Here is a 274,678-nt window from a genome sequence, read left to right on the forward strand (position 1 = left end):
ATCTTATAACTCCACAATTAGAAGACCACAGAAATATCTTTTAACCAAGTTCAGTCAAAAAATTCAGGTATCTATATATAGGTATCTACGTTTGCTTCACGTCACTATTTTACAAAATCCACTTATTACAATAAAATGGATTTTTATTTTGTTGCCTTTTTGATCTAAGCAACAAGAATTAATGTGCATTTAAGAAAACTATAACATTAAAAAACATTTATACAAACAAAAATATATGGCTTTATTTTCCTAATAAGTTCATTATAATACAACAGTAAAGTTATAGAAACTAGGCAGTTATAATATAAACATAGGCTCTATACAAATAATATAAATAGAATAACATCTTAAAGAGTTAACTTAGGAGTATAAATGAATAATTAAAAAAAACTGCTCCAAATAAAAGTCGCACCTTGAAACTTTAACAAATCACCGACTTTCCTTCAATTAATCAAAGCCGTGATATAAAGCTATATTTATTGATTTTATTTTTTTATTTAAAATTAAAGCAGAGAGGAAATATCCCATATTTTAATGATCCTATCCTGGCCTACTGTAATCAGCTTTTTCGATGTTTCGTCCACATCCATCGATGTTATGGTGTGCTTTGCGTCGTGGAAAGTGGCCAAGGAGGGCCTCCTAAATTAATCAAGTCAGATTTAGCAATACACAGTTTTATTTTACTTAATAACTTACTCTCTTTCTTTAAGAATATTGTGGCATGGTTCACAAACCCTGACCGCAAACTCGAAACCCATCACCGGAATGGTGATTCTATTTAAAGAGCATTTTTCACATACTGCTTTGCCGCAATGGCGGCAGTGGTGTTGTCTTAAGCCGATTTGTCGTTGGTCCATCATAGCTCTGAAGAACGTAAAAAAATCTCTTTATTCAATAAAAAATCGGTAAACATAGGTCGTGTCATCAATCAATATTATGTATATTAGCCAAACGTCAAAGAAATACACCAGGTGGTACATGATAAAAGATTTCTCTATTACTTATTTGCATTTTAAGCCAAACAAATAAAATTATACTCTATTTCAGAAGTGTATAGAGCAATAAACTGGGGAATTCCGTTCTGTTTGGCATTTCGTGGTAGTTCATAGGCGCAGGTACTTATAATATTTATGAATTTAATTTTCACGGATTAAATGTCTTTAATTTGAAAGAGATTAAATACTAAATAAATACTTTTAATCCTTTTGTATAGGTACCTATCTTTTAACGCTTTGTAACATGCAAAAATGGGGTCAGGTAATATATACAGACTATAAATACTTTTAAATCATATTTTAAACGTTAGTAGTCACTGCTACGTTGTAGTGTAATCACAATATTATTATCCCAATATTTAAAAAATGGAGGTATTCAGTCCAACGAAAAGATGTACTAAAAATTCTCCACTATCGCTGAGTGAAAAAGTTATTATTTTAAATGTACATGATTGCATAAAACACGATTACCCTAGTTTTACTGTGCAAGAAATTGTTGAAAAATGTTCTCGAATGAGTGGAATTGGAAAGTCCACCATTTTCAAATTGTTGCGGGAAAGAAAAGTAGCAGGTCAAGTGGAATCTCCCAAGCAAAAGCCAGGACGACCTACAAAAATCCTTGATGAAAATGCTAAATGTATAATTCGAAGAAAAGTTCACTCTTTTTATTTTAAAAAGGAAATACCCACCCTAGACAAAATTTTAATGGAGCTTGTCCGAGATGACAGTATTCCGTTGATAAGTAGAAAACTTTTATGGAAAACTTTAAAAAATATGGATTTTGCCTGGGAAAAGCATAACCGCAAAGCACTTTTACTGGAGAGCGACGAAATTGTTTGTTGGAGACGACAATACTTGAGAAGTATCAAGCAGTACCGCAGGGAGCAAAAGAAAGTTTTTTTATCTTGATGAGACGTGGATTAACGAAGGTTATATAGTCCAAAAAATGTGACAAGACAAAAATATAACCAGTGCTCGCCAAGCTTTCATAGAAGGCCTGTCTACGGGTATTAAAGTACCTTCGGGAAAAGGTATTGCGTTTGAAGCAAATTTGATAAAAAAAGAACTGCTGGCAATAGCAAACTTACACAAAACTCGTTTCATGAAATACGCCGCGGAAGATATAGCCGAAAAATATAATATAACTGTACTGCGCTTACCGCTATATCATTGCGAACTGAATCCTATAGAACTGATATGGGCGCAGGTAAAAGGATTTGTTGCAAGACAAAACACGACTTTTAAAATGAAAGATGTTAAGCTACTGTTTGATCAAGCCATTACGGAAGCGACACCAGAGAATTGGCGAAAAGCAGTCCAGCATGTAATTAAGCAAGAGGACAAAATGTGGGATCTTGACAACCTCATCGATCAGACAGTCGATCCTTTAATTATAATGTCAAGAGGTGATGACAGTTCGTCAGATGACGAAGAAGACTACAATCTATTATAATTTAAAATTGTTATACACTGTTCAAAAAGTGCCAGATCCAAAACCGGGTGGCACTACCTGCAATCAACGAAAAGAAAGAATTTTACATTGAAACTAATACCCAACTAAGGTAGTGGCATAAAATATTGGTGGATCACCAGGTACCACTTTTGCATACCTAATGAGGTTTTATTGCTCTACACACTTCTGAAATAGAGTATAGGTACGTAAACGCACATTTTTGGATGTATTTAACTATTTGTCATCACTTTCAGTTTAGCGAAATTGCCTTAATTTTCTGGTTTTAAACGCGATACCCTGTATATTTTTACATATTTCGATAGAATGATATTGCAAAACTCATGATATCCACCTTGTCACTTTTTACATAAAAAAAACTCAAAATTTAAATTATTAGCTAGTAATAATGCAGTCACACAAAAATAACTTTGAATATCTTTTGTTCCTTATTTGCTCTACACGAGTATTAAAATTAGCCAAACATTTTTTCGCGTTTAACTATTGAGTATATATAATGACCCCAAACAAGAATTTCATAGATATAGGTTGGAATTAAAAAGACCAGAATATGTGGCTATTGAAAGACCCTTGGAAAATGTATGTGATAAGAAATCATAAGATACCTTCAAACATGCAACACCGGTCAAAATCCCCATTTTCCAATACCAACATTTTCCACTTAATCGGTAATATAACGCAAGTTATAACTGATATCAAAGTTTCATAGTTTATTTTGTTTTGTCTAATGTGTATTTAATCCAATACCTTAAATTTTAAGCATCGATGCTAACTGAGAGAAAATATGAAGACATTGAAACGTGAAAAATAGATTTAGAGTTAATAAATAAAATATTTTGTTTGATGTTTTCATAAAATTGGTTTAATCGCTTAAACCTTTTTAAAAATAGGCTTAATTACTACCTTTTATGGTAAGTTATCATTCATGCCTATGTCTGGCCAATTTTCATAATTAGGGCCTCTTAGATATCAATTGTGCTGTATAAAAAATGCAAAAGTTTCGACCTATACATGTTTTGCTTAAAATGTTCAAAATTAGGCCAGCTACCATCACGCTTATTTATTTATTAACGGTATCCACCAATTTTACAAAAATAAAATAAGACCAAAGATACTAATATAAATGCAACTTAAGCTAGACATAAATCAATGTTACAAATTAATTTAAAGAAACATGTTAGTCATCAGTCGCTAATGAATTTAAGAGAACTCCTAAAACAGCGAAAAGAAACGTGCAAGTCAAGACTATACCTATCGAAAGAACGTGGCATTCTAGTTATAGGATTGTGCTGTCCACAGAACTACTATCAAAATCTACATAGAAGAGTTTTTTAAGTCTACCTAATTTTTGCTCCCCAAAATTCAGCATATTTAAAAGATAATCACAATCAGTCATGCCAGATATTAATTTAAAAATAAAACACAAGTCTAAATTATTACGCTTTAACTCAAGTGGGTCCAAAGAAAGAACTGACATGACCGATTTATAATTAGTATGACCATTAGCTAATGGAACCTTAAGTTTAACAGAACAATTGCTTAAGAATCTATTTTGGAATTTCTCAATATTTTCAATATGTGATTTATAAAATGGAGACCATTCAGAACTAGCATACTCCAAACTAGAACTGCTGTTTTTTTTTATTTTGTTCTTAAAATCTCAAATTAAAAAAAAACAGCAAGATTAGGGATGGCTTTGATATAACCACTGAAATTGTAAAATCATTAAAAAATATTATAGTCTATCCATTAACTAAGTTAATAATTTACTGCATCTTGAGTGGACTCTTTCCTACTATACTCCAAGGTGCAATAGTTGCGCCCATTTTTAAAGATAAAGGATCAGAAAATGATGTTACCAACTATAACCCTATTTTTGCTACCAATATTTTCCAAAATCTTTGAAGCTACATTAAAAGATCAAATCAATCAACAACGCTATTAATGGCTTCCTGGAACTTGTTGTAGTCTTAAGGATGGATTGAATTTGGATGCCTAATTGTATGATCTAACGAAAGCGTTGGACAGTTGTTAACCAATTTTACTTAAAAAACTAAATAAAAGCCAGTAAAAGTTTAAGCCTTATTGAATCTTACCTTTCTGACTGAACCCAGTATTTATACTAGAATATATAGAAATCTCAAAAAGAGCATATTAAATATGAAGTATTTCAAGGGTCTGTGTTAGAACCTCTAGGCTTATTCTTTTTGCAACATAGCAAGGTATAATCCCACAGATCAAGTGGAAGATATTGTGTGTGAGACTATATCAAATCTGCTTAATCGGTTTATTGCGAATCGGCTTAGCCTCAACAGATCTAAGCTAAGATATTTTAAACTTGTCTACAGCTAAATTTATTTTGTTTGTAATAAAAGTTACTGCAGTGTTAGTTTCTTTTTTTTTAATATTGTACAGTTTTTGGAAAGAATAACCCAGCTACAAGTTTTAACTCAGGTTCAAGAATAAATTTAATAAGTCTATTGCTAATTGTCTGTAAGATCACCTCCAACTTTTCCAATGCTACTTACGTATACTGATTTGATTCTTTATTTAACTCGTATCAGTTATTAGAGTGGTTTTATACTTTTCTGAGAAACAGAAAATAACATAAAATTTTTTAGTTCCTTCTGGTGTACAATATTCTCACATTGGGCCAATTTTATATTAATGATGACAATATTTTTATTAATGATGATACAGAATGACCGAATGTGAAGGGCTGAGAAGCGAAGGGGTACAAGTCACATATTTTTCATAATGAAGTTAAATGCAGAAACTTACTCTTAAACACTTTAAAATGTTCGTGGCCAAGGGAGATAACTGGAACTCTATCATGTGCTAACATCTAGTGGCGAAAAAAAACTACTGCTTAAAAGTGCTTTTTAGTTTAGAAGTGGTACATGTGCTGCGAGTCACTTGTACCCATTGGCTTCTAAAAAATAGCTGATAATTTAGTTTACTAAAGCTGTTGTTTCTTTTACGCATTGTTGTTGTGTTTAAATTGTTTACGTGTTGAGGCTATCAAACTTGATAAAAAATGTCAGAAGATAGTTCTTTTAGCCTTTTTAATGGTAAGTTATACTTTTTATCAAATCCAATATTATTATTTATTGTAATTTGAGTCATTTAGTGTGTTTAGGTGAGGTTTTAAGGTTAGGTTTCAATGTATGTTGTTAATAATATTATTTGAAAGCTCGTAACTATCTTATTCAGTTGTCCTACTTTCAGATAATAGCGATGATGACGCTGATTATAACCCAGACGCAGATAATTCTTCCAGTACTAGTTCAAGTAACCGTCCTAAAGAAGGTAAGAGTAGGCCTTAGTTAATTATTATTATTAATATTACTAATCAGCCGATTTCATTATAACGTTCTTTTTCTCTAATAAGCAACTTTTTATTGATAACAAACTTTAGAGTAATAATTAAAAATTAGGATTAGTTTTGACATACACAGCATAATTAATTAATCTAAATAAATAATTAAAATTTAATTTAAGATCAAATGGAAGAAACTGAAGCAGAAGAAGAACCACCTACAAAGTGGCAGAAGCATCCTGGTGAGAAAAAAACACGACGGACTGAGGAATGGAAAAGGCAGAAGTCTTCAAGACTACGAAGCATGGGTAAAAAGTACACTGACCGTAAAGGTAAAGTACACAATCAAAGAAAAGTTCAGGCATATGATCATGAATGCCGCTATAAATGTTGCGAAAATATGAGCGAAGAAAAGCGCCACGAATTTTTTAATGAGTACTGGGGTCTGGCGAATTGAGAATTGCAATCATCATTTTTGAACTCTGCGATTATAATAGAAGATCCGCATAGGAAGAAAGAAAACACTGTACGTGGAAAGTCCCATTCTTGTCAATATTTATTAGGCGGTCTAAGGGTCTGCAAGGAATTTTTTTTAAAAACATTAGATGTGTCAAATAAGCCTGTTAACAACATTATTGCTAAAAAGAAAGAATCTGGAACAGGAATACCAGCTCGAGACCGTAGAGGGCGAAAGGTTCCAACCAATAAAATTACCGTTGAGAAAACTGATTTGGACAAACAACATATTGCTATGTTCCCTAGATATAGTAGTTACTATTCCAGACAGCAAGCTCCAAACCGAAAATATTTAAATGCTGACTTAAATCTAAAGATTGTATGACTGTTATAAAATCTTTTGTGCGGAACAAGGAAAGGAACCTGTTACTCTATTTTACTATAGGCATATATTTAATACATGTTTCAATCTTAGTTTCCATCGAGCACATACTGACACTTGTAATAATTGTGACAAGTTTAAATTAGCTATTGAGCATGGAGATCTGGAAGCTAAACAAGCTGCAACAATCGCTAAAGAAGTCCACCTACGTAAGGCTGAAAGTGCTAAAAAAGAAATGGATAATGCTAAAAAAGAAGTAAAAGATGATCTTGCCCATAAAGCTATATGTTTTGATCTTCAAAAAATGTTGCCCACGCCGGTATTAACATGTACAAATGTGTGCAAGGCAATTATGGACGTATAATTTTAATGTACATGATATTGGGACCGATGATGCGTTTATGTTTCTTTGGCATGAGGGGCAAGCATCAAGAGGATGCGAAGAAAAAAGTATCGTGTTTAATCCAGTACATCAAATCATTGCCCTCTACAGTCACTCACCTCACTGCTTTCTGTGATAATTTTGGTGAGCAAAATAAAAGCCAACTTACGGTAAAATTTTGGTTGTACGTTGTAAACACAATGCAGATTGAAATTGTCGACCTAAAATTTTTGCTTACTGGTCATTCTTATAATTATTGTGACCGAGCCTTTGGTAAAGTGGAAAATACCAAGAGGAACACAAAAAGAGGTGTTTTCGTTCCTAATGACCGGGTGGATATTATAGCCACAACTAGCAAAAAGTTCTTAGTGAAGAAAATGTTGGATAAAGAGATCCTTACTTTGGATTTTATAAGCAAACATTTTGTGAAAGCTGTTAAGGGTATTAGAAACATGCAGTGGCTGCAGTTCAGAAAAGAAAGTCTTTACACTTTGTTTCACAAAAGTACATTTAATAAAGAAATGCCATTTTTAGAGTACAACATGCTTGCAAAAAATGTTGGAAGGATTCCAAAAACCTTGCCTTCTCTTATCCCTAAACAAAATATAAAGAAAATAAAAGCATTAAAGTACAAAGACCTTGCTGGCCTCCTACCATTTGTACCTCCCATACATCACCAATTCTATAGATCATTAGACTATGAGGGAAATCGTTTGGTGCACACAAGACAGAACATCCAGAAACAGCAAGAAGCGGTTCAAGAGGGACATCACAATCCTGACGATGATGAAAATGAGAATCCAGAACATGAAGACAATGTTTATAGCAGTGACTCAGAATAGTTCTGCAAGTGGTATTTAAATGACATTTTTATACAAACTGTTAGTATTTTTTAAGCCACCTTTCATTGGAAAAATACATTTTTCTAATTTATTTGTATCCTATGTTTTATTAAACTCCTAATTTCTATGAGAAGCCAAGGGGCACAAGTGATGACTTTTATCAAATATTGCCGAATAATCAATATAAAAAATACTAAAAAGCATATTATTTTTCTTTATTATGACCTAAACCCTATGCATGTAGTATGCTATGAGTCTAAACCCTAGCAATTAAAACAAAACTGGTTTGAACTGCCATACTTTTGCCTGCATTTGATTATAACAATTTAACTTTAATTTGAGTTTTCTCAAAACTGACTTCAGTACACTTATACCCCATGGCTTCTCAGCCCTTCATGTGTAATAGTAAGACTATATAATTAAAAATATTGTGAATTTTCTCTGAGTATCACCAAGTAAAGAAGAGCTGAATGATCTTAGGAGTCAGTTGAATTCCAATTTTCGCAGCTAACTAAAGCATTAAAGTTATAGAGCGTCATAAGGAGAACCTTGCAAGATTTGGATATTATAGCTTGCTTTAACTCTATTTTGTTCCTATATCAGGTTTTGTTTTCTTACAATAAACAATAAGTATAATCAAAATATAAAAAAACTGCAAAAGAGGTTTATTAGATTTGTTGCTTTTATAAGAAGAATATAAAGTAAGGACATAGCAGAGGGAAACATATATTGATTGATATGCAAACAAAATCCTAACAGTCTACTGTCCAGAATTCCTATCATAGAACTAAATTTTACACAGAATTATGACTTAAATTTTTGCCATATTCCTTGTCATTTTATTTTCATTCTTTTATTACTTTATTGCAGAACATCTTACTTACTTTGCAGCCCAGTAAACCGAATCTCAAATAAGGTTAACAAATATTGTAATGTCACATTATTTTAGTTGTACTTCCCCAAATAAATTTAAGTGTGAAGCAAAGAAAACTATTATGCACAATTAAGCAATAAAATAATTGGATGTTTCTTTTTTTTTCCTGTTTATGGGTGTTTTATGTAGTTCTTTTCATATTCTATTGTTCCATGCTATGGACATATATACTGTTCATTGCCACTAACCTTAAGCTTAAGATAACTAGAATTAGTATTAATATTGTAAACATTCATCAAATGTAATTTACCTTAAAATAAATAAATAAACTTTCTTTAGTACAAGATTGTGATTCTATGTACCTTATTTCATATGAATTATTGTTAGTTTTTATGTCATCTGTACAATAATTCTTTCTCTTGGATGTTTTTTTTTTCTAGATTTCTACATAATACTTTTTTTCTTATTATGTAAAGAGCTGGTCGATTGATTCGTATATTATTTGTTTGTGTTAAAATAACAGGTTTTGGAGTAGTATAAATGACATCCACAGGTGCAATAGGACTATAGGATCTTTAGGCAAATGTTTGAATAAATAGACATGATTGTTTATCAATTAAACTGCTCTAGTGATAACTGTGGCGTTTTTTATATCGGCCAAACCGGTAGAAAATTCTCCACTCGTGTTACTGAACATTGTAAAGAGATCGAAAAGGCTAGAAAACGCAATCTTTGCCCTTCAAATATTAAATCCAATTTTGCTAGACACATACATCTCAATAACCATAACTTCGATCCTCTTTTAGATACCAAATACTTACATTTTTGCCATAAAGGTAATAAACTGGATTTACTTGAAATTTTAGAAATAAATAGAGCTATACAAAATAATAATACTACATGTGTCAATGATCAAATAAATCATTCATCCACACATTTTTTTAATTCATTAAATTTTAATGCTAATTTATAACGCCTTTTCTTTCTCTCATATTAGAGTCAAAACATTTTATTTATAAGTATCATTTCTAGTACCATCATCTGTAGCCAACTTAACATACTCTAATTTTACAAATTACAGGTACCATATTTTAAATAGGGCGCACCCTATCTTTTGAAAATTTATATGTTTCTTTTGTTCTTAATTCTTGTTGACATAACAATTATCCTAGTGTGGTAATTATGTGATTTTAATGTTTGTGTAGACCCTGTTTAGTAAGTTTTTTTGTCTTCAACGTCCAATTGTTTATTTGTTAGTTAATTAAGCCTTTTTATCATTATTGTAGATGCCCTTTTTATTTATTGTTAATAATTTTAACCTTTGACCTTGCCAGAAGCACAGTGGCTTTTTATGTGTTGTGATGAAAACCCTCTTTGTATGTAAGTTATTTTTAATACCTTTTTATTTCAACACTTTTAATCTTTAGCTTAAAAGTATCCTCGGTTCTTTATAGTTCCCTGATGATGGACATCTTATATGTCCGAAACATGTAGGATAACTAGTTTTTCAAATAAATTTAGTGGAGGATGACCGAAACTATTTTAGTTACCCTTTGAAATAGACATGACTTCTTGTTTGACATATTAGAACTGATAGTAATAATAAAATAATAAATTGGGATGAAGAAAACAAAACTGAGAGGTTATCAGACAATTATGAACCAAATAGACTTTTTGGTAAAAACTTTGTAATCTTGTTACATAGAAAAATAAACTACATCATAATAAGATTACAATTATTAAAGGCTCTCGTATTACCTTACAGGCAAAATACTTAATTAATAATAATAAATGTAGAATGTTTGATACTGAGCCTATCCTTCTCATAATATATTATGATATGTGTATCTTCCATATGTTTTTTGTTCAGGAAATATTATATTTATCATTATAAATGCTAAATGATAATAAAGGAACACCACTTTAAACTTTAACTTAACTTTTTAAGCCTTTTAAATTAAAAATTCCAAATTTAATATTAAATACTTATATCACAAACCCCAAGTACCTTGCCTAATAAGTATAACAGCAAAAAGTTGTTTACCTTATATTCCAGAAAAATGGTTTATTACAAAGCTGACACACCCCAGACTCGACCCACTCAGGTGTCTCCTGTCTGGGACTTTTCATGTCCCATACAACAATCACTCCATCTTCTCCACCACTCAAAAGTTGTTTGGTCGAATCAGAGTAATAAAGGGCTGAAACCTGAAAAATTTGGCTAAAATTTTATCATGTAAATGAGTTAAAATTACCTTATTGTGATGTCCCTGCAACTCATAGGCATTGCCTTGCTGTCCCCCAATATCCCACACAATAATTGAATGATCAAAAGAACCACTAAAAAGCATTTGCCTGGATATGTCCCAAGTTAGTGACCTAATTGACCCGGTATGGGCCTTAAGGGTTGTTATAAAGGTAGGCCCATTATTGTCCAGTTTTAACATGGTGATTTGTCCTGAATAATCACCTATAAAAGCATGTCTGGATGGCACATCAAATCTATGATTTTTTTAAGGAATTTTAGGAATAATTATGTATTAATCACTCTTTACATCCAACACAACATAAAAGGATACTCTAAACAGGTACACCAAGCCTCAGCACTAAAGGTACCAATGTTCCGTCCAGTCTGGGTGCAGTTATAAGAGAACATCTTGTCTCGGCTAACACTCAGCACCCACTCACAGTTAAGGGCGAATATCATCTGAGTGACTCTGGCCTGATGGGCAAGATATTCTCTTATGGGCATCATCCTGTTGAAATCTGCTGCAAGAGAAAACTCTGATACTGTCCCATTTTCTTGACCTATAAAGAGTTGTCTTGTTTCTTTGGTATAGTGTACAGAGGTGGCCCCGCTGGGCATGTACTGGCAAATACTTGGCCAAAACTGTCCAGAATCTCTTTTCAGCCATACTCTGACTGTTCTGAAGGAGAAGGACAGTTCAAATAATATTTCTTAAAGTGCCAAAGTATTTTAGAAGAAAAGCAGCTTATAAAACTTACTTATCATCTGAGACACTAATAACACCATCTTCTCCAGGTATAAGAAGGGCAGCATTAATTTCGTCGCTGCACCCATCTAGTTTGGATAACAAGGCCGGTTTTTTCGTTACACAAAATCTATTGTTCGTTTCTGTGGGTTTAATTTCTGCTGCCATTTTAGCCCCTGCTGATGCAAACTACCAGTTGCACGATCCAAGTTAATTTAAAACTAATACGTAGAGTTTTTTGTTGGCCTTAAATAATAAGTAAAAAATAAATTGTTTTCAGATGGTACAATAATGAATTAATGGAAAAAAACTATAATGAAAAATCTGACATGAATAATAAATACTTTGACAACTGTTTGACAGGAAGTGATAAACAAACACCCCTTTTTTTCCCCGCCCCGGCCATTTTCATTTACTTCATAAATTTCTTTATTGATAACGGTCACGTGACCAGCTGCTTATGAAAAAATATATCGGTCATATGACCATGTCGATGATGACGTGTAAGTAAGCAAAATGTTTCCAAATAATTTCAGATTAATTAACTTGAAAATATAAAATTAGTTTTAAGTGATCTAAATAATTATAGAGCGATTCACATAGTTTTGGACGTACGAATAGTAGTGTTGTCATAACCCTTGCCTATCACCCTTTCTTTTAGCTAAGACTACACTAAAATAAGAATCATTGTCTCTTACTGGCCAAATTATTTTTATTTTGAATGACCAAAATATCGATATTTAAACCCAATGCTACTGTTCTTCATCAGTCAAACACGTCACATTTCAGCAAAAGTGACAGGTGTCAGTTTCTGGTAAGTTGTTTATAATTCCTTTGCATGAAATAATTAAGGTTTTCCTCTAAAATTGTCCGGTTTAAAGCTATTTTACGTATAAAAGATTTTAGTTTTATTATACTACATCAGTTAATAGATAGGCATTTAATGGCGAAGATTGCACACAAGATTAAAATCTGTTTGATCATTGTTAGGTTAGATTCTTGTTTTCATCATTTGACAGGTAACGCATAAAACTCTGTGCTTAAGGCTGGCTCACGCTTAATTCCGCGATATATTCGAAAATGCGTTGCGGAATAAAATTCTGCCGCGCAACTTTCATGTCATACAATATTAATAATAGTATTTTTCCCGAAAAGAAATCACATTTCAGCCCTTTTACCATATTACCCGAAACCTAATTTAACTTTTTCACAAGTAGAAGGTAACATCGCGTGAACCGACCTACTTAGAACAGGTTCCCTCAGTAATTTTATTACAAATCCCTTATTCCGGAAGGCGATTAAAATACTTTAAAATTCGTTTCTTCGGTCTGCCTCACGAATTAGATATATTTTATTAGGGGTGACACGCGATGATCGCTCTATCGGTCGACCTGAGCAGTAGAACACGCCAACAACGGTCTAATTTATTTTTAAATTAGATTTGCGGAAGTGGATGGAGCGAGTGTGGGGTCGGTTTCCTGTTTATTTGCGATCAGAAGTGGGATAGAATGAATAGTGGATGTTAGGTAAAGCAAAAGGTGTATGTTTTGCATTGAATTAATTAACCTCGTTGTGGCTCTTAAGTTATAAATTAAATTGTTGATAAGTCCAATTATTTATATAAGCGTGGCAATTCACGGTTATTTATTGTAACTGACATCTTATAGCTTTAATAAACTTTTAATAATTAAACTAAAATTTTCTTTTGATGACAAAGGTTTCTAAGCTCAGTGGAAAACCACTTGGGATAATTACTAGTTTTATATTTCATTGGGCGCAAAAAAGCAAATCTTCAATTTAGAACCCCACAAAAAACCTTCAAGGATAAATTTATGTCCTGCTTGGGTAAACACTCCTCAATCTATCCCTGCTAAATTATTATTAACACCCAAGTAATTGACATTTTGAAAATCATAGAAAAATCGTCATCAAATGTACCAGATCATTCCAGTTGATTGTAAACACTCTTAATATTAAAATTATAGCTGACATGATCTAACGTATATGCCAAAATCTGTTCCCTTAAGACTAAAAGCGCTGATGAAGTACCTGGACAAACAACTTGAACAGCATATTCATTATTTGACCACTGTGCCTCAGGAACATTAAAATCAACAAAAAGGTACAATTTTTGACGGTTTTGCAACACATTTTAGGTAATAGGCATGTTAGGTGGTCTATACACTCTCGTAATTATGAATTTAGATTAATTGTACTCACAGGATACAAATAAATGATTTACTGTATCCTGAGTTACCCTAATCCACTGACCTCTAACTTTTTGGGTTGTGAGACTTGACATTTATTATTTCTGTATAAACACCATGTGCAATCAAATTCACTGTCTAAAAAATCTATGTTTCAGTGTATTTCCATCAAATTGTCACATCATAAATAGAGCTACCTACAGCATTTTTAAAACATCTATTTTGTGGGCAGGTTATTCTGCTTATATTTTGGTAATAAATAGCTAATGGGGTAGTGTTTAGTTTTACTGAGCATAATGTTTTTTAACAGAAATTGTTGGTATCCTTTTACATATTGGACTATTAAGACAGGTATTATTATTTTTCATTTGTGTCACCTGCCTACGAGTTTTATAAGCACTTTGCTGCATTTGGGTGGAATCGTATGTTATTTTATGTTTTACACAAGGACAAGAAGCAGTTTTTAATGTATGTTTATTTCGCATTACTTTGTGGAGAATTTCGGACTCCTTTCAAATGATTTTTATTGGTCCTTTCTTACCATCCATCGTTTCATAATTTACCGAAGAGATCATTACCATTTTGAAGTTTTGCAAAATAAGCTCGGCACCAAAATATAGTATTTAGGTTGCTAATGATGTGTGCCAAATTTAAAATTTTTATATAAACGCATTCAAAAGATAACAGGGGGAGGCGGATTATTAAGAGCCGCACTGTATAGTATATTGTAACCTATAGAAGCCTGTGTCATGGCAGTTACTAGTGGCTCAACTTAAATTATTATACTAGAGCCGGTCAAAATATGCATGAATAAGAAATGTTTAAACAAAAACCCGTTAATTGTGGAATTCTTTAGACTTGTAACCTGAAAATAACCAACAGCAGAAATTTTTGCGTTCTTTCATTCGACATAGATTGGTTCAGGATCGAAAAGAGTGTTCGACGAGGCGACCCAATTTCCTCGACACTTTTTACAAGTCTGATGGAATATAAAGGGTGTTTTTTTGAGAGGTATACAAATTTGAAGTGAAATAAAACTATTAAAAAAAAATTTATTGACATGGTGTTGGTTTTATTTAAAAGATATTGTTATGCCATTAGTGCTTAAAAATGATTTCGGGCATATGAGCGCCACGGCTGGTTCGAATGTAGCGTATTCGGGAAGTCCAATTTTCGACCATTTTTTCAAGCATCTGGGGCCGTATCTCGGCAATAACGCGGCGAATGTTTGCTTCCAAGTGATCCAACGTCTGTGGTTTATCTTTGAAGACATGTGACTTCACATATCCCCAAAGAAAGTAATCCAGGGGTGTGAGATCACACGATCGTGGAGGCCAGTTCACATAGGTCCATTGCGTGAAATTATGCGATCATGGAATGTTTCCAGCAATAAATTGATAGTGTCACGCGCTGTGTGCCATGTTGCACCATCTTGTTGAAACCAAAGCTCTGCCACATCAAGACGGTTCAACTGAGGAACAAAAAAGTCGGCAATTATGGCTCTATAACGTTCTCCATTGACTGTAACATTCTGGTCGTTATCATCAAAAAAAAATATGGGCCAATGATTCCTCCTGACCATAAAGCGCACCAAACTGTGACTTTTAATGGATGTAAGGGCATCTCAACAAAAGCTTCTGGATTTTCTCCACTCCAAATTCGGCAATTTTGCTTATTGACGAAGCCGTTCAACCAAAAATGAGCCTCATCGCCGAACAAAATTTTGGATTGAAAAAATGGGTCAAGCTGAATACTGTTTTCCGCCCATTCACTGAACGTACGGCGCGCATAATGGTCACGCGGTTTCAGTTCTTGCACAAGTTGGATCTTGTTACCTCGCAAGCCAAAATCTTGCCGCAAAATCTTCCACAAAGTGGATGGGCACAGCCCCAATTGTTGTGCACGATGGCGAATCGACTCATTCGGGTCCTCTTCAACACTATGCTCCACAGCAGCAATAACTTCTTCTGGGCGTCTTTGTGGATGCGTATTATCAACTAGAGTATGCGTGGTACGAAAACGATCCATGGTTTTTCGAATAACTTGCTCGGATAGCCGATTATGTCGACCGTAAAATGGACGCAGCGCACGGTAAGTTTCGCGAATTGAACTATGATTTTCAAAATATATTTGCACAATTTGAAAGCGTTGTTCTGGAGCGTGAAAGGAGAAAAGCTAAACCTATGTCTTGCCGACGATTCCTAAAAAATCAACATTGCCAAGACCCAATTTATGACAAACTTAGTTTCCAGCTGTAACCTAATGAAAAAAATATAAGAAATTTAATACGTATCATCTTACAAATATCTGGGACAATAATGAGAAGGAACAATCAGACCTGCGAAGTAACCAAAACGATAGGTCTGACTCGGGCTGCTGAGACATGTATTCAGATCAGATATACCTATGTGTCTCAAAGGAAACGTGTTTGATTAGTGCGTCGTCCCGGTATTGACATATGGCTCGGAAAACTCACATCCACATAAAAAACTATCAATAAAATAAGAATAATCTAACGATCCACGATGGAGAGGTCTTTGTTAGAAGTGACATTGCGAGATAAAATCCGAAATAAAGAACTACGTAGAAGAACAAAAGTTACGGATGCATTTGAAATAATCACATACTTAAAATAGCATTGGGCTGGCCACGTTGCAAGAATGACAAATAAATGGACGAAAACCGAGCAAAATGGTTTATGCTAAGAGAGATCCCAGCAGTGGACGAGACAAGCTGCTATATGATGATAACGAATGAATTCTATAATTTGGTTATAAAATTTGATTTATCCCAATTTATACTAGGGCCGATCATTATACAATTGAATAAGAAATAATGTTAGTTAATTAGCTTAGGTTAAGGATATGCCTTAGTAAGATAAACTTGATTATTACAATGTACATATTACCTTATTGGAGTTTGTATAATGTCGTTTAGTTAATAAATACGTGTTGGTAATAATTAAACGGCATAAAAATGACTTGTAAGTTCTCCTTTAAATCAATGTATACGAGAAGGGCTTAAAATATGAACGAATAAGAAATTCTGTTAACTGATGGAGGGCCCTAGAAATTTTGCCTTCTGCTTTTTTTCGCCTTATAATGTATTTTCTCATAAAAGAGCAATAGTCCCTTTTAATTTCTACAAGCTAATATCGCTTTTCTAATCAATCGGCCGTTCTCTTTAAATATAGATTTTTACCAGGGCCGGTCAAAATACAAATGAACAAGAAATATTATTTTCCGATTGACGCTAAATGTGATTATAAAAATGTGATACTTCATTTCTATAATGTTATATATTTTAATAGTTGCCAATAATTAGGTGTACAATACAGTAGAGCCTTGATAATCCGGACATGCATTACTCCGGATGCTTCAGTAGTCCGAACACGAGTTTTGCCGCTATTATGTACGTTATAGTCCGGATTCGCTTGTACGCGATAATCCGGATCGCGCTGTTTTCAGCCGTTTTGCAGGCTTTGACAAGTTTAAATTGATTGGTAGTTTGCGAAAGTTTAGTTTTTAACGTTACATAGGTATTACAGTCGATACTTATTGCTTCCTGGCCTTCCTACACCAATTCTGGGGAATATGGCTCCAAGACGAAAGCATAAAACATTATCTTTAAAACAAAAGCTTGATATACTAAACAGATTAGAACGTGGCGTGAGTGGAAAAGCCTTAGCTAGTGAATACGATGTAGGCACATCCACAATTTCGGATATTAAAAAGAACAAATTGAGCATTAAAAGGTATGTACCAAGGTTTATAAAGACGTTTTATTTTTACTAATGTTTTGTATTTTATTTTTAGTTTTATTAGCGGTTGTGATAGCGTACCACAAGCTAGGAAAACACTAAGAAAACCTGAATATCCCAGAATGGAAAAGCGATTGTTCGAATGGTTTTGCAGGCAACGTTACAGACACATTCCCATATCATATGAAATTTTAGCAGCCAAAGCAAAGCAAATCTACAACGATGTTTATGGAAATGAGAATTTTGCAGCCAGTCGAGGTTGGATCGCAAATTTCAGAAAAAGATATACTTTGAGGCTTTAAAAATTTGTGGTGAAAAATTATCCAATGACGAAACTGCTGTTGAGCCTTTTAAAAATATGTTGGCACAGAAAATGAAAGACCTGAATTTAATTCCTACGCAGGTTTACAATGCTGATGAATCAGTGTTGTACTGGAAAATGTTACCGAAAAAAACAATTGTTCGTTCTCAAGAAAAGACAGCACCGGGACGAAAAATAAGTAAGGAGCGGGTTACTTTCCTGGCATGTGTAAATGGAGATGGTTCTCAGAAATTGAGAATTCCCGTCATTGGAAAAGCAAAAAATCCCAGAGCATTTAAAAATGTACCCATACCCGTAGAGTACGAAAATTCCTGCAATGCTTGGATGACATCTGCAATATTTAAAGAGTGGTTTCATAATTCGTTTATTAGGCAAGTAAAAGAGTATTTAAGAAGCCAAAATCTAACTGAACGCGCTCTTTTAATCATTGATAATGCCTCATGCCATGGATCGCCAGAAGAACTGAGAAGTAAGGATGGCCATTTCCAAACAATCTTTCTTCCGCCAAATTGCACAGCATTGCTGCAACCCATGGATCAAAATGCCATAAGGTTGACTAAATTGTTTTACCGTAAGAGCCTTTTGGCGCACATTTTATCACAAAATGAAGAAAATGTTATCCAGGTATTAAAGACCTTAAATCTCAAAACTGCAACATACTTACTGAGCAATGCATGGCCAAAACTTACTGTAGAGGTTTTACAAAAATGTTGGGAAAAAGTAATTCCAAAAGGAACAGTTTTTGGTAATGATTTGATGAAAATCTACGAGCTTTAACGGATGTTTCGGCTATGCTCCAAACACTAAGTGAAAACGAGATAAATCCTAATGAAGTGAATAACTGGATTGAAAATGATGACAACTTGGTATTAGATGAGATAGAAAGCAACGAAATGCATTATAGCAGCAGCGAAGAATGTGAAGATGATGACGAAAATCAAGGGAGAGAGAAAGGAGTCAAAAATGATGAAGCAGTGAAGGGCTTCAATTTATGCTTAAAGTGGGCTGAAGAAAATCGAGTGCCATTGCATGATATTCTTGTTCTTAAAAAGAGTTAAAGAAATGGCTTTTATGAAAAACTAAGAAAAAGTAAAGCAAGCAAAAATGACATACTTTTTTAAATATTAAATTTATTTTATCCTTTTAATTTGTATGTTTTTCTCGTTTATCACATATTTGTAGGCAATTTTTTAGTTATATTCATATAATATTCCCTAATAAAAAACATATATTTATGTAAAAAGACATCATGTTTCAGTAATCCGAATTTTTCGTTAATCCGGATCACCGTCGTTTTTATTAGTCCGGACTATCGAGGCTTTACTGTATAAAAATAACGAACTCATAAATTCACGTTTCAATGTCCTTGTATAAGTGCCTGTGATAGAATACTTTACAAATTTGGCGAAGACTTCATATTTCATATATGTAGATGAATAATATTTTAACTTATAATTAACATTACATTTTATTAAGGAATCATGACAATGAAATGCCTACAAAATATGCCAAAAGAATTGCAAAAGGGCTTTTACGTTTTTTTTGTCCAATGGATTTCGTCAACTTTGAATATAACAATGTATAATTTTCTGAAAGGCAAATAGCCTTTAATTTCTAGACACCCTTGTCAGACAAACCTACTTTTCTAGCCATCCGCTCTTCCTGTTAATATATCAATTTATACCAGGGCCGGTCAAAATATGAATGAATATGAAATATGGTTATCTGATTGATTTAATAATTTTCCGGGGATTTACCGTAGTAACGTGAGCTTGATTATTAGAATGTAGTACTTCATTGAGGTTTGTATAATGTTGTCTATTTAAATAGTTGCAAATAAATAATTATACGATATAAAAATAACTAACTCCGGATATAACGAACATTCATTCGATTATAATGAACTGAAATGAGTATAGGTAACCATAGATGACCCAAGGCAAATTACTTAATAAGCGGCCTCCCTTGATCCCCCACGGTACGATAAATCACCCGAGTTAAAGAAACTGTTAGTAAATCACGTGGTTGCCGCTTTGTTTACACTGCGAGACACGTTTATTAGTATACCGGGCCCGATATAAAATATGAGTTATCGTTCCTTTATTTTTGTGTTACATTTTTATTGCAACAAAGTCGTCCGATTCGTTAACGTAATTAAGGGCTCCGGTAATTTATTTTACGATCTACATATTGCTAATTAGGAATATTAATTGGCAATCGGGTCCGGGGCTTTGTAGTGAATGCCTTGGGATATCATAATTTCGCTTATGACTTTTTTATTATTATTTTTCTTCTTTTGTTACATGGACGCTCTTGTGTTAGCTATAAGCGATGCCTTCTAACTATTATAATGTTGCGTGGTTTCCTGTAGTTTTTGCATTTAGGCACTCTAAGCAATTAGTTTAGGCTGAGCTACTTCTTAAGGAATTTTTGTCGAGTTTTTGGATATTAGATAATTAGTATGTTTTTTTTGTAAATACTTTTTGTATAATTAATCATATTTTCTGTATTTTCCTCAATTAGTGGCTGGCAATCAAATCGCAAAAAAAATGTCTCGAATTCAACAGATTAAACCATAAAGTCGCAACCCAAGACGTAAAAATAAACTATTTCTTAGTCCGTAAGGCTGGATCAGGGTGGACTGTGAAGGGTTTCAAACATCCATCATACCGATAAGAAGCCACTAATTAAACCAATAGGAATAATTTAAGAACCCAGCGTTACGATTTATGGTTGATCTACTCTTAACCTCGCTTCCGCATTAAGGATATACGTCAATTTCCATCCAAATAACATCCATATTGTGTTTCGGCTGATATAGAGGGTGTCAATTTAAAAATTTCCCACCCTCGTTACCTTTCTTGCGGTTAAAAATATGAAAAGTCACAGTTTAAATGAATAATTTTAGGCTTCTTGATTCAACCCTCTAGCAGGGGTTGATGTCTCCCTTATCTTAAATGGGAATGGAAGTCCAAGTGTATCCTATACTTTATTGTGTTTTGAGAGGTTTCCGAATAATCGCGTTTCAAAGTTGCAGAAACGATTTAACTTGCCTGCATTGAGATTTAGGTTTTCAGGTAGTGTTTGCACAAAAACTATTGGGTTGGGTCTCCTTGTAGTACAAATGATTAGAAGAGTAGGAAGGTACACCGTTAAAATTGTTAAATAACGGGAATAAAATCTAGTTTAAATAATTAATATTTAAGAAAATACATGGGATCTACTTACGCACTATCTTATGAGTTGTTGACAAGGTTGTCCATTTCTCTGTAAACAATAATAATAAAGTCTGTTTTCGAACTTCTCTCTAAAATTTCGGAAAACTTCACCGCAAATCCAATTCGGCTTTTAAGATCGGTAATATCAGCAGGTTATATGTTTTATATACAATAGATTTAAGACGTCCCCAAAGAAAAAAGTCTAAGAGTGTTAAATCCGGTAATCTTGAAGGCCATTCAATTAGTCCCCTTCTGTCAACTTATCTATCCAGAATCTCTCGTTCAACCACTGTCAGACAATAAGAACATTATAAGGATGCTGCTTTATGGAACGTTAAAAATTCTCCTCTAAAACTGGATTACCCTCTGTATCAAAAGAGGATTAATTTTTTCCTTGCTTATGCTTAAGCTCTCCTTAAGCATATTAAGGCATAGATCACTTCTCAAGTTTCCTCCAATAAATAAAAAACTAATATTCTCATTTCCAAGAATACCAGCCTAAACATTAACTTATGTATGTATGTCCTTCTTGAAAAAATTGCGGGATTTCGTCACTCCAGTATCGACAATTTTGTTTGTTAATATTTTCATTTAGAAAAAATTAACATTCATCGCTAAAATAGATATTTGGCAGAATATTAGGGATGTTGTTGACTGGCCGATTCATGAATTCACAAAACTCTATTCTTTTATCAAAATCATCATCTTAAAGTTTTTGAAGTATCTGCATTTTGTATGGATGGGGTTTATGCATTTTCAGTGAGTAATACTTCTGTCTGTTACTATCCACAAGAAGCTGATCGGCTCTGCAGCAAATAATCCCAAAATCTCAGTTTGAGCTCTTTCGTTCAGAACTCGTGGGTTTTTTTTTCTATTACTCACCAAACCAGTTGCGGACAACTTTGCCTATACGATTACTTTACGATTTTGATTTCTTTAATTGAAAAACAAAGCTGTCCTTCATGCGCACTTTCAAACCCCTCTATAAATGAAAATAATTTCAGTTCGTTCTTTTAAAATAAATAAGCCACTTGACCCCATTCCCATTTAAGATTCTAAGGATGACCTCTGAAAGTGAATCTAACCCTTCTATGGGGCTGGAACAAAAAGGCGAAAAATATTCATTTAAAGTCTTCATATTTTTAACTGTAAGAAAGGTGGAGAGTTTTCAAATTGACACCCAATATTTATATGTAACGGTTTTAAAACGCCTTTCGACGTAGGCCGTACCCAATTTCTACGTCATACGGGCATTTTATTGGTTTTTTGTAGAATGTCTTTCACCCTCGTAACTCCTTCCTTCCAAGTCTTCTTGCGCCTTCATCTCTTTCTTCGACCCGGTGGTATTCCCATGTTTTTTTTTTGGCAATTTTGTATCTGGGATTTTCTGGAGGTGTCATACCATATTAGTTTTTTTGCTTTCTTTTGATGTCTGATTTTATTGGTTCATCTACAATGCTTTCATTTCAAAACGATCCACCCTTAATAACTTTATTAAAAAAAAAAAAAAAAAAAAAAAAAAAAACAAAACACGTCAAATTAGATATACAGGGGGACGTTTAATTATGCATTTACTGAAGTTCTGTCAATCACCTCCTCACCTCCAGCTAACCTCACTTATATAATATATCAAATGGGAACCCCCATCGTGTGATACATCATAGTAAGGAGCGTAAAATTCTCTATTCAACGGTACCAAAAAAAAATGAAATCGGTAAATGTGTAAGCAAATAGTTAGCGAAAATGTCTAGAAATAATGAATATTTTATTTACGCCAAACTTTGGTATGTCAAATGGCTATCCCATGGTGTGATACATTATTTTAAAGGGCATTCATTATGCTATCAATGGTTGTAAAAAAAAATAAAATTGATTGACCAAGAAGCAATTAAAGTGTAAATCGGTAGGGTAGAAAAACAAATTTAATTAGTTTAACAAATTTATTTTATTAAATGTTCAAAATTCGCGCCGTTATTAGCAAGACAATAAAAAAGCCTATTTTTAAACTCCTTACGAACATTGGCTAGGGTCGGCCCGCTAATTTCTCTGCATTCTTGAAATATTCTTTTTTTTAAATTCTCAATACTCTCAGGTGGGGTTTTATAAACTTTGCTTTTTAAGTAGCCTCAAAGAAAAAAGTCTAGTGGGGTAAGGTCCGGAGACCACGCAGGCCATTCGATCGCACCACGTCTGCCAATCCACTTTTCTCGAAAATTTTCATCAAGCCACTCTCGAACTACCAAAGTGTAGTGCGCAGGAGCTCCATCCTGCTGAAAATGTATATTATTTTCATTCAATAATATAGCACCATGTTGATCTACTTGATTTTCCATAGATTGGATGATGGAAGGGTATATTGCATTATCTAAAAGGTTTAAATAAATTTCGCCAGTCAAATTTTCTTCCAAAAAAAATGGCCCGATTATTTCATTCCCATAAATTGCTGCCCAAACATTAATTTTTTGGGGATATTGGGTATGGCCTTCCCGAAAAACATGCGGATTTTCATTATCCCAGTATCTACAGTTATGTCTGTTCACCAGGCCATTTAAAAAAAAGGTGGATTCGTCACTGAAGTAAATGTTCTTCAATAAATGGGGATCGTCGTCAATTCGCTGGCACATCACTTCACAAAATTTAATTCTCCTATCAAAATCATCTCTCCGAGTTCATCAAGAATATGAATTTTATAAGGAAATAACTTATTTTTTTTTAAAACTTTATATACGGAACCAGTGGAATATTTGTTAGTTTTGCGGCCTTTGGTATAGACAAAGTTGGATCCATAGCAAATTGTCCTAGTACTTCAACTTGGCATGCTTCATCGACAACTCTATTTTCATATTTTTTCTTATTGCAAATCGATCCCGTCTCTTCAAATTTTCGTATCAATTCTAATACATATTTATGGCTCACGTTTTTATCTGACACGTTTTTATCTGACTTGTTTTTATCTGACTACCTTTCATTAAATGCTCTCGCGGTTCTGCGAGCACACTGATCTTGAGCTCCATAAAGGAAAATTATTTCTATTCTTTCGGCTAGCGTATACACCATTTTATTAACTCACTGTTTTAACTAAAATTATAATAATAATAATAATAATAATAATAATAATTAATAATAATATTATTATTATTATTATTAATATTAATTACTATTATGATTATATTTTAAATATGAGTGTGAACTGTGGCCGATAACTATATTTTAAAAATATTTCAAAAAATGAAATCTAATGCAATTGGTCCAGAAAAATTAATATTAAATTTAATAATACGTTGCTGTATACTCCTGGAAGCAAGAGAATGGAGTTCCATTATCTAAAAGTTGTTGAAAAGCTAATGGAATTTTAAATTAATATATTCATAGACCAATTTTTTAGATTCTATAATCCAATCTCTTGAAATGAATAGATCATCTGCACTTGTTATTTTAAAATATGTGGTATTATCGCAATTACGCTTACAACAAATATCTAACAAATAGAGCTCGAAGAATCCGAGTTTTAGACTCATTGGTATTTTACAGGGTATTTTTTACACATGTATGATGTTAAGATCGCAAAATTTTTAAACGAAGTTTTAATAAGCATTTTTTTATGGTTTTCTAGATTCCAATGGTCACCCTCGAAATTGTAGGACCCTGTATCTCCCTAGTCTATGGACTAACTCCATAGACCATATATAACCCTGGGAGTTTTTCTAGGAAGTGTTGTCCAGTTTTTTCTATTTATGGTTGTGTTTATAGCAATGGAACTTTCTTTGAGTGACTTTCCAACCTCCCTTTCAAGTTTTTTCCTAGGAAAGAAAAAAAATGTATATGATGAGAAAAAAAAGTCTGATCAATTTATAAAATATAATAAAGTATTAAAAACCTGCAACTGCAACATTAGATTAACAACAGCAGATTAGATTAATACCTGTTATATATGATGCATCTCACAATGTATCATCACTGTGTATAACGTTTTTAAAAACGTACTAATTTTCTAATATTTTCCATTAAAAAAAATATATATATTCCGAGTGCATCTTTTGGTTCACCAGTCTAAATTAGATAACATCAGCAATCTTATAAAATATCAACATAAACCTTGTTGATTCATCTTTTTCTTTGCAGGCTTACCAACAACCTCTTAGACGTTTCAAATAAAAATCAGTAGTGCTAAAACCCGTAATATGTTAAGAAAATCCGGCCTCATCCTGCAAAAATCCATCGGTTATATCCAGCCGCACTATAGGTGAGACACATCTAAGAATTCGCCTCATTCGTCCCCCTTTAAGCACCTGCTAAGCATTCGGACCCCCTAATATATTTTCTTTCATTAATTATTAAATTAAAAAAGATGATGATCAGGGCCGGAGCCCTATTTGCACATGATTAATTAAGTCCGCCGGGCGTCTTTTGATGATCCTTTTTAAACGTGGTATTAATTTTAATTAGTTAATTGTTCAAAGGGTACGGCCAGGTACCCATCGGGTAATTTTGACAGCTCGGAAAATATGATTTTATAGGTTGGGCCTTGTGTTGATGGGAAAAGTGGATTTATAATTATGACGGGCGAAATTTTCGGTTTTTTTATTTTGATTTTTTTGAAGGTGGTTTATGGGAGTGTGACATTGAATCAGCAAGAGCTTGAATATTTATGCTCTTATAAGGCAAAAGTTATTCTTAGAATTATTTTAAACTCCTTAATTAGAATAATTCCAATATTTTACTAATAAACTAAAACAAAGCTTTTTTTAGCTCTCTTGCTTAAATCGATGCGGACTGTCGAAACAGGGTGATTTATTACAATCAGCATTTTTTTGGGGACGGTAATATATTTACTTTTTATTTAACAAATACGGAGGAAGTTAAATAATTTCACATAATATAAAAACAAACGCGTTAGGCATGGATAAAATTTCCACGATAATGCTGAATGTACTCCGTTTATTGACTTGTATTTAACACACATTTTCAATTGTTGTATCAAAGTAACTTACTTTCCAGATCAATGAAAAACTTCAATGGGAAAACCTCTGCCTAAAACTTCTACTCCTGTAACATTTAATGATCTTCGTATTATAAGTAAATTTCCTGCAGTCTCTAAAATATTTTGAACGAATTCGTTATAACCAGATAATTATTGTATATCTAATCATATAATATAAATGTATCTGATAATATATTTAGAGCCTGGGTAAAAAATATGTATAGTATATTCGAGTTGTTGGATTTCTCTAAAGCGTTTGATACCATTAACCATGATTTGTTTGTTATGTGCAGAGCTTGAATACTATGGTTTTCATGTTGTTTCATTTTTGCTATTAAAATCATATTTGTCAAATAGATATCAAACAATTTTTTTCTATAACAGGCAGTCTGAACAACTAAGTATCACTTGCGGTGTCTCTCAAGGTTGTATTGTGGGACCTTTACTCTTTATAATTTATACTGCAGATATTTTAAATTCCCTTAAGCATTGTAAGCTGCAGGCGTTTGCTGACGATACGCAAATTTATTATTATTTTGATCACAGCGACTATAAAGAAGCAGAATTACGTATGAATGAGGATCTAGAAATATTGAGCATGAATGCAAAGAATCGTAATTTAAAACTAAATCCTAGTGAGTCCCAACTTATAATATTTGGCAACAAAAATCAACAAGAGTTTTTGAAATCTAATATAAATATTAATATTGATAATACAAAATTTGCATACCTAAGCTCTGCTAAAAACTTGTGAGTTATTTTCCTTTTATTTATTTATTTATTTATTCTTTGACATATTCAGCTACAGAATTATCAATTCTAAATTATATGATTATATTAAGACACCAAATAAAAATATCATGTAACTATAGAAACAAAAATACTAAAGGTATTACAGTACTTAATTGGTGATCAAATAAAAGGAAAAGTATAGACAAACATAAATATAGATATAGTCAATAAATTTGTAAAATGAAAGATTAAAAAAAATTAGAACAATTATCGCTAAGACAATTACATTACAGTTCTGGTTAAAAATTAAGGCTGATTCTTCTTTTAGAGCTTGCTGTCGGGGAAACATAATTACAGTTTAAGAAAAAGACATTGTAGTTGTGACTAAGTCTGTCGATGAATGCAGTCTAGTCATACTACGATGGTATGTACTGTCTAGTCATTCTTGATGGAACTTTTAGTAACACTACTCTAATAGAATGCCGCAATTCACTGCACCCTCAAAAAGGTTTACTAGGAATACATAGGGTTTTTTCTTCTCTGCTCCAAGCTTTTAATACCACACAAGGAGCTTAGTATTGTAAGGTAAGCCCGCTGAAGGAAAATGATACTTCAAAAGCAAGCAGTTCAGAAATTTGCTTTGAACTCTCTCCAACCTCTGCTTGTGAACTGTCTAGTTGGGTGACCAAATAGAAGAGCAGTACTCAAGAATGCTACAAACTAAGCAATATTACAGGGATTTTACTGCTTTACTATCCTGAATGCGCCTGGTATTCCTCTTGATAAATTGCAATATTCTAGGTTTTTTGCTATAAATTTGTTAATAAGCTGATTGAAGGTCAGATCTGACCGGAACGTTACTTCTAGGTCAAGAATTGAGTCCGTGCTTTGAATTGCAATATTGCTCAACAACAAAATATGCTCAAGATTGGGTTTCGAGATTTATACTCTGAGAACTGATAGATTTGCATTTAGACACATTGATATTAAGACCATTTAGGAAACAAAGCAATAAAGATCTGATTGAAGCTTATTGTTCGCATGATCAATGGTATTAAAAAAATTAGTTCATCAGCATAGAAGAGAGCCTTAGAAAACTTGAAGCATGAGTTGACATAGTTAATGAAAATAAAGAAAAGAAATGGGCTAATATGGGATTCTTGCGGCATTCCAGACGTTACCTTTACATTTTTTGATAGGCAACCGCATACTTTAACCCTTTGCTGTCGTTGGTTAAGGTACGAGTCTATCCACCTTAGATAACTACTGGACATTCCAATCATATGCTATTTTTTGATCAGTAGAGGGTGAAGCACACTGTCAAATGCTTAAGATAGATCAGTATAGATCAGTATAAATCAAGTCACCTTGATTTACTTTCTCTACTTCAAAAACTAGATAGTTTTGGTATATTGCGAGATTGGACGTTGTTACCTACTGTGATCTACCTTTCAGAATCTATGTTGGAGGGGCGTAATATATCTTTAAAAATTTCTTTATACTACTATAATTTCTAATATACTTTTAAAAATTTATATGTGTTAAAAATTTCGTCTGTTATAATTGATTCAAATAGTTTTAGGAATCGCTGATATGATCGAAATTCCACTGCAATTCTCCATGGCACACTTGTCCCCACTTTTAAAGATTGGCATAAGGTGGGAAGCCTTCAAAGTTGTGGGAAAATATCCAGAGTCGAAAGACAGTTGACAAATTTTCTGAAGGGGATAAGCAAGTGCATCTTTGCATTCAGGATACATCCAACGATTGAAGTTAATCAGTGATTTCCTGTAAAGTGAATAAATGACAGAAATTGCCGAAATTTGCATGTACTTGGTCCAGATCAACAATGATATTGTCAGAGTAGGATCTTTGAAAATGGTCTGCAAAGACGTCTGCGATCTCCCCCGGATCACTGAGAATATTCTCGTTGAACGTCGTTCACTGGGTATTTTTGAATCCTTCTTAAGGCCATTAACAAAGGACCAGGAATAAGATGTTCAGTTGTGATTGCGAACAATAAATAATTTTAGTTTCAATCCTGACCTGTCGTCTACACTAGCATAGTCATTGTAATCGCTAACCAGTAGTGAATATTGTGAAGTGGTATTTTTTTCTTAGGCAATATTAATTTCCGAAGTTCTTTGGAAAACCATTTTGTCATCTGTTATAACCTTCTTCTGTGGCACAAACTTATCAATTCCTTGATTTAAGATATCATAAAATTTTCTGATTATCCTCAGTTGTTTTGATGAATGACCAGTTACCATTTATTGAAAAGATTATTAAGGCTTGAAAAGTCACCTTTCTGAAGTTGGTAAATATTGATCGCATTGTTGTTGTGAAGTGCTTTCATCCTATTTATAAGTATTATAAACTCAATGGCAGGATGAAGTGTATCCCAGGGAAGAAGTGGTTGAAGGCTGCCAGATACTTTTACGTCCGTGTCATCAGAAAAAATAAGGTCAAGGGTTTTACCAAGACGTTTGAAATCCCGTTTAATTGCTGCAGCTCCAGGAAGGACATTGAATCGATCAGGACTTCGGCGAAAGGATTGGTAATTGATGATGGGACCAGCACTTTGTCATCGTACGACCACTTAATGTGAGGGAGATTGAAATCTCCATAGATGAAGAATCTGTGGTCGGTAACTTTATGTCACAAAATAACCTGTATGCTTCCATTGACGAGTTGGGTTGAAAGTGCATATATCCAATGATAATATTGACTCCGTAGGCGATTACTTGAATCCAAGCAGCTTCCGAAGTATTAAACATTGGAGTGGAGAGCAATGTCGAATTTATGTTGGCTTAGGTAGCAGTGAGGATTTCTCCACAACGCTGCACTATGATCTTAAAGTTACAGGCATATATGTTATTAAGTAACTCGATAGTCTTTGTACGGGAAAGTACTTTTGTACTTTTCAATGGGAAAGAAGATGGTACTATTTGGGTAGTAGTTAAATATATTTGATACGAAGCACTGATTGTCTGTTTGTTCTGTATACGGATCTTCTTCATAAAGTATAAAGGGCACTTGGCTTGAGGGTTTTAATGTTGATAGGTGATCGTCGAGGTGAGTGGCAGACGATTGGTCACTCGATCGGCAGAAAATTTCTATAAAAATTCCAGCCTAATTTCTTTGTACAAAATTGCCAAAATTCCCATTCAGAGGCAAAAATCCTATTTTGAGAAAAATTTCTAAACAGTTTTTTCTAATTTTCTCAAAAACTATTGAAAATATGGTAAATATTATTTTAGTAATCGAATACTAAACAAAAACAGAATAAATCATATAGAATAACATTTGCTGGTAAACCTCAAAATAAAGAAGTTATGGATAATTTTTGAAAAATTTAAAAAACCTTTTTTTTCGAGATTTTTTTTTTTATAATTTGATAAATCGCCCAAAAAGCTTAATAAAAGTTTTATAAAACCTTTTTTTTTTAATGTACAAAGTAAAAAAAAGTTATACCCAATGATTTTAAAAAGTCAATCAAAAAAAATGAATCAAAAAATTCAAACTGGGATCATAACATGGGAATATGTTCATAATTTTTGTTTTTATTTTTTTTCTTCAAAACAATTGGATGGGGAAGAAAGTTGTTAAAACCAAAGTTGTTTGGAGAACATTTGTCAATGCGCATCAGATGCAATAGAAAAATAATTTTTAAGTCCAACAGTAGGTTTTATTGTCATACGTTTTTCGACATGGTTTGGGGCGACTATTTTGATTGGCGTCTAATTTTCCCTGTATTCTCGTCCTTTTTTTATTTATTATTGTTTTCCAACTTCTATTTTCATCGGTTTCCTGCTTTTCTAAATGCCATTGTCAATTACTTCAACGACAGGTACGTCATATATGTCAACCATAATCAATATAAACAAATACAATATTTTTAAATGAGTCCATTATACTAAAATCTATTTTATCAACTCTGATCCGTCTCTGAACCTCATTAGATAACAATCTCATTTTGGAACAACTCTGGACCCTCCAGAGACATCCATGCTACCCGAAGGTTGCGATTTTTGGAAGTTAATTGGATTAGTTGGATTTGGAAGTTAATCACCTAAACTGTCAAATCCCGTGACCAAAAATACTTATTTTTTTATATATGTACAGATGATTGATTACTGATAGTACGCTAGACCTATATGGAAAACGAGAGAATATGTTTGTAATACAGCTTCTTGAAGCCATTTTCCAGTAAAAGATTGATTTTATGATGTTTTTCATGCAACAGGGGGATAAATGCTGATTGCTGGATAAATAAGCCTTGCATATTAATTAACATAGAAATAAAATGCCTCTAATTGAATGTACTATACAAATCATTACCTATTTATTTTTGCGATACTTAAGAGCCATTAAATGACCACCTAGGTTAACGGATTTGTCACCTGTGGATTTTTTTATGCGCCATACACTAGACAATTTTAAGCGCTATAATATTTTTAATTTTAGGGGAGTTTTTACCCCCTCATGGTCACAGGTAGGAATTAAAAACTAAAAATTGGCATAATAAAAAGTTTAAAATAAGCGTCAAATGGTTGGTTACAACTCCCTAGTTTCCTAAGGATGTCCTATGTATTACATGACCTGCCGGTTTCCTGTCTGTATATATTAACTGGAAGGTATTTGAGATGAAATTTACGAGATATATCGCGAGGCACACGAAACCCCAAAACCCCATTATTATATTAATTTGAGATAAAGTTAATTATAACGCATAAACAATTGTAATTAAACCGGATGGCAGATCTGCGCGTGATACGACGGGTCTCGTTTAATTGGGCTCACTATTTTTCGGGGGGGAACCCCGCCCAAATAAAAAATTGTTAGTTAACCGCATTAGCCCGATAAATTATAGATTTTCATCGCGATCCTTTCGGATCGGATCTTCGGGTTATTAGTGAATTATAAACCCGAAATGATATCGGCCCGGGTAATTTCCCCGGACCCTTTTTGGCAGCTATGCCATTAAATCGTTTTTTTCCTCGTAACATTTTATTCTTAAAAACTGCTGTCATTATATTATGAGGCAGATGCGTGTGCTGGCCTCTTGGTAGTTCTCTTATTAGATATTTAAGTGTATACGGTGAACAGATAAAATACGGTAGACACATATTCAAGTCCAAATAAGTCGATTTAAAGCAACTTAACTTATTCCGAAATGTTTCTCAGTGTAAACTTTTAATCTTTTTTGTTCTGAAAACAATTTCATGAACCTTATATATAAGAATCTATCCTTGTTATATAAAAAGGTGTAAAAAATATACTCGTGTTAAATTCTACAAAATTAGTTGTTTATGAGCCAAACTATCGGAAAACTATTCACTAAAGATAGAATATGAAGGAAATCCTACACCGTACTGTTCTCAAGGTGAGTTTTGAAATTGATGTTGCGCTAGAAGAAGTGTTGAAAAAATTTTTAAAAATAGGACAACATTAAACTAATAAGAATGTTAAAAATGTTTGTATTTGCACTACGAGGAATGAAATGAGCTGTTTCTTTAATGATTGTTATTGCTTTATGTCAGTCAAGTCAAATAGTGAGCACACCAAAATTGGTATGGTCGGCTTATTTCAATTCATTTTTAATTCATATACAACTAAGAACATTACGAGAGAAGCCAATATTAGAACTTATCTATTCAGTTGATGTCAGGAAGATAGGTCAGTTATTATTGGTGTATTTTTATCACCGTTGTCGTTTTAACAGGTAGTTCGTAGTAGTGGTAAGGGTGGGAGAGCTAGAGCTCCTAGAGTAGGCTTAAAAGTCCCTTTTTGCCAACCTCAGAATCACTCACCCTTACGCCTCCACTCCCAATCCACGGCATTCACTGAGTCAGCTCGGCCCGTCTTAATAAAGGCTTGCACGATATACCCGTCCAGATCTTTAAGATCTTCTCTCGTTGGAGCTTTATTTCTCAGGCGACTCCACCCATCGAAAATTCCTAATATGTGGTATGAAGCTTTCCCCTTGTACCGCAATTCAGACAGAGCGGACTTTGTCTTATACCAATAAGGTATAAATATCTGTTTAGGTATTTATGCCTAGTTAGGATTACTATCAGGTCTTTGATTCCCTATCGGCTCTTTTTACCAGTCGCCTTACTTTAGAGCTGTCATAATCTGGTATCATCTTCTTGGCTTGTCTACATTCTTCTGTACTTCAATTTGTTTTTTTCCAGGCCCACTTGTTAAGTTCGTGGGAAATTTGTTTTTTACTGAGGTGGAGACACGCCTCAGGGCCTACAAACAAAGTGAAGGGACCAACAAAACCTTGTGTTGCTAGTTCGTCAGCAACGTTCGTTCTCAACACCCTGGTGTCCTGGGTCAGTCTTCCTTATGTGCTGACAGTCTTTCCAGTGCGTCTCTGCACTTCTGGACTTGCGCTGAACTAGCCTTAGGTTTTTGGATCGCCTTGACTATTAGAGTAGATACAAATCCGCTCGTTACCTTCCAATGCTTCCCGTTCATTTGCTACTTCAAGTATAGCAATAAACACCTCCGGTTGGGAAACTGTGGTGTGTTTCCCTAGGGGAAAGGATTCGCCTGTGTTCATTTTCATCATCGTCATATGGCCTTGTCTTAAGTGAACATTGTACCCTTCTCCACTACACTTGATCCTCTTATGTGCCGCCATGGCCTCCCTTTCAATCCAGACTGGAAGTTCCGGTAACTCAAGAAGAATGTTTAGAGGTGCCGTAGGTGTTGTGTTGTGTTATAACATGGGGTTAAGACCCACATCTTGGACCTAATGTTCCTTAGCCGTATTTGCCATATTAGGGCTATTGATTACTGCCTGCTCTACGTGCGGTTTGAACGTGAGTTTGCTGTCTAAAGTAACTTCCAAGTATTTGACGTGCTGCCCCAATGTTAGGCGATTCTGGCGATCTTAGTAAAGAGAATGGAACTTGGTCTTCTCTGGGTTAACCGACAGCCCTGTCTGCTGACACCACTGTTGCACCATCATGAATTTACTCGTGATTATCACTAGTCCACCGTCCGCATATGCTTGTGCATAGAATCCTTTAAGTTCTAGCTTCCTGAGGAGACTGTCCTTCACTAGACACCATAGGTATGGCGAAAGGCAACTGTCTTCCAGACAGCTACCCTGCATCCTGCTCTCGATACGACAATCTCCTAATGTAGCTCTAATCTTCCAGTTTTTAAGCGCTCTAAATGGCGCTTGAAATAACCCATTGTTATAACAAAAATTGTCATAACCCACCTGACCAGGTGGGTCATGACAATTTGGTGGGCCGGAGTCAGGTGAGACAGAAGAGCGTGGATGTGGCAGATAGTATCTGTATTCGGCCTATCGAATGCTTTTTCCACGTCAACGGAAAGAGCAAGTGCCATTTCTTTGTTGTTTTCATATATTGACTTCCTTTTCATATTGACTTTTTTTTCATATAGGCATTATTATCTTCTCCAGGAAATTGACTTTTAAGCAGAGGCTCGGTCGTATCTTTTTTGTTTGAGGTCCATAGTTCATTCTTCTGCAAGGATCCTATCTTAGTTTTCCCTGTCAGAGCCCAGTAGCGTTAGAAGATGAGCTGTGTTTGTTAGAGATTCCATCTCTCCACAGCGCCAGCAGTCTCTTTGACAGCGTCGCACTTCATTTTTGAATTTCCTTCTAGCTGTCAAGACAGGCAGCTAACAAAACCGCTGTTAGTTTTAAACAACTGCACCACGTATTTTTAACTTGCAGTTAGATTTAAGCAAAGATAATTATACTAACGAATAGATAACCCACGTAAATGGGAAGCTGTGAACCGACAAGGAGACATTAATGCTTCCTTAAATAAGAATATTTTATGCGCTAACCCTGTAAGAATTGAAGCGACGTTGCCATTACTGATAACATTTTAAATTTTATCTAATTCTCTCGCGCCGCGCCGTATAAAGACAGAACGAGGTATTCGCAAAAATTAAGTTTTGGGAAAATGGATGTTTTAATTAATTTTTAGTTTATTCTTAACATATTGATTTAACTTATTATTAGAAACTTGTGACTATGTTTTTTACTTTATTTATTTAGATAGGCGCCTTATAAAGACAGAACGAGGTATTCGCAAAAATTAAGTTTTGGGAAAATGGATGTTTTAATTAATTTTTAGTTTATTCTTAACATATTGATTTAACTTATTATTAGAAACTTGTGACTATGTTTTTTACTTTATTTATTTAGATACACTGAGATAAACTTGCTTGGGCCTTAATATATAGTGAGGTTTTGTCGCCTGCATTATTTGCTTCTGTAAAACTACATAAAGTCTCACACCTACCATATTATTGCATTGAAAAAATTTGTAAAAATCGCGATAAATTGTTGAGTCATCATTTTGGTTTTGTTCGCATTAAAATTAAAATTTCTCCATTATTATTTCAAACGCTAAAATTAAAAGAAAAATGCACGTGCCTAGAAAAATAAAATGATTCCAAATCTATAAAGACTTAATTTTTGGCATTTTTTGCACTGATTTGTCTTTGTACCGCATCGCAGAATTATTATTGATAAGGCCTTAATCTTTAAAGTTGACATTTGAAGTTAATTAGGAACAAAGTGGAGGATTATGTTTTAATATGTTTTAATAGAAAATAATTCTCACAAACATATTAAATAACAAAATCAAAAAAACATTACTAGTACCTATATTATTTTTATGAAAAAACTTAAAGTTATGGTTTAAAGCTAATTAAACAGGACAAAATGCCGGGTTGAATTTTGGTGCATAATTGCCTATATTTTATAACAATAAAAAATTTAAAAACTTCTGTGTACTTACATAATATATGTATATGTACTAAGTATATGTATATTATACTTCCTGCTTGAGTTATTCTAAAATTGGATTTTTATATACATGTAGGTAGTACATATTCACATTTTTATACGATTTATTACTAAAATCTTGGATCCGCAAATAATTAACACTTTTAGACGAAAAAAAAGAAAATTATTCTAATACTTATACTTACATGTACATCACATACATATAATCTATATAATCTAATACACCTGTACACCCTGTATATATAATCTAATACAATAGAAATACGAATTATTTTAATTTACAGCTATATAATTGATACAGTTAAGTGTTCAGATTCAAATTGTAGGATTTTTCATAAATATGAGAATACAGGGTGTCTCAGATTAAAAAATATATAAATTTTGATGCAATTAATGGGTATTGTTTTCTTAATTTTCTCTCTAAAAAAAAGAAATTATAAAATCTCGCAATTTGATAGGGTTGATAGTGATGGGGAGGCATTTGACTTAAATATTTTTATGCTGGTGGTACTTCCGGTTATACAGGAAGTTAATGCTCATTAGCTTATATTAAATTATGCTTATACAGTGTGTCCCACTTAAAGGTTAGCCACCCCTCTAAAATTTTTGTTTCTTGACCAATTTTCAAAAACTTTTTTTTGTTGGATAGATGGTCAAAAATGGCAAGTTCGACATTTAGAGAAAGCAGGTCATGGCCTACTGTATTCAAGTTTGAAGTGCGAAAAATCGAGAAGTAGTATTAGCGATATTTATTTTTGAAAAATGGTACTGGATTATTGTTCAGGACCACTTAAAACATAAGTGTACCAAATTTGGTACAGGGTGTTGAAATAAATTGGAGTCAAATTTTTAACAGGCGCAATAACATCCTTAATCAAATACGAATATTTTTAAAATATTTTGGCTAATTGGCATGCGTCTTGAGAACACAAAATTTGGAAATATCCTTCAATAGTAAAAAACATTCATTCATGAATGTTTTTCGTAGATCAAATTTATCGTAGAATCAAAAAATTAAATGAAGTGTAGAGCGTGCCTTTTAAAATAAGGAAGTTAGCAACAACTTATGGTATTACCGGAAATGCCATCATCATGAACATATTTTAGTCATATGTCTCCATTAGCCTTATCATGTTACCAACTGAAAAAATTGTTTTTGATATATCGATCGCGTCAGTTCGTGGGACACCCTGTATAATGAAGAAAGCTTGATAATAACAAATAGTACGAAAAACTACTTATTTTTTAAAATTTTTAGTTTTTGTTTTTGTTCTTTTTTTAAAGGCTCGTCCCATTTGCAAAATTTAAATTTATTAATGATAACCAAATGATGCACTAAAAAAAGTTTGTGTGAGTAACAAGAATCGTCCTTACTTCCTAGCCAAGAAATCTCTTTTTGAGCAATAATTTTGTTCTTATTTTGAGACTCAAACAATCTTGCGCTTTATATTCAATAAAATATTTTTTGGACAACATAAACATCTTTTGGACTGAACTACTTTATTTACTACCAATACAGTAGTCATGTATAAAATGACAAACTTATTTAACGGTCCACTAGTCAAGATAAAAAAATGTTGGTTGTTACCTGTAAGTACATTGCAATAAAAAAAAGATATTTTTTAAATTTTTATATAGATTTTTGGCTATAAAGCTTAAATAAATCGACTATGCTAATATAAATTGGCTATAAAGAATCGGCGTGAGTTGATATATATGTCAAAGGTATTTTGACTATCAAAGTAATAAGTGGTAGAGATTTAAGCTATTTAAATAAGTAAAAAATGTCTGTGTGTGACGTGCTATTTTATTGCTGTGCTATTTTATAGATTTTAGTGCTCTTTAATAAACTGTAATACTTTTTTCTCTAAGTTAAAGAGGAAAGCCAATCCCTATAAAAAATAACATGGGATTTCCTGTGTCCCACTTAGCAATGGCAACACTAAGTATACAAAACTGCATGAGCAAAAAAAAACGATGGCGCGCAAAAGAGAAATTCTATCAAAAATATTTATATCAACGATCCTCAAACTTCCCCAAAATCGGTATCATATAATACCTACCTATTTAAAAAGAAAAGCCTAACTTATATTTTTTGTCAACCTGATGATCTAAATTCGACGATTCGCTAATTTTTTAGTTAAGATTAGAAGATTCAGTATAATAAAATAAAATAATATATTTTTCGCCTTCACTCAAAAAGTTCACTTTATTGACTTTTACAGATGATGCAGTAAAATGATTAATAGGGAGTAAAATGATAAAGTTTACTACTCGAGCTTTAGCGAAGGTAGTAATTTTAAAACGCCTATTTTACTCGAATAAATAACTATTATTATTTGTTATGGTACTATTTTTAAGGTTTTATCTCAAAGTAATTATTGTTTTGTAATTTGACTATTTAAACCGGTATTATATATTTTTATTCTTTAAATTTAATTTTTAGTATTCAAAAATTAACTTTGTACATCACCTCATAGTTTTACCATCTTAGACATTTTTCATTTACCTAAAAGTCAGAAAATTATGGTTTTTGGTTAACTGTAATTTTCATTGCCGAATAGTTCCCAATTAAAACTTGATATAGATATAGATTGTAGGTGATGCTCATTTCACAGGCATTCAGCTGTAACTTTGCGTAAAAATACACGTATTTATACCTAGCTCTTCTAGGAGCCACAGTTAAGACCCATGAAACGAACTTTAGGTACAAGGTGTTCCATTTAAGCGGAAAAACGGCATATTTTTTACTTTTTCCGTATATTTACAAAATTGAAGATAGCCAATCGACGTATTTTAACTCGGAGAATTTGAAAATCGTAATGAGGAAACAATGTCGTCAGTCTTTTGTTTTTTATGAAATTGTTTTCTTATTACGATTTTCAAATTCTCCGAGTTAAAAAAAGTCGATTGGCTATCTTCAATTTTTTTTTAAAGGAAAGTCAAAAAATATGCCGTTTTTCCTCTTAAATGGAACACCCTGTACTTACTTACTAAGGCACTTAAAAATCCAACGTTCGCAAATACTTATATTTTTATAAGGAAATTTAAACATCTTTAACGTAGGATTCTCTCTTCTAGTTCGCCTACAGTCATAATATTGGCATACATTGCCCGACATTATGTATTACAGAACCAATGACAAAATTTAAAAAAAAAACAGTATTACGTCCGTCACAAGAGTGAATAACAAAAATAATATTGTGTTGCTCAGCCGAGTCGCAGCCGCCGAAATTAAATTTTGCAACGCAGCCAAGCGATCGGCCAGATTTCAACGCGTAATTTCACCGATGGATCCTCGCTCGAAAAGCGGGGATCCTTTTAGGTGGTCAAAAAATGTACACGGGATGGATTTTCTATAGTTTACTATTATTTTCTTTGATTTAAGCCATGGTGATATTAGTAAATTGATACTTAATTTGCTACAATTTCCCAGTCCCAACTGTATATTTCGCGTTTCAAAATAATAAATAATCATAATAAATCAAAAAATTCAAATAAATAATCTGTGGTCTGTTTTTGTAATATTTCTGTTTGGTGTTGTGGGCTTGCATTTCTGTTTTCTGTAACATTAAATCATGTCTAAACCATCACGTAGTGCCAGTACAGTTAGAGCTGCTAAGTTCTACTGAGGAAAAAATAGCATTATTTAAAATAATAAACAAACATAAGCAAACAATACCAAATTTAAAAAAAAAACTGATGCAATGTCAATCAAGGAAGAAGAGGAAGCTTGAAATAGAATCATGGCCGAATTCAATGCCTCAAGTTCTCAAGCAAAACTGCTCGGTGTAAAGACTCATTAAAACGTTTTTATGACATTAAAAAGAATTACGGAAACAAGTTGCTAAAAAGAAAAAAACTTATGAATATGAGCCTAATGACTACACGCTTGATCTCTCTCAATGGCTGGAATAAATTCGTTCAATTTCTCTTCTTTCTTCCCTATAGGCAAGCTAATAGAGCGGCTTGTCAAGAAGAAAGTTCTTACATTCATTACTGCAAATATAATGCTTTCCAGTTCTCAATTTGGCGTTCAAAGTGGAAGAGCAACATCTCTTGCAATTTTCTCTCTTCTAGCAGCAATTTTTTGTGACTTGCCGAAAGCATTCGACTGTGTCGATCATCATGTGTTGCTCCAAAAGCTTTGGTTCAAGTCTTATGTGATCGTAGACAGTCAGTATCCTATGGAGGAAAAATCATTCTTGGACCCATACTATTTTTGATCTATATTCACGATCTTGCCTTATTCAGGTCGGAGGAGGTATTAGGTTTTTTGTTGATGTTACTTCGATCGTTTGGTATAGAAGTAGTGTTGGAGTACTACAGCAAACGATTAATTCTGACTTACTCTCGATAAGAACTTAGTGCAATAGTAATAAACTATCCTTTAACATACCAAAAATGAATATGTTAAAAACTTAGAACATTGAAAGGCTAGAAGTAGCATGCCGTGGAACTATGGACAGGTTTATTTGCTTGCAACATCTCTGATGCAATGATGCCAAATGCTTATAGAGAAATAGCAAAAATCATTTTATAATATCATAAAAATTTTCAGTTGTTTCCGAAGGCTCAAAACAATACTACTGCTCCCCTTTAATAAAATATCAAGCATTTTTTTAAATAAATTTGCTAAAATACTCTATATCGAAGTCAATATTAACTTTAAATAAATGAAAATAAAGTACGAAAAAACGAGAAAACGGTTATGGCATCGCAACGCCGCTCGATCGCATTGTTGATGGCACTGATACAAGCACTCTCTACCAGTGACGTCGTCAACAAATATTTACCTGATAAATTTTTATTAATTATTATAGAGTTTAAGTATAAGTAATATTACCATTTATGAGCTATTTATGTGTTTTTTAACGGACTTCCTTAGAGGAAGGTTCTAATAAAAGGCACCATTTTTGTCAAAGCATTTTTATGGAAATTAAATATTTTATTAATATAATATTATAGATTTCTTAATAAATCATGTTTTAAGACACAAATTATTAACATTTTGGAAAATTTTATTGTTATTATTATATTGGACAAAACTCAGTTTTACATCACCTACTTTATATCACATAATATATACTTCTATGGTGCTGACTATTTCAAAGGGACAGTATTGATTCAGTGGAAAGAGTTAAAACTACAAGGATGTTCAAATTGTGAAGGAGTTGCAGGTTTTTTATAGGTTATAAGATTTTTATTATGAGTATTTAGCCTGTACAATGGTTTTGAGACATTTAACATTGACCTATATAATACCTAATACCAAATATTATATCATATTAATTTATACTAAAAAACAAAGCTTACCTAAGAATAAAGACTATGTACAATAGATTAGATTAGATAGTTTATTAGTAGTAATATACAAACAAGTACTTTTACAAGTCAAATAAAATATGTAGTATGTTGGGCTTTTTCGAAAATCATGTTATTATTTCTTAAGTATTTTAATAATGACTTGAGACATCTTATTCAATTTCTTTGGGGCAAATTTGTTTATTGCAATCTTCGAATTTTAATTTTTTGTTCTTTATTTTTTTTTCCATAATTTGGTAACAAGTGATTTAGCTTTTGAAACGGTGGAATCATCAGTGCTTAGGTCCTCAGGATATCATTTTGATTTTACCCTAGAATAATATACATGAAAATATAGTATTACCAAAATTACGACGAAAAAATTAAAAAAATGTATTATGATAATCCAATTGATCAATAAAATGTATGTTATTATAAAGAATCTTTGTAATATCATACATTTGATTAATTGCATTTAATTAAACAAATATAACACAATAAAATACTATATCACTTTTAAATAAGATATATAGAATAGGATGATACATGGCATAAAACTAGTAGTCTATTTTGAGTGTATTTTTACCTTTTCCTTGGCAGAGTCAGGGAATGTGTAGCAGTTAAACAAAAACGGTTTGGATGAGAAATAGTAATTGTTGACCTAGACCCCACGGTTACTGTAGAACTATTAATCTCAGATGCAGTTATTGTCGATGATGAATGATCAGATCTGTAATTATACAAAATTTGGTGTATCAAGAATATTAATCTATTTTAATTATCCATACTTGTCTATATTAGCTTCTCTGTTTGTACTATATACCATTTTGGAAGCTAAGGAAGTTTTTGCACTCTTCAGGAAAGCTACCCCTGCAGCTTTGAAGGGTAAATCACTTGGTAAATTAACCGAATTATCGGCTGCTGTGTTTTTAACCAGTGCATCAGAAATCCTAGTAAAAAAATAGTTTTACATACATACCTAATTTAATAAGTATTAGATATAAATAAAGCTTATATGAGTAACACTAATCCTTTTTGTGACATTTTTTTTATACTAGAAAAATATATTTAAAAAAAAATTACCTTTGAGGTAGAGCTGATTTTTTTAATAAAGTCTGGCTACTGATAATATCTTCCTTATATAAGAAATCACTTCTAAGGATGTGATCTGAACAAACAAATATGTTCTGTTTAATTGTGTTGATTTCCATTAATGAAATCCATTGTTCCCTTTGGGCATATATTAGGCAATCTATAATAAGTATTTGATATTTAATTAAAAAGCAAAAAAAAATTACAGTAATGAATTAATATGTGGTGCCAATTACTATATATATCATTGTAAGTTGCAATATGGTAAAACAAAAAAAAATTATCGACCAAATTTTAGGGAAAGACAAAATTAACTTTATACAATCATAGATATCAATATCTAAATAAATTTCAAAATTCTTTAAAGGCAATAAAAAATTAGTAATTTCATCTATATACCTAATGTCTATATTAGGTACATGGGTATTAGGTATGCCTTCTTTCTGCCAAAACAACAAAAAAATACATAAAATCCTGTAATAAAACCAGGGACAAAATTCTAGTTTTATATTTTTATAGCCTATTGATAGATGAATATGTTCAAAAAAATATTTAGATTTAAAAATATAAATATTTCGGTATTTTACGCACACTTTCACATTCAAGTTTTTATTGGGTTTATCTATAAGATCCCCTGTTCTACGTTTATGATGATGGTTACCCCATGAGGTGATGTTATGAAGTATCGGTACTTACTTGTGAAAAGATCGGCTTGAATCACCTTTTTATCATGATGCGGCATAAACGACACAAGTTTTTCCCGTCCTAGCAATTTAAAAAAACACTAAAATGTGGCCTTTTTCCTTTTGAAACCGAAAATTAAAGAAAATACACGAATCCCGAAAATAAACAAAAAGCCGTTTGACAGATGACACTACGCGTATGGCTCAGGCGCTTAAGCTCCGATGTTGTCGCTTCCAATTTTTTAGAAGCAGTTTTAGGAATAAGAATGTTAATAATTTTGTTTTTTTTTGCTTAAGGATATTATATTTATTCCTCAAATAGGTTAATTGTAGTATTTATACTTTTTATTTTAAATTTTCCTATAAAATACAACACAAATAAGTTAAATTAACGTTATAATGGTTACTAAAATATAGCTAAAATTTCCTCCGTTGGAAATTTGCGTCGACTTGACAACAGAGAATCGGCAAATATGTTTGTAAACAAAACACCCCTCTTGTCCCTGTGCACATGTTGGACTCAAACAAAGTTGTTGTTTACTAATTCTAGCCTTTCAATGTTCTAAGGTTAAAAATTAAGTGTTCTCTAGCTAACATCTCTCTAAACCATACTGAAATACTTCCCGCTAAGTGCTAAATTCCTAGGTCTCACAATTTATAATAATTAAAAAATTTAGGAACATATCGGGGCTCTTTCAATAAAGCTGCCTTCTAGTTGTTAGGCCTTGAGAGTACTTTCCGATCACTAACATCTGTTTAATTCTTCTTAGTTGATTCTCACAGTGCTTATGGAATAGCATTCTGGGATTGTTGTAGCACCACAAGTTTTTCTTCAATGTCTATATTACAGAAATTGGCTATAAAGTTCAAGTTAAGAATGTCTTTTAGGCAGTCTTGTAAACCAATTTTTATCTTACGAAATATCTTAACTTTTTTGCCTCGTATATAAGAAACATTCCAATTCACTCGTCCTTATTCGACCATATGTTACAAGACAAGTGAATGATATTCGATTAATGATTCAAAGGAGCACTTTAGTGCAAAAGTCATTTGTTTACTTTGCTAAGAAAGCCTTTAATTCTCTTTCTTTAGGCATTATGCCGTCTAATACATAGAAGGGGTTTAGAAGGGGAGTAAAAGCATTGCTTTCCTCCAAATAATACCTCTAAATATTATTTTAAGGTTAAAGGCGGGTTGACACGGGTCATGTAAACGGTCAAGTTGAGCAGTAAAGTCAATTTTTTTTTCTACTTGCATCGTCTGAACAGTTTCGGTCAAGTAGCGACTTGCGTCAAGTGAGGAGGCAAGTCACGTGGTTCTGCATGAACTAGTAACTACTTGACTGCTACCTTCACTTCACTGGATCGCCAACTTGACCGTTTACTTTACCATTGTAAACAGAAAAAGCAAGAGTAAACAAGTTTTTGCCCATGGATTGTGGATTTGTACTCTGGGTTCTTTCAGATTTTTTACCCATTTTGATCACAGATAAGCAAACAATTTTGGGGATTTTGGTATACTACAAATTGTGAATTAAGGTTGAATTTGTACAACATGAAGTGGTCAGAAGAAGAAACCACACATTTTGTTGAACTCTATAGTGAAAAAGAGTGTTTATGGAAGAAGAGTAGTGTAAATTATCGCATTAAAAACGTGTAAAAAGCAGCTGAAGAGGACATCGTAGATGTGACAGGATGGGAAAGGAAGGGTTTGGGGTGGCAGAATTAAAGCAAAAAATAAAGAAAATGAGAACAACCTATAATCAGGAAACATTGAAGGTTAAAAAGTCTAAGAAATCAGGAGGTAAACCGCATGATATATATGTTCCAACTGTCAAGTGGTTTCGGCAAATGAAAGAAATAATGAATAGCTACACAGCTGAAAATAAAACGAAAAACATAGTAAATCAAAAGTGTATTTTTTTAATAACTGCTTAAGGCACTGCTCATGCTTACTGCTCAGTTCATCAGAAATAAAATCATTTCTGATTTTGTTTCGCATGTGTTTTGCTATCTCTGACGCCCTCCTTTCAGGTACCTTCTGCATGTTTTTGTATCTCTTGTCTCCACTGTCCAAGTATTATTTCGCCTGTGTGTTGGTTTTCACAATTTACCAATTGTGTTTTTCGTAGCCAGTTGTGAATTGCAATTGCAGCACTAATCAGTTTATTCACAGATGAAATTTTTATATTTACTTTTGTTTCAAAAACACGAAATCTAGTTACTAAGATTCCAAAACCATTTTCCACTATTCTTCTAGCACAACAAAGCTGATAATTGAAAATCTTTTCTTTATCGGTAAAAGGTAGTCGGTATCTACTGTATGGTTCAAGTAGCTAGGGTTTTTGTGGAAAGGCATGATCACCAAGTAAAAAGTAACCATCGGGTAGTAATCCTTCTTCTCAAGCTCCCGAAATTTCGCTGTTTTGAAAAATACCACTATCTGAGTTAGATCCCTTTGTCCCTACTTTAAAATAAGAAAAACAGTGATTATGATCTACAATTGCTATTAATACCACGCTGAAGGAGCCTTTATAGTTGAAGTATTCACTTCCAGTATGTGATGGAGCCTCCTGAGTTTGATCCCTTTGTCCCTACTTTAAAATAAGAAAAACAGTAATTGTGATCTACAATTGCTATTAATACCACGCTGAAGGAGCCTTTATAGTTGAAGTATTCACTTCCAGTATGTGATGGAGCCTCCATCACACATGCATTAAATAAGAGCAGTTCTGCTTCTGCAATTCAATCACCAACCCTTTCATGGGATTCATCTCCTGCAACTACACCTGCATACAGCATTAATTACCTGCTCATGAACGAGGACACAGTTGTAAATGATGATGCTGCTATCGGAGATATTATCTCGCAAGCATGGAACTTGACAAACTAAATGTTGCTATTGAATTTGTTTGTTTTTTTATTAAGAAGCCTAAATAAAAATTTAAAAATGTTCTATTATTATCTATCCACATACTTTTACGACATCCTTTAACCAGTTATACACAGTTTCATAAACAATGGGGTAGATATCGCTGATCTAGAAACTCGAATGAGATGGGAAGGGGTTCTTTAATTAAACATTGTTTCTGGTTTGATAGCGTCTTTCATAATAGTGTCCTCTCGTGGATTAATGGCGTTATTAAACCTAACAAATAGTCAAATTTTTTTTAAGGTAATTCTGAGCATCATTCTGTATTGTTTAGGATCTTCAAATCTCAGCTCTCTTATTAAATTTGTGAAAGCTCTATATTCTTTTTTCAGGATTTCTCTCTTCTACCAAAACTTCTTCCAGTTCTTCCGGGAGAATATTTGCGAGATTAATAACACAATTTCGTATGACAATACCACTTTTCACCATGTATTTAACTGTCGACTTGCACTTCTACTGGACTACGTGAAAACGCGTTTTTTGGATCAAGTTTTGAATGAAGTAAAGTAGAATGCATCCACGCAAGTGCGAATGCAAGTAACTTGACCCGTATAAACCCGGATTTAACTGATTAAACTTAAAGTTTACTTACAGTTTCTTAAAGTTTTAATATTGGGGGATTAAACTTAATTGTTAGTTAGGCCTTTTAACGAAGGTTTAAATATATAGGTTTAAATATAATAAATAACGATTCAACCAAATTTGGCATTTAAACCTAGAGTTAAATTTAAACCTTTGGTGACATTACGGTGTGAGCGGAGGTTTTTTATCTAATTTATTTTTATTAATTTAAAATTATGAAATATAACAAATTTTTAACAGATTTTATGGTAATTAATCATAGTCCCAATTCAGATTTGTTTGTCAACAACCCGTCATTTATAAAAGCTTAACTAGTGTTCTAATCTTTATAAATCAATTTAACTAATTAAAACTTAATAGTTTTATTGCCTAGAGGAGAGTACTATATCATTAAGTACTTAAATACTAATAAACGTCTTTCATTTATCTACTAACATTAAAATTAATTAAGTATGATAATGCACTTTCAAATTACTGTTAAAAACAAGTCCGTATGGAAACTTTCATTTATTTATTTAAGTCAAATTAAAAAAACAATTACTAGGCCCGGAAGTACGACTGACGGGTTATTTTTCTTTTAGTGTAAAATATGAGGAATAAAATCTAATTTTTTTTTAAAATTTTCCAAATATTTTTAAAGTACTGCGTAGCCTGATTTTGAAATAAATTTGTTTTTCTTTGTTTTGGCCAAAAATAAGTTCCAAAAAATGGCTTATATTTAATTTAAAAAAATACATGAAAGAATAAAAAGACATGACTAAACGGATATGACAACCAGAGAAATGGCTCGAATTATTAAAAAAATACTTCAACTATCAAGAACAGGGATACAAATTAGATAAATAAAGAAAGATCAAGAAGCGACTTTAAAATAACTTAAAGGGTAATTTTAATTGTATTCGATCTATTCGAAAAACTTGATAGGTGCTAAGAATTTGGCTCAGCATGGCTTCTTTCACACTATTGACAGCATTTGATAGGACGGACGTTGGTATTTTTGCTCAAAAATTACATGAATTGGACTTTCATAAAAATCTTGTAATCAATTTCTATTTCTTTTTAGGAAATAAATTCTAGTTTCTTAATTATGTTTTTAGGAATATGGTTCAAATAAGAGCAGTATCAGAGTCTGCAATATGTTTAGCCAAATTGTCATGTTTGCGGATGACATGAAAGTGTGTTGTGTGTTCAAATAGCTTTTATGCTTCTCCAGAGAGACTTAATATATTTTATGGTCGACGCATATTTAAAATATTACTTCTAAACATACAGATATGTAAAAAGCTGCGTATAACCGTTTTGATTCATGAAGTCAATTATGAATACACTTTGCATAGAACACATCTTCCAAATAGTCGATAAAAAGTTAGTTTTAACGTTTATTGTTAGATCTGGGTTTGTTAGATCTGTCTTTACAACATACCTAGTAGAATAATTATTCTTATTGCATTGATTAAATGAAAGCTGCTTTAAGCTAAATCTTTTTGGTTCCTGTACTGTGAAGTGTATGTTACCATATTTGTAAAATTTTTAGCATTGCAAAAGGATGGCATCTGCCCATCAGTAGTTTTGAGTTTTCTTTGTGCCTCACTTCATGATGAGAGTGTCTGTCCAGGTTTACACTTTGTTTTCAAATTCTGCAACAGTCTGGTTGACTTTTCCGAACGTCTTCTGAGTAACTGTAACTATTTATATGTATTCGTAAGTACTTGCAGACATCATGTGTTCTACCTCCGAGCAAATAATAATGGCTTCAGAAGATTACGGCTAATGTTTGTCGCCTCTGTTTGGAGAACTGCTGCCTGGTTTCTTCCCTAAATACAGAAAAACACAATTGTTTAATTGTGCTGACGGAGAGTTCTAGTGTGGTGTATCAGTTTATCTTACGTTTACTGAATGACCTCAACTTGTATGACGCCAAATTATTTAAGTCTTTACCATAATGAATAAAACAGATTTGTACAACACAAAATATTGGTGTCTATTTAAATGGAACAATTTTACGGTATATCAGGCTTAAAATATGAGCTGTCTGTACGTCCCCTTGCTTATTCAGACTCACTTTCTCTTCTGAACAAGTAACTTCACTAACTTGAACTAATAAGACCGATACTTATAGCCTAATGTGTTAAATATTTTAACCTACTGCATCAAGTCATGATGACCGAACTCGTACGTAGAGGCAGGGGTAGGGTTTTAACTAGCTTTCAACCTACACTAGATCACTAAGAGTGTAAACAGAGTAAAGGTCGTCTTGTGGTATTAGGGGTTATGGACCTGCAATTCGTCACCAAAATTGCAGAGAGAGAGAGAGGAACCTGTCTTGGGGTATTTAGAGTAGAGAGAACTAACTTCTCATTTAGCCAACAACTCCACTGCGTACTGCAACTCTTGGACCTCCAATTGACCACCAACAGTCTGGAGAAAGAGAGACCTGTCTTGGAGTATTAGGGATTACGGATCTGAACTTGGTTACTAAAGGAGTAAACAGGCAGAGAAATCCATTTTGGGTATTAGGGGTAACAGGGAAAACTCCGTGAGCAAATTCTCACTTCGAATGAGACTACCACTGACGACTCGATTCGTTCAATAAATTCTTAGACAACGACTCAACTGACACCAACTAAATTGGACTGTAACAAGTGAATTCCACCATATGACTTTTTACTAATTTAGTTAGTGGTACTAACACGAACCAGATCCAGAAGCCAGGCCAGTATATGGGATGAAAAAATATATACAACTGGAGAAATGAAAGCCATGAAACTCGACCTAGTACTGAAATATATATAAGAAAGCAAAACAATGTTTTATAATAAACCTCGCTCTCCGATCAGAGCGACGTCTATTATAAAACCTAACCTAAAAGATCTCTCTAAAAAACACGTTCTTCAACTGAATACATCAAAATCAAAACTTATGCTGTTAGCAAAGGAAATCAAAACGAATATTTAAAAAATAATATTAAAATTAAAATAGATAACCAAATATTGCCATTCTGTAATTCTGCTCGTAATCTGGGTGTTATACTTGATTGTCAGCTTAATTTTTCCGATCATGTTAAGCAACTTCTACAAAGGTCATATATATCGCTTAAACAACTATATTCCAATAGAAACCTTTTAAATACCAAGTTAATGGCAATGTTATGTGAAACTCTTTTACTTTCCCACTTTAACTCTGCTGATTTTATTTATGGCCCTTGTCTTCGTCAAGCGGAACAATATCGTATTCAAAAGGTGCAGTATTCGTGTAATTTTTAATTTAAAAAAATCAGATCACGTATGACATAAAATTAATGGGTTGAACTGGTTAAATATGTCAAATCTTAGAACTCAACATTTGGGTATTTTTATGCATAAATTAATTACTAATTCAAAATTTATAAATCTCTAAAAAATAAATTTAAAACCAATTCTAGCGTCCATGATATAAATACCAGAAATAAATTTAAATATATTATTCCTCGACATAATACAAGAACATACAAGAAGTCTTTTGCTTATAATGCGATTAAAACATGTAATTACTTGCCAAACACTGGATTACTACTTCGTAATTTAACTAAGTTTAAGTCAGGATTTGGGTTGTATTTGTTTAGAGAACAGTTGAGCTCCTATTTTTTAACCCACTAGTATGGTGTGCTCCAGAGGTTAGGTAACATGATGGTTGTTTACGATTGTATACAAAGGTATTTGTTTGTGTACAGTCCTGTTTTGGTGCAGGTTGTGAGTTTTATATCTCTCCCGTGTTGGGTATAAAGAAGGGTATAAGTTTATTTTTTAGTGGGAACAATAATTTTTTTATATTATTTCATCTTTATATTATTTTTCTTATGTATGGTTACCGAAATTTATTTATTATTTATTAGGGTTAAGCTTGAATAGCCTTAGGCTAGACCTTTTTTTTCATTTGTAATATTTGTCAATCTGTTGTTTTTTTTGTATAAAAGACGATTATTATTATTATTATTATTATATATCACAAAAAGAATCAAAGAAAAAGCTTAAATATCAATATTTAAAAATGAAAATGCAAAAAATATGGAACGTGCACACTGAAATCATACCAATCGTCATTGAAGCAACAGGGTTCTCTTAGTAGTGCATACATACTGCAAAAAGTATTATACGACTGGATAAAATTGTAAAAACTGTCATTTAACATATTATAAGAAACACTCTAGGTGTACGATTTGCACCTGGTGTTACTAACGTACAAAGTACCTTAGCCTAAGAAGCCCAGAAATAATAATAATATAAATAATAAAATTCATTTAGATAAATAAACGTTGTTGGATTATTGACCAAGACCCTCTCTGTTGTTTAATTAAATGTTTGTCAATAATTGTTGTGTATTAGAAATACAGGGTGTTTCGAAGCTATGGGATCAAACTTCTAGAGATTATTCAGTGCAACAGAAGAAAATATTTGACTCTATTTATAGGAACCCATGTTTTTTATAGGAACCCATTTTTTATAGGATCCCATGTCCGGAAAAGTATCACTCGACACTAGGACCCTAAGACGCATTAAAATTTCCCGAAATAATAGAATCACAATAATTGTTCACAATTTTTTCCTCCGAACTGAATACACCGATTTAACCGTCGCACATGATTTCAGCGGAGTTCACTAAATTTGATCTCTCTCTCACTCGTCTTTTAAATACTGCTACAATTTGTCCAATTAAGACTTGTTCTATTTTTACTGAAGTTTAGTAGACCAAAGACTGTACATCTGTACATGTCCCCACGGGAAAAAAAAATCTAGCGACGTTAAATCGGGTGACACTACTCCACCTCTGGCAATCTAACGGTGAGCAAACCGTTGAGCCAAATCTTCACCTGTACAGCAAAGTGAGCCGACGCTTCATCATGCTGAAACCACAGATGCTTTCGAACGTTTATTGAAAAGTTTATTTTCAAGAATTGCTGAAAGAACTTCCTTCAAGAAAAGCACGTAAATCGGTCGTTGTTAAGCATTCCAGTAGAAGGTATGGCCCAATTAAACAATATCTTAACAGACCGACGTTGCTGATATTTTCTACGAAAAATTGCATGGGGATTTTCTTCATTTCAAACATGGCTATCCTATTAAAAATAGCATCCCTTGTGAAGAAGGCTTCATCGGTCACTAATAGCAAAATCTATTGGAAAAAAATGTCGCACGAGTGCGGAATCAGGGTTAAAATTTACAAACTATTGGTGAAATTAGTACAGGTTGTATAACCCATTGAGGCACCAAGGTGGAACTTTTTGTCCTGAGTGCACTCAATTCTGCATGAGCTATGGGAGGTCGTGTGGCTCTAGTTCCCATCCCGTAAGTAGAAAACATGGCGGTTATTATTTAGGGAATTTGGTAAATAATTCCATATAAGTAAAACTTAATTTTAAGAGAAGGTAACGTAAACAACAAACAAACCTCAACTAACAACAGCCAATTTTTGAATTTTTCGATCAAGGCTAAATCCAAAAACCATTGGCAATGCAACAGTCGGCCCTAGTGCTAAAATTTTTTTTCCTATGGATTTCGCTCTAAGACGATATAGAATGCAGCTACAAAAAACAATCTCTGTTATCGTTTTTAAAGATAACAACACACAAGCGCCTGTAAATTGTTTAAGATTTATACATTTTTAAGAGCTATACATTTTTTTTACTAAACATTGACATTGACATTTTGAACAATTGCTGGGACGATATCATGTACAAAAATTAAAGAAATTAAATGCATTAAATACTATTTAGGCAATTCATCATCTTTCTAAATTTTAACACGTCTTAGGGCCGTTGTGCAGTAGTGACACTTTTTCAGACACGGGTCACTATACTCAAATATTTTCTACTGTTGCTGTGAATAACTCCTAGAAGTTTGATTCCATAGTTCTGAAACACCCTGTATAGGAATTTTTGAACATTATATTTCTTTAAAATTATTTTGATATTTAGGATAAACATACTCTGTAATATTTTGTATCATATCATCGCCATTGAATACCATTATTAAATAATAAACAATTCAATTATTTTAATGTATGTAACAGAAGTTACTCGAATATAGACAACTATGAAAGTAGTAACAACTATGTAAGTGTTCCTCCTCAAATTTTTCCGCTAAACTAACATTGCGTATAGCAGGAAGAATTTAGAAATCGATTTTTTTTACCTTAATGATGAACAATTTATTTAAAGTAATTCTAAATACCATAAACTTATAGTAGTTGTTCAACACGGCCTGCGTTAATATACGACTTAGAAGTTTAAAGCTACTCTTAACATCAATTCCGCATGTGTTGATAAATTCTCGAATTTTTTCCACATAATTCCCCTTCATTATTAATGGGTCTGGTATACCAGGATTCGTATCGGAATCAAATCCGGTCAGCGAGGTCATCTTCTCTTTTGATCCATTTTTATGGATGCAAAGAATTGATGATATGTAAAGGGGAAGTCCTATCATTATCACCACAGAAGACTTTATCAGCGTAAACATATTGTTACTTCACTTATTGTAAAACATGCTTTTGTCAGTCAACACAATTTGCGTAGCAAAAATTTATAATCTATAATAAATTGAAAGAAGCCTAATTGTTGCTTAAGATTAGAGGTCAAAAGGACTTTCCGCTTTTAGAAGTGGTGTTGATAAGTCTACTACTCGTAGTATCTATTCTATGAACCAAATCCTTTGATAGACCTACCTCTAATCCTAAACGTCCTTTGGTAAATTTTTGATTTTCATTTATTCTTTCAAAAATTTGTTCCTCAACATGCGTTGAGTTGACCGCCCTTATTCGCACTTAAGGTTATGAAAATACCGATTTTGTGAAGGCATCAATTTGAAAACAGGGTACTACTAAAATGATTGAAATAAAATTTAATTTCTTTAAATGAAAACAATATATTTTTTTTTGACACAATTTTGACTTCCATGCATAATTCATATTGCGTATGCTATACCTATTCGTAACTATATGGACATGAAGACAAAACAAGGACTCAAAAGGAAGCTGGTAACTTTAGTGCTAAAAATTCCGAGCAATTCAAGAGATCTAAAGTAATAAAATTAAGAGGAAATTTAAAGAGTCCAGGTCATTCAAAAATTATTGATAATGCAAAATTGAATATAATATAAGAAGCTGACGATAGTGCATCGCTGCTGAAAACGTGTAACTTTAATTACATTTTCCATGGAAAGATACCTGATCAGTGACAAAGTAACAATTTGTTAAACAATAAATAGATCATTGTGTTGACTAAAATGTTATGAACAAGGTATTTTAAATACTCCTAAAGAAAAAAGTCTAATGGAACTAAGTCCAGTGACCTTGCTGGCCATGCTTGCCTCACTCGACCAATCTAACTTTGTTGCATAGTTGAAGGGAGGTGGAGTCCCAGGAACCACATTACTCCTGTTTTTATTTTTTCCCAATTCAGGTAACAAAACTCGAAAAAACGACGAAACTTCTGACATTTTTTCCCATTTGACACCTGGTCGAAGCATTACCGGACTTATGTTTGCATAGGCTTTTTGCTTTAAATTCAGCCATTAAAGTTTAGTACATCTAAGATATACATCAAGAGTAAAAATAAATTACTTAATTATTCATTGTCACAGAGCCAAATAAGTTCCCTTTTGCATTTGAGTAATTTTTTCAACTATGTACAACATTATTCCATTTGTAACAATTTAACACATTTATAACTTTTTTCATTAACCCTGTCACTAATACGTACTATCAACGATAATGACTTCAAGACTCTTATTCTCTGCAGATAACACATTCGAAAACAATTAATCCCTATTTTTAATTATTAACTTTTTATTAAACCCTTGTATACAAAGATTAAATAATAATGTTATCTTAAAACGACAATCATAGCAGACTGCAATTTATTTTCATTGTTTTCTGAATATATTTTGCGATCTACCTTTACATAATTTATTTAAATCAATTTAATTTTAATCAAATTATTGCCAGGTGCAAAAGATTGTTGCTTTGGTAAGTATTAATTTTTTTGTGTTATAGCCCGATCAATGTCTTTCAAATAAATATCACATGAATTAAAAAAAAATACAATTATGAGTGGTACGGATTCTTTTTAGTTATTTACATATTACTCGGTATAAGATAAATTATTTATCGAATCAGGTCATTTATATTGTGGAATATTAATCTAAATCCTTCTTATGTCATACAGAGAATATGGTAATTACTTAAGTTGCTTTTTATCACTTACCATACATGTATGTTCGGTAAATTATTTTAACATGATTGCCACTAATTAAACTTAACTACCAGTTTTGCTTTAGTGAAAAAAACTTATTTGGTAAGATGTTTTAATTGGTATTTTATGAGATGCTTGAGGTTTTTACTAAACTTACAGTATACATGAATTCAAAAAAAATAAATATTATGGATGGCTTCTCTTTAATTACTTACACATTCCTTTAGATCAAAGGAATTATTTGTTGAATTTCGTAGTCATTAATATGAATGAATATTCCACATTAGAGTATGAAATACTTCACCAAACCCTTTATAGGGCAGTTTATTCAGGTTTACTAGAAAATGTAGTAATCACTTCAGCACCCTTTTCTCATAAACGTATGCTACATAAATCTCGATCGTGATTCCAGGTTTTTGCGCCAAATATCTATATGGATGTTCTTATTTTCTTAAATAGATCTGCTTCTTAAGGATAGAGTTAGCATGGTAATACAACTTTTGTTATCTTGCTGTACGACTTTCAACAGCAGAGTTTTCATTTCGATCTCTTGTATTCTGCTCCTTTGACTCACGTAAATATACTCACTCATATAAAAGAGAGCTTATCAAATAAAATCTGGATTCATTCCCAAAGCATATACGTACAACACTCTGGTTATTTCAGCGCTCTCTGCTTTCTCTGAAGAAGTTTTGTCTATAATGTAATTCATCTCCTATTTAATGTTAATGTCGTTCTGATGATATTTTTCTCTAAACTGCCAACATTATTGATGCGAACTTGCATATTTGTCTACAAAATTGTTATCCATATCAAAATCCACATATCTATTAAATAATTAGGACGGGAGTGAGCTTCCAGGTTTTTAGACTCTTAAGATGAGCAACTGTCCTTGGTGGCAATATTTTTCAACTACCTCTAAAGCAATAATGCTTAAAATTCCATTCGCTAAATAGTTCCTACTCGAACTTCTTAGTAGATGCCTTACCTCTTAAGTGCATGCAAATAGTTCTATATCCTTAGATAATGTGGCTTTAGTCTTCATTTTATGAAATTTTACTATCACCATTGCTGAGATGTATACTTCTTTCTGACTGTTTTTACTAGAAGCATTATCTGCGTAGTACAAGCGTACCTCCTTATTCACCCATTGTCATATCACATATGGGGGTTTTTATTAATAATCAACATTCAGATGACAAATGTCTAATTGCCATTTCATTCATCCGTTGCAGTTTAAGAGTTGCTTGCTTTCAATGACTGACATCCTTTCAAGAAATGACGTAGCCGTCAAAATATTGGTGAGAGCCTTTTTGAGAAAATCACGACGAACAAAACGACTCAATTATTTACACTCCTGCATGCTTTTATCGAAAATTTATAATTCAACCAAAAACACTACATAACAGCTTATATCGTACTATAACACATCTTTTTTTTTCAGGAAACTGTTTACTAAAACCAAAACAATGTCGGCCTTTAACTACCCCAGTTTCCGTCGTGATGAAACTATAAAGGACACCTACTTTGGCACCGAGATCCCTGATCCATATCGCTGGCTTGAGGATCCGGACTCGGAAGAAACGCAAAACTTCGTCAAAGCTCAAAATGAACTGACCAGACCTTATTTAGATAGTTGTCCCCAAAAGAAAGCCATCCAAGAACGCATTACCAAATTATGGAACTTCCCTAAAAAATATTGTCCTACTAGACATGGAAACAAGTACTATCAGCACAGAAATACTGGATTGCAGAACCAAAATGTTTTATTTGTTCTGGACGAATTAACTCAAGAAGGAAAAGTTTTCTTGGATCCAAACACTTTATCCGATGATGGTACAATCGCTTTGTCTGGTACAAAGTTTTCAGAAGATGGCAGCACGTTTGCCTATGGCCTGAGTAGCAGCGGATCAGACTGGATCGAGATTAGATTTAAAAACGCCTTGACTGGTGAGGATTATCCAGAAGTCTTGAAAAAGGTAAAGTTCAGTTCCATGTCCTGGATGCACGATAATAAAGGGTTCTTCTACTGTGCCTACCTAGACCAAACTGGTAAGGCTGATGGCTCAGAAACTACTTCTAGTGAAAATCAGAAGGTGTATTATCATGTACTCGGTACAGATCAAAGTGCGGATGTTGAAGCTGTTGAGTTCGAAGATAAAGAGCTGAGAATTGGCTGTAGAGTTAGTCACTGTGGCTCTTATTTAGTGGTGACGGCTACCAAAGGTTGCAAGAACAATTTGCTATACTTTGCCAGAGTGGATCCCGCTCAAAAGGTGACAGGGAAACTACCATTGACCCCTGTGGTCACCAATTTGGATGCTGATTACGAATACATTACAAATATTGGCAGTAAATTCTTTTTCCGAACCAACAAGAATGCTCTTAACTATAGAATTGTCGGCATAGACTTTAATAATCCTGAGGAGTCACAATGGACCGATTTAATTCAAGAAAATCCTGAAAATGTTTTGGATTATGCGCATGTTATTAACGAAACGATGTTGTTGGTGACTTTTATTAAAGATGTTAAACATTCCATGCATTTGTTCGATTTGAATAGCGGCAAAAAGGTTCATGATTTTAAGTTAGATGTGGGAACAGTCATGAGTGTCTCAGGAAAGAAGAACCATAAGGAGATGTTTTACAGTTTTGCATCGTTTTTAACACCTAATTCAATTTATAGGTAAGTTATACCCAAATAACACATGTAGTCTCTTGAATATTGTAATTGTTGAATATTACTACAAGTTTTACAAAAATCTTAATATTATGAAAACTCATGTAACGATTTTTTTGATTTGTATTTCATGTGAAGGCGCATGAGTTCCTTTAGTTGGTAGTTTTACCAACTTGGTAGTTTAGACAAGTTTCAAAAATCAAAATACATATAAATTAATATTTGCCTTTAAAATGTTTATTAATGCAATACATTATCAAAACATTTCTTATAAATTAGAGTTTTTTTTTTAATTTGCGGATTTTTTTCAATAAAATTCAGATTTAAAAATTTTTTATGCATGTACAGTCATAATCTTAAGACTCCGTGGACGGCTTTTAATTTTTGCTTTTTCTTAGGGTAACATTCGATGGTGATAAAATCAACGAAGAAAAATTCCACGAGACCCAAGTAGGCGACCTGGACACCAGCATCTACGAAACCAAACAGGTTTTCTATAAGAGCAAAGACGGTACCACCATCCCCATGTTCCTCGTAAGCAAAAAGGGTGTTAAACAAGACGGCACCAATCCTTGTCTCCTTTACGGCTACGGAGGCTTCAACATTAGCCTGATGCCCTCCTTCTCCGTATCCAGACTGATTTTCGTTAATAATTTCAATGGGATTTATGCGTTGGCTAATATAAGAGGTGGTGGGGAATATGGCGATAAGTGGCATAACGGCGGAAGGTTCGAGAACAAGCAGAATTGTTTCGATGATTTTCAACATGCCGCCAAGTATTTGGTGGAAGAGAAGTACACGAGTGCCAATAAGTTGACGATACAAGGTGGTTCTAATGGTGGATTGTTGGTTGCAGCCTGTATTAATCAGGCTCCAGAGTTATTTGGGGCTGCTATTGCTCAAGTTGGAGTTTTGGATATGTTAAGGTAAAGTAATTTGTTATAGTTTCAGCTACAGAATAATAAAACTTACTAGGGGGCATCCATAAAGGACGTTCAATAATTATTTATTTTGGATCTCCTTCTCCCCTATCTTGGATGTCCTGACGGGAGGGGATTAAGCCTCCCTTCCCCCATGTCCGCTTTTGTCCAGTTTGATCACCTCCCTTGCTTCTCAGACGTGCAGTCTTTTATGGACCTCCCCCTTTAACGAAAAAACAATAATTACAATAAACTAGCTAAGACTTGAATTAGCTAACTCACTTTCAGGGTTAGGTCATATATTAGGTCTCCTCCTTTACTATTTATTTTTGATTCATTAGTAAATTTTTCCTAAATTTTAAAGTAGTAACCGCTACAATTTTTTATTTAATTCAATACTTATTTATTTATTCATGTTTCTTACATAAATGCATATCACACATCATACCTGTGCAATCAGAGTGAACCTGATAAGAGTTTATTTTTTGTAACTAAAACTTGGGTTTTTCGGTATATACAGGGCTGAGAAAATTAAACTCAAAACATGGTTTATTATCATAAATACATGATATTTGTTGATAAAACTTCTTATAATATAAAACATGAACATAAATCGACATATTACTAACACATAATGTAAAAAAAGACAATTCTGGGTTCAACATACTAGCATAAACAATAATAACACAAAATTTAATTTAAAAGTTCAAGACGAAATAAGTTAAAATTTAATGAGAGTAAAATCACAAAAATAATATAAAATATAACATGACAAAAAATCTAACTTTACATCTTTATTAAGAACTAATTATATCCTATTTGCCTATTCCCAATTATCTTCAAAAAACTCTGTTAGGCTGTAAAAATACTCGCTTTTAAGGACTTCTTAAAGCGAGGAGAACTTTTAGAGGCTTTAATGCAATTTGAATTAAAGCATCTAAAAGTTTCGTACCGTAGGTGACTTTCAATCAAAGAAAAGTAGACCGATTTTGCAGATTCTACGGCCGTTTGCCCCGCTTCTCCTTAAATATGCGGCACAACTAAGTATAACTTAGTTTTAAGGTTGATCTTAACTTTTAAGGGCGTTGCACGAATGATATTTAATTTTTTCTTAGCTTAGTATTGGAAACGCTTGGCAACATCGTAAATAATCGACTGATTTGTTGCTAGTGTTTGCTACAAATTTGTGTGGACCAATAAAATTGGTAGAATTAGATGTGACATTTGACATTTCATCATTTATTCATCAGTTTATTATTTGATTTGGTATTTGTTCATTGAAATTTTGTTAAATTTTCTGGATTATTTTACATCTAAGAAGGTGTGTTAATGGGTGATATGAACAATCCTCGAGAAAAGGAGAATATTCGGAAGCGTGCGCCTAATTTCACAATTAGAGAAAAAACACTTTTGCTAAATATAGTTTCAAATTATAAGGGAATCATAGAAAATAAACAAACAAATGGAACCACTTGGAGGGATAAAGACAATGCATGGGGACAAATTACCAATGCATTCAATGCAGCAAATAAGGAAATAACATATAGGTCAAAAAAAACCCTAAAAAAATATTATGACAATATTAAAAAGTATGTTAGGAAAGAAGTGGCTGAGAAGAGAAAGGAAATATATAAAACAGGAGGAGGAGTAACCAAAAAGAAAGATTCAGATCAGATTTGGTTAAGGAATTAACATTAAATTTAATAAATCAAAAAAAGTGTGTGTGGTCTTAACAATCCATTTGATGGTGATCAAACAATATCCAAGACAATATCCATCGAAGACAGCAATGTATATGTTAAAGAAAATCCCAAACTGTATGAAGATGTGCAAGAAATTGTACTTTCTAACAGCCAGAATTCAAATAATGATCACAACTGCATTACTATATGCAGGAAGTCATGTCAAGCACTGGAGGTGGGTTAACCAACCAACAAAATGAAAGATAGATGTAAGATAAAATGATAATATAATGAATAGAATGAAAACGAATCAATGATACTATTTTTTAATGCCTAAACTTTTAATAATAACTTATTAGTTTAAGAACTGTTTTCTAATAATGTTTTTGGTGTTTAGAGAAATGAAATAAAAATCGAAATCATAATAAACCTACACCTGGATTTTCAGGACATGTTAGTCAGCCTAAAACCCCTTCTCTCCAACAGTCCTGGCCTAAGCGTCCAAGACCAAGTGCACGAATAGACCTCCCATCAAAAGTTCAGAAACAACATCTTGATACGTCTGTATCAAAGCAAAAATGCTCTGAGGCTGAATTATTGAACATTGAAGCCAGAAGACAACAGGATGAAGAATTGCATCAATTGCAAAAAGAAAAAATTGTTCTTGAAATAGAGATAAAAAATATGAATTAAACAGCTTACTTAACAAGTGACCTGTAAGTTTTGTTAATATGAAGTTTCATTATATTAAATGTTAAGGTAGATTTCCTAGACTTGTTTTTGTTGAGCTATTATTACTACTATTATCAAATAAGGTGTTGCCAACACAAAAACACAGTGTTGGAAAAAAAGAAAAATATATATGTAATGGTTTTGAAAAACAACTTTTTAATAAAACATATTTATTTATTTTACTTGTAAGCCCTAATCTAAGTCTATGAGAGTGCACACAGTATATTTTTCATACTGTACAACACTACAATAATAGATACTATGGTAGGTCGTTTCACTAATTTAAAAGGTTAGAAAATTTTATTTTGAAAAATAGTATGACAACTTTATAAACTTTATTCTTCAATATATCTAAAATAGTTTTCAATCAAGCTTCTCCTGACTTGATTTCCACCATTAGGACCATCTTGGATTATGGGTGGAATTTCTGGAACCTGGTCCTCCTTTATTACCAGCAAAAATCTTTCGATATCTTCTGGGTTGGGAGATTCTGCCTCATTCTGTTCTTTGCAAATATTATAAACTACTGCCGAGGCAATTATGACTGTCAATATTGTATCCAACTTTAAACGACAACCATATGCTAGCACTGGGAATCTACGTTTCCAAGCTCCAAAGACCCTTTCAATAGTGTTCCTTGTTCGGATGTGAGATTCCTTATATAGTTGTTCCTGTCTAGTTGCAGGTTCTTGTACCGGCGTTAGCAAATAAGATTTCATATTATAACCCCCATCACCTAAATTAAATGATTATAATTTAACATAAAACCTCTGTAGATCAACTTATCAGAAACAAATAAGTCATTTTAAACTCTAGATAAAGCATTAAAAATAAAATATAAATTTAAGTTCTTTGCAATGCAAAAATCATCTCTACTCGTATGCCTATCTTAAATATGCACCCTGTTGACAATTAATCATTGTCATATGATAATAAAAATAGGAATACATAGTTTTACCTAATAAAATAGAATTTGCAAATTTGTTTTCTTCAAAATCTTGTTTAATCCTACTATTATTAAAGATTGTGGCGTCATGTGATGATCCTCGCCATCTGGCAATCACATTTAATAATCTAAGCTCTGCATCTCCTATAGCTTGAACATTAATTGAAAAAAAACTTTTTCGATTTCGAAATAATTTATTATTTCGAAATCGAAAATCGAAATTAATTATTATATTTAATTTATAAAATGGGCTAAGTATAGCTTGTTTTAGACTTAACTACATATCATTATAAAGTATATAATCTATTAATTATTTATTACCAGGAGACTGAATTCGAACATGTGTGCAATCAATAGCTCCAATAACTCTGGGAAATCTTGCTTTCTCAAAAAAACTTTAAATGGCATTCATTGATTTCATGGGGAAGTTCAGGGATTTTAATAAACGTAGGGTATAATCTAGCTAGAGATTCTCCAACTCGAGCAATTATGCGAGACACAGTCGAAACATGTACTCCACCAAAGTCTCCAATACATAAGAGGTGGGTTCCAGTTGCCAGAAATCTTAAGAATGAGTAGTTGATTGATTGGAGCTACGCTATTGTTCCTAAAAGAAGTACTAAAATTTAGGGTACATTTTACTTATTTCACAACATGGAGGGGAAAAGGGAATATACTCATCAAAAATATTATGTAAATAGTCTTTGCTTTTTCCTATATTTATTTTATGTTTCATTTATTGATTGCAGTAGTATATACTTAAGACATAACAATTAATATAAGAATTGTGGTATTTATGCCGGGCTTTACAGTATGTTACTATACTTACGTATCATAAAGGAACTCTATTAACTATTATTAAGGAACTCTATTCAATTAAATCTAAAATCTGCAAAGCAGTTAGTTCGTACTACGAATACGAAATCGTTGGAAAAAACGCAAATCGTCAAAACTCTGAAAATAATCGGCTCGTTCGTAGATTCGCCTAGGTATTCTTGGAACAACCGCATCATATTCTTTGTCTTCGAATAAAAAATCATTGTTTAAAATATTCATTACGATTTTTTTTGCAAATAATAAAATATACACAAGTTGTTGTTGCCTTGATGTCTTTGCTGCAGAATCTTTTGCAAAAGGGAATTGCTCGAGGCACAACAACTTACAAATCAAAATAAAAGAAATTTTAGGGTTAAAAATACTAAAGTGTCAGATAAGCCACAGAATAACTGCTTAGCTTAGCATAGAATCAGTTTTAAGTAAAGCTTAACGTTAACGTTTTACCGTTGCAAACAAAATCTGAAACTTAAGGTACACTTAAAGTTAAGGTTAACCTAAGCGTAAGTGGTGCAAACGGCCGTTAGTCCCACTTCATTCGAAATCTCTCTAACAGGATAACATCCTCTAGCCAGTTTTTGCCTAAATGCTGATTGATATATGGTCAGTTTATCATTAATAACAATTCATTCAATTCCAAGAAATCTGAAATTTCACTTCCAATTCTTTGTTGCGAATCAACTGGTCTGAACATATAAACTTAAAACTTAATAATTTAGTCTTATCTATATTTAAAGACAACAGGTTAGTCTCACACCACTGTTTAACCATTAATAAATCTTCAGAAATTGTTCTTGTTAATGTGCTTTTATTATTGTCTGCCCATAAGATGGTGATGTCATCAGCAAAAATAGTGAAGAATCGTCTTATATGGAGACACGCCAGGTCATTTATATACAATAGAAATAAAATGGGACCGAGAACCGAACCCTGAGGAATTCTATGGCTCAGTACACAAAGTTCAGACAAAGAAGAAAGGAATCCATAAATCGAAAGACTAGAGAATTCTTCAACTTCAACTTCTTCACGTTGAAGAGCTAATAGAGCAAGAATAGAATACGACAGATGACAAAGAAATAGGGGTAACTAGGCAGTAGTTAGGCTTTTCTTAGGCCTATTTAAGAGAATTCTTAAAAGAAAGTGATTTTTACTTAATATGTTAATTTGAGATTTCCATAATTACTTACTTAATTATAACTCCCAAAAAAAAACAAAAAAAACTTTATAGGTTTTATCTTTTCTAAGCATTTATTCGCTGCAAACTATTTTTCTACTCTCTCTTGTGACATTCTGGAACACAAAAGATCCATTAAGAACTTATAAATGTCGAGACTACAATAATATTTCTAATAATCAAGATGCCTTTGATTATGCTGCTAGTCTCTTACCATGGGACGAAATTTATTATTCTCGTAATATAGATAAAAAGCTAAACATTTTTAATACAAAATCAAATATTTAATCGACAAATTTGCACCTATGTTCGCTTAAGAAAAATAAAAGTAACCTTTTACGCCATGGATAACCGATAACATTATACTACTTATAAAACTAAGAGACAAAGCACATAGAAAATATTTGAAAAGTAAAAGTGGTAATTGCCCCCAGTACTATCCTAATTTAAAAAAGATTACTAAACACTGGAAATAGTGTTTTTTTGTTTATTTAATTTGCAGTATTAATAGACGATGGCAAAGATTTAAGCCAAAAGCACAGGAAATTAGATGACGAAATATTGATTATATTCATTTATGCCAGAAAACCTCTGTGGGATCCGAGAACCCCTTTACAACCAAGGCATTAAAATAAGTTTAATCAATTGTGGGAGGTCAAAACCGTAAACACCAAAAACACGAGTAAGAATATAACGTCATTTTACGGAGACGCATGTCTTTAGTGGATGAACTAAAAGTCACGGATAGGCTTGACAGCCTCACGTATCCGTAATTACGTACCAATGTGGATTTAGGCTCAAAAGAGAATCAGAAATAAACATCCTATCTGTGAGATATGGGCTATTAGCCGCGCAACATTCACTTGCACTAGATCTACTCCTGAAACCCTGTGAAAATATATCTGAAATTCAAATGAGCAATCCCAAAGTCGTAATTTAATTTAATTTACTATCCTTGTTTTTTGTTCTTCCTGATAACAGAATATCTCGAGAAACCTTCTTTTCCCATTTTTTATTTTATTTCCATTATTGGTTGTTAAACACAAGGAAAAGTAAAATCGAAATAAAAATATCTGTAAGTAGTTTCTTGACCTATATCCAACAAAAGCAAAAATTAAGCTAAAAACATCTCTCTAAATAGTTTTTTCTTATTTCTAGGTACCACAAGTTCACTATCGGCTACGCCTGGAAATCCGACTACGGCTGCTCAGATCTAGAAAACGAATTCAAATATATCTTGAAATATTCCCCGCTGCACAATATAAAAGTTCCCGAAAATGGTGCGCAATACCCCGCGACCCTCCTCTTAACAGCCGACCATGACGACCGGGTGGTTCCGTTGCACTCGTTAAAATTCATCGCGGAATTGCAACATAAAATCGGCCATTTGAGCCAACAAACGAACCCGTTACTGATCAGGGTGGAGACTAAAGCGGGCCACGGGGCCGGAAAACCCACCTCGAAAATCATCGAAGAACTGACCGATATTTTCTGTTTCATTTCGAATAGTTTAAAGGTGAAGTTTGTTGAATAATTTACTTATTTTTCACAGTATTATATCATTTATGAGATTACCGGCTACCAAAGAATAAAATTTCCATCAACTGTCTCTAGTAATGTATAAATTAAAATTGAGGGATAGTTTTTGATTACTCAAAAGTTATGCCGGCCAGAAAGTGTGAAGAAATAAAATCTGATAATGCGTACTTAATAATTGTGTTTCGTTTGACCCACAAGAAGTACTTGCGCCATATGTTATTTTATTTTGGCTAAAAGCGCAAAAGTAATGGCTTTTATATTTTCACAAGGCTTGTAAAAATTGGAAAATAACATCAAAACTCTGGTATAATATTCATCAAAAATGTTAATTATTATTCAATAATAATCAGAAAAATCAAAGATCAGTAAAAAGGGGTGTGCAATTAATAGATTATTCATTGATTGAGAGTCCAATACGCTAAGTACTTGTTAAAAAAAAAACCTTCCACTGTACGTTTAATTCAAGTATTTAATATATTTTTTTTGCCAAGATCTAAGAATCGAACATAATTTAACAAATACCTTTAAACAACTTTGAATTAAATTATACACATTCCAACATTAGTTTATTCAGTATCTCTTTTTTTCTGCCTTTATTTTTCGGACACTTTGATTAGCAATCACTTGCGCGTCTTTTGCAATAAGAATTTTCTATAAAACGTACCTCAAGTAGAAACAATGGCGTCAACATTCATTTTTTTAAATGGAACACCCTAGATATCATGACATTTTAAAATTCTACGATATACTCTGAATACTTTTCGTATAGCATACTATATGCCTAAAGTCAGTGATTTGTCAAACTTGACGTAATAGAGTAATGAAAAATATGACATAATAAAAATACGTAAAAAATAAAAATGTATACATGCTATTCATTAAGAATGGGCAATCTCTGAACTGGAGATACTACACTCCAAAATATGGCGATTGAGCTTAACATGTCTTATACAAATGTTGCAGGTTTACAAGATACAGGGTATTTAAAGTTGGAATTTTAATTTGAAATTTCTTAATAATTTTGTGATTTTAAGCAGTATTGTCTTGAAAATTGGCGACTTTATATGTTTTGACATGAAAATTACGAATTTTGGGGTAAACTTAGCATTGCATCGATATGGCGTCTGTCTGAACCAAAAAGGGTTTCGAGAAATCAGGACAAGTGAGTACAGGAACGGAAACTAACGAATTTTTAATGTTCTGAAACGAATTTTGACATTCTGGGAACCAATTCCACTTTTTGTGTTTACAAAGAAGAGCGGTAAGGGGAGAAATAACGGTTGAGAACTGGGGAATAAAACGCCTGTACCAGAACGCCATACCGATGACACGTCGGATTTCAATCGACTATGACACAGTGCAATTTGCAAATTGCATTGTGCACAACAATTGTATTACTGAACGTTGTAATATATTCCATATGCTTAAACCAATAGCAGTAACATTTGCTCGAGAATCCAATAAGCCAATAAATTTCATACCAAATATCGAGACTTCGAGATGAGGACGATCATCACCATTGCACTGTGCGAAGGCGTAATCTAGAATAGGGGAGCGGGGGTTACTAGTCGAGACCTCAGGAATCGAACTAATCTCTCGACTAACAGTTCGCCCTTGGGTTTCCCGACCTACTACAATTTGGACATGAACGGGTAGTATTTTCCCGACCGCAATGGAAACAGTGTCGACGAAAGGGTTGTGGACAAGTACTACTCAAATGGCCAGTACTACCACAATTCCAACAAACCACCGGACCACGAGAATTCTGAAGGTGCGGTGAAGAATTCATTGTATGTACACGAGGGTTTCTTGGTCGCTGATACATCAACTCAGGCTCGGCGACATTATTAGGGTTTACTGGAGGAGGTTGCATGCGTTGAGTTCGCAATTGGATGTTCTCAATCTCCTGTGCTGCGAGTTCCAGCTCTGTGATGTTGGTGAAATTGTGAAGTGCAAGTTGATTTTGCAATGAGGGGAGCAAATTTCGGCGTATAATGCGAAGTTGCATTTCCTCGGATGGAGGTTCATGTAACTTTCGAAACAAGTTTCGCATTTGTGCAATAAAGATTACCGACTTCTCCACTGGACCTTGTGTCCTATTCCTTATATCACACCAAATGTCCTCCTCATATTCAGACGATAAATAGACAGACCTAAGTTTACATTTCAATTCTTCCCATGACCTGATATTACTGCGTATAGATCTATACCAAGACAAGGCTGTGTCCGAAAATAAAATTACTGCACAATGCAGCAGCTGATTCCAAGATATTCCACAAGCAAAACCCAACTCCTATACACGCTCAATAAAATTGGTAACACTACCAGAACCATCAAAATGTAACTGCCATTTTGAAATTGTTGAAAAACTCTTCGGAAGCCAGATCATCGGAACCTAACGGAATCGTGACATCATTAGCATTAGCAAAAGTAAACACGGGTACATTCCGCTTCAAGGTGGAATTAGATTGTGGAGGAAAGGAATAAGTCCTTGATGGGGAATAATAAGAACACGTTATTGGGTTAACTGGATCCTGTGAATTAACGTTCGTAGAAGGAATGGTGTGAAGTGACTGAACTAAATGTGTCGAAGTGTGGTCACAAAAAGTTGGTGCTGTTCGAGTGAACTGAATTGAAGCAGACCGAAACGAACAAGAGAGACCTGGATTTACAGATACCGTCGAAGGAATTACATTGGGTGAAAGATGGTGTGAGACTTCTGTCTGAGCTTGAGAAATAGGAAGAGGATGATCCAGAACGCAGTCCTCTCCAGGGGAAGCCTCAATAATAACCGGCACCTGCAAAATTTCTTCTACACTCGTTGTCAAAGTTCGCTTAGCCATTTCTAACCTATCAATAATAGAATTTAACTGAGTAGACAAACTCATTACTTCTTCAGAAAAATCAGGGTGAAATTCTAATAACTTCTTGAAACGACCCTGGATATGTAAGGCCTTATACCGCAACCTACTATACTCTTTATTAATATTTAATTCACTAAGACCTGAGATAGCACTTTCCAACAAATTACACTTTCCTGTACAAATATCAACTTCGTTATCAGGGTCCAATTCTATTACCTCAAACATCGGCAAGCTATTAAGTTTCTCTAATTTCAAATATAACCTTAAACGTTGACGCTTTTCCATAAGAGTACCAGCAGTGATAGCACCTCGAGATAATAGCTCATACTCAAGCTCGTCCAGCTCCAATTTATTTATATCCATTTTCCCTAAAAATATCTCCGCCAATAACACAAACCAAAAAAAAATTATAAATTTTTTTTTGTTTAAATTATAGTCCCCTTATATATTGTGTATTGTGATCTAACTTGAGCAACTAAGCCGCTAACAAGGTAACACAGTGCAACCCATCCTGATCCAAAAAAAAAAAATTAAAAAAAATCTGAGTTTGTACTGCCCCTAACCTACGTTAAAATCCCAATGATAGTATAAACGCTTTACTGAGTTGCAACACTAATCACTGTTAGTAAAACACCTCAGTAAGAATTTATACAGGGCGTTAGTTACGCCCTGTTACTTAGGTAAATTACAACATATCTTTTTTGCCTAATCAGTTATGGCTAAAACGACCAAAAAATCTAAAAGGCAGTTCAATTTTGAACAAAAAAGGTACTCTTGCTTATTTTATGTAACTCTATCAGTTCTTAAGTTATTTGCATTTTAAACATTCAGCGTAAAGAAACCTAAGCCACCGTTATTACATTGACTTTTTTCAAGTAGGCTTGTGTCAGCACTTATCAGTTTTTCGCGTAAAGAAATTATATGACAATTTTACTGTCACTAAGTAAGAGTGTATTCGTGTATTATAGTGAAAATTCTAAAATATCAAAATGCCAGGTCATAATGAATATTCCAACAGTGAAATGCGTGATATAATTTGCGTTTTTGCTCAGTCAAATTATAGTGGACTTGGTGCAGCCAGAAGGTATTTAGAATTACACTTAAATTCAAGACAACCCAATCACAAACTGTTGAGACGTATTTATACCCGCCTAGGCGAAACAGGGTGTTTTCGTCCTAAAACCTTAAGTTTGCTGCCTCAAGATTTACCAGTTTACCTACAGTTTGCTCAATTTATGCTAGATAAACAATCCAAAAACCAGGAATTTCTTAATGACCTTCTTTTCACCCACGAGGCATCGTTTGCTAGACGAGTTGTTTTTAATTGGAAAAACAATTATTTGTGGGACTCAAAAATCCACATGTTCTAAAGGAATGACATTTTTAGCATGAAAAAATATTTGGTGTGGTGTGATATCTGGTTTTTTTATTGGTCCTTTTGAACTTCCTCCTAATCTGAACGGGTCCCTCTATTGAACTTTCTTGAACAACAGTTAAACCCACTACTAGAAGATGTACCAATGGCCATAAGGCGGAACATGTGGTTTATGCAAGCCACATTTTTCTCTGCCAGTACGGCGATACCTGAATGAACATTTTCCACACCGGTGGATTGGGCGTGGCACTGAATTTGTTTGGCTACCTAGAAGTCCAGACTTCTCAATATGGTCACACATGAAGGACATGGTTTACAAAGATACAATTAATTCCATCGAAGAATTACGACAGAAAATTCAAGAAGCTTCTAATATTATCAAAAATAATCGACAAATGTTATTTAATATTTAAAGATCTTTAAGGAGACGCCTTACAAAGTGTATTGAAGTGGAAGGCGAGCATTTTGAGCATTTACTTTGAAGTTTTCTTTTAATATTGTTACTGATTGTTATTTGTTGTCTTTACTGTTGTTACCCAGCATAGCAGTAATTTAAAAGAATAAATTCCTTTTAAGTCAGTGTAATAACGGTGGCTTGGTATTTTTTGCGCTGATTGTTTAAAATGCAAATAACTTAAAAACTGATAAGAGTTACATGAAAGAAACAAGAGTACCTTTTTTATTCAAAATTGAACTGCCTTTTAGATTTTCTAGTCGTTTTAGCCATAACTGATTAGACAAAAAATATATATTGTAATTTACCTAAGTTACAGGGTGTAACTAACGCCCTATATAAATAATGCTAAATTCACCACAACTTCGTAATTTGCATGTTAAAACACATAAAGTCGCCAATTTTCAAGACCATACTGCTTAAATCACAAAATTATTAAGAAATTTCAAATTAAAATTCCAACTTAAAATATCCTGTATCTCGTATTCAATTCTCCGTATTCAATTTGTTATCCATTTACTTCAATTCATTTTTGAAGTCGGAAATAACTTTCAATTGCACATTTTCAATCACTTTCGGATCGATTAGCCTAATTTCTTGTCGAATTCTTTGCTTTAAGTCATCAACATTATTTGGTCTATTCACATAAAGTTTGGACTTCAAATAGCCCCCATAAGAAAAAATCTAATGAAGGTATATCCGGTGACCTTGGTGGCCAGTCCTTTTCGTCCAATCCATCTGTTAAAAAAAAGTCATCAAGAAATTGTCGAACGGCGATGGCATGTCAGAAGGTCCTGTTGAAACCATATTTTATTACTAGGTATATCAGCCTCTTGTGGATCAGGGAATAAAAGGTCCAAAAGGATTCGATTTTTCACAATACCTGCTCACACATAAATTTTTTGAGGGCGCTGTGTGTGTTATTCTTGGATTCAATAAAGAATTTCGGTTGTCCAATATCTGTAATTTTGCCGGTTAACGTGTCCATTTAACGTAAAGGTGGCCTCATCAGAAAAAATAATATTTCGAATAAAATTTCCATTGTTATAGTTAACCTCAAGAATCTGCTCACAAAACTGCACTCGGCGGTCAAAATCGTCTTTTAACAATTCAGGCATTAGAATTTATCAGTCAATACTGATAAATTCCAATTCCTGGAAATTGTAGTAATCGCCACATGCGGACTATTCTCCATTTCTAAAAGAACATTCAGCATAGCATCTTCAGATACTTTTAGAGGTTTCCCTTTAGATCAATTTCTTCCATGACTGTGTTCCATACATTTTCATTCAATTTTGCTTGCATTGCTTGCAAACGGTAGATCTAGTAATTGTAGAACTTCGACGAGTTGCATTAAATAGATTACAGATTTCTTGTTGTGTACGCATACGCACCTAGTCTCCAAAACCAATCATCATGAGTATATTAATTGCCAACCCCGGTAGCACCGTGGGCAAAGTGTTCACGATGCGAGCGTGTGGTCTCAGGTTCGAATCCTGGCATGGACATGGTTGTTTGTGTTTGTGTTACAAAAACAAAACACTCGTGGTTCGGAACCCACGTTAAACTGTAGGTCCATGGTAAACAACAAGATTGGGCGGCCGTCGAAATACGACTCAGATAAATCAGTTCTCAGATAAATGCATTTTATTAAAAAATGATGCGTGAAATGACAACTAATTTGACAATTATACTCACAATTGCATGACAAGCCGTTGTCAAGTAGGTTCTAAAATTGGAAATTGTTTGAAAATAATAAGGTCTATTTACTTTCTAAGAAATCACATAAAAACCTAATGTTGGCATCATAGTTTCTACTTAAGACACCCTGTAACCAAAATCTTTATTGCAAAGCACGCATCGAATCCAATGGACAACAAATTAAACATTAGTTGCAATAAATCTAGAATAAATGTTTGTTTTAATGTTATATGTTTCGTTAGTCTGTTACGTCATACTTGACAACCCATTGACTTTAGACATATGGTTTCGAATACAAAAGGTATTCAGAATATATAATAGAATTGTAAAACATAATATTCGTAGTATATAAAAAAATAAATGTTGACGCCATAGTTTCTATCTATCATATAGTATATATCTTATATATATCTTATAATACTCTTGTACATATCTTATAGTATCTTTGCTCCCTGTATAGAAATCTTTTATTTCAAAAAACGTGCAAGTAACAATACTAATAGATGTGTCCAAGAAAAAGAAAAAAAAACATTTCATTGTGAATACACTGTTTATTTAAGTCAGAGTCACAGATTCGCAATACGGTTTGTTAAATGCTATAAGGTTTAGGAGGGCTAGGAGATTCTTATGCTTACCATATCCTTACCTGCAAGAAATAAGGTATAGAATGGGAAACCTTTAACGAAAAACATTAATCAGCAAAGGGCAAAAATACAAAAAGTATTACGAGGCAGGGGCTCGGAATCCCAGAACCGGTCAGTGTAGGAAGTGAGAGAGCCGGCTTTTCTCGACCGCTATGTAGACCCGGTCTGGATACAGCTACTGGAGAAAAGACAAAAGAGACCATAAACCCCTTTGCAAGAAGAGACTCCTTGTCTAGGACTTCTCAAAGGCAGAAATACTACTCCTCTAGTCAGAGCGATGTGAGTGGAGAACAATTCGGCAAGGAGGAAACACAGCAGCAACTCTCAAAAAGAAAGAGATTAAAATCGTCGAGGACCTTAGGTAAACAAGAGGAAATGTATAGGGTGTCTCATTTCGGGTACTTTTGTGGGGTACCTCCGTTATTTATAACGTTAACGGGAAGCGGTTTTTGCGACAGTGTGCTACTTTTTCGTGAAACTAAAGATGCCGTTAACAACAATTTTATAGCCCTCTTAGTTTTTTAAGATACAAGGCGTTTTTGAAAATGCTGCATTTTGGAACCCTCCTCGTATCTCCGTTATCCTTCAACTTATCGAAAAGGTAAAATAATATTCTCATAGATTTGTCTTAGAATACAGGGTGTCCAAGATAAGGATCCTAAGCATGGGGATCTCGGTACCTGTTGGAGATACAGCTTCGGTTAAATTAGGAAAAAGTTGTGCACTTTGAAGCGTATTTACATGCCGTTGAACTTCAAAAATTTCCATGGCCTGCTGAGATATTTGGAAAAAACGGAAATTTGCCAATATCGATTTTATTTTTTTCTGGCTTTATTTTAAAAGATATCAAAAAACTATTGACACTTTTGATGTAGTACGTGATGGCGCTTTTAAATTTTATATCCGACGTTTCGTTTTCGAGAAACCATCATCAACTTTATTTTTTTATATGGCGCGAAAAGAAAGTACACTCTGTATCTGATTCCATTTTTTATTACAGATTCAACGATGTATCACATGTCACATTTTTTTTGTTAGTTTTAAGGAAAAATGCAAATTTTCTATTTTTTTTTAGCATATTTTTTAAGTAAGCTTTGGAAACAAATGCTTTGACGTATGTAAATACCTGTTACCGAGTCTGTCACATTTTTCTTAATATCTATTTAGAGAGTGATGAAGCTAAATGAAGCATTGATTTACATTGTACATTGTACTACTTAAAAATAAAAAAATGTAACCAGTAATAGACAAATGTTTTATGAATTTTGCAACAAAAAATGAATACATTTTAAAAATAACGAAAAAAGCAAATAAATTAACGCATTTTATAAATTTAATTTAAAACAGGTGTTCAAACAGGTTTCCGTTATTTTCTAGACATAAGTATGATCTTCTTACAGTAGCAGTTAAAACATCACGCAATATCTCTGGCGTAATACTTTGAAAAGCAGCCGTCACACATTCTCGTAACTCCTGCTCAGTTCCAAAAGAATGTTGATAGACTCGGCTTTTAATAAATCCCCAAAGGAAGAAGTCCAAAGGGGTTAAGTCCGGGGATCGCGCTGGCTAAGACACTTCACTGGAGGTTCCAATCCACTTTTCAGGAAAACGCTGCGAAAGGTACTGTCGAACTTGCCCAGAATTATGTGCAGGAGCCCCGTCTTGTTGAAACCAACAGCTATTGACTTGTGCCAGAGGTAAATCATCTAAGCAGTCTTCTAAATCATTTTGCAATAAATTGAGATATCGTTCTGCTGTTAATGAATAATGGTAAATAAATGGACCTAGTATTTTGGTTCCTAAAATTCCATACCACATATTAAACCCAAAACGTTGTTGATGTCTAGATATTTTCTGAACACGCGGATTTTGTTGGACCCAGTAATGACTATTGCGGCGGTTAAAGATACCATTATTAGTGACCATACTTTCGTCGGACCATATTATTTTTGATGGAAAATTAAAATCCTCTTCACAGGCACGTGTATACCACTCACAAAAATGCCGACGTCGTTCGAAATCCCCAGGTTTAAGTCCTTGGCAAATTCTAAATTTGTAGGGGTGATATCTGTTTTTACGTGAAATAAACTCAGCTGTAGATTTGGCCACTCCTACATTTTTTTCAATTTGCCTGGTTGATATCTCGGGGCTTTCAATACCTGCTTGTAAAACATTATTTTGAGTTTCTTCAAGAGATTCCTATTTTTGAGATAAAGGGCTTTTTAAACGAACCACATTCTTTTAAATTTCGAGCCAACTCGAAGAAAATGGATTTACATGGTTGCTTTCTATCTGGAAATTTATTAAGATACATTGCTGCTGTATTTACAGTATTTTCGTAGCACAAAATGTAGCACGACAGCATGTCAAACTTCTCTTCATGACTATAATGACCACCAGGCATATTTGAAGATAATAACACAATTTTAGCAATAATAACGACAACAGTAAAAAAAAGAAAAGTTGTATTTTTCCTTTTAACTAACAAAAAAAATGTGACTTGTGATACATCTTTGAATTTGTAATAAAAAATGGAATCAGATACAGGGTGTACTTTTTTTTCGCGCCATATAAAAAAATAAAGTTGATGGTGGTTTCTCGGAAACGAAACGTCGGATTTAAAATTAAAAGCGCCATCACATACTACTTCAAAAGTGTCAATGAGAAAATGTCAATAGTTTTTTGATATCTTTTAAAATAAAGCCAGGAAAAAATAAAATCGATATTTGCAAATTTCCGTTTTTTCCAAATATCTCAGCAGGCCATGGAAATTTTTGAAGTTTCTCAACGGCATGTAAATACGCTTCAAAGTGCACAACTTTTTCCTAATTTAACCGAAGCTGTATCTCCAACAGGTACCGAGATCCCCATGCTTAGGATTCTTATCTTGGACACCCTGTATAGTGGTGTGGATAATTTTTGTTAAATATTTACTATTTTTGGGTTATAAACCAACCTTACGTGCTTAATGTGCTTATGCTTTAATGGAACACCCTCTATATTTCTGTACTAAAAAATTGCCATCTTTTTACCGATTAAAAATTATATATTAGTATGTGCTTTTTCTCATAAATACTCAAATAAATTACTATTCCAGTAGACAATTTTTTAAAATTAAATGCTTCATTTAATAATAGGACATAATTAACAATAATAAATAATAGACAGTTACATATTACTATCGAAGAATTAAATACCTAGCAACTACGTTTCTTTTATAAAAGCGTTTTCTAAATATTTAAGACTTTTTCTATAACAGTAAGTTTCTTACAACAGTTTTATAGCATAAAGTAATTTATATAACAAATACAAAAAATAACTATATTAAAAACAGGAAAAAACTAATTCTGAAAGGTGATGCTCAAAATAAATGCCATTTTCTCTAACGCAAAATTGGGACATCTTTAAAATTCTTTGAAAAGCAATAAAAAGAATCATTGGTTTCCTTCGCATATTTTGAAACGCGAAATGAATTGCCTCTCGTCTCTGCCGTCGCATCATCATTTAAACATTGATTTTGTATAAAAAATCCGGAATTTAGTGATCTGAAGACCGTGGAGGCCACCTAACAGGTCCGTTGGTACCTATCCATCTTTTAGGAAAGTTATTATCAAGCGACGCTCTCAAGAGCATATAGTTATTATTATTGTAGAGTTGCATATAGTTACTTAGATGCACCAAGTGCATCATCTTAGCGCATTATATTGGGCTAATGGAATATTTTCGAGCAGTTCTGGAATAACTTCATCAATGATTTTTAATCTAGGATCTACGTGCTGTAAGATCTCCTTCAAAAATCATATAAACTATTTGTCTGCCAAACTAAAACATACCAACACTCCAACTCCGAAGCATCCTTGTTGTATGTTCTCAAACATTAAATGCTGATTTTCTGTATGCCAATTTTTGGTATTGTAACAATTCAAAATGCCCGTACAATGAAAAAAGTATCACCTGACAAGATAACGAATTGCTGCAGAACAGTTTCATATAGTTCCATATAACAAAAACGGTTCCGATTTTTCTATCATCATGGATTTTCATAGTCATAATAGCTCATTTAGCTTCGGACTTATTTTTCTGCTGGTAAGCTAATTTTATTACTCTGTATGAATAATCAAAATTTTTTTTGCTCTGTATAAAATATCTTAGCGTATCATATTTTTGGTAATTTTTATACGCTGCCATTATTCAAAGAACTTGATAAATCTGAATAAAATAAAAATACCAAAAGAAGGAGAAAAAACTGGTTTTGGAAAATAGACCAAAAGTCGATCGAAAAACCGATAAGATATAGGGTAGGATCGCCCAAGAGTACGCATTTAATTAATTTTGCTTCATCAAAACTCTTTAAACTATTTTAAACTAAAACTTTATTCAACATATTTTGGGTTATATTAATGTACCCCTAAAATATAGACCAAACGATAAGTTTTTTATAAAAATAAGAAAATGCGTACTATTAGATCCTTGGTACTCTAAGAGTACTCAGTGGTACCCTAAAGAATACGCAGTAGAATCTAAGAGTACGCAAAACAAAATAGTGCCCAAAAAATTTTTATTATTATATATTTTAATATGGCTTAATAAAACCAAAAGTTAAAAATCTTAGGAACATAAGTCGCATAAAAATTGCCCACAGCAGAAATAATTTGAATAATCCTCATGCCACCAGTTTTCACGGAAATTGCACTTTAACCAAAAAGATGTAGATTAATATTCAAAACACCCAGCACAAATTGTATTGTCGTTTTTGTCAGCTTTTTTTTTCTTTACTAAAACACCAGGTTCGCTACTTTGTACATTAGAATCAGCAAGAACTTTTCTTTTTGGCCCTTCTTTGTTTTCTTTCCTTCGGTTTCTTGCAATAAACTGTCTTTGTAAGAACTTGACGATAAAATTTCGGATTTTCTTGGCTTGTTTCTTGTTACTTGCACATGAGTTGCTTTTGGAAGAGGCGAGATGATTTTAGGTATCAGTCGTGAGACACTTGGATCACTGGGACCGAGTTCACATGGTTCAACCACTGTCCTAGAAGTAGTTAGTAATTGTGGACTAGGCGTTTTAGTTTGCCTTTTATCGACCAATTTTTGATTTTGTAAATTTAATATTTGATCCGGTATATCCGCAAGAGTGCTATTATCCTCTTTATTAGATGAGTTATTAATAGGCGAACGGGGGTCGCTTCAATTTCCGATTGGTTTTCTTGAACCACCTCCAGTTGCGGATCTGTGACCATCTGTGACCTTCGATGGCGCAAAGTCTGCATCACTGAAAACGTCGGGATTATATGGATATATTGCTGTGCAGCTAAAAGATTTTTCGCAAATTTGGATAGTGGCTGCTTTGTAATAGGCAGAATGGAAAAGATCGACTATTTCTTTTAATTTAATAGCACGTCCAGGATTGATAACCATCCATTTATCACATTCATTTGAAAAAGCCCTTTTTAAAGGAAAGAAAAATCCCCTATCGAATGGTTGAATCTTATGACTTCTTATAATCTTATTAATAATATTAATCTTATATGGCATAAATCCTAAGAGTTCGCATGCGTACTCTTTGGGTGCGTACACTTAGAACTCAGACGTAAAGACTTCAACATTTTAAATACAAATTTAGGCAACCAGCAAAACTTCTATTTATGCCGGTAAAAATAAAGTGTAGACATCATTATTTTAAAAAATTACAAATAAACACAAAAAAACTTTTTTTTGGGATAAATGTATTAATTGCAAATGGCCAAGAACAACATTAGGAAGAGTTGAATAATTATGGAAAAATAGCGACCGCGTACTCTTAGGAAACGCGTACTCTTGTGCGATCCTACCATACCGATATTTGACATTTATGTTTGTTTCTGGTCATAAAACAATATGAAATTATGCATTTAATTTTATAAAATTGTCATTTATTTGCGTGTATTTAAAAAAGAGTATATTTTTTATATACACATATTACATATTACACATATTTTTGAAACGGTAAAAAAAAATAAGATTTTACAGTTTCTAAATATACAGGAAATAATAAGAAGGAATATTAGTAAATATTTAACAAAAATTATTTACAGCACTGTATTCTACGGAAACAAATCTATAAGAATAATATTTTACCTTTTCGATAAATTGAAGGATAACGGATATACGAGAGGAGTCCCAAAATACAACATTTTCAAAAATACCCTGTATCTTAAAAACTAAGAGAACTATAAAAATTTTTTTAACGACATCTTTAGCTTTACGAAAAAGTACTACATTATTACGAAAACAGCATCTCGTTAACGTTAAAAATAACAGAGATATTTCGCAAAAGTACCCAAAATGGGACCAAAATATTTTCCAGAAAACAAACACAAAAATCGTGATAAGATCCCCTCCAGTGTCGTAACCTGTCAACGCTCGACCGACTTATCACAATAGAAAACTGAATTAAACCGAGAAGCAGGCACACAAACAGAAATAGGAAAAATTGGGAGAGAAATTTCTACACAAACAGACCTAAGCGAAGACACTCACAACAGAGATACAAGATAAAATCACTGAAGGTGGTTTCGAATGCGATTCTCGAAGCAATAAATTCTCGGACAAATAAAGACCTGGTACTCATAGCGGACGAGAAAAGGAGACATGGTATACTGAAACACATTGAAGCCCGCTTTAACGGCCTCAAAACCCTCCAAAACAGGCCTCTGCCGAGAGGAGACCTAACATAAACGATAAACACCATAAAATCACTAAAACAAGATAGGCAACTAGACAACAAAGTCATTATCTAATATGCGTCTCAATGCTGGACGACGCGGGTAACATTGAAACAAAGGCTGCTTTTCATGGACTCACGAGACTGAAAAACGATGCTCCAAAGAAAAGAAGAGATGGAATGAGCCTCATATATCAAGACCTAAAAAAAGAAACCCAACTGCTCACAAGAATACTGGAATTTATTACTCACTTAACCAATATAATTCTATGCATAACACAGAATCAACCAAGAATATCACCATAGAAATCTTAGAGAAAGTGACGCGCTAATCATCATAGCAGATGATTTGTTTTCTGCTGACTTATTGAATCTATAAGGGCCCAAGTTGAACTAATGGAACTTGATATCCTGAAGAATCAACGAGGCAAGAGAAACGAGAAACCGCGAATTATTACTGAAATACAAGGAGGAAAAAGAACACGCAAAAAAACTAATAAGCACTATTAAGAACATCAAGGACATACACACAACACAAAAAATAGCCAACAAAGTTTTACACAAACTAATTAACCCAGATAGAACAAACAGATATACAAATCACTTCTATCAGAAAGGCTTAGCAAAGAACCCAAAATGTCACTGCAATCGTACTAATCCAGGTAGCAAATACATTAATCTTGCAGAGCAAAATGAAAATAGGGTGGGCTACCGTCGCTACCGAGCTAGGAATTTGGTCACTTGATCTCGGATTGTGTGACCTTTGTGACAGATGAGGAAGGAAATAGTGGGTCAAAGAATGCAAAGATGCGGCCGCCTGCCTGCAACACCACAAGAAAGCATTAAGCTAGAGCGAGCAGATATCCACTCAATAACAGAAAAACCAATAAGTAGCAACAATAAAACACTCAACCAAATCAAGATAATATAGGTTATCAACAGATATCATGGTGCTCATAACCTCCAACGGCTACTGCAAAAGACATGCAAGTTGACTCTTTGGCAATATCAGAGGCGAACGAAAAGGAACAAGAACGGTCCACTTGGATATAGACAGGGACACATGTTGACAGAAAAGACCCCTCAATACAAACTGTATATAGGAAAATACCAATACTAGCTCAGATGAAGGCTTCTCCCGGACCAAATTAGCAAATTTCCCTCTTTTAAGCTATTATATTTCACCTAACAAATCAATACAAGAGTTTCAAAATTTTCTTGAGAACCTAGGGAGTTCCATAGACAGTTGAGTAGAAGAGGACCTTATTATCACGGGGTATTTTAACGACCCTGCCCATAAATGGTGAATGAAAAAGGGTGTCAACCAAGACGACTACAGTTTAGATTCTAGTCTTCTTGGTGCCAACATAGCCAAATCGTAAATTTCCTTGATAGCATAGTGTCAACGATATAGTTGTAATGCAAAGTAGCCCTAATCCTCTAGAAGCTAAAATATGGTAAATATGATTAAAAAAGTTGCCCCGGTCGCAATCTGTGAATTTATAAATATGTATGAAGGCCCATACAACCAAAAAATTATATTATTCAAATAAATTCAATATAAATTAAAAAAAGTTAATCGAACCTCCACTTATGGCACATTTAAAAAACTGACGGGCGCTGAACCGAGCCTAGACTGCCCTGTAATCAGCCTGTCATTGGACTCCACCCAGTCCGACCCTGATGAAATTAAATTACATGTAAATTGTAATTACCTTCACGTCTCCGATGGGGGCATCTCTCTCGCGTTATACGAAACCAAGCGAGATGGAGATAGGCGTGTAGCCAAAAACCTCCTCCAGCGACCAAAGAATACATTTCGCTACCGTCTGAGTTTTTTGATTACCTGACCCACCACTTTACGGGCAGTGGTCCGTAATTAGATTATTAATATGATAGCTCTAAGCAGTGTTATTACCATGCGGAACATGTACCCGACATCAATGGACGAAGGATATTAAGGTAATTTTATAATGGCCTTATCATTTTTAAATTGGATAAAACGTTTTAATAGAGGCCCTTTTACATAATTTGGTTAAAACTTAATTCGTAATTCTAGCGAAAAAACCATTAAATCGCGCCGTTTGATGGTTTCGTTGCAGCTTTGTTGCATACATTGGCTGTTACTACATTTTTCTTTAGTGCGCTGTAACGTGAGTGAAGCAAATGTAGTTCAATTTTATCATCCATCCATTCCATCATTATCCCGCAAAAATTATTCAATTCTTTGTCCTTTATCTAGGTAACACCAAAAGGCAATTTTAAATTTTTACAAAAAAGCTACGCTATTAGAGAATTTTTCAAAAACTCCTCAATCAATTCTTAGAGGATCATTTTATTGATCTGTATGCAAAATTTGGTAAAAATGAATCAATAATTATAGAATTTATTAACAGAAAGTGATTTTATTAATTGTATTTTTTTAACGTTCGTTTTCTAGGTAATCGTTATTAAACACTAAAAACCAAATTAATTACGTTCTATGTTGCTCATCCTGTATATTTCTAGCTATTCTTTTTTATTTACCTATCTTTGCTTAAAAATATATAGGTTTTCAAAAAACAGACGTACAATGGGCTTTACGAAATGTAAGACTTAGTTTTGGTTTGGTTTATTTTAAATTATAAAGTTCTTCTTTACTTAAACTTTAAAAATGTAAAGGTAAACTATGTTATTATACTGCAAAAGGAAAAGAGATCTGTTCTGGTGATGTTGGGGACTACAAAACGCCACCAAATTTTTTAATTATATTATGTATCACTTGCCTCTATAAAACGTAGTCTAATAGAGTGTGTTCTGGTAAACTTGTTAAATAGATTACTTGTTAAAAGTTCCTACTAATTGTTGCTAATCGACAGGTGTTCCAAATAGAATTTGTCTCTTCATTTTTTAAAATCATAATTAGTTTCATCGATTGAAATCTATTAATGAATTGTTAATTCTAATTCAATAATGTTTCCTGAAGGTAACAATCAATAAATTTAAGGCATAAGTTATATTTGAGTCTCATTATTACATACATTTATAACCGAATTGGCCTAAAAACATTAATTTTCTGATATTTACGGATTTCACTCAGCAGTTTTTAAAAAATATTTAGTTTTTTTTTAATTTTAATAATATTACTGTAACTTTTTTTACGGAATACACTCACAAAATGACAAACCCTATTGTAATTGAGTACTACTAGTAAAATCAGTGCTACGAAGATGTCTGTGGATATTTTTCTTAAAGTTTTGCAAGTTATAATATTCGGGAAAGACGTGCTTTGGGAGTTAATTCCACAGACATTCTTCATAAAAATCAGTCCCGATATAAGCGACGTTCTAGGCGTATGCAAATAGACTCGATATTCATGAGTCGCATCTGACAGCCAAGTAGATTGTGTGTGTATAGCTCTAGGTGGAATGATAGAAGCCACTTCAGCAGAATATTTACCGTCATGGTATCGATAAAACAGATTCAGGTCCGTCACCTTCCTTTGCCAAACTGTCCAAGCTTCTAGTTATCTTTAGATCTCCTATAAGACGTATGGCCCTTTTCTGAATAGAATCATACAGCTTTAAAGTGTGTTTGGGGAAATGTGTGAGCAATACTCAAGAGAAGGACGAATCCGAGCCTTAATATAAACGGTTAAAAGCCGTTGCCGTATATAAAGCCTTTCGTTTTAAAAAGAGCTCCAGAGACAAACTAGGGTCAGACAGAGCCTGAGCCTTAGCTGCGTTAAACACAATCAGATTTCCCTAACCCCACTTCAAAATAATGTTAAGGTCAACAATAATAGTTGTTACCTGGCGAGTATATTACTAATATTTTTAACTATTAAATTTCAAATTAAAATTAAATGTGAGATATATACGCAAATGCATAAGATAGTAATAAGTAAAGCCTATCAGACTGGCCCTACACCACATAGGGAAGAAATATATTAAAGGGGAAGAGCGCTCTGGGACATGGAACTTGGTATGTTTCTGGATATCGAAGAAGCATTTGACAACACATCTTTCCTAGCAATTGCCGAGCAATTTAGACCGTGGCTCTGAACCCTATTTGGTTAAAAGAGTTTTGCATTACAACCGTGCTCGCGCCTGTCAAACTTTTCTCTATGGCAAAAACAGGATATCGAGGTATGCAATACCTCGTACAAGTAATACTCGTAATACGAGAAATGCAAAACAGGATATCGAGGTAGTTAAACAGGTGGCAATCAGAGGCTGCCCATAGTCTGTGTTTGTTGAGTTCCGTTTCTATCTCTGCCTAGTAGTCGACTATGATGACCTAATCAATGATCTGATTAAAATAGTCTTGCATTCACATAGACCTACGCCGACGATTCGGTAATCCTTTACCCCGGAAAAGATGTTTTCGCACTACAAGACCTCATGTTGATGGCTTTGTGCACATTAAACCAAAGGTGTTCTTAAGTGTTACATTAGATTCCAAACTGTCCTGGCGTGACCATGCAGACGTTAGCATAAAGAAGGTCACTTGGGCGCTTTGGACTTTCCATTCTCTGTCTCCCAAGATCCTTTACTGAATATATTTGACATTCGTAAAGCCTCTTCTCACACACAAATTCAAATGCGACTTGACAGATTTCAGTATATCCCACACGTATCACAGGATCTATGCAAAGAACCCAAACTATGGCCTACTATTTCTCGAAAAATTAGCCTGCTCAGTAAAAAGTAAAAACTTAGCAATCACAATTAGTATTAAATACATGACTGTGAAGGTATTACGAAATTTTCTTTTAATTTTCAACTGAGAATCTACTTCCACGCGATGCTGGGAGCTTTTGAATCTGATAGATATAGAACAGAAATGTATTTAAGATTGCAGAAATAGTCTATAATATACAATGGATAATATTTATGGTTCGGTCTCGGTATTTATATCCGATATTACTTAATTGCTTCTTTAGTTTGTAGGGTTTAAACAGCACGAAACCTCTCTGTTTCATTGATAGGCTTGTAAAAATATCCAGATTCTACAAAGCGGTGGTGAACATGTGTGAAAACGTTCGAAGTAGAGGTATGATACGATTGGGAAACCTTTTCCAATAAAAGTGCCTAGCTTTCCATAAATTTTCTAACGTCGTAAGCGAAATACGCATTGAGTTTAGAATAAAGAGTTTTGGTTAGTGGTAAAACTGTTTTGTGATTTGAGTATCACACCAAAGGTTCCAACCATAGGACTGCAATTAGCTGAGCTTTAAACTACTATTTGCCAGTATCCCTGGTGTAGTTGGTATCCGATTTGCATGCTAAAGGGCTCCGGGTTAAATCCGATGAAGGGTAATTTATAACTTTTCTTTTTTTACAATGTTAGTTTGGTCGGAAATGAAATTTGTATTTATAAAGTTAATATTCAATATTTTTGACATTAAAACCTTTGAATTAATTAATTTATTACAATATAAAAATTTACATAAATAAAATACAATAGGTTAAAATAATTATGTATTTATTAATATACGTAAATGCCAATAAAGTAAGATTTCTCTAGGATCGTAACTGGCTTAATATACGCACCATTTCCGAATTCAAAACGTTTTGAAGTATATTCTTTTACGTAAAAATGATAAAGTCCATTTTCGTATTTAAATAATACGTGAACATCCTATAATAAGGCACTTTCGGACCTTATTATAGGATCCTGGTGAATCCGGTCCGACTTTTCAGCAAACTCATTATATTTTATCTAGGAGCATGCCGGTTGTCACCTAATACTTAAGTTACCTGCTTTTGAATTGAATTGTAAGTCAATTAAAGGGCCTGATATGCATATTGGTCTCCTAATGGACCCGTCGTGCCGCAACGAGGGTTACCAGTGGCCAATAGCCTTGGAAAAACCAATGAGGCACTCTGGTTTTAAAAAACTTAATGTCGCTGAGTAAACTGTAGGTATTACCCAGATATTTAAGTGCCCAGCACTCACATGTACTTTCATTCTCTTTCCAACCTCATCGGCGTTCTGGCGTTAGTCTGCAATATCTATGGTGTGGATATGACGTCTTAAACGCAGATCTTTTACTGTCACTGACTTCACATCTTTTAATAAGCGCCAGACAGTTAGTGAGACAGGCAGAGCGCCCATCTATATATGCCTTAGCCTGTTTCATGCCAGATTCTTTCGTCCATCTCCTGAAAGTCTACTTGTTCAGCATCATCTTCATTGATGCAACAGCTATATTTGGCTGTACCGATTTTAGGTTGGCCGTTTCGCAGATCTTGGTCTAGCTAAGAAGTCCGCTTTCTAGTTTCATCTGGAGTGGCCAGGCACCCAGATAAGCTGAACCCTGCAGTCCACCTTTACCAGTTCCTCCAGGACCTGCACTCCAAGTTCCTTGCAAACGAGGCTGTTACGGTCCAGTACCAGTTCCAAGCTTGAACTGGGCCGTAATAGCCTTAATGGCAGCTGTTCCAGCAGATTATGTCTGTATACCAGATGGTCCCTCTACTTAGCAATGTAGACTTATTGGAGTGACAAAACCCTTGCAATATCCACTGTCTTAGGAGCCATATCAGAAGCCCATCAGAAGAAGGGGAAATTCCTGTGCGATCCGTGCGCAGTTCTTATTGCTTTGAATTGCACCACAAGGTCCAGGAGCAGAAGGCTGTAATAAATAATAAATAAATAAATAAAAACGACTTTTATTAGTCTTTATAAGTTATAAAAAAATAAGATACTTAAGTAGAATGGAAATAAAGAAAAAGTTTGTGTAAACTTAAAGGGCGAAGTCTAGCAAGCTGCTATTCTCACTCAACCCATTTAAGGTTCACCTAAGATAAAATATTTGAATACTTAAATACGCGCTATTCTTGACATATGTTGTATAACTATTTTTCAACAAAACAAAAATAATACCCTGTCGATACATGACTGACCCATGTTGGCAACAGATAATCGACCTGCCTCAGTCACAGCAAAAGCATCGAAGGTACCCTGCGCCCACCGCAGGTCATCACCCAGTACTTCCTTGCATGTTCACACTTGTCTGTCTATTAGAAACTGTCGAGATTTAAATTTAAATTTATTTATATTAAGAATTTTAAAATTGTCTGGTATGAGATTGTATATGCTGATGGCGTTGAAAATAAAAGATCTGCGAAACATGGCTGTTTTATGTTGTGGTACAGTAAAAGCATGGCGTGATCTAACGTTAACATTGTGAATTGCTGTGCGTGGAAGAAATTTTGATTTAAGAAATTGAGATGCTTCCGCCTCAGTGAGCAATTTATGAACAAAATTTAAAAGATGGTGTGTTCTTCGGTTTTCCGTGTTCAGCCAGTTGCATCACACAACATCTTTTTTAATGGAAGTTTAACAGTTGTCGGTTGTTATAAATTATTTTAAGAGCATAAAATCCTTTTTTAATAATCTTCCGTACATGTTCATGAAAGTTATTGACGATGTCTTTATTAATTTCAATTAAGATGCTAGAGGTATTAGTAATTCGAGTAGGTTCATTAATAATTTGTTCGAGGCCATAGGTGTTAAGAGTATCCAGTACAGGGTTATGCAGATTTAAAAAGTCGACGTTTAAATCTTCTGAAATCATAATATCAAAATAAAGAAAAAGCTCGTTTATTATATGTTCCAAGTCGACCAATATATTATTAATATTTAGGCGTGGAGGGCGATAGAAACCTCCTACAATAATTTTCATGTTGGGTAGGGAAACTTTTAAGAAAATATGTTCAAGTTCGGCAGTAGTAGAAAAAGTAAAATTAATGACCTCGGTGTTCAATCCCTCTTTAACACTAATGAGACTTAAGCGTACTAGTTGAGGTCGTTTGTATAGAACCCGTTATACTAAGGCATGCCATGGGCGAAGTTAGAGCCTCAAAAATGGGGGGGCTAAAGCCCCCATCCAGAGGCAGAGTTACGCGAAGAGGTGAGGGGGTGGCCATCAAAGAAAAGTCCGCAGGCGCCGCCGGAGGTAACAAATTTTTTGGTGGGCACCTTCATTTTCACTTATAAGTCGTTAAAATTATTAAAAAAAAAAAGAATAGTCTTAAACAGCTTCTATTCTAATTTGCTGTACTATGAATTTCTTTTACTTTTATTTTCATATAAGGTTTCATCCAAGGAACACGTTTCTGAATTTTATTGCAATATCCATAATGTATGAACTATTCTGTATATGTATTGGAGTATATTGAATACACAGCAAAAGTCAAAAGTCGTTAGTTTTTTAAAAAAATTTAAACTTTCAAGAAAAATTTCAAAGTTCAAAATAATATCATTTTAATATCTAATTGTCGGACTTAATTAATTTAGACAAAGTTAAACACGACGTTTCGGTTGGTAAGTATCTCCAATCATTATTATATTAAAATCTTATATTAAGTGTAAACTAACAGTTTACACTTAATATGGTATTCAGTTTTTATGGTAACGGTTGGAGATACTTACCAACCAAAACGTCGTGTTTAACTTTGTTTAAATTAATGACAATGCAAATCCGACAATTAGATATTACTTCTCCATTGTCTGCCACCTTCAAAACCAATATCATTTTAATAAAACGCAATAATTCTTCAAAAATAGTAAAAGCAAAATTTATTAAAAATGTCCTTAAATGAAATGAAATCCAATAAAATTATCTTATAACTACTCTAATAAAACTTTTCGATTTCCTTTTTTTAAAAACTCTTTTAAAATTTCATCTGGCGACAATGACTTTGTTAGACCACTTTCAATACTAAGAGTGGTTAGTGCTAAAGAATTAAATCGATCCTGACCCATCGTTGACCTAAACCAATTTTTAATTCTTCTCATTGAGAAAGAGCGTTCGCAGGACGCTTAAGAAATTGGCAAAACTAATGCTATTTGCATAAGGGTATATGCATTTGGAAAAGTCTCTTTTCTTAATACATCTTTAATATCAGAAATGGTAATGTTGTGGCTCTGGCTTTTATTTATGCAATTCCCAATAACGGTCATTTCAGCTTTTAATAGCTCCCTATCGATTAAAAAGGTATCTCAGATTTAGCTAATTTCTGACTTTCGAAAGAAAATCTTATTTTTAGATGATTTATTATATTGTCGAGAGACCTATAATAAATTGAAATTAGCCAAAATTTTTGTGCCTCATTTTTTATCAAAGGTGAATTTAAGAACGTTTCTTCGTGTACTGCGGAAGTGGAAGCTTCAACCACATATTCTTTAAGTCTTATACTTTCTGTTTTTTTACGTTTTAAACAATTTTTTTGGGGGGGCTAATTTCATTTTAAAGGGGGCTAAGCCCCCCCAAGCCCCCCCCTAACTTCGCCCATGAGGCATGCAAGTGCCGCGTTGGACTCTATCCACTTGAGCTCAAATTTTTACTCTATGCAGGGTCATCAAACGATAATGAGTAGATCCAGTGAAGCATAAGGGGGCAGAGGTGCTACCGAAAGCACTCCTGTAAGCCCAAAGCGCGCAGATGACCGTCTTAATTCTGATGTCTGCGTGATTGTAATCGTCTAATGTGATTCCAAGAAATCGAACAATCCATGAGTATTTCCACTGCACGTCTCCCCAATCTCTGGGAGTCTCTACAACAGGTGGTGTGCTAAAGTTTCTTTGGGGCTGATCCTTAACCACTCCGATAGGCACTATTTGTGTATACTATACATATCTATTCATTCATCGACTTTTTTCAAAGAGATTCTCATTATATTTACATGAAGGCTTTTAGTTCTCCACTAAGGTAATAAATATAATAAGGTAATAAATAAAAAAGGTCATGCGCTTTTATTAAATAATTTTTTTTACTGCTTTAATTTTCAGACTAAATTTAATTACAAATTATATTTGCTGTGTTTGTACTGTAATAATTTTTTTATAATAATTTTAATCTTGTATTAGTATAGGATGGTGCTAGTTATATGTAAAATTTTTTAAGTATTTAAAATTAGTGTCTTTTAATTTGTTGTGTTTACAATTTGGAAACTTATTGGCTTTTGTATCTGCTATTAATTTTATATTATTTTGACATATTTCTTTTCTCAAGATAGCTTGCAGTTGATGTCGTTGCTTTGTCTTTTGAGTAAAATTTTGGTTGGCAGTAATAATATAAATATAAATATATATATGGTTTTATTACGGTAATTGTTATGTAAATAATAATGCCGCCTAGTTTAATGCGTTTGATTACTCCAACGCATTTTCTCAATAAAATGCATCTTCAGCAATTGCTCCATATTACCATAAAATTATTATAAGAATATTTGTTAAACAATTTTTTCCTGTTATAAGTTGTTCTTTACACGCAACACCCACCCGTCGAATTTTACGAGATTAAAACAGTAAACGTCGAAAAGAGCGAGCATAATTACAATTTGTCCATAGGAGACCGTTTTATATGTGCCACTATAAAATTCAGATTTAACGGATAAATTCCGGATACAATAGATTACCCGCTGCGCGCAGCCCGGACCTTTTTCACGTTTTAATGCCGCCCATAATATGACAGATATTACCATTATTTTTGACTGTTTATTCTCGTACGTAATGATATGAATGGGAATTAATGAATTTAAAACAAATAAAGCCTCAGGTCCCGCTCTTTTTTGGGTTTATTTTTTTTATAACGTCGTTAAGTTCTAATTTGTTTGATGGCTATAGCGGCAATTTTATTACATTAGGTGGAACTCTTTTTAAATGTGAAATTGCGTTTGATGTCCCAGATTCGTTACATGTTTTTCACTTGACCAGCCTTCTTGTATAACTTGATTTCCAAAATAATTGGAAACATCTTGATCCTTATCACAACTTTATCCATATAGGACTATAATATCAATAATTCAAAAATTCTTTATTGTCGTATACAATAATTAAATCCCTAAAACCAAAGACATATCAATAACTTCAATATTAATTTTATGAGCTATTACTATTTATTTAAATACATTTACAGTTTCATAACAATCATCAGTTTATGTAATCTTAGGTCTTCTTTCATCTTTCTATTGGAATCCATAATTCGTCATTCTTTGAACATGTCTTATAACTTTCCTGCTAATCTTCTACTCTCCCTCTTTAGTCTTATTAGTTTGCTAGGAGGATACGGCTCATTCTTGGAGAAGATCCTTAATATCCGTTACATAAAAACTTTGGTATATGTTAAGTTTGGTATGTGTTTATAATGAAATTAATTCCTGAATAAGTTGTTTGACAGCTAAGAATCCTGTGTAAACAGAGAGAAGAACAAGAAGAACGAGATAAGAAATCAAAAGATTTATTAAAGAGAATTAAGTTCGACTAAAGAAAGAAAATGAAGATCGAGACAGAAAACAAACATACTTCATAAAGACCATGAACGAAGACTTACTGAATTTGGAGAATGGAAAGGAGCAGTATAGACGAGACAGAAAATAAGAGGAAAAAGACTTACAACTTAAACAAGACGAAGAAAATCTGGAGATAAAACAGAAACAATGAATGACTGACTTCGAAGCAATATTTAAAAAAGAATTGGGGCAAGTACAAAAAAAAAGATACTAGAACTAGAGATGAGGATAAAGCGTACTCATCTTTATCCCGATCGTTGAATGCAAACAATAATTAAAGTGAAGCCACCAAAATTCGACGCCGTAGAAACATGGAATACCTACTTAAATCAGTTCGAGGCTGCTGCTAGGCGAAACCGCTGGAATCGCAAAGAAAAGGCACTCAATCTTAAGTTATGCCTGAGAGGAGAAACTACAGAAATACTAAGAATGGTGCCATCTGAGGATCAGCTTAATTTTGACGTATTGGTACGTACCTTAGAGGTGAGATATAGTAAAGCCCATCTACAACTGTACCAGGCTCAATTGAAATCTAGGACAACCCGAGCAAGGTCTTCAACAGTTTGAAGCCGATGATGCTCGATTAGTGAATCTGGCCAACCTTTCCGCCCTAACGGAGTTTCGGAAACAAATTTCTATAAATTATTTTATTGACGGCGGCCCATGGACTAGAGTATGAGGCAGCTTTTCGAGCAAATGAAGAAGGCAGACATAGACAAGACAAATCAGAACTTCGGAAAGTGACCTAGAAGGCCGCCTAAAGAAGCTTGAGACATTTTTGGATAGAAAACCTAAGAGACCATTCCGCTGTTGGAATTGTAATAAAGAGGGGCTTCTTAAACGTCAATGCCCTAAGCCTTTGACAGGCCCAAGAAACCAGGAAAACTAGTCAGCTTTATGGGGCTTCAAGCTGGCTGGTTGCTATTAACCTCCACATATAACAATATACTGGCTGCCAGTTCCTGGAGGAAGCTTGGTGGTACCGGAAAAAATATGCAGTCGTGAATGTGAGATGGTGGTGGATAGAGGATTCAGTCATAGTGTCGTAAAGTCGAACGTCGAAGCAAAACTTCACCACTGCAAAATTTCACCACTACCAAATTTAATCCCCCATCGAATATAAAAAAATTCTGGTTCAGAAAACACGAAACCAAGGTAACCATTAGCTTAACAACATTCCAGCAGCAATTATTAGTGGCAACAATTATGAACCACATTACTCAGCAGTTTAAAACGGATGTATATAATCTCATGTTGATGATGAAACTGAAGAGGTTCTTATGTACCATCTACATGAAGATAATAGAAGTGTCCGGGTCGCTAAGTTATCTCAGGATATTGCCATATCAGCTTATTCAGAGGCAATAAAAAGATGGTGGCTAAAAGATATGGATTAAATATATAATCAAGGAATTCTTCCTGCAAAGACGTTCCAACCAAAAGAAATCTACTGTTTTGCTTCGAATGATGAACTTGAAAGGATATGATCAACACTTAAAACAAGGAGAGAACATTGGCGTTTGCTCTGAAGTAGTAATAATAGAACCGTCGCAGAATCCTTGGACATCTCCAGTTGTACTAATAAAGAAAAAGAACGGATCTACCAGATTTTTGTGTAGACTATCGATGAATAAATATAATTTACAAGAATCCCACTTCTGACAACAATTATAACGTAACTCACATTTTCATAATAATATCACAAACTAGGATATAGGCTTGGCTATCGTAGCAATGTGGCAAATATTAGCGTAAGTGGCTTTCTAAAACTTTTTAATGCATTATGACTTATGTGTTCACTAAATCATAATGCATTATCAATTATAAGATTCCTGAATTATTGAACCTTTCGCTATAATTTTTTCTACCAAATATAAAACCACGGATTTTACAGAGTGTAAAATTAGGTTCTGATACTTCTTAGGTACATCGTGAAATTTAGACAGATCAAATTTTCTTGTCATTTGTATTCTTTTGGAAAGAAGTGATATACTAGGGTGTCATCAGCATAATAGTTACTTCTAAGAACCTAAAAGATTTTTTTTGCATAAAATTAGGACATGTAAATATACTAAGGCGTCTAAAAGAGAATGTTGTGAAGATGTTTTTCCACTATATGTAAGGGCTTTTTTTCTGGTACTCAAAGAGTCAAGCCGAAATAACCTAGCCCTATGCCACAATCCAGCATGGTGGAATATAGAGCTCAGTAAGTATTTTGTGAGCTGCGTGTCAAGGTACTTACTAAAATCCTACAGAATAGACCAAAAAATACGCGATCAGTAACAGTCATCAATAAGGCTATGATTTTTAATTTAGTATTGAAAATTGGAAATCTTGGAGTACTTAGGACTCTTCACAAGGGCTGCCTTCCATTCACAGAAAGGATTATTTACAAATAACCTACAACTTTTGCCTTGTTTCCTTACTTCGTCCCGTGATCAGAAAAATCAGTTGTATATACGGATTTACCACTGAGGCAAAATTTGATGATACATGACCAAAGGTATCATCAAATTTTACTGAGAAAGTTGAATATATAATTTCATATTTCAGATCGCCTTGCTTTATTATTAACTAATGAATAAATAAACTCATTCGCTCATTAGAAAATATGTTACAGGAGTGTTATTACGATTAAATATGTTTTTAATTAACTTATTTTAAGCATTCTGGGGCGCTTTTTATTCCCAAAAGTTTAAAGAATTATTAGGAGTATGCTAGAAACTTTAAAAGGCAATTTATAAGTTAATATGAACAAGATAGAAATAGGTTGAAGACTCAATTTAATTGAGTATTAGGAGTATATTGTTGCTGGAGATTAATTAGCATACTGTTCCGTCGTGCTGTCGTAAGAACTATCAGAGACGCCTTCTGACATATATGAGATATGTGTACTATGTGCGTCGGATGATGACATTTTTAATGCGACATATTGTAGAAACTGTTGCTGTAAGCATTAATCACTTAATTCCTTCTTAGGCGAAACTGGGTAAGTAACGGTACAGTCGCGATTGACAACAAAGTTAAACTTACTATCCTAATTACTTAACGAATTATATGCAATGTCACCAGAGAGTAAATAGATCCCTTGGGCTATCTTGTCGAAAAAAAAAAGTTGCCGCTACTGGCCGCATATTAGCTTAGTTCTGCTGCTTCTTACAAAATCGAGTTGTTCGCGGTTTTCAGCTAGTCTAGATAATTGTTCAGCCCAATCCCGAATATTTTTTAGCTATGACATCTGCTTCCTTTCAATCCTTTTGCGGCCCTTTTACCTTTCATTACATTCCCTAGGTATGATAGGTACTTGTCCATGATATCTGGAGTATTTTTTTGTGTAACCACATTTCAAACGCTTCTAGGCGATTTATCGTAGAGTCTAGATCTCTTTCTATACATATAACAACACGGACCAAATAAAACAATGGATAATTCATAATCTCTTTATTTGGACCTAACTGTTCTGTGATGTAACATACCAGATATTTGAATCGCGTAACTCTATCAAGATTTTTTTTATCCTATGTGCAGAGAAGCGGCGACATATGAGACTGTGCATCATTCGTTGCTTTCTACTTCTTATACAAGTTTTCTAGCTATTACAAGACTTTACATTATCTTTTTATCCATATTTACGTCCACTATAACCAAAAATACGAAAATATTCAAAGTTATAATGAGAACCTACTTCCGGTATAATCGAAGAACCGAGTAGAATTCCCCCCTCATCATATAAACGATTTCATTATATATGATAGGGGCTCTATCTGAAACACCTTGTTTTACATGTTTCTTTTTAATTTAAGTAGTTTTTCGTGCATGTCCTTTTCCTTAAAAATAGTGCATATTGCACTAAGATAACGCATGTCACTATCGATTATGTTGGAACTACATGAAAAGCTTGTTGTTTTAAGACACTAATTACGTTTTTAAATTCTACGTAAACTGCCTCAAAATCTGCTTTAATGAATCACGTTTCACAGTCGAATTATTAAAACTCTTCTTTCTTTAATTTTTAGTCTTTGACCATTCTGATAGTTTATGATTCTTTTATGACATTAAAGCCGTTTATCGATACAAATATTTTGGATAAATGCCTATTGCCTAATCCCTTTTTTCATGTTAATGTTTTTTACAACCGATTAATGTGTTTGGTGTTGACGTTATATTTTTTCTTCAAATCCAAATGTATAAGAGCTGAATACACAGGCTAGTTATTCGCATACATTCCTGTAGGTGATCCCTTATATATACTTTATTTTTATCAAACTGTAGAAACCAACAAGCAGAAGCACGTGTTAGCAAGTACCACACTTACTTTTTCTGCTTCCCGACTTACTGAAGAATCTATCATTATATATAGAATACCTAGTTATACATATTCAATTGCACATATTAATTGTAAGGTGGTAAAATATTAGTAGAAATTTTACAGCATATCTACTATAAAGTGAATATTTAACAAACATCGTTCTACTATTTTCACATTTGCAGTTTGCACGTATTTTAACCTTTTTATTAAATGTCCGTAATTAATAATTCAGTAATAATTTTTTATTCTAAAGAGACTAATATAGTTAAGACCAACATAATTTTTGTTAAACTCTGGAAGCGAATCCATAACGAGCAACTGACAAAAAGTGTGACAAAAAGATATTTATAAAAGATAAACGGATAATGCTCAAAGAATAATGAAAACACCTGCAAGTACTTTTCGACATTTTCCAAAGAAATCATCACGATATACTTTTTGTTTCACAACTTACGTTCGGCAATGAACATAATTATAACGGAGCCGAGTTCTCTGCTAGCATCCTAATTATGGGTTAACGCGCGTCGAACAGTTCGACACGTACCAAGAATGACTGCTTTCTGAGTTAACTTAAATATATTTTTTTAATTGCTTTTCGATTTTCAGTCGTACTACTTTCTCTAACGTGTATTTTTCCACCATTCTGTTTGCGGATACTACAAAAGGGTGGATAGTAACTTCTCGTAATTCATGATAGCTTTCAGTTCATGAGAAGTCGATGTATTTTGCACGGTAACATCAATTAGTCTTGCCGTATTATTCATTTTGTCAAATAAGACAGTATTGGGTTCGATTTCCCTGAGATCACGCTCAGGAAAATCGATAATAAATAGAAGTTCCAGTATATTTTTGCATTTTCATTTTCTGCACAATTATTTGGCTCATATTTATAGTAGGAGACTTTTTCTTACACAACTTATACTTTAGATAGAGTGCTTGATGGAGTATTTTGGCTACAGTGTCATTTCTCTGCTCTAGAGGCTAGAAAAGAGCAGCCAGGCGCCTGGTGTTGAATAGAGTCTGTCTTTTCATGGCACAATCGGCATCGCTTAATGGAAACATCTTTTTTAAGAATTTATTTACGGTAGTTCCTGCTGACAATGATTTGATCCTTTATTGCCGCTATAAATGCCCCTATTTCCATCGATAGGATTCCCTTAGGTAAGTATGCTGTGCATATCCTCCGTGCAACTGTTTTCGTCTCTAGTCTTCTTCTCAACTTTTTAAAATATTCTTTATTTTATTTTTCAGGTGCAGCATCCACAGTAAGGTTCAGTTCCAAATAGTTATCTATCAAGGCGATATCATGATAAATAGACTGGTAAGCATGTAAATTTTCCTTTGCATAGTTTCGTTTTAGGTTCCGTATTCCTTTGCTGTGTTTCTTTTTTCCTTTACTGTGCTTGCTATTTTTGTCTTGCTTTATTACTCCGAATATTTATTTTTCGGTTTTATTAAACATGACAATATCGGGTATATTATGCTGAACTGGCCTGTCCGTTTGGATGTCTCTGTCCCAGTATAGAAGATATTTGTCATTTTCCCTTACGTGCTCTGGCTTGTAGTTGTAATATCGACTCTTCTCCCAGATTAGTTTCAATTTGTGAGAAGGTCGATATGAATAATATTCACTACCTACGTTATTGTGGCGAGCAGTGTATTTCCTGACGCAAAAACTTTGCACCCACTTATTAGGTGTTCCACATCTTATGCTTTTCGCCACACAAGCTACGGTGAATTGTTGTAATGCTATGATCGAATGTTATGTATTTTAGGTATAATCGAGTTGGGATGACTTAATCCTGAATGACGCAGATATTACTACAATTGGAGATGTTACCCTCCTTTGGAGGCATTGGAATCCAGGTTAGTATTATCAAGTAAGTTTGGGTAACGACAATGTAACTCTTTCTTGTTCCACTGTTCCAACAGTGTTGATATGGAGTGCTTGGTATCGAATGCATATTCTGTGACTTGTAGTTTCAGTTGTGAAAGGTTTCACACAGCTCATTAATTGCCCGGTGCAAGTGTAGTGTACAGCCTGGCCATGAAAGTATTTTCGACCTGTTTTTTATGCTTGATTCACATATCTGCTATGCTCTTTCCACCTTTGATTCGAGGCAAGCGGACACTCCCTATGCATGCCTTTAGATGATGTTTTTTATTCTTAGTAAAGCTAACTCTTATTGTTTTATATAGGTCGTCCAGCTCCGTAGAAGTCTAGTGCACCACGCCAAAGGTATATGCCATTACCGGGATCGCGTAAGTATTAATGGCAACCGCGGTATCTACTGAAAGTTTGGTTTTATGTATGCTATTAATCCGCTTTCTTAGTTTTTCTTTCAGTTGCTTCTTTACATCACCTTCTTGTATTCCCAGTGACTGAGCAAAGCCTAAATATTTAGATGTATCGCCTTTTTGTTTGTACGAGATCGGTAAACCATCTGAATCCATTGTCAACTGATTGCCTTCTGTGTCCATTTTCCCTTACGAAAGCTGTTGGTTTTGTATTTGTCGAGACCAAAACTTCTTTAAAACGTTTTTTTTAGTCCGTTTTATTGACTGAAATACTTTAATGTCATCCATGTACATGATATGGGAGAGATCAACACTTTAATTAATTTTTTAGCCGCATCCAAGTTTATTAAGAGTAGTTGACAGAGGGTTAATGGTAATAATGCAGAACCATAGTGCACTTGAACATCGACTTGCAATATTCCACGCATGATCCTCACTCTGGCTCCTGCATCGTCTGTCGCTCCAAATGTTACTTGGGTTTCTTACTGCACTATCATTGCTTTTAAGAGTTCTATTATGGATGGATTTATTTTGTACATAGATCAATAACATGTTTTGTACTAAACAGCATTGATGAAACCCTCTGTTTCAGGATAAAGATATCGTTTTCGAAGGAAAGCCAATCAGAGATCTTGGTCAACGTTTTCATAATATATTTATTTTGCATAAAGCCTATAAAAAACCTTACCTTTTCATCTCCTTTCAAATTCTTGTTTTGATTGTTGCGCACGAGGCTTTCTATTTAAGTTAAGTGATACCGTGTGTCATTGTTTACTACCTACCTAACAGAATTTGGATAAATTCTAAATTGGCTTAGATTTCATAAAATGAAGCGATCCAATTCCTCCAAGTCTGCCTAGCTCCATTTTAAAAATATAAGTGCCGGAATAGCCCCCATGTATTAATCGCTGTTGTAAGATCCTTAGTATTTCGTTTACTATTCATTAGTTTTGTAATTTTGCCAATATATATCTCTTTAAACTGCGTTTCATTTCTCTGTGATTATGCCCTGTATTTGTTGCTCTATTTTAAGGTATTTGTATGTCTGTTCTCCAGACAGAACATTAATTATTATTGTTATCTCATAGAATTGTTTTACAGTTGCCAAACTTAAGCACTGATCGAGTTTGTCCCTGATTCCTAACTGCGCCTTTGTATTCTCTGATATTTCTTTGATTAAGGTTCGTGACACAATTTCCAACTTAAAGTCTGTAAAAAATGAAATCTCGTCCCCACTGACCAGCCTAATAAAGTTATGTATTAAGAAAGCTTATTTTCCGCCCTAGTTAAAGGAAGCTCTTGTTATCCTAATATTTAAAAAAGGTAATTCAAACATACTAAAAATTATCGTCCAATATCCTTGTTGTCATGGCTCAAAGATTCTGGAAAAGTGCCTGGCTGAGAAGATTGTCGGTTTATTTGGAAAAAAATAATCTGTTTAGTGAGTGCCAATTGGGTTTTAGAAAGAACAAAATTACAGTCCTTGCTATGTTGGATTTGATCACCAACATTCTTAAAGCCTTTGGCGAGTAATGTGACCTTAGCAAAGTTTTCGACTGCGTTGACCATGGAATCCTCCTGCAGAGGCTCAAAGCCCCATTTCGACACAGTTAGTCGATAGATAATAGAATCCTATCTGAAAGGCAGACGTCAGTCAGTGTCATCTTCTTTGGTGTGTCGTCGGCAGGAGGTGATGTTACAATTGATATACCACACAACCTATTAATTCTAGGCCCTATACCGTTTTTAATATATATTAATGATCCACTTATCGACTCTGTTGCAAATTTTTGATGATGACACCACAGTATCGTTTCGTGCAGATTATCTTCTTACTTCTTTGGAGGGTTCCGCCGCGGTGCAGGAGAGGGTACAACTTGGAAACACAGTTTTGTGATACCAATATTTAAATCTGAGGTAGTTCTGCAGCAATGAACTTGTCATGAATGCAGATATGCCAGATGGAGTCGGCGAAGATCACAACGTTCCTGGAGGTCCATCTGGACCAACGCTTGCAATAGGACCCACTCATTGACCAACTGTCCTCTAAACTCACCAAATGTCTACCTACTTTGTACCTTTAATAAGATGATTTCTCCATTTGTTCTTAAAGATGTATCTCTGGTTTCCACATACATGAAACCCACGCCTTTGCCAATGTTCAGCGGATGCCAAAAGCATCTCTGCACTTCAGAGGAAGGCCATTAGAATCTTGTATCGGCTAAAGTGTAAAGAGGATTGTAGGGCTGCTTTTGGAGAATTTGGTGTCTCTGTTATCAGTATACATCCTGAAGAACATTCTTTATGTAAAAAAAATCAGCCTTTCGTAGCCCATGCAATAGTCCAATGTTATTTTGTTTTTATTTTTTTTTTATTTATGTAATAAGTTTTTAAATTATGTATTTTAGCCTATTTTAATTTTGTCTTTGACCTTCTACATGTAATATTTGCTTAAACAATTTGAATCTCAATGTATGTATATGTAATTCTTTTTTTTAAGTGTTTTATAGGCTGCATTTTGTAGAAAGTTTTATCATACAGCATTTATACAGGGTGTTTCAGTTGTTCAGTGCAACAGTAGAATCCATTTGAGTAAAGGAACCCATGTCCGGAAATGTGTCACTACGCCACTACGTCCCTAAGACGCGTTTAAATTTAGAAAAAATATTAATTACCTAAATAGGATTTGATGCATTTATTTTTACCTTTTGTATATGATATCATCACAACAATTGTTCAAAATCTCTTCCTCCAACCTCGATAAACCCATTTAAACGCCGCACATGATTTCGGCAGACTACACTAAAAATTTGATCCTCGTTTTGAATGATTTCAAATGCTGCTGTTATTCGTCCAATTAAGTCTAGCTCTGATTCTACTGGAGTTTCGAAGACTAAAGACTTTACATGTCCCCACAAGAAAAAATCGAGCGACGTTAAATCGGGTGACCTAGGAGGCCAAGAAACTGGTCCGCCTCTGGCAATCCAACGGTGCCCAAACCGCTGAGCCAAATACTCGCGTATTAAATAATCATCAACAATGCCTGCCCATACGTTGACAAACCAACGATTCTGATGTTTTCTTGGAAAAATTGGAAGGATTTTCTTCGTCCCAAACATGGCTATTTCTACTATTAAAAATACCGTCTCTTGAGAAAGAGGCTTCATCGGTCCACAAAACATATCGTAAAACATTTGGTTGTGCAATGATGTGATCCAGAAGCGACAAAATTGAACTCTAATAATAATAACTCGATAATCGGCTGCAGTCATAACTTGAACTTTTTGGAAGTGGTAAGGATGGAGTTGTTGCTCGTGTAGTGCCCGCCAGACAGAAGCGTTACTCGTATTCATATTCTTAGCGACGTCACGTGTGCTATTTGGTGGTTCAATGGTTCATCGGCAACTCGCTGAAGCACCTCTTCTTCAAATTCGACCGTTCTTACGGTTCGAGCAACACCAGTATTGTATTATTATCATCTTGGTCTTAAACATGCATGTCTCAGCGAGCCGCCGATAAAACGGCAATAAATTTTTTGTATCCAGGATGCTGTCGTTCGGGATAACGTTCATGATACAACCGCGATGCTGCTCGTCCATTGCAGTTTGTTGCTCCGTATGCCAAATGCATATCCGCCAATTCTTGATTGGTAAAGTTTTCTATTAGCAATAAATGTTTAAAAATTGTAAGCTAAAAAATTTTTAAACATGACATTGAGAATTGACATTGATAAGCGTTGATTTTAAACAATTGTTGTTATGGTATATTGTACAAAAGGTAAAAATAAATGCAGCAGATCCTATTTAGGTAATTAATGTTTTTTTAAAATTTTAACGCGTCTTAGGGTTGTAGTGGCGTAGTGACGCATTTCCGGACCATGGGTTTCTATACTCAAATGGAATCTTCTGTTGCACTGAACAACCCCCAGAAGTTTGATCCCATAGTTCTGAAACACCCTGTACATTAGGCATTAGAGTAGACTGGTACTTTATTTATAACGTATGTAAAATAATTGTATTATGGACATAAATAAAATATGATTATGGGTATATTTATAAATATCAAATCAAATATCAGATATTTTGAATGTAAAGTTAGAACTGCCGTATATTGTCGAAAAGTACCAAATGTATCTAACGAACCTTACTATTTTACAAGTATAAATAGAAGAATATTTAGAAGCGAATTTAGTTTCTTATAAAAATAATCAAAATAAGGATGACAAATAGCCTAACTTCAATATTCATCTTAAACCGCGCTGACGAACTTCCCTCCTATAATACAAACATTTTGTAAAAACACTCAAGTGACGTTCTCCTGGTACATCTTTAGCAAAAGTCATATCTTGCAAATAGATTAGATTCAACAATGTTTACTTTTAAAACCTAAAAAAATACACCAAAAAATTTTTATAATTATTTATTTTAAATATTAAAAAAAGACATATATAATATACACTCATTTGAAATTGCAATTCCTCTAATAATATAATAAGTACACTTCATAGGACGGATTAATCAGTTTCCATTTGCACTAAAGTTACAATTAAATAATAAAATTATCCTATTATATAATACTCGGAATATATTTACAGGATGCACTGACCGCACCAAAAAAGATCAACAGGAAGACCTCGCATAATCATAAAATCGAATTGTCCCTAATTAACTAATTAAATCTCCGTTTTGTCTTAACATCTCCAACCTCATCTCGTGCTCCCGGGCCTTTAGTCTCAATGAGGCGATACTCGAACTCCTCCTGTCCACTTCCGGAGGTGACGGAGGTACGACAGTACTGGTGGTTCCAGGTGACAATGGAGGTGATGCGGTGAATTCCTGTTTCGGTCTCTGCGCAGCTGATATGTTGGCCAATAAGGTTTGAAATGAGCTGGCTGCCGAAGGATATAAGGGTGGAAGAAGGGAGTGCGGGGTGCGGTGATAGGAGGGAGGAGTCGGCAGATATCCGGGTAGTACATGTGGAGGGTATCTGAAACTAATGGAGTCAAAGGGCTTACGTAAGCCAAAGGGAAGCGTAAAAGGGTTGGGGAGGGAGGAAGGTACTACTGCCGAGGGAGGTACCGCAGAACCAGGGTTTAGGTAAGGGTTATAAGGATGGCCCTGAGGTCCTACTTTTTCTTGTTTACGCCATTTGGCACGACGGTTTTGGAACCACACCTGGAACGAAAAAAGAAATTGTTTAGGACTGATTTAGGAATTATATGAGAAGTTTGTGTGGTCAAAGAAGAAATTTTGTTGGTTCCTAGTATGTTTTAAAACCCTTTCTGTATTATTATCCATTTGTCGTCCTCCTCCTGAAGGAAAAGGATATTTAAAAAAAAGTACATTTAAAGAAAAAGAATATATAAAGTAATACAAAAAATCCGAAAATTCTTTGTTTCCTAGGCAAGAACTGTGTAATAAATGCGACAAATCCGCAAAATTCTTTGTATGAAATATAAGCATGGAAAACTTTGATGGTTTAACTGAACCATTGAACGATATTCTTGGAATCTATTTTCCTGAAGTTGAAACATCAATAAAAATCAAAATTTGATTCTCCCAAAGTTTTATTGTCAATTCGGAGAAATATTCATAAAATAGTTATAAATTATATTATTATTATTAAATGTAATTCCACGAGAATGTAAAATACATAAAATAATGCTTGATAAATGACTAATCAATTTTAGAGATATTTATTTAAAATCTCCCATTTATCTCTAAGGTTTTGAACATAAAATTGAATATTCTCAAGAGATTTTTACTATAGAGAACAACCCTATGAAGACAGTTGTAGGAAAACTGAGTTCCTTTCTGGCATATTTTCAATATTTTGAGGTCAAATCGTCATAACACATTCCCTATATCATAATGTTGCTATAACCGTCTTATTAAAATTGGATTTGTGTATATAAGCATTATAATGTAGGTTTTTAATTTTTTCAAGACAAAATCTCGATTTTTTTTTGTGTACCTATATATTTGTTAATCTTGCTTGATAAAGTATTGAAAATTTAGAGTTAGAACTTCAAATAATCTATAATTGTTACTTGAAAAACTAAGTTATTTTTTACAAAAATAAATGTTATAAGTGCAGCTCTAAGTGACTAATATCCTAATTATAAGTTTAAAGTAGCAATTATACTTAATCGTAAGTTCAAAGTGAACGTCATAAATATTTCAGAAATTTATTTTCGATGTCAGTCATGTGCTTTTGTATCATCTACAGATTTTTGGTAACATTTTGTACATGCACGACAATGTAAAACATATTATTTAAATAAAAATGTAATATTGAAAGAAAATAAGACATTCTTCATCGTAGCCACATGGCTACTGAATAGTTCCTTAATAATGATTTCGACTCAAAATAAGCTTTACGGATAATATTTTTAATAAAATCATATATTTTGCTTCTTTGATCTCAATCTTGATTGAATCGCTACCATTATATATCATTTTAATCAGAAAAAAGTAGACAATTTCGTTGCAAAAATAGAGGGCGATGTTCCATTAAAAAAGTTTTGGTCTATCTATCCTGTATATTCCTGTCTATAATAGCTGCTAATTCAGAGAAATTGATTGGAGAAATTAATAAGAATTAAAAATAATATTGGTCTCAGATGAGAACTCTGGGGAATCTCACAATGTACCACAATATCAACAGGCTTCAATTTCACTACCTGGACACATTCAGTTCAGTAGGATCAAAGCCATGAGAGAAATTCATAAATGATCCTGGTTACCATAATGTTTTAACTTTGTAAGGACTGAGTGGTTTACCGAATCAAATGCCTCTTAGAAACCAAAATACACTTCATCCATCTGTAAATATATTACTGTCTACAGTAGATCGAGAACTCACTGCAATAAACTAAAAGATCAATGTGGCTGAAACTCATACTGATTTCGCGTGATAAATTCATTTTTCAAATCAGACAAATGATTAGTCACCTATAATTGTAGAATACTAATCCTGATGTTGGTTGGTAATTTGATATGCTTGACGATTCCGACATTGACTGTAGAAGTGATTTGTTGTTTATTATCAAGTAGTAGAAAATTATGTCTTGTCCTAGTTACTCCTGATATAATAAACTGAAGCTTAAGTAAATATTTTTCAAAAACGGAAGTGATTCCATCACAGCCATGGCTTTTATTAACATCCAATTTATCAAATACTCTGTCAGATGCAATATGAATTGTATTCAAGCAACCAATGTTGCATATTCTAAGTAGTGTTAGTTCTGGAATCTAAAATTACACAGGCAAATTAAAAGATATGGATATGGAAGAATGAAAGATCGGAATAGGAAAAACAATAAGAATGCATATACGTTTTCTTAAATTGGATAGAAGCATGAAATATCAGAACTCTATGCAAAGCTGGGAAAATAACAAACTCTAGAGATGCGCAAAATGGACATAAAGGTTCCGGGTCTTAGTGAGGTGGGGTGGCATTAATCAAAGGCATGGTATGGACATTAATATCAAAAAAGAGCTTCAACAACAGTCATCAACTTCAGACCCCTTAATTAGAGGATGATGATGATGATTCAAATATGCACTAGCCCAATAAATACAAGACTTATACATACATATATACGATCCTACATACGATATCGATGAAGAAACTATAGAAAACTTCTATTTGGATTTGGATGAATTAACCATAAAGAAACCCGATATCAATATCTGGGCCTTGGTTCTAAAAGGGCCAAAGTCTATCTTTCACAGGAAAAAAATTACAAATCCGCTAAAGGCCAATGTCAACATTACAATTTTATACTCTTTTTTCAATAAAAGGGCCAATGTGAACATAGGCCCCATGAATCCGATATTATATGTATAACTTCTTATAAGGCCAATATCGATATAAATAATTATGTACAGTGATTGTTGACCTGGACAAAACAAAAACATTTTAATTTCTGCTATGTTGCTAACGATTATTGAAGAATATTTTAAACGAGAAGGAAGGCATGTCAGCATATATCACAAATTTTTTATTCCGGGACATACTCATATGGAAGCCGACCAAATTCATGCAGCCATTGAAAAGGCTAGAAAAAATACCACAGTAAAAATAGAAATTCCTAGAGACTGGGCCAATTTAATTTGTTTAGTGCCTAGGAGACCCCCAATTTTTGTGCATGAGATGGCTCAGGAAGAATTCTTGAATTTTAAGTCACTTCTTTCGGGAAAGTTTTAGCACAAAAAAGTTAATACTTTGGGAAACCCTGTTATTTGGGCTAAAATAAGAGTCATTCACTATTCTACCGAAAATCCTGGTCTGCTGAAATATAAAACCACTTTTGCTGAAGACGAGCCATATTAAACTTTAAATTTATTAAGAAAATCAACCCGTAATTCCGAAAATGCAATAAAACTTTTCCCTATTAATAAAAAACCGTTAAGCATTCCAAAGAATAAAGTACAACATTTGAGGGACTTATTACCATTTATTGATAAAAACAGTCACCCATACTATCTGCAGTTTCTTAATGGACTTACTTCTAACTGAGACTGCAATTGATAATCTTGGTGAAAGTGAAGATGATGAAGATTCGCTTTAGGTGCCTATATTTTTATCAAAATGTATGTGCAACGTCTTTTACGAAGTTTTTTCTTGTGTTTTTAGTTTCATTTTGTTTTTTTTAAGTTGGGCCAAAGTGTTATTAGTTTAATTTATTATTTATTAAAAAAAGGCCAATGTCAATTTTTTTTGGAAAATAAATTTATTTTATACATTTTTAAGATTTTTTTTTTAAAAACCAATATCCTTTATACCCAAATCAAGCTTAAGAAAAATATAGAAACCTATCTATGTTGTAAAAACCAAACCTAATGCGACCTCATTACCTTTAAAGTCAATTTGTCAAAAATTGCGATTTATGACTTTGGCCCTTTTAGAACCAAGCCCCAGATATAATCATGGAGAATGTTAACGCTAAAGTTGGTAAAAGCAGAGTTGGCAATGTTGTGGGGGACTTTGGTCTGGGACAGCTGTGTTCGACCTAAAATTAATGCTGCAGAAGTGTAGAGAGTGCAATAAAAATATATTTTTCTGTTTCATCGACTTCCAGAAGGCTTTTGATAAAGTCCACCACAACAAACTTATCGAGAACCTAAAGGGTATTAATCTGCATCAGAGACCTACGCAAAATAAAGATGTATAAATAAGCAAATAGCTGTAATATGAGTTAAAGATATGGAAACGGACGAAATCAGTATACAGAAAGGCGTCCGACAAGGCTGTGTCCTCTCCCCACAATTGTTTAACTTATACTCTCAGTTTGTGTTTCAGAGGGCGCTGGAAAAAAAAAGAAAAGGGGTAAATATTGCAGGGATACTAATTAATAATCTTACACTCGCGGACGATACTAAAGAGTTAATCGAGCACGCGAAGAAATAGGACTTACCATCAACATAGAAAAACATAAATTCATGATAATAAGTAAAAACCCTAATATTCACCCTGTTATCACTCTAAATGGAAAACAAGTTCTGTGTCCAAAAATTCAAAAGTCATTAATGACCTACTACATCCAGGCGAAGCAATCAAGATCAGGATAGAAATGGCTCGAAAGACATTTCTCTGGCTCGAAAGAATTAGAGTAAAGTTCATGGAGTGTTATGTGGGGTCGGTGTTACTGTATAGGATGGAAACCTGAACCTTAAAATCCCAAATTGTCAAAAAACTAGAATCATTCGAGATGTGGATATATAGACGCATGCTAAGGTTACCCTGGACACAGAATAACGAATGAAGAAGTACTGAGGCGTATGGGATATGAAAGGAAACTACTAAAGATTATTAAGATCGGTAAAATCATATTTAGCGCAATGACAAATATATACTTCTACAAGACATAATGCATGGAAGAATAAAGGGCAAGAACGGAATAGAAAAAAGAAAAATTCTGGCTCCAAAATATAAGAAAATGGACAGGAACAAATGTTGAAGAACTGTCCCATGTGGTACGAGATAGAGACGCATTTAGAAATATGGTCGTCAACTTTCAATGAGAAAACGGCATCAGAACAACAACAATTTTAGTAGTTTTTGCATGACGAATTGTAGTACATAATACATAAACTAAATAATAAAAAAAACATAACACACCACTATAAATAAACCCTAGGTATAAGTCAATTTACAGAAATTAAATTCAGTTAATAAAAAATACACGCTTAAAATCCGAGTTGTTCTCAGGTCCATTCTATGAACTAATTTTAAACATATAGAAATGATTATGTGAGTGGCATTAAAACTGATACACACACACGCAATTTCTTTCTCAGAATCGAAGATCGGCGACATAATCGGTAAAAGTTTCCCGGTAAAACGATCCCAGAGTCCCGACAAAGCGTATTTCGCATTCCCCCCCTCGTAATTAAAACAGATTAAGTAATTACGGCCGTAATAATTGCGGTTCTGATTCGCCTAATTGCGTTACAAAGATTTTAATTCGAGCGCTACTATGTTGCGTTCGCTTTATGTTTTTTCGATCGTAAAATCGGTTCGATTAAACTGGTTTTTTAATATCTTGGTTATTTTGTAATTAGATGATTGGTTATTAAGTCCTCGTATAAATCGATCCATTATTATTACACGATAAAGTTTAATTTTGTTGCTAGGAATGTAACAATGTTAGTAAGTCCCTTCATTGAAAATATGTACTTAATTTAAATATGGTGTAGTTAGTTCCTGTCTAATATATAATTCTCATTTTGGAAAATATCAACATAAGCACATCTAAAAAGAGTCTGATTTAATTTTCTTCTATACATATAGGTACTAAGTGGTGCACAGAAGAGGAAGGAAGTAATAATTGTGTATATTTGGCACGGGCCTCGCCAAAGCCGATGGAAAAAAAAGGGAGAAGAAAAAATAAGAAAGAACCCGCAAGGACTCTTGTTAAACGACACATATTAACTGGTCTGTACACTTAAATTACATGTACACGAACTACAAAGATGAGAGGTATAATAATGTGTTACTTCAAGATCTCAATTTATTATCACAATAAATAAATACAGCGCACTTGTTTTTATGACATATATGTACAACTTAAATGCAATCCGTTATTTGAATTGGATATTTTTTCTTTGAGAATTTATGTGAGAAATTTTAATCAAAACCCTGCGATAATTTACTTGCTTATGTCATAAACAGCTGTACCGAGGGAAAGGGTACGACAACAATCCAAACATGTTGGCAACATTTTCTGGATTCAGACCTATTATCTTGGATAAATGCCATCAAGCATGTAATTCGCCTTAGTACGAATCCTTGTGCCATTCGTATGATGGAAACAAACAACAAGGCGAAAACATATTTTCAAAATGTTGAAAAGTTCATAGTCCAATAAGGTGAGAAATTCTGATTGAGACTGCAAAACCACCTCGTCATGCAATATCTATGACTAGATGAAGCGCTAAGATCCCGCTTGATCATCTATAAAGAACTCGCCTTTCTCTTGGAAAAATTCAGGTAGACATTATTACTCCGCTCACATGGCTTCAATCCTTTGACTATATATTTTTGACATTTTTTGCAGTGCCTCGATATGATAAACAAAATTGGCAATGGAACAAGTAGCTCCCAGTATTGATCAAATTTTGACTTATATACGTCCCTCATGAAGGTCCTGCACAGACATTTTGGTAGAAACTCAACTTGTTACATTAAACTTGCAGATGACACTTGTTACATGAAACTTAGACTGAGCTTAGATTTAATAAAATGCTCGTAAGTTAATGCCTTTTTTCTACCAGTAGACCTTCTATTAAATGACCTTAAAATGCTAAGAGATTGGAATTATCGAAGCTCCACATCTATCATTGAGCCAGATGGTAGTGTAAGTAAATGACCGAATACACTGTAGATAAAAATGAAAATGCAAGAGCTAAGTTATCATTAGTGTAATGGGATTCTAATTCTGCTTTAAAGACATTAAATCTTATATCTGTGTATGGTTATAAGAATGTTTTGCCACAAGTATGTATCGAATTAGGATTTTTATCAATTTTTTCTGGAGAAAGAGCCTTCAACAAGCATGCCCTCATCAAAAACAAATTACGAAAATAAGTTGAATTATCACAGAGCAAGTTCGATCAGTTTTAAAAAGGTCAGTGCAACGAAAGCGAGAAAACACGTGCATTAAATTATATCAAAAGGTATATTGTGTATTAGATTTGGGGAATTGTAAAATTTATATTTAAAATATATATAATATTTATATTATTAATAAAGCGATTTAGGACAATTAATACTCCATTCGTGAATATGCGAATTAAAAAAAGTCGATCCTTTGACCCCTATGTGGGCACCTGCGGGTACTCCAGCTTACCTTATTAAAAAAACAATATAATTATGTCATACTTAATATTAAATCAATTAGATGCCTTAAATAACGACATAACTGTTGATTTTCAAATATATTTTTTTAACCATTTTCTTTTCTTGTGTCAATATATAAGAGGTACAATGGATGCGTTCTTTCAAATAGTGTATCTTTTCTGTCGGGAAGATATGGATAAATAAAGCAGAGTTCCTGACGATAAAATGTTTGTTCAGGTGCTGAAATTCCAAATGCTTTCCAAATCCAAACAAAAAAAGGCAGTATGAATTTTTGCTGAGGATTAAAGATTATAAAAGAAAATTAGCAAAAGAACATAAATTGACTAAAGGGCAGCGAAATGACTGAATAAGGTGACTTTTAAATTATGTTCATCATCAAAAAATCTGCAAAAATTGTCTTTTCTAAATATATTTTCAGCATCGACATACATGTCGATTGTAAATGAAAATTAACAAGGAGTCCTCGAGGATATTCACTAAATACATAGTCATAGTTAGCATGGAAGTGTAGGGGACTGATTGGTGAAGACCAGTTTCAGTTCCTTAAGGAAAGGACAACCTCCAACTTGTTGGAGGCTTTCGAAAATAATATTCAAGTAGATTCCATATATACTGATTTTTTGAAGGCCTTTGATAGAGTAAATACCAAGTTATTACTTCAAAAGTTGGGGCTCATGGGATTCCACCGGTCACTTCTTGCTAGCCTTAAGTTTTCTTACAGGAAGAATACAGAGAGTTAAAATTAATAATTTTATCTCATCTTAGTTTGAGGTTCTTTCAGGGGTTCCGCAGTTATTACATTGTGCTCCCCTTCTGTTTAATTTACTTGTCAATGATTTGATGAGTATTGTCAACTATTCTACTTGCAGTACGTTTGCAAACGAATTAAAATCAAAATTTTACACGAATATTGAGCGGTGGGATGACTCATTGAAGCTTTAAACTGATTTGGATGCTATATGGAAGTGCAGTATTTAATAATTTGTCCCTAAATGTGAAAAAATGATTTTGTATAAGTTTCTTTAAAGGGACAAGGAAATATAACACTGGATTTAAAATCAACAATAATACTTCATAGTCTGTTCCATTATCAAAGATCTTGGAGTCTGGTTTGATGAGAAATTGTTATATCATAAAGAATAGCATAACGCATACAAAAGTTTAGAGATTTTTGATCCGTAATTCTGAAGTACTATCTTGAGAGGGTATTAAGTTACTGCACACTGCACTAGTTAGAACTAATCTGGAATATTCCACTATCATTTGGTCACCACAGTATCGGATTTACATTGATCACCTGGAACGTATGCATAATAAGTTTCTTTGTTTCATGGGGTATAAGCTTAATATTAAGTTCGAAAAATACCATAGATCTGATATGCTAGACACATTGAAAATGAATGCCCTAGAGACACGACGGATACGTTTTGATTTATGTTTTGTTTTTGAATCGCTCATGGTTTGATAGGTTGTCTTAGACTCTTATACAAGGTTGGTTTTAAGGTACTCCAAATGCTAATCTTCGCAATCACTCTCTTTTTCTTATTCCATTTCACTCAACTAACTATGGACAGCATTCCACTATTGATAGATCACTGCAAGTTTTAAATAATATTAATATAGATATTTTTGCACTCTGGGTGGTTTTAAAAATCAATTAAACGGGTTAGATTTAGCTAATTTATAAATGTTTTTCTTGTATTTGTAACAAGGTTTTAAAATTAAGAAATTTACCATTTAGGTATTTAATTGCTTTGTTATCGCTACCAATTTGTTAAATATTTTTTATAATATTTCATGATTATTTACTTTATAAACATTGAATTACCCGTAAATTTTATAAATAAATAAATAAATTTGACTGGCCCATAATTAAAGACAATTGTAAAGTTTTCCTCTGTTACTCTTCTTATAATATGATGAATATGTTTGACGCTTTTCTCAGGTCTAAAAATTGAAAATCCTCAACACCATTAACATTCACTTGGGTGTTGATTTTAATATCAGCAATTGCAACTTTGGTGTCTTCTGTAAAATATACATTGACGACACTGAAACTAATATTTTTGACCAATTTCCTTCCTGTCTTTCCAGTTACCGGCTCTATACTGCTTAAATATGTTTGTCACCTGATTTACATGTTGAGATCACTTTATTTATTGAGCTAGATATTTATATATTTTACTCTTTCTGTATATTATATTTTTTTCAATAGCCTTTGCCTACTTTTGTATTTTCTTGTAAAGACTACACATTCTTTAATCCAAAAAAGTCCTTTAACTAAAACAGATATAAATCTTGCTTCTGAAAAACATGCAAAACTCCTCTGCATGTTCTACTATACATATAGAATCCCTACTGGTCAAGTTTACCTAAAATTCCGGAGAAATGGTCCCGCCCTTTGAACAATTTCTATTGGTATTGCCGTGAAATATTCTTTGTACAATATGGTCCCCCAGGAACTGCAATAGCGGATTTTAGAACTTACTAAAATCTTGAAAACGTGATAAGATCATTGAGGGACATTTTGATAGTTTTGGTATATCTGGAAGAAGGTATTAACTTATTACCCTATATTATATTACCTTTTAATGTTCTACGTGAAAGTCTAAACATGTTCTATGGAAAAAGTCTTACATATCCTAATGTTCTAATGTCCTAAGTTGTTCATCTAAGTACCAACGATGCATTTTTTTCATTTTTAAGGCAGCGGTATCTAAGCCTAAATGAGGGTAGTGTAGCAGCGGCCGTATTTTATGATTTCACAAAGGATTTCGATTGTGTTGCTCACGGAGTTGTGTTATGCAAGTTTGAGTTTTATGGATTTGATGGTTTGATGCTATCTCTCTCATAGATATTTTTCAAGGGCTTCTTTAAAAACGAGCGGTTAGATTTAAGCCTGGGTTAAGTCGTTTTCAATCTTGCAAACCTTTTTTTTTAGTCTGAAAAAATATTAACATTATACCATATATGTTTATTCTAGAAACCTGTTGTTTGATCCACTCTAAATTTAGTACAGTTATAGCTGCTAATAATCCTAATTCTACGAGGAGTTCTCATATTGTATCTTTGCCTGTACATCACTTAACATTAAAAAATTAATTTTAAATTTATGCTAGTTTAATTTTTTAACTATTTTCCTTCTTCGATTCGCAAAATTAAAAGTAAAAATTAATTTTAAAGGGAATTAAAGCGCTTGGTACTGGGGAAGGCATATTATAGATTGTTAGACTATTTAGAGGATAATTTTATGCTTTGACTTTGTTTTATTATATTTTTTATTATTTGTAATAATTTCTGCTTTGATATTATTTAGTGTAGCTTATACCTAGTTTGTGCTTTGTTTATAACAATGTAATTTGTTGAAACAATAAAGCTTTCTTTATTATTGTTATGGTTTTTGCGATATTTTGAATCTTATTAAAAAAAATTAATAGGATTTAATAGGATATTATAAAATAAGGTGAAATTTTTGCGTAAAATCTAAAAGTTCACCTCTACTTCTTATATGCCAAAACTAACAAAATATTTTTGTTTTGTGTCACATAGCAACCCTGTCACGTTGCAAAAATTTTATTTTTTCTCTTACAAATCTTAGATGCAGATCCCGGAGAATCACCCTGTAATTAATTCCTCTCAATCCTTCTTTTAACATATAGGTTCGCCTTTGTTTGCCAGCTTAATTCTTGCTATAGAAAAATAATTTTCTTAAGTAAAATGCCCATTTAATAGATGTTTTATTTCTCTTCGAAATAAATAACAATTAACCGACAGCCCTATAATAACAACGACGCTCCTAAGCCATTAATTGCCTATATATATGAAATAAATATTTCATAAGAGATACAATTTAATAATATATAATAACATGTTTCCAAACCCGCATTAAACACTTTATGGGCTCACCTGGTCGTTTTTAATCATTCACTTCCTTTTAAGTAACAAAAAATAGTAAATTGTTAATTAGCGGCCGTTATAATCGTAAACGATGCTTTTAAATACCTTAATACCAACGAACGAACGAACGAATATTCAATACCAGAGACTAGAGGTAATTAGTGCGAGCACCGCTAATTAATTCACGGCGTTGTTAATGGATCCTGTAAGCCCCCCAATATAAAGATAATATGACCAACTTTAATTACTTACTATAAAGTAGTCACATTAAATTATCAAGTACTTTTTTTTGTTTTTATTTTGCTTGTATGCGACAATTACGTCATTAATATATTTAGAAACGTTCAAAGAAATCCTAAAGTGCAATAAAACTAACATCAATATTGAAAAGTACCTATTGTGAAGCATAGATCTAAAATCAGTATTGCTGATTCTCTCATGTTCTAAACTTAAGTATGGAATAGGAGAGAATGTAACTGATTTACTTAATTTCCGGCCTATTCCCGAGACTCCAAATATATTTTTTTTTATCAAAACTTACGCAATCGGAGCCGAGACTACATCCATTAATTTTATGTTAATGTGTTGCCTTTGCTTTTTTATTAAAATATATTACTCATTAAATTTTGAAAAGTCAGTTTTTTCCAAAGCTTGGAAAGTTGCGCTTATCATTTCTTCACCCAAAGTTAGTATTCTTGGTTTGTTTGCTTTATATAAAATTTTGAAATCATCACTTAGATACCGAAAGTATTCTTCCTAACGTACAATCTGCTTTTAGATTAAAAAAAGAATTAAAAATTGTAGAGTCCAATTAATGTATGCTGATAATACATTTTCCATTCTTTTTCGCCTAAATTAGCAGAAGTCGAATCTACGATTTCCCAAGTGTCCAGAGAAGGTGAATCGGTTTCTTTCCAGGATGCAGTAAAAAACCTTGGTGTTTGGTAGATACTAGATTATAGTTCGAAAAGCTTGTTACTTCTAATATAACTAATATACAAAAAAGTCCTCTTTAAATTAAAATTAATATATAATTCAAAATCTTTATTAAACTTAAAAAGATACTATGCTCGCTTGTCCTCTCAACCTTTGAATATGTGGATGTTGTTTATGGTCTTTGCCTTACAGGAACTCTAGCCCAACGTATTCAGAGAATACAAAATGGTTGTCTTAGGTTTATTTATGGGATAAGAAGACGTCAACCTGTTAGCCATAAACTGAATGAAGCTAAATGTATACAATATAATGAGTAATATGCATCGGTTTAATTGTCCTAATCTGTAACACTAAATTTTAAAAAATTAGACTTAGAGCTGATGTGCATACTCTTAATATTAGGTTTAAAAGTACTCTGACTTCACCAATACATGGAACTGCACTACTTTTGAAACGTCGTTTTCTTACCAGATAACATTCTTGTACAACGCAATACCTCTGGAACTTCTGCGCACATCAGTATCTGTGTTTGGAAACAATTTAAAAAACATGCTTTTTAATAATAAATAAAAATAAATAATAATAATATAAATTATATAACGCTAAACGTTTTTTCCATAATTTTTCTTCCTGTTTTACAGCATTGGTACTCGTATGTATTATTAGAAAGTGTACTCTTACATGGATTTTATTCTAATATTACTATTATTATTTTGTCCCAATATTAAAGTGTCCATAGCATTAAAATTTGTTGACATTGTTATTGTTTTGTAATACTAAAATATACATGAATTTACCACCTGTCAATTTGTAATATACAGTTATACACTCTACACTCTACAACCAACGAGATAAAGATCGAAAGTTGCATTACAACAAAAAGGAATACTCATCGATGAATAGAGACTGAGTCACGTACGATTCGCGGATGATATCGTTATTTTGTCAGAAAATCTGGGGGAGGCCAAAGACATGCTCTAAGAACTCAACGATATCGTACAAGAAATTGGACCGATAATAAATTTTGAAAAAACCAAAATCATGACAAACATGATTTCCTGTGATCAAATACAAATAAATAACAACAAAGTAGAATTTTAACGAAAGAACTAACATTAGATTAGAATAACCAGAGCCAACCAAAGCTGTGAACTAAACAGTGCGGCGTATAGAAAAATGAAGAAAATTAAAATAATTTAACCAGTAATCCAGACCCTAACTTTAACGAAGAAAACCCCAGAGAAACTAAGAGAAACACAAATGCGAATTGAGAAATCGATGCTTGGCCTGACTCTGAGGGATCGAGTGAGAAATGAAGAAATACGCCGACGTATAAGTATATGCGTCCAGTATATACTGGAGTAGATCACTACACGGAAATGGAAATGGGCTGGGCACATTGCTAGAATGGAGAACAGGCGATGGATCAAAAAACTGTTGGAATAGAGAACAAGAGCTGATTCGATGCACGGATGACCTGAAGACAAATTGAATTGCAATAGCTAGGGACAGAAAGAACTGGAGACGTTTGGAGGAGGCCTGATGTCCAACAATGGACGTGAAAGAGGCTGCATGATGATAATGATGAAAAATTTTAGTAATCATAACAAATTCGATTAAAAGATACTTAAATGAGGATACCTAATTCATGGTAGAGCGAAGGCAGAGAAACAAAATATTAAAAGTAACACCTACAGAAAATAAAAAAAGGTTTAAAAAAACAAATATTTTTTTACAATATAAAATCCTTTTGCGTAAAGAAAATGTTTACGATTCTCTTAATTTTTTTTTAAAGGATAATAAGGCAGATAATTTTTTTTATTATTTTACACTTAGTATACTTATTAACAGTAGAATCTTAATTACAAAGCCCTAGATATACAAGGTGCCCAAGGTAAAAATCCGAAGTATGGAGACCTCGGTACCTCATTAAAAAGCTTAAGCAAAAATTTTTTGAAAATTTGACAATAACACTTTTTTATTGGCACTTTTAGAGTACTACATGATAATATTTTTTGGTACTATATCCGACGTTTTGCTCTCAACAAACCATCATCAACTTGGTATATGGTCTGAAATAAAAATGCATCTCTATTATGAATTCAACGATGTATCACATATCACATTTTTTTACTTAAAATGAAAAATGCGCTATTTCTATTTTTTCTATTTTTTTTGGTGTTGCAAGCAAATAGAAAATACTTTTTGGATGTTAATAACTATCACTCTATAACATATTATCTTATATCTCATGTAATAGTTTTTTTTTAAATAATTAATATTCTAGTGATATTCAAAGAATAACTAATAAAGTTTGACACGAATAAATTATTGGAAATTTGTATTTAATTTATAATAGGTGTTCCATCAGGTTTTCGTTATTTTTTAAACATATGTATGATTTTCTAACACTAAATTCTGCCGTTACTCATTCTTGTAACTGCTGCTCAAATTCAGAAAAATTTAGGTATACAAAACCCCAAATGGAGAAGTCCAGAAGAGTTAAATACAGGAATCGCTCTGCGCAAGACACTTCATTTAAAATTCGAAAACACTTTTTAAGAAATTGCTGCAAAAGATACCGATTGTCGAAACCAACATTTATTGACCTGTGCCAGAGGTAAGTCATCTAAACAGCTTTCTAAATCATTTTGCAAGAAATTAAGCTCTGCTCTTAATCAATTATGGTAAATAAATTGAATTATTATCTTAGTTCCTAAAACTCTAAGAAAATGGACCTACGTGGTGGCTTTCTTTCTAAAATTTATCAAGATGCATTGCTGCTGTATCGACAGTATTTTTCAGGCACAAAATATACTATATTTTGTGCCGTCAAATATGCCGGCATATTCGACGATATTTATAAAATAATAACTGTTTAACAATTAATAATAAAAACAATAAATATTCTGACTATTGAACAATCCTTCAAACAGTAATGGGTATTTACATAAAAGTGTCAAAGTATCCGCAACACCTAATTAAAAAAAATATATAAAAACGAAACGAAATAAATGGTAACTTGGTCAATTTCTCTCAATAAATTTTTTATGCAATGAAAATTAAAATCTAATATAAATAAGAATGAAGGCGTCAATATTTCCTCTTGGCCCAAATATGAATTTTCCCACATGCACCTTCAAGTATATGTCTTAATTGCCCATTTTAGAAAGATACTGCAGTTAGTTCATAGCATATGAAAACCATAATTTTATTACCGTCATTTGTGAAATCTTATAGAGATTATACTCATTAATAAAACCTTAGACTGGGGATAAGCTTCACAATTTAACTTTTCCTAATCACCCTAATTTTTCTTACTTTTAAAAAACTTTGAAGGTTCTTAACTTTGATGTTACAGTTACATCCAAATCTTTGTCTATTTTTTCCTAAATTTGTATGTGTCATATTTGTATGTTCCTTATGTGTAATTTTGTATTCTTCAAATTCTTTTTTAAGGTCTATTAATCTATTCCTTTTACACTTGCCTCTTGTAATATTTCTTCATTTTGTTTTCTTTAAATCCATATTATATTTTCCTTCTCTCTCCCTTTTACACACTCAAACATTTAATTTTTCACTCTTTTAGTTTTTTCTCTAAAAAATGCGCTTAGTTCATTTCTAACAAATTCAAGTCATTTTGTATTAAGATTATCTTTGTGTGTCTGATGCTGGTTCTTATTTTAAGACTATATCTGTAATTTAAAAAAAAAACTTGTTCCGTGTTTTTGAGTATTTTAATTTATAATTTTCTTCATTGTCACGTTACTGCATTGTAGCTTGTAAGTTCTTTACGAGAGTTATTTGGTTCTTTAATTTGTAAGGACGTCTATTTTGCTAAAAACACTTCATCATCAAAATCTATTCAGGTATTCCTCCTAATTTCTAATTTTGCTTCAACCACTAATTGGAATTCCTAGATTCACGTCACAACGTTGGTTGTAATATCCTCATAGTAATTGCCAATTACCATAATTTGTTTTCTCAACTTTTTGTTTTGTTCAGTCAAAGCAGTGCAAAATGAAGCGCCTTTAATTTAAGTAATTAGTTTAAATCAGTTATGGCATATTTATCCCTAGGTACTTTTAAAAGAAAATTAATTTACATTTTAAGTAAATTAGACTTACATTATATGTCAGCTTTTCCTAAGTAAGGCTAATTACCAATATTTATATTTACATCTTTGGACTTTTTTTTAAAGAAATGTCGTACCACAAGTGAATCTCAATTTAAAAAGTGAACCACTAGCAAATTATTAGTTAAGATGTTCTCCAATTAATTAATATCCTTACCAGACCACAAAATCCAGATTCAGTAGAGTCATCGGTATACAATATATATCACAAATGAGGAAAAGTACACAACACTGAACTACCACATCTTATCCCCCCTAATCCTTAGAAGTAAAAGCATCAAATGTCATTCTCTAAAAGCGGTCACCTGGGAATGAGGTAAACCAAGCCAGGATTAAACCTCTAATTTCATATGATTCTAGTTGCCTCTGCACACCTCTACAATTCACAACCAAGTTAATAAAATGGGCTGTAAAAGGGGCAATTTGAGGTTTAGTTGCTCTTATTTCGTATTTGGAGATTTGAGATTTTTTTTTACTTTAAAGTACTGACCAATTGACCATTGTTCATTGCTCGGATCACTTAGAGGAACAAAGTTATTTATGTTAAGTAGACGAAGAGTAGAACTTCCAGCAACAATAAATGAAATTGAAATAGATTTTAATTGTAATTTGGATTCATCAAACCATATTTCCTTTAAACTCCAGTTCAAATATTAGGAATTTCCTTAGATTTAAAATGATATTCCTAATCCAAATATTTTCAATTAAATCCATTCTGAAGCTGGTGGTTTTTGAGAGTAATAATCTTGAGAAGATATCAAACACAATTGGTAGTTGACCGTCAGGCCAAGATTCTTAACTGTATCTATTTAAATAAAGTATTATTTATTTCAGTTATTTTAAGTAGTCAGAATGAACAACTAACTCCTGTTATAAAACCTAGACTAGATTAGATAGAATTAGAGCAGAAATTCACTTATTCAACTTTATATTCAAAATTGTACCTGACATAATATTTTAAAGCCTTTAGAATCACCAAGTCTGCCTTAGACTTTTGAAAAAATATTCCGTATAACCAGAGATCTATCTAAGCTATTAGGCACGAGAGATGACATTGCTAGAGATAAATCTATACCATCAGTAACTATTTCTTCCCAAATTAATCCAATTGTTACAAGATTTGGATTCGAGATAAACTGCTTTGTGATCGTCGTTACCAAACAAAAAACGTAAATGAAACAATAATTATCAAGCATGAACAGAAATTATCTGGATTCATTTTGGACAACCCTCCACAAGATATTACAAATAACATATACTTCTTTCCCAACGGAACAATTTAAAAATAAATTTTACATTTTTTGGAGTCAATATGCCCGCCTTCTTTCTGCACTGTTGACTGTAAAATCCTGGAGAATCTAAAAAAAATAGTTTCATAAATAATAAACGTTATTACCCGGCTAAATAAGTTATCCGCCGGCCCCATTAAATACGCAATCCGTTGTCAGCTAAATAATAATTTAATAATGGGAAATAATAGCGAAAAGGTAATTACAGTAGGTAGTGGTACTACTGTACAACGCCAACGGGAGGAGCATGAGTGGCCATTTTTCTCTTCTTCTATGGACCAACTTAATCGATACCACAGATCGATAACGATTAATTGGCCCCGGATTACCCAGCGTTATTGAGATTGGTACCACCAGGGCCATTATACTCTTATCCGATGAGCTTTAACAGGATTATTTAGATGGTGATTTGGCGCTTTTTTTTCTGATTCTCTTTATTCTTTTATAGTTGGTGTAAATAGCAGGGGGCTTTTCCTTTTATTAGTTTAATAAACCGCTAATGTGAAAGCGACCACTTTATTTATTCTCCTAAAATGTTTTCTAAACTGGTCAACATGAAAAATGACTTGGGTATTTACTGGGACGCAAAAGCAGCAAACATCGCACTACCTCTAGGGAGAATGCTTCTAGGAGAATATATCGTACAGACAGAATCTTTTTCAAATTTGACCAACTACTATCTTAGAATACGAAAACTATTGTTAGTTTTTGTTAATAAATCTAAATGTAGATTAATTAGTAAAAGAGATAAATAAGCCTAATTATACTAAATTTGCTGAAAATCTTGCTATGAATGTAGTTTCTTTTAATTAATAGAAATGGAATCAGGTTCATTTTTAAATTTAATAATTATTTTAAGAAATTTTTTGGAATTATCTCAATCATTTTCTTCTTTGTTGTTTTAATTCTAGAACTTTAAAAATAATATTGCTCTTACAAATTAAAATTCTAATAAGTTGTGTTGACTCTAATTGATAACCCTTTATTGGTATATGTGGGCCTTTTATTGGTAACTTTTATTAAGTTTTATACTTTTATTTTTAATAAAAATTTTCAGACAAATTATTCAAATCAAATACTTAATGGAATCATGAAAATAATTAAGATTTATTCCAAGATTCATTCCCAAGCCCGTTTCCAAAAGATTAAATCAAAATAAGGTTTTCTTGATAAAATATAAATCTGATTTATATTTAACCATAAAATTTAATAGCACTAGGTTTAAATCGTTCTAGAACCGACAAAAAATTTTAATTTTCATAATTCAAATCTGCTTAAAACGCTTTTAAAGTGATCCAATCTAATACAATTATAGTACATCTTTAAAAAATAAAAGAGTAAACTTTGTTGCATTTTTTAATTTAAGTTAACCCAACTTAAAATAAATTAAACAAGAAGTTTTGGAATTTAAAAATTAAATTAGAATGCATTTATTTGCATATTCATATGAGCAAATTCCTTGGGAAATATGCGTCCGGCCTTAGGTTTTGCGAGACAAAAAATTTTCAAAAAAGAGTAAAACGGAATAAGCATGTAAGTTATGACCGATTTTTGTACTTACACTAAATAAAAAATAGTTTAAGAGTATTTTCGAGTTTTTTTGTCTTGTTTGTCTTGTTGAGGAAATAGATTCCTCAATAAAACAATTAACAGATGCAATTAAAGAATCGTTTAATTTAGCAACCACTAAAATCTCAATCCCAAACATCCACTTCATAGTCTTCCCAATGAGAATTAAAAGGTTAATAAGAACAAGAAACAGACTAAATAAACAGGCTAGACTGCAAAAAGACCCAGAGACAAAAAGAATTGCGAATAATCTTCCGAAAAGAATAAAAAACCAAGTGTTCGACTTCAGAAATGAAAGATGGGGCAATGTTTTAGAAGATGATTAACGATGGCGATGAAGACAAATCAAAATTCTGGAAGGTTTCAAAAATACTGAGAGGGAGAACAAAAACAGAGTTCGCGTCCATAGAAAACCAAGACGGTCTTCTGGTATACCCGGACTAGGATAAGGTGAAAACTTTAAACAGATCATTAACAGAACAATTTAACCTACACGATATACTAGATAATCCCGAATTACCTGAAGAAATAGAGATATCCAACGTACAAGTCGAAAACCTACCACTAAACGCATTATCAAACTGCAAAAGTATAAGCCCACAAGAAATAAGAGACGTAATTAAAGACCAAATGAATAAGAAAGCAACAGGCTATGATGAAGTAAACAACAAAATGCTGAAAACACTACCTGACAATACACTCTTGGACATAAAAACCATTTATAACAATTGCATTAGCCTGTGGTATTTTCCAGTCGAATGGAAACAAGCAATTTTGGTAGTAATACGTAAACAGGGTAAAAACATTAAAAAACCGGAAAGTTACAGACCCATTAGTCTGCTGCCATTACTGAGAAAAATCTTTGAAAAGACGGTTCTATAAGCAGATTATGGGAGGAGCTAGATGAACTCAAAATAATCCCGGAAGAGCAGTGCGGATTTACAAGAGGATTATCAACTGAGTTGCAGCTTGCACGGATACAACAGAGTCTGGTGGATTCATTTAATGCGAAGGGATCTACCGCCATGATCACACTCGACATCGAAAAGGCCTTCGATAGAGTGTGACATGACGGTCTGATCTATAAGTTGCAGAAATTTAGGGTGACCGCAAGGTTCACTAAATTTATAAAAAATTTCCTAAAAGACACGGAATTTACTGTTAGAATAAATGGAATCACCTCCTTTAACAGGACGAGAGCGGGAGTTCCCCAAGGCTCCCCGCTCGCACCAATTTTATTTAACATATACCAAGCGGACATTCCAAAAAGCACACACTATTCGCGAGTCGCATTATTCGCGGACGATAAACAGGTTCTACGTCCTAAATTACTTTACGCCTTAAACATTTTCTGGAATACCACGAAGACGAACATCAGAAAGCTTCAGGTGATTCAGAATAAGTGTTTAAGGATGTTTACAAATGCACCCTTCTTCGTAAGGAATGTTGATCTGCACTCTGACTGCAAACTTGATACAATTCAAGAATACATAATTAAAAAACATTTAAAGTTCAAGGAAAAAGTCAGAAGTGTAGACAACTCCCTAATAGGAGAATTTCTCCTGAGACCAAGAGAAAACCGGCCATGGAAAGGCGTAATGTGATGTTAGCCGCCGAACTCAAATATGACTAAAACAGTTCTTTTAGTATCCAACCTCAGCACCCAGATGCTACAGAGAAAAGTAGTATAGGAGATCAAAGTACCATAGCACGCAGTTGCAACTGAGAAGACCGGCAAAAGCAATAACAGCTAGTCCGGAAGAAACCAGTGTAACAAAGGACAATACAGCTCTGGAATAAGAAGTGTCGGAAATCAGATCTCTAGGCAGAATACCATAAGACTTCTGAACAGCACTACATCCGTGATCTGATGTTGCCAGATTATATGTTGGGAGATGCGATGGAGAAGAGCTCTTCTATCTTTCTACAAAGCTCATACGATTTGTATTAGACGCCCTGCTAGATATCTAGAGCTTAAACAGCATGAAAAACTCGTGAAAACCACTAAAGTTTAGAGATCTGAAAGTAGAAATTGAACCGCTGATCGCTGCATACCAGAAAGAATCAATAGTGAAGAAATACCTGAAAACAAAAATTTAAAGAATTTGGCTCAAAAACTTAATTAAAAAATTCAACCAAATTATTTCAGGTTTTATGGCAAAAAAAAGAATATCTGAAATATCTTAATGCACTGGCATCTATTTATATTCAAGCATTTCTAAGGAACTCGGAATCAAAATGTGTAGTAGATAGTCCAGACTGTGATTGCAATAAGTAATGTCATAATGTTATGGGAAACACGTATATAAACAGACGAATTAATTAGAGCAAATATACCTAATCTAGTGCTCATAAGGTTTATTCGCCGTTCGATTACAACATAATGCAAAAAGAACCTGAGTAATGAACTATATGCTCATTACTACTGAGTTTCTTTATCAGATCTAAGTTTTTCTTTGATCAACTGGTAAATTTTTTTTCCACTGACACACCCATCTTGGTAGGAGGCAACCTAAACACCTCGATTAGGGTTGTAGACGCACAAGACCAAAGGGTCTTCTTGTATAGGAAATTCCGATTCTAATTAATGTATGGTAGTCACAGAATTTCACACGGTTCACCTGAAACCTTCGACCTTTTCTTTTTCACAAACATCCCTATAGCGACACAACTTTGTGTACTGTAGCAACTATCTTCGGACCACCTTCCCATTTATGTGAAACACCTTGCTAATAACTTTGCTCTTTCCGACCCGGATTCATTAAAAACTGGGCGGTGTACAGGAATAGTAACCCAGTAAACGACCTTCAATGAGGTCATAAACAGATTGACCCAAGACATCCGTAAGACTCTGTGATCACACAACAAAAATTTAAAAAAAGCTCACATCTATGACGATGACAGAGAGTCATAAAATCAGGCAAGCCTTTTGTAAAATAACAGCTTTATCGTGCTAATCCTAGAGTGAAAACACTACCTATACATGGACGTAGGGTCTTTATATCAAGTGCACAGGTCCACCAAGTAAGGTGTATACATATGAAAAAGAAAGGAACTTGCTCACAGAATCGCAAATTCTATCCAAAGAGCTCTCCAGAACCCAATAGAAGCCTCTATACCCCAAGTGGCTCTAGCCGAAATCCATAATATTATAAAAACTACAATAAATATAAAAGCTCCAGAAGCATATTAGTAACCGTACCTTAAAACTTCTTGTCGACACCAAGATTAGTGATCTCACGCATATAGTCAATACCATATTCCAATTCTCGCACTTTCCAAATCAATTGAAATTCGTTGATCTAATTGTCATTCCTAATAAAAGGAACTTAGCGACGAATGCCTCGAACAGATCTATCAGTCTTCACTCAGCGATGGTCAAAATTGCAGAAAGAGTTATCCTCAATCATATCATATTTTTAGTATGATATGATTATATATTCCTTGACATAAGAAAATTGATTTTTGCTATAAGTGACGTAATACTCAATAAAATAAGTAACTTATGCTGATGATGGTTCAACTTTACCATAGTTATAATATAAAAGGGGCATAGTTTTAATATAGAAGCCAACATATTATTAACTCTTGATCCTGATTTAATACAAGAATATTCAGTGGATCATAATTTAAGCTTAAATGGCTGGTAAGTCTCAGTTTTTGTTATTTAGTAACAAACTAAACCGCAGCAAGGTTTTAACCCCATTATAAAAAATAAAATAATACCCCGTAAAATATCAGCATGGAATCTTGGGGTAATAATGGACTCAAATCTAAACTTTGATGATTGTCAGGCTTGCTTAGCCGATCGTACGCCGCTATGATGTGATATTCTTCCAAACATATTCTATTCTTTTAATCTTTGAAAGAAACTGAGTGAAAGTTTGGTATTCTCCATTTTTAATTAAAGCTATATCGTCAATGGGCCTTGTTTGAACTCGTAAATAAAAGCCATATACAGAGGGTATAATGGTTAAGGTACAGATGTTAAGGATGTTAAACTAATGGATAATCGCTCAAACTCTGGATCATACCGTAGATGCTGGAGTGTTAAATAGTTTTCTTTTCCCCCTTCCTTCATTTAAATCTTTGAAGATGCAAAGAGATTCCAATTTATATTTTATAACATTTATTATTACTTCATCGTAAAGTCAGTACGATGTGGTTTTGTGGTCCATGTACCATTCCGTCATCCAAATCAGCACTCTTTTGCTATAGAGAAACAAATATCTTGGATGTTGAAATCAAAAGCAGACTTCTTTATTATAGGAACGAGTGACAGAGTTCTTTATTATTAGCGGCACATATTAGGCCTCTAATTCATATCTATAATTAAACACACGTAAAACGTCTAGTATGAGCTAGAAAAACAAATTATTCTTTATTCGCTTTATAACTACCGGAAATACTTCTTGTACTTGATGACTTTATTATATTAAGACTGATCCTCAACGTACTGACTTGAATTTATGCTATTCCGTCATTTAATTTAGCACTCCTTTTCTATATCAAAATAATTATTCTTGGTGCTAAAATTAATAGCAGAATGGTAAATGCATTCAAGAATTTTAGTTTCAAACCCTGCATATCGTTGAGTCCCGTAGTCATCTGTGTTGCACCATATTAGAAATATCTTTTGAAAATTATTAGAATTTTTCGAAAATGTCTAAATTTACCCTTGAGATCAATGTTTAACTATGATAAACTAATGGATATTCGCTAAAACTTTGGATCATATTGTAATAGATGGTGCTGATGAGTGTTAAATAGTTTTTAGATTTCTTAAATTAGGTTTTTTTTTAGCATAAACAAATACGAACCAGTTTCTAATAAACTAAAAGTTCTTCAATGGACACCTCTTAATAATATCTGGAAAGTTCATTTGTTAAACTTACCCATCAAACCCTAAATTTAAGAAAAATTGGTTTTAATTTGTTTAATGCTGTTTCCAATACAAGGACTGTTCAATTAATACTTTTAAAAAGAAGGTAAAAAATGATTGTTTGATAATTTTCGCCACATGTCTTACCAGAATATGGAATCATTGTTGTATATCTTTTTCTTTGCATCTTTTTATTAGTAGGCCATATATTAATTTTTTTCTCATATTTAGTCGGCTAAATATCGCCTTTTGTGTGATAGTCATAGCAGTGAAATAATGAATAGAAGACAATTTATTATTATTATTATTATTATTATTATTATTATTATTATTATTATTCTAATTATCAGATTTTATGCCAAGAGGATTTATGATTGAGGTATTACTCCTGTTATTGACACAATAATTGGAACTGTCCGCACTTCTCTCTTTTCCCATTGTCTTCGTATCTGTTGTTCTAGATCCCTGTACTTAACAATCTTTTAATTATGTTTCTCTCTTAGATTGTTTCTTAGGAATAGCTACATCAATAAGGGTTGTCTTCCTAGAAATTTAATCGATTAATATTAGGTCAGGTCTATTATTATTTGCTCGTTGGTCTGTAAGTACAGTGCGATCCCAATACAATTTGTGTTGCCCATTTTCAAGAGCTGCTTCTGGCTTATAGTTATAATATGGTACCTTGCCTGCTGACAAGAGGTTTAGTTTTTCTGCGAGCTCTTGATGCAGTATCTTTGCAACTAGATCATGTCGTTCTTTATATTCCGTTGGTGCAAAAGTTTGACATCCACCGGTGACATGCTAAATAGATTCGGTTGTTTCACATCCATATCAACATCGGTCACTTTGTACCATCGGGTCGCCTACGAAAAACTTTAAATAATTTCTTGTTGGTATTACTTGAACTTGGATAGCCACAAGAAACCCTTCAGTTTGGGGGAAAAGCTGCCCTGAAGTCAACCAGTAGTTCGACACCGCTTTGTCGACATACTCTTATTGAACCTCCTGAACATGCCTTCCATGTAGTGGTTTTCCCATCCAAGCTTGCATTTTTTCGTGCTCGGTGCTATGGTGTATGGGTAACTCAAGCTGCTGTAGTTTAAGTGGTGTTGGGTTGTCTGCTTTATATACGGTCCGATGAATGTGTGATGTTTCAGCCTTTCTTAAGAAAAAGGAACGCAAGTTACTAATTTGCTAAGTCAGCTGTTTCTCTATGACGGCCAGTTCTCTTCCTCCCATATGTCGAGGTGGCGTAGTTTGTTCTACGGCACTGCACGGATTATACTTATTGGCCTTCGTTAGGAGCGTTCTAGCCTTTTTTTGCAAATTGTTGTCCGTTTTAGTCCATCCTATAATACCAAAAGAGTAAGTTAATGAACTTACTTCATATGTAATAATAGCTTTAAATAAGTTTCTGCTATTAAGACTTATTTTAAGGAGTCATCACATTCTTGTAGTGAACTTAGTAGGCAGCTCATTCTTTATAGTTCTATGATCTATTCTTTGCGCCTATTTAATTCCTGGATATTTGTAGGATTCTTCTTCGTCCATTGCATTAATTATCTGACCGTTTGCTGTTTAAAAGTCACCTGGTTGTAGTTTACCCTTAATAATGTTCACAGTATGGCATTTAACTTGTCCAAAGGTTATTCCTATATCATCAGACAATTTTTCCACTATTTTAAGTATCTGATCTAGTCAATTTCGTGTTGCCGCAAGAACTTTTAAGTCATCCATATAAAGTAGATGGTTTATTCTTGTTAGTTCTCTATTACCCTTTTCTTGGCCAAATACGTTCCTAGTTGAATTGAGTTAGCTAGACAGTGGGTTCATGGTAAGACAGAACCAAAATGGATTTCGAATAGGAACCAACTTAGTTTCAATGCAGTTACCATTAGGCAGCTTAAGTTTTATTGATGCTCGCCAAGATGCCGTAGTGAATTCTAAAAAGGAAATTATGTGGTTATCTATTTTGTACAATTTAACTACATTAATAAGCCATTTATATTAAACTGCATCAAAAGCTTTTCGGTAGTCAATGTATGCTGTGAATAGATTTCTCTTGTTGTTAAATGCTTGATTGCAAACTACGTCGATAATTGTTCTTGACACCCCATGGCACCTCCGGTACATTCTGTCTGTTGAGCCGCTATGATGCTATTTTCGTCACAATGTCTGTAAATACGTTTTGTAATGCAAAATGTAATTACTTTATAGAGTGTGGATAAGCATGTTATTGGCCGATATTTAGTCAGATCTTGAGTGTTTTTGCAGTTACAGTTTATTATTATTATTATTATTATTAATATTATTTCGTGTGTGAGCTGACAGATTCGCTTCCACTCAGCGCCCCATAAAAGCAAAAGTTCCCCCAAATCCATCCCCCCTTTTTATTTAATATCTATATGCGCGATCTACCACAATTACCAACTATAACACCATGCTGCAGTATGTCGATGACACCGCGGTGATATCGTCCGTGTGACTTCGTCCAATAAAAAAGGGTCCGTGGGTCAAAGGTGCCATTTTAAACTATAAATTAAATTTTGTTGACCGAACTCTATTTTTTATAGATAGGGCGCCCCCTGTATAAGTTAAAACCAATCTATTTAAAACTCCTTTAAATCCCAAATTGATTAGGTAATAAGAAAAAGGTCTATATATAATATAGTCTCTCAAAAAAAGAGACGCCATTAATTAAATCGAATGATGCTGGTGGTTCTAAAGGTCCGTAGTGTAAACATGACAAATGTGTGATTATAGCGACCCCACATTTAACGAGGGAGGCGGCCCTCGGAAAGGAGCTCCCGCTGCGCCCGAAATTAGCTCAATGGAGTCCCGTCGCGCACCCTATTAAATACTAACTAACATATTGTTTCTAATTTTCGGCGGTCCCCTTTTAAAAAAATTTAAATTTTATAATGGTTTGTGTGCCAGGTTGATTGAATAAGGTTTCGAATAGGGAATTAGGGCAGGTTTAGTAAATTAAACGAATTTATGAGCTAATAATCTTTAACTGTATGTTCTTTTAACGAACCATTAAATTTTTTCATCGGTTTTAAAAACATGTGTTTTTGGGTGAGAATTTTGAATTTTTGAAGTTTTTTGTTTGGTTTATGTGTTAAGGCCGGGTTTAAAGAGGAAATGGTCGGAATTAGAAGATCGGGTGGTTCATATTTAAAGGTAATTATTTAAGGAGGTTAATTTATACCGGGTGTCTTAGGAAAATGGTTCGCCCCTATAACTTTTTTAATTTTTAAGTTAAAAAAATGAAATTTGGTACGTGGGTGTAGCACCCAAATTGGGATTGGTTGACGTATTTCACTTTCGGTTTAACCGCAAATGGCCCTAACTTTCTTATTTTAAATAGGATTCCCTAATTTTTTTGACATATTTTGATAGAAAATGGCATTCTAAGAAAAATGATACTCATATGTCAACTTTTGACACCTAAATCTTTAAATTATTTAACTTTTTATATTTCAAACTAGAGTGTCACGAATAATTTCAAATCGGTAATTGTAATCAAGTAGTCCTAGAAAAGGTAGAGTAATTAAAAAAAAAGTAGAGTAATTAAAATAAAGTGTATTTTTTTACAAATAATTTGATACCAGACAATCGATATCTGGTAATTCTAGTAAGTCTGAATTTTCAAAAAAACAGTTTAGCGCCGCATACCTACCTAGTTTTTCCCAATTAAAAAATCCAAAGATTGCTGTGAATTAATAAAATATTTGTTTATGTTTTAAATAGATTTTGTAGCGACTTTTTAGTATTTAGTAGCATTTGCGTAACATCTATTAAAAATCTAAGATTAACGATAAATTGAAGAGCTTTTGAAGTGTTTTTTGTTGGTAATTATAATACAATAGTAATGGCCTTGGATTTGACATATCATTGTTACGAATTGTCACGGAAACCTGTCAGTTTCTAATATAATTCGAGTTATTCAGACATTTCTCACTGTAATTATAAATTATCATTGTTCTATTATAAATTATAATTATTATATTGTTTATTGTATTGTGATTTATTGTTCGGTTATTCTAATTTATTGTTCTTATCTAGTTTAGTAGTTTTTATAATTTATTTTTATTCGTTATTGTTCTAACAATCATGCAAAGCTATATCAGATCGGAGAAAATACACTTTTTAACTATGGTCATTAGCCACCCTAGTTCCATTTGAAAGAAATGAGTTAGAGCCGAAAATACGGTTTTGCAAACTTTAGACGCATTCAGGAAAGCTGTGAAAAACAAAAGAGAGTCAATTTATTTTTCTAGGAGTACTTGAACCGGTTAAACCGGAAGTGACAGAAAACAACTGAATACGTCAGCCAATCCCAATTTGGATGCTACATCCACTTACCAAATTTCATTTTTTTTACTTAAAAATTAAAAAAGTTATAGGGTCGAACCACTTTCCTAAGACACCCGGTATATCAATTTAAGATGAACAAATCAAATAATCAAAAGCATGTCAACATTTTTGAGATACAGGATGTCTAAGTTTTTTAAAAATGTCACTTTTTTAAAACCTAATTAATTACTCGAAAATGGTGAGCCTACTTTTTGCCGAACCGGATTTTTGACTAAATTTTCTTTGGAAGTATATAAATTTCAAATAAAAATACGATTATAAAGCTATATTTAACAGGTATAAGAGTATTTTGTGAGAATAAGTTGTTGGATAATTATAATATTAATTTAACTTAAAATTTGATTGGTTTTCAAAAAAAAATCGCTATATTCTTATACCTGTCGAAGTATTTAATCTGTTGGGATTAAATACAAGGGATCAATAAATAAAGTTTAGGTTTATGAAAATTGGCCAACGTTTTGACAAATATATTGGCATCTTCAAGGCACAAAAATGCAATGGTGAAACGACATAAAATAATGGTCAAAACAACCAAAAACAAATCAAAATTATTTATTACATTTATATTAATTATATTTTATTTATATTTATATATTTTTATACATTTATATAAGTCTAAATTTCAACCCTTCATTTTTTCTAGCCTTAAAACATTAAAAGGCTAAAATTAGCATTGCGTAAAACTATGGGCAGTTGAAGATTGTTGAGAATGCTTACGTAGAAATTACAAAAAATCACTTTATAATACCATAAAAATGGGTCACTTATTTGGTCAGGCACCAAACAATACGACTGTTTCCCTTTAAGAAAATATCAAAATTTTTTTTTCGATATTCAACGTTAAATGGATGTAGATAATGTATATTAGAGAAAAAGGTAATGATACGACAACGCCGGATTGTTGATGCCACCGACAGAAGGAATTACCACCAGTGACGTCGTCACAAAATATTTATTTTGTCGATTTATTTTGATATTTATTGATTTATGACTTTCTTCACCTTTTCGTTTTAGTGGTTAAAATTGTGATTTATTTTCATAATTTAAAAACTTTTTCTAATAGATTGAATAGTATTTGTACCGTTTTTAAAATCGTTAAAGTAGAACATATCTATTGGTCATCAAGTTTAGTTTAAGTTAATAATTATTTTATATAAAAAGTTTAATGTTATATTATAGCTCTTATTTTTATTCTATTCTAACAAAAACTATTTACACAAATTTCAGCATATATTGATTTTTAAAATAGAACATAGATTTTTTATTTATCTGTTATGGTTTTTTTGTATTAAAAATGATTTTATTTTTTTCTTTGAAATATTTTTTTATTATCATGCATTCAAAATTATTTTATTTTTTTCTTTAAAATATTTTTTTATTATTTAGCATTAAAGTACTCACTTTGGCACGGTGCATGGTTATAAACTTATTTTACTTTATAGTACAGTGTAGCGTGAAAGTAGCTACTTTATGTACTACTACGTCATTTATTTGGCATTTCAACAAAATTATTATAAGGTACCTGCGGCAAATAAGGCCCAGCTAAGGAAAAAATGCTTTATTATGTAATCAAAAATTTAAACAAAAACAGCAAATATTGAAAATATGAAGCCTTTTTAACAAAATAATACATTAATTAAAAAGTTTATTATTTTGATTAGGCTTTTGACAAGCTTAAAAAAATATGAATGTGTGCCTTATATGACTGCTCGGTAAATAAGGCCCCATTAAATTAATTATGTCGGTTAAAAAGGCTGATCAAATAATAAAAATATAAACGTAAAAAATACATTTCTAACCAAGAAACAAATTTGACCACTAAAATCTAGGAGCAGTTTGGGCAAATAAAGTCGTCATCATCATCTTGTGAGAAGCCAACACACGCCTCGTGACACCAAGTCCCGCACGCTATGCACTGTCTCATGTCGATTTTATCTTGTGTCTGGCAAACAAAACAAAACCAAGAGTCCGTAATTGAAGGATTTACTTCTAAAGTCCTTCTTCCAATACCTTTTGAAGAGGACGGTATCGGCTCCTTAGAAGCAGATATTTTGGATGGCTTCGTGGTGGGTTTGGTGGTAGGTTTGGTAACTGATGCAAAAAGATCTTTAGTCACTACTTGTGCCCTGTAGTTAAGTAATTTCTTTCTTGCTATGTTAGTTTTTCTTTCGAAAAGTTCAGGGGTTGGTAGTAATTCTTTAAAAGATTTATTAAGATGGTCATTATTAATGTTTTGAGTAGAGATAGTGTTAGTAGTAGCTTATGGGTTTTTGTTTATTTTGGAATTTCTCATCATCTCCTTTAGCGTCGTTAAAGACATGTGATCTTCAGAGTCATCTCAGTCATAGTCACGTGACAGATTATTGATAGTGCTCACAACGGTAACATTTGTTGGTTTCGGAATTATGTTAATTTCCTGCTGAGGCTGTTCAATATTTTCTGGAGGACGTTGAGTTGCTAACGATGGGGCAAACGCTGATTCAGGTATGACACTTGGATCCAGTGGAAACGTACCAGTGGCTCTAAATCTATTGACTATATTTTCGGGAGTCATACCTTTACTCTAGACTTTTGAGAAAATATAACCAAAGCGGCTTTTATTAAGACGTCAGTCTGGATGCAATATCGAAGGAGCTCCTGATCTCAATGATACTCGAACGAGCGATAAACAGCCTTGTCCAATGGTTGGAGCTCGTGGGTGGTATTCGACGGCAAACAAAACAGTCTAAGTCCCACTTGATATGCAGCATCAACGATTGAAATATCTAGGTGGTTAGAAGCTCCGTCAAAGATAAGTACAGCCGGTCCGTTGTTCTTGTAGCGAGATAGATGTTGTAGAAATGCAATAAAAAGTTCTGTCGTCATACTACCCTTCTCCGCCATTTTCACAAGGGAACCCGGTGGCAGACCATCTTGCCATTCAGACTTCAATCTTTTGCCCTTAAATATGATCATAGGAGGTATGGAATTCCCTAAAGCATTGCAGCATCCTGCAATGGTCACGTTCTCGGCATGTTCAGGTGCCACGAGATGGATGCACTTGGCACATCTTTTCCCAATAATTTGTTGCTGGTGCTGGATGGTCAACCTGCAACCCTTTTCATCCATATTAAAGAGATTTTGGGAATTCTGTTGAATATTCATTTCTCTGTAAATATCAGAAATCTTGGCAAAATAATAATTTACTAAGAATTTATTGAGCTTTTGAGCTCTCCCAGGATTCATAAGTTGAGCTTTCCGTCTAGCAAAATGTGGGTTGCGCTTCAAGAACCCGTAAAGCCAATCTTTTCCAGCTACACCTTTAGACGTGCGAAACGGGTGTTTAATGTTATTGTCGATACAGAATTTAAAAGCCGATCATCTCACTAACAGCGGAGTTAAAGGCATGGCAATTTCACACAAAGGAATGATTCTTTCCGAAAATTGATTTTCCTGATTTGCTGCTAAAATGCTAGATCTACCCATCTTTTTTATAGCGTTTACAGATTGTATGTGGTTCCGTAGGGTTTTTCTCGGAATTTTGTAATGTTTTGCGGCTTGTCTTTGTGACATGGTTTGAGTTTGTATGACATTCATGGCAGACTGAAGTTGCTCTGACGTCCATATTGCACGTTTTGTTCTTTCTCCTGGCATTTTAGGTATCCTTCTGGAGAGAAATTAAAGATAGAGGTCTTGTCGTTTAATAAGGCCCGCCATTTATTCGGTGGGCCTTAATATCCGAATTGGCAATTTTTATTTAAAATCTAAATAATTAAAAACTTATTTACCTTTTTGACTAGATTTTTACATCAAAAGATGCTCTGTGAAACAGAATGTAAGAAACCCAAACAGTGGAACCAAAAAGTTCGTTAAGTCAAAAAAATTTACGAAAATGTGGCACACGAGAATTATAAAACGGACAATTGCGACTCATCAACTCCGAAGATAATTTAACACTGTTCCCGCGTGCTGCTTCCTTTGAGTTCGTTATATTATTAGTTATATTAATAGTAATATGTGGTATATCTAAGAAGGGGAGTAATTTGACGTTGTCAGATTTGGGTTATAGCACAGATGTAAATACGTATTTACATCTGTGGTTATAGTTTTAAATATTAAAGATATGGTCAGTGGGCCTTATTGACCGCCGGGCTTTATTTGCCGCAGGTACCTTATCATGTGCTATTTTCCTTATGTTTTGTTTATATATCCCTTGTGTGTTAAAAAAGATCCAATTAAAAAACAAGCATTAGCAATGTGAGATACCTAGCACAGCTCTAAAAATGTACATACGTAAAGTATCCCTCGCATAGTTATCTTATCCGATTTACATTCAAAAAAATCTGGGTCATATCAAGTTAGATCAGAAAAGAAGTTGGTTTTATGATATTAATATTTATTATATTTGCATTAATTTATTTGTTATACCTTAAAATGACTACGTATCTAGGTCTGCTTGTATGCGTTGATGCGTAAAGTTAAAATATTTTACTCAATAGTGCGTGAAGTAGTTTAATACTATTAATGTTTTCTTTAGTGGTTGAAAAAAGTTTTCTGTTCTTTCGTGTAAAAGCTTTTTTTTATTTATGGGAATTGTGAAAAGTTTCTCATAGAAAAAGATCGTTTTACATATTTTAAGCTTTCTAAGATTTTACATATATGTAACATATATACATATTTATTTTAAATTTGGAAACACAAGGAGCTGCAGTTGAGAGAGTTTCCTTTTTAAAGGTTTAAACGAGTTTTTTATCTTAAAATCGTGTATACAGAGTGTTTTTTATATATTGCGACAAAATTCAGGAACGTGTTTTTTAAACAAAAATTTGCAAAAAAGTTCTTATAAACATAGGTCCTAAACCTTTTAGATTTTGAGCTACAGGGTGGTAAAATTTTAACAAAAAAATTATTTTTTTTTCGACAACTTAAATACCCTTGTAGATATTTGTCCAAAGATTGGTAAAGTCCAGTGCAACGATATATTAGAATGGTCACCCGTCAAAACACAAGCATTCCACCTGCCAAACAATGTCATCCACCTTCTATTTACATTGTTTGGCAGGTGGAATGCTGGTGTTTTGCCGGATGACCATTCTAATATATCGTTGCACTGGACTTTATGCAGATTACAGGGTCTGTGTATCTAGAGCCATTTACCAACATACTTTTAACATTTTTATGTTCTCCAGTGGCTTGTGTGCGGGTTTTCCGCTGAATACTTTTATAAAGAAAAATGGTACGCCACTGGTTTTTCTTGTATTAAAAAATATTTTTAAATTCCCTGTTTTGAAGAGTGATTAAGAAAGTTTGTCCTTAATAAAGTCCCAACATGTTTCGGACGTATCAATGTGCATCATCAGGGGAGCAGGGCCCGAGGTTATAAAATTAAAGCATTGAAAAGAGCTTCGAAATTCAATCTGAAGGTTTAGTATAAATTATGGAGGAAAACAGAGGAATAATTTTAATAAGATAAATAAAACATTGCTACTAACTTAATTAAAACCTAATAAACTAAGGAAAAAAATACATGTATGTTTCATTCATTCATTTAATAACAAATACATTTTACCAACTAACGGGTATTCTAACTTAAAAACAATCAAAATTAGATTAAAGAAAGACCACATTGAAAATTACAGTCCCCTATCCTTAGAACGATCATCATCACCAAACAACGAAAAGAAAAAACAACATCTAAACACCTGTTACGTGTAAAAATGACACGACGAAAATAGAGGAAGAGGCTCATTTCGACGACTGTATATTTTTACTCCGAACCTGAACTACAGTCACGGACCGATTAGGCTTAATTAAATAAATTACACGTCTCGATTTCGCAAGAAACGCCGATGCTGAAGGTCGACATTTTTTTTTATATATAAGAATGCGGATGACTAGGAGCTTAATCAGCCTAAAGTTTAAAAACGCAGTTGTGGTTTTTGTTGAGAAGTCATCAACTTGTCATCATGAACAGTTCGGAGATATCATAATTTAGATGCGAGGATTTAAAACAGTATTTTATAGGAGAATATGCTATAATGATCTGTAAAGGATGCTTATGCTATTTTTGGGTAAAATTAATTTTCGAGTATGAAGTTCAATGAGTGCAAAGGAAAAATGCTCTTGTTAAGGTTTTGCATAACATCGAGTCCTCCTTGTGATAAGTTTCCAAACAGCTTCTCTCTCCACGTTTTAGGTTGCTTGTGTGTACCATGGAATTTAAATCGAGAGTAGGATAGCCTTGTATTATCGTTCAGTGTACGGAAATTCAAAGTGGTTAACCAATTATATTTATTTCACCCCAAATTTTAATTGAAATAATTATCTTAAGCCATGCAATTCAAGAAACTGGCCATCTTTCACCTGTTCGCGTTTATTAACATGATATAAAAGAAAGCTGAACTCTTTGCATTACTTCATTCAGCTTTGATCTAGTGAATCTGTTTTGCTCTGACTTCGATATGTAGGACTTAAAAAGGAAGTACCCTTTTTGGCTTTCCTGCATTAAGCTTATATTTGTGTATCCTACTGCATTCAGTTTGACTGCTTGCTTTTGTATCCAAATCATTGCATCGTAAATTTTGATGTTCTATAATGATAGACATTTGTTGAAGCCGATATTCTTTCATTTTCTCTTGTTTGAACAAGCTGGTCTTCCAATAATCATGGCTGATCCTGAATATGTTTATAGCAGCACCTTTCTGTAGTACATCTTAAGAATCCTTGGATTAAAATAATCGATACTTGAGTCTTGTCAATCATCTGAGAATCTACATAAGAAAATTAGTAGCATTTAAATACTAACATATATTTGCTTTTTAAAGGCAATAGTACAAAACAACAAGGAAATTTTCATCAAGTTTCTCTACTACGTTTCGATAAGATGCAGCGAATTCAATTAAGAAATTCTTTTGTAATCCAGATACACTGAAAAGAAAAAAGGGAAATAAAAATATTTGCAGAGAAAATATTGTTAAGCACAATTCAAATTATTAATTTTTATTTCAACTTCTCTCTCTTTTCTATCTTCTTCCTTGGTGCTCTTTTGAAACATCTTCCTTCCTTGTAGACATATTTTTACTGTCGTTTTAATTAAACAGGATTTCAGTTCAGATTTATTTTCAGATTCGAATTGCTCAGTTAAAAACTCCTCTGAAAACAGGATATGAGTTGAACATTCGGTTCTATCAGAAATCTAACTTAAACAAGTGTTCCCATTCATTAGTTCTATGAAGTTCAATTAAAATGTATAAGTCGTATTAATTGTATAAGTGATTGGAAGTATATAGCATGTTCTTATAAATATCTCATTGAAATTAAAAAAAAATATGATTCCAATTCAGATACTGATTGATTTTCAATGTGGCAATTCGAAATATATATTCGGATTATGGGCAACTGCAGCTAAGACAGCAATTTCATCATTTTGACTGGTAATGCTTCTCTTTCGTGATCGATTTATCGTTCTCACACTTCCATCTTCTATAAAGTGGTTCACTACACCATAAAATTATGCTCGCGATGGAAGTCGCCCTTGAGGATGTCGCATGGTATACAGTTCAATGACTCTATTAATATTCCGTTCAGATTCACCATAGATAAGGACCATTTCAACTTTTTCATTTATTGTTTAGTCACTCAACAAAATAGTCAAATACTTGATAACTGAACAATACTGTGAACCAAAATAATCTCTCATTTACTTTATTCATCAGTATTTGTTTACAATCGCCTGAAATACCTGAGATAAACACGTGAGATCTGTTCACTATAGAAAATTTTCGTATCATAACAACTTGCATTGATCATTGATCAACAATGCATTGTCACAACAATATTGAAGAATTGCTTAACCAAAGCTATTCCTGTTTCTAATGTCATTGTCAAGGAAAAAATTCGTAAAAGAATCAAGAATTAATATCTTAAAAAGAAGAAGTCGCATGTAAAAAAGTGTCAGATAAAAGTTACTTATTTTTTAACGCTAAATCAGATACTATTAAAAAAAATAGAGGTTTCTGTGCAAAAAAGTAATGTTGATCTTCATTTGACCTTGAAGACGTCCACTCAAGATCAAACCAGTGACGTCATTATATGTCGCGTAGTCAAAAGGAAGTGGTTCAGTTTTTTAATGCAACTTATCTCGATCGGTCGCTTATTATTTTAAGTATGGTAAGCAGAGTTGAAGCAAAGTTTCGTGACTTCGGGCATGTTCAGGATACTCAAAAAGCTGGTCGGGGTTCAATAACTGAAGAAGATGAGCTTAACGTTCTGTTACCGGACCAAGATAATCCCAAAGAAACATCCACAATCATAGCATGGCTTCTAATGTTAATTTATTGCGATCCACCTTATTCTCCCAAGTTCCACCCTTATAAAATATTCTCACTTCAAGAGCTATCGAAAGATGTTTTTGATCGCCGAAATGAATTTTGTGAGCAAATGCAGCAATTATGTAATGATAACAATAATTTTGTAAAACGGATATTTTCTGACGAAGCAACGTTTACTCTAAACGGCCATGTGAACAGACAGAATTGTCGATACTGGGCGACCGAAAACCCTCATTGGTTCATAGAATGTCATACAACACCCTCAAAAAGTCAATGTGGGGTATAGTGGGGTATAGTGGAAGGAAGAGTTTTAGGACCTTACTATTTTGATGACTCTCTCACTGGTGAGAGGTATTTGGACTTTCTTCAATATGATCTTATCCCCGCTCTGATAACTTTGTATCCGGATTTGAAACAACCCGACATGCAGCAACGTGAACTTTTTTCAGCAAGATGGAGCCCCGCCACACTATGCTTTACCCGTTCGCATTTATCCAAATGATATTTTTCCAAATCGTTGGATAGGATACACGAGGATTCATTGAATGGATACCCAGATCACCAGATTTAACTTCCCTCGATTACTTTTTATGAGGATGTGTATCACTAAACCAGTGAGTTTAGAAGATTTAAAAGAACAAATACGCCAGTAAATTAGAAATATTACTCCAGATGTCAATAACAACGTTCGAAAAGAATTTTTAAATCGCCTTGGTTATTGTCAGGTTCTTAACGGTGCTCAATTCGAACATTTAATTTAAATAGGTATTTCTTTAATTTTACATTTTATCATAATTTTTCGTTCAAAATTGATCCAATGAATTTTCAAATAATTTTCACTATTCTTGTGGATTACTAGGTAACGCCTAAAAAGATTTACTTGACATATTCAACGGCTTCCTTTTTACAAATAATCTGTTGTTAATCTACATATAACCATAGAAATATCCCTAGAATTAAAAAATATTTGGAAGACTCATTGTCTAGGTCAAATGTTCCTCACCAACTCAGATGACCCATATTTCATTCCTACTCAGTATTATTATTAAAATGAATCATCTATCTGTATTTTCTTTTTTTGTTTGCCAATATTATATAAAGGATTTTTCAATGTACTTAGAACTTCTTGAATCTTAAACTAAGGTTCCATTTAATGTAGTGTATGAATAAAATAAATATCACTAATGAAATTCAAAATATGTTTAAAATATTTTATGCTGCCATTTTTCAACTCTCCTAAGAAAACGTATGAAAATATAAATTCGCCATAAAAACTTTAATGTTATTGAGAGTTTATTTACTAGCAAAATAAAAAGCGTGGTAATAAAGTATTTTGATTTATTGACAGCTTACAACAAATAACTGACAATTTTTTAATGCAAACAATACTTGTGTAAACTTTCCAGATTACTAATTATCTATCTTCTAAAGTAAACTCAATATACGTAAGTACAGGTACTACTTGGCTAGTTGTAAATAAGCAAATCTTTATAAACGTAATTGACTTTAATGATTTTTGTAATTATAACTAACAGAGCCTTCAAGGGTATACTACAGACCGCATTGACTGCAGAATGCATCAAAATGATATCATACCAGTTAGAATATTTTTATTTTAATAAAACTAATTAACCATATTCACGTTTGAGCCACTATAAATCTACGGGCCATGCCCATTTTAATTAAAATTAATCAATATAAAAATTAATACTAATTAAATCAAATTACATTATACTTGGCATATGCGACATAAAATAACATGTTCAACGGGTAAACGTAGTCTGCCTAAAGGACTGATTAAATGCTTAAGTATGTCTAGATGTATATGGTTATGTGAGTATAGGCCGGGTTTCATATAGAGGAACACCTGTTGATGACCATATGAAACCTAGATTTTACTTTATGAATATATTCGTTGAATCAAAGCAAGGAATCTTTAACGTTTCCAAAAAAGATATCATTCTTTTTGTGGAAATCAAGATATGTTTAACTTCATAGCTACAATCTTTCTCAATCAGTTTGTAATCTATTTCAGTTTTCTGCAAATGACACAAACATATAACATGATTAGTAACTCAGATTTTTTTTTTCCTATAATCAACCGTTCAAAATTCAGACCGAGCCATATAATTGATCCTGTCGAAGGCCTTAGAAAAATGTGTGCATATTGCATGAGGCTCACCAGAAGTATCCAAGACCTCCGACAGATAGTAAACGTAAAGTTAAAAATATTGTTATATATTTTTTTAAAATTACTTAAGCATGGTGCTAATATTGATTACATGCTCGCCTGTAATTTTAATAATAACAATTTAAGAATAAAAGATGATATTCTAAGAAATTTGCATAATTAAAAACCAAATCCTACACAACATAAAACCTAATCAGAAACCATTTAGCATTGTATCCCCGATGAATATCAATTATATTACAAATAATGACTCATAATAGAAGTAACGGTTGTTTAATTCTTGACATATTTCAATTATCTCGGCGAACAGCCGAGTTAATTAAACGGAATTGCATAAACAAATTATTGTTTCAAATGTTAATTAAAACGGGGTAATTATAGAAAAAGGACCAGCTAATTTGTTTGTGCATTAAACCCATGTCGAACTGATTTAATAAAGCAAACATTAATCAAATCCAAATTAACTTCGAGAATGAAATATGAAAGTTTCCTATATATGTTTTCCCAAATAATCCAATTATCGTGAGATGGGGAGAGAGAGCGAGAGAGGGGTCCCATTAACGCAGGTAGATGGATCTTTTATGTAATTTATGGGCATCAGTCACTTTTATAAATGTTGAATAGCAGCCATGAAATTTAGCAATCAGGAGAGAGAAAAAATCCATTCAGGTGATCTTTTATTGGGTTTTTAGTTATACAATAAAGTGGCGTATCACGCCGTGTAAATTGAGCTATTTTCACTCGATCTATAGAGCTGATCAGCACGGTGTAAGAAGTCATCTAAATAATATGTTTAGCCACTGTATCAGGTGTCAAGGAAGGAATTTATTATAACGTGTACCGAACAAGGTGATAATTAACTTTAAATTATTATGAAGAATCGTTTTCATTAATGCGCTACGAGCATGCATATTGTAATTACAATATTCAATAATAAATTATACTAGGCGACCCTAAAATATACACTTAGAGGTGTATCATGGTGAGAATTTATTTAAATTATATTGGCAATTATGGTTTGTGTTTATTTTTGAGAGAGTTTTTAATAAGGTGAATAATTAATTATGTGTTATTTTGATTTAAGAGGAATCAATGCAGACCATTAATACTTAAAAAAATAAGAGTCAAGTAAAGTAAATTGTTTCCACGATTTGCATTCTGTAGGTATGTAAGAAATGTAACTGATCGATGATTGTGTTTAATTTCTCTTAGGATACAAGAAATTAATTCTCATTTGTATCCCAATTATCTGACTACATAAGTATATTGGAGATTCTCATAGAAAGCGAAAAATATCTGCAAGAGGTAAAAAATCTTAATAGCGTTCAAACCATCACCAATTTACTTACAGATCATTAGAATGATATGAGAAACATCAAAATATCTTTGGTGAATCTAAAAGTCTCATCACAAACCCTTTTTTATCAGGTTTTTTGGTTCATTTTATTCTTTTAAGGATAATCACCGCATTCAATACTTCAATAATACTTCACATAATAAAAAACGTTCTTGATCTCAAACTTCCAGGCATTATTATATCATCTACCTTAGATGATGATTTTAAGAGATTACAATTTTTTTCTAGATGTTTTTAAGAGAAATTCCTTGGTGAGGTACAACATTATCGTAATATTATATTTATACAACAAAAATTATCGTATACTAATCAAAGGAAAAATGCTGTAAGATATCTTTTTTCTACTAGGTTAATATGACTTTGGAGGTAGCGTATCCATACTCCAGAACACTACTCTGACTAACTTAAACCAACCAAACTAAAGAAAGAGAACAAACAAATAGCAGTAAACCATTTCAATACTTCTCGGGGACAAATACTTTAGAATTTCTTATAACAGAATCGAGTAATTTAGAAGTTAATGGAAAGAGTTCAACGTGTTTAACAAAAGAAAACTTTATGTCAAAGGTGATCTTTGCCAACCCAACCAAACCCAACCCAAAGGTCTAATAGTTAAGATATAGCAGCAGAATAGGTAGATTCTACTCTATCAAATGTTTAAGTGAAACTTTTCAAAAGTATCATCATATAATATTTCATTTTACTTCAATTTGACTGCTTAAACAGTTGCATATTAAATTTTTAACTACTTCACTAAACACTAGATCTTTAAATCATGTGCTAATTTTACAAAACAAGCAGATTAAAAGCACTCCGAAATAAATGAGGAAGAGATAAAATAAAATAGGAGAATGGGGCCAACTTAAGCTTACATAGATAATATTTGAATGGAAACTATACTCTTACTCTTTTTAATCAGCCAAAGAATGTCAAAACCATTTAATTAATTAAGGGTGAAAGCTAAGCATTAATATTTTCCAACAGAATCTGGTGATCAACGAACTCCCTGATTTCTCCAAGAAAGAGAAATTGGTATATATGTATTGCATCTATCTATTTTCATTTTTATCTATTTAATATATAACACACCAAATAATCAATAGTCAACATAATTAGCATTATCACAAAATACGCGGATTTTATTTTTGTGAGAATTAGTTCTATTTGTATGTTGCTAAGAGGCAGTTTGTAATATTGTGATTATTTTGTCATCGATAACATAAAAAGATGTCATTTAACGGTAGAGGACGCTAATCATGTTATTGAGTTACTTGTTGGAGGTGCGCGACAGGTTCATGGGGCTTATCGGTTTAACGTTTCTCAAAGTATAATTTCGCAACTTCATACCAGATTTAATGAGACTGGATCTGTGATGAACAGGCCTAGGGAGGATAGGCGAAGATCGACAAATGCTAGGGAGGACCGAAGACTAGTAAGGAGAGCTATTGATCCTATAATGAACTGCAAGGTGATCAGCCAGAACCTTTTTTTGATTAAATCTATATATATACTTTTTTATACTATTTATTATTTCTATTATTTTAAATTACTACATATTTTTATACGAACCTAAAATTTCACACATAAAAAGAAACAAAATCAATATTAATTGAAAATGATAAACAATCTCAACTTTTGAACCCTCTAATTAGAGAAAGAAGAACTATAATTTTCTTACTAAACTGAATTAGATCATTATTATTTTTATTGATTATCCCATCAATATATTGAATAATCCCTTCACGAATCTCTATATTATGAATTTCAATAAATATAATTTTTCACATAGAATTTAAAATTTCAGTTAATTCATCTTCAATTAAAGGAAGAACAATTTTTTTGTTATACTATTTTCATTTATTTTATTGAATAATTTATTGGGACTATCCCCATATATTTTCACTTCATCAAAACGTCTAATATTTTGACTTACCCTAAGTTTACCTCTATAATTAAGATTCATAATTTTTGGGTGATTAAAAAATACAACCCATATATTTGCCCATTTAACACCCCAAAATGCTCTCCATTTTGGGGTGTCTCCATCCAGTATCTCCATTTCTTGTAATTATTGAAACTATTAGAAAAATAATTCATCCAGGAACATTAGCTATCCGATTAACAGCAAATATAATTGCAGGACATTTACTAGTTACATTTATAAGAAACTCAGGTTCTTCTCTTACAGCTTCTTTATCTATTATTCTAATTTTAACACAAATTCTTCTTTTAATCTTAGAATCAACAGTATCAATTATTCAATCTTATGTATTCTCAATTCTATCAACCCTCTACTCAAGAGAAGTAGACTAATGACATATTAAAATCACCCATTTTATCTGGTAGACCAAAGACTAGAGACAGAGTTTAATAAGCTGCGGTCTCCGCAGGGGAGGGCCGGGGTAGAATAGCCCTCCGGTACGCTCTGCCTGTCGTAAAAGGCGACTAAAAGAGCAACCCCTTTGGTGGTAGATGTTGTCCACTTGCACCGCCCGGTTCAATACCACCACATAGGACTTAGGCGGCGTGAAGTGGTTCCATGGAACTCACGTTTCGCCGCCATGTCGATGTGTCCGGTTTCCAAAGGGAAAATGGAGAAGAAACGTAAATGCATGATGGCGCCCTTACGACCAAAACTTTCCGGAGGTAAACTTGCCTCCCATTCAGATCTCCGGGCGGAGGCTGGTCGGGGGGGTCCATCAGGCGGATCAAAAAGCCTAAAAATCAATTTCTGCAACATCAGAGGCCAAAACACATATTAATGCAGTACATCAACACCTGCAATCAAATAAGCCTCACGTTCTGGCATTGGCAGAAACAAAGGTGAAACCTTCAACAACAAATGTTCACCTCATTTATCCTGGATACGATCCACACACCCGATTTCGACTAAACCTTCGATTGGCAGTATTTGTCAAGAACGATTTGAGTTGCCAGCGGGAGGAAACGCTTGAACCTGCGGACTTCGACGTCATGTGGTTCAAAATAATAGCCAATGGTGCCACGAAATTTATCTGCTGTATCTACAGACCACCAAGCGACACCCAATATAGACGGCTCTTTTTGAACCTGGTTGATTGCATTAACCATCTGCAAACTGACTATCTAAGTGCAGAAATCATCGTCATGGGTGATTTTAACGCTTACAATATCAACTGGCTGTGCTTCTGCAACAAGAACGACGATGAAGGACGAGAAGCTGAGCTTTTTGCCACCATATGCGGGCTTACGCAGCTTGTGGAGGAACCTACCAGAATCCCCGATCGAGACGGCGAGTTCGCGAGTCTGATCTGGTCTTGGCTTCAGACTCTGACTCGTACACAGTATCAGTACATGCCCCCCTAGGAACATCGGACCACAAATTGATAACAGTCTCTTGCCAGTTGGAGGTTAAAACGCAGGATCCTCCAATCCCGCGGAAGGTATGGCACTATAAATCAGCAGAGTAGAACCATCTTCGGGAATTTTATCGCTCATTCCCTTGGAAAGAAGTCTGCTTTAGAAGCAATAACATCTCAGAATGTGCAAACCAAATTACAGAGACGATCTTGGAAGCAGGAATGGAAGCTTATATCCCTTTTTCTACTAAATGCGGATCAATCAACAAGCAATGGTTCAACCTAAATTGCAAAAAGGCAGTAAACACTAAAAACGCAGCATATCGCAAATGGCGTCAACATCCTTCCATCGAAAATCGGAGGAACTTTTTAGCCTCCAGAAATAGCTGCAAGCGAATTATTAATGAATGCAAAGAGAGTCACAACAACAGGATCAAAAATAAACTGCCCAAATGGAACAAGATCTTTCTGGTCGGTATCGAAAGCCGTTAGTCAAGGATTTGCTAAGTCGGCCTTGCCACCCCTAACAGCAGATGATGGTTCTATCGCGGTAACAGCAAGGGAAAAAGCCAACTTACTGGGTAAACTCTTTGTGTCCAATTCTACTCTGCACTTGGAAGGCAAAACACCGCCATATTTGTCAAGGGTGAATTCATCGATGGGAGAAATTTCGTTTCCCCAACGAATTATAAATAAAATTCTTAAAAGCGTAGACACCAACAAAGCTTCTGGACCCGATGGAATTCCAGCCCTAATACTAAAAGGTTGTGCAGACGAATTGACTCCTCCCTTATGTAGACTGTTCACGGCATCGTATAAGCAGGGCCAATTTCCAACAAGCTGGAAAACTGCTCGAGTGCAAGCTGTACCCAAAAAGGGTAAGAAGACGATGCCCTCCAATTACCGCCCGATTGCACTAGTTCCAGTAATATCGAAGATTATGGAGAAAGCAGTCAACCAACAACTGTTAAGATATCTGGAATCATCTGGACTAATCAGCGATCATCAATACGGCTTCCGAAAGCTTAGATCCACCTCTGGCCTACGTCACACACTTGTGGACGGAGGCCATGGAGAAGCACGGCGAGTCCCGCTCAATCGCTCTTGACATATCCAAGGCATTTGACAGAGTGTGGTATGAGGGACTACTAACCAAGCTCTCCTTAATCGGCATACAAAACTCATTATTGAATTGGATCAAAAGTTTTCTTGAACAACGAACAATCCAAGTAGCCGTCGATGGATACCTCTCCGACAAATTTAACATTAACGCTGGAGTCCCTCAAGGATGCATTCTATCCCCCACCCTTTTCTTGGTATATATCAACGATTTGCTAGGAACCACTGTCAATCCAATCTACACCTTTGCTGACGATAGCACACTTATTTCCACATTTAAGTCCGCCACACCAACGACAGCCGCAAGTTCTCAGAATCTTAGGCAGCAACAAGTAGCTTCAACCAACAATGATATTAGAGCAATCTTCGAGTGGAGCGATAACAATTTCGTCAATTTTAACGCTAAAAAAACGCAGACTGCAGTATTTATGATGAAGACTAACCTTGGTGGCCCGGAGCTGGTTATGGCAGGGAAAACATTGCCAATGAAATAATCTTTACATCTTCTAGGAGTCGAGGTCATCAACAGTGTGTCCTGGCGTGACCACGTTACCGAGGTCGCCAAATACGCCCTTCCCTCGAGTATTGCTCGCATGTCTGGCGCTCTGCACCCAAGCATAGTTTAAACCTGCTGGATTCTATACAGAAGAGAGCTATTCGTCTTATCGACAAACCAGATCTGACAAAGAGTCTGGATAGTCTGGAGCACAGGAGAAAGGTGGCTGATCTCTGTTTATTCTACCGTATCATGGTAAGTGGTCCTCTGAGCTGGCAGGCCTGATTCCACCCAGGGCTGTTCCGGCAAGAAGGACGCGTCTAGCAGTTGCGGCTCATCAACATCGAGTCCACCTGCCTACCCCAAGGACGTCGCTGTATCGGGACTCATTCATCTGGAGAACATCTTCTTTGTGGAACGGGCTTCCACCTCACATATTTCTCGACGCATACAACCTACAGCGATTCAAGATAAATGCCCACAAATATCTTCGCGCAAGCACCACTCCAAGAGTGACATAGGACTTTCCTCTTGTGCTTGTGTTTACTATAAAAAAAAAAAAAAAAAAAAAGTCTTAGCAGAATACAAGCAGAATTCGGATTTCCCCTTCGACGGTTTTAAACTAATAAATGAAGCAGATTTACATTGCTGTAGGCCTCTAAGACGCTCTCTGTTGACGGCAGCTCATTAAGCTTGAAGTCTTCCTTGGTGTAATGAAAAACCCCACTGGAATGAGAAGAGGCGTACTGTGATGTTTAGCGATGAAAGCCGATTTTGTCTTCGTCCTGACAGACGTACAGTTCGTACTTGGAGACCAAGAAATTCAAGAGTTAATAACCGATTTATTCAAGAAGTGCATCCATTTCTAGGTGGAGATATAATGGTCTGCGATGGAATTTTCTATGGAGGTAGAACGGAGTTGTATGGAGGTACTATGATAAGTGAAATTTATACCCGCGACTTCATTGATAACTTGGTAAATAATTATCGTGGGAATTTGGAACCCAATTTCAGATTTCTGGATGATAAAGCTCGCCCACATAAAGCCAAGGAGTACAAGAACGGCTAGCATTTGATAAAATTAATTATTTGGGACCTACTCGAAAGGGCACTAATTGTCCACCAACCTCCAGTTCAGGGCATAAGACCACTGAGGCACCTTCTTCTACATTTATGGGATACCCTCGATCAATCAAGTTGATTTGGATAATTTAATTTTAAATATGCCTCGCTGAGTTGACGCAGTTATAGCCAGTAGAGGTAAAATTACTCGCTACTCTTATGTTTTTTTTTTATAATTATCTATTCTGTTATTAGAGAAAAATTGCCTGTTAATCATAACATATATTTTTTAAGTAGATATAAAAAATTATTTTTTCTAAAAGATGAAAGTAAATGTACGTTATATTTTTTTTCGAAAACTGTTTATTCTCAATGAATTGACAATATCTTAAATTTTTTTAGATCAGTTTATGCTACTGTGACAAAAACTATGCTGGTTTTGTAAAATTGGATCCAAGATTGTAGAAGTGTTAATATAACTTTTGAACATTTTAATTAATTAATTATTAGATAATAAGAATTTAAGGTTAACTGAATTACTAGTGACTCTTTGGTACATAGTACATATTACATAGAAAATAAAGATTGATGTACCCCGGTGCTCAATTCTTGATCCAATACTATTTTTAATTTATAGTAATGATTTTTCACTCATAGATCTAAATGTAAGTTGGTCAGAGGACAATCAATATTCAAATGGTCAGTTGATAGTTCAAATGACCCATAAGTTGATACATCAAATTCATTCTTGAATCTCGATCTAAGTTCGTTCGGATGAAGAGTTGAATGTTCTCTTATTTGTTTCATATAATGAAAGCTTGAAAAATACACCGAAATCAGAGGTAAACTGCTTATCCAGATTCTGATCATTGAATAGGAATGTTATTCAGAAATATAATCTGGTTTCATCAGTTTCGAAGAGATGTGGATTTAAGTGTTTTATTTTTTATTCATCAACATTTACATACATATTTAAAGAGTGTATAAGTAAATTAAATTTTACTAAAGCCTACATACAATAAATCTAACCGAAAATAACACCGTTTATATATTCAATTTGTTTAAAGCATTGCAAAACAAATGTGTACCTATTTACAGTTGCAAAGATTCTATTGGATTAACTTACATATACTTGTATGTTGTTCGATCAAAAGGAATATGAAGATCACGATTTGTTATCGCATAAGAAGGAATATGACTGAGAATATGGACTGAGAATGCAGCTAGAGATTCTGAGCACCTTGCCCAGACAGTCTACTAATCTAGGAGTCCATTCAATATACAGTAAAACATATATAATAAAATTCCCTTATTTGTAATAAAATATTTAGAGGAGACTCTATTTAGTTTACCAGATTTATATCCCATAAACTAGTTCAACCTGTTTCAATGTGATATCATAGCAGGAGTAATTATTAGTACGAAGATTCACTTGTCCACTATATCTCATGAAGCAGTATTTATTCGTATAAGTGGCACGTATTTTTTTTGACACCAAGAAAATATTGTGTCGATGTCGTTTTGTAAAACAGTAATGTCATCCGGAAATATGAACTTTCTATAGAGCTTACAACCATAGGCAAATCGAAGGGAATCAGATTCTTGGAGAGACCCAAATAAGAGGCGACACGAGTTTTAATTTTTTTTCAAAATGTGTTAAAATATATGCTGAAAATAGAAAAAAGATTTTTCTCGATTGAACACCCTTTGACAAAGCCATATTACTAATCCACACTAACCTTTTAATAAACTCTTGTTAGAAATTTTTTAGCTAAAAAAGATTTGGAGTAATTGATAAAATACTAATAAGTCAATGATGAAAAATGTCATCAAGAGACAATACCGAAATAGACAGCATTCTTTTAGCACTCTGTTGGGAATCAAATAAGGCACAATACTTTTCTTGTAAAACTACACAAAATAACTGATACAGTATACTTTATATAGCCTTACATTTTAAATGCGGATAATTATTATAATGATATATAAAACGGTCATAAGCTGTGACGTATTTAAGTTAAGCTCTTTTCATTCTAAACTCCATAATATTGGTCCAACTGAAAAAACTCAAGTATAAAAAACCTCTTCTCATTTTACTAAAAAAAAGTAAGCCTAATTGACCCTTTAAATTCCATATACACTAACGACCGATTAAAGGTTCTTCATTGATACCTACAAAACCATTTCCTGTTGATCGAATGTATAATTACGTTTCGCCCAAATTGTTCCAATGCGCGAAACGAGAGATAAAAACTGAAACTGGTAGTGCTTATTAACCAGTAGTAGGTACTGATGGTAATTACCTTAAAAACGAACTCTTATTCTCGCCAAAGGTAATTAATGTTTTATTACCCACTAGAGTCGAGGATGACTGAAGATGGATGTGGTCAACAGAAACAATCAGATCGGATTTTTGTTAATTACGTTGTGTGGTTAAAGGTACTCGGTAAATTGGAATTATACAGATGCCTTTGGGAGCTTAATGCTATCATGATAATTTGTAATTTTCAAATTATATGGCCCAAAGAGTTTTTGGCACCTTTAACCGTTTTTAAGGTATAAATATCGACAGTGCAAATGTCCCTGTGGCGAACTTGATAAAATCTACTTGAATTTTAATGGTTCGTGCGGTGTTTTATTAATGCATCTGTCTTTGATATATGATAATTAATAAGATATCTTATAGTTGGGTCTATACAAGAGGACTTGTAAAATAATGGTAATTATTCGGTCAGTCTTGCGCCAATCGTTAAACTTTCTGATGATAATATTTGTTTAATATTTAGTCAGTATAATAATTTGAAAAGCTCACCTGTATTCTTGCTTCTGTTAGTCCTATTTTCATTGCCAGCTCTTCCCTGCAAGCAAATACAATAATAATTAGTTTTTGTTTTGCATTAATGGGTAACCAGTAGAACGCTATAAAGTGCATCATCAGATTAATAATATTATTTAAATAAATTAATAAATATTTATTTAAAAACATAAATTATTTAATAAACCTGGTGTGCTCTTTATCTATATAATATGCCTGTTAAGTTTTTCATGTAAATGTGATTTATTTCATTTCATTATGTTCTAAGTAGCTGTTTTAATTTTAATAATTTATAATGAATTATTAATAATAATTTGAATTTTAGCGTATTTTATCAATTAGAACCTACTGGGGATGACCAAATGCTGGAAACGCAATAACAACTTATATATTGTTTTGTTTTTGATCATGGTGTTCTAATTTTTATGATAATTTTTTTTTTCATTAACTGTTATAAAATACATTTTTAAGTTTTTCCTTAAAAGATTTTAGTGACGACTTCTTAAAAAAGAAAGGAAAGCCAAAGCAACTCACCATCGATATCACAGTTAAATTAATAAAATAACTAGCAATATACAATAACTTTCAATATATCATTAGAAATTATCCTGGTATTATTAAAACGACCGCAATATATAATCCTTAAAAATCCATATAGAAAAAAAATTACCATACTGTCAGGCCAATATCAATAATTCTTTATTATTTATGGTAACAGAAAAACCGTAGAGGCAATCAGGTTGCCAGGAAGAAGATAGTTGCTAAAATAAATCTAATAATTAAAAATCTTTTGATAAACTATAAAACAGCTTAAACCAGCTAATGATGCATATCCAGGTAAGATTATTTAGAGCTTATTGGCAAGAGATTATACTCTCTCCACTTGTGACTCAATACTAGCAAATATTTTGAGACCAATAATAAGTTCTTCATAATATTTGAAACACTAGAAGAATTGTAGATGAGAATTTGATAGCGGATTTATATAACCCGCATCACAATTTATAAAAACCAAGGATACCATAAGAATCTTCTTCTTCTCATCATATCCTCTTCTCACTAAGCTTGGCGATCCATATCGCTAACATTGTCCTGGATACAGCAACTCTAAGAATCTCAGTTCATCTCTAAGAATCTTAAGAACTTCCAAGAACTCTAAGAATCTAAGTTCACCCGAACCATCTTTTAATGTCTTTCAACCAGGAGTTCTGGCGTCTTCCAACATATCTTCTTTCCTGAATCTTTCCTTTAATTGTCAGCCTTAGTAATTCGTATTCTTCCTTTGTTTGACCTATATGACCTTGTTTTTATCTCTTTAATGATGTTTATTAATTCTTTTGGCTTTTTTATTCTTCTTAATACCTCTTTGTTTGTAACTCGGTAAATCCATGAAATTTAGCCGTCATAACAGTACAATAATACACCGAAGGTATAGCATCTGACCATGTGCATTCTGAGCTCAAGATCAAATCAAAATTGGTGAAGAACTGCTTCATTCTGGTAAAATTTTTTCTGGCTTGCTCTAGAACTAAAAATTTTTCTGGCTTGATTATGGTGCCAAAATATTTGAAAGATGATACCTGCTCGATATTTGGATAATTCCAGTAATCAAAAGCATTTCGGTAACTATACACCTTGGAAAAAACGACTAATTTGGTATTGAAAGTGTTTATGTCTAGTTTGAATTGATCACAGTATTGTGTAATCTGGTCTATCGTTTTTTGCAAGTCTGATTGGTTATCTAATAGAATCATGGGTGTCTGTGTATCTTATATTAGTAATGCGGACTCCATTCACTTTAATCCCTCTTATATCTTCCACTAGAGCATCTCTCAAAATGGCTTTCGAGAAAATGCTAAACATGAGCAGCGACAAAATGTTCCGCTGCCGTACTCCCTTCCTTATTGACATGGCATATGAAGTCCCCCTGTCTACTTTTATCTCTGCAGGTTGGTTCCAGTAAAGCTGTACTGTGATTGTAATGTCTTTCTTGTCAATCCCGGTTGAATCAAATGTTTTATGATAGTTAGTGAGACGAGCTTATACATTAGGGTGGAGCGAAAACTGGACCAAAATAACTAATTTTCCAAAACGAATATGCCTGGATGTGCAAAAGATGCCTTTCGGGGTTCTTATTTACCCAAAAAAATCCGAATGACTTATGACGATTCCATCGGCTACCGAAATGACCTTGAAAATTTTAAAATTAAAAAAATCTTTAAAACTGCAAAACAAGCCAAATATGCAGCTCTCACCTAGTTTTTCATGAAAAACTACCCAGAACTCACCACGTGGATGAATGGTGCAACGTGGAGGTGGCTGCATCTCGAGTTCCACCCTACCCTCCCACTCTTAGAATAAATGTTTTTATTTTTTCTGTTCTAGAACTGCTAAGAAGTGTTTTTTAGTATCAAATTGCGGCAATATTTGTCTTGATTCAATACGAGCTCTAATAAATCCGTCTCGTGCTTCAGGACCATAAACCGCCATAGAGGCTTCAGTAACTAACTTAACTGCTCGTTCAACTGCCTGTGAATGACAAGGGAATTTTAATAACCCTATTTCATCAGGAACCAAAGAAATCATGTAACGAGATTTATTTATATTGCTAAACAAGTGCCTAGCACCATCCTTACAAGACCAATGGCATTTAATTTGAAACCAGCATACGGCATACACTTTGACTATAAACTCTGTTAACATTTTAAGGTTTTGAGAGTGCTCATTGGTAGCAACGTATAACCTTAGGACTCTATTGACTGTGGTAAGCCATCTAGAGTGTGACATTTTCCCTGGCGCTTTTAGAGCCCAATCGTCTTTTAAAACTCCAGTAGAGATTCCTTGACACATCTCATATAAATACTTTGCATCGGTACTTACGGTTTCTAGATTAACTAATGGTAAAATTGTTTTAATTTTCTCAAACTGTACGACTGGTAAATTTTTTCACGATTCAAGGGTCTTACCAATGGCTCCCTCTGATAATTAAAGATAGATGGGATCTTTAATTATCGAAATTTTGAGGAGGTTTCGGCAGCCGAAGATATTGTTTTTGGACGTTTAGTTTTTTTTGGCTCACTTGAGAGTACAATAGGCATCTTTTAAACATACAGGGTGGTTAAATTTTAAGAAATAAAAAATTCGCTAAATTAATAAAAAACATAATAATTTCCGAAATTTTAAGGCACTTTCGGCAGCCGAAGAAGTTGTTTTCTGACGTTAAGTTTTTTTTGGCTTACTAACGACTACAATAGGCATCTATTAAGCATACAGGGCAATTAAAATTCCAGAAATCGAAAATTCGCTCCACCCTATTATACATCTATGTTCATGTCCCTACATCTCTATGTTACCACGTCGAGGGAAAACAGAGCTTCTCGAGTGCCGAGTCCACTCTGAAATTCAAATTGAGTATTTGACCTATTTGTTCTTCGTAATTCTTATAAATCCGTGTATGGATTATTATTAGGAATATTTTGAGGACGTGGGACATCAGATTCACTTGTTATCTCACTGAAAGTAGTTTTGCTTTTTTGGAATCGCCACGAATGTAGACCTGAGCCATTCTAAAGAGATTTTTCTGCACTTTAGATACTGTTGAAAAATTTAACTATAAGCTTTAAGCCGTTGCCTTCTTGGTTTGCAATAATTTTAAGCAGCTTTGCATGTACTTTATCTGATCCTGTGGCTTTTCTGTTCTTCTGAATTTTTATTGCATAAATGACTTCGCTTTTTGTAATAATAGGTCATCCTCGAACAGTTCTATTACTTAGTTCTTCCATTTTTAAAATTTTTCTTCGATCCCATTTATGATCTCATTATTAGCATTTCTGAGGTTTCCCACCTGCTTTTTTCTCTTTCCATTTCTGTCGGCCCTTTAACCTTATTCTGCACGTTGAAGAAATCATGTTTTAGCTGCAGAAACTCAATTTCTAGGTATTTCTCGGATAGATTTGCTTTTCTACACTTCCTCCTCATGGTCCTGTTTATCTCCTTATACTGCAGCGGTATTCCCTTGCACTTTGTTCTCTCTGATATGAGTTTCTGTCATCCATTCCGTTCTCTTTTTATTTTTCTGTTCTGAAATTTCACTATGATATTCTTTATTTTATCACTCTGTGTCTAGTTGTTCTGGAGTTGCAATTTCTTTGCAAGTTCCTCTCAAATTTTAGGCCAAATTTTGTTTGGAATTCTATATCGTTAAGTTTCTCCAAATCTATTTGTTTATTTAAAGTGTTTTGTTTTACTTTTGTGAAACGTTTCATTCTGGAAACCATAACAACCATTTTGTGATCACTACTGATATATTATATAATAATAGTAAATAATAATTAAATTAAAAACTTTAAATAATAGTAAGAGGTGGATTATAGCAATTGTGGTGACGAGAAGAAAAAAGACCAAAGAAACAAAGAGTCTCAAGATAGCGACAACATAATCAGAGCAGAACAAAAAATTAGGGTAAAGAAAACCAACTGGAAAAGAATGACCTTACCACGATAAAGCAAATAGGTATTTAAACTAAAATGAAGAAAACGGAGCACTAACTGAATACTAAGTAGAATTTGCCTAAGGTTCTAAATTCATTTAGGATTCTCATGCCTCCTTGTCAGTAACTAAGAGCGTTAGCAGTTTAAAAAGAATTAAATAAGATTCGTTGCTCTTTACTCTTTCAAGACAGTTCAAACTAGTAAATAAGGCTTATCCATACAAGGTTATTCAACTATAACCAAAAGATTCATTCATGATTCTTTTTTATCCAGAATATATTCTGTCCCATCATTTAATTTTTTATCCAAACCAAAGAAGACAAAATTCTATAACTAGGTATAACTAGTCAAAGGAGGAAACCTCCAGTACTGGAAACTTTATTGGAACTACGTCTACTTGTAATTTATTTTGAATTAGATGCATTAACGTCTGTCTTTAAATCATAGGAACTTATGCTGATGAAGAGAAGAAAGAGAGGAACAAAGATAACCTAAAATAGCAGAATCAGGAAGGGCGCTGAAACTTAAGCTTCCTAAAGGATTAAAATTTGCTATGAACCGCTTAGGCAACACAAATATGCACAAAGTGTCTTACAAGGATACAGAAAAATAGGCCTTAAAATTAAAAGAAGACAAACAAGGAGATATTGACAACATTGAATTGATTAAGGATGAACTTTTAATTTTTAATGGAGATGGCCTTAGAGTTAAAGATTTGGAATTAATCCTGAAGGTTTTTATTATAAGTAACTAAGATCGGAAGCAGTATTTTGCATGAATTGGTGTATATTTAAACGTGTAAGACTAATACTTGTTGAAAAAAAAAACTAAACAGATAAATAAAGCAACTTCCCAAAGAGATAAGTTCAATCAATAAGACATTATATTATAGTCCAACGTAGTAAAATTTAACTATGTAATTAACAAGATGAACAAAGAAAAAAAGGAAATTTAATATGAAAATACCATCTAGAAAAGAAATCTACTGAGAAAACTACGAAATTAAAATTCATAAAGAATGGCGGAATTCAGAGGCAAATGACTGAAAAACAATCGGAGTTTAAGATTCATATTGAAAAAGATCATTATTATTCAGAGAGTAGTTGGCTGGCATGGGCGAAGAATGCATGTGATAATCTCAAAAGTTAAAAAAATCATTAATTTCAGATAATTTTTTTTAACACACTGAAGTTGAAATAATAATTATAGTATTTATAATAGGTTTCAGATCAAAATTTATTATTTAGGAATAAAGAACAATTATTATAATTTGATAAATGCTTATCGGTCGCCAATAAATTAAATAATAATTAAAGTGGTGGTAGAGATTTAAGACACTACTTATTCGTCACTTAACTTTGTCCACTGAAAAAAATAAACTTCGCTTGTAACGTTTTAAATAATCGGGCGGTTTCTTCAATAAAAACGATAAGACACCGTGCTGCACCGGTCGTCCGAACGAGATTTCTTCAATAATATTCTTCATCTTCACAATGCAGTTTTTTCGTATTCCCTAATTGACCCAGAGGACCGACAAATTGCAGACAAGTCGGAATGCCTGTCGTGGACCCACCGATTACTTTATCGCCGCAAACACGATACACTCATTTGACTTATTTAGATAGGGTCCACCGGTCCCTAATTTCTGGTCACATTTTAACCGTTTCTTTCTCTTTCGAGTTTAAATGGGAATTCCCTCGATAACGGTGTGCGTTTAAGTAGGGCGCCTTAAGGTGACCCATAAAGATTTTGAAAAAAAAATGCTTGTTTTATATATTCGAGGAAATGGAGCATTGCTTTTAGTGATTATTTGATATTGCCGAGAACAGAGATTATGAATAATACTCATTATCAGTTCACCTTTTTGAGTTTATGTAAATGGTGTAAAAGACAAAAGCAACGATACCATGCCTAAAGGCATTTTCGTCAGGCAGGGAAAACAATCATTAGAAAATTGAATTTTCTAATGATTGTAGACAGATATTGTACAGGGTGTTACAAAATTGAATATTATTGGAGTCAAAATAAGTTCGCGCAAATTACTTAAAGAAAATTGTTTATTTGGAACCGTGACTACAGTTAAGCGTCAAATGTCCTGAAAATTGGCAAGTCTCTGTTTTTTGATTGGTATTTTCATTTTTCTTCCGAAGTCCAATTTAAGGGGAGGATTCAGAAGGATTTACTCTTGATCTTATGTTTGCAATAAGACATTTCAAAATCTAGCAACACCATCTCATTATCCAGGAAAAAATCTTACATTTTTGTTCTTTGCGTTTTTTCGATACAGTAAACAGTTTTCGAGCAAATCGATGGTAAACGAAATGGGAGCATTATAGTAACCCCGATTAAACTATTAACTTAGGAGAAATAATAATAATAATAATATGCTGAAATTCTTAAGAAAAAAGAAAATAACAAAATATGTATAAAAATTTAAAATAAAAATGCTTAACATTCTATGTACTTAAACAGATTATCTATATACATACTAGAAAAACTCTGCATCATATATCTACTTTATACTTTCTACAATGGACCTTAAACTGTCAAAAAAAATATCGCACCGTTCATGTAAATTATTATTAATGTAATTCTGATATATTATATTAATAGGGGATTTAAACAAAATATTAGTCTTAGCGAGGTTTACATAAAATAATCTTAAATGTCCAGAGTTTATTCTTGGTTCCCGAAAATTTAATCCAGCCAAAAAGGTGGGACAGTCAATCTTATTATGAATAAGGTTATATAAAAATTTTATGGAAATAATTTCTCTTCTATTTACTAAGTATATTATATTGAATTTATTTAAGTATAATTGACTATCCAAACCTCATGCCGGAAAGACACATTCCTCTTTAAACCAGAGATACTTCATAAACTTGCACTGAATGCGCTTAATATCATCTATCAGCTATAAATTGGGTACCAAATTAGAGATCCGTATTCTAATTTTGAGCGTATGTAAGAGAAGAAAAGTAGTTTTAAAGTATTAATATTTTCAAAATGCCGACAGTTTCGATAAATAAAACCCAACAATTTGGCAGTATCAGAAACTATTTTTGCTACATGCCTGGCGCAACTTGGTTTCGCATCATAAGTAACTCCTAGATCGATTGCCTCATCCACGTTAGATCCTTGCGGAACTCCCGAACACACTTCATATACAGGAGACTTAAAGCCTTCATATTCCACAAATTGTTTACGACCTCGTAAATAAGATTTTATTAAAGCAACTACATCCTGAGAAAAACCAAAAAAGGTTAGCTTATGAAGAAGTAGAATGTGGTCAATTTGGTCAAAAGCTTTGCAGAAATCAAGGTAGATAATAGGTTTGTTCGCGCAGCAGTAAGAAACAAGTTTTCGACAAATAAACATGCGCAATAGAGTAAAATGCGTTCGCACAGAAACTTCTGATCGGTTTTAAATCAAAAGTTTGATGTTCTTACACAAATTTCTGACCGTCATCTGATAGTCAGACTTGTTTTCGGATTTATTTCAAGCAAAGTGTCAGAGAAATCGTGTAGCCAATCAACGCATATATTCTCTGATATTTGTATTGTATTTTAAATTATTGGAATAGTCAAAAATACACATTAAGGAAATGAGTGACTTTGAATCGTCGGAAGAATCTGAATTATCAGAATTTTCTGATTCCGACACGGATTTAGAAGATCTACTAGAAGAACGAATAAGGCCCAAAAATCAAAACTATTTAGACGAAACTGTGTCGCAATTTAATAGACTAGAATTTCTCGATCATTTTAGAGTAAGCCCTGAAGTAGCAAACAACATTTCTGAGGGATTTGAAGCTAGTGAATACTATAAACAACAGGCGGGACCCTATGGCAATTTAACCCCCCCACAGTATGTTTATGTTTTTTTGTGGTATGCAGGGCACCAGACCGCTAGTTTTCACGATGTAGCAGATAGATTTAATATTACCATTAGTGTTCTACATAAAATTATTAAAAGGATGACTTATTTTCTAAGCAACCTTGCACCTGAGTTAATTACATGGCCCAATAGACAGGCGAAACAGGAAATAGAACATTATTTTCGGCATAAAAATAGATTTCCGGGAATTATTGGACTAATAGATGGAACACATATTAAAATTGATAAACCTCAGGATGATCCCGACTCTTATATTAACAGGAAAGGTTTCTATTCAATTCAGGTGCGTTTAATGTAAGAAATATGTATATATGGATGTAACAAATAATTTTTCTTTCCAGGTGCAACTGGTGTGTGATCACAATCTTTGAATTAGAGACATATTCACAGAAGATCTAGGTTCGGTGCATGATGCCAGAGTGTTTAGAACATCTCCAATATGTCAAACACTAGAAGAAAGATGTGAAGAATTTCACCTACTAGGTGCGTATCCCCTTCATAACATCTGTTAACACCATTTCCTGATAGAGGGTTCTTAACTAGGCCACAAATTAATTTTAATATGCAACATTCTTGTAATAGAATAAAAATAAAGCACTGCAATGGGGCCCTAAAACAAAAATGGCGGCAATTATATCATATCAAATTAAAAGATATTAGGCTTATTGTGAATTTCATTCGAGCATGCTGTGTATTACATAATTTAGGATTGCAAAATGGGATTTTAGAACAAATTCAAGAAAATTAGGAACCTGCTGAAGAACCAACCATTCCAGTTCCAGATGATTTAAACCAGGATGTTCCAGAAGCAGATGCCATAGAAAAACGTAATAATATTGTTAATATACTCATAATAATATTACCTAGTTTACTTAGTTACTAATTATCTAGTAGTTTTAACCTTAATTGGTTAAAACTTCATCAGGTAGTTAGGTAGGCGCAATATTTAGGTATAGCAGAAACATACATATAAGAAAGTCAATAATATTGAGTGGGTACTGATAAGATAAGGCCTCAACAAAATGGTGGCAGGGATTAATAAAAAGTACAGTTCAAGTATAAAAGTTATTTGTATAATATAAATTTACGATGTATGGTTCTAATATACTAAATTATTATGATAATATTTCCCATTTTAGATAAGATCATACTACTTGTAATAAATATTATTTATAATTTTGTATTAGATAGGGGACTTCTTTGTTAGAATATATATATTTCTTTATATTTAATTTTTAATATATATTTCTTTAGTATGTAATTTGACACCAAGATGCTTGTTTAGTTTGCGATTCATAGTTGGAATCTTTAAAGTGACTTTAATCACTAAAAAAGTCTTATTACTAATGAAACACTTTGTTTTTTTTTCTGGGAAAAGATATTTTTCTTATTAGAAAATAATACTAGAAAATATAATAATAAAATTTTGGCAAACAAAGTCCAATGAATTAATTAATAAAATACTTTTTTTAGTTTGTTCTTGTCATTTTATATTTTCTGGTTTCTTTTATATTATTTGTTTAATAATAATGCTTAAAAATTTGTTAATTGAAAAAGAAGGTGTTTTTTACAATGTAATTTTGAATTAAGACAATAAAAATAATAAGAATAATATAATAAAAAATAACACATAAATATTTATTATATTGTTTTATTTAAATTTTTCTATCCATAAATATTAAGATTGAGGGTACTTAGTAGTGTCAGCATTCTTTCATTTCCCTAATCTACTCAGCAATTAAACACTTTTTGACAACTAACTGGATTGCCTATATTAGGTAATTCAGTGTTGTTTACAGGGGGCTTGACTGTGATGTGACTTGTCAAATTGAATAAACTTTTATTAATAAATGATCGAACATTGTCAAATTAATTCAATAAGATCCTACAGTAGTAAATACCAATAAAACTAATTATAAATTTTTTTAAAATAAATTCAATTAAATATCTTTGATAAATCTTTTGAAAGATAGGTTAAATCTTTTGAAAGATTTCGCGCTAGCTGCTGCTCTGAGGGAGTGCATTTTAGGCCACATATTTATAAGAAAAAAAGTCTTATTTTAACCCGAATAATACGCTCTTAAAATATGCACCGAAATTTGTAACACCCTGTATAGACTTTACAAATTTGTTTTGTTTGAACCCACTGAGGCGTGTGGATGTTTGATGAGTGATCTCTTAGTTGATAATACTTTGTTACTGCTTAATCCTAAATGCTATATTGTCCTTTTCTTCCTTCTAACTTTTAAGTCTCATTTTTCAATATGCGGATGATACACCATTTCGTGTCAGATGTAGGAGGGAGCAGTTATTAAATTATATTTTTCAGGCAATTTTGACTTGCAGCCGAGGAGTAATTTTCGAACAGGTTAAAGACAAATCAAAGTCATAGCAGTAATGCCGTTCTTGGCAATATTAATATTAAGTTTCTGGAAAATTTTCTTGATACTAAGTCAACATCTGTCGTTATCGCTTTCGACCGTATACAGGATTATGGCATGAGGACACATATCCACTATTGATTACTTACACATGTGTGGGCCCTAAAGGCAAGAAGAAAGTTCATGACTATATGACAATACACTTATTTATTAGCTGGTAAGTATTTTATGAATTGTTGAATTTTAATTAGATTTTTCTTTAAGCTTTTAAGTATTATTTCTATATGCTTGAATACAACCTGCACGCTTTCCAGATTTCACAACCATTTGATTCAGCGACACAGCAGTAAGTATTTATTTATCTTTTCTGTAGTTTTGATATCTAAACTGCTATATCTATGTATTAGACTGTTTTGTCCTTACTATTAAGTATTATAATGTCTATTATGTTTCACAGTTCTATCTGTTTGCAATATTTTGTTCCAATATATTTTGACGTTATCATTTTCTACCAATGGAAGAGGCTGGATTTTGTAGTATATAGTATAGAGCACTTTGTTGTATACTATGGCTGCAACTTATTGTGTATCTCCAGGTACCTATTGTTGGCTAAGCATTGACAAGCACAGATAATATGTTCTATTGTCTCAAAGTAGTTATTGGACTTTCTGCATTTGTCTATATCTATGTTTTCTGTCAGTATATATTTTCGATGGTTTCTAGTATTTACATCCATTATCTTGGATGTTTATCATAAATCCTAAAGATCGTTTGGGAATCTTCCATGCAGTGCCATGCTAAGGAGCTCTCTCTTTTCCTTCTTTACTCAAGATTTTGGGTCTCTTGCTATTACTCAATTCTCTTCAAACAGTTCCTCGCCTTCAACCAGTCTTTTCTCATTCACATGAACCGTTTGACATATATTGGGTCCTAGCGTCATGTGGATGTCTTGGCTAATGCTATGGACCAGTTTCATTAGTGTTTGAAATTGTTCCTTTGTAGCAGCATCTATTTTTATGTCATTCATGTAAAGAAGATGACCGATCATTTTCGAGTTGTAAATAGTTTTGATGTTAAAAGCATATCCCACTGATATGTTAAGGTGTATTCGATAGGGGACTTAATGCAAGCCAGAACCATAATGCATTGAAACTCTGTGCTCCTGAAAAATGACACTCTTTTGGTCTATATTGTCTATACCAATGTTTTCGGCCTAGAATCTTATTTTTAAGAAGACTGTCCAGTTTTTCGTAGATTCTTTAAAGAACTGTCACCACGCCCTCGATACCGTAGATTTTCAGTGTCCATAAAAGCCAACTGTGGGGAACAGAATCAAAGGATTTTTATTATTATTATTTTAAATCAAACATAGGTGGCGTTCTTCGGTAGTACGCTTCCTCAAGATAACAGAAGTCATTTCTTGGAGAGGGTTTTACGGATTATCGCTGCGTTCTCAAGAACAACTGATCTACTATCAACTATCCAAGACAAGTAGTAGTCAACTAGATGTTGTGCCAAATGTTTGACTGTATTTTCATGGACTAGAGCCATTTACTGATATAATTATTGGTAACATTTACATATGTCTTTAAATGCGTCTGCAAGTGGTGTCTATTTGTGCCTTTTAATCCTGCTGGTTTTGAGAGATTATTTTCAAGAGGAATAGCGCGCTTGTTATACTTTTTGGTTCATATTTGTGCTTTGCCGTGTCTGTGCTGGCGAGGTCTCCATTTTGTGCTATAAGCTAGTGAATCCCTTTACCCATATTGTTATGCTTAGTTGTGTACACGTTAGTATGGCAAGGTAGGAGACAAGATGCTGATCTGATTTCTTTTTGTTTATCCAAATCTAGTCACAATTCCAAAAATGTGGTGTATGCGTGTATGAAAATGAATTTTAAAAGTTTTATTTGTTAGATGGAAATAAGGATTAGGTATTTCGCTGGCTCATGAGTTCATAGTAAATATGATTATTTAATCAATTCGCGACCAAAATCATGACAATTATTTTATTGGTTCCAGGTCAACGAAGATTGACAACCATTAAGATGATTTCACAAAGTCATGACTGTTTTATTTCATTTTGTGTATTTTTGTATGTAATTCAGATAAATAGATTATACAGGGTGTCCCGAAATTATATCGCAATGTTTTACCAGATGCATCTTTGTCTAAAAATAAGACAAATACAGGAATATATCATATACAGGAATCTTAAAAAATGAATCGTTTTCATGAAACAGGGTGTTTTATAATTCCTACTGAAGATGGTTTTATGGAAGATGTTAATATTTTCGAAACACCTGGTCGTCATTTTTCGAATTTTTTATCGTATACTATTGTTATTGTTTCTTACTGATTTTATAACACTTTATGCTAAAATGTATACAGCGTCGATTATAATTTAGTGGCCAGCAAAGAAAAAAATATCATAACTTTTTTTCTGGTTACCTTTTAATTATTTGGATAGTAAAATTAAAAAGAACCAACATTTTTACACAAAAAAAGTGCTCTTGTCTTATTTCGATAGGAGCGCACGTCTTTGAAATAATCAGAAATAAATGTTTTGCAACCTACACTCATAGTATTTTTGATCATGTTTAATAAAATTGAAAGGTGTGTTACAAATCATCAGGTATAAACATGACATAATACTTAATTTAAGGATCAAAAACTGCTTTGTTTGTTTAAAACTTTATTTAAAAATTGTAAATAATGTGTAAATAATTGAGAAAAATTAAAACAAATAACTTATTAACTAAGAAAAAAAAAACTAAAAATACCAAACAAAACAAACAAACAAAAAATATCTTGAAACCAGAGGCTTCTAACGAAATAAGACAAGAGTACCTTTTTATGTAAAAATGTTGGTTCTTTTTAATTTTTCTATCCAAATAATTAAAAAGTAACCAGAAAAAAGATATGACATCTTTGCTGACTACTAATTTTAAACGATCCTGTATTCATTTTATCATAAAATGTTATAAAATCAGTTAGTAACAATAACAGTAGTATACAATAAAAATTTCGAAAAATAACGAGCAGGCGTTTCGAAATATTAACAAAAAACTATCTTCAATTGGAATTATAAAACACCCTGTAACATATAAACGATTCACTTTTCAACATTACTGTATATGAAGTTTTTGTCTTATTTTTACACAAAGATGCGGCTGGTAAAATATTGCGATGTAATTTCGGGACGCCCTGTATAAAAGTTATATCTGTTGTAATTTTTAAGGTTACATAATTCAACTTATAAAGATATATAATTATAATAAATACAGGGTGGTAAAATTTAAAAAAAAAGAAGTTTTTTTAGTCATAACTTTTTTATCACTTGATATATTGGTATGAAATGCACCAAATTCATACCAATATATCAAAATGCGACTTTAGTGTAACAAAATGCATTTCTATATCTGCAAAATTTTTTATCAGTGGTGACGTACGGGATTTTTAATTTAATATTTTTGAGGAAAAATGGTACGCTACTGCTTTTTCTAAAAGCAACAAATATTTCTAAAATCCTATTTCAATTTGGAGCAAATTCGATTCTTTGCCTTTTGTTCGTACGATTCAAGGTTTTCGAGTAAAAAAATAAAAACCACGTGTTTTCCATTTTCTTCAGAAAAGGATGAGACAAGCCTAAGTTCTTTATACCTAGTTCAACACAAAACCAAGATGATTCATTAGCATTTTAAAGTTCTTTGCCCTCTGATAACTCTGGGTCAGGCTTCAGAAATCCATTAAGAGTCTTAAGTGAACTTATAGCCCTGTCAGTAGTTTCGATTAGCGGAATCCATAATCAGTAATTTTTGAGGGCAAACCCTAAGGTATCTATATTATGTTTCAGGATCTCATTCATGTCTACAAATAAAAGTTCCAGTGAGAATTTCCGTCGAAAAGTTTGAATTTGAATTTGTTCTGTCAGAAAATTCCTGATTTAGAGGGTGAGATGACTTCAAACTCTTTAGACCTAGTTTAAGACGTAAAACCAAGATGGCTTATTACCATTTCTAATCTCTTTCGTATCTGATAGTTCTAAGTAAGGCCCTAGAATTTCTTGTATGTCAGTATCTCAGAATCTATTAACGCTTTACAGCTTGCTCAAGGATATGGAATCCACAAAACAAGGGTACTTTATTAGCTTTTTCTTAACTTTCAGTGAAATTTTAGTGATGCATCATAAATCTTATGTAAGATGTTTCACATTTTGATCCTAAAAGTACCTAAGCTTTTCTTATAAATGCTTTAGGCCTTTGAATAGAGCTGAAGATTCCAATATATCCAAGAATTCACAATTCAGCTGGATTCAGTAGAATTTCACTTATTGAGTACTTATTGGTACATTCTTCCAATGGATAAAATTCATCAATGAATCAATCCTTTTTGATATTAATTTATGAGTTTCTGTTTAAGGATCATAGATATGATGCATCTCATCTGTAGTAGTATATTTTTATAGGTAGTGCAGATCTTCTGCAAGAAAACTCTTCATTTTTATGTTAACTGAGATAGAACCTGTAGCAGAGAGCTTATATTTTTTTATTCGAAAACCTTACATTGTACAAAAAAAATACGAAATCAGATTTGCCCTAAACTATCTGAGGATTTAAGAAATATTTTTTTTTTTTAGAAAAATCAGGCGTATAAAATTTTTAATGAAGAATATTCAATCAAAAATTATGTAAGGATATCATTGATAAGAATTTAAAAAAATCTTCAGGATCAAAAAGAGCCTTTTATTACTCCAAAGGCGTATAAATATTTCATAAAAATATCTTAAGTTATAAAAATAGAGTTATGAATAAAAAATATTTTTGTTTTTAAAACTTTAACACCCTGTATTTCGAAAACGAAACGCGCTTTTTGATATATGTTTCTAAAGAATGTAAAGCCTTATTCTTAACACAGAATTTGCTGTTAAAGATTAGATTGTAATTACGGGCACCCTGTATATTTTCGAGAACTTTCGAGAATGGTTACTACAACCTGGAAATAATAAGATGAAACTTTTTTAATTTATGTTCAGATGTATGTTAAGAATATTTATTTAAGGCAAAAAAATTAATTGGAAAGGAAAAAATTCTATATGCAAAACTCATTTACCTAGTAAACACATCAGGATAATGAGTCCTGGAAAAAGCTTTCTCCAACTCCTCAAGTTGAAAACTAGTAAACGTGGTTCTATATCGGCGCTGTTTCCGTTTGGGAGCAAAATCGTCCGGTTCGGGATCGCTCCCGTCACTAGCGTCACGCGCGTCTTGAGCGGGTGGGCGCGGTTCCGCGCCCGCTGCCGGCATTGCCACCTCTTCTGATACGCCCATTTCCTGCTGCTCAGAAGTAATTACAGACGGATGCGACTCTGAAATATAGATTAATATTAGGTAAGAGCAAGGTCAAGGTTTAATAAAAGAAAAAACTGACTGGAAGAACAGAAGGGCAAGAGGACCAAGTAATTTACTATATGATCGGCTATTAAGTAAAAATATTCCTGAAGACTATTCTAATAGGCAATTTTGAGCAAACGTGTTAATTTGTCTTTTAATTAGTCCAGATCTGGTCTGGATGCTTGAGAAAACAAGAGAATTAAGTGATAATAAATGATAAATATGGAAAACTATGCAAACTAATTCAAAAATATAACATATAGCACATATACTGTGGCATAGTTTTTGCATGCAGATGTTTTAACTCTCGATGTGTTAGCTTTATTAGGCATATTCAAGATAAACATAAGAAGAGTGAATACATGGTAATTAATTTTCTCAATAAAATAAAATGTTTAGTTAATGAATGATTAGTTATGAAGATAGATTGTTGCTATCAATTCCATCATGATTTCTCATTCTAAAGAAGAAAAAATAATTTAATGAGGTTTTATCCTCTCCATAATACTTCTTACACCTACGAATGCAAATATAATGAATTTTTAAACTAATTTTACTTAAAGAGTCAGGAATTACGTCATAGTTTTTGGACTTAAGTTGCTTTTTATAGAATAACATTACCAGGGCGATAATGTCTAGTATTTATTGAGGTCAGTATCTACCTCAATAAATACTAGACACATTTTGATTAATTGAATGATTAGATACTAAAGTTACTACACTATCATATCACCTGTTAATATAATAGCACAATATGTTTCGTGAGTCTTCTGAACTATCTGAAAAGAAACAAGGACTTTAGGATTTGATCTAGATCAGTGATTTGACTATTTTTGGACTATTCAGAGTATCAAAAACTTCTCGATATTTACGTACAAAAATTATAAAAATATTTTAACTTATGACCAAAACTGTCTGCTAATTGATTTTTTTTGAGAAAAGCTACAGCTTATTCAATCCTATCTCTCTCAGTTCGATGTATTCCAAGACAATTTATGCAATGAAAGCTCAAGAGCCAGAAGGCCAGCATTAAAACCTTATATTTCAATAAAAAAAAGAGTTTCGCAAAAAAACGTTTAGACTGGAGTTATAATGAATGGAAAAAACATCTTATGGTCAGATGAAAGTAAATTTAATTTATTCGGATCGGATGGTATGACATGGGTTAGACGTCCAATAAATCAGAGATATAACCCTTAGTACACTAAGCCCACAATAAAACATGGCGGTGGATATGGTATGGGGATGTTTTCTGGCAAAGGTGTTGGCCCACTAGTAAAGATAGACATTGAAAGTCATCGAAAAACCTTGTATTTGATTTCAAATTGTTAAGTTATCAACTTAGTTGTGATAAATATTAATTAATTATTTATTCAATTCAAGAAAGCGTAGAAATAATAAAACCGTATTACTAAAATTGCACTGCAAGAGCTACTGACCGGTTATATAATGTGTTACATGCAGACCAAAAAAATTTTTACCGATAAGTAAAGTGTGGCTAAGTTGATAAGAAAATTTGAAGAAACTGGATCTGTGTCGAATATTCACTGTAATCGCTATCCAGAAAATGACCAGTTAGAAATGAAGTCGTAGAAATAGCAGTTTTAGGATATGTAGCACTTGACAACGCCCAAAGCACTCCTGGAATGGCTATTGCTTCAGGATTTAAATGCTCAACACTCTCAGCAGTATAAAGAATTTTGAAAGACAATTAATTGCACCCGATTTTGCTAGAAGGTTGGGATTTTGCGAACTAATGTCCTAACAACGCAAACCTGTTATTTAATATATTTTGTTTCTTGAATGAGTGGTACGTGGTACTGTAAATAGACATACCTATCAATATTGTAGTGACACGAATCCACATTTGTTCCGAGAGATAACCTCGCAATATCCTGAAAAACTTAATGTGTGGGTCGGCATTTTCAAAAATCATATAGGATCTTTCTTTATTCCTGAAAACTTGATGGGAGAGATGTACTTAGATAAGTTAGGAAATACAATAGAGCCTCGAAATACCCAAATAACCGAAAATGATGTTAAGTGAATGATGATATTGATAATTATCTTAATTTCTAACAACATGATGCAAAACCGTACTATGTGGCTCCAATAAAATAGTTTTTAGACAGCCGTTTCCCGAATCAGTGGATCGGTACCCGAGGCCTCATTGAGTGGCTATCGAGATCGCCAGATTACAGAATAACTGATAAAACTTACAGTTTTTAATAGGAAAGCAGATTCCATTCAAGATCTTCAGCACTTATTTTCACATTGACCTATATCTTATTTACAGGTTACCTTTAAATACGTGTAAAGTCTAAGTTGTTTTTTGTTTCTTTTTTATTTAACAATTTTTTAATTTTAAGTAAAGTTTTGCTACTAACGAAAGTATCTTGATTATTATTTTTAGGATATTATCCCTTATTATTATATTTTTAGAATTTTATTATAAAATCAAATAGCTCCACAAGTGTTGAAACTGCTATAAACATTATAATACAAAAGTTACAAAAAATTTGGAGACATGGAGACTCTACAAATTAAAAAAAAGCGAGTTTTTATTTAAAAATATCTTATTTTTGGATCACTTTGTATTGTACGTTTCAGTACATTTTAAGTTCTCTAGTTGGTAAATGTATCGTAATATCATTATCATATAATCTGCGCATTAGTTCATCTGTTTTCTTTCAGTACTGGTCGATGAAGGGCTTAACATCCTATAGCTAGAGCCTTTTCTTAATATTTTATTTCACTTTTCAGTGGTTATAGTGGTAATCGTCTTTTTGTGCCTTAATAAATCATTCTTCAGAACCTTGATTTACTTAGTACAGTTACAATCATTGGTGAGTTTTTCCAAATGCCTGAAAGAAATCTAAAAAAATCTTAAAATTAAAACGGCACATAAAATCATTAAAATTTGTAAGTAATTGTAAGTGCAATATTAAAAAAAATGAATAATCTTTTTTTATACTGTTTGATAAGTTCGTGAAGATTCGTGTTTCTTGCAAATACTCACATGTTGGGCGCCAAAATTGTACCTATTCATATTCTTAAAATTGGATTTTTGCCAGGAACTGGAATTATTTATTTATTAGTTATTTCTTTCAAAAGATTCCTAAGGAAAGGCTGACCTGATACAACTATGTTCTAACACTACGGGAATCCCAACTTTGTTGTGATTAATTAAAATGAGAGGATTTTTATAGATAGACTTTCTATTGAAGCTTGTCTATCTGGGAACATTTTCAGTATGAAATACCATAGTGCAGAAAGTTGAACCTATTAAGGCCAGATAAAGAGATTGAAATTTTGAGTGTTAGTTATTCTGGTGTGACTTGAAGAGCATTTCATAGCTATTATTACATTGAAGTCTAGAATGGGGTAATAAATAATCTTGAAATAATGAGATCAAACGGCAGAAGGTTCAGAATGATTTCCATGACACTAGTTGTTTTTTTAAGACAAATCTCTTCATCTGGATTGATCAAGATTGTTGATCTGCTATATTTCGTTGACAGGATATCTTCTTGCTTATATAGTAATAATCATAGTTATAAGAATAACCCAGAAAGAACCATGTCCGAAAGTAATAAATAACATGAATCTAAGAAATATTATATTCAATCTCTTTGGAACTGTAAACTTGATTAATAAAATCTTATTCAAGACATTAAAGTGAATAGTAAAACCTCATACATTTAATTAAAAATTAATTTTACTAAACAAAAAGTAGTTTAACTTTGTATAATACGAAAGTGATATAGTAGCATAAAAAAACCCGCTTTGTTAATTTAGCCGATCTAATCTTAATTAAATAGATTCTTTGCTTGATCTTGGTAATAAGTTGCCCAGTCAAGCCTTAAATTAACTGGAGAGACGAGGAATTGCTTATTTCAATTTAATTTTTGTTTTTATTAATGTTTGTAAATTATGTAATGAGGTTTAGTTTTAAGCTTCCGTTAACCCATTTACTATTCTGAATGACATTTAAATGACTTTATAAAATACTTTAATATTAACTAGTAAAATACTTAAAATTGCATCGAAACAAGGGTCACGATTTCCCATTACATCCACACCTGCCAGTATTAACCACCATAAGCTAAATTGCTTCCGAAAAAATTAGTAATTTTTGGCGTGGGTCTGAAAACGAACCACCATAAAAATTCACATTTACTTAATGGTCTAATTGTACGGCCAACTAAGGTTTGCTTGTCATGAAACAGTCGAACCGGAAAATTAACTTTTAATGATTTAAAGAAAACAAAATTTAATTTCTTTCTTAAATAAAATAAAATTAAAAACCGCATCATCGTGGTGATCATCATGATGTTGTACATTTTGGGGTTTTGATTGTTTAGTTATCGTTGTAGGGGCTTCTGAGGCAGACTTAAATTGAATTAAATTAGTAGAGACAATTGACGTTTTCAAAAATTAAAATGTTTTTTAGAATATATAAAGCTTTAATAAACGTTTGTTAGCAACAAACTTTTGTTTGAATATTTCACTCTTTCAGTTAAATGAATTAGACACTTTATTTGAAACGTTTATATTATAATTTTTTTTTTAATTACATGATAGTTAAGGAAAATCTTCATAGGATGGTAGTATCATTCTGGTCACTTAGACACATATACACTAGAAAGTACTACTGGAAAAACTCACAAATCGTAATGTGAGGGTTGGGCAACATTTTTGAACTTTTCTTACATTCACTTAAAAAATTAGTTATTAAAATGGCGGAGAGAAAGTTGTTAAAAAAATTGGAGTTTATAAAACAACATTTATCAATCAAAAACAGTGATGGAAACTACTTAAACGAATTTATAGACAAATAGGATGAGACACAAAATTCAATACAAAATATAAACGAAATATAGAAAATCTGAGAAACCTTATTAAGGGTTCTTCGAGAATCAAGTATCACAAAAATAGAAACTATTTTTACAAAGTAAAAAGGTGCAAAAACTATGAAAAGACAAATTTAAGAAAACATTAAATAAAAAAGGTAAATTTAGAATTTATTAATATTTTTTTTGATAAATTGTAAATCTGTATTTTTAAATATTGTTCACATATGATTGTTGTTTCAAAAAAATTATGTGCATAATATTTAAAACTAACGAGTATTTACCAAATAAAAATTTGTATCTAACGTTCTTGACTGTTAAGCTCTAAGAGACTTCAACAGCCGAGTAGAACTGTAACAAAAAATAGAATAATAATTTAGTTTTAATTAATATAGTTCTTGCGTTATTAAGAAGAATTTATTGTCAAATAGAACGATATACACACAATAAAATAGAACATGTAAAAAAAGTCCATACAACATGAAAAACACAACAATAATGAAAAAGACTGATCGAGAGGATCTCAAGAAATTAATATAATTGGTACTTTTCAAGAAATAATAAGCGTATTTGAAAGCGTCTTAAAAATAAAAACTATCTATAGAAAATGAAAAAGCACAAAAAATCCATTAAACGATAAAAGAAGTAATTTGAAATTTATAGGAATTCTTTTTATATAAATAAAAGCGAACTTTTTACGTATTTACGAAATAAAACAGATATCCTCTATTAACTGTTAGACAATAAAGGACATCAATATTCGAGTAGGACTATTAAAAGAAATAAATTAATAATTTTTACCTTATTTGCCGTCTTAAAAAATTATTTAAAAAAACTTTGTCACAGCTTAATGAATGAATCTGCAAGTATTCCAATCAGACAGCAAAATAAGTCAAAGTTAATAAAATATTACGACAAATTACTTTCTAGTACGAGACATTATTAATATTGGGGCAAGTTAGGAATTTTGAGAAAAATCAGAAGTATTCCTCAATAAGTTATTTGCGTTTTCTAAAAGCAAAGTGAATTCATCCTTTTTAATCAGGAGTTTTTTAAATTGGAATGTCATTTTGAATTTACAATCCTGTATGCTAGATTAATATAGTATAAGCTCTAAGATAGAATACTAAAAGCACTAGATCTATTCTCAGGTCGGACATGGTTTAATACTTTTTTTTAAAGTTTCTCGAGCGTTGTCTCTGATACTCAATTTAAAATGGAGCTTCATAACATCCACTTAGATTTTAACGAATTTGTTTTCGTTTACCTACCATTGGGAAATAACCCATAAACCCCTTTTTGTCGTCAAGATATATTTATTCTTATGGGGTTTACGTCCACAGTCTTAAGGAAATCATTGATCCCTAACGGTTCCGAGAGATCACAAAACAATCTTTAATTGATGACTCTTAAACCATAATCATAAGCCACAAATTTCCATGAAATTATCAGGCTCTTAGGTCCAGAGTTGCAGTACGTAGTCAAGTTGAGTCACTGTTGCCCATATGTAGTGTGTTTGTGTATCGAGTCGCGAGTCATAGCTATGCCAGACCTCGCCACGTTTAAACAGTAGTTTTTATAAATTTTTATGATAATAAAAAGACGTTTATTATTATTATATTCGCGGTCGAAACGAGAAGCTATTCACAATTTATTCCTACTCCACACTACTCCTTAAATCCTAATATGGATTTCTGTCTAGGCTTTTGGTGACCAATTAAAGGTCCAAGAGTTGCAGTACACAATCAAGTTGATTAATTGTCACCGATATATAGTGTGTGCGATGAGTCGCGAGTCGTAGTCGCGGTCGAAGTAAAAAATTTCTCACCAGTTCCTATTTTCTATTACCTATTTCTGCTTAAATTCTAATATACAGGGTGTCCATTTATAAACTGACACATTTTAACTGCTTATAAGTCGAGAACGAAAAATGACAACAATATGCGGTTTTCGCAGAACTTCGGCAACTTATTTTTCCATCTACATTTGTGTTCCGAGCAAAATGGGGGTCATATTCAGCAGCTAATTTATTGGTTATAAATTAAAATTAATTTCTTCAATTGTTTGATAATAGTTAAAATTGTTGTAAATAGTTGTAATTTAATACATAGAATAAATACTTTTTATAGACATGGCAATGGCGCAAATTATTTAATTATGATCATGCTAAAGCGATACATAGGCAATTAACAGAAGATTTTCATCAATCACTGAATATGTATCCTAGGAAAATTTTCAAAAAGGTGCCGTTTACTAAAATTGGCTCTGAAAAAAAAATAATGAATTTAAGACAATTTATACATTTTTGGAAAGGGGATTTAACAGGCTTTTATGTGAAATTAAAAAGTACAGGGTGTTACATTTAAAATTTTTGAGAAATCGGCCTTTGAAAATCATCAATTTTTTTTCTCCTATTTCAGGTAAATTTTGAAACTTGGCAACACTGTCCAAAAAAAACTTTAAAAATATTGATGAAGTTCTATGAGAACCGCACATTGTTGTCATTTTCCGTTCTCGACTTATAAGCTGTTAAAATGTGTCAGGTTATAGATGGAAACCCTGTATATCTCTCTCCAGACTCTTGGTTACCAATTAAAGGCGAATAGTTAAAGTACAGTGAAATTGAGACACTGTCATCGAAATGTAATCTGTGCGTCACGTCGCGGTCAAAGTGAGAATTTGCTCACGAATTACGCCTATTCCCCATTTCTTCTTAAACCCCAATTTGGGTCTCTCTCCAGACTGTTGGTGTCCAACTACAAGTCTCAGATGTGCAATGCACAGTTAAGTTGAGTCTCTGTCACCCGGATGTAGTGTGTGAGGTGAGTCGCGAGTCATAGTCGCGGTCGAAGTAAAAAGTTGCTCACGAGTTATGCCTATCAACCAACAGAACTAAAAGTCTGTTATTACGAGTTTACTCGTTGTGTATTAATGGAATATGTTAAATTATTTCAGCCATTGTTACTAAAATATAAACATCTTTGTTACTGGTTGCAGGAAGTGAGTGAAGTTACGTGCTGAGTGTGAATAAGTTATATATAGTAAAACTAAGTTGACGTAAAAACAGCAAAGGCATAGCTTACACCTGCTATACTGTAAAACTGTTCTGTATTCCTATCTTTGCATCTAATAAATGGGTATATTTTGTATTCTGCAAATTTATTTTATTTCTTTCGTTAATTGGTACAGCGCCATATAAGCTGTGGTCCTTCGATTAAGAAGAAAAAGTAAATTCCCCCCGCTAATTGAGGAAAAAGCTACTCATATTATTTTAATATTTTAAACTGATTTCGTTCCTTGCTCTATTTGACCATTGTATTCTTTTACACTTCAACATTCAAATGAGACTAAAAAGTCATAATAAATTTGCCACGTTAAATATATTAAAAACATCAGATTTAATTAGACCTTGATCACTAATTGTTAGGCTGACCAAAATAAATCTTATTGAAGTATGGCCTTTGGGTAAAATTTCCGTAAAACAAACGTAAAAAGCAAAAAACTGGGAAGGCGGACTGGTATGGCGGGTACAAATACCACCTGCCCTGATCGGATCACGCATCGTGGCTTGCCTCAGCGGGCTCCATGTTTTCCCTGTCAATTTAGAGTGCCATAAAAATATATAACGTTAATAAAATAAAAGTATAAGACACTAATGTAATTGTTCCACCTAGGACTCCTTTGGTACGAACAAATTCTGCTCGGCGCGGGGCCTTTAATTGATTGATTTTTTCCAACTCAATGAATTAAGACTAAATATCTACGATTAGTAACATGTTATTTTATGCTAATTTCTTAAATTATGTTTGGTTCTTTAGGTATTATTTACTATAAAAAAGAATAATTTAAATACTTGCAGAGTCATTTTAGTCAATAAATACTCGTGCCTCATGTTCATTTAAGTTATGCATACTTTTTATCTAGATTTTCAATTAAAAATCTGCTAAATATTGCCCAAAAGAATAAATCAATTATTTTCATTGTGTGCGGAAAAAAATCAAAATAGTTTGCCTAAAAAAACTGCTTGGAAATTAAAGATATATGGTATATCTATATAGTATATTTTCTCTGTGGTTAAATAAGCAAATAAATCTAAAGTAAGAAAGATATTTTAAAAATATTACTAGAACACTTGTGCATAAGCTGTCTAGAAATTATATTTTTGTTATACTTTCAAATAGTTGCAATCCTTGCAAATAAAATGAATAAGTTTTTCTTTGTAATTGCTTGAGAGAATTTAAAAAAAATAATGCAATATTGGAAAAAATGGACAAAATTAAAACTTTAAGTATAGACAGTCATTTTAATAAGATGATTTTATGAAAACACAACTTATACTAGAATTCTTAGTATTTATTTGTCTACCTGACTGATTAATATCCTGAAATGCCATGATAAACTTTTAATATCAAGGCTTTAAACAGCAGCCTTTTAAGATTTTGACATAAATAATTCATGTTTTTCTGATTTTTGCATATAAGTTGTAGTAGTTGTGTACGACATCCAGAAACTTGATAAATTGCAGCATACCAATAGTTGTAATGTACCTTCATTATCACCTTCAGTAACAAATGTACCTTCATTCACTTCTTAAGTGTATCCTCAAAGCATTCAAAGGGATTTATATCAAGACTATCTGCTGTCCAATTTATGCTGGGTTAGGGGTTTCAAGGGATTATTGGAGCACCTCAAAGTATTGATTTTAGAGTAAATTAATTTTTCGTATATTTAGAATTTTGAAATTTTATGTTCTGTTCAAATAAAATGAAATATATAAATATGGAAAATGATAGATGTTTTAAAAAAACTTTTGGCCTAAAATGTCCTAATCCGTCCCTGTTGCATTCCAAATGCAATTAATTATAAATATATTCGAAAACAGTAATACGTAAATTTAAGATAGTCTTATTACTAGAGGGCGTAAGTAACACTATAAAAATATATTACATAAACCTAAATCTTTTAATATTTTCTGTATTGTTTTTTAATTAAACATGCAGTTAATAAATTATTAATTTGATTTAATTCTTGCACCGAAGCCTGTCGGTAAACATTTTTATGCATGAACGTTATAAAATATCTCGGTGTCCTAGTAACGAAAATGCAATCATTAGTAATAAATTATTTATATCGCAAATATAATAACTTCCTTTACACTTTATAGGCAATTAATTTATTATTAATACGGTATATAAACGAGGTCAATTATTATTTTCTAATTAAATTATATATTTTTGCATATTTATACTGATTTTAGTATAATTTATATTTGGAAAATTAGTTTAAAATGCACGAGACGGAAGCACTTAAACTTTTCTTGGAACCAGGCTATTAGCTTTTCTTGAGATTTAAAAATCATTAAGAATGATTTAATATGTAACATAAATATGATTGTATAAGAATATTAATAGATTTTTAATGAAGTAATATTTGTTAAGTAATAATAATGTGAAACGGACGTCTCAACATCGGAAATACATCGGGACACTTAAACTTCCTTGAAAGTGAATATTATAATATTCACTTTTAATATAGTGATATATTATATAAAACTAATCAAGCAATACAGTCTGACACATATAGGTGTGAATGTGAAACATCGAATACAGCATATTGCAGGACATTGTCATGCATACATGCTAACAGAATCAAGAGTTAGCAAGAAAACTGGTACCATATTACAGCTATACCCAGAAGCTGATTCTTGACGAGCAGAAACTGTACTTGAACCGGACTTTACTTATAGATCAGCGGTTAAGCAATAATAAACCTGACATTATATTTTAATAGATAAAGTTTTTAAGAAAACAATTCACGTTGACTTTACTACCCCCAACAACAATAACTTATCTCCAGTAGAGGCCAACATATACACAGAGTGTATCAAGGAGCACGCTATAAGCTCAATTAAAGCCCAAGGTGTGCCTTCGATATGTCGATGACACCTGTATTATTTGAGATACAAACGACACAAGTCTAGCAAACTTTCTGGAGCACATTAATAACATTAGGCGAAGCATCAAGTCCATGATAGAGCTAGAAAATGATCCAGCACTGTCCTTTTTAGATGTTTTTGTACAAACCAACAATGGACACCTAAGAACATTAGTGATTACAATTATCCTGGTGAAACAAAGGTAAGAAATATTAAAAGCTTGTGCAACAACGATGTTGAACTCAACAGATAAATAGAAAACGAAAGATTTACAGCAGAATAGATATCCAAGCAAACTGATAAAGATAACTATTAGGAAAGCAGCAGAAATAACAAGGAAATAGCCATAATAACTGGAGGAGGGAACTTCACAGAAAATTAGGAGAATTGCTAGAAAACTTAACATCAAGACTGCCTTCACTTCAAAGACATCCATATGAGGTTTAGTATCAAAGGACAAACCTAAATGCCTACTGAATACTAAGAACTACGTATACCAAATTCCTTAGGAATGTGAATTCAAACAGGTGAGATAAACCGATTATTAAAAGTCAGGACAAAAGAACATCTGGTGGAGCCGAACAGGAGAGGTTTTCAGATCAGGAATAGCAGAATACGCTTGGTTCACTGGCCACAACATACACTAGTCAGAAACAAAGATTTTGTGCAATATTGAAAAGAAAAGAATATTCCTTAAAACAACTTATATCCATCTGGAGACCCCTATTATCAGGACACTGCAAGATCTATTTCAGTGCACATATGACCGCACGTTACATATTTCTTGCATATAAGCCTATAGAATAGTTATTGTTATTAGTTTATAAAGGTCGATAACAATGGGGAAGCGTCTCCAACGGTTGGAGATACTTCCCAAGCGAAACATCGTGCTAAATTTAAAGAAATGGTTCGAAAATTAGACTTTACAACAACAACTTAAGAATAAAGTACAATGAAAAGATCCTTAAATATGGAAGAGGTATACATCTTTCCAATTACTATAACAACAACAGGAGCACTTCTGAGAAATTTAATAGAGAACATTAGGTTATTAGAACTCGAAAACTCTAATGTATTCTAGTTCCTGAGCTAATTACAACATCTTCTCTATATGTAAGCTGGCTGCTTAGCTTTAGGTTTATTTTTAGTTCAGAGATAGAGCGTAATGCTTCTAATTATTTCGGAAATCTGGAATAACTGAACTAAATATTAATAATATTGTTTTAAATATTTTATAAGTTAAGAGAGACAATATTGAGATATGAATTTAATGAATTTTATGAACTTAATTAAAATTATATATCTAACTAATACAGAACCTGATTAATAGCCTATAAATATTAAATGGAAAAATTGCAATATGAGAGATAAGAGTGGCGCAACATGAGAGCCAGATAAAAAAGAGGCAGAGGAAGAAATAATTTAATTTCTTGGCAGCACGTTTTTATAATATATATAAGTAGTTGCTCATAAGAAAAAGTCCATTACATTATAGCATTTAGTAGAGACCCAATTTAATAAGAAAATAATTTTTAGTTTAAATGACGGTCTAGTTAATAGATTCAATCTTTGTGTAATGTCAATACATGCACATCTGATCGGAATTTGATTTTTTCATATGGTATAGAGGACATTTACGGTATAGTCGCAAGATATAATTGTAGATAATGTTACTGATAAGTTGAATGTTTTTTTTTCTTATCTGCATAAATGCTTTGTCATCGGTTATTAATATTGGGCATAACTTTTTTGCAGACGTTACACTTGTTTAGCATAATGCATATGGCACCTAATTTTGATGAAATATAGTGAATCAAGCCTCTTTTCCAACATATAATGATGGTGAAACTGTACTTATAAGATGTTCAGTTGAATCTTTAAGTAGTAAAGGTGCATCATTAATAGTAACATCACGCATATGTGGTTCCTTAAATTTCTCTCTATAACTTTTTTTAAATTAATATTGATTATGCAATGCAGACAATGCAATACTGCAAACAAACAAGTTACATCTTAGGATTAAAGTAGGTCTTCCAATAAGCCATCATTTTCTCTCACACACAACATATATCATCTTATCATTGCTAATTTTTTGATAAATTGCCAATTTTTTTAGGCACATAATCAGCTTAATAGCATTTATATTTTTAACAATATTAATGACGTAGTTCTAGTTTAAAATCTTATAATTAATTAAAAATTATTTTTCTAATGGAATTTCTTAGTAAAATAAAACTTGATATATTTATTTCTTTTAATATGAGTGTACGAGTATGAAAGTACAAAAAAAAAAACGTAGAAATTTTTTTTTATAATCACCTATCGACAACAAAATTTAAATGAGCATCGTCGCTTATCAAACTAAGCAATAATTGACATTCATTTAATTTGCGACTATTTAAACCCAAGCGATAATTGATGGTAATACGTAATCATCTATATATGGCAAATTAAATTTAATTAAGCATTTTTTTTCGAAATTATTTCTCAATCATCCAGTGTTTGCATGGAAATTATGGACTGATAAAGAAAATGCTAAAATATTTAAATTTTTAAAATGTACGGTTCATTATCAATATTTAAGTTAATTAAAATTTTAAACTGCGAGCGTATAGGCAAATATATGAACCATTTTTACTGATGTTGAGGTAATTAGGTACTAAATGTGCCTGCATTAATTAACTGACTAAATATATTTTCTAAATATGGTTGTAATCGCTCGCGTTAATGTCAAGTAAAAATATACTTTTTATCGAACACAAATTCATATATTTTATTCTATAGGTTATAAAACTTTAAGATTTGGTAAATTTATTATCAAAGAGTGTAAGCCCCTGATTTCCAAGTCTCCAAGTTTAAAATGTCTATGAAATAAGTTTTTTGATTTTTGACCGAAAATCATATGTTATTTTAAACAGGACATACCATATATATTTAAATTCCAGTTGTTCAAATTCTTGTTTTTGTTTTGTTTAAATAAAAGCGTAGAAGTTACATAAAATAGATAAACGAATCAAATATAAATTTAAAGACCTTAACAGTGTAAATTTGCTCTAAAAACTGAAAGATTTTTTTTTAATTAGCTTTTTAATTACTTTATGCAAAAGGCATAATTTTAAAATACTTATGACTCCACTAATTAACTCATTTTTCAACGCTCATTTCTTTAAATAAACACCATATTAAATTTTTATAGATTACATATCAGCGAATGGAACAAGTTCACTTTAAAATCGTTTATAATTATCTACGTGAGTATTTAAATAGAGTTTGTTCTAAAAACCACATTCGTAGATGATAACCATGAATGGCCATTAGGATATCTGGATCTAACCTACACGTGTTTCTCTTCTGAAATTGTTCAGAATTTTGTGTTTGTTTTCAATATTTAGGTATACAGGGTGTTTGAGAACTATAGGATCAAACTTCTAGGGGTTGTTCAGTGCAACAGTAGAATCCATTTGAGTATAGGACCCATGTCCGGAAATGTGTCACTACGCCACTACGGCCCTAAGACGCGTTTGAATTTAGAAAAAATATTAATTACCTAAATAGGATCTGATGCATTTATTTTTACCTTTTGTATATGATACCATCACAACAATTGTTCAAAATGTCTTCCTCCAACCTCAATATACCGATTTAAACGCCGCACTTGATTTCGGCGGACTACACTAAAAATTTGATCCTCGTTTTGAATGATTTCAAATGCTGCTGCTATTCATCCAATTAGGTCTAGCTCTGATTCTACTGGAGTTTCGTAGACTAAAGATTTTACATGTCCCCACAAGAAAAAATCGAGCGACGTTAAATCGGGTGATCTAGGAGGCCAAGAAACTGCTCCACCATTGGCAATCTAACGGTGCCCAAACCGCTGAGCCAAATACTCGCGTACTTGTACAGCAAAGTGCGCTGGCGCTCCATCATGCTGAAACCACATTTGCTGTCTAACGTTTAGTGGAACATTTTCAAGGAGTTCTGGGAAAACTTCCTCCAAGAAACGCAGATAAATAGGTCCTGTTAACCGTTCCGGTAGAAGGTATAACCCAATTAAATAATCATCAACAATGCCTGCTCATACGTTGACAGACCAACAATTCTAATGTTTTTTTGGAAAAATTGCATAAGGATTTTCTTCGTCCCAAACATGGCTATTCCTACTATTAAAAATACCGTCTCTTGTGAAAGAGGCTTCATCGGTCCACAAAACATATCGTAAAAAATCTGGTTGTGCAATGATGTGATCCAGAAGCCATTGACAAAATTGAACTCTAGGATGATAATCGGTTGCAGTCATACCTTGAACTTTCTAGAAAAGGTAAGGATAAAGTTGTTGCTCGTGTAGTACCCGCCAGACAGACGACTCGTATTCATATTCTTAGCGACGTCACGTGTGCTATTTGATGGTTCATCGGCAATTCAAAAATGTTAAAATTTTTTTTGTATGTTGCATTTTTGGTTTAATTATTAAAGTCAGGATAGTTACATTTTACGAGTTTACGTGAAAAGATGCCTCGGCAAGTCATAAGTGACACTGATCGTGCAAAAATAGTGGTTTCACTTGAAGAAAATCACTTAGAGTGCATGGTAAATAGAGTTATGATTTGGCGAAGTGATGTGTCTCGCACTTGGAATCGTTATCTCCACAATAATTCTCTTTATGTATTCACTTAACTATCCGAAGACACTATGGCAATACCAGCACTCCAAAGAGATATGCGTGATGCTTTGGAAGTTTAAGGTCGGTCTTGGCGAACACAAAGTTTGTCGACTACAGTGGGCTTTACCTGCAGAATTTTGGAACTCTGTGTTTTTTCTGACGAAACAAGAATTTGTTTGGTGCAGGATAGTCATCAGATACGGGTATGAAGAGAGGCAACAAGAGCTACTCAGCTTGCTCAAGCACACGCCGAAGTGGAAGGAAGGGCTATGTTTTGGGCTGGTATTATGTCTAATGGTCGCACATAATTCATTTATATTCAAAGTACCCTCAAAGTACCCTCCTTTTTATGTATCATAACGCTCAACCTCATGGTATCAAAGTTGTATATGAGTATCTGGAATTGGAAGGCATTAATCATTTGGACTGACCTCCACTATCGCCAGACATGGCTTATATGGAATATGCTTAGGACATAACTTCATGCTGCTATGGAAGAATGGCAGAATATTTCTCAAAAGCATATCTCCAATATTATAGACAGTATAGGCAGGCGTCTCCAAGCTTGCATAAATGCTAGAGGTGCAACTACAGAGTCTCAAAAAGTTTTCCAGAACCTTTATTAAAAAAAACTTACTTTTTGTTAATTTTTATTTGTATTAAAAAATAACCCTATATTTGAAAAAAAAAATCTTAAAAGTAATAAAGTTTTTTTACAAGTATTTTAGTTGTTTTCTTAATTAGAAGTAATCAATTAATAGTTTTCTAGTCTAGTTTTGCCAATAAAAAAAAAACTTTCGGAAATTTTGGTGTGCAAAACTGTAGATCTATGTGTACGTTATAAAAACTTGAATAATTTAAAAATTTTATGATGTTTTTAATAGTTAAGGGATGATCAAAAATTGAATATCACTTTCGGTTTAACAGTAAGCAATATCAACTAATTTTTTTTTAATGGGACACTTTTTTGAAATTTGCTTACAAACTAGTAAAACAGAGTCTACCCTTCTTGAATAGTTCCAGTGGCAATACCGTTAAAAATTTTACTATTTTATTTTTTACGAGTCGGTTACTGTACGAAAAAAATCACTCTTTGGACTGAAAAATAGAATAAATTATAATATGTATTTAACATCACTTAATGACTCTATAAAAATCTTACTTCCGTTACTAGAAATAAGATATTTAAAGCCGTTTTCTTCAAAAACTTCTACTTTAAACTAGTACAAGCCGCTTAATATTAATAACTTGATTTAATTATAAAACATTTTTATTAAGATACTCTTCTTATATCTTTAACAATTTTTGAGACATTTGTGACTAAAGCAACTCAAGCAGGAATCTGACGTCACGTGCAGAAGTTAGCATAGTATTTCCGTTAGCGTAGTATTTGCCGCGCAGTCAGCTGCGCGGCACCACATCATGCACACGAAAAAAACTTGTGGTCGATTTAATATGAATATTATTTTAATTAAAATACATGTAATATTTGCCTAGAAAACACCAGTTAAGAAAACATATTTTTATTACGATTATTGGGTAATAAAAATAATCTAAAAGTAAAATCTCAGACTTCATCATCTTTAAAATTATTGCAGATGATAAAAAAATATGCTCTCTTTTAGTTAGGTTTGTTTAGGGAATTCAAAGCACCACAAATATAGAGAAAGCGTCATTAAAAAAAGCAAGTTAATATCATAAAATTTACATTTTGGTGATGTTTAAACCAAAATGTTAATATTTCAAATATTTTTTACCGTATTGGATTTGACTTATCGTTTGGATAGTCATATCATTGGCACCCGGTATGTAATATCGATATCTTATATACAGCTATTAGAACAATTGAGGAGCAACTATTCAAAACGCATTAAATCAATTTTTTAACATTTTTCAGGTGAATATTAAAATTTCCTGTATTTTAGACAACCTATTATCCTGACAGTCCAGTTTTATCAAAATGATTTAAATCCATTAGAAAGAGCTATAATAGAGCTTATATAGTGAAATCGGGGAATTAAGCAAAATGCATTAAATCCATTTTAGTATCCCTTTTGTTGTGTGGATATAAATGCAAGAAAACCCACGTTTTATACATGGACCGAAAATATGGCTGGTAGGGGGGCTGTTGAGGTATCATCTGCGCTTTTGGCCCATCTGAATTACCTGGATCTCCTAAATATACAGCAACAAAAATGCCTATGTAATCCATGCCCTTTATTACTTTTTAAAAAAACACGAGAGTCACCCGACAGTTTAAAAGAAATAAATATTACCTTTCCAGTAAGAGGACATAGTTTCTTACCTGCCGATAGGGTGTTTGGCCGAGTAGAGAAAGTCTTAAGAAAACAAACAACAATCAAGACTACAGAAGAATACAACAATATATATAGCGAGTTTGGAGAAGTAAAATATCTTGGGGAGGACTGGCTACTTTATGACATCAAACACCTACAAGAATTTCTAAAAAAGGCTGACGGTATATCCGACATGAAAAGGGTCGTGTTGCGAAAGAATCAAGCTTCACCCATCTCCATAACACTCTTCGAAAACTTTAGGTTTGAAAGTACTTCTGAAACTCCAAAAACTCTGCTTAAAAAAGGTAAAAAGGACTCTCAGCTACAAATGGAACTACTTGAACTTGGAAGCCCTCTTAAGGAAAAAAAGAAAAAATCTTTAAAACATTTATTGGCTTAAGAGTTTGGTGAAGAATGGGAGCAAGAAGATAAACTGGAATGGTACAAAACTATTTTGGAAACCAGTGGAAATTAAATAGAGGAAGAACAACACGACAATGCTCGAGCTACCTGTGACTGCTTAGAAGAAGATGTTGGTTTACATATTTGATTTCTTTGTAATTTTCTTAATAAAATAAGTTTTCACTAAAATTTCAGATTTTATTAACCTTGTAAATAATATGAAATATTTGTTTTGTACAAAACGCAATAAATCCAAAAAAGAATTGAGCACAAAGAAATAAATCCATTAAAAAAATTAACATATTTCTATGTTATTTCTGTTATACATTTTATAATGGAGGCGCACTTTTTTTACGATAAAACTGTTTTTAAAATTATTTTTTACAAGAACAAATCTAAACTTTTTCTTTCAAACACTTTTGATGGTTTTTAAGGTTTTACTTAAAATAACATATTATGGATTTAATGCCATTTGGATAGTTGCTCCTCAATTAATGTATATATATATAGGCGTATATGATATAAAGGCGTTTAAAGTATATATTTCATAATTTACATTCTCAAAGAATGAGGAATGAGAGAAGATGAGATAAAGATATATAGATACAGGTTTCAAAGATGGGTCATTGATTTTCACACCTTATAGAACTCCCCAAAAGAAGTTAATATACCAAAAATCATATATACCATGTGTTAAAAAAATCCCGGATCTTTTTAATAATTCATGTCCCAAATAAAAATTATAAATAAAAATTATAAATAAAACTTTGCATATACAGTAGGTATCACAACAGTAGTAGAGACCAAAGTTACCGTTTTTTTAAAGGAATGGTATATTTTTTATGCAGTTTCCGATTCGAAAAGTAGTCTAGAGGTATAGGATCAGAGCTTCTTCCTGATCATTCAATTTGACCTCTTCTGCCAATCAAACGATTTGGAAAAGTCGTATCTAAAGAATTTTTTTACATTAACTACAAAATGAGGAGGAGCGTCATCTTGTTAAAACCATATTTGATAAAAATTCGCGTTAGCATGTCTTCTTATTATTGGTACTATCTGATTTTCCAACAAATCCACATATCGGGTGGCATTTCAATTATCCGCAATACAGAATGGACCTATTATTCTATTGCCAAATATACCTGCTCAAATAATTACCTTTTCGGGATACTGGGTATGTGTTTCAGACATTCAGTGCACATTATCATCTGATCAATATCTACAATTATGTGGATTCACTGTGCCATTCTTCATAAACATCAATTTTTCATCATCAGATTTTCTTTACATTTTTGCATCACAAAATTCTAAGCGGGGACACAATCATCTTCAACTAATTCCTGTACTAAAGTAATTTTATAAGTATGAAATTTATTATGCTTAAAAATATTTCGAACCGATTTAAAACAAGCGTCTTACTGGTTGGCAACTTGTTGTAATGATCAACTTGAATTGTTCTTATCATTGTAAATTTTGAAATTGATGTGCGGTCTTGATATATTGTATTGAAAAGGTCTTACGTTTATTCGTAACATTGCTCGAGATCTTCGAATCCACGAAAGAAGTGATTCTTTCTTTCTTACAAAGTGATATACTTAATAAAACGTAATTAAAACTAAGTTATAAATTAATACAAGTACTCAATAAGACAATAATTATAAGCAATCTGACACTTAGAGATATCATAAATAAGCAAAAAAGTAATGAAGTTACCTCTACAGGTAAAAACTTTTAAAAAGTAAATAATACATTTTTTATTAATTTAAGTAATTTTTAAACTATACTATCTTTTAAGCTGGTGTAGTAAGGTATAGCATATGTTACATGAAGTTGTGTTAAAAGTTTGTGTAGAATCGGAAAATGCATAAAACAATATACCAGTCCATGTGTTGTGATGCCTCCTGTATATGCAAAGTTATCTTCCTAATATAAATTTAAAAGAAATCTATAATTTTTATTCGAGATACTTTTTGTTCACGAATTATTAAGAGGGTCCGGGACAGACATTGGTTGCATAATAAGAGATAAATAATAACAGACAAAGGTTTCATAATAAGAGAATTACATTAATATATTTTTTTAAATCTTTATTAAGTTAAATAGCTTTTGTTTTTCCAAAAATTGCTTAGAGAATTTATGACTATTTACAAGCGAAAATAAAATTCTGGTGTCTACAAAATAAAACACAAGAATTTTCAATGCACTCTTGAAGTTCTTTCGAAGTATTTACTATTTCACCTTGATACACCAAGTGTGCGAAGTCCATTGCGTCCAGTCCTATCCATCTATTCGGAAATTTATTATTAAAATGTTTAACAACTTAAAAATTGTCTGTACAAATTGGACATGCTTAGTGTTTAAATTTGGAAGCTGACATTTGAATATTTATTAAAATATATTGTAATGCCTACTTAGTTCATAGAGCTATACAGAATGTAATTTCTTGGCTTTTATCTAATAAAATAATAATAATAATAATAACTTCTCGTTTAAAATGTGGTGAATTATGTAGGAACAACATATTCTGATCACATTTAGAGGTATATCTTTTAATACTTGTGAAATGTTATAGGTATATACCCTATATGTATATTGTTGAAGTATTGCGTAGAAGCTATTATTAAAAGTTTAATAACAAAAAAATCATTAAAAACAGCACAGTAACATGCACAAATAAAATAAAATCTCAATTTAAATATTCCAAACTACAAACTATTAATTTTTCGTACATTTCTAGAATTATTTTATCACATAAACATCACAAAACTATAAATTGTGTTACAGCGATTCGATGGATTAAACATCTTGGCGACGTCTCCAGATAATTAACAAAATCATATTTTTGTGCTCTTTATTATTTATTTCCTACCAGATATGTTAAAGTTAAAAAATATACTATAATACTATTAAAATTTAATATAGCAGTCAAGTCAAAAGCATGTTCGAGAATAGCTCAAAGTGAGCTTTTTTCTTAAATGCTAACTGCATATTCATAATGCATTGGAGAATTATAGAACAGTTCCTTCTCTGTTCAATTTGTTTTTAAAATAAAAAATTAAAATACTGGTATAAATCAAATAATTGGAATCTAAATCTAATTGACTTAGAGAGGATAAAAAACGAAAAGCGATGCATAACTTAAATGGGCATAATACACCTATTTTTAAATCAGCAATACGTACTTCATAACTATCAGTGACAAAAATACCATTTAAATATTCATTATTTTCTCTAGTAGTTAATACACTGTTATGGTTCGCTGGAAAGAAATATTGCATTCTCATAAAGCAGGACGTAAGCGTCACTTAATCAAAAATTTCTATTGATTTAGTAAACGATCTGATAAATACTGGTATTTTAACATTGAGTCATAAATAAGGAGGAGCTAATATTAAAACTAAACAAAAGCTAAATATTAAAAAAACATATTTATTTTCATCTTCGTTACTAATAAGTTTGTGCAAGATGTTTACTGAGATTACTAACAATAAAATGAAAAATATAAATATATAATAAGCTTCTCAGGCGATATGCAATGGTACAATAAGTTTAACACGGCCGTTTTTTGTTTTCCGTCAGAATTAATTAACTAAGTTTAAATTATAGTATGGATTATATCCCTGAGATATACAATAGATTTATAGCTCTGAGATTTTCATCTTTAGAGTACTGAAAAGTGCTAAATTCGTGAATAAATTATTTTATTCCTAACTAGAAATATTAAACAATAAAAAATTTATAAAAATACTTATAAAAATGAAATCATAAATATTGAAAGCTACGAATCTCTAATATAATAAATAATTGAAGCTTATGACCTACAGGATTAGAAAATGATATTTGTATATGTACATACATAAAGGGGGCTGCTATCATCAAAACCATTTCCGCACGTGTATAAATAAAAAAAAATAAGCCGATGCTAATTAAATCGGCCATTAGACCGTCACATTTCCTGTAGACACGTGGTATAATGCAGGTAATTACAAATTAATTAACATCGACTAATAATATAATTGCATGAGAATTGGTATCAAATCGCATTTTTTTTTGCCCAGGAATACTTTGTTTAATATTCGATATAATTCGGTTCCAAGTTCAAACGAAGAAAGACTTTAAAAACTTACCAAAACAAATTTATAACGGTCGAAACGTGGTGTTTATCAGTGTTTAACAAGTTGTTAATGTGTAAGGCTTGTCCCATACAGTCGTTCCGATTAATTACCGAGAAATGGACTGGCGAGCCGAGCTTACTGAACCCACTTAGTATACCATTATGGTTGATTCTGATATCGGATCATCATTTGTTTAATATGGAGTGTTTTGGCTAGAGCTGCTTATACTTCAGATTAATTTATGCTCGGAGTTTTTAATTCTATAAAATATTAAGAAGATTTCTTGGAATAAAAGGTGATCAATTCAAAGATTTTTTCTTTATTACTAGAAGGTCGCATAAGGTTAAAACCAAGGAAAAGTATGCATACCTTAAATAAACGTAATACGCATGCATTTAAATTAGAAAAATCTGGTTCATAATTATACGTAGCAAATGGTATGTTATGGTATTTGTATATAAGTAATACATAAATATAGTGTAAAATATACGTATAATTGCTTATGTCTATGATAAATATATAAATATAGAGAATTGGTAATAAGTTACCAAAACGTTATAGCTAATTTGTAAAACTAGAAAGTAAGCCAATAAGTATGTTCATGGGAGTAAAATTCATATTTTAAGTATAACGATTACATTATCTTGCGCAAAATATTAAAAGGTTATATTTTTTTTTACATATTTGTTAAGAAATTTTAATCCGTGTTTAACGTAGTTAAAAGCTTTTTCCACTTCACAGGTAAATGATATAAACGCAAAATAAGAACAAATAATATAAAATGGTTATGAAAATTAACCAAAGTAATGTTCATCGATAGCCATCAACCGAGTATCTTTAAATATCAAAAATAATATATATGATATATATATATATATATAGATAATTCAATGCAGATCCTATCAGAAAATCAGGTTTTAATCAATTCTTAAGTCTTTAACTTTTGCTTCTCAATTTTTTGTTATTAATTCCATTACATTTTCAATTAACTTAAATAGAGAAGAATATGCAAATTATGATCCTTAAGCAAACGAACCCCTTATTTACAATTTATATTTATTACCTTAAAGTGTCATCGCTCATAAACATTAAAGGTATTAGAGCGAGGCGCACAACGGCCAGATAATTTTATTATTAATTGTGGACATGTTTATCTCATGTTTAAATTAACTTTTAGTTAATTTGCATCTTTAATGTTTCGACTAAATTAATTTGACGTGCAATAATGTAAATGAGCCGAGAGAGCCGCAACAGTGCAAGTGAAGCGCCCTCGGGACGTTTAAATTAAATTCCAAACGAGACGACGATGATGATCTTTTTGACCTTAGGCTTGACAATTGTGTCAGATTGGAAGGAAAAACGCGGGCCCCATCGATCGCCTTTTTATCCGTTTATTTCATCTTTTTCCATGCAATAACCTAATCATTTTAAAATAATATTACGAGGTAAACCTTTTAGAATATTACAGCTTTAGCATGATTTTTCATATCGCGGTTTAAAATCAATTTTCGTGCCACTGTTTATAGTTTTCAACATATGATTTGAAAAGAATCGGTGATCAAATATATTTTGTATATTACGCTATGAACTGGAATGGTAATTTGAATAATGACTTTTAAAAAGAAAGTGCAGAGATAGGTATTTCGATTAATATTGCCGATTTCTTTGACTGATTTAAGCATTCATTATCATACAGAAACAGAAAATATGAGCAGTTGAGTATTGGTTATCATAAGGGATGATCTTTCTCGAGCTCTGCCAGGGAATAGATTTCTTGCCAAAAGGAGCGTTCGTTTTTGGAGGCCAAATACCCATCAATCGAAATCTTCAGTTTTTTTTAAGCTTGGGAACACCTTCTTCATAATTCATATTTGAAGCTGTTTGTTTAATATGTAAGCATGTTAAAACTACTTCAGAAAGGCCACTTACTAGTTATCCTCTTAGAAATGTAGAGCATGATCTTTATCTTCCAACCCCTAGCTCAAAAATTCGATTTTGTATAATGCGAAAATTTTTTTTAATTGTATGCGCTTGTATTGCTATATACTCTTGATTTATTTACCTTTTGACTTTCTATACATTTCAGCGCAAATGGATTTTTCTTTTTTATTTATTTACTAATTTATTTTGTTTGTATTTTGACCCAAAACAATTTTGTTAAATGATATAAAGTATTGTATGTTTGTTTTCTCTCTATGTGAATTTTTTATTCTATTTTTGTATGTTTTGTATTGTTTTATTTTTACTTAGGCTTTGTCCACAATTTGTAATTTTTTTTTGACAATAAAGGATTATTATTATTGGAAATGTGTTTTTCTAAAAGTTCGTGCTGCATTGATTAAAATAAGTGATATTCACAAACAGCCAAGTTTCCAAATATCCTTTAACACATTCTGCAACATGAACCGTTGTCATGTGGACTTGTTTTGTCGTGTCGTGGACGTTTTCTTTAATGCTCTGTTCAATTTGATCAACTTTGATGGTATCGTTCACTAGTAATCAAAAAAAAAAATAAACGTTTTTTCAGCTTAAGCAAACTAGCCCGTGATTTACAGATTGACAAACATTTAATAAAAGACTGCGATTTTAATATGACCAATTACAAAAAGTGCATTTTTACCTTTAAAAAGAACATTTTTATTGGTCAGCTAAAAGGATGTAAATATATTCCGAGAATAGTGACACTGTTTTCTACGTTGAAAACGAAAAATTCTAGACATCCCATCAGAATATCTCCAAACTAAGACTGTATAGCTTCAATGAGAGTAACAAAATAGGTTGCTCTTAGAACTATACTAAGACACTCCGAGACAGATTTCCAGAAAAAATAGTCCTTTAAATCATCGGGTACAAGTTTTTCATTTACAGATGAATAAGTCCACGGTCAGGCAACTCGAGAACAGTGATTTTTCCTAAAACTACTCTAAGAAATTTCAGCATCTGTATGCTGTTTTAAAGGTAAGATTCATATTCTAAACAAGTTTTAGGTTAGTTTTAAGTGGCGAGATACTGTCTAAAGAGTATGAGGACTTATAGAACTGCGATTATAAAGTTTTATTTAATTATTTGATTCCCTTATTATTAACCTTTTTCCGAAAGTAATTCTGAAATACGTACTGAAGTGTTTTTTTTAATACCCTACAATAGCCCAAGATCTTGATTGATTATTTGTAAATACTAAACACGCTCTACCTTGTGAGCTAAATCCCTGAACATTCCATAAGAATATCTTTAAGCTAAAGCTGCACAGCTTAAATGAGAATGAAAAATTGCAAAATTGGCTGTTTGCCGGATTTAGGATCATATACAATGACGTATTTTGCTAATTTCTTATTCAGCACAGTTTGCCCATAAAAAAGTGAATCATAAATCTGGTATTAGTTATGTCACCTGTCCTGTGCCTTTCTGAGTGAAAAAGAAACACTGCTGCTCTTTTTTCTTTATTAAGAAGTCATTTAATTGCGGAAAATCACCATATTATTATCAACAACAGAATCAGCAGCAAGGAGAACTATGCTATAATTGCTGAAGAGTATGTATTTAGTAACAAGAGTAATGTGGGTATAAAAATGTATCATTAATGAACAACACTATGATACTGATACCACTCTAGGAATATTTACTATGTTGATCACCAATATAAGAATATTTATTATAAAAAATGAGAATAAAAGTTGTATTCTGTAAGTTTTTAGCGAATTTATGCATCAATGTTAAGAGTTATACACAGTCTATAATTCTGTAGTAGATTGTAAAACATCTAGAAAAGAAACTTTTAAAAAAAACTAATAGACATTTTTTAAAAGCTCTAATATAACTACTAGTACTACCCAAATTATGGTGATTTTTTAAATATTATCTTAGAATATTTCAAATACAGATTCTAAGCCTTACACCATTTTACAATTTTAAAATTTAAAATAATTAGATTATGGAACAATAAAAATAAACTGAAATTCGGATAGGAGTACTAATGATAGTTTATTTTAAATATTTTTTTTATTAATATACAAAAATTTACATAATGAAATAAACAGATAAATTCTGAAGCAACAATATTGCCGCTTGTTCGTGCTATATAAGTCCATCCGACTTTAAAGACTCTATTTGGGGATTTATAAATAATTTTCTATTTTTTTTGTCACACTTTAACTTTTCTCATGCAGGATTAAACAATATTGAAAAACTACTACAACTACTCACAAAATACATAATTCAATAAAAAATATAAAAATATTCGTAAAGCAATTCAATGCGTTCCTAGAAAAAGCAATGAATATCTGCTTAATATTAACTTTAAATGATTTCTTATGACGTAAGATATTAAAACTAGTATTTTGACTATGCGAAACAGGTTGCAGTACAATATTTTCTTACTAATGCACATCAAAGTTTTCAAAATATATAACTATTCTTATATCAATTATTTTATTCTCTTTGTAAGGTAAGTCAGTTAGAAATAATCTAATTTTGTTATAGATTACTTTTTAATCTTTTGAATGGTATCCAAATTTCCTAGATAACATTACCTTATAGTATCCTGCTAGTCTATGTATGTTTAAGTTAGGATTGAACCAATGCATAGTATACTATTTAGTTACATCTATTAGCAACTGATGCTCAGTCATTCAGTCACCTCAAGATTGTATGAATTTAAAACCGTCAATCAACAATCTTGTTTAACATTATATTATATTTGCTTATACCAAGGTAAATGCTGATCTATACTTAGATATTTACAGTTTCCTGTCTTTGGATAAACAAGAAAATAGGAAGCTTGCCAAACGAATGGAACTAGGGTATTATTATCCCCATTAATAAGAATGTATCAACTACAGGGAAACATCGATACTAAACGCGGCATACAAGGTATTCTCTAATATGCTAATAAGCCATTGAGTGTGGATTCGGTCAAAGAGGTCAACAGTAGACCAGATATTCACAATCTGGCAACTACTGGAGAAGCACTGGGAATTCAATAAAGATGTGGACTAGCTGCTTATACACTTCAGTAAGTTATACGCCACAGTGTCTGGGTAGCCATGGCAAATCATCATTGTCACGAAGTTATGCATAAACGATACCAGGCGTTCAAGTAGAGCACCTTAAAACAGAGGAATTTTCGGATGACATTGACGCGGTCAGAAGAAGTACTGTCGGAGTCAAGAAAAGGAATGTAAGAAAATGGGCTTTAAGATCATCGAATAAAAAACCAAATACATGTAGGTATATTACCTGATAACCAACCATGGCCAAAATCGATCAGAATATAACGATGGATATCTATAACTTCGAATGCGTCAGATAGTTTAAGTAGCTTAGAGCCACGATATGCTCAGACAACAGAATTAACAAAGAGATTAAGGCACGGGTACATAGTGGTGATAAATGTTTTTTTAACAAAATTGAGGGTATGCTGGTTGTAATCAAATCGACCATCTGCCATGGCTGTGAGACGTAAACTCTTACGGAACATAATGAGCTTCTACTAAAGTGGGCTGAAAAGACAATCCCAAGAAGAAAATTCGGCCCCGTCAAGCCGTTGGGATCCAAGGATCCAAACACGGAGCAATATCACATAAGGATAACTGTAGAGCTCTAGGACTTATACCGAAAGCCGGATATAGTAAAATCAATAAAGTCCCAGAGGTTGAGATGGGCTGGACATATATGTACTCCAAGCACTTGATGACCGACTGATCAAGATAGTATGGGAAAGAAATCCAGCAAGGAAGAAACCGCTGTGGCAGCCGAGACTCAGATGGAGGAACAACTTTTGAAAAGACCTATAGATCATGAAGCCTAATTATATGCACTGCCTCTGATGCAGAGTTGATCTAATTCTTTTAAACAGTTTTATGACAGACCGTATCAAATGATTGCTACGTAAATAAATACGCAACGAGCTAAATTTTTACGATCTATTGTATTATATATTTCACCAGTAATAGCGGATATTCCACCTTCGGTTAATTTGCCTTATACGAAAGCATTTCGTCTATAGTTGCCAAGATCGCTTTTTAACCCACCAATACATTTATATTAATAAAGTAAGAAAATTACTTTATCAATATAAATATATCATTACTCATATTAATAAAGTAAGAAAATCTCTGATATCTCATTACAAAGTGTCCAAAGAGTTTCTAGGCGTATATTAAAGATTTTTTTGATTGTATTTGACTAATTATCTTTTTAGTTTGTTCTTCTTTAGTTTCTTTTAATAAATATATACTTTTGTTAATTGATATTTAATGTAGCTCTGTGGGACTTTTATGTTTTAAGAAAGATTTTTGCTTACTTCACAAAAATAATTATTAAGGCATACATTTCCGGATTTATCTGTAACAATTTCTGAACAATTTCAAAAAATTTTGATATGGATTTATTACATAATGCACTAATGTATTTCCATATTGACTGAAATCGGTTTTCACTTTTTAAAATTTCTTTCTGTAAAAAATATTTTTAATTTTTTTTTGAAGATTTTGCCATTTTATTTTTAGGCCTAATATGTTGAGTTTTAAAATTAGAACTACCCTCGTAAACATTTAAAAATTACACAGATCGGAAAAATTTTATTGTTGGGATCATTTTTGAAATAATTTTTTTCTTATAATATGAATCCTATCTCAGAATTGGTCTATTATGTCAGGATTTAGCGATATTTGTGGTTTAGTATTAAAAAAGGACCTTTAGCCATTTACATACATACAGAGCTAACAAAATTATTTTAATACCCGCATTTTACCTTACATTTAAGTTGTCATGGATTTATCTTTCAAATTTGGACGTTGATACAAGACCTGAAGATATAATTGCAGTATTAGATCCAAGGTATGCTAATACATATCACTGCACAAAACTTCCATCTAAATATCGCAATCCCAGTAGTTCAGCATTTAAGCTTGGTGTGCCTGAAGAGCTGGAACAACAATATCTCTCTGATGAGTTTTGGCCTGATGGATGTTATGTCGATCAGTTTAAGCGTCGTACACATGATGTTAACAGTAAAACCCGAGAAATGCTTAGAAGTCAAAATTTTCACAGGGGCCCTGAGCGATCACATCGAAAGTAAATCCAAAGGTCATATCAACTGGCCAGGACACATTAAAAATGGTAGTGCTGGTCTATGTGCAATGCATTTTCAGACATCAGGTACTTTATTAACCTGGTTAAATTGTAATTTATTATCAGATATATATATTTGATTAATGGTTTTGATTTTTTCGGGAAAGACAGAGATGGTAGAGGAGGTGGAGTTGCAATATATGTTAAGTCTAAGCTCAAGTCAACGCTCATTGTTTGCAAAAGTTATTGTGTTGTACCATGTGATCCAGTTTCAACAGATGATGAAGCAGTATTTAGTATATTAAAATGTGATAATTTAAAAATAAGTAACAATTCTGTGATAAAAGGTAGAGATCTAAGACTGGCATATTCTGAGGAGTTTAGGGCAAGATTGGCATAACCTATACTATTCTAATGATATAAATATAAAAATTCAAATTTTCAATAAAAATATCCTGTCCCTGTTTGATGTTTATTGTCCTTTAAAACCAATAAAACAAAGAGGGTCTAAACCATTGTGGTTAACACATAATTTAAAAAAATGATAGAGCTAAAACATAAAGCTTTTAAAAAATATCTTTATCTAAAGGCTGCTGATAGTAGAAAGTATTACATCAATCTTAAGAATTGTGTAAATGTTGCAGTAAAGGCAGAAAAAAAGGCATATTATTCTCATGAAATTAAGTGTCGAGGACCACATAAAACTAAAGACTTTTGGAAAAAAATCTTTAATTGGAAAGTCAATAACAATGCACCTGCAGAAATTCCTTCTAATCTAAGAGAGCCAACACTTGTTAATAATCATTTTCTGGATAGTGTGCCTCAATTACAGATTGATCTAGATAATTTGGATATATTTCTTAATTCCTCAATCGATGGGGAGGCGTTTCATTTTAAACTAGTCTTTGAAAATGAACTTTATAAAACTATAAACAGTATTAGAAGTAATGCTATTGGGGTAGATGAGATCTCTATAAAAATGTTAAAAGCTTGCATTCCTATTTGCCTCTAGTGAACATTATTAATAATTCTTTATGTTCTGGGTCTGTCCATCACATCTGGAAAAAAGCCCTTGTTACTCCAGTGCCTAAAGTGAACAATCCAATCAATATTAATGAACTAAGACCAATTAGTATTTTGCCAACTTTATTTAAACTAAGTGAGAAAATTGTAAAAGGTCAATTGCTGGATTATTTATTAAGCAGCAACATTATCCCAAAATTTCAGTCTGGCTTTAGACCAAATTATAATAATATAAAAGTAACAACAGATATTGCTCTATCTCTGGGTAATGGATAATGTTGTCCCTCTGTTTTGATAGATATGACAAAAGCCTTTGATACTCTCAATATAGAACTTTTAATGGCAAAACTAAGGCACTACAATATTCAGGCAAATGGGTGGTTTTAAAGCTGCCTTCAAAACGGGCAACAGGCAGTAAAGTTGACTAATGACGAGGGCGTGGTAACTTCTGGGGGGAGAAATGTAACTCAGGGAGTCCCGCAAGGGTCGGTGTTGGGACCACATCTCTTTATAATATTTGTGGCTGACTTAATTCATAAAATAATTTACTGCAGGTATCACAAGTATGCAGATGATTTGCAAATTTATCTGCTATCAGTGGTTGTTTGCCTGCCTGAAGCTTTGGATTTAATTAATGCTGACCTACAGAGGATCTTTGATTGGGCTGACAAAAAGTTACTTTTTATAAATTCTGGTAAAACACAGGAAATCCTGTTCTCAAGAAATGAGTACCTGGAATAATGGAGCACCCAGTAAAAAAAAATATTAATGGTGTTGAATTGGAATGGGTAGATCAAGTAAAAAACCTGGGCCTTTGTATGGATAATCGAATGTCATTTAATGCACATGTAAATAAGATATGTCAACAGTCATATTATAAATTAAAGTCATTATATGAATTTAAGGATATTTTGCCTGCTAGTACAAAAAAAAATCCTTACAGAAAGTTCAGTGTTTAGTATTGCTGGATACTTAAATATTGTATATGGCCCTTTTTTAACTGAACAAAATAAATATAAAATCCAGAAAATTCAAAATTCCTGTGTAAGATTTACTAGAAATTTGCCTCGGAGGATTCATGTGAGTGAGCATGTAAAGCAGGTCTATAGTCTTAATATGGCCCAAAGAAGATTTTTGGGTATAAGCTGCACTGTACATAAATTACTTAATTTTCTTGAACCAGAATATCTATCAGATTTCCTTATTTAAAGGGGAGATACAATCCCCCAGCATAAGACTGAATTTCTGAAAAGTTCTTTTATATATACTTCTGCCTGTATTTACAATGGCCTACCTACAGAAATTAAAGTTTTAGGCGTGGCCAAAGTTTATAGAATAAAATAGTATTCTATTCTGTAAACTTTGGCATGGCCTCTTTTAAGTATAAATTTAAAAAAATTTTGAAGACTGCTGATATTTTAATACGGGTGTAACTTTGATTCTGGTATGGTTCTCTGAATCATTTTTGTTAAAATTTTTACTTTTAAGAAAATTGTACTATGTCCTTTTATTATTTATTGTGGTGGTTATTAAAACACCCCTAGTCGTACTTTCCACCTTTGTATGTATATAGAATAGATGTAATTTATTTGTTGCCTACAATAAAGATTATTTTATTTATTTTTATTTTATTTTCTAAATAAAAATATTAATCCTCTCGATTTTATAATCCTAGTATTCAAGTTACCAAGTGCGAAGCTATATATTTCAATTTAATTTAAAAATGATTATTTAAACCAATTTTTCTAATATGTACATTAAAAAAAATTAATAAGCCCAGTCGGATTCTATGAAATGAGATTCTACTGCGGAAATAATCATTTTTCCAATAATAAACAACATTGTACCTATTTATTTCGTGAAATGGTTTGTAATGGTCCTTATAACCTTTATTTAAACTTGTTCCTCTTCTTTTTGCTATAGAAACCTTTGAATTTCTAAGTAATTTCTCTAAAAATTGTTAAATATTTAACTATTAAATCAACGGCTCTATTTAATATATATTGTAATAATAAAATTCCAACAAACAAAACTGCATTTCAGGGAGAATATGGAGCATCATTCCTCGTCCAACTATGGAAGTAAAGCAATTACCACAGATTCTTAAGAGGGCAAAAAATAAGAGTAAATCGACTCAAGAGAAGTAATTTGGCAAAACACAAAGCGCTTAATTAATATGAGTTTGTTTAATGCCACGGCATTCAGTAAATAAGCGGAGCAGTTCAGTTGTCAGATGCCGACGTAAATAAAGACACAAAGGCAGACCGTCCGTTTTTTCCGCGGAGATTTTTTGGATTTTTCCAAGCGCGGCATCGCTTTAATTCACTTTAGTCAACTGAGAATGATTAAATGTTGAAAAAACGGTTTAATGACCGTTGAAAATGGCAACCTAACGGATAAATTATTATTTATCGATAGAATTAAATTTAATAATACTTGTCAAAAAAATGTAGCAAAATCAGTTTAAATTATCAACATTATCGGTGTCCCTAAATTATCGTCAATCTTTTACTCTTAAGTTTTAATCCAATCTCATATGGCTATATGTAAATGCCCCAAATAAATGGAGTATATATGCATATATATTTATATGTATATGCATATACATTTTTCCACCCTTTGCCAAAAACATGGATGAAAGAACACTTTTAACGTTAGGGGAAGAGAGTATAATAAATTAAAAAAAACTCCATGACAAGAAGCAGGTGGTCGTTGGCACGCTTTCACTATTAATTATTTACAGGACCGGCTTCAAGTCAAATTTTTGGCAAAATTTCTTGGTAATAATTTTTCTCTAATGTTGGTTTTAAAAGCTAATTAATACGCCTTCAAATACAGAAAAAAACTAAAGATGAATCTTTTAGGAAGGAGAAAAAATTCCTTCAGATGGATGAGGCTTTCTACAACTTGAATTAGCTAGTTGTAACTAAAAAAAAATTCCTTAACTTAAAAGTAATAAGTTAAAATAAAAAAGAAATTACTTGCTATTATATTGATTTGCTCAAGTCCTTTAATTCCAAATAATGGTTTTATGAGTTTTTGGATGTTAATATTGACAAATACACAGTTCTTATTTATATATTGTGGTTCCCCTGTTCCTATCCCTCCAATATGTTCGCGAGTATGTTCAGCTCTTTCAGTGGAAACGTCAACAGATCCTCTTTACACAGACAGTGCGAGTCTGTAACTTGGAATAAATTCTATAATAAATAAATGGAAGCATGTTCGAAAAAACCCTCGGATACGTCAATTGAAATTGTAAGTAGCGCATTTTTTACAATAAATTTTTTTTTATACAGGTTGTGCCATATAGGCCAACCTTCTTATTTTAAATGGGACATCCTATATGTTATCATATTTTTGGATGTATCACATGCCATACTTTTATTCACCTGTTTTTAAGTTTTGATTTTTTATTTTAAAAATGTTTTAAATTCAAAAAATACGCGTTTTAGTAAACAGTTTTTTTTCGTAATGAATTTTATGAACGTCTTATAAAAATGTGGCATTTTTATATTTTGACATTACTACAAGACGTCCCTTTACTGTCGGATAATCAGATTTAAGTTTCTTTTAATTTTTTACCGAAATGGGCTATTTAAGTAAAAAGCATAAGATGGAAATCTTAATAATGATTGGGTATGGAAAAAGAAGAAAAATCTAAAATGAGTTTTGCATTTATTTAGACAGAAGTATCCTGATTTACCACCGTATCTCAAAGTACTATAAGCAAGATTGAAAAACAGTTTCGGGAAAATGGTCACGTAAGAACAATAACTAGTTCTCATCGATCTGCGCTTAATGAAGATACCAAAATTAATGTTATATTAGCCATTGAAGAAGATCCTAATATTCCCACTAGGCAGAAAGCGCGCGAATTCGAAGTGAGCCAGTCGTCAGTAGTAAGGATTCTTGAAGCAGAAAAAATTCATCCCTATAAACTAGTACTTCTCCAGGGACTCAATGAGGAAGATGCAGATAGAAGAATTGAATTTTGTGAACAATTTATGGAATTAATGCAGAATAATAATCTTATTACAGAAAACATTCTCTTTTCCGATGAGTCAACATTTATGGTAAACAGAGAAGTAAATCGTCAATGCCATTATTGGACACAAGAAAATACATGATAGATGAGGCAAGGCACTCTCAACATCCAGAAAAAGTAAATATTTGGGCAGAAATTCTAGGTCTGCAAGTTATAGGCCAAAATTTAAAAAGAGCAAGGTACTTTACAAGAAGTTTTTACAAGAAGAACTAATTCCAAATCTAGCTGTTCTATTCTCTGATCCAATAGAAGCTGATATGCCAAATAGAAACATCTGGAACAGCAAGATTGTGCGCCTCTCCATTTTGCAAGACCTGTTCGAAACTATCTGGATACTATTTTTCCAGGCACATGGATTGGCAGGAGAGAACCTTTTAAGGCAAGAGAGTCGAAACATTTCTTCAGAATGTTTCGACGTGAAACGTTCAAAATGAATTTGTTGCACGTTTAGGGCATTTTTAAATAGTAAATGGTTTACATTTTGAACACGTATTAAAGAAAAAGATTTAAAAGAACCCTCTTTTAAGTTTATAAAATACGTTTTTTTAACGCCCTGTATCTTTAAAGCAATCGAATAAAGGTATAACATGTGATACATCAAAATGATTGGAATTTTATGGAAAATCCAAAAATATAATAGCATATAGAAAATAAGAAAGTTGGTATTAGCCCCACCTACATGGCACACGCTGCATAAGAACTTTTTACTGTAAAAAATGCGCAACTTATAATCTCAATTGACGTATGCGAGCGTTTTTTCCGAACACGCCCCCATTTATTTATTACCGAATTTATTTATTTAACTTACAGTCTCGCACTGTCAGTATGTAGAATCCTGTATCTCATTCCTCTTCTTCACCGCAGAATCTGCAAATGTCTGTATCTCACAAGCCTATTCTCTATTGGTGGCCGTTGCAGGCACCTATAAGCGTCCCTATTAGCACCCGTAGGCTTTTCTTGTACAGTTTTAGAGTTAGTTTTGCCCTCCTAGTGTCGAAGCTCAGGAAACTTTTTGAAGTGAATTATGTCATGCCAAGTCGCGTCATCCTAAAATATGTTCATTTCGCAATCTTCCTTTTCAGGAAACTTTTGTTGAATCCAAGAGATGAAGTGAGTCCAATAAAATTTAACTCAGTCCCTTTTTTACGTAGATGTCCGCCATTTAATTCCCGGCATGCCCCTTATGTTCTGATACCCAGATCAGAGTCATCTGATTTCGAGTCTCCAGGTCATTGAGCCTACTGTAACATCCCAGTAGTAATCTGCATCTATATGTACAACCGTTCGGGGCCCGGAAAACCGATTGGCTATCCGAGTAGTAGTAGTAAATTCGGGAGACCAAAGTTCAGCGGGTAGGCCTAAAAGTTTCTTTCCGTAAACTCCGGTAACTCCCGTCTAACCATTCTCTATAGCTCTACCTAGGCGACCAGGCGTTCCCAGTTAAGCTATCGATTTCCTCATGTGGCAGGTGTGTTACAGCGTAGCTAAACCTACCTATCGCATTCTCTTATGAAATGATGAGGCTGTCTTCTTGGCCATCATTCCCCAGATTGCCTTCACTTTCATTGGTGTTTCCCAGTTTTCGCCAGTTTTGTCCTATGCCCAGTAATCCAGTATACGAGAAATGTGCGTTTTGCCCAGGCCGATGTAAGGTTCTCCACGGACCGGTGGGAGAGATGTCCTGGCACACAACTTAACCAAACTGACTTTCTTTGACCTAACTGGTTGTGTACGCTTGGATGGACTTTAAGGCAGCCTAATTATCCGAGTAAATTATAATGTCCTTCTCTGGTCCTCTTTGATCTTCCTCTCTTGTGGTGATCTCTAGAATGACGAACATTTTCTCTTGGAAGATCATTGTGTAACTTCGAAGTGAAAAGTGCCTCCCCTCGGCTCATTAAGCGCGACTCCTGGAGTGGTCCTTATTGCACCTGTTATACCAATACCATAGACCAGTTTTTGCTGATTATACACCTTCTTAACCGCCGTCAACTCGACTACCGATCCATATGTTACTCTAGGTCTAAAAAGTCTAAGTCTCTTTTTGGTAAAAAGTAAAGCATTGACAGAGAGCGCTGTTTCCACGCACCATCTTTGGATGATGCTGCATGCAATTTACATCCGTTCACATACTACCCCAATGAATTTCCCTATGCTAATGACTAAACCTTTAGTCAAAGTTCGTCCATAATAAAAAATCAGAGCTTTGATGACAGGCAACTCCCTTGCGGGTACTTACCACTCACTCTGAACCAGTTCCATGTTTCACGTTCAATTAAGTTTAGATGGGATCACTATTATCTCGGTTTAACATGATAAACTTAATTGAATCACTTAAGGTAGTTCTCTATTCTGAAAGTGGCTGAAGCCATAATTCACATTCATGCATCACTTTTAGTAATAATGCAAAATATTACTGTGATAAAATTTGTTAGAATTCCGGAATCAATTTATATATTATTAGGAAAATGCCCAATAAACTTGTCTATAGTTATTTATTTAATGACACGTAAGCAATATGCCTGAGACTATCCTATTAGAATAATGTAAGGTTTGTAATTTTTTTTATTTATTCAAAATTAAAAAAGAATATACGGAAATTACTTCTTAAGTGTTTGAAATGTATGATATAGTGACTCAGGAGAATGCCTTTAAGATCCTAAGATCGATAAATGATGAAGGCATACCAATAACTAATGTTTTTATATATATCACTGACCAAAAAATAGATAAACTATGATCATCAGTTTTCTAATTATTCTTTTTTTTCCTTTTACACTGGTAAGATCTATGTTCAATTGTATGAAAAACAAAGAAAATGACATTCGCCTATCTGAAAATTATAATAAATGATGACTTTATACTTTACTAGAAGACACAAAATGTTAGCAAGTCACAACTTTACACAATAAGAAATTATAAAGGTTTACTTGCGATTTTTCATGGGAGGAGTTAAAACATACATTTCTCCCACTTCATGTCCAGATCCATCCAATGGAATCTTTTAACCTAAAGCAAGGATCTGAGTGAAATGTAATTATTAACCAGTGTCAGTTACTAGCTTATGGAATATTAGCTAATATATGCATTTAAAAGATCAGTAATATTTCTGTATGGAGGTCAATGGAGGCCATTTTCAAGATTTAACAATATAGTTTTTAATTCTTTTTTACTTCTTTATTTAATGGCCGTATTAAATGTGACAAATGTGAAAAAAAATCAGGTTAATGTAGGAAAAACAAGAATGCAGTAGTGCAAGACTACATTTTTTCAAAATAATAAGTACAGAAAGAAGGTATGTAAATTCCTAAACATCGATTAATCTAATTTTTTTCCAATATAAAATTGAAATTAAATTTTAATAAAGTAATCATATCATATTTTAAGAAAAACCATAGGGTGACTGTAAAGAGGGGTGAAGAAAGATACAAACTTAAAATTAAGTTAAATAAAAAAATAAGTTGTTTAACAGATTAATACGGTTGTAACATCATGTAACATCTGGTTCGATTCAACAACCATAAGTTTACCGATTGGTACAAACTTTTTTCATATTATATCTGAACACTTTCTATAACCCAATTATTAAAAAACTTTAATACGTTGACCTTAATTTACGCAAAGCAAAACTCTTTAATTGCAGTTAATTATAATGGTAGCTATATCGATTAATCACCGATGATGGATTGTCGATAAATGATTATTTGGTTTCGCTCGCCATCGGCTGCTGATTAAACATAGATTGCGCCTTGATAGGCGATTAATTACCGTAGTAGCAGATGCGATGGAGAAAACAAAGTGGCTTAAATACGGTTTAAAGAAGACTAAAAACTGAAATTGATGGACAATCCTTTTCAATTAGTATAGGTAGATAAGACTGGCTAGACCCTAAAACATTTTTGAAGAATGTGGTAAGGAATTTAAATGGAAATTGGACGCACGAGACAATCGACAGTGGCTTACGTTAATAATTTTATGTAGGAACCTACTTATGTTCAGACTTCCAAGAAAGTTTCAATTTTATGTATGCATGTTATTTTTTATTTGATTTTTATTTCAGAATAGTGCTCATTTGTCAATTTAGAAATTAAAAATCAAAAAAAGTAAATTATATTTAAAATTTAGCTATGGGAAGCCTTTTTGCTTCGCTCTAAGTCAACGTATCTCCTATAGAGGTATGATGTTTGACCAAATAGTTTTATTACGTATGTGAATCTAGCCTATGGCAAAATTTACACACGCAGTATAAAGAAACAAACAATCCATATTTACCCTATAATGTTCAATCATAAAGAGTGAAATAATATAAAAGAAAGAAAAAAAGAATAATCGTATAACTACATATACAAAGAGTGAAACTTGACTTGAATTTAATATTACTAGGCAAAGCATAAAAAATTTTAACAGCACGAGGACTAAATGAAGTATGAAACTTCCTATTTCTATATCTTGGTATGATGATATCCTTAAAATATTGAATATATAAGGCTTAAAAATGAAATGGCAAATTCTATAAAAAAAAGTTAAGAATTTTGTTGAATCAATAAGGATTGTCCATATGAAATAGTTGAACCCAAATTCTGCAAATCAAGTATAAAAGAAGAATTCAAAGTGCTATTCCAGAAAAATCTGATTACAAATAATCTGGAAAGGAAGATGAATGATCAGTTCATTCATTCAGATGTATCAGAAAAGTGATCAAAAATAAAAACAGAAGATACGTCATGGCGTCCTTCCAAACGCCTTCTTGTACCTGGCCTTATCTTCTGATGGAAATGTTTGGCATAAAGTGTTACCAAAGGAGAGCCTGAAAATGAGTTCTCTTTGAACAATTTTAAGGGAGCCTTTCTAGAGAATATTCGGCATACAGAATTGTCTGGAAAACTAGTTGAATGATATATCTCAGAAATTGCTTGAATGGTTCAACAAATAATGCTTATTTCCTTATACAAAAAGAAATTTTAAAAAGAAGAAAGCAATCTCAGTCATTATATAAACGTTTTAACACTTTATGTAATAAGGTTTAAAGATTAGGAACTAAAATTAAGAATATAATACTTCGAAATTTTGTTATTGTCACAGACACATCCAGGATTGCGTCTCTCGTTAATAATTATTTTGGTGAACTCGCCGACACTTTTTCGAAAAACAAAAATTCTTCAAAACTACATCAGAATAAACTATAAAAAAAATCTCTAGTACCATATAATAGACGCTCAGAAATTCTGCAGGAAATTTATATAACAAATCAGATAACAAAAGTTTCTTTGTTAAATCATGAGTTTTTGTATCGGTACTTTTCAAAATATTTTAAAAGAAGTCGAGATAAAGATATTATATAAAAGTGGGTCTTGCAAAAAGGAAACTTGGCAACTATAGGCCCATATATTTAATCTCAAATATCTCGAGAAGATTACTAAAAAGAGAATAGTAGCATTTTTGGAAAAGGAAAAAGTGCTTTCGAATAACCAATTTCGTTTTAGAGAAAGCAACTTAAGTGGAGATAACCACAATTACCACTCTTACTAGAGAAATATATAAAGCATTAGATCATAAGGAACCACTTCTTTGCGTATTTGTTTAAAATGTTTGTTTATTGCGTATTTATTTAAGCAAAAGCATTTGATACGGTCTGCCATAGTACTCTTAATAAAACTAAAGTCGGCATTAGAGGCAGTGCATATAATTTCCTTAAAAATTATTTAAAAGATATTAAAGAATTATTTAAAAAATAGTTAAATAGTTGAAAGTCATCTGCATACTGATATCATTTACCTCATACGTAGGTAAGCATTCAATCTATAGATGATGCTATATCACTTGATATTATATGTAGAATAATACTTGGACCTACTTAATAAATTTTAAATTCCTCAGCAAAAAGTATATGATGAAAATGATTCGAAGAAAATTCAAAATTGTAAGCATAACTTAATTGGATACGAATACCTATTTTAATTTATTTAGCGTTTGTGTATTTAGTTGCTTATGAAACAACTGAACGGTAACCACTGGTAAATTTACCTACTTTTTTAACAACAAATATGCTGAAGTATTGAAAATTAGAATATTCACAAATATTTATATTTCTAGATATTATATAATCATCTTCGTTTGAGATATCGTGTTTAATTTAATTGGGTTATTAGATAAAATACCAATTATTGAATTTTCTTTTTTATTTAAAATAAGCACATATGAACACCATATTTGTATGCCTCACTTCTGTAGTCTTGATCCTAAGGACCATGACTTAAAATTGAATTTGAAACTTTTTGATCAACAATTTAAAAAGCAATATGAAAAGTCACTCATGAGCCTTCCTAAATATAATGTTTTTTTTTATTAATTAATTTTTTATGTATTACTTTTGTCAATATTAATTTTACTTTTCGTAAATTGTAAATTCTAAATATGCAGTGTAAATCCACTTATAAATAATTTTTTATTTTATTATTAATATTAAATCCACTATATCAGATTCCCTAACAAGATTATGTACTTTTATCAATTTTATCAGTAACTACATGTTGAAAATCATATCATATTCTTGTACAGAAATGATGTATTAACCTTAGTCAATCCTACTTGAGCGATAAATCACAATATGTATCATATGATGATCATAAATGAACAACCAGGCAGGTACCTCATGGTGTCCTGTTTTTCATCTATATCAATGACTTAGTGAATGTAGTACAACGTGCAGAATTTATTCTCTTCAACAAAGATACCATGTTCTGTTTCTCCTATAAGAGGGATATGAATATTGATGAGACTGGGATCTTGCTTTGAATTTTACTTTAGTACATCATGATTTGATCAGGGCATGTGGATAATATGTGTGAAAAAGTCCAGTGCATATATCTTATTATAAGGAATCTTTCGCGAAGTGTGTCTGCAAGGACCCTTGTTGGCAGCCTAATATTAGTGCATCGCTTCTCCACTTTTTTGCTATTCTTGTGTGAAGGGCATTTTGCACAGGCCAAGAGAGTGTTTGGTCTCCAGCGTAGGTGCATTAGGATAACGGCAATTATCCTAATGCTAATAATTTACAGTAAGTTAATAAGTTACAGTACCAAATTTGCTGCAGGGAAAGCTTTGTTGGATTCTGAATTATGACTATACCAACATTATACCATATGTGCTTGTATTATGTCAATGCTAATCTGAACCAATACCGCAGCACCGTGATTTGCACGATTATCCAATCAGATAAACAGATAACATTATCCAGGGTTTCCACGGGGCTTTCAAGGTCTAGAATGGCAGTGGTTAATTGGTTATAGGGTTTGTCATTCTTGAATGCTCTTCCACTCAATGTTCGCTTTCTGTTCTTAGGCTTTTTAATGCTTTATGAAGTAACTCAGATTTTATGTGTTTGTGAAAAATATGTTTAATATATGTGACTAATTTGTTACTGAGAATTTTTATTATGTGTATATCATTTATATTGACTTGTTTAATACTGTAATTTACTTGCGTATTATCTGTAATTTTCATAAATAGGTTGATTTGATTAAAGGAGGCAACCGTGGTTAAAATAATTAACAAATATTAGCGAAATCACCTTTAAAGAGATAACAGAATTGCCACCTAAGTAATCGAATTCTGCCCTCTAGGTAAGCTACCGTCTAAGGAAAAAAAATTTTTTTCGAAATTAAAACTGTATTCTTTTAAGATATTCTACTTAATAACCCTCTATTTGATCCAATTAATCCTGAACTAAATCTAAAATTAAATCCTGAAAAAACTAACATCCGCTTCTAATAGAGACTAATTTATTAAAAAGGTCAAGGAGAGCTGAAGAATAATCCATATTGACCAGAATATGGCTTTTATAGATAAGTCTGACCAAATTAGAACTATAATAGCTACAAAACGTGATGTGAAGGCATTTTATATAGTTTTTTTTAAGTCACTGTTAATATTTTAAATATTTCGGACTTTGCTTTTAAAGGGCTTTTTTCGATGTGACGAAAGAAGATATTTGAAGTTAATACTAATTAGAAATTATTATATTTTTTTTAAATTCTAAAAAAGGCTTTATAGTGTAAAACCATTCATTAACTTTAAAATTTGCGTGTAATAACATAAAAAACTATTATTGCAAAGCCTCTCCTATGCAAACGGTAATTTATATCTTTTTTACCGAAACAAAAAGCCAATTACTCAAGTCTTCTCTAACTCTTCAATAAAAAAAATACAGTTTCATTATATCCAAATCTAATTAAACTCCCTGAACCAAACAAATTGAACAGAGACTAAAACAATCATCGATCATCATCCGGCTTTCGTCACGTTTCTACCTAATCAATCTCATGAATATAAACAAGAAGTAAACCGACCGTTGCAACCCGCATATGTAAGAAAATCACTTGGTTATTGTAATTGAATTTTCTGTTGTCGGTTCGCAATCACCGTTAAAGGTTTTAAACTGGCCAAAAATAAGAATAAAAGCTCCCAAAAACCTCCATCGCGGTGAAGGTTTGTTTATCTCATCGAGACCAAAAAGGGTATACTTAAGAGAGATGATCCGCTTAAAAGGCATTTCGGAGGCCGCTTATCTTAATGCCACATAATGACCTTAACTCATATTTCTATGGGTTGTTAATCCCTTTGTAATGTTATATAGAGGTGATATTTTTTGGCTACTGGTAAAAACTTGGTATTTAAATTATGAGCATAACTTAATTGGATATGACTATTTTGGTTTTGTCGGGAGCTTTTGAATTATAGATTTATTTTTTGGCTAAAAATTGCACGAAAAGTTTGGCATATACAATGTGTTCAAGAACCGCAAGCTTATGAAGTGATGATACCATTAAGCGTCTTCTATGCTTGATGATATCATCACACTAATTGAGATTCACAGTGCCCTAAGGTGCTCATTAAAATATATTCAAAATAATCTTTTGACAACCTTATTGCAAATATTGATAACCTAAACCCTATCAAAAGATAGATTATTTCTAGATGCAAAGAGGTTATTCAGGTTAGGTGGTCGAGTTCGTTATTCCATTGATCTGCCTTACAAGGCCAAACATCCTATATACCTTCGTCCCATAGACTTAAATATTTATTAGTTGAAAAGATAAATTACAAAATTATCATACAGGGCCAAAGACAATGTATAATAGCTTTAAACCTATTGCTCCAGAACTCCTAGATTCTTTCGCCTCGATTGGCTATTTATAAATGTCTTTTAAAATGCGTTACTTTAAATCCAAGCCTAAATCAAGGGAATTTTGGAGAAAATTAGGAGAACTACCAGAAAATTTTACATCAAGACTACCTGCAAGATAGCCATAGGAGGTCCAGTATCGGAGACCAAGCCAGAATGCTTACTTACTAGATACCCAGAACTGTGTATGCTAAATCCTCTGTGAATGTGGCGAGTTATACATAGGCGAGACAAAACGAAACTGGAAGTCAGGACGAAAGAACATCGAAAGACTTCAACAGGTTTCCAGGTTAGGAATATCAAAACGCATTTGGGCATTGGATCACAATGTACACTGGACAGAAGCAAATATTTTATGCAAGGAGCAACACTGAAAGAAGAGAAGAATCCTGGAAACAACTTATATTATGCAAAATCAAGGAACCTTTAGCCAGACCAGTGTTGATTTCCCAACAGCAGGGAGCCCTATTGTAAGGACACTGGAAAATCTAATGCTGTTCACGCATGACCTAACGTCTTACTTTTTTACACACAAGTCTGGTATATAAGCCTGTAAAATAATTCTTGTTGTTAGTTTACACTTAATAACGGTTGAAGATAATTTTCAACCGAAACGTCGTGCTAAAGTTAAAATAAAAGTGGAGTTCAACTATAAGATTTTAGTAAGATGACCAAGGACGTAAAAAAATAAGTGACTCTAATAAAAAATGCCAAACAAGTCAAATTAATAATGTTCGAAACACACAATTAAAAGTTATTCGATTATTTTCGCATCAGCCCAAACTCATTAAATATTTTCTAAATATAAAATAATGTATTTAATAGATTTTACTTAACGATAAAAACATTCGATCTTATAAACTTTTACTTAAATACGTACCTTAAGTGGCCTTGGATTTTAAATAAATGTCAATTTTACGTTTGAAATCCTGCACTATAAGTGATCTTAATGTGACAATTTTATTGTTTTTCAATTTTTTACACATAAATAGGTATTGTAAAAAATTCATTATGCATTAAAATTAATAATACGACCTTTTTGAATTTAAGTTTCTTATTGTGCGACGTATTTAGATTTAGATTAATTTTAAAGTTTTTTATTTTTAATCGCAAACTTACTCTTTTTGAAGTGAACACTGACTTTAAATAAAAACCTTTTATAAATTTACAAATTTTCCATTAAGGAACTACATGGTATTTTAGAAAATATATAATTTCAGTTTTTTTTAAATCTGAAAAGACAAAATTGCAAACTAAATGAAATTTATTTGCCAACACATTTGCCTAAATTTTTCCCAATTAACCGTTTTCAATTTTTGCACTACTTTCTTAATCATCCTCTTAAATATTATGCAAATAATACTAAAACGGATCCTTTTTTTTGCAGAAATCAAATCCAAATTTAATATTAAAAATAGTCATCAAGGAAAGGAATTATAATTTGTTGACAATCTGAAAACATATTTTATTTCATAACATTTAAAATATCTGAAAACCATTTGATTAACGTAGAGGACATACATGAAATCTGCTTAAATTTTCACGTGAAATCTAAAAATATATTAATATATAGTTCCATTTAAAATAACGAAGTTTGTATCTACTTCCGATAAAGTATTTTAGTTGTAAATAACCCTGCCATATTGCTTAATATGTTTCTATTTGTAGTTTTCCTAAAATCAATCGATGCGATCTCATCTTTTTATTTATTCTTCGGAGGAGTGAACTCAGCTAGCTCGTTACTTAACGTAGTGTCTTGCGATCAACATACAGAGAATGTGCTTAGCTTGTCATGATGTAATATTTATGTACCCTTAATATAATATTTTAATATTTCTTAGAAACTACTGCTTGCCTCCTTGCAACCTTGGTATGACATTTGAGTGAAATTGACTTGTTAATCGTCAGCCATCTTTTATAAATTAATTTGGACCGTATTCTGTTCCTGCTCCACAGTTTTTCTTGCACATTGCTGTTGCTACCGCAACACTCTGTGCCGTCATCAGCTAGTGAACGTTGAGGTAGGAATTTTATAAATTGTTTTGAAAAATTTTAGGTATTAGATAGTATAAGCTTCTAATTTGTTTGTACTCAAAATTGTTTGAATTTTAAGCGATAGGCCATATCTAATAGTATATATGGCTTGCTTAATTGCTATAGTACTGATAAAATATTTTAGTAGAAAATGGTTTATCCGCATTTAATATATAAGGTGTTTATTTACACTTTACATATATAAAAAGATATATGGGGTAGAAGTGACTCATTGCTTTAAGCCAAAAATGCTGACTACTTTTAATGTGGTATCCTTAAGCCAGAAAAGATACTTACAGTCTGTGGTATTTATATACGAGGGCGGGTGAATAAGTCCGTGACTTTTTGAATTTCCCGCCCTTTAATGGAAATGGCAACTCTGCTCCTGTCAACAGAGAACTTTCAGTTGACGCCTGTCAAAATTTGAACAAGCTGCGTCATTTAGTTTGTGTTTGACAGCTGTTGATAGCAGACTACCACTCGTTTTGAGAAGAAAATAGAAAAAAGTGAATTTCGTGTGCTCATTAAGCATTATTTTTTACGGAAAAAAACCATCACTCAAACCAAGGCTAAGCTTGATAACTATTATGGGGACTCTGCACCATCCATTTCTATGGTAAAGAAGTGGTTTACTGAATTTCGATGTGGCCGTACAAGCACGGAAGATGCCGAACGTTCTGGACGCCCAGTCGAGGTCTCCACATCCAAAACAATCGAAAAAATTCACGACATGGTTTTAGCCGATCGGAGATTGAAAGTGAGAGAGATTGTGGAAGCCATAGGCATCTCACATGGTTCAGTAGTTTCAGTTTTGAATGATCATTTGGGTATGAGAAAGCTTTCCACAAGATGGGTGCCGCGTTTGCTCACAATCGACCACAAACGCAACCGTGTGACAATTTCCCAGGAGTGTTTGGCATTATTCAACCGCAAGTCATGGCGACCGTTTTTTGGGATGCGGTATAATCGCCCATTGACTATCTTCAAAAGGGGAAAACAATCAATGGAGAATATTATACCAACTTATTGGATAGATTCAATGAGGAACTGAAAGAAAAAAGACCACATTTGTCCAAAAAAAAGTTCTTTTCCACCAGGACCATGCAAGGGTCCACACATGTGCAGTTTCCATGGCAAAAATCCATGAATTAGGTTACGAATTACTTCCTCATATTCTCCAGATTTAGCCCCCAGTGACTATTTTCTATTCCCAAACTTAAAGAAATGGCTGGGCGGAAAGAGATTTGACTCCAACGACGAAATCATCTCTCAAACAAATGCCTATTTTGATGACCTCGACAAATCATATTTTTCCGAAAGAATAAAAAAATTGTAGAAACGTTGGACTAAGTGTATAGAACTCAAAGGAGACTATGTTGAAAAATAAAATAACTTTTTATATAAAAACCTGTCTTTTATCCAAAAAGTCACGGACTTATTGACCCGCCCTTGTATATTGTAGTAAATAAGTATTGTAATCTACATTTAATTAATAAAGTTTAATGTTCCTAAAGTTATTTTGAGACCTAAAAACGTAAGTGTATTTAACGTAATTCTAGAAAGCTTTTAAACTCTTTATAACATGTTAAACAAATGCAACAAACTGATCCAAAACTGTGATATAGATATCTGTAATATAAATATATTGTTGTTTTGTTTATGTTCTTTTATTTAAAAAAAAAATGTATATCTGTGCTAGCTGGAAATGTTTAGCAATAGCTGCATAGATGCGCCTTGTAAGATCTAGGGAGCTGAGATCCATACCAGTTCTGTAAGCAGTCATTCTTAAAATCTTTTTTTTAGACTTGTGCAGAGTCAATAGATAATTCATACTGAGAATTGAGAATATTTTAGATTTGGTCTAACCAATAGAAATGTCCTTTGTTGATCTACGCAAGAAGCTCACCATCTTTATCAAAGCATTAGAGATGCTTAGATTTCTTTAATAGTTCAGGTCAAATTAGATCTGTGATTTTAGGTAGTTCAAAGTATAAGTAGTACACATATTTGTTTTAGAACCTGCTATATGAATTTATATGTGTTTTATGTTTTTTTATATTTTTTTATATTGTTAACTTGTTTAGTTAGTATATTTTAGTTGTAGTCTTCTTTTTCTCGCCTTTACTGGCTTAGGAAGCACTCTTAACATGTAATTACATTTCCAATGTGTTTGTGAGAGTGTAATAAATAAAAAAAAATAAATAAATAAGTCTCAAGTTATGTACATGTACTTCGCTTACTAGGATGTTCAATATCGGATAGAATATTGATTAGATTATTTTGACAAGTGTTCTTTATGTTAAATTCATTCCTTTCAGTGAACAGCATTACAAGAAAAGTTAAATCCTTCTGATGTTTAATCAAATACTACCACTGCCCTTTCAGCTATGACGTAAGTGATTACCAATGACGTCACTAGCAAACAAATTAAAAAGTAAGGGTATACAATGGACTTGAGTTGTGAGTGATCTTGCCAAATGCTTTGACAAATATTATACAGATTTAATCAGAAAACTTTCTGCCACAACTTGAATAAAACCAGCTGATTTATGAAGGATTTATTAGAAATAGTGGCCATATTATAAGCAAAGTTTTTGGGAAGCTAAACCTATTCTTCCAGTCAATTTTTTTTGTAAATAATTAATGTGCTTTATAGTTCTAGAATATTTTTAAAGCTCTTAAAATTAAAGACCTAAGTAGTTAAAGGTGATCAAGTATTACGTGTCAGATAGGGTAACATACAGTACGTACTATATACGAGGTCTGGCTATTAAATAACGAGAATGCGTGCCTAGAGGGCGCCTTAGACGGATGGGGAATAAAACGAGTAGTGCACGTACCAAAACACGTTTTCGTCACTATTATAGTATTCGTGCAATAGCGGTTTGAAACGAACGTGTTTTTTTGTGCCGAAAACCATGTGTGATGAAAAACAAGAGCAACGCATCAATCATAAGTTTCTCGTTAAATTGAAAAAAACTCCGACTAAGTGCTATAAATTGTTGCAACGCCTGAATTGCCCAGAATAAAAAAAGCAAGGATGTGCAAACCAAAATTCAAGGCAATTTTGATCGTTTTTTTCGACATTAACGGTATCGTGATGACTGAATGGGTTCCAGAGGGTCAGACTGTCAACCAGACTTACTACTTGTCAGTTTTGGCAACACTGCGAGAACGAGTTCGTAAAGAAACGGCCCGAGTTGTGGAAAAACAACTCGTGGATTTTGCACCAGGACAACGCACCTGCCCATAACGCGCTATCTGTAAAGCAGTATTTGGCCGGTAAGTGCACTCCAGTGCTTGAACAGTATTCGCCAGATTTGGCCCCGTGCGACTATTTTTTGTTTCCGAAGATAAAATGCTCCTGCTTTGAAAGGGATCCGATTTGAGTTGATGGAAGCGGTAAAGCAAAAAACAGCAGAGCTCCTAAAGACCCTCACCAAAGAAGACTTCCAGCACTGCTTCGATCAATGGAAAAAAAAATAAAGGGGAGCATTCGAATGTATAATAATTTTTATAATAAAACCCTTTTTCGTAACCAGTCTCGTTATTAAATAGCCAGACCTCGTACATAACATATAACTTAAGAAGCTTTAGTTAATAAGTAACTTAGAATCTATCATTAAAATATTATTGAATATCGTAATGGAATGCTCTAACAAGCAACCACTTGACTTACCTCATTATACCTTTATTATACCATGAATTACTTACTATACCTTTTATGAATTAAAGTGACTGTTTTAAGTATAATTAAGAAAGGTGATTTTATTATTTTAATATTTTTAATCAAAATTGGCTTACATAAATCCCTCACTTTATTCATGTACCTAATGGTTTTTTTTTGTAACACAAATACTGTATGCATTGACCGTTCAGCAAAAGAATATCAAAAACATATGCCATAAACGTAAATGGTATTCTAGTAATGCAAAATATGCTTGTGTTGTTATGTTTTTATTTAGTTCTTTATATAGATTAATTTTAAGCGAAGCATCTGTATGACATTTTCTTATTAAGAGGTTCAATAAGATGTTCAAATTTTAATTTACTATCAATTTTTAAACCTAGAAATCTACTTTCGACTGAACCTGAAAATTTAATTTTCTAGATAAACTGCACCACTTAATGTTTGTCTTGGAAATATTGAAACTAAGTTTATAAGAGTCCCTCTTAATTTCTATCATTCCACAAGACAGTACCATCATGTGCAAACATAGAAAACTCTTCAGAAATATTCAGGTTAATAATGTCATTGACATATAATAAAAATAAAATAGGTCCCAGAACTGAACCTTGAGGTACACCAGTATTTAAGATCCTCTGATTAGAGTTTTTGACATTGTATGAAACAGACTGTACCCTATTACTTAAATATGACCGAAACCTCCTCTACCTCTGAATCTACAAATCTCCAACTTGCAATATCTCGGGATTCACATAATGAAATGCTTTTGTTAAGTCATAGAACAATGCGTTGCAAGGCTCTGATCATTTATCACTAGATAAAGCTTCTTCAAGAAATTAAAAATAATATCATTAGTAGATTTGTTTTCTGGGAACCCAAATTGAACTATGCTGAACACTTTATTTTTTAATGCAAAATTTAAAACCTGCTTTTTAACTAACTTTTCCATAATCTTAGAAAAAGTTGGCAGGAGTGCTACAGGTCTATAGTTTAAGGAACTTTCTTTATCCCATCCCTCAAATAGTAAAACTATATTAGGTACGTTCCAGCAACATGGAAAAACACCCACAGCAAAAGACATTTTTATAGCATCAGCCAAAGAGCTTACTAATAATATTTAAGGAAATTCCATCTCAGTCAGAGGAGTTCCCATTTCTTAATTCAGAAATTGTGTATTTAAGGTCAAATACATTAATTGGGAAAAAGAAGAATGTCTTAATTTTTGATGATTCAATATTATAAGAGACATCCATAGACTTTTTAAAACAAAATTAAAAAATTAATGACAAAGATCAGTAGCGGCTTCTCCATTAGGTCATTCAAACTCAAACTCAAAAATGGTTTATTGTCAATATAACATAGAAGTTGTAGATAAAGCCAATAGACTGTACATTAAGGGAATAAAAACGAGAAACTAATTTAAAATAAAATAAAATTATATAAAACTTTGAAAAATACTTAAATGCTAATCATTAAGAAATTCACTTAAACTATAGTACGCTTTACTAGCAAGAAATATTTTCGTCCTTGTACGTAGGCTTTTTTCAGTCTTAAGTTGTCTTATTTCTAGTGGAAGTTTATTAAACAGCTTTCTACCTCCATATATCATAGAGCTACGGACAAGTTCAAAATGAGGAATGGGTAGCCTCAACAAATAATTTTGTCGGGTATTATAGTGGCTTCCTAAGTGGAGTTCCTGTTTATATTTTCTAAAAACTAAGCAAACTGTTTCCAATATAAAGATACAACACAGGGTTAAAATATTATGACTTACAAAAAGCGGGCGACATGAGTCACGAGGCTTGGCCCCACATAGATATCTAATGGTCATTTTCTGGAGTACAAACACTGAACTAAAAAGTGAATTTGAACATGAACCCCAAAACACCAACTGTACACCAACATTCAGTCGGTTGTACAGGTGCTCTAGAAAGCTAAAGATAGCATCATTTGTGCTCACAGACTCACGGAAGCCAAACTGCTGAAGACTCAATAGGCCAAACCTATTTAAAAATAAAACCATCCTCACCTTAACGAGCCGTTCCACTGTCTTGGCTAAAGTAGGCAATAACGCTATAGGTCTAAGTTAGAAGGACAGTCGCGATCGCCACCCTCGTAAAGAAGAACAATCATTGCTCTTTTTAAGCACTCTGGGAAAACTCCAGACATAAATGAAAAGTTAATTGACTCGGCCAAGACTTGCAAAGCAACAAGAGGTAAAGCAGAAAATATTTTAAGAGAAAGCCCATCCCAACCTGATGAACTCTTATCCTTAATATTAACCATTAACTGTTTAAGCTCTTCTACACTTGTGGGGGCAAACAAGTTCGGCTACTACCACATTGCTGAGATAGCTCCTGGGATCTATCTTTTGTGAGAGATTGGCTGCAAGGTTACTAGCAATATCACAGTAGAAGGAGTTGAGGACATTGGAATCTAAGGTACTTGGAATAACCAAGACATTATTTTTGCCCTTTAGCTCATTTAAAATCTTCCAAGACTCTTTTGCTCTGTTGGAGGAATTATTTATCCTCCTTTGAAAGTAGGTCCACTTAGCCATTTTGATTGAGTTTCTGTAAATCTTACGGTATCTGTTATAATAATTTAAAAATGTTGCATTGTTCATAGCGTATTTCCTAATGTAAAAAAGAGAGCCCATATTTTTCCCAGATACTCGTAAACCCTTAGTATACCAAGGTTTTCTATTTCGTTTCTTAATATTGACAACAGGAAAAGCATTGTTAAAATTGTTTAATATTATTTGATGAAAGCTATGCAGTGGGTTAACAGTAGTCAATACATTATTCCAACTTGACATATTGCAAAGCAAGGAGAATTTGCGGAAATTAGCTCTAGTATAAAGTCTATCGCGTGCAAACTTATTCTCATTCGCTGCACTATTAAGCTTTACTAATCCCACTATTGCCTCAGGATCAGACAAACCGGCATTGATTGTTGTACACTGATTTTCGTGTTGGTTAAAATTCGTACAGAAGTAATCTATCAGTGAGGAAGAAAATGCTGAAATCCGGGTTGGCTGATCCACGTGCATCTTAAAATTAAATGAGTTTAACAGAATAAAAAGCATTCGATTTGATCCATTAGATTTGTCTAAAAAATTTACATTAAGATCGCCAGTCAGAATCAACATCGCATTAACCGAAATGTCACTTAAGAGGATCTCCAACTTTTCTAAAAACAAATCTAAATTACTAGATGGAGATCGATACAATCCTAAAATATACGAATTTAACTGTGCTTTTACTGCTAAATACAATAGAAAACTCGCACACCTTTTCAATCAATAGATGATCAAATCTATCAATAGTAAAAAACACAAATTTAGTTAAAAAAGCTTTCTCTAATATAATAAGAGTACCACCATGTGTATATTGCTTGCGTGAAAATTTGGAAATTAGTACATAACCAGGGATATCAATAGGCTCGTCAGACCTCAACCAGTGTTCAACAAGAATTAACACACTAGGAAAGTTAACCGATTCTAAAAATAGTTCCAATTCGCTAACTTTTAAACGCACAGATTGAACTTTAAGAAATGCTAGGGAAACTTGATTATGGTGGGAGTTTCTATTAAAAAAGAAGATCCAATAGCAAGGGTGTCTATAGATTGGTCTAGTTGAGGCGTAACCGAAGACCTACTTTTGATCAAGGGAGTATCGCTGATTATCCCACTATTGCTAATACCTAAAGATGCTAATACTAATTTAGATGACAGAAAAATATTTTTAACATATAAAGATAAAAGTTTAATTAATAGCCCTTCAAAAGGTCTAGCGTCGACTAGAAAAGAACTGGAAACGATCGGGTAAGCTTAAGCGCTTTAAAAAAATATATTACGGAACTGAAAATATGAACGACATGAAAAACTATGAAGACACATAAAAAAATTCAAAGATATAAAAATCATGTCAAAAGCACAAAAACTTACTGTTTAGAGCCTGAAAAAAAAAACGGTAATATGTCCGACAACATAAATGAGTTTTTTAGGAGAAATTCTAAATGCCTGGAATTGAATGGAAAACTGCTTTAAAAGTTTATAAAATTTAAAAAAAAATCTAGCCAAATTCTGGCATAAGAATAACCCTAAATGCATGAACGACGTAAAAAATTAAAAAATCTGGAAAATACAAAAAAATTAATTCCTAATATAAAAATTAGGTCAAATGCTTGAAAGATTTTTGTTCGAAACTTGAAAAACGTAAAAAATTATTTCCAATAATATTATCCTGTTAAATTCCTGGAAAATATTAAATACCTGGAACAAAATAAAAAAAGCAATGACAAGTCTGGAACAAAAAATACTTTAAGATCACAAAAATAACGTAAAATCTCTAAAAGTTATTAAAAATGAATTTCAAAGATTAGAAAAAAGATGTATTCCGTTATTTCTGAAACATGCCTAAAAAAATAAAGCAAAAATTATTTCAAATACTTATAACAAAATTAGTGTGAAATCACTTTAAATCTAGGAAAGATGTAAAAATTGCTTCAAAAGACATACAAATGTTAACTAAATACAGTCGATCAATTAGCCCAGCTTACCAAAAATAGTAGTTTGTACATGATGGAAAAAATCTTATTTTATGTATCGACTTATTCAACCTTCTATCAAACAAATCACGAGCTCATAATAATAATGATTGAAAAATAAAAAATACATTAAAGAGTACATAGGAAAATTCTGTAAATCCAAACTAAGAAAGGATCTCTTTCTTGTACTAAATTGCACTGTAAATCGTGAACCCTTTAATCAACAAAATTGCATTAGGCTTCAGCAGGATCATTTAAATTGACAACATATCGTAGTAATCCATTATGCAAATAATCTAATTTTCTTGATTAAAACATTAAACGCCCCTTATTCTATTAAGAAAGTTACTTTAAATCTAAAAAGATTTAATTTATTTTAAAGCTTGTTAAATTATCCGAGTAATCCAGCTTACTTACTTAAGAGCTCTCACCCCAACATACAATTGCTTTTTTTTAATCGACATTAGTTGCACTCTAAAGTGATTAATGACACTTTTTAAGCGATCAAGTATTAGGTTCGGAGAGTATCTCAGTATCACCCTTTATCAAAGCTCTGATAATTCCCCTAAGTAGCCAATGGGAAATATAAATATCCTAAATTCAAAATGGATTGTTAGAAAAAGAGAAAGGATCCGTTTAATCCTCTTCCCTCGGAAAGCACGAGCCATATAAAAACACGAGTCTCTTTATTAAACGAATCGCGGTCAGGCGACAAGAATACACAACAGGGCAGAAAAGAAAGAAAATCAAGAAGAATGCAGCTTGTCCGACGATATTGGAGTCGAATATTAGGGAGTCGAGCGGCGATAAGGGTCCATTAGGCGGCGATAAAGCGTAAGTGCACGTATCAAATGAGCTTTTTAGTTCAGCGACACGATGGCGCACTTCTTTTTTTCTTATTATTCTTCTTCTTCTTCTTTTGCCCACTTTGTAAAACTTCTTTTTTTTTATATTGTTTTTGTTTTAAAAATTAAACAAAAAACTCGATGGTAAGATTTAATGAGGAAAGAGGGGGATTTTTTAAGCCAAAATAATTATACAGGTTGGGGAACCGAACGCATAGAGAGGTGCAACATGCACGTGTGCATTTCGTGCGCTCTGCTACTCGTCTGCTATACAGTTGCTTTTCAATGCGACACGACGTTAATAAGCGTCTGACTTTGATGGATATAACTCTACTATTGCATGGGATCAAATTTCGCAAAATAATACGAGAAAGTTCTGAAATCTCAAATATATTTCTGCTGCAGGCTTTACAGGGTGGCACAAATTCGACCCTCATTATTAGGATCTCGGAAACCGTAAGAGATACAAGATCGGTTAAATTATGGCAAAGTTGCTAAATTTGATACTTAATAAAATGCCGTTTTAAAATTTGAAATAGTTCGTATTATGACATTTGTTAAGGGCACTATTTCTTCTCTACAAGATGACGCTTAGAATTTCAGAATTAAGTGAAGTTCAGAATTAAAATACGACGTTTTGTTTTTGAGATAGCATCATCAACTTTTTTTTTTCAAATACGGACCTGGATTTATATTACCTTATTTTGTTTACTTACATTTTTATAAAACCTATGACGTGTCAAACTTTTTTATTTTCAACCGACTTAATAGCAAAAACTAAATAATTATAAGTATCGACTTATTATTAATAAAAACTAATCCACCCCAAGATTTAATTTTATAAAATACCTCATCATCAATATTATCATCAAATTTAATATTAAAAACTGACATGTTTTACAAAACAGTTAAAATTACCGATTATATAAATAACTAAATAAATTATACTTTAAACATTTAACATCTTATCAATTCACTTTTTTTACCGGACTTTAAAGTAAACTTTCTGAAGCATATCAATAACATTATGTCGAACATTAAGTTCAGGAAGAAGTTGAAAACTGAATCAGCACTGCCCTTTTTACATATTCTTGTAAAGAACAACAATGGACACCTAAAGACATTAGTATATCGCAAACCAAGACACACAGAACAATACCTACACTACAACTTCAATGATCCTAGTTTGGCAAAGGTGAGTATCCATGAAATTCTGTATAATATGGCAGCCACAATATGCAACATTAATGTTGACCTCAACAGAGAAATAGGAAACATCACCAAAGACCACAGAACGGGTATTCGAGCAAACTCATAAAGACAAGCAGGAAAGGGCTACCGAAAATGGAGAATCCTGCAAGATTTTTGACGATTCCGTACCAGTAAACCAGATTGCTACAGAATACTTTCTGGATACCAAGAACGGCATATGCCAAATCTGCTATGAATCTGGAGAGTCATACATAAGCGTGAAAAAAGAAACCACTAGAAGTCCAGAAAACCAAAACAAAGAAACATCGAAAACAAGAAGAACAAAAAAACATCGAAAGGGGACCGGAACGGGAGAGGTTTTCAAATTAGGAATAGCAGAATATGCTTGCTCCAATGGCCACAACATACATTGGACAAAATCAAATATTTTCGGCAAGGAGCAACATTGGAAGAAACGAAGATTTCTGGAAGTAAATTATATCACGCAAAACCAAAGAATCTTAAGCCAGACCACTATTGAAAATCTGGAGATATTTACTGTCAGGACATTCTTTAGTTTAGTTTACACTTGTAAATAATTGGATACTTCCCAACCGAAATATTGTGCTAAATTTAAAATAAAAATAATGGAACTTCGAAAGTTATACTTTATAGCATTTGTTGATAACCAATCGACATCCATCTTATAAGTAGTGTAAAATTAAGACTGTAAAGCGTGCCAGTACAGTTGTCCGTTTTTTAAATGCAAAAGGTTTAGACGGCAATCAGATTCACACTGACGAACAGTCGACGGACAATTAAAGATTTTGGAGATGAATGCTTCCTAAATGTCAAGTTTACCGAACTTCCAAAATAAAGCATCAAAGCATGGCTTGGAAGAAACGTGAAAAACGTTAAAAAAACTACTGTAACAAAAAACAAAGAAATATATTGGTAAATATGACGTACTTTTTGTCGAATCCTGCCACCCAAAAAGCCAAATAATAATTAAACTTTTAAAACTAATTAAATTTTGATTATAATTAAAAAAACTACATAATATGCTCAAATAATCCTTTAACTTCGATGCATTTTTGAATCCGCCGGCGCAGATTACTCGTGACTGCCCGTTGGATGTCAAAACTAAATACTTAATTAAAAGAAAAAAAATAAAAGCAAGTTCGTATTAAGATTTTTTTTTAAATAATGAAAAACTCAGTTTTTGCTATTAAATCGGTTGAAAATAAAAAAGTTTGATACGTCAGAGGCTTTATAAAAATGTAGGTCAACAAAATAAGGTAATAGAAATCCAGGGCCGTATTAAAAAAGAAAGTTGATGATGGTATCTAAAAAACAAAACGTCGTATTTTAATTCTGAAAACGCCATCTTGTAGAGGAAAAAAAGTGCCCTCAACAAAGTGTTATTTATTTTATTATACGATTTTAAATAACGTCATAAAAAAATAAAAAATATTTTTCCAGATTTCGGTTATTTCTTTTATCTTCAGAACTATTCGAAATTTTTTAAATTTTGAAACGGTATTTTGTTAAGTATCAAATTAAGCAACTTTGCCATAATTTAACCGACCTTGTATCTCTTACGGTTTCCAAGATCCCAATGATGAGGGTCGAATTTGGGACACGCTGTACATTAATGTATAACCCACATAGAATCGTATTCTCAAAATGTTATTTATTTGTTTTTTGTTAATTTTTTTTTTAATAAACACCTCAAACAAAACTTTTTTAACTAAAAAATAAGTTAATCTCTCATAAAGTCATTATACATATATTCCAGTTCCTGGTAAAATGGAATTGCCACATTTAACAATTTTCTCTTGCAACTTTTTCAAATTTGTTGGTCTACTAATTTGGATTCGTAAATGGTCTCCTTAAAATAACCCTAAAAATAAAATTAATTTCGGAACAAATCTGGAAATCTAAAAGACTATTAAATATCGCTAGACTCACTAATAAGACGGTTAGGAAAAGTATTAGTTAAAAATTCCTTTAACAAAAGCGCATTATGAGTACCTAGTACAGTTCTCTTGTTAAAAATAGATCGATCCCAGGTCCAAATCAGGGAAGATTAGGATGGCAGAAAGAACTTGGTTTTGGAGCAATTTGGGCGTTTAGACTACCATCAATAAACAAATTATCTCATAGCATAGTAGCTCGAAATACCCGCCCAAACATTCAATTTTTGAAGATTCTGAATACGGAATCTAAAACTTTAATTATGATTATTTAATTAATTAAATAAAAAAATTAACTTAAAAAAAGTCTAAAGTCTCTCACTGATTTTAGATAAGCTTGTGAATTGTGTAATTTTCTACATGGAATTTACATAATTAACTATGCCATTTGAAGTTAGCCCTGATTTATTGTTTACTGGGCTGTTAATTTGTAGAATGAATATATCAGCCCCTATAAACAATTAAAAAACATGCAAAAATTATACAAACTTTGTTTGTTATGTGAACATTTTATGCGCTTGTTTTCCTTGATACAATATTGAACCTCTAAGGGTGTTAAATCACCAAAACTCAAATGGCAGAAGAAAACCCTCGATTGCCTTTAGAAAAAAAATAGGAAAAAAAAATCATTATTTAAGATATAAAGAGATGCAATAAAATTTAAAAATCATTAAAATATATAGACAAACTTCAGCAATATTTAAAAAAATATTTTATTGCTCTCTTGATTCTTTAAGAAATTTTTCCTTTTCTAAATATTTTTTTAAAAATATTCAAAAAGGGCAAGTGAGTCATTAAAAAAAATTAACCTTTAAGACAACGTTTCCTTTCCATATGTAAAGTTTAAGGGCTCCTTTCACCACTCCTATAGAGGTTTCATCGAATTTATCTAAAAATAAGCGACAAAATATGCTCCTAACGAATAAAGTTTGGGTAGTTTTGTGGGTTTTTCTTCTTGAATTTTTGCAGGAGTATTAAGCTTTTTAAAATTTCAAATACATATAATGGTAAAAATTCAGTTATACTGAAGTAACTTGAAAATAATTTACTTTTTCATCATGATATTTATAGACCCTCTAAGATCTTTACTGTCTTCTCAATAACTTTACATTTTTTATAGAAAATTAATTTTTATATTTATTTTAGGATGCCTTTATAATAATTTATATTTGATTTCTTTAGCTTTGGACAATTTAATTTTATTGGCATTATTTAACCACGATCAAGAAAATTAGATGAAATTTGATTTATCCGGATTTAAGTGTTTTCGATAAACTTTTTGTTTTTCCACTTTTAGCGTTGGCTGTATTATAATATTTAGTTCCTGATTTTAAAGGTTAAAATTTACTATAATCTAACTTTTTATTAAAAGGAAAATTCTAAAGAATATTGTTATTATGTAAATTCTACTTTATCAGATATTATAAAACAAAAAGTTATTTTAGTCAATAAATTTATTATTTTACTCACTTTTATGATTTTTACTTTCTAGAGTTCACAGATATCTCACAATAATTTTATATAAATATTATATGAAGAAGGCTTTATGAAATTGCCTTCTACTACGTCTTAGATCTTTCCTAAATCACATATTAATCTTTGATAATTCAAGGTTTATAATTAGCGTTGAATTTAACACAAGATCATAATTAGCATCTCTGTTTTATCATTCCAATTTTTGAGGCATTATCACGTCTCCGCACGGAGCTATTTACATCTGTTAGTTGTAGAAATATTTAGTGTACATTATTCAATATATCAAAAAGTTTGGTGTTTAAGCTAAGTAATACCATTATTTAAAAAAGGTACCTAGAATGATGCAATAAATTATCGTCCAGTTACGATTCTTAATGCAATTTCAACACTTTTTGAATTGGCGTTATTTAATAAACATTAAAGTCATGTTTAACATATCTGAGCACCAACATGGATTTTTACCTAAAGTCTACATTGACCAAACTTATAAGGATAAGGTTTTATTAGTTTGTTGATAATAACCTAAATGAAAAGAAATAAGTAGATTTTGAGAAAGCCGATATGGAGAAAGCCGTACATTAGTACATTAGAGTTTCTCAGGGCTCCAATTTGGGACCTTTATTATTTCTAATTGCCATTAATAATAATCTGTGCATTACAAGGGGTAACTCTGAAGCTTTGTTGATGATTTTAACTTATACATGGGGATTAAGTCTGTGGAGGACTGCTCATATCTGCAGATAAACTTTGATAATGCTGTAGACTGGTGTAGTACAAATACAAATTATTGAATAAAAAATGTTTCACTATGTCTATGTATAAGCATGAATCGTGATACTGTAAAATATTACTACAATACTAATGGTACTTCTTTTCAGAAATTTACAAATGAAAGGAATTTGGGTATTATGGTTGACTGCAATCTGACTTTTACAGACCAATATGTCAATATGGTGAATGAGGCAGACAAAACAATGGGCTTCATTGTCAGATCTACTAAGAATTTTAATGTGGAGTGTTGTCTGAAGTTGTTCGACAGTCTGTTATTACTAAAGTTGGAATATTGGTATTACCCAAAGCAGGGGCATCACTATTTACTTTTACGGAAATTTCATAGATAAACTTTGGAAAATCGGCGCATCAGAACTGGCCTTATATATCTCTTTGAAATTTCAACCGACAAAATTAATTTCCCTGAAAATTTTTGACTGCTTCCATTCTGTCTAAATGTTAGAAATACCAGACAAAGAAATATGTTTCATTTAAGCCACCCTAGAACTAATACTTGTAAAAACTCACCTATTTATAAAATGTGCAATCATTTTAATATTTATGATTGTAATTTGGATTTAGACATTTTATATTTATATAAATTTACCAAAATTTTTGAAGATGAACTTTATGCTTCTCAGACTTAGGCCTATACATTCTAATTTGAAGTCACCACTTATTGTTAACATAAGAAGTCAACTTTGTATTATTCTTTTATTATTAACGTTAATTGTTTTAAATAAAAGAAGTTTCGTTGATATTGGCTTTCTGGTAGTTGATACTTAAAGAAAATAAATATATGATTTTTTTACATATTCCATTTATCAAGAATATCACTTTGTAATACCTATATTATTAGAATAAAACTTGTATTAAGCTTGTGCTGTAAATGTAGAATAGTATTTGAACCGTTCATTGTTTTCTTAATATTAATTCTTGCTTCTTGATACTGATCATTAAAATATGAAAACTTAATTAATCATATAGGTATAGAAATTATAAAGAAGAAAACTTGTTTTACTTCCAGGCAATTACAATTACTAAAGAAGATTATTCTTCCTGTTATGCTTATGTGAGTTAAGTAAGATTTGGTACTTTTTAATGCAAAATTGGTGATAGAAGTTTTTCATGCCTCTAAGCTTTTGCTTGTTTTCTTATAGAAAATCTTGATATTTCCTTTTTAAAACTCACTATTAATAAATAGCGAATTATAGTTGAAAAATTATAGATTACGTTCCACTAACTAGATTGAGGCATTTCTTAGGTTTATTGATGTTTTTCTTCCAGGGAATTTTAATTCTTATTTCTAAAATAGAATAATTAATACGTTTTTTAATAAATTGAAATTATTTTACTTTGAAGTAAGAAATATAGATATTTTACTTTATAATAAATATTAAAAAGATATTGCTTTACCTTTTAATATTAAAAAAGCTTCATTATTATTTAGATGTATCTTTATATAGAAAGAACGAAGAAGGGTGGTTTGGAACAGCCAACTATACTCCAAGATCTAAACTCTTTAGAAAATCCTTAACTTTTTGCATGGCAACATAAATAATATTTTTTTGATGATCCTTATTATTTTCGTGATGATTTATTTATAAGAATTTTATTTCAACTTTAAATATAATGGATTTTATGAGCTGCAAGAGCTATATAGTGTTTTCGCTGCTGATAAGGAACTTATTCAAAATAAGGCTTAAATCATATACTGAGTTATAAATCGGAAATTCAAAAATTATATTTTAATTTTAAAATGTTTTCCTCTTGCTTTCACTATCATTACTACCCCCTTAAACCCCTTGTCAATAAAAATTTTAAAAATTACCAGTTCTTGAAGAAAATCACAAAAAAGAAATCACACACTCACCCAGGGCCGCTAAATAAAATGTCAAACCAAAAAAGAAAAACCACAAAAACACTAAACACAAACAAATCACTAAACGCGCATTACCAACCCAACCATCAACGTTTGAGGGCAACTTTCTGTGAGCAACTGGTAAACCAGCTTTTCATCACCGATCACATTACCTGACTTTTAATTTGCGTCGGCCAATAGGAAGAAGGGGCGGCTCCATGCCGCCCAATACCCTCCGGGGGCGGACCATTGAAAAATAATGGAAGTCGCAGCCACGTTATATATGAAAATACTATTATGGAAGTTAATTATTTGTAAACATTACCTAATTGCTTTAAATTTATTAAATGGTCTCGTATAAATTGGCTCGATTATATTACTATACGGCTGAAGATATTGATATAAATTTAATATCGTGTTTTCCTTATTATATGCTGGTGGTGTGTGCACATTTTTTTTAAATTAGTTTGGGTAATGTGTTTGTTGATTGAGATTGAGATTGTTTAAAATTTTGATCAACTTATGATTAAATGATGATGATTTTTTTTAGCTTTAAAATACTGCAGGAAACTTTTGACTTTACATTTTTACTATGTTCACTATTGTAGTCCTAAAAAAATACGTTCTATGTTTATTGCTTGTATTGATTCTAAAATTTGCTGATATCTGTAATTATATAGAAATCAATGTATCTAATTAAGATCGACTAAAGGCTATTACAAAGTACACACTTTGTATTATAAAAATTGATTTTTGTAACAATAAAAATTGATTAAAATGTCAAAATGTAATAAAAAAAATTGCAATTATTAAAAATAACAGGAATGTTTTAGTAAGTAATTTCAAACTAAAGCGAAAAAGCGAATTTAAACAATTTTAGCTCAACTCTAGAAAAAAGTGATTTATATCCATTAAGGTTATGCTTGGTTCGGTTAAATACTTAAACTATAAAAAGGCGATATGATAAAAAAAAATTCTAAAATAACATTATCATACTGTAGATTGGAAAATGTATTTTTCATTTAGGAAAAAAAAATTAATATAACAAGACAATAAAAAAAGTTTTTATTGTCTGATAAAAAAAATTTTAAAAAAACTTTATTTAAGCTTTTATTTATTGGATCAAATGAAAAATGCCTTTAATTTTAATTCTAAAAAAAATATCAGCCATTAAAGTACTACTTATATTTTAAAATAAGATTTTTTTTATTTGGTCCTTGAATTAAAAAATAAGATTTAATCATTGAAAAGATAAAAATAACTATAATAAACCAAGAAAAACGTAATAACCTGAACTCCCTAGGAAAATAAATAGCCACCTACATATCCTTAATTGCAGTGATTATTTTTATAATAAGAAAGATGTTTTTTTGGTGAGTCTTTTCTCCACAAAATAAATGTCAATCTTGTTTTAAGAGTTATATATTTCGATAAGATTAATTATCATCTTTGGATTCAACACTTAGTTTTGATAATTAAAAACAATAAAAAACTTACTAGGAATATTTTATTAAGACATTTTAAACCTAAGCAATAAATAAAAAACTAATTTGAGAAATTTTAGCTCAAACGCTAAGAAAAAGTGAATTATATCCAATAGAGTTATGTGTAGTTTGGTTAAATATTTATACTACAAAATGTAGGTAATAACGTCTTAAACATATTAAAAATATTCTAACTATCATTCTGTATGCTAGACACTAAATTTATCGTTTAAGAAAAAAAAATGATTTATTATAGAAAATATAATTAAAAAAAATAATATCTGATAAGAGAAGTGGAAAAAAATATATTTTATTTAAACTTTGTTTAAAAAAAAAACCTTTTTAAAAATTTCTTTAATTTTAATTAAAAACGGCAACCATTAAAGTCCTACATATTTAAAATAAGTAAAGATTTTTCTACTATTTGATATATGAATTCAAAAATAAAATTCAATCATTAAAAAGAAGTAAATAAGTATAACTAAATAAAAAGAACTTACTTGAACTACCTGCAAAAAAGGCTCCATGAAAACTAAGTTCTAATACATTTACGAGCTACATTTCCAGACTTAGGCCTTCTTGATATTTTTCTCACTTAGTAAATTGCAATTTTTATTTATCTTATGTACTTTGATGAATTTACGATTTTAATTTTCTTATTAACTTTTGACCTACATTTTTACTACGCTGATTATTTGAATTAGATATAAAAAAAATTATATTCATTGTATTAGTTGATATCGTGAATAATCAGATATTTATTATTAGATAGGAATATCTATCCACCAATGGATACTAGTGATTACACACTTTTTGATTTTATATTAGACATCCTTTAGAGTTGAAATTATTTAAAATATGCTTCATAGGTTTATTTTTAATACTCCCAGATTATTCTATAAGTATTCTTTAAAGAATATCCCCAATTAATATACCACTTGTAAATATTTTTTAGGCCATTTCTTATTACTGGACTTCTGATGACTCAGAAATTCCTTAGCAATAAAATTTTCTACTATTAATAGTAATTAGAAATTAATTAATCTGATGCAATATTACGTTAATTTTCATTTCTGTCAAAATACAAATTCTATGTAGAAATTAATATTTTAAAAATATTGTCTTTAGTAATTAATATTATTAAATCTGGTTAAAATTACGTGACCATATTATTCCTTGAATATTAAATAAAGCAACTTAAATATTTTATGGCACACGTTCGTTGACCAAACCGTCAATGTCAAAAAATATTCTTCTGAAATAGTACGTTAAAGGAATATTCTCAATAAAATTCCAATAAATATCTTATGCTCCTCTACTTATCTGAAATTGTTATGCTGGGGGTGAATTGCATGGAATGAACTTACTGTGTAGAAATGAAATATACAGGGTGTCCCAAAAGTGATGGATCAAACTCAAACAGGAGATAGAGCACCCCCTATGTTGTTATGCAATTGTGAATAGGTTAAAAGTTATAGCCATATATGTGTATTTTTTTAATTCCAGCACCTTTGTCAAATAAAAGCTTTTAAAAAAATTATACAGTTGATTAAACAATCTGTTTTTTTTTATTGTACCTAGAAATGATGTGCCTCTCCAACAAAAATATGTTTCTTAAACATTACTGTTTAAGAGCACTAGAAAAACAATTTTTTTGGACTTTTTACAACATTAAAAATAAGTACTTAACTTTGATGCCATTTTTTTGCGAAGAAAATATAAGACATGCGAGTGACCCTGAACCTTAAAAACTTCTTTAAATCATACTGATTCCAGCAAAGTACAACTTGAATAGATTATTAAAATTTCTTATTGTCTAATTACATTTTTATTTTTTTAAGAAATAAGCAAAAAAAATATTCCATGGCTAAATCAATATTTTGCTTTATTATTTTACGAAAAAATAATAAAATTAAGATAGTAAAGTGTCTCAAAAATTTTTAAAAATACATAAGTATGTCGACTTCTAATACTGACCAATTTATCTGGGGTTATTTTGAAGAATGTTGATTTGTCGTGTTTTTTGTCGTAAACAAAATTTAAAAATAATTTAAAATAGGTAGTGTTGTGTTGTCCAGGTACTAGCTAAGTACATACAATTTTGTATTATTTATACAACTGACCACATAATGCCTTATACCGTCCGTGAATATGCAGAAATGCATTATGTTTATGGATTTTGTAATGGAAACGCTCGAGCGGCTGAAAGGGAATATCGTGAACAATATCCTGACTACAGGGTGTTTCAACGAGTGCATAACGCATACGTGGAGGGGCAGATTCTTGGAAATCCTCGCAGAATAGGAAGACCTGATGAAAATGCTGACGCAGAAGATGACATCATTGAAATGGCATTAGAGGAACCTTCAACTAGTGTTCGCCGCATATCAAGACGCTCTGGTATTCCGAGAACAACAGTACACCGCATTCTACGAAGAAACCAATTGCATCCCTATCATGTACAACGGGTTCAAGATCTATTACCGGGTGATTATGACAAGAGGGTGGAATTTTGTAGAGAAATGCTTCATCGTAATAGGCAGGATCCACAATTTTTTAACAAAATTTTATGGTCAGACGAATCTAGTTTTCAGAGGGCGGGAATATTTAATATTCACAATTTACACCACTGGGCATATTTTAACCCCAGAATTGTTAGAAATGACCGCTTTCAACATCAATTTAGTGTGAACATGTGGAGTGGCATTCTTAACGGTTCATTAATTGGGCCGTTTGAACTACCAGCCAGATTAAATGGTGAAATCTATAGGAGAATTTTGGAAGAAAACTTACCTGTTTTACTTCAGGATATTCAATTAAATATTCGTCAATCAATGTGGCTGCAGCACGATGGAGCGCCCGCCCATTACAGCCTTCAGGTGAGACAGTTTTTAAATGAGGCCTTGGTCGTTGGATTGAACAGGGAGGTACAATTCGTTGGCCACCGCGCTCCCCGACCTTAATCCAATTGATTTTTTTCTATGGGGGTACTTTAAGGAGTTGGTATACGCCAAGGAAAATCGTAATGAGGAAGAGCTACGCCACCAAATAATTACAGCAACTAGATTAATTACCCAAAATGAACGTTCATTCAGAATGATTAAGAGAAATTTTATACGCCGATGTAGGTTATGCATTAGATTTCGCGCCAGACATTTTGAACACTTATTGTAAATGATAGCAAAATTATCATGTAAAACAATAAACCATTTTCTAATGTTTTTTGTACCTTCCAATCCACCAACCCAACAAAACACAATTATTTATTTTAAAAAATTGGTAAATATTGATTTAGCCATAAAATTCTTTTTTGCCTCTTTTTTGAAAAACTCAAAATTTAATTAGCCAATAAGAAATAATGTATTTAAGTCATGCCTTGCTGGAATCGGTATGAAACGTAGAAGTTTTTAAGCTGCAGGGTCACTCTTATATCTTACATTTTTGAGAAAAAAATGGCATCAAAGTTAAGGGTACTTATTTTTAAAGTTGTTTTTGAGTCTTGTCAGAAATTTTTTTTTAGCTCTTTCGAAAAGTAATATTTAATAAAATATTTTTATTAGAAAGGTACATCACTTCTAGGTAAAAACAAACAAAAAAACGCATTGTTTAATCCACTGTATAATTTTTTTATAAGCTTTTATTTGACAGTGTGCTTGAATTTAAGAAATACATAAAAATATAATTTTTAATTATAGGCTATAACTTTTAAACTATTCACAATTGCATAACAACATAGGGGGTGATTTTGATTGAACATGAATCCCTCTATCCTCTGTTTGAGTTTGATCTATCACTTTTGGGACACCCTGTATATATCCTCGTCATAGAACCACGTAATTTCAAATTTATGTGCACTTATTTACAATTCTCAGCCTCATAAATTTAAGGAACTGAGAATAGGAGCTTTTAAAATTACTGGAAAAAATTATGTCTGTGAACAATTCTTTATTATTAAGTATATGTTTGTTTTTTCCTAGATGTCAATTATTTTTTAATATTTTGTTGACAGGTGGTTATTAAAATACACTTTGTTAAAACTTACTGACCTTTATTATAATGGTATATTACCACATTTTATTTTTTATTTATTATAACGATATTTTATTTGTTATTTATATTATTTAGGTAAAGCAAGTTAAAGATGTCAAACACAAATTAAGAATATTAGTTATAGTTTTTAAATATTTACATATATTAAAGTGCAAAATTCTGATACAATTAAATATCTATTTAATTCAATGGCCTAAAATTAATAATAAGTAAAGCAATATTGCAAGGAAACTAGGTTCGAATAGTCTCAGCTACATTTCCAGATTTAAACCTTCTTAATGTTTTTTTTTTGGGGTAATAGCAATGATTATTTATAATACTTGATTGATCTTTATTATTTTCATCACAATTGATTTTAACTTTTTCCGTAATTTTAGATAGATATGACGAAAAACATTTTCTAGAAAAATTTTGTTATATTAAAAATTAAAACTGTTTTTATTTGTATTTATTATAGCTAATATTTCTATATAATAATTGTTTTAAGAATAGGTGAGATTTATAAAAGCTATACACCGAAATAATTATTAATATTTAACTTTTTTCGAATTATTTGACGAAATTTTCTAATTATATTAAATATTATTTTCCTGGGAAGTCTTAATTTATAAGACTTTCCATAAATACCAAAATAATATTTAAAAAAATGCAATTAATAAAAATAACATTAAAATGTTTTAGTTTTTTTAAAATCAAAAATGATAAATAAAATAATTTTATAAGAAGTTTTAGGAAAAAGTAAATTCGATCCATTAAAGTTACATGGTTTAGTTAAATATTTATACAAAATTTCATAAATATTCAACTAAAAATATCACAAACACTTTATTTTTCATCCTGTGTAGTAGAAAATAATTTTGTCATTTAATAAAAAATAAACTTATCTTAAAAAACGTAATTCAAAGCTCCTATCGATAATTTTTAAAGAGTTAAAAGTAACTTTATATTTAAAAAAAAAAAAAAATCTTTGTATTAATACGTTTTTCTTAATTTGGACCATGACATAAATAATCAGGTTTAATTTTTTAAAATGTGACAATAACTTAAACAAACCAATAAGATCTCGAACTACTTGGAAAAACGTTCCAGAAAAAGGTTCAAATAGCCAAGCTAAATTCCAAATTTAGATCTTCTTCACTACTATCTGAAAAAGTAAAAAAATACTGCAACTGCTTGGAAGAAACAAAGAATTTAATGAATAATATTTGATATAAACAAAAACAATTATCTGCTTTAAACAGTTCAAAAATTACTTTAATAAAATATGCAAAATAACATTAAAAAATATTTAAAACAAGAAAAAATTTAAATTAAAATTAAAGAAATCTCTTAGAAGGTCTTCTTAAGCGAAACGCTAAAAAATAATAATTGTAGCAAATTTAGGTCGAATTAAAAGAAAGCGAACTATATACATTTAAGTTATGCCTGGTTTAGTTAACTATCATATGACAATTATTTACTTTTTACCAATAGTATTATTTAAAAATAATAATACTATTGGTAAGTAGGAAATCATATTATGGTAGAAAACGAATTTCTCCGTTAAGAAACATTTAGTTTATCGTAGATAATGTAATATCTACTAGGCATCAGTCTAGAATTTAAAGTTTTAGTGTCACAATGATAAAAACAGACCTATTCAAGAGTGGTAAATTCTATTTTGACTTTTACTGTTTAGATAAAATTCAGCATGACTTTAACTACTGGTAAAAAGTTAACAATAAAAATAATAGAAAATAGCCAAGAGTTTGAGAATTAAAAAACCTTGCTCAAAGAAATGCATACTGATTAGATATAATTTTTGCATATAACTAATATTTGCGATTAGAATGTGCGAAGAAGCGCTATTTATTCAATTCATCTGAGGTAATGAGATAAGATGTTATTGGAGGGTGTATTATGTAAAAAACTTACCAAATATATCCTATAAAGTTTCAAAGAGCGAACAGGTTCTATTTTAGGGTAAACCTGTATTCCATGACATGCTTTATTTACCATAAATAATTATAATATGGAATATTATAGAGGCTTATTTATTGTAAAAAATTTTGGCAGATAATTGTGGATATCTATAGTTATGCCAATATATCTATAAATAATCATCCTCTAAAAAATCATTTTTATATCATTAATAATATTGGTAGTGTTCAGGTGTATTCAATCCTATTCAAAGATCTGAACGAAAAATTCTTTTATCCAGTTATGTATCTTATAGTTAGATATCCTTATTTTTTAGCCTCTTTATTTATTATGATAGTTTTTGAAAAAAACCTTCTAAATTCGTCTTATATTTCGTTGCTACACCTAATCGCAAAAGCTGATGTTTCACCCACGAAATTTAACCAAGAATATTAAGGGGGCTATATTTGAATTACTATATATTATTTAAGACTAGCTTATTTTTTAAAGCTTTACAAATGATTATTGAATATATATATCATCTATTCGTCCTTAAACTGTCTGCTTAAATTGCTATCCCAAATACCTTCTAATTTCAATAAAATACTAAATTTAGTGAAATAAATAGGATAAACTATACTGCTAGTAAACTCAAATCCCTTGTTATCTCAGTTTTTTATCCAAGACAAAAAAAAAACAAAATAAATATGTTAATGTGTTAAGCATAAAAGAATAAAAAAAATACTATTGGGATAAATAAATTGCATTTTTTATTACGTTCTTGGACAAAACTTTATAAACACATATATTAAATTATCTATGTTCCCGATTACCGACCTTGTAAAATGTCATCCGGTATCATTAGGCGATTTGAAAAAGGCGCCTCCGAACTAATTGAAGACCACCCCTGTATATGGAAGCAGAAGACAATAAAAAAAGGAACGTTTCCGCTTCTCCGACCGAAATTTAGCGATAGAGACCCAAAGACAAGGCGGTGATTAAAAAGGGATCAAAGCCCCTATACTATAATATTAATTTTCCAAGATAAATAACGCTTTAGGCCGTTAATGGTTGCCGAAAATACAGGGCGCATGTTGTAGTTTAGAATTTTTTTTATATATCTTAATCATAGAATTGGCAAAGCCTGGGAATGGCAATGAACCTTTAATGAGTTGTATGAGAGAAAATAAAGCATGTATAGCTGAGTTCATAATAGAATATTCTCAATAAATATAAATCCAAAATTATTCTATACTGTGATATTAATAAACTAAATTTAATGAAAATATTTATATCGTATCCATTTAGGTTATGCCTATTTAATTCTTGCTTTAATGACTGTCTAAAATTACCTAATATCTTAGAGATTATAAGTATAAAATAATTTAAACTGCAGACGAGATTTAATAATGAGGTCAAATACCTGAAAGGACTTGATAATTGATAAATTTGGTTTGAAAAGATGAACTGATTAACAATTTCATTATAGTTTTTTATATGTAATATTTAAAATTAGTATGTGTGGGACTTCTATTTAAGTTACCAGATGCTAAATAAAAACGTATTTTGTAAACTATGTTTATCAATTAGATATACTTTATTAGACTTATTTGAACTAAAAGGAATAAATAAATAATTTATTTGTAATTCAAACTTTAATAAAAACTGAATCCAAGCCATTTGGGTTATGCGTGGTTAAGTTAAATATTCATAGTAAAGGCTTCATTTACCATACTAAATAATACGAAAATTGTAGTGGTAAAGCAAAGGGGACATTTGTTATATAATAGCTATAATTATGTTAAAGTAGTAAATCATAGGTGTTCTGAATTGAATAATGTTTGGTGAACGTTTTTTATGAATAAATATGAATATCTATTAATTTTTCTTGAATATCTTTAATTTAGTTCACTAATATAAAGTGTTAAATCTTATGTTAATGCATTAAAATTGGATAACTTGAATAATTTGCTGCTTTATGTGTATTGCAATAATTGTAGGACGTATTTTAAATTTTCTGCTAAAAATATAATTTGATTTAAAATTAGAAAATAATTATACTTTTTTATATATTGTTCTTAATAAATTTAATATATTTCTATGAATAAAAGGAATGATTTAAATAGTCTCTGTGCAATATTTAATAATTAAGTAGCCAACAATGAATTAATGAAAAATTAATTTAGTTGAAAAAGAAAGTGGATCAAATTCGCTTGAAAAAAGTGAATTTTGAACTTTTTACAACATTTTTTGAAATTATGATGTAAAAAGTGGCGTAACTTACATTCCAATGCATGCATCCCCTACGAGCTTTTAACTTATTTTCTTATTTTTACCATAATTTTTTTATTTGCTTTCTTTTTTTTACATTAGCAATTTTGCCTATATTTCGAACTAAATAAAAATGTTGTATAATTATGATCGTTGTGAAGTCCATGGCAAATATTTAGTTTTTTTTTTTAACAATATTTGTTTCTTAGTGTCAAAGTTGAATTTAAAAAGGACAAAACCACACAGTACCTGCCTTTTTGACATAGCGTCATACATAATAAAATGCTTTCATAAGATTTTTTTCAGTATTGTTTTATCTTTTTTACCTTAAGTTATTAAACTTCGGTCCTTGGAGCATACATTTAATACGATCATCTCGAAAACATGATACACGTTTTTCTATCCAGAATTCTCAGGATGAAATTGATATTGTTATTACTGTCAAAATTCTTGGAGTACAGTGTAGTGAATAAATTACCTACTAGTTTTGTTTTTTTTTTTTCAGTAAACACAAGCACAAGAGGAAAGTCCTATGTCACTCTTGGAGTGGTGCTTGTGCGAAGATATTTGTGGGCATTTATCTTGAATCGCTGTAGGTTGTATGCGTCGGGAAATATGTGAGATGGAAGCCCATTCCACAAAGAAGATGTTCTCCAGATGAATGAGTCCTGATACAGCGACGTCCTTGGGGTAGGCAGGTGGACTCGATGTTGATGAGCCGCAACTTCTAGACGCGTCCTTCTTGCCGGAACAGCCCTGGGTGGAATCAGGCCTGCCAGCTCAGAGGAGCACTTACCGTGATAATAACGGTAGAATAAACAGAGATCAGCCACCTTTCTCCTGTGCTCCAGACTATCCAGACTCTTTGTCAGTTCTGGTTTGTCGATAAGACGAATAGCTCTCTTCTGTATAGAATCCAGCAGGTTTAAACTATGCTTGGGTGCAGAGCTCCAGACATGCGAGCAATACTCGAGGGAAGGGCGTATCTGAGCCTTATAAAGAGTCAGCAGAGTGGTGTATACAGTTTTTTCGTTTTGAAAAGCACTCCGAGTTTTTTGAAAGCCGCCCTGGCGACCTCGGCAACGTGGTCATGCCAGGACACACTGTTGGTGACCTCGACTCCTAGAAGATGTTAAGATGATTTCATTGGCAATGTTTTCCCTGCCATAACCAGCTCCGGGCCACCAAGGTTAGTCTTCATCGTAAATACTGCAGCCTGCGTTTTTTTAGCGTTAAAATTGACCAGATTGTTACCGCCCCACTCCAAGATTGCTCTAATATCGTTGTTGGTTGAAGCTACTTGTTGCTGCCTAAGATTCTGAGAACTTGCGGCTGTCGTTGGTTTGGCGGACTTAAATGTGGAAATAAGTGTGCTATCGTCCGCAAAGCTGTAGATTGAATTGACAGTGGCTCCTAGCAAATCGTTGATATATATCAAGAAAAGGGTGGGGGATAGAATGCACCCTTGAGGGACTCCAGCGTTAATGTTAAATTTGTCGGAGAGGTATCCATCGACGGCTACTTGGATTGTTCGTTGTTCAAGAAAACTTTTGATCCAATTCAATAATGAGTTTTGTATGCCGATTGAGGAGAGCTTGGTTAGTAGTCCCTCATGCCACACTCTGTCAAATGCCTTGGAAATGTCAAGAGCGACTAAGCGGGACTCGCCGTGCTTCTCCATGGCCTCCGTCCACAAGTGTGTGACGTAAGCCAGAAGATCGCCGGTGGATCTAAGCTTTCGGAAGCCGTATTGGTGATCGCTGATTAGTCCAGATGATTCCAGATATCTTAACAGTTGTTGGTTGACTGCTTTCTCCATAATCTTCGATATTACTGGAACTAGTGCAATCGGGCGGTAATTGGAGGGCATCGTCTTCTTACCCTTTTTGGGTACAGCTTGCACTCGAGCAGTTTTCCAGCTTGTTGGAAATTGGCCCTGCTTATACGATACCGTGAACAGTCTACATAAGGAAGGAGTCAATTCGTCTGCACAACGTTTTAGTATTAGGGCTGGAATTCCATCGGGTCCAGAAGCTTTGTTGGTGTCTACGCTTTTAAGAATTTTATTTATAATTCGTTGGGGAAACGAAATTTCTCCCATCGGTGAATTCACCCTTGGCAAATATGGCGGTTTTTTGCCTTGCGAGTGCTGAGTAGAATTGGACGCGAAGAGTTTACCCAGTAAGTTGGCTTTTTCCCTTGCTGTTACCGCGATAGAACCATCATCTGCTGCTAGGGGTGGCAAGGCCGACTTAGCAAATCCTTGACTAACGGCTTTCGATACCGACCAGAAAGATCTTGTTCCATTTGGGCAGTTTAGCAGTTTGTTTTTGATTCTGTTGTTGTGACTCTCTTTGCATTCATCAATAATTTGCTTGCAGCTATTTCTGGAGGCTAAAAAGTTCCACCGATTTTCGATGAAAGGATGTTGACGCCATTTGCGATATGTTGCGTTTTTAGTGTTTACTGCCTTTTTGCAATTCAGGTTGAACCATTGCTTGTTGTTTGATCCGCATTTAGTAGAAAAAGGGATATAAGCTTCCATTCCTGCCAAGATCGTCTCTGTAATTTGGTTTGCATATTCTGAGATGTTATTGGTTCTAAAGCAGACTTCTTTCCAAGGGAATGAGCGATAAAATTCCGAAGATGGTTCCACTCTGCTGATTTATAGTGCCATATCTTCCGCGGCATCGGAGGATCCTGCGTTTTAACCTTTAACTGGCAAGAGACTGTTATCAATTTGTGGTCCGATGTTCCTAGGGAGACATGTACTGATACAGTGTACGAGTCAGGGTCTGAAGCCAAGACCAGATTTAGGAGACTCGCGAACACGCCGTCTCGATCGGGGATTCTGGTAGGTTCCTCCACAAGCTGCGTAAGCCCGCATATGGTGGCAAATAGCTCAGCTTCTCGTCCTTCATCGTCGTTTTTGTTGCAGAAGCGCAGCCAGTTGATATTGTGAACGTTAAAATCACCCATGACGATGATTTCTGCGCTTGGGTAGTCAATTTGCAGATGGTTAATGCAATCAACCAATTTCAAAAAGAGCCGTCTATATTGGGTGTCGCTTGGTGGTCTGTAGATACAGCAGATAAATTTCGTGGCACCACTGGCTATTATTTTGAACCACATGACGTCGAAGTCCGCAGGTTCAAGCGTTTCCTCCCGCTGGCAACTCAAATCGTTCTTGACAAATACTGCCAATCCAAAGTTTAGTCGAAATCGGGTGTGTAGATCGTATCCAGGATAAATGAGGTGAACATTTGTTGTTGAAGGTTTCAACAACATCTACCACCAAAGGGGTTGCTCTTTTAGTCGCCTCTTACGACAGGCAGAGCGTACTACGGCACAGACTCCCAATCAGTCTTACACAGTGGTTCTTAAGTAGCTGAATGTGGTATTTATCCCTTTCCAGCAAATATGAGCTATAAACCACATCCATAAAATTAAAATGAGAGAGTCGCAAAGCATTTTTCCCAAAGATTAAGTAAGTCTATGTTTAAATGACAATTTTAAATTCTTTGCTTCTCAGCAATATAGTAAATCAGTATTTAAAGTTAAATGAACGTGAGCCAAATTTAAATGTTTTGACCGTGTTCTACTAAAAGCTGGGACTTAGGTTGAAAGAATTAAGCTTTTGAGATACTGAGAGAAGAGTATCTAGATCTTGGTTCTGCTGACTTACAGATTCCAAAAGATAGTTTAAACAGTTGCTTAGAATCAGAAACTTTGCCATTAGCTTTAACCTTTTGACTACTACACTGTAGATAACTTGCAACCAGTTTACAAGACTGACTATCAAGGGCTAAATATTTTAAATTTGCTGGAAGAAGCATGTGATTTATTTTATCAAGCTCTATGAGTAATCAAGGCGGATTAAAATAGTAAATTTACCAATTTCTATAAAATGAAATTTATCATTGGTTATCTTCAAAAGCGCTGTCGAACAACTACATCCTAATTGAAATCCGGATTGTATTATTGGCAATATATTATACTATCGAACATGTTCCGTTATTTGATTGTTGAGGATTTCTTCTAAAATATACGATAAAGGCGGAAGAACACTAACTGGTCGTAAGTCTTTTAGCTCGAGTGGATTATTTACCTTTGGTAGATGGATTTTCATTTGATCAGGGAAACATGATGTTTCTATAAGAAAATTTACCAGATATGTAATTACATGGAGTATTACCGGTAAATATAATACCACATGTCCAGGAACTCTACCGAAAAAACTTTACAGGGTGATTCTCCAAGAAAAAATAAGATTTTTTTTTATATAAATGTATGTTCTAAAAGTCTACCAGGGTGTTAAAACTTTAAAAAAAAAGTTTACTAACTTTACTAACAATATAGATTTTTTTTAAATTTGCAGATTTTTTTTATGAATCAGGGGACATATTTTGACGTACGAGAAAGAAAATTATTTTTACCAGTGACGTCCGTAAGAAGCTTATTGTAAATATATTTTACTGCATTTTTCTGAAATAAATTTTATTTTTTAAATTTCTGTTTAGTTTTGAGTAAATTTGTATTCTTGAGTTTTTGCATGGTTATATGCACGGTTTTTGCATAAATAAAAAAAAATTTTAATGCGCATTTTAATAAATAAGTAATAATTTTAATATTTCGCTATTATTAAAAGTTTCTTTAGCTTTTGTTAGTGGGCTAAAAATAAAATGACAGAAATAAAAACAAGTTTGATATAGCAGTTATAGTAACTAAAAAAATTTCAACTTTAATAATGGATTATTTTAATACCAAAGAATATGCTGGTATGCATTTAGTTTATGGTAAATCGCAGTGTAATGCTAGCCTAGCTCAGCGCAGATAAGCTAAAAAATTTCCTTACAGAACACATTCATTGCACTCTACCTTTACTGCACTTCATCAGCAGCTGAAAGAAACAGGATCAGTCCTTCCAAAGAACCATAAGACAGGAAGACACCCCATTATAAACGTTGATGATAAGGAAATTATTTTAACGATCGTTGAAGAAAATCCTAAGATTTTGTTTAGTCATGAATCCCTTTTACTAAGAATGGATTTTTTAATATTCATAACGCCCAATATTACGCATATGGTCAAGAAAACCCTCACGTTTTTGAAGAATCTCATCAACACAGATTTAAAATTAATATTCGAATAAGAGTAATTGGTACTATTTTATTAGAGCCCGTCGAACGACCTGATCGCTTAAACGCTGATGGATATTTAATTTTTTTACAAAATATATTACCACAACTGCTGGATGAAGTGCCTTTAAATATCCATCTAAATTATTGGTCCGCACACTTCCGCACACTTTGGTGTAAAAATTAACGTTTGGCAGTAAATAAATCAGATCTACCAAAATAAATGGATAGGAAGGGGTGGTCCGTTACTTGACCTCCTATAGATCCCCCGACTGAAATCCCTGTGATTTTTGCATTTGAGGGTATTTAAAATTGTAAATGTATGCCGTTCCCATAGAAACTCGAAAACAGCTTTGGGAAGCAATTGGGCAGGCTTGCCATAAATTTCTTTTTAGAAAACCTTCCAGATAGGCCGTCTCTAAATTACCCACTTAGAAACGAGAAACATGATAGTTATTTTCCAATCCCACGGTCAGAATTAGTTAAAAGTTCTGTAATGTACAATGTAAAAAAATGCAATCATCTGCCATTCGAAATCAAGTCGATATCATCTTTTCCTGTATTTTTAATTACACTTGCTGGAGAGAGCATTATATGCAGTAAATCATTTCTTTATTTAATAGCTTCATTAATCGTTATAAATATTATTTTATTTAACTGTTTGCTATGTGTACTACGACTATCTACTACAATTATACTTTGTAGTTTAATGTACAAAGATTTATAGTAAAAATTATTATATAAATTAAACTAAACTTGTTACACACTCTCTGTAAATAACCATACTTTAGAGGCAGATTGTTTTACAAGTGTGCGAAAATTAGTAGCCATGTTTGATTCTCCAACATCTATGGATCTTTCATATTTAAATCCTAAAGAACAACATTTTCACATACTTTTTCTGAAAATTTTCTACAACGAAAACGGTTACATTCATAGATATGACATATATAATTCATTCCTTATTCGAACCTTTATCTTTTCTGATGAAACTAGATTATTAAAATCACGAAGTACCATGCCTATTTTTAAACTTTCTTACCATAAGATGGTCACCGCCAAGAATTCTGCTATAACTAATAAAGGCGCTGCTTTTTATCCATACTTACTGATTCACAGTAAGTAATATTAAAGATTAACATAATATATATTATAAATTCTTTCCCCAAAAAGTGCGTGTTTGTCCCATTAATGAGAAATCGTGTGTGACAATGACGTATACAAATAGCAGCCCGACCACAAAGGAACCAGCAGTAGATCTTATCTAGTAATAATCATGATTAACTAGACAAAAAAAAAGGAAATTTAAACATCGTTTACTGAGATGAGTGTCGAACCGTGAGACGTAACTGTTTGCCTCAATAATTACCAAAATTAAATTGTCGTTAGAGTGACAACGGTAATTGTGTGAACAGATTAAAATGGAAAGATTATTTTACTTTCAACAATATTTTGAATTATAAACTAAATATTTTTGTAGAGCGTGTGTTCATTTAACCCAAGTTTATTATTTACTGCTACCATATTTTAAAAGAAAAGTCTTGTTCTTGATGAAATTGATAAGCATTTTAGACATTTTAATAAAATACATTCAGGTAACCGCGCAATTAAAATATAAATTGTAAGAATTTTGATCTGAATTTTGATCCTGTTTTATTCTAGAAAACAAAAAGGTAAAGACGAAAATAGCATCTTAACTATTTACAAATCTTACAAATATACCAAACTCCGGGATGGTTCTTTTACCCCTTGTGTTTTTATTTTATATGTGGATTTAATGTTCACATTTATCTTTCCTCCTTCTTTGAGCAGTTATTGAGTCTCAAATTATTGAGCAGGTGTTTCTATGCTTTCGAGCTTACGAAATTATCTTCCTATTCTCCCAAAAACCCTATCTGGGGGCATGTAGCTGTGACCGCAAATGGGATAACTTTGCTGTATTTTGAAAAAAACTTTCGATTTTTTAAGAAATCTATATAAAGCTGCTATCAGTATGGAGTTCTTATTTTGCGCCGCACAAGAATTAAAGAAAAGACGAAGTGCCTTAGGCTCCCATTCTCTTTCCTCTTTAATTATTTTTTGTTCCAAAATTTGCAGATAATTTAATAACGCAGAAGCTACTTCATTAGCTCCTTTTCCAGCTTGTGTCTCTAGCCATGTGTACAGCGATACTTTATTTTTATCTATTGAAGTGTTATTAGTCATAATGCAGAGATTATAAAGCCACACTTGCCTTAAGTAAAAAATCTCTCCTATGGATAGTTTTGGTATGGGTTGGTTTTACTTCATATCAAAAATGATGTCAATTTCATTTTCATTTTTTTGTTTCATTAACTCAAAGAATCTTTTTGCACGCAGTTTGTGGATTCTTAACTTGGTTCTAATATCATTTCTCTTTTCCAATTCTTTTTCCGCTTTCACTTTAATCAATAGTTCCTTGCAAGTTGAACAAGTGTCACTGTGAGGAGAGCCAAATCCAAGATTAAATTGCCCATAGAAAACTTTTTTAAATTTACTCATGGAGCATATTTTTTTTTTAGTATATTGCTCCTTACAGAAACATTCGTATATTTTGGATAAATTTAACTCAGGTGGCAGGTAAGCTCGGGTGCATTTCTTGCGACTATAATGACTATCCCTACACTTATATTTTTTATGTGATTTATCACATCTGCAGTTACCTTCCTATCATCTTCTTTGGTTGTGTTACCCCCTCTTTGTTCTTTGGGTGTTTGGTCAGTTTCCAAAAACAGACGAGCTATTCGTGCAAGCTGGTCCCTCGATACACCTAAATGAAATAAAACGTTATTAAATACAGTTGTTATTGCGTGGATAGAAAGGATAGTACCTGTAATCGACTGAAACGAATCTGCAGTGGTTCATTACTACTCGTTTTTCTGATTTGGTACCTAACGGATATATTTTTGGGACATCGTACGGTATCAGGATCAACACGGTGCCGCTTTGGTGCACTAACCTTCATATACTTGAGCAAAAATGCATCCTGCGATTCTTTGGTGCTATTTAGATACAAAAGCTTCCGAAAATCTAAAAAAAAATAAAACTAAAATAAGGCACTACTTTACATATAGAATAAAAACAAAGTACCTTCCAAATGTTCGAGTGTCAGTATTGCTACTGAACAGTAGTGCTTCTTATTTAACTGCTCAGCATGTGAGCACACAATATCCAATACTTCCGCGTTCGCTTCCGTGTATCGAGTTGATTTTTTCGTGAATTTACTGCTAAAGGTCTGCATGAATTTTGAATTCCATCCAATACTCTTTTTTTGTTTGAGATGTTGATCATGTCCATTCAAGTTTACCATTCGAACCAAAACAGTAGATTCTTTCTGGGTAGATAGCGTCTTTACTGGAAGGATTCCTTGACTGTATATCTTACAGCATCTCATGATCTTACTAAAAAGAAGTTTTCCCATCTTTTTCTCCAGTTGTGGCATTAACAATAATATAATTATGATAATATCCTTAAATAACTTAACAGCTCTGATATTTCTATTATTTTCACGTAGATGGTAAATGACTTTCACAGTATCGAATCCCAATATGACATCGTTCGTCATTTGTGCGACCAGTACTTGCTGCTGGAATGTTGTTAAGGCAATGGTGATTTTGACTACCTATTGACGAATGATCGAGATCCTTTTTATATTTGGTTATTTAAGCATTAAATTTGATACTATGGTTTGACTCAAACCTATATGTTTTATCAATTTACATTCTTGTTACTTTTCGCGGTACTACCAACCTCTCAGTGGAAGTCAGTTTAATATACATGAAGCTTCGTAGCATCTAGCAATTTTGCGTAAAGTTTTCCTTCCTGGTTCCTTGGATCTGCCAAAGACTTGCTGTACGTGCATTGTAGTGAAGTAGCGAAATGCCTTATTAGGATTTCTGGCCAAAAACAAGTCATGGCAGTCTTTAAGGTTACTTACGCAGGTCTAATTTATTATATTGGAGACTCTTCGCGAAAAAAACTCGCGATGACTAAACTTACATAATTAATGCATTTTAAGGTCAAAATCAATAGGAGCACGCTTTAGTTTGATTTCCGATTCTTCTAATTGTTATGCACTTCTCATAATTCATTTTCAACTATTGCTTTCAAGTGAGTCATTAGCTTTTTGTTGTAAGATTGTCTCCAAGTTCTACATCTTGTGCCTCTATTGGTTGTTGGTCTCATTCCTCCCATTTTTCTTTTCTGTGTTTTTTATCTCATTCCTCTTGCTTCTTTTTAGGATGTCCTTTTAAGTTTACTAAGTTTTTTTTCCATGGTCTTTATCAGGACTTTTTGTTTTCTGTCTGGCTGTTTACTTTTTCCCTCAGATCATCTTTCATGTCTCCTTTTTTTGTTATATTCTACTTATTTACGGTTTCGTTCCTCTTGCTCCCCTCTCTGTTTCTTGTCTAGTTTTTTATGTTTTTTATTTTGTTTCTCTAAATTCATCAGCAGTAACTGCTTTAAGTTGTCTCTTTAGCCTGTCATTCTAGTTAAAGATATCTACTTAATTTAGCTTCCACATAATCTTTACTTATGACACCAAATGTAACTCAGAAACTCCCTTCTGGTGGGAATACATTTTTTATGTCAATAACAGACTGTTTTAATTGTTTAACAAAGAAAACCATTCAAATATCACGATAATTGGTACCCTGTAAAGACCCATGGACTAATGTAGAACTGATTGGAACATGATGGAAACCAATAATTTCATGAGAAGACCGACAGTCGAAGGAAGTATAAACATGGATTGATTTAATCGTTGTTATATTGAGAAAATATAAACGTAAATTGTTTCAATGTTCAAACTACAATAAGTAAATTAGTAAAGGTAACTAAGCAGAGGTATAATATTTTCATAACAATATGGATAAAGTTGACGTTCTTCTCATGTTCTATGATCTGCGTACTTGGATGCTCCACTACTTCTAAACACAAATGTGAGGTGCCTAACTTTAGATCTTTCGATTGTTTCAAAAATTTCTCTTCTCGCTTAAAATCGCACATTGCCTTTCTCAATAAAAAATATTTCAAGTAAGCCTATTAATATATTAATTAATGACATATACATAATATTACAACAGTAGTAACATAATCATTAATGCTGCTCCTCGACTGCTTGGAAGATTATTGAACAGTTTTTTACTATCATAAAAAATAAATCAATCTCATATCTTATAATTTGCCTTTAAACTATCTTTAAATTTTCTCCACTCCTGTTCTTTTATAAAATTTTTGATTTATTGATTAATTGTATATTCAATAATATGGAGTAGTACTATCAAAACTAAGAGAAAGAATACGATTCTTTAAAGTAGGAATCATATTTTATAAAAAATTCGTATACTTCTGACTTATTTGAATCTTCTTGAGTATTTTTTTAGTAGAGTGCTATTAATGATGCAAGTGGTACAATGCATCATTAATAGCAATCACACTGTTTTAAATTAAATTGTAATTAAAGTTTTTTCAATTTAGGCTTCAACTTTATCTGACTACATATTTTTGTGATAATCCACCTCCTCTTTTTTTATTACTCAATCTGAACATAACTTGAACCCAAACGTCTTAAGCTACAATGAATAATGATCGTTTAGGATCCCATGTTGGATGCTACATCTTTTAAATTACAATTGTTAGCAATATCGCTCCTTTTTTGCTGTGTCATATGTATCATACCATGTCTCACTCAAATAGTAAATTGGTCTATTTTATTTTTTATTTTTAAATAATTTTTTTCGACTATTTTATTTGCTTTATGACAATCCGATAACTTTTGAACACAGTAACATTTGTGTTAAATTCATCTTAAGTTCAAATCAATGTTTTTTTAAGTAGCTACGTAAAGTTGACTCTAAGCATGGTTTTCCATTCGTAAGGTTTTGTATTTTTTATTGTGTTTTAGCCAGTTTAAGGGATATAAAATATTCCTTAGTAATTTAGGAATACCTCTCATTTGATTTGCATCAGGATTCTTTAAAGTTAAATAAATTTGAACATAAATGGAGATTCGTCATGGTGTGAGAGAAGGACTGCTGGTATTTAACCTCTACATCGAACCTATTTTTAGAGAAACTCTAGAGGATGAGTTAGTGAGAATAGTTATAAATGGAGAAGTAATTAATATATTTTCTTAACAAGCAATCTTAAATAAACAATACCGCTTAGCAAAATTAAATGATAAATGTAATAAGTCGTAATTCCAGTGCAGAAGGAGAGAAACTCCAATAGGAGATGCACCATAAGAAGGACATAAAGATTTTTTTATCTGCTTAACCTATAGAACAAACTTGTCAGCCTGTTTGCATAAACATATTGTTCAACACACCCTTTAATATTTGTCGAGATCTCTGTGAGATATATCCGTCAACGACAACCTGTATAGATCAATTCTCGAAGAATTTCGAAGAGTCCAAACAACGAGAGTCGGTGGTAAATAATGCAGTTTGCTTAACAGGTTTTTATGCCAGAACTTATTGAATACCTTTGAAATATCCAAAGCTATTGCAGGGGATTTACAATATTTCTCGATAATCTCAATCCAAGCAGGCATGGCATAGGCCAACAGATCACCAGTACACCTGTCTTTTCTAAAGCTATACAGATGGTTGCCAGTGATGTTGGTGGACAGGTATTTCAAAATTTGCTGATTGACAAGTTTCTGTAATGGAGAAAATTGGCGATTTCCGGGCCTAAAGCAATCGGACGTTAATTGATGGGTGCCATTTTTTTTCCCTTTTTAACTGTCGGCTAAATCCACGCAAGTTTCCAGTCTCCAAGAAAAAGACCTCTTCTGTATAAAAGAGAAAATAGTTTACACAACGGTGGTGTCGCACACTTTTTTAATACTATTGACTTTTTTCTGTGCAAAGTCAGTGTTTTGCCTTGTGGATCGACGATAGTGCAAACATCTGATTCAGCAAGTCTACCATTGCGGTCATTGCAATAGAACTATCTTATATAGCTAATGGTGAAATTTTTGACCTACAGAAACCTTACCCAATAGCTTTTGGTACAGACCAGAACCATTATGATGCATTTGGGCAATTGAGAATGATCGTTTCAGGTAATTATGGAGGTCAATCTGGCTTTAGAAAGGGTTTTAGCACTAGTTCATGTCTTGCTAAAATAACCGATAACATAAGATGCATTGAAGAAAAAAAAGACTTAACGTACCTTACATTGCTAAATTTTAGTAAGGCGTTTGATACCTTGAAACACGACCTGCTTTTATCGAAACTACATTATTTTGGTTTTTCTTCTAGCTCTGTTAAATTATTGCATAGTTATTTCTATAATATGTGTTGCTGTGTAATTATTAAAAATGAAATGCATAGTTTAAAATCGAAATTTAGCCTATTAAAGAGGGGAGTTCCACAAGGGTCAATATTGGAATATTGTAACCGCTTCTTTTTTCAGTGTATGTTGCAGAAATAAAATACTCCGTAAAATTCTCTCAAATTCTACAGTACACTACTGACTCACAGCTGTATTTAAATTTAAGTCTTAAAAACTATTAACAATCAGAATTAGAATTCAACTTAGATTTAGAAAATATTTCTTTCTGTGCTCAGGAACACAACTAAGAAATCAGTAATACCAGTTACCGACGAAGTCAAGAATTTGGAACTTATGGATAGCCAATTAAAGTTTCAAAACCATATAAACCAAAAGTTAACCGCGGCCTATTTAAGATTAAAAAAATATTTCTCATTTAAAGCAATATCTTCCTTCCAAGGTTAAATATCTGCTCTGTGAATCTCTCTATTATGTCCCTTTTAGACTATGTCGTGTAATCTGAATCTATTTCTAAAGTTTATTGTAAAAAAATACAAAAGCTGCAAAACTCATGCATGAGGTTTGCGTTCTCAATCCCTTACAGAAATTATATAACACCCTATCTTAAAGAAAATTTAATTCTAAACATGGCTAATAGACGAAAATATCACATATATCTCTTTGCATATAATACTATTAAAACCGCCTCATCTTTTTAATAAATTTACGTTACTCTCCCATAATTATCATGACACACGAAACGCTGAAGTATGTCAAATCCCATATTATCGAAGGGCAAATTTAAAAAAATCATTTTCTTGTACCGGAACAAGTTTATGGAATAGCCTTCCTAGGAATGTTTAATATCACTTTGGAAATTTCATAAAAACCTATTTGTTACAGTCACAATCAAATGTATTGTACTTGTTTTATTGCTGAAAAAAATGTAAAACTTAAACTTGTGGGGTACATTGAAGTTTCCGTTGACCCAAAAGATGCTTGCTTCTGCGCTGCGTTGTTCCCGCTTTTGCCTGCCTCGACCCCGCTGCCACCACTCTCCCTTCGGGTGTATGTCTTTTAATTAATTATTTTATTATGTAGCTACTTTCAGAAACGCTTGTCTTATTAATCTATTTTCTATTTATATTTTCTTAGTTCTGTTTTTTTTGATATTTTTCTTGTTTTGTCACTATTAAGCTTACGATATCTTATACGATATAGGGTAGTATCACCGCTTTTCTCTTTGAGTAAGGTGGCATCGGTTTTCGTAATCGTAATTCGATCCTTTTTGTCTCAAATCCATTTACTGTTTTCTAAACGTAATAAGAATTGTATTTTTTATAGGCAAATAAAATATTTTGTATATTATTTTAAGCATCTTATTTTTAATAAAATTTTGAGTCTTGTTACTGAGTTTTCAAAAAAAAAATCATGAAAACCGGGTCTGAGTTATATATGCACCTTATTAAGACTACTTGCATAATAGAAAAACTAAAATCAAGCATGTTGAAGAAGCAAGCAAACAGCTCTCATACATGAAATACCAAATAAAAAATTAATTCCACCATAAAGAACGAGTTATTTTAAATAATTGTATAAAGATTGTGTGTGTGACATTTCAATCGGGTCTCATTCCGAGTGACTTGCTGTTTTATCGGCTTTATTTCACCGATGTTAATGCGACTTTAGGCCGCGGTAAATGGCATCTCGTGGCGGTTAAAACGCGAGCCGGTCGCGGTTGGGAACCTTTTTAATGCCACCACCAAAACGTGATGCCCACTTATTTCGACTCCATTATAAATGTTAAATTGCGACGGACGCATCATCCTTCTCCTCTTCGTTCTTGTTTTCCCCCCTGTGTAAATACAAACTAATATTTGCTTTTGTATATCATTTCGATAATAACGAGCAAATTGTGGTTCTGGGACCAATTTGGTGCCAGTTTCAGATTGATTCGACGCCCTCCCATTAGTGGATAAATCGTGGTTAGTAATGATGCGAATTGCCCATGCAGATATCGTGTAACAAAGGGTTAAAGTAGATGGAATATTATGGTTGAATAGATAAAGAAGATTTGCAACAGAAACCGAGAGAAAAAGCTAAGCTCAGATCTCAATTAGCTAAGGCCATTTAATTAGTAGGTACCTGAAATATAATCACCATGGTTATTCAGGATTCTTATATAGTCCAAAGATTTAAGGTCTTTACTACAAAAGAAAGGAAATAAGAAATATCAGTTAGGTAAAGATAGACTCGAAACATATAAAAATAACAGAGTTAATAAAAGCTCTTTGTCAAATTAAAAGTAAGAAAAGCCCTGGCTAAGATGTCGAAACTAAGAGCAGAAGAAAGCGTAAAAACTATGCCGAAATTTTCATCAAAACAATACACAAGATACGTAAAAATACGAAAAACCACACAATATAATATATCTCTAAATTTAGGTTGCATTGATTATCAGAAGGTGTTCCACTCTATCAAATCTAGGCAATTCTCAAAGCACTGGACAATGCTTTGATTATTTCAAGGTAGTCTGCTCCGATTATGCATATACAGTGCGGCTCTTAATTATCCCCCTCCTCTCCCTTTACGTTTGAATGCTTCTGAAGCAACCTAAATACTACTTTTTGGTCCCTAGCTCATCTTACAAAACTTCATGGCGGCGGGATGCCATTTTGAAAAATAAATTGAAATAGAAATAGGAGGCATGCGATACATTGTTTGAAACCTCAACTAAATGCTTTATGATCCTGGAATATTATGTCATTACTTTTACCCATAGCAAAATGGCAGCCTCTCAAAATCTTATTTTTCGCATTTTTATTAATATGCGTCAAAAAGGTATATTAAACCAATTAACGATCATAAAAAAATTCATCTTGTTTTGTGTCGCTTTTTGTACCAAAGACTACATGAGGGTTCTTTAGCCGGGATCCAGATATCAATAGCCTATACTCGCTGGGCGAGCATACTACTGGCTTTCAAGTTGAAGCCTTCTTTGTAATGAAATGCGAATAGAAAATCCAAAACTGTGGATACCGCAATACGCTCGTATGAATCTGCTGGGATACCAGAGCTGCCATTTAGGCTATTACGGCCAAAAACTTAATCTCCAAGCTCTTACTGCAGTGCATAAAGGTCCTAAAGGCGCTGGTTAAGCTTTTCTGGATACCTGGCCCTTCAAGCTATACTGGAAACGAAGAAGTAGACTCCTTGCTAGACTGGGATCTGCGAAAGTGCCGGTAGGCTTCAAATTGAATCTCGGTGTAGCTGTTGCATTAAGAGTCTGCTGGATAAGTGGATTTCGACCCTCCGGAGAAGAACGAAAGCAGCTGGCATGAGACAAGCCTAGGCACACTTAAATTGGCCCTCTGCCTGTCACACCAGATAACCACTGTGCTTAAACAGACGCTATATTCGACTAGTGATAGGTCTTTTAACCGTACACTGGCATTTAAGACGTCATCTCCATGCCACAAATATTGTTGATAATCCGAAATGCCGTTGGTATTGGGAGAATGACAAAATCAGCACTCACGCGCGCTAAGTTCAAATACCTGGGTGACACCTACAGTTTAGCCAGTGACATTTGGTCTTTCAAACCAGGGTACCTTATTGGTTTTTTCAAGGCTATTTACTTCTAATAACCCTCGATTGGGCACGACGGGTCGTTTAGAAGACCTATGTGTATAACAGCTCACTGCTGTACATTTATAATTAGACTTAAGATATAAGAAATTAAAGCTTCTTGGACCAGTAGTTTTGGCAAAATAATTAAAGAAAACATATATCCAGAGTTCTATTGAATTAGATTTGTATATTTTGAATATATTACAATACAGTTAAAGAATCATAGCAGAAAAGTTTTTAGTTTTTTAGATCCTAGGACAGACCTTTCTTTTGGCTAATTTTTTCATGATGCTTCTCAAGAAGAAGTTTTTTGAGAAAACTGATTATGCAATGTTTACTCCTGTTCGTGCTCCCGTATGACTTCTTGGTTATCTGATGAAGACAAACAGTGAAAACACATATTGGCAAGTACTATTTCTAGTTTTTTTTACTCCTTATACTTGCCGAATATCCTGAGAAGCTTATCTTTTATAAATCATTCTCCTAATGGTCTTGCATCAAACTTGATAGTGATAATAAAAAAATATTTTAATTTGTATGTATATGCTCCTCTAACACTCCAAACTTATAGAAATTTTTTAATGGTTGACGTATCAAGTGCTTCTTAAAAATAATATTTCAATTAATGGTGCTCATGGGAATTACGAATTGCTAACAAATATAATGAATTTACATATTATCCTAAAGAAATAAATTGTTTATTGAAATTAATGCAACTAATACTCCATCATCAAATCAAATCTTTTTTGTTACCGTTTCTTGATCGAATTAATCCAAAACCGTTAAATTGATATGAAAATACGGTTTTTGCTTGATCAGGAACAGAATTAATTTAATAAATAACTAAAGACTGTAGAACAAACAACTACCAGTCGACCGTAACCAAACCGACTGAGAAAAAATTGATTGATTATACTTGGGAGGTATACCTAAAACCAACTGGTATAATTTAAAACGGTTCTACTTAAGAAACGGACAATTTTATTTTATACATCTCATCTGTGTACACCAATTTTACACTCGAATCGTCCCACCTTTCACTGCTTCGATTAATTCAGGCTTGAAAAAAAATTTATTCATCAGAGTTTGAATCGGGTTTTACGGGTATTGTTAGAAACCCCAGTTCATTTACTGCGAAGTGGTAAATCGGAGGTGTTTTTTTCAATTAATTAAATTCAGTCTTGTGTATTTCCGATTTAACCATTTTGTTAAGGTATATATTATTAAAAGAGTAATTTTTGATGCATTTAGTCGTCTTCGATCACTTTTATTTATAACAATGCATCTATTATGCTTTTTAACCTATGAAATGTTAATACAGTGCATCCCAAAAGTTATGTCTAAATTCATTTAAAATCCAGGGGTGTGTTCGAAAAAAAAAACGCTCGGACCCGTCGATTTTTATTTCAAGTTGCGCATTTTTGTACGTGAAGTTTGTATATACAGGGTTGCTTAAAAATAAATTACGACCATCAATTTCATTTTTCAAATGAAACCACCTTTTTTTATTTCATCTTTGAATTTCGCGTGGAATTCTACGTATGTTTCATGCATCATGTCCTATACCTAAAGTCAACAGTTATCGAAAAAAAGACCATTCATGTAACAAATAAAAAAAGAACAAAAATTAAGTTAAATGTTTAAAATGGTTGCCATTCACGGCTTGACAATATCCAAGGCGATCAATAAAGTTTCGTTGCACATTTTCAATCATTTCCAGAGTTTTGGCGCGCACTTCTCTGCGAATTCTCTCTTTCAAGTCGTCTAGATTATTAGGCCTATTAACAAATAACTCCGACTTAAGGTATCCCCACAAAAAAAAGTCCATTGGTATTAGGTCAAGCTACCTAGCAGGCCATTCGATGGGTCCTCTTCTTTCTATCCACCGATTGGGAAAGGTTTCATCCAAAAATGTACGCACAGTGGCAGCATAGTGCGGAGGAGCGCCATCTTGCTGGAAAATTAGTTCTTCGTCAGGATAGTCTGGGTCTAATGGATTTGGAAATAAAGCTAGTAATGCTGGAACTAATTCAAATTAGAGAAAATCAAGATACACTTGTCCCATTAAAGTCTGTTCAAAGAAAAAGGGACTTATTACTCTTCCGCGCACTATTCCACACCACACCTTTAGTTTTTGAGGGTACTAGGTGTTTACCTCCATCATAAAATGCGGATTTTCTGTTGCCCAATATCGATAATTTTGTCTGTTCACACTACCATTCAAACAGAACATGGCTTCATCGAAAAAATAATTTTTGTTACTAAATTATTATTTAGATTGCACATGTTTTGTAAGCGTTCACAAAACTCATTTCGCCTATCGAAATCGTCATCAAATAACTCTTGCACAGGAATAACTTTCTAGGGGTGATATTTATGCTTTTTAACTATTCGGTGAACTATAGATTTCGCCATGTGTAAATTTGCCCCAATCTGCGACAGGGGAGTGCATGGATTTTCTTCCAAAGAAAGCAAAACGTCAAGTTGTTAATTTTCATCTCGAACAGGACGACCAGATTTCGGCAGATCTCTAACATGACCGAATTGTCTAAATTTAGCCTCTATTCTACTCACCACTTTTTGACATATCGGAGGACGATCAGGATGGATTTCATTGAATAATTGAGCAGCTTCTCTTTGAGTACGTGTTCTATCACCAAAGCCAACCATGCACAGAATTTCAATTTTTTCTCGTTCCGTTAACTTTACTATTGTGAAAACCGCAACTTTGCTCGTACACTTCACACTTGACAATATCTGTTTGGGGTACAACTGTCATACAGTTTCTATGAAAATACACGGTCACCAGCCAACAATAAAAAAACACGAATGAATGGAATTTTGCTCCGTATAAAAATTTTCAGAGATAAGGTGACTCGTAAGGTGAACTTCAATATTAATGTTTGGTCGTCTTTTTTTGGAAAATTTATTGTATAAATAGCTCATTATGCTCTCATTTACAAAGCTGTGAATAAAACAAAATTTACAGTGTATTGAGTAAATAAAACTAAAATTTAAAAATACAATAAAATATAAGTACAGATATATAAATAAAAACATAAATATAATATATGATCAATAATACAGCTGGATTTAGTTCACAAAAAGTGTAAAAGTAAAACTGATATAAATAAAATAACAGATAAATAACAAAAATCATCTATTCTAAGGCGGTTTACAGTTAAAATTTATCCCAAAATAGACCATATAAAATTGTTTAATATTTTTTATCAGTTTTTGGAATGGGCAATTTCAAATTATTACTATTAAATCTTGTTATTCTTGCTGCATTATCAAATTTGAGTTGATACTTTTTGTGGACCATATCCACTGTCATAACACAGAACAAAAATGCAAATAACAGTAAAGAACTTCTCTCGAATAAACAGGGGCCTACAATGCTCCCTAGGACCAACCCCACATAAATATCGCAACGCACTTTTTCTGGAGAATAAAGACAGATTGAATGAGTTTACTATTTGTAAACCCTCAGAATTGAATACTATATCTCAAGTATGATTCGATTTTGGAAAAATATATCCCCCTTACTATATCCTAGCCTAAGTTAATTCTGGTTACTCTTGTAGCATAGCAAGCAGAATCCAGTTTTTTCCTCGCATTCTGAATATGTTCCTCAAACTTCAATCTAGTACTCTCCCCCCAAAAACTTATAACTATCCTTATTATCCAGTGGAACGTTCAGGGTTATATCTGCAATGGAGCACTTAAATGATAGATTAAATATTGGGCTTGGAGTTATCAAAGGCCAACCTATTACTGTTTCACCATTCCATTATTGCCCTAATATCACGATCAATCATGGCCCTTAAAATATCTGACTCTTTACCTAGCCATAGAATTGATGTATCATCGGCAAACAAGTTAAAGAGTACTTTTATGTATAAAGAAGCGAGGTCGTTGATGTATATTATCACAGATCTAAATAGCTACGCAAGCGTAGCGTATTATAAACAAGAGCGGGCCCAAAACTGAGCCTTAAGGAACTCCATGCTCAATGTTCTGATCCGCTAATAGACCATTATTAATTCCCTTAACAAACTGTTTCTTATTAGTTCGGTAGGATTGCAGCCACTTCATTAATGTACCCCTAAAGACGTAACGTGAGAATTTCTGCAGCAATATTCCTCGATCTAAGCAATCAAACGCCTTTGAAAAGTCGCGAAACACTGTTGCAGCTACCTCCTCCCAATTCAGGTAGATAGAGTTTTTCGAGGAAGTTTAGTATTGCATCACATGTATTTTTCTTATTCTGAAATCTAAACTAAGTAACACTTAATAGTTTGTGTTTTTGACACCTGATCTGGCAGCCTGCAAAGCACTCTCAATGAAATATTGTCAATACCTGACCAACTCTTATTTTTAATTTGCCTAAATATGCTTTTTATTTCATTTGTATACGTGTGAATCAGGCTAAACGAGTCTCTGGCCAATATATTAGTTAGATAACTTATAGGATTAACCTGAAAAGAAATTTGAGACGTCAACTTTTTTAGCAATTGAGCAGTAAAAATCATTAAAGCTATTCACATTGATATCAAGATTATCACCACAATAAGCACTGGCGCATCATTAAAATAATTATGCTTTGCAATTTTGATTACTTTACGTTATATTGATTTATATCTATTAAAGTATGAAACCAAGAACGCATTATGAAAAAATTTTCTGAGTGTGTGCAAAAATCTCAGATTTTTTGAAGCAATTTTCAACTCAGCTTTTTTTATTTTTAACTTTAATATTCCTTACGGGAAAATTGTTCTCAAAAAGGTAAACCTATTTTTTGTTGAAATGACCCACAGGGTTAGGTGATTCAATTGTTGATTCCCATTCCCGGTAAAGTTCGCTTTGCTATAAATCCTACTTTTCTTATATTTTTTCATCTTTTCTCTTAATTTAAGTGTTACAGATGCAACTACAGCTTCATGGTCAGATAAGCCAGAAGGCACTACGTTCGCTTTATATTCGTAATTTTTATAGAAATTTAAGCAAAAATAGTCAAGTAGAGTATTTGTGGTAGCAGTAATATGGGTAGGAAATTGACAAGGAGTTAAAAATTCAAAGAACAAAATTCAAATAAATGAGAATTCGACTATTCTACCTTTTTCTATATCATCGGATCATTTTCTTGATAGTGTTTGAATCGCTTGAAAATAGTGTTTTCTCCCATAAATTGTCAGATTATACCCGAAAAACATCACTTTATTCTCATACTCTTCTTATTCTCAGACTGAGATAGGGATATATAAATGAGAATTCCACTTTTCTATCTTTTCCTATATCATCGCATCATTTTCTTAATAGTATATGAATCGCCTGAAAATAGTGTTATGTCAGGCTTAACTATGCTTTTTTATGACAGGGATCGAATTATCAAAAGACCAGTGAGATCTTCCGATTGAGTATCCTTTTACTATTTTCTCTAGGATAACTTGATTTTAATATTTGAAATTAAGTTCTTGATGAAGATTTTTGTATTTTAAACTAACCAATTTAATTCAACAAGTTTTTTACCAAACTATCTACTGTGTCAACCAATTGCATAATTTGGGGAGCTATTACATATTATATGTCATTATTATTATTGTAAATTGCTAATTATTGATGATCATAACAAGGCTAATTATTGAGGTCATAACAGATTTTTTAATTATTTATTTATATATTTAGAAACGTCAAAGTTACCTGCTTACATCCCAAACAGCATCATAGGTCCTAGGTACGTAATTCTTGTGTCATATTTACGTCCATACGTTTATTGTTATAAAATTAACATATTTAATGCATACTTTTGGATACGTAGTTAGTACGTATATTAGATATGTCTCGCGAACGTTCATAAATGTACATATGAATACTTAGAAAATGTTTTAGTTCCTATGAATTTTATACATATATTTAACTACATACCAGGAAAGATTTTTTTTTCAAATATAAAGTGCTGTTTTAAACATTTATAATTTCAGTAGGGTTAACAGAAGCACACCATTTGCATGCTCCTTTCCTTTGATCCTTAAAAGTTTTGATATAGCTTGTTTGTTGTCTGATAAATTAAATGATAATTTATACTTGTTCCATACTGAAAAAACATTTTATATACAGGGTGTTACTTAAAGGTATGTCATAATTTAAAAGGGACATTCCTGGACCGATTTTAAGTCAAAAAGTTCATATAAACATGGGTCCTAAAATGATTAGTTTTTAAGATACAGGGTGTTAAAGTTTTATTTTTTTTTCGTTTTTAATAAATTTTTCAAATACGGTTTAAAATATTGAACTGAATTTTGGCACAGGATATTATGGCATAAAAACACATTTTTTAGATGTTCACCTACTTTTTTTTAGTAACCAGAGGCGTAGCTTTGATGAATTTTTAATACAATTTAAAAAAAAAAATACTACGCCATTGACTTACGAAAAAAATTATGATTTTATCTTAATTAACAATCAATTATAAACAAAAAATTCCTTCATGACTTTTGCGGTAAATCTTACCGTTTGGGTGTAATCGTTAATTAAAAAAACGTCTTTTATGCATAAAATGCATCTTTAAAAATTATGGAAATAAATCAAGTTAGCTTTGCTCGTTGCCAGCAACTGTTTTTTTGTTTTTGTAAACATTATAACACTGACATTAATGATTATTTTTGATTGTGTTAAGTTTGATTTTATTTTCAGTTTTTATTAGGTACATTTTTCAAATATTTATTTTCAAGCTATTTTTTACAAACTGGTGAACAAAAAGCAACAACAATTCAATACAATACATACATACATAATTTACAACAAATGTTGGAAATGACCACCTCTTGCCTCTGTGCAGGCTTCTGCTCTTCTTCTCATAGAATCACGAACTCTTTCGAAAATTCCAGGCGTGTTTCGTATAGTTTCACATCCGTCAATAATTGTATTTCTTAGTTCTTCTAATGTCATAATTGGTGTCTGATAAACTAATGTTTTTAGGTGTCCCCACAAAAAAAAATCTAGGCTATTTAAGTCAGGTGATCTAGGTGGCCAAAACTGTGGTCCTCCACGGCCTATCCATTTACTTTGGAAAACTCTATTTAAATGCTCACGAGCCAATATGCTAAACTGGGCTGGAGCACCATCATGCATAAACCAAAGTTGTTGCCGTAACTGAAGAGGAACATCTTCGAGAAGCAAAGGCAAATCATTTTGGAGAAAATTACAATAATTCTGTCCGTTAAGGCGTCCTGGTAAAAAAGATGGTCCAATTAAATGATCGGATACGATACCGATCTAAACGTTTCTTGAAAATTGTTCCTGAAAATGTGTCTCTGTAATCGCATGAGGGTTTTCTTGAGCCCAGTAATGATTGTTATGGAAATTGATTATTGCATTTCTGGAGAAATTAGCTTCGTCCGTAAACAAGATGTTCGCACCAAATTGAGGATTTTGTGTTACTTTTTGGAGATACCATCTACATAATTGCGTACGCGGTTCATAATCTCTAAGAAGCAATGCCTAAACCCTTTGTATGTGAAAAGGATATAGCAAAGAATACCTTAAAATTTCCCATACCGTCTTGTAGCAGATGTTCAATACCATACCAATTTTTCGTCTAATTGTGGTCGGATCCTCTTCGACTGCATGTAGGACAGCAAATTTATGTGAGTACGGTAATGTTGAATTATATTGTATAATGATATTTGTTGTTGCTTGTTTACGAAATATTTCAAAGGATATATTATTTCTTTACCTCTTAAGTAATAAATCTAAGAATGGTAAGGTGTTGTTCTGTTCCCGTTCGATTGTGAACTCAATTTTAGAGTGAAGAGAGTTGACATAATTATGGAAATTTGTAAGCTCTACCTCACTTCCATTCCAAATCATACATATATCATCCACATACCGTTTATAAAAGATGATATTATTTTTAAAATTACTGCTCATTATTTTTGTTTCTAAGTTACTAAGAAATACTTCACTAAGAAATGGCGATAAACAAGAACCCGTTGCTAGTCCCTCTTTTTGTTTTTAAATTGGAAGAAATTTTGATCTAACACAGTAGAAAGGAGCAAAAGTAGATTTTTCACCAAGAGTGAATCAAGTTTCCCTCTGAGAAGATCTTTGATTAAGACCAGACAATCAGCGGGTGGAATGCTTGGAAATAAGTTTTTCACGTCTAGCGATATAAGCTGGACTGTATCTGGAACGTGAATATTCTGAATGCTTTTGGCAAAGTTCACTGAATTTGTTACAGAATATGGCGCTTTGAAGTTTGACATTTCTAAGAACGTTATTAATCCAAGATGATAACTGGGTAACAAGGGGAGTCAACAAAGGAAACCACAGGTCTAATTGGCATGCTAGTTTTATGGACTTTTGGCAACCCATTTAATAGAGGTGTTTTAGGGTTCATGGGATATAGTTTTTGTTTTGTGGAATTAAAATATTCTAAGGTTACCAAGGTCATGTCTAAGACTTTTTTTAATTTATTAAAGAATGGACCTGTCGGACCTCTGTCGACCTTTTTAAAGTCATATGTGTTTAGAAAATCCATTACTTTATTTATGTAATCGTCCCTTTTTAAGGCAAGTAAGCATGACCCCTTGGCTTTTGTGAAAACTATATCATTGTCCCTCATTTTCTTTTTTATTGCTTAATATTTTGTTGTTGATTTGATTTACACTTTGTTTATTGATAAGGAAACAATTTTGATTTAAAAAGGAAATTTTTCTTGCTCTTAAAATGTTCTTATTATATATCCGGATATATATTATATATATGATATATCCGTTGACTGTAGAGCATTTTTAGCCTCTATAGCCAATATTTCTCTAACACATCGGTCGGTTCTAGTAGGAAGATTAAATTTTAAATTGTTGTTAAGAATTTTTAATTCGACTTCAGAAAAAGAAACACCACTAAGGTTCATAAATCTATCGTGAAAAACATGACTAAAATTACTTTTGCGATATTCGTGGAAATCATTGAGTCTAAGTGACTTATATATTTGTTTTTAAGGTTACTAAGTTTCTTGTATAATCTATTAAAAGTAGTAGAGCCGAAAGTTGTTACTTCATCTCTGAATTTACAATCCAAATAAATAAATTTCGCATAATGTAATACGTTGTTAAGTTTGAAAAATAGAAACTTCAATTTTACGTTGTTTAAGTTCCTGTAGTGGTCTTTGATTTCTTCTTCCAGTTTTTCTAGCCAGGTCTAAGGCTTTTCTACCTGCATGAGTCCTTGTTCACACAGTTTTACTGTTCACTCAGTGATAGAAATGATCTACTACGATCTAGATTAATTCATGGTAAGAGCATATTTTCTAATTTTAGTATTAATAAATTATTTATTTGATTACTAGCTTATTTTAAAATATTATTTCAAGGTGTAGCACTACAAGCAGGGATTAGAAGTACATGAAAAATTGAAGACTATATTTCACAGTGGTTGTGAAGAAAAAATGATGTTTTTTTTTGTACTTTCTTAAACGTTTATTTTTTGTTTTGTTTTTTAGAAATATGCGTTTTATTTTAAAATTTTTCTTTTTGTAATGAATATATTTTTAGTTTTTATAAATGAGTTATTTTTTTCTCTCGAAAACATTTTACCACACAAGAAAAGAAGTCGTATAAACATCCTAGATACGTTATATTACGTCCAATACATTACGTAAAATGTCCTAAAAGTACGTACATATGACGTAGAATCCTGCGGAAAGTGGACATCTTATATACGTCTATAGTACGTAATACGTTTTTTGGGGTACGTACTGTGTACATACATTATGTCATAGAGTACGTACAAAAGACGTATTTAATCCGTATCTGTGCTGTTTGGGATGTAAACTAATAATACACAATATTCACAATAATTCACATATATTTACCAAGAATCTTAAGGCTCAATTATTACTTTTAATATAATGGAAATCATCTTAAACATTCAATTTAATTATTAAATACTGAGGGACTTAACTTGATGTATCACAATTAGCGAATTGCAGAACAATATGAAGTTGTGGTTGCTGGGGTGAGGGAGTGAATGAAAGTAAATTGTTTTTTTTTTTTAATATTTAACCATGCATGAAACCCAAAAAGTAATTTATGAGCACAAAGACTTAACACAAAGAGTTGTACGTAATTGTTTATTATAAATTCAAAAAAGAATGCAAATCATAGAAGACAATTTATTTTATTCGTTTTCAACCATTTTCTTTAATTCAAAACCAAACTCGTATCCCTTCCCTATACACCCAAACTCTCATATATCTTGAGGCGAAGAACTAAAACTATCTAAACGATGCTTTTCCGTGTCTACTTCATCAACGATAAAATCAGCGGCCTCCCTTATCCGGCCAAATATCAAATAACCGCTACCTAATTGGTTTTATATTAACATCATTAGTGTCTATTGTCGATCGCTTTCGAATTGTGTGTTACCTGCGTTCATTATTATGTCACGAATAAAAAACCAAATCGATCTAATGGTGGTAGTCGATTAATTATTGGGCACAATGGCATGGAATCTGTTTTTATTACGGTGCCCAGTGTGATTTAGAGATTAATGACGGTTAAGAATTTTTACTACTTGTATACAGGGTGTTTAAAGATTAGCGATATAATTGATATATTAAAAAGAGGGGGGTTATAATTAAGAAATATTCTATTTTTTATTAACAATATCCTTTCGAAAACCACCTAGTATTCAAAATCATGAATTTATTAAGTATCTCGGCTGTAAAATGAATTGGTTTAATAATATTCCTCATATCCACTAGTAATTTATTATAAATTTTTTATGATTAATATATCATTATTTTTATTATAGTAATACGCAGAGCTTAATCCAATAATACTACATATTTTGGTTTATACAAATCTTCATTTTATCTAGTATAGTAAGTATATGTATAGTGTTTACATTGACAGACCTAATAGAATTATTTACCACGTGATGGAGTTAAAACTAATCTATATTTGTATATAATCTAGGTATGCATTTAATTGTAGAAATGTGTTAAATACATATTTTTCAGAAATCTTTTATGAAGAGTCTTTGTTGCGATGTCTGTCTTTTAAATAATGAGACTGCGCTTGCAGGAATCGTCGATTGGTAGGTAGAGAGGAAACGTATGTAGGGTTGCATAGGTGCAAGTGTCTACTATTCCAATACGAAAGCATGTTTTTGTCGCTATAGTTTTCTTCTATAGTCGTTAGAAATGAACGTGTTTTTTGCTCGTACAATGTGTAATCAAAAACCCGATCAACTTGATTTAATTTTGCTTTAACTCTATAAATAGTACCAAAATCACTAAAATTGTACACGGATATTTCTGTAAGAGTATTCAGATGATTTCTGCGATTGCAAACGTCAATAAAGAAACTGTAAGAAAATTTAACATGACGAAATGAAGAAAAATCTATGCAAAATTGGTTAATTACTTAAGACTTTTGGAGTTCTTTATTTTGGAGCTCTCTCTCTTTTTTTAAAAACAATTCTCGTTAATGACGATGAAAAGAAGTATTAACTATATATAAAAATATTTAACTACCAATTCTTCAGTCAGAATGTCTAGTTCTATACCTATAGTCGGCCATACTTCTAAATTTTGAAGTTCTTATGCCTGGCTTTGAAGCAGAATAGTCAATAGAATTCGCAACTTTCTAAAAATATTTCTATTTCTATAGAAATACGAACCTAACTTTCAGTTTTATGTGACCTAAAGAAAAATCAACAGTTTTCGTCTCTTTAAACATTTCAATGTTACATTTCAAATTCACGTGTTACGACAAAATCAGTTCTACCAGTAGAAAAGGAAACACAGCCTTAAAATAACTGATAATAACATTTTTACTTTTGTACATAAGGGAAATTATAAACCTCAATATTACACAATTCGTATTTTTTTTGCTATTTGCTAAAAAAATTGCTGCTAATGTCTTGGACGCATTAATCCTATTTTCCATTTATCTGTTTAAGCAACATATTGAAAGAACTTAATCCGTCAATTAATGGCTACTGTCCATCGTTCAATCGGATTCAAATTGTTCACGTACGGTGGTCTGAATTAAGCGGATTGTTGACTAATGAAAACATTTTGCTCCCTTTGAATAGCCCGGTCGTAAATAGCAGGTAATTATCTTAGATTAGAGGCTGGATCTAATAATTGCTATTAATTTTCTATACCTGTATCATTAATTCGGATGCCATTAAAGGAAATGATTGATGAACCAACGAGAAATTTTAGTGAAAAATGCCATAACTGCTTGTAATGTTAAGATAATATTTAATCCTGATCGACAACTAAGACATACTTAGATTTAGTATCAGCAAAATTGGTGAAATAGGATTTTTTTATTTAACAAGGTAACGCCATTTTTTTATTTAAAAATAAGGGGATGTACAGATTGTAAAATTATAATAAAGTTGCGTAATTTGATGCTAACTAAAATTCAGACTAAGGATTTAAAAAATCGAACTAGTTTCGGAGAAATATATCGAAATAATATTTTTTACTTTTTTTGACGGTATTGAATGCCGTAGACTGATATAGATTTTTTATGGCTACTTTCTTCGCTCTACATGGTTTCACAAGGAGACGTTACTGTGGCATAGTACCCATTGTAACTTTGGAAGGCATGTAGCTCAACATATTTCACCACTTTACGATTTCTATAGATATCACACTGCATTCCACTGAGATGATCATGTGGGTTAGGAAGGTTACCTACGGCTTTTTTTACTCGCTGAAGAACATGCCATTGTCATCATAGTTAAAGTATTTCCTCTATGAAAATTCGATAAGAAAATTTAAATGGTGGACACTAGAACACAGTATGCTATTAAGTCTATTATAGTCGAAAAGGTGAGTGCCAAGCATGTACTGAAGTGTATAAAGATCCTAGACGAACTCGTGAAGGAGAATGCGATTTTTGGAGAAACTTCCTCTTAATGCCACTCTGGCCACCGAAGTAACGTAGGTTTATGGCATGGCATATGATCTAGCAAGTCGCATGCATCTTGCATGCTGCATCAAATTGAACAAACTTAAACAAATAGACGGAAACCCACCAAAGTGGCAAAGCGTGCAACGTGTTGTGCCACGTAGCATGCCATGCGAATGCAATAAAAATAGAACGCGTTGTATTTTCTTACCTGCAGTTGTTTTTTGTAGTGTGTATTTGTATAACCTATATATAAAAAATGAAAGACGAAATTTGTCTTTCATTTTCAAGAAATGAAAGACAAGAAATTGAACATTTCAAGAAATGTTCAATTTCTTTCAATTGTTGAAAAATATCCTCTGATCTATGATTATAATTCTAATGACTATTCCAACAGGAATTTGCAAGACAAAACATGGGAAAAGATGAGTAAAGAATTAAACGATTCTGGTAAGTGAATTTTTATTATTTCAAAAGCTATACGTCCACAAATTATTTTACATGGTTATTAAAAATATTGTATAATTTATGACAAAGTTATTTTATTTATTGATTTTTGGGATAAAAACTATACTAAATACAATGATCTATTTGCCAAGGCAAGGCCCCATGCGGACTCATGAAAAAATCGCAAAGTTTGTTTCTCAATTCAAGAGCGGTATTAGTAGGTCTCTGGTGTAGTCCTCGAAGTGCAGTTACCATTTTGCATAGGCGATGCACGGCATGTAAAAACTCCATCAATAATGCGTACAAAATTGTATAGTACACAGGCAGCTTGAATTATGTTATCAATTTTATCTACTTCGCAGCAAATGGGCGTATCAAGTACTCTAAATTTAGAGTTCAACATACCAAAGGAGCATTCGACAGACCTTCGTCCTCTAGAGAGCCTATAATTGAATATTCGTTTTTCATTGTTCAATTGTCCTCGAGGATATGGTTTCATTATATGATTTGTTAGAGAGAAGGCTTCGTCTGCCTCAAAATAGTAAGGAAATTTTATATCATAATTCCCAGGCAACATAAAAGGTTGTGGAAGATTAAGCTGACTATTTGCTAGTGCTTTTCCGAATGCGCTTTCTTTTAGTGCCCTGCCATCACTGTTTCGTATTCACCAATATCGACCGAAAGGAACAGTCAGTCGGCATCTGCAACCGCTAATAATACGATTGAAAAATAACCTTTGTAATTAAAATACGCTGAGCCTGACTTACCGGGGATTTAATTCTGATGTGCTTTGTAGGTTTGCGCTTAGGATTGGCATGAATTCTGGTTGCAATGTTTTTCCAAATAGCTTTGCAAGTTTGAATGACGATACGGCGAATTGTAGTGTGTCCCCTTAAAAAGTAATAGGAGAGATTCCTAACAGAACAGCCCGTCGCCAAATATCTGGAAATTTAAAAAAAAATCGTTTACATATCGTTATTTTGGTACAGTTTGTTCTGAAGAGCTAAATAATGTTTCTTTATTTTCAGTTCACGATTGTAAGGAACGCTGGAAGAAACTAAGGGGTTCTTATACTCGACATCTTAAGTATACGAATACACCTTCAGGTTCTACTGAAAAAAAGAAAAAGCCTTAGTATCTTGCAGAACATATGACTTTCTTATTGCCGTATACAAAATCTCGCGCAACGAAAAGTAATAAAGTATTACTTCATCGCCAAATGCTGAAAATTCCGAGAGTGAATTGGGCAATACTGATGAGGTTCCGTATATTGAGGACGAAGAAGAGCTAGAAAGTGAAGTTTTTTTCACCAAATACTCCTGATTCTTCTGCTGTTGCTAGTAAAGTGATACCTACGTCAACATTCGCCAAAGTATTAAAAAAAAGTCGTATGGGTCTAAATAAATCCTGGGCAACACTTGACGGTGTAAACAAATCGGCATTTGAATATTTTGAGAGCAAAAAAGCATCTAACCAGAGCACTTCTAGTAATCGACAGAGGGATCAAGATCCCGATGTTTTATTTTTATTGAGTCTATTGCCAGACATGAAGAAAATGAATGATTATCAAAAACGGCTTTATAAAATACAAATGTTGACAAGTGCCGGAAATATTTTAAACAAAACAACTGAATCCACATCATCGCCCAACAAGGTATAAAATACAGCCAGAACAAATAGATTTAAAGCTCCACCCGATAATGTACAAAATGAAACAATTGAATACACATTGCCGACGGACAATGAACAGACTCCAGAAGGCCTAATGGATTTGAACCGAGCTACTCCTGAGACCAGCTTGAATTACTTATCACAATATCTACCTTTTTCCTAATTATTGCCTCACATACTTTTTTGATTTCTTAAACGTGTTATAATAATAAATATATTTTTTTTTAATTATAAGGTGCTTTTATTTAATCAATTCATAATAACTTCCCTTAATGTAATTAAAAGGCGTTCTTCAGGAGGGACTGCTCGTCTGTAGTTTGTATCCTTTTTCGAAATCGCAGGTCGTACTTTTGTAAATAGTAATTGAAAAGTTTCTTCTTTCATGCTATAGAAAGACTGAAATTTCTCGGGATATTTATGTAATTCTTTAAATACATTAAATCCGCCATATGACTGCCTATGTTTCCAATATGGATGTATCCAATGCCTACGTTTAGGTCGATTTTTATTAAGAATAATTAAATTTACTACAGCTAAGACACTTTCATCTGAGGTTGACATTATTAACCACAAGCAACAAAATACAAGTACCAACTGCCAATTCCTGCTATATTCCTTGCTTCTGACTTTTGTCACTCTAGTGGGCGCCTGTGAGCCACGCTACATTTAAAGTTACATGCTAGACGCGCGCTACTTGCTACTTGTCACGCCACTTTGGTGAGCGCTCTCTCTAAAGCTCATTCCACTACATACCCTATGATATAAGGGTCGTACTTGAACTTCAGATCAATTTTCCATTTATAAACAATAATTTAATTAGTAGAGAGTCTACCTAATAAATGCATGAAGAGTTTTTCTTAGGACAGAAATTCTTTATGCTGATTGATTTGGTTTTGGGTAAAAATACCTCTGATGCTACGTTTACTTCATGTCAATGCTACAATGAGCAATTACAGCGATGTTCGATGACTTCTCTAAGACCTTTAACTGTATCATTAAGCCCCGAAATACCTACTGCTGCAAAGGCTTTCTGTAGCTGTCGCACTGAAATTGTGAGTTATTTGTTTTTGATCGAGAGCTGTGCACAATGTCTTCTGGCGGTTGGCTTATGGTGTGCGAACATCCACAGGTCGCTTGTCACGGTCCAGCATAAAATAAATGACCTAACTAAGCTTGCAATATTAGTAATGACCACAATTGGCTCTGGTTGAATGGCATATTGGCATATTAATGCAAGTGAATTTAATGACGAACCAATTAATATTACAATCAACGTCGTCACCTTTGAACTTCATTTTCTCCTAAAATCCGGATTGCTTCTTATTTTTCAGCTCTGATTCAGAAATGCAGACATGCCTTAGAAGCAACTAGCAGCAGTTAATGTGCTTAAACTAAAATGGATTTCAGGATATGAATAGGCTCTACGTCCTCAAAGGTATATATCCTAATTTAAGTTAAAAGTAAAACTTTCTGGAATTTAGTAATTTGAAGAAAAGTAGAGAAAATTGCAAAAGCATATATACAACTCCATAAAATGATAAAACTATGGTAGATCTAAAAGAAAAAGGCTCCTGGGAACAACATGACGGGATATTAAAACCTTGTTTTAAACTTTAAAGTTTAAAGCAAGTAGCAGATGTTGGAGTAGATGAAAGACAGTTCTCTTTATGTAAAGTGCAAATAAATGCAAGAAGACTATAAAAGTAAACTCAAATCCTCTAATGACTCCTTAATGAGGTTATTGGGTCAATGACCTCCGAATGAATATTGATATGAGTTTCCAAACCCATAATAAAAATATAAATAAATAATATGTATTTTCTGCCTTGTCTTTAAAACTGGATTTTCCTTTAATATTTTTTAATCGAAGGATATAAACGCGTTGACCAATTACTTGAACCGCCTAGCTATAAAAGCTTTTACTCCTCGACATATAGATGGCGGTATAACAAAATTATCTCCTCGAGACTATACGGACATTAAAACATCTGATATTATTAGGTATAAAATGCAGCTATTTTTCATAGTTCTTTACCTTGCATAGGCTTTCTTTTTGCTTCTGGCCAAAAAACTAACTTTCAATAATCAAATTTTGCGAAAAAACTCAACAAAATTGATTTGTTCTCATATTTCGCACAAAATTTTTCCAGGTGTTGTGTGTCAGCTGTGATTAGTTTTCATTTAGGTGTACTGACATATGGAATAGAAAGAAAAATCTAAAAAAGCAGTAAGTTGTATTGCTGTAAATGAACTGAGCAATAAACAGTAAAACCTTTGAATCGAATATAGACCCTGGCGACCCCATTTGCATAAGTACTTATTGCATAAAACTGTTTTTGTGAAAATAGCAAGTGCAAATGTAAAAAACAATAGTGAGAAATATTGTATTAAATAGGTGGATAGAAAAAGACACGGATTTCCTGATTTTTCAAGAGGCCCAACATATTTAATACTTGGGTTCAGATTTTTTTGCCTTGAAACCATGAAGATCTCAGTAATAAACAATTCTATGTGAAATTCTACGTATGTGACAATTATTTTACTTCTGATTCATGCATGTCCAATTTGAGGAGGGGCCTTAAACCAGATGTTATACCTTCGGTTAACCTCTCAGGCTTAATTAATATAAGGTAAGTTAAAATGGTCTTCGTAACAAGGGGCCCACCAGAGATGGTAAGCTTAAGCTTAATTGTTAATGATAAACTGCTTGGGTTAAACTAAACTCATTAATTATTCATTTATTTTTAATGTATTATAGTTAAATTAGCCTAAACTGCGCCTAGGTCTTACAATACGGCAAAGTGGGGTAAGATTTTATTTTTTTGATTAATTTAAAAAAAAATTAATACTTTTAATTATGCTTTCTCTTTTCAGACATTGGAGGCCAAAATAAATTACCCAATGAAGCTCAAAACGTAGCAGAATTTATCGTGCCTCTGTATAGACTTTTTGACAGCCTCAATGTGTAAACTTACTGTAAAGCACAGACCAGACCTGAGAGAAGAGCAATTTCACCAGTTTACATGAGCAATTTTTCATTGTATACAAATCTAGAGAACTATGAAGTTTTTAAAAACAAAGGAAAAATGAAAGGAAAAACTTATGTAAATCTTACTTTTAACATATTTACTTATTGCTTCTTTCACTTCTAATTAGTTTTATATAATTTATAATATTTACAAAGGAACAATACTAGTGAATTGACTGATGGATAATTCCTTGGTGATTTTATTCAATTTTTATTGGCTTTATACATTTACTATAACTTCTTACAATATCCTGCGTAAATTCTACTTTACAAACTTTGTTCTTTATACAACAAAGTTCCTAAAAAAATGAAGTTGTAAGTTTGTACATTGTGGACGAATTTGTATATTTTATGTTTTACCAAACTTGTATAAATATTAATTTTTATTGTATAACTTGTGAATTGTTTGCTATAATCTCTTTTCACAATGTAGTAATACATGTATTACTACATTGTGTCAATATTTTTTGTTTGAGTTCTGAAACCCAGACCTACATATGTATCTAGTAAAAAATGTTTCCTCCTCAGAAAGTCCTTCAGAAATTATATATTACAAATAGCAAAAGTGATAAGTGGAGGAATTCGTTTAATATGCAGACAAAAAAAGTCCCAATTTAACACATTTTCTATTTGTGTACTATAGTTTCACCAACTATTAAAACCACATATTTCCCACTAATTTTAGGCGCACGGTATAGTAGAGCAAAATTCAAATTTGGCGCCATAATCAAATTTTAAAATTCCCGCTACTGTGACGTCAATAACTCATTTTCGTTTCTGGTTAGTACTACTTACGCGACATTCAGAGGGCGCAATCTCGGCACTGTGCGGAGCTATTTACATCTGTGGGTCAAGTGAAGTAATATGATTGATGATATTTTAGCATAATGCTTATTGTGAATAATAAAAGTAATTTTCTTTATTGATATGAGTTGAGAGAGAATGTGTTTTTTCTTTTATTATGAATCCGTTTAAGATAAAGAACTTACAAAAATACCCTCCTAAAAAATTTACCACAAGCTGCTACTCTCTAGGGGAGACCGGGGTATGTTGCAACACGGGGTAAGTTGAAACAGTAGCCGAATTTTAAGTCGGCGCTACTCGGCAAATTTCGTATTGCGTATACAAGCAGGCCTTGGGGCCTTTCAGTCAACCACCAACTTTCGAAGAGTGCGTAGGTTCCGTTTGAAATTTAAGTGCAGTTTAGGAAAATTATGACGTCAAAGTAAAATTTGAGGGTAGGAATATAATTTGAATATCTTTTTACATGTATTCCCATTTGTTCAACTTAAGTTGGGGTGCTGTTTGTTAGGGTATATAGTTGCACTTTTACAGTGTTGTCGATTATTACAGCTATTAGTTTTTTGAAATAAAACAAAATAGTGGACACATGTCTACTGGGGTAAGTTGAAACACTTAGCTCGGGGCAAATTGTAACGTGTTACAACTTTCCCCAAAATCGCAACGGTTAAGATAATAGTTTGTTATTGTTTAATGTTAGCATGAGAAACTATAAGAAGAAAACAAGTAGGGGCGAGACATCCAAAGAAGATATGGAGGAAGCTATAACCAGTTGTAAATAATGAATCCATTCGATCAGTAGCAAAAGATCTTAAAATTTGTCATGTAACACTTAGCAGATATGTTAAGAAAATTAAAGAGAAAAACGATAATAATAATATTACACATGTCTCATTAGAAAAGTTTGGGTATAGTAAATACGAACAAATAGTTACAGATGCCCAAATGAATGAACTTGAGCTTTATATTAAGCGGTGCGCAAAAAATTATGTTGGTCTCTCTCCAAAAGAGGTAAGAAAATTAGCTTATGATTGTGCTATGGCAT

General features: G+C 32.5%; 3 protein-coding genes and 2 long non-coding RNA genes across 7 annotated transcripts; 2 read left to right on the forward strand and 3 right to left on the reverse strand.

Annotated features, from left to right (window-relative positions):
- Positions 1-460: 460 nt before the first annotated feature.
- On the reverse strand, positions 461-12,083 carry LOC126743549 (WD repeat and FYVE domain-containing protein 2). The gene is made up of 6 exons (XM_050450691.1): positions 11,728-12,083; positions 11,301-11,648; positions 10,977-11,223; positions 10,766-10,929; positions 697-864; positions 461-639 (listed from the first exon to the last, which is right to left on the reverse strand). Exons 1-6 carry the CDS (start codon positions 11,880-11,882, stop codon positions 504-506), a joined length of 1,218 nt encoding a protein of 405 aa, XP_050306648.1. The 5' UTR covers positions 11,883-12,083; the 3' UTR covers positions 461-503.
- Positions 12,084-12,396: 313 nt separating this feature from the next.
- On the forward strand, positions 12,397-65,244 carry LOC126743544 (prolyl endopeptidase). Of its 3 annotated transcripts, XM_050450683.1 has the most exons (5): positions 12,497-12,528; positions 25,344-25,464; positions 56,007-57,248; positions 57,641-58,168; positions 64,689-65,244. In XM_050450683.1, exons 2-5 carry the CDS (start codon positions 25,403-25,405, stop codon positions 65,062-65,064), a joined length of 2,208 nt encoding a protein of 735 aa, XP_050306640.1. In that variant the 5' UTR covers positions 12,497-12,528; positions 25,344-25,402; the 3' UTR covers positions 65,065-65,244. The 3 variants fall into 3 exon arrangements, with proteins under 3 accessions (XP_050306639.1, XP_050306640.1, XP_050306642.1); XM_050450682.1 differs by lacking the exon at positions 25,344-25,464 and having other exon boundaries at positions 12,397-12,528; XM_050450685.1 differs by lacking the exons at positions 12,497-12,528; positions 25,344-25,464 and adding an exon at positions 54,198-54,336.
- LOC126743555 (uncharacterized) lies at positions 41,083-42,299 on the reverse strand. The gene is made up of 4 exons (XR_007662920.1): positions 42,131-42,299; positions 41,836-41,997; positions 41,634-41,777; positions 41,083-41,379 (listed from the first exon to the last, which is right to left on the reverse strand). It is a non-coding gene; the product is annotated as an uncharacterized LOC126743555 (long non-coding RNA).
- A 35,858-nt stretch (positions 65,245-101,102) lies between the features above and the next one.
- LOC126744092 (homeobox protein aristaless) lies at positions 101,103-229,105 on the reverse strand. The gene is made up of 4 exons (XM_050451441.1): positions 228,993-229,105; positions 166,719-166,974; positions 150,837-150,882; positions 101,103-101,872 (listed from the first exon to the last, which is right to left on the reverse strand). The coding sequence occupies exons 2-4, from the start codon at positions 166,934-166,936 to the stop codon at positions 101,363-101,365; spliced, it is 774 nt and encodes a 257-aa protein (XP_050307398.1). The 5' UTR covers positions 166,937-166,974; positions 228,993-229,105; the 3' UTR covers positions 101,103-101,362.
- A 42,895-nt stretch (positions 229,106-272,000) lies between these two features.
- On the forward strand, positions 272,001-273,081 carry LOC126744095 (uncharacterized). Its single transcript, XR_007663058.1, has 3 exons — positions 272,001-272,434; positions 272,563-272,610; positions 272,679-273,081. It is a non-coding gene; the product is annotated as an uncharacterized LOC126744095 (long non-coding RNA).
- Positions 273,082-274,678: the final 1,597 nt, after the last annotated feature.

The sequence above is a fragment of the Anthonomus grandis genome, chromosome 13 (assembly GCF_022605725.1).
Source record: "Anthonomus grandis grandis chromosome 13, icAntGran1.3, whole genome shotgun sequence".
NCBI lineage: Eukaryota > Metazoa > Arthropoda > Insecta > Coleoptera > Curculionidae > Anthonomus > Anthonomus grandis.

Coding starts and splice junctions, on each gene's coding strand:
- LOC126743549 (XM_050450691.1), bottom strand. CDS start 11,882: ATGGCAGCAGAAATTAAACCCACAGAAACGAACAATAGATTTTGTGTA. Junction 11,649..11,727: donor ATTAGTGTCTCAGATGATAA/GTAAGTTTTATA, acceptor CTTCTCCTTCAG/AACAGTCAGAGTATGGCTGA. Junction 11,224..11,300: donor GCTTGGTGTACCTGTTTAGA/GTATCCTTTTAT, acceptor AAAAAATCATAG/ATTTGATGTGCCATCCAGAC.
- LOC126743544 (XM_050450682.1), top strand. CDS start 12,464: ATGCTACTGTTCTTCATCAGTCAAACACGTCACATTTCAGCAAAAGTG. Junction 57,249..57,640: donor ACACCTAATTCAATTTATAG/GTAAGTTATACC, acceptor GCTTTTTCTTAG/GGTAACATTCGATGGTGATA. Junction 58,169..64,688: donor GGAGTTTTGGATATGTTAAG/GTAAAGTAATTT, acceptor TCTTATTTCTAG/GTACCACAAGTTCACTATCG.
- LOC126744092 (XM_050451441.1), bottom strand. CDS start 166,936: ATGGGCGTATCAGAAGAGGTGGCAATGCCGGCAGCGGGCGCGGAACCG. Junction 150,883..166,718: donor TATCCTGATGTGTTTACTAG/GTAAATGAGTTT, acceptor ATTTGCTTGCAG/GGAAGAGCTGGCAATGAAAA. Junction 101,873..150,836: donor TAACAGAAGCAAGAATACAG/GTGAGCTTTTCA, acceptor TTTTCGTTCCAG/GTGTGGTTCCAAAACCGTCG.